Here is a 288,358-nt window from a genome sequence, read left to right on the forward strand (position 1 = left end):
TCCTCGATAATGCCGCAACAGCAGTCGAAGCAATGGCTGGCGAAGGTCAGCTAGTCGTCTATTATATGTGTGTGCAAGAGTATCATCCCAAGGCACGGTATCAACTCGGTACGATCTCCAAATTGTGCTGCAGTTTTAATAAAATTATCCACCGAATCAACCACGCCTAAATGCCATGATGTCCCGAGCAACTTTTTCGGCTTGTTGATTAGTTTAAGTCCTTTATGTGTGATAGAAAACTAGATGTTAAAATAGGCTCTTCTGTTCCGGGTCAGGTGTTCCACAAGGAAGCAATCTTGGGTTCTTCCATTTTTCTTCCAGATTCTGCCATTCTCCCTTTTCTTCAACGATGCAGTCGTCTATATGGGCGAAGACTACTCACACTATATGCAGACGTCATACAAATAAATGTTGTTGTCGATAAATCTTTGGATTGCATCAAGCTGCAGGAACTCTTAGATATCACTTCTCGTCTGGTGTTGAGCCAACCATATGACTTTGAGCGTGCTATACGTCAGAAGTATTCATCGAAAAAAGTGCCCGCTCAAACACAACTACGTTATCGGTGATGAATCGCTAAGTTTTCACAAAACATTACTTCCGTTCAATTATTTTTTTTCGGGATTATGACGGACGATGACGAAGAGCTCGAAAATGCCAAGCGTGGCAACCTCAATACGTTTCCAGTCTGGGTTTCGGTGTTCAATGCAAACTGTAACAGCTAAAATCCGAAGAGGAGGAACTAGGCTGAAGCTCAAACGGTTTTATCATGTTATTGATATTTAATTGGTATTGGGGATTCATTACCTCAGTAAGGAATTTTGAAGCTATTCTCTCCTGCTCACGTAGGAATTCTACCTTGTAAAAAAATGGTAGTCATCACAAATGCAAAAAATATTTAGATACACAATAACATCCAAAAATTAAACTTAAACTTGAAATTAACTAGTTCAAATAATCACTATATTCACTTCCTGTATTTTTATTTTTCCACAATCGGGTCTCCGATGGATGGCGATAGCCCTCGAGGTCGTGAACCAAATTTGCTATCAAGCGCTGAATCATGGAAACCAGTCAGACTTAGCAACGCAGATAGACTCAGGCAAAATGTCCTGGCATAGAGTTAAATGCACCTCAGGAGCAGTCCAAGTTTGAAAGCATTTACGTAAAACATACAATTCAAGGTCATTTCTGTCAAATTCATTGTAACAAATAATACACCACCCTGCGACTTATTTGTCGATCGAATTACTATGCATTTAATTCAAATATTAGTTATTTGCTTTGTTTTTACTCCGACATGCACATAATGTCTATCGAATGATTTAGATTTTCTTCTTTAGAATAAACAAGCTACAAATTAATTGAAACACCTTCGATTTCTGAATCGTGACTTACTGTTTTAGGGTGATAATCATTTTATGAGCTCTAGCAAGCCTTGTTAAATTCTATATTATTTTTTCTTGGATTTTGTGGGAGCGATAGAAGGGATTGTTTCATTTGTTGTTTGATCTGTATATTTGGTCATATGATTGTAAGTAGTTTTATCATCGGATAAATTACGCGTGCTTTTACAGAAATTCTTAAATACTGCTTTTCTTACACTTGTAAACGGGGAGGGTTTGCTTCTCAAAGCCCTCTGGAGTCCGGACTTGAAAACTTAGATTTTTCAAACTATCACAAAACTTTTTTAATAACTTCTGTAGATGATAATTTTCGACAATTTATCTAGACTGTTAGACTTGAATTGTGTCGTATTTTGTTGAGACGATTACACATAAAAAAGCGGTAAGGAGTCGCTAAGCTCCTCTCTAAATGGATTCAATCACTGGAAGTAATTATCAACTCGAATTCGATGTTGATCACACTTTTGCAAATGGCTTTTACAAACCTGATTGGCTCACATAAGTTGGAATTTAAATATTTCGCGGGGAAGTTTTACCTGGGACCGTAAATCTGTGAGTAGAGTATCACATCGACAACATTTCACTGCAGATCAGGATACTCGATGCATCCGCTACTGAACGTGTGCTACATATGTATGTTTGTCAACATGCGTAGTTCTACATCAACAGATGGCAGCACTCAGAGCTATTCTGCTTCAGAACATTAATTTCTTACGAACAAGTCCCTATTTATAAAAATGACTTCATCAACTCGGAATTTGTGGCTTTTTGTATTAATCTGTTAACTTCCGTGGCTTCTTCCTCATACCTTCGAACTCAAATTTTCTGTATCATTTATCTCACGGCAATAGAACACAATCATAACCAAAAATGGTTCCCTACATTCGTTGGCTTCCCTGCTAATATTCCCGTCTGCACACCTTCCACCATGCTTCTCCATACGCGCACTGGTCGTTAGCTCCGCGCAACCGCCGTCGATGCTGCTCTTGATCTTGGTGGCTCTGGTGAAGCTCGCGATGGAAGCCACGATTGCAGGCTGGGGAAGATGACGGGCTACGGGTCTCTTATCTGTCATGGGAGGAAGACAACAGAAATTCGGAACTCGATGACTAACTCGTTCGGACGCTTCAGATACGCTACTAACGAACAGAACATGACACTGTACAACTTGGGTTACCCATGATCGGGACCCGGTGGGGCGTTCCACTCCGTTCCCGTTTGTACCGATCACATCACCCGACCCGTGGCATTCAAAAACAAATAGATGAACGACGCAGAAACGGAAATCCGAAACATAAGAAGACAGCGGGAGGTTTTTTTACAAGGCATTCGAACATTGGTTCAAATCAATCGCGCACTTTGCGCACCACGAATCCGAACATAAACCTTCACCAGAAAGTTTCAAGTGACGATTAAGATTTTTCCGATTTTATCAAAATCTATAATAGTCAGTTGAAAAGAGAAACGCAACTTAGATAGCTACATAGTGTAAAACAGAGTTAGAAATCGAACTACACGATACGAGATTAGGCTACATATACACGAGAAATAAAACAAAGCTTTTGTTTCAGTTTTGTACAGGATCATGCTGAGATTTTCATATTTCTTCGACCATATTTTAGAGTATTTCGTGTTATGACCTTTTTCCTATCGAATAATATAATAATATATGTTTATTTTTTCGAAATTTGGAGTCATTATAATAAACAAACAGTTCCAAAACAACAGTAGAACAAAAACCCGGACGATTTACAATTGTAACTGAAAGCGCACAACAACAAATACAGCTGAATTTGGTTTTTCTTCCGGATCGATTCGGTTATTAGGTAACCAATAGACACTTTTAGTATGGGTATGTGTGTAAAGAAAGTGTAGAATGGCGAAGAAATTGTTTTCTTTTTCGAGTATCGATTCGGTTGATTTTTTTCTAAATGTAGATATTTAAAGATGTTATGAGTTTCTAGTAGGAATCGATTGTGGTTTGGTTGCTGTATTATTTGAAGATGGAGATGAAGTATTTACATGATGACGCATTTGCCCTTCTCCGCCCACGGGTTGTTCTTCTTGTCGGGCGCGTGGATTAGCGGGTCGTTCTTCTCGTTCTCCTCCACGTATTCTCGCATCCTACGTTTTGGGGGGAATAAACAAAGAAAATGAGCTATTAATGAAAAATAATTTGTTACGATTTCTCATGTAGGGGAAAATACCTATTCTTGGCAGTCTAAGACATTCGCCAAATTGAATGATAAAAATAATGAATAATTACACTAAAACACAGGTACAGTTTAACTGGTATACATTTGCATGCTCTTTCTTTGATGGTTGGTGTTCACTAAATATAACAGCTTTTACCACAAACTCAGTAAATTTAATATAAAGTAACAGGTTAACGTTTCTTCTGTTGGCATAGCAATTTCTATTATCAGCAATGAGTTTGCTCCCTTTAGCAACTAGACATGGAAGTAGAAAACTGGTAATGTATTGGTGACAAATGCTGGTTGTTTATATTCTCCAGTAGTAAAATTCATTCATATTAATCGGCCGCACGCTCATCTCGCTTCACTCAATTTTGGAACAAACTTTATTGTTTATCAAAACTGGTTTAAAGCAAAACATGAATTTTTAGCCTTGGCATCAATTTTATGTCATGTAGACAGATAGGCAAAAGCATGTAAACAGTTTGTAAAACTAATTTAACCCTTATGCGGCCAACAAAAAACAGACGTGAATGGCAGATAGGGCACCCGTGTACCCAGATATTGACCGTTTCATAACTTTTACCATTTTCAACCTATTTGAATAATGTTGGCCATTTTAGAGAAGGGAACTTGTATGCTTTTTGTTCGCTGCCAAGATTTACATGTTTTGTCTTTTGTAATGCCTTAGAGTCTTAGAGTCTTAGAGTTTTGTAATGCCAAAAGTCTATCAACCAGTTTCAAATAAACAACTTGCTCTTTGCGGTCATTACATGATATTTTTGGTTCATCAAAAAAAATCATGGTGGTTGTGTACAAGACACGACCGCTCGACATAACTACGAAAAACCAAATCTATTCACATAAGAATGAATTTTTGTCTGTCTGCCCTTATAGACTAGGAAACGGCATGAACATTTGTATGTAAAGGTTTTTGGAAACGATGAAGATTCTTATGATGGTATTAGACCCCTACTTATCTGGAAGGGGGACTCCCATACAAATGAAGTACAAATTTCTGCTTTAATCGAAAATTAATCTAAAAAATGGAATCCAAATTTGCGAATTTCGAATACTTAACCTTTCTTTTAAATAATGTAACAAATATATAATTAATCAGTTTTAGGTGAAATGAAGCTCGTCGGTTCTAATAGTATAGTATGTTAACAATATATTCCACCTCGTGAGTGATATATGTTGAATAATGGGCAGCACTGTCCTATCCAGCCGCTGGAGCTACCCCATTCTTACACTACGTTTCACAGTTGAATAATAGATAATACCCTAAAAGTAGGCAATTATTTGTGGTTGAAATGCGCTATGTAGGAACGGGGATGGTTATGATTTTTTTTGATGAGCTTGGAAAGTATTGAAGTTGCAAAAGGAAAACGGTCATGTCAGCCACATAAGGGTAAAAATACTACGATGTTGCTATCACTTTTGATATAATTCATGGTCTGCGTAAGAATCTGAATAGAAGCATTTGTATGTTAACACTTTTTTTTAAATAAATGCCATTGCCGGATTTTTTGTTCGTATTTTTCCTAAAATCAAATCACAAAGAATTGTGCGTGGTATGTTTTTAGCGTGTGTTTGATATGCTCACAAACACATTCTCCCGCTCTATTCCGAAGTGTGCTGCTGCCAAAGAAAACGAACAGTCTCGATTTTATTTAGTGAAACATAGAGCAAATATTGCATAAATTTGCTCTTTGTGGTGATAATCAAGTGGTGATAAAGTGTAAAAAGTAGTTTACGTACCTAATTTGTCGTGTCATACGCAATAAAGAGGAGAAACAGGCGATCCAAAAAAGTGAGTAACAGTTTGCTTTTCATGCGCTGCTTTCTTTGGCAATGCAATAAAGGCAAGGATTTCGCAGGTGCAAATTTGTTTCGGTGATTAACACATCAAATCTTGTTACTTCTACACAAACAACTTATTTAAATGAAAGCTTAGACTTGAAATTGTGTGATTGAATCAAAATTATGTTCATAAATAGTGTATGTTTGCTGGAAAACGCAAATATTGTTGAGGGTGCCAACAACTGTCGCACCCTGCCAAAGCCGTATTCTACCCTACGTTAGATTCACAACTGAACTACACAGTGAATTATGCCAAGAAGTATAATTGACTGTGGAAAATTTCGAAAACAAAACCAAAATAAATGTTCTAATCTATCAAACCACAGCGTGACTTTAAATTGAATTAAGAGTTTCCCTGATCAATTGATTTCCGTTAGAAACAGTTCCAACCTTTTGTACTACCCTTTTGCTTACGTCAACGTTTCATTTTTTTCATGGATATAAATCTAGGGTATGCTGAGTGTAGTAATAGTTTAGAATTTGAAGATAAAACTTGTTTGAATATACATTTGAAGGAATAGCACAGCTCAAGCCGATATGAATTATGCATTCTTCACTTATTTTTATCAAACAGCTATGAATAGTTTAATGCAATCAACGGTTTTTTCCTACCTACCATATGCAAAGCCAAACTTGTTATTTTCAACGCCCTACCAGACCAGCCACAGAATCAATTTAAATAGAAAGAAAATTTACAATCCAAATTTAAATTCAACCAAATACATCAGCAAACTGCTCGGCACTAGTTTATTTGAATTCAGAACGAGTCCAGCGAAAAATTGTTTTCCTCCATCAGTGAGTGATGTCTCCTAAATTTAAATAATATTTGAGGTGCAGGTTCCATTTCTCTAAGTCAAAGCATATCCTATATTCTGTTTGAGCTAAACAGACTTATTGCATAGGGGAATGGTTCCGCTTATGATCTCACTGAACATATATTCATCTCATCGCAAATCAAAGAAATATAGAAATATAACGTTCTCACTACTGAAAAAAAAATCACGAAAATAAGAAACAAATCAAATTCCTTTTCATTGCTTTGTTTTTGATGGGATGAACATGGGAACTATGAGATGAAGTGCTGAGCAGCTACCGTACATATTTTGATTTTTTTTACATTGACAGATTTGCTTCATATATAGAACATGTCTCAATTTGAATTATTTCGGCGTAATCATTAGTTGAAGACCCACCTTTTAATTTTTGGACAGATAAAATGATCAAAATTCTAAATGTTATCCCTTTCGAAAATTGAATTCGAATTAGACGAGAAAACGTGGATGAAGAACGAATTGAATTGTTGTACAATAAAATTCAGCGAACTCATCCCTTTTAATCGAAACAGAATGTTCCAAACAGTTTCAACCCGGCTCATGCTAGGAATTCAAAACATCTCTTGCGTCTCTCCATTTTCCTTGATGAGCCATGTATCTTCCTTTCTTCGCTCATACTGTGGACACCGAATAAAAAATTGATCACTTTCAAACGAACCGCCTGAATACAAATGACTCGCTCTAAGAATTGCCAAAAACAAAGACGAGCATGCTGCTGCTGATGGTTCTTGAGGAGGGTGTGTGGGTGAAAGAACTGCTTCCACAAAACTGCTCAAAACTTTGACTTTCCCCCGGAAGCGTTCAATCATTTTCCAAGCAGTTTTTTTTTTCTTCTATGGAGCGGCATAGTGCAATCTAACCGTCTCTGCTGTTCAATTGTATGAGGGCCCGTTCAAGCAAAATGAAACATAATTGATGTCGATTTCAATGGGACAAATTTAAAACAAAAGCATAAGAATTCGTGCTTTAAATTATTTCAGAGCATTTATTTTACTCAACTTGCTACGCTAAGAAAAGAATGAACGCTGTCATCCAGAAGAAAAAGTATATATACTGTGGTATGATAAAATTGTTATGATCAAACCGTAAAAAAAATCATATAATCATTCTGAAAACCCGATTTGTTTTGTAGATAAATTGTGTACGCATAAATTTGTTTCCGAAAATTGATCAATTTTTGGCGAGAAAAAGTTTATTAGCATAATGTTGTAAATCTGTTATCCATTCACTCTCGGAAAGGAAACCGCTATAGTGGTACACCGACTGAAACTTTTAATTGCGTCCGTTCAGCTTATTCCATTGTTCTTTTCGCATAGAAAAGTTGTTTTATTCGATCGATCTACTTTACTTATTTAGTGTATTTTTCACACAAATTTTGTCAGGATAGAAACAGTTTTTTCTTAAATTGAGATTTAAATCAAGTTAAGTAATTAATTACCTTGAAAATAGCTGGTAGGTAGGGTCAATGTCAAGAGGGGTACCTTGCAGGAAGTACCTTAAGGTCTGAGGGAAGCTCTCTCGCGGTAGAGCGCTATTTTCATACTAAAATGTCTATAACTCGGAATTGGGAACGAATTTCGCTTATCCCAACTGACAATCTCTTTGAAATTTATCAAGGAATGTTCCTACAAAATTACATGGACCTTCTATTTTCTATTTGAATTAAGCTCTAAATACTAAACAATTGTACAACCAAAATTTTCGCCTCTCAGTACCTCTCTCCGATGATTTGCGGCATAAAGGAACCGAATTTCGCAAAACCCAACTGACAAAAGTTTTTAAATTTTTCAACGATCATTTTGATGTAATAAAAAGTATATGTGACCGCATTGAATTTTGAAGGAAACTCTTTTTAATTCAACCAAGTTTCCCAAATTCCATACAAAAATTACCATTTCGGGAGAGTACTCAACACCATATTTTCTTGTGGCGCACGGCAGAAAAGGAGTGATGATAGCGATAGAAAGTCCGTCAACTTTGTATGTAGCGTGACACTAGAAAAAAGCGTAATACCATTTGTAAACACGGAGATACCAAATAAATAAATAGAAATCAAATGTAGGAATGGGACGAGATAAATATATAATTGATGGCAAATAAGACAAGAATTCCTCCAGGAATTCCCCCAAAAGTTCCTCCAGGAATTCCTCCGGAAGTTCCTCCAGGAATCCCTCCGGAAGTTCCTCCAGGAATTCCTCCGAAAGTTCCCCCAGGAACTCCTCCGAAAGTTCCCCTAGGAACTCCTCCGTAAGTTCCCCTAGGAACTCCTCCGAAAGTTCCCCCAAGAACTTCCAAAGAAATTCCTAGAGAAACTTCCGGAGGAACTTACAGAGGAACTTACGGAGGAATTCCCGGAGGATTTCCAGGAGGAACTTCTGGAGGAATTCCCGGAGGAACTTCTGCAGGAATTCCCGAAGGAACTTCTGCAGGAATTCTCAGAGGAACTCCGGAGGAATTCCCGGGGGAACTTCCGGAGGAATTCCTGGAGTAACTTCCGGAGGAATTCCCGGAGGAACTTCCGGAGGAATTCCCGGAGGAACTTCCGGAGGAATTCCCGGAGGAACTTCCGGAGGAATTCCCGGAGGAACTTCCGGAGGAATTCCGGAGGAACTTCCGGAGGAACTTCCGAGGAATTTCCGGAGGAATTTCCGGAGGAACTTCGGAGGAATTTCGGAGGAACTTCCGGAGGAATTCCGGAGGAACTTCCGGAGGAATTTCGGAGGAACTTCGGAGGAATTTCGGAGGAACTTCGGAGGAATTTCCGGAGGAACTTCGGAGGAATTTCCGGAGGAACTTCCGGAGGAATTTCCGGAGGAACTTCGGAGGAATTCCGGAGGAACTTCCGGAGGAATTCCCGGAGGAACTTCCGGAGGAATTCGGAGGAACTTCCGGAGGAATTCCCGGAGGAACTTCCGGAGGAATTCTGGAGGAACTTCCGGAGGAATTCGGAGGAACTTCGGAGGAATTCGGAGGAACTTCCGGAGGAATTCCCAGAGGAACTTCCGGAGGAATTCCCAGAGGAACTTCCGGAGGAACTTCCGGAGGAACTTCCGGAGGAATTCCCAGAGGAACTTCCGGAGGAATTCCCAGAGGAACTTCCGGAGGAACTTCCGGAGGAATTTCCGGAGGAATTCCCAGAGGAACTTCCGGAGGAACTTCCGGAGGAATTTCCGGAGGAATTCCCAGAGGAACTTCCGGAGGAACTTCCGGAGGAATTCCCGGAGGTAGTGAATTTCCGGAGGTATTCCCGGAGGAACTTCCGGAGGTATTCCCGGAGGAACTTCCGGAGTTATTCCCGGAGGTGGTGAATTTCCGGAGGAACCTCCAGGTGAATTCCCGGAGGAACTTCCGGATAAATTCCTGGAGGAACTTCCGGAGGAACTTTCGGAGGAGTTTCCGTATGAACTTTCAGAAGAATTCCCGGAGGAACTTTCGGAGGAATTCCCGGAGGAACTTTCGGAGGAATTCCTGGAGGAAATTCCGGAGGATTTCTCAGAGGAACTTTCGGAGAAATTCCCTCAGGAACTCACTGAGGAATTCCCGTAGGAACTTTCGGAGGAATTCCCGAAGAACTTCTGGAAGAATTCCGAGAAGATTTTCCAAAAAAAACTCCCGGAGGAACTACCCGAGAAATTGCCATAGGAACTTCCGGAGAATATTCCGAAGGAACTCCCGGAGGAATTTCCGGCGGAATTCCTGGAGGAACTTCCGAAGGAATTCCTGGAGGAGCTTCTTATTGACATTACATTCCCACACTGAGACAGAGCCGCATCTTAGTGTTCATTAAGCACTTTCACAGTTATTAACTGCGAGGTTTCCAAGCCAGGTTACCATTTTTGCATTTGTATATCATGAGGCTAGCACGATGATACTTGTATGCCCAGGGAAGTCGAGACAATTTCCGAAAAATGCCTAGACCGGCACAGGGAATCGAATCGCACCAAGCGCCAAAGAAAAATTACCCATCATCTTGCACAAATTTTCGTGTAGCTGATCCAATTGATCACAAATCGAATGGGAGATCCTACTATCCTATAACTTAGGATATCCTACAACAAATGTATGAAAAAATTGATATGAATTACTTTCAGTTTTCATTCTACGAACCAAATATCGAAAGTCTGTCAAAAAAGCGCTTAGTGTGGTTTCGCCTAGCCCCGACCAAATCATCTTCGTTTCTACGTTTATTGAGTAAAGGATTTTTCTGGGCCCCCGTCTCACCACGTGATATATATATTTTTTTTCATTTAAATTATGTTTATTATTTACTAGCACTGAAAGTGTCGACAATAAAGACAAAAAAAAAATTACTAGCAGATCGAACCCTGCGTTATCCAGGATCAACACCTTTGCTTTGTAAATTTCAAATATTGCAGCAACGCACTCTAGATCGATTTATGTAAAATAGTCTTGAATTTCTTCACAACTCAACAACTTTTTGCATAGGGCAAATGATCCAATAGTCGTGGGTGTTCCTATAGTTGCGGTAGTGTTGTTTTCACAAAATCTACGTATTTAACGCAGCAACCCATATAGTTCATCAAACTGTTGTCCTGTCATTAGATGAAATAACGGAAAACGATTTGGATTTCCCTTAAAACCGGTAAATTATCACTGAAATACATTATCTTTTTCTCGTCTTTGCTCCAATAGTTGCGGTAGTGTTCCCATAGTTGCGAGTCCCATATAAAAGCAATGGGATTCACAACTATAGGAACATGAATTAAAAAATATCGCAACTATTGGAACACTGCACCAATAATTGGAGGTATCATTTTAGGCAACAATAATTAGTGACTATTCGTTTGCATATTTGAGGTAGTTGAAATGAAGTATAGGCTTGGTGTAAACCAACAAATAGTGGGAGAACGTGCTTAGTTCCTCCACTATTGGGTCTTTTTCCCTATTATTGATTTTTGATCTATCCCCGTGAAAATTAATGTCTTTTTCTACATATAAACAAAGCCCACTCAAAAACGAATTGAACCGTGCATAAATCATAATAATCGGCTCATCCCTTCGTAAGTTATATTGCCTCAAAAGAAATGCTTACATGTTAAAATTTGAGACGCAAGTGAAAGACTAATACTCAGAAGACAAATTTGGGTTGACACCGCGGCTGGAGACATCGTGGAAGCCTTTTTTGATGCGGTAGACCATTTGATTCAAACTCCAGGACAATTTGGAGATCTTAAAACATATCATATGCCTGGATCTGTGACGTAAGAGAAAGACAAATAATCGAAGGAAATGATTGGGTTGATACCGCGGCTAGGGCACCATGGAAGCCTTGGTTGGTTCATTAGACCATTTGATTCAAACTCCAGGACAATTTGAAGATCTTACAACATCTCATATGCCTGTATTTGAGACGTTAGTGAACGACCAATACTCAGAAGACAAGTTATATTGCCTCAAAGGAGATGCAAACTTATTTTTATATACAAAAAAAAAAAAAGAAGAAGAAGAAAAGAAGAAAGATATAGAGCGTGAGAAAACAACAGAACTTCTCCTTTCCCCGATAACCATTACGTAATTAATGCAGGGGCATCGTAACCTTAAAAATGCTCTAATAAAATCGGAAAGCATACAATTATCATTAAACTGAGAATAAAGTACAACCCTTTATTCCAACGTTTCCGAACCTTTTCCGCATATCATACAAACATAAATAGAAATATCATTAAACAGCAAAGCTGATTGAGAAAACCTTTTGCATAAATCATTAAGAAAATTACACTCAAACTAGATACAATTAAAGAACATCACGATTAAGAATCCTCAGTCTGCACCACGCATTTATCTGTAATTAGCGCAATGAATATGAAAATTTGCCACGTATTGATTCAATCACACCATTACTAAAATTCAGTTTAATTGTTCGCATATTGAGTGATGTTAACAACATGACAAATAAGCTGCAAAAGTTCAAAAAGAACCTTGGAAACCCACGCCTTAAAAAGTTATCTCTCACCAGCTGGGACCATGCCTCCCTCCCTTTTGTCCGGGACTCTAATAACGCCCATGCTCACTTGGTGCGTAAAGGGTGAGCACCCAAGTTAGACTCACATGGTATGTTAGTGGTGAGCATCCAAGTATACCTTCAATCCCCTATTAAAAAAAAGGTTCAGGTATTTTATTTTGTGCAAGCTTATACCCACGCCTTTTTGAGGACATCCATTTTCAACATGTTTTTTTGTTTTACATCTGTACTTTAATTTTTACAACGCATAAATATGAAAGATAATGACATAAAGAAAAAAAATGTAGGTATATTATATAGATTTGTCTTTCACATTATGTTTAAATGAATCAAATGTTTAAGAGGCCGGGCTTACCCCCTCCTCCCGTGAACTGATTGAATTTATTTATTGATGGAAGCCCATATAGCCCATTTACAATGAGTTTCAAATATATTTTCCATTGAACTGCGCTCTCGATTTAACACAAAACATTAATAAATGAAGCGGAATACTGCCAGTTGTGATTTCATGGAAAATTGTCCTTTCTTTCTGCTTCAAAAATTAATTTGAATTTGATTGTTCGGGAAAAAACGGTTCTACATAGAACAAATGATTTCCGAAACCAAAACTAGTTCCGATGATTATTTGAATGAGATCATATCATCCGGCAGATGCGATTTTTCCCACTGGCAACTGCTTCACGTCACCGGAGTAACTGCACGCTCGACTGGACCTACGCAATCAATGTGGAATTTGGGGAAATTATTCACAGCTCACCGAATTGCGGGCGCCGAGCTTTCTTTTGTGCGGTTGGAATGTTTCCATGGGTGACAAAATTTGGAATTCATCACACATGTGGAAAATCTGCTCAGATTGGGAGATTTGAATCCCGAATGGTCAAGTCGATCTAACAACCAGTAACAAAGCTCATAATTCCGTGTTCAAAATCAAATGATCTGATCCTTGAATTCCATAATAAAACATCAACTTAATTGGGGTTGATACTTCTGCTTTAAATACCTCTAGATATTGTCATCGTAATTAATGATGAAGCCTTCGGTTGAAAGCCGAGAAAAACCATCCGGAGCACTTTTCCGTGAGCTCCAACAATTGCTAAAAGCATTGTCTCACTAACATGATCAATTAGTGGCTTTTGAAAACGTTGCACTTCCGGAGCTGGAAGTGACCTCCGGTCCCACGTCGAAAGCGCAAGTATGAGGGAGGCAACATTTTCAAGCAGCACAAAATTTCAGCCCCAATTAGCATCAAAGCTCGGACAGCACCCTTTGGGTACGGCAGCAGGATGGGAATCAGCTCAGTCACAGTGACGACAATGGTCCACGGCAACGGTGGTGACCCTTCCTGCATCCACCATTTGTATGGGGCAACTTTTTCGGACCGGAAGTCAACCGGTGTTGTGCACAATGATGATGAACAGACACGGCGCAAATGGAAGTCTCTGGGGCACACCAAATCCCATTTAGGGGCACCATTGCTGTGGCTCATACTACAACTCCGCATTCCAACGTTAACTGTAGTAGCTGTTGTTGTTTTTGTTTGGGGTTTAAGAGGAAGTTGTAACACAGCGCCAATCTCATGAAATTTCCTCGAATTTCAATCAATGTTTTCCGAAAACGACGGCGATTGACTGCAGCAAAATCTAATAGATCAAAGAAACTCCTGTTGGGAATAAGGAGGAATTTACTTTAGAAATTTAAAGTTATTTCCGGCAATAACGCCGGCCAGCAACCCAGGACCGAGGAGCGCAACGAGCTACGTGGGCGAACCAGTTGCCAAACGACTTGACGAGTGTTGGAGTCGTGGTTGGATGGAGGTGGTTATTGATTTGATGATATCCATTTAGATGTAAGCTAATGGGGACAAACAAATTTAGGCTTAAAAATTTCCTTTTCATGTTTTGTTTTTCTTGTATAGATATCAGCTAAACAAATATAAAACAACTCACATATTCAACTCACTTCATTCTCGAGTTGTACGAACATTCTTTGTTAAAAAAGTACCCCTAAAAGGTTACACACAATGTATGTTGCAGATAAAAGGTTTTTATTAGAAACATATTTTTAGCCACCTATTTGTTTAAACCTCCCCATGCTGGCGTTGGCATTTTCTATTACGGAAACCGTCCGGCAACGCTTTCTTTCCACAAACATGATGTAAAGCTTGAAGTTCTGTACGTTCATGTGTAAAAAGATTCAATATGCAAAACCCAGGAGTGAGAAACATCTTCCTGGCGACGGTGAGTGAGAAATATGCCGACAAAAAAACAGAACAAAACATAATTCTGCAGGAAGCGTATATTGCTTCCGTCTCCCTATACTCTGACTCTGCTGGGAACAAGCTTTTATGCAGGGCATCCATCCACATGATTAGTGCTTTGTTTCGCTGAAATGTTTGTTGCTGTGTTGTGCGAATGTGTAGAAAAAAAAAACTATTCTGATGTAGTCAACGGCAAATAATCCAATTTCATCGTCCCACTACTGTTCTACCCAGCTGGATGCTCCATTGTTGGTAGGTACATGGCGGCTAAACACATTGGTGTGGACAATTGCGTAACTGAAATGAATTTCATTAGAGATTACGCCACAAAGAAATTTTAATCCGATTATCCAATAAATTTTCCATGTTATTGATATCACCACCACCGATTGATTGACACCCAGCGAGTGCAATTATTGTCTTAATTTAGCAAAAAAAACTGAAATCGACTCTCGGGAACCGTTTAACATTGCCGAGATGCGACTTGAAGGTTCGTAACATCGTAACAATACACAAACTAAAGCCAGACACAACTGACGGAAACTCCACGGGTAGCAAGACTTTAAAATGACGAACAGGTCCATCTGTTTTGTATGCGCAAACACAGTTGTTTGAAATCGCACGATTGAATGGGGGTCGTGAACTACATCCGTCGCCAGATGGTGTGACATTCACTCTACATCGCTGAAAAAGGTGACAGACAGCGATTGGACTTTTCAATCGGACGGAGCCCGGCAAACGTGACACCTATTTGGACAGACAGGATGAGATCAAAGAAGTTTGACTGATACTGGTATGTAAATGAAGGGATGCCTGGAGAATATATACATTATGATGAAGGGGGATGAGCACTGACAAAGTTGTTTTCTCGTTAATGGTAAACAGTGAGCGATAGTTGACATAACAAATATGACTTTAGGTCGACCACAAGGTACAAAAGGTGTAGAATATTGTGGAACGTTTTTCCAATATTTTATTTTGGTGGCTTTTGACCGTAACGTTTGTTTATCACCGTGGCTTAGAATTCTTTTTTATTGCAGGAGTAGTACTACAGCATATTCCATCAGTTCAGTTGCTGTCGTCGTCGTCGGGTGCAGAGGGAATAATTTTGCTCTGTACAGCATTTGTTGGTCCATAACCAACAATAGCAAGCAATCGCGCGCTTGTGCTTATCTTTGTTTATCGATCGTGTTTCTGCTGCTGAAGAACCAACAAACCATGGAAATGGGTGACGAAGTTTTTGTTAATAAGTAAAGTTCAGTTTCCCAGTCGGTACTCCACGGCCATCATGGGCTGAAATCGCCGGTTTCTTGAAGCAATTCAATACAGATTTATTACTGATGGACACGGCGGTGTACAAAACGTCACACGATCGTTCGCTGTATCTACATTAAATTCGTTTCCCGCGATGCAATGGAGGAATCTATGAAGAAAAACATGGATCCGAGGATGTTTGTTAACTCGAGTGTCGCAAGAAGAAATATGCCGTACGTCAGAATATTCGTTCTGCCGCCGGCGGATTCAGACGAAAGGGAAAAGGCCCCAAAACGCCAAATAATCGAGAGGAAGGTAGAAAAACCGAAATTTTCCACATATTGACAAAATTGACAAAGGCGCGCCCTTGTAGTACTAACCTACAATGTACAATGCGTCTCCATGGACTGTCCATACCAGAATGTTGATTCGACGACGTGTGGTGTGTTGTTCCCTAGAGCTGCCGGCCAAAAGGCGTTTTGCCTCATGAGTTTTCCGGCAACGAAATATCACCACTTTTTTATATATGAATATTATCAATGTGATTGAGGTTTTCTTCAATTTTAATATGGCATCAGCTAGCTATATTGTTTAACTGTTGCATGAGGTAAAAACACCCATGAAAATCGTTATAGCTAAGGCATATTGCCCCTCCTTCAACAAAGCCTATCGCAGGTGCTCGGATTGTTTGGGAAAGTTGAGCGCGTTGTCCGAAAAAAGTTTCCCTCAGAATTGGGTCTGGATCACCTGTGCACTTGGGTCCGTGGTGTGGTCATGGAAATAGGAAAGAACTTTCCTCCATCGATGGAAGTAGCCGGTCTACGACGTAATTCACCCAACCGGCGATTGTTAGATTTTCTAACAATTCTGTATAAGAATCTACCAAAACATGTATAAAAACTGGGCATATGCGAAATTGTTAGATTTTTATACAGAAAATGTAAGAAAAGCTTACAACATTGTTAGATTCTTATACAATATTTGTATAAGAATCTAGCAATTTCGCATATGCCCAATTCTTATACAGGTTTTGGTAGATTCTTATGCATAATTGTTGGAAAATCTAACAACCGCCGGTTGGGTGTAAGAATACATGCTTCCTTTGTCAATCAATATGCCATCGGAGGGATTCTTGTCCCCAGCTAGCACGGAAGAAAGCAGAAAAATAAGAGCTTTGTTGGCGTAGTTTCTAGAAACGAAAAAGAGGTAATGTCATCGGAAACCTCGGATGAGGACTTTATTGAACTTCCAGAAGAAAATCCGAAACCAGAAAACCAAGGACAGTCAGAAGTATGTATGTGAAAACGCACGACCGGAGAAAAAAAAATCATCGGGAAAAAGATGATGCTACACTAGAGGAGGTAGGGTAGTGAGCTAATTCCCGTCGTAGTAGATAGTGCTTGGTTTTCAAATCTAATTTATTAGCCCAACTAGCCCAACTACTGACTCTGACTTAGTTGTATGCAACATGTATTTTAGAGTTCCTAGTTTTCATTGGGCACTAATAGCAAAATGAACAAATCATGGTTTATTGAGAATCGGCAATCAAAAACACCCTTCAATTTTTTTTAATTTGTCTTACGAAAATCTGTTTTCATTCGACCATTCCAAAATTCGACGGATTGCTATCAAATAAATCTGTTGGAATTGGTTTGCGATTTCAACAAGTACACCAAATTAGTTCTTTATGCGGTGTGTTACTGTGTTAAATTAAAATTACATAAATTCATTTAATATTGGCCTGTTCTGAATTTTACTGATTTTTTTAAATAGATATAATCGAAAAACGACGCGTAATACAAGAAATGTTGTATGAGTGACTATCGTAAAATCAGTCAAACTTTCTAATAAAAATAGTCGATTAGTTTGTTTGTAAATGTTCACATTTCTACGTGTAATAATTTAAGTATCAAACAACGTCATTCCAATCAAACGACCAGAAATCAATCAATAACGGTGCTCACCTGTCCAGGTAACCGTGCGACTATAACGCTGCCACAGAGCTAACAAACTTTATACAGGCTATATAATAGTTTTATATAGCCGAAAAGGCGAAATAAAATACTAATGGTTGTTTAGAAAATTATTTTGAGCTAATGGTTACCTAGGTGCACTTTTGACAGCTGACCGACCTGATGCTCTTTATGGCTCTCAGCTCGTGGTTGTCAGTCTGGGTGTCACGCTTACCTAAGGTATTGACGCGTCAGCTTCTATATGTCACAATGCGCTTGCAGTGATTGTCACTGAAGAACATCGTTTAAAAGCGTGGTGGTTTTTGTTTTCATTTCGGATCATCTTTTGATGGTCGCGGAATTTTGCAAGACTATAGTCTTTTGATGACAAGACCAGTCTTGCAAAATGTCGTGTACATCAAAAGATGACCAAGATCATATGCGATCATATGATTTTTAGCTACGCGTGTAGACCGATAGGCCTCACTCCAGGGATTTCTTAGATGACCAATAACATATGCTGTCTACCATATCCTTTCTCTGTACAACAAGGAGCATATGTACCATACTTAAAACAGGACTGCAAATATTTGTTTCTGAGTGTAGAGTTTAAGCCATTTCTTGGATAACTGAACGACATATCTGTGACCTTATGCAGAATAACTATCATGTCGGTCAATTTTGAAAGTCAAATTTGAAAGTTTATTTTCGGTTCCAGTTAACAAAAATTTCCTAGTGCAATCCCTTTTCGACCGCATAAAAATGGTTTTGATTGTACTGCCATTCATTTAAGTGCCTCAGTCTGTCAAACAACTAACACAAAAGCTTAACATGTACGTGGATAGTGATTTCTATTATGAAATTGTTTCTCCTGTTTCAAACTTTTGGAATAGTGGAAAATTTTAGTATGAATGAGTAGTGTGTATATATATTTGGAAGACTTTACTTTTATTACGCTAGCGGAAAATAATTGGAAAAACCAATTTTATTGACTGCATGAAGTATGATCAGACGTGTTACAGTTCGGTAGTGTCTTTTGAATTATTATTCACTTGAGCAATAAATATTTCTTTCATTTAATGCGTAGTGGAAAATTTTTATTAAAAAGTGCATTGAAAATTAGTGAATTACGTTGATTTTATTGACGATGCTGCGTGCCTTTTCTAGCACTAAACCAACTAGATTTTCCTTCATCGTACGGATAAGGTAGGAAATTGTGCAAATAGACTCAGTCGTAATGTTTAATTGAACTGTATTTCAAGTAAAAAACACCGGAATGTAATCCAAATGTCATCAGATCGCAATGTACACTTTTTTCTATCTCGCCAGATGGTTAGTTCTTTAATTTAATTTACGATTCGCGAGTATTTAGGGATTTAGAATTTGATATGACGGATATTAGCGCCATGGATGAATTATCACAATAAAGGAAGCTTTGTCTCATCCACCAGCGACTCAGTGACGGGCTCAATTATTTGATTCGGGCTCCGGTACAAGTGCCAGTTCAACAACACAACCGAAGAAGAAGTGTGTCCGAAGATCTTATTGTTAATTTTATTTTTATATCATTATATTATTTGCAATAAACACAATAACAAAAAAGCATATTCCATAAAATTGAAAAAAAATCTAACGCGGATATTACCTTTTTTCCAAGCACTCCCATAAATATGGCATGTATACAAGAATTCTTCACAGTAAACTGGAACGACATTGTAGTGTTATGCATTTCCACAGAGTGTAAGCCAAATTAACATTTATGAATTCTAAGATCATGTTGCTGTCGCAAATAATTAATGTCAAGGATATCAAAAAAATATCTTATGCCGACATCATAACTCAGTGATCATCAGTACAATCTGCTTCATAGTCCACAGCAGACAAAACTGTCCAATTCCTAATATCATCAAATTTTAGCTCATCTCATAAGTTTGTTGTCTTGTGAATGCAAAGGAAATAATGACCTTCCTAGAAGCCTATTTTACTAGAAACCTATTTTACGTTTGGCCGAAACACATTCGGCCGGAATCCATTTGGTCGAATGCCACAAATCATTAGACCGAAACCCATATGGCCGAATGTCAGGTGATTGGGTCGTTTGGCCGAATTAGTCATTCAGCCGAATAAGTCATTTGACCGAATAGCTCATATTGCCAAATATGTCATGTGGCCGAATAGGGCATTCGACCCAATAGGTCATTCGACCGATTATATCATTTGGCCGGATACGTCATTTGACGTCTCACTTCTCATTGTGTAAAGTGAGAAATGAGAAGTTACAAATGGTGAATGAGAGAAAAGACGTCTCCTTTCTCACTTTTCACAGTGAAAATAGTGAAGTAAGTAGTAAGACGTCTCTATCCTTACTTGACCCTACTCACTTTCCACAGTGAGAAGTGAGAAATGATGAGTGAGAAGTGAGAAGTCGGACGTCTCACTATTGTTTCTCTTTTCTTATTTTCTCACATCTCATTTCGCACTTCGCAGAAATAAGAAGAGAGAAATGAAGAATGAGAAGCGAGACGTCTTATTGCTTTATTCTTACTCTCACTGTGAAAAGTGAGAAGTCCTCTCTCTGTGAAAAATGAAAAGTCCTAAGTTAGAAGTGAGAGGCCTCATACTCGGTCCTCATTTCTCATTTCTCCCTCTTCCAATTTGTCCTTTTTGCCAAACGACCATGAGGGCCAAACGGCGTTTTCGATCAAATGACCTATTCGGCTAAATGACCACTTCGGTCTATTAGTCTGTTTGGTCAAATGGTATTTTCCACCAAATGACTTTCGCCCTAGTGGACTTCAATCAAATGGCATGCTTTCTGACGGACTGTGTACTTTTCTTCAAACCGGAGCTTCAGGCGCTGGTCGGCGATGTGCATGAACAGTGCTTTCGAGAATCAATTGGAATTGAAATTGGTACTCTTCCCGCGGGTAAGTGTTTCTATCGACTGTACGCCATCGACGATGGTCTTCACATATTTTGCCCAATCAATGTGTTATTTGAGTTCATATGAGAGGTCGACTAAATCGGATTGATAATCACCATTGGGAATTGAAACTTTGATCGGAAAATGATCACTACTATGAGGATCTTGGACAACCTTTTATAGTATAGCCTTTGGATGCAGGCTCGAACCCACGATTACAAATCGGACGCATAGTCGAAGCACTCACAATCCATATTCCAAACCAACGCTTCCACATATGTGTAGTACACATTTTAAAGTGAGCAATGAGTATTAAAATTGTCTGGTATACATTATTCATCAGCAAATGCACCAATCAAGTAGAGGTTATGTGTGCTATTTGTCAGTCGGTCGTCAAGCTCAGACCCGACCGCATTGCGTAGGCAAGAGCAAGCAACTCAAGTTCAGTTCGACTTGGACACTAATTTACAATGTTCTTGAGCTCATTCAGTAGCCGCTAAGTTGCGAAGGCCGACGGAGATCCTTCGTAACTTACTCGGTTAAAAGCACCAGTCCAGTGTACTGAGGGTCGTGGGTTCGAGTCCCGTCGAAGGAAAGCGGTTACCTCCAATACATTTTTCAAATCAAAATCTTCCACATAATATACAAATTCACATCTGAGTTTTCAGAACATTGTAAAATAATGTCCAAGTCGGGTAGTGCAATACCCGGAAAATAGGTAATTTACTTTATTTTTTTTCGTTGCGTATATTACTATTTTCAGCTGAGCCATAATGACGTATCACTGTTTTTATTAGACATCGTCATTGAATGACTAGGAGCATTTTTCCAGTTCGGTACTACACTTCTCATGAAAGGCAATACCGTATAGGGATTTGATCTTCACATTTCAAAGGGTTCTATTAGCCCCTTTATGAAGAACTTACGTCTTTGATTGAAAAGCGCTGGAAATCGGCATAATACACCCGATTTCAGTTCAAAATTCGAAAATCCGTGTAAAAAATTTTGTATGGGATTTTTTTTTACACGGCCGTAAATGTCGACTACCGACGACTACGATTTTTCTCTACTTTATAAACGTGATTTTTTAATTCTAAAAGTGATATAATTCTCACACTGAAAAAAAATCACTATTATAAAGACTAAAAAAATCTAGACTAAAAGATCTAGATTCTAGGAATTCCAAGAGTATTGAAAAGAATATCCAAAGATGTTTCTAAAGACATTTCAATGATAATTCCCAGAGGTTTTTCCGGTAAACTAAAATCATCTGCACCATGTACCTATAACTCAAAACTGTGAAAGCTGCTTCTAAATGTTTTGTGTATATACAACGTTTTTTTCATAATCCTGGAAATTAAACGAAAACCCTAGAAAAAACTTGGAAAAATTTGTGAATTTTTATTTTGAGGATGAGTCGACACCCTGTAAGACCTGTGTATGTACATGCCAAGATCTTGCTAGCAACAAACGTGTTATAACCTTCGAAGATTCCCAAGCCTTCAACTCTGCTCTAAGAGAAGAGACGGGTGTAGCAGTTTTAGATGTGCATGTTGCCGATTTCAAAGCATGTAAAGCTGCTTGACTGCCGGACATTATGCATAATTATAATCTATACACAGCCAAACAGACGTAACTCTTAGTGCAAATCAGTTATGAATTTATCGTCATGAAGAATACTAGCGCCATCTGTTGCACAATCCACTCGAATCCTGACGCTTCACTTCTGTAGTCAATGCCTTGATTCTAAACAATTGCGTCCACGCGTTCAAGCGATGCTTGATCATACTCTATCAGCGCGGCTATAGTTATACCTTGTCTATGTTTGTTGAAGCACACTTACATAGCCATCAATGGGCTGAAACCTTAGTGCAAGGATGTTAACGATCATTCAGTAATTTGCGTTCGATCATTTAGAAGTTTGTCAAAAACACATTCCAGAAGCTGAAATTCAAAATATGTTGTATGGTGGCCTTCTAGTGCGAAGGTTTTTCTACAACTTTGCTTAATGGTTCGTTATTAGAATTCAACTAATAACGGAGTAAGAGCGCTAGTTGCAGTAACTCAAACTAAATGATTGGAATTTTGTTATCATTTAGTCTAAGTTACTGAAACTAACTACTAGTGGAATTCAAACAACGAACCATTAGGCAGTTGTAGAAAAACCTTCGCACTAGAAGTCCACCATACAACACATTTTGAAATTCAGGTTCTGGAATGTGTTATTGACAAACTACTAAATGATCGAACGCAAATTACTGAATGATCGTTAACATCCTTGCCTTAGTGTACAGATCAATTGAAGTCTGTTTATTGAATGATTTCCATTTTGCAATTTTTTTTTATAGTTTTTTATAGTTTGCTCCAGGTGCGTAATCTAGTTTAGTTTACTGTCAAAAATATACCTCAAGGTATTTTACTGTATTTGAAAGTTCCAAAACTGTGCTTTTCAATGTTTTGTTCTTATAGATTTTTGTCCCTTCATGTGCGAGCTTTCCAGGTTTGCTGATATCTCTCTTTTTGATAACATTTCATTGATCCAAGTAAAAATGCATTGATTAAAACCATATTTTGTCATTGCAGTTGTTATTGAATTATGAGAGTAACCACCGCATGCAGAACTGTTACTGAAGAGTTTTCTTCCTGAAACGAAAATTTATACTTAAGGGATTTTTTTTAGATAATTTGACTTTATGTGTTGGTTAATTTTTTTTTCCACTGTTTTCAACATAATGGATGATAAACTGATTGGCATAAAGGATTTCGGGGAGGTTTTATCCTTTTTGTTGGCCTAAGGGATAAATGTGACCCTAACTTGCCACCATCCAGTTGGGATGTAGCTCAAAGATAGGCTGTAGTCCGTAGTAGTACAGAAAAAAAAACCACCCCTACCTGGCGACTTGAAGGGTTCAAAGGAATCAATCGTTCATTCTACTTTTTCCTCGGTGAAAATGTGTTTGGCCAAAGCAAAATCATCATACTTGGTTCTTTCCAATCCAGACATCCAGACATCATTGGTTAGGTTGCGAATATTCGTTCTGTTCTTCTGAATCCCAGTATCTAATACAGAAGTACTTTGGCTTCCACTATGGTCGATAATAGAATATGGAAAGTGTATTTTCATCAACTCTGATTGAACTGATTTCATTCTTAGTCAGTACGTTCTGGGCAACTATGCCAAACGAAGGACAACGGACTCATCAAAGCTTTGTTATTTTCGTTATCGAAGTAAATAAGATGTTAGTGGACACCGTGCCTTTATATTTTCCTAGGCGTTTGTACTCGAAAATTATTAGATGTTTTGTATTTTATTTGTGCATTAGTATTCTGGGAACTACAATTTTATTGAAGCATTTCTTCAGACATATTCAGAATCATTCATGCAAAGTATCACAACTCAATGGTCTACATTATAGTGTGCACGATAGACGATTGATTTCGAAAGACGATCCCCATAAGCTCCCACTAGTATCAATCGAAATCGATATTGATTCCAAATTTGTTCTTGTCTTGCCTCCAGAGCCCGGATGTACTCAAATGTGTGTCCCTTTTATCAACCATTTCACCCTGGAAACAGAGCCACCAAGCAATTCTAGCATGAAGGAATATACGATGGAACAGGATTAATGGCATTGCGTTACATATTTGACTCGTAACGAGCCGGAACGTGTTTTTGCCGTCCCACATGGCCACCGCAAACAAGCCAAAGCACGTTTCCATTTGAAAAGCGTCACCATCGTCGCTAACCGTCCTTGCTCTGCACCTCGGAAAAACCGTCACGACAGGCCCAAAGTAACTGAACAACACACGGCACGGAGACAAACCGAAACCAAACCAACCGCAACGACGCTGACAGCGACTGCGATGGAAACGCAACAACTAGTACCTAGTGGAGTCTCCAATCGATTTTAGTTCCCTACCCTAGTAACATTTTGGTTTTATGCTGCTTTTATAACACTCTTGAAGAGTAAATTATGGTCTTCAAGAGCGTTATAAAACTTAAAATGTTACTTGGGTATAGAGTCACCGTTGAACTATCTGTATTCGATTTGCGCTATCTGCCCCGAGTAGCACACTTGTCACATAGCAGTCACTGTGACTCATATGCGACCAAATTCAGTCACATTAGAGTTGCTGCAACAAAATCGATCTGAACGGTGCTACTAGGGGCTTGGCATTCGAATTGGACGGAAAACAGAGCATAACCCTACCCTGTGCGGACTGGTGCAAGAATTACGGCTTCAATATAACTTGATTAGAAACGCAACTGGCAAGCCACATGGCTGTGGCGTCGTAGCCGGCTCCAACTTTCGTGGACTCTTCATACTAACTGGGTTTGGGCAACGACTTCCTTATCAGGAAGACTTTCGGAAAAGTTGAAAAACGGGCAAAACTATTAACAAGGTGGAACTTTAATGGTGTCAGGTCTGACTTACTTTAATCGATAGTATCAATACTTTCGTCAAAAATTAGACAAAATTTATTTCTTCAGCCTTAGAGCGTTCATCAGTTTGTCTGAACTATTGGATTTCGCTTTGTATTTCTAAAACAGAGCAGTTTTTTTGGTGTAGCTTTCACCACAACGCACTATCTAAAACGAGATACACCCTGCGTATAATCCATTTACTGTCATAATAAATCATCGTAGGTGTTGATGTTCTGAGAAATCTCGCAGTTGCTTTATTAGCCATTGGTAAGAAGAGGAATCCCGAGCATTTGAAATTTGGGGAGAATGTTTCCAGTGCAATTTCAGCATCACACGTCTTTTGGGTGTGATGAAACTTTTATCGGGGCTCTGTTTCATTTCCCGAAACTCAAACTTTAACGTAAATGGACTATTTTTCAAGGAATGTAAAATAACAACATTGCCAATGACAACAACATTGTCCTCTCTTGAAAATGTTGGGATAAACTCAACTCGCAATAAGCGTTTGTCCCAAACTGCAACAGAATAGGACAATGATCGCTTGCCGTGCATTTTGAGAAGTAGTCGGTTTTCGATGATGTTTTTGGTTAAATAAATATCAGTTATCATAGTTTAGACATAAACTTAACCATCTGTTGTCATGATTTGTGTTTTACTTCTGAAATATACAAGTTATCGCAGTTTGAAAAGTTCACAACAATTACCTCTCCATGTTTGTTGCAAATAAAATAGAACGCAACAATGTCTTTATCCTCTGCAGATGAGGACAAAGAGTTATCGCTATTCTCTTTTGTCGCTTGTTTTTTGCATTTTTCAGCGACAATTACATTCCTTGCTATTTTTAAAAGATTTACAATCGTTTTTGAGGAATGTCTTATTCGAATGGTAAGCAATTCTCATGAACAGGTAAGTTGTTATTTTCAAACTATGTTCACTTTTACATTTCAAATTAACGAATTGAAACATAGTCTAAGCATTGTGTGGGAAGCGGATCAGAAACAGTGAGTGGTTCTCAGAAATTTCCACATCGCCACTCTTCATCAGCTTGGAGCAACATCGGAATTCGGTAAGCAGGTAGTGGAAACTTGAAAACTGGTTCCGTGAGTGTTGAAAAGAATGTTTCACGCACTGGTGAATTCAACATAATGAGAGTTAATTCCAATTTTATGCAAATAAATATGTAACTGAAATTTAAAACTGAGCTACATCATGAATAAGATAAGGACTGTATCGAAAATAAGTTATCCACATAATTTTATTCGAATAAAATCGGATGAATTTTAAAAATTAATAAAAAAAATTTCATTTAGTAGTTTGTCAGTAACTCATTTCGGAGGCTGAGTATGAAAATGTGTGGACTTGGTGGTCTTCTAGTGCCAAAATGTTTCTACAGTTCTGCCTAATAGTTGTTTGGATTCCATTAATAACGGTGTAACGCGCTAATTGCAGTAACTTAAACTAAATGATTGAAATGTTGTTATCATTTAGTATGAGTTGCTGCAACTAGCGCTCAAATTCCGTTATTAGTGGAATTCAAACAAGGAACTATTCGACAGAGTTGTAGAAAAATTTTCGCACTAGTAGTCCACCATATACATTTTGAAATTCATCCTCTGGGATGAGGTATTGACAAACTATTAAATGATCGAACCCAGATTACTAAATGATCGATAACATCCTTGTCTTATAAAAAGCTGCCTATAGTTTATCCTCAAACGGAGTTCGAAATTCGAGTTTCTCAAACCATCTGCAGGGTAGCTTTAATTATAAAAACGGGCTTGGTAGTCATATGGCTACTGCTTCTGCCTCATACGCAGGAGGTCATGGGTTCAATCCCAGGTCCGTTCCATTCTTCTACTTTGTATCTTTCTCAATATTTCTCATGTTCTAGCAATCGCTAGAACTGGAAATGGACTTCCGTACCGTTTCCATTTCAATGCTATACTCAACTTCACTATTCTAGTAGTAGCTGCTAGAATTGGAAATGAACGAAAAAGCTCGTTTCCTACATCCAATAAGAAATTCTATCAGTTGCTTTCTCCTATCTGTCACATTGGCAGCTCGTTAACCAAGACGAACCTCTGCCTCTCGAACCTAACCCAAAAATTCCAACAAATTCCGCATGAACTCGTGGCAAGTGCAGAGGTATATTCGGCTTGCAGTGGGCAAGTGATTGCATCATCATTTCCTTCCCTTTCCCTACATTGACTTGCATTCTGACGTGGCAGGCGCCAGTGTAACCTAACAAATGAGATCACCAGTACTTGTACATTGAAGATGTGTGCTAGTCCCAAGCAAACATCTGTTGGTTCTCTGTGCAAGAACAGCTGATCTGGTCATAATGGAGTAGCAACCAAGGGCAGTCAATCAAGCTCAAGCTCAAGCTCATCTGCAGGGTAGCTTTAATTATGATTTATTTCTGAGACTGCTGTTGGTAGCGAGGACAAAATACGATGAATCCTTAACTGCCACAACTTATTCCCCTTGCCCAAAACATTGACAAGGATAGGGCTCAGTTTGGAATATCTTACACCGTAACACAATACATCAAAGTGATGTACCTTGTTACGGGAAATCCCACTCCTTACTACACATTTCTCCCTGCCTCCTTTTCTTACTTTTCACAGCTCTCACCTTTCTTCCTTCTTCTTTTTTCTTTCTGATTTCTTTCTTCTACCTTCTTCCTACTTCCTTCTTCTTTTTGCTTCTTGCTTTCTTCTTTCACCTTCATTCTTCTTTCATCCTCATACTTGATTTTCCCTTCTTCATTTTGATTTTCTTCTCGAATGGAGCTTCCGAACTTTCTTGAAAGGAGGCTTTCGAGCCTCTTGAAAGGTGGCTTCCGAGCCTCTTGAAAGGAGGCTTCCGAGCCTCTTGAAAGGAGGCTTCCGAGCCTCTTGAAAGGAGGCTGCCGGGCCTCTTGGAAGGGGGCTTCCGGGCCTCTTGAAAGGAGGCTTCCGAGCCTCTTGAAAGGAGGCTTCCGAGCCTCTTGAAAGGAGGCTTCCGAGCCTCTTGAAAGGAGGCTTCCGAGCCTCTTGAAAGGAGGCTTCCGAGCCTCTTGACAGAAAACTTCTAAACCTGTTGAGACCAGGCTTCGGAGCCTCTCGAAAGAAAGATTACGAGCTGCTTGGAAAGGGGCTTCCGAGACTTTTATAAGCCTCCATGCCTCCTGCAACGAAGTTACTTAGCATTTTCTGAAAAAGCCTCCATGCCTATAATATGGAGACTTCCAAATCTTTAGATTCTAGATTTTAGTCACTCAACGTTTTGTTCTTTCAATTTTTTGTCCTCTTCACACACTGCGCATGTTGAGGTGGGTAGGATTCAATAGGCTTTGATATACTGAACCATGCATATTATGTACATAGTTTAAGAATAAAAAAATACCTATTTATCAAAAGTTTATCAATAAGTTTTTATTTGAATTGTAATCCATCCGCCATTGTGCATTTTTGTCCGATGTATCCCCTGGGGTCAGCGAAGGCATCCCCAGTGGTACATGCACCTCAGGTTGAGAACCGCTGTTCTAAAACTATGATAATTTCTGTTTTATGTCTGGAATCTGGAAACCAAATCGGTTAAAAATTGAACGAATTAGAGCAAAAACATCACAAAAATGTTGTGATGAAGAAGAGGTTTGGAGATGCAGAGGTTCTGGAAATCTATGATAATGCGATATTTTTCCCCCATATCAAGTAGAAATAGGGTTATTATGGAAAAGCACATGGTAAAGATTTTTCAGAAGGATTCAACGCTTCTCGAACTGAACGGAAAACTTTCTCAGAATTTGTAACAACTCTTTGGTCAAATGAATTCAACGGCATGGGTAAATAAAGTTTACATTTTCATTCAAAACATTTTTATGACAATATTCCCCAAAATACACGCGACGCAATTCTATCGCCTGGCAACTGTGATTCTTCCGCCATTGGTATGGAAGCGTAAATGAAACCATTTAGCTACAGCGACCCAACGATAGAATCGCGACGACTAGTTATCGCCATCGCGGTGTTGAAATCGCTTAGGTCTGTGGGAGCCTTTAATCCACAACACAATTGAATCATTTGTTTGAGAAACTGCATAAGTCCATTTTACACTATTTCGAGAAAACAACAAAAAACTGTTTTTAAACAAATTTGCACCGAATCTTTCGATTTCTTCGATACAGATCAATAGTTTTTGGCAAAACTCAACACCCTGGGGCACTTTCAGTGCAAAAAATGTAAGCAGTACTCCACAATTGCTCTTCAAAGTACGTGGACATATGTAGTTTCTCAAACAAACGAATTTTTTTCATACATTCCTGAACAAAATTTTTTTTTCGTATTTTTTGCCAGAATATGTATTTTTGGACGAGGATTCAGAATATATAAAAATCTCATTTTGGCCAAAAATGTTACATATGCAGTTTCTCAAACAAACGGTTCAATTATGTACCACACGAGCAAGGAGACGCATGGTTGCTCACCGTGGCGTTTATATGACGAATCAGAAACAAAAAATATGAGTCGTATTACTTTCGCAAAGAAACGATTCTACCAAATATTGCGAAAATCAGGGAGATCGTATATCGGTTTCAGATGAAAATGCTGCATATGTACACATATTGAAGTAGAAGAGTAGAATACAAAAATGTTTGGACTACAAAATCAGTACACAATACGAACCCTAAATTCCAGAAAAGCCGAATCAATTCATCACCTCTCTGAAGTATCCAGCCAATAAGCCTATGAGCAAAGGCAAGCATCGTAATCTGTATTTACATAAGCTGAAAGAATCCAATCTTTTTGCCACTTTTTCACTTATCCCATTCGACCAATAGGGATAAGAAGGGTTTTTAATCTCAACCCAACTGGTGAAGTGTGTGAATTCATCGAACCGATCTGTACAAATCATAAGAAAAAGCAACCCCCACAGCGGGAAAACACATCAATCAATTATATCGTTTCCACCGTTGCCCGGCATTATAAAAAAGGGTTTACACATCTGGTGTTGTTTTGTTTCAATAAAATAAGAAATGAGGTGCCTATCTCGATATATCCACCGTGCAAGGCATTGGGGAATGGAAGAAATTATTTCACACTCGAGCACGTGTGCTGTTGTATTTTTTACACTGCCGTCATACGCATATTTGTCCCATGTTTACTGGGATTTCCTATGTACATGGGAGAGTTATGCGTATAAAGGCAGTACAACACTAACAAAAAAAATGCTTGCGGTATACAACACAAACGAGCCTGCATGAGTGATCCAGAAACGGGCGCGTGCTGGAAGGATAACCCATCTTACACGTTTTTTTTCCTTTCAATTCCATGAGACTTTGAAAAGTTTGAATATCAATATAGGATCTAATATTGACTATAGTCAAAGCGTTTTAAAAATCAAACCATGAAACGAATAGTCAGAATGTACACAAGTTGGATAAAGAGCTTAATTGCCCAATCTACGAGAAAATCATCAGACTGGAGTGCGGCAATTATCGGGGTTTATGGGAGATTATCTGTATTCGACGTACCAAATACTGTATCGCATCCTATTCCATACACTTGGAAGGCACTTTGGTGATGGAAGTTAAGTGTTTTTTTAATGGCCGATTCGTCGAATCGGATGTTAGCTTTGACGATTATCCAGCATAAATCATTGTAATGTAGATAATTGTATTTCTGTCTTCATTCTTGTAATTCGAAAAGTTGTCATTTCACAAAATTATTTTTACTGGAAAATCCGTTTCAGCTGAACCAAAGTCTGGCAGTAATCATCTGTATGTATGTGTCATATATACATATGCCCGAACAACAAAAACCAACATCTATGCCTACACTTTAATAACCAAGCTTCTTCCACCCTTGAGGTTTATTCACCAAGATAAAGTCCCATCGCGTTTTAAAAAGTGTATCATTTCCGTCAACACCACAATCTGCAGCTCCCGATTTATCCAATTCGTAGAAAAACCACGACCACCGACAACGTCAGCTCGACTGCAGGAGCTGGGACCCATCGACAGGAAAATTATGTCAACGGGGTTGTGCACGAGGGTGAATGACTGATTGCAAACGAACGTGGAAAATAGACACCGTTTATGCGGTATCGCCGCGCCACCGTGCCACGTGATAATCTGCGGGGAGTACAAATCGGCGGAAATTTAAATTTGAATAAAGCGGAACCGAAGCCCAGCCTCCAAGCTCCGTCCGAAAGCGCCAACAGCCGATGAACGGTGAAAAGAAGCCACAGCATTGCTTGGTGTAGAAAGCAGAAGACCGAAACAGGAAAAGCAGATTAATTTGATTTGATTAGGTGGAGTTTATGTCTGCTACGGGGAACCGAAGCCGATATTTTCCAATCTGTTTTGACGTTGTATTCCTTGGTTGCTATTTGTTGGTGAAAATAAAACGATCAAAAAGTTTCCACTCCTGAATGTCTCAACCAGAGATTGTGCAATCAGGCATGGCGAATTGATTAATTTTCCATCTTATGCTCCCATAATGATTTTATACGGGATTAAAATATGAACCGCCAGTACGATGGTTGGAAACACCGTAACATTCCACTTCGAACATTTACGACCTTGAGGAAAACAATATTTTCTTTTCAAAATTTCTTCCCTCTGGATCAGCGTGCCGTCTACATCATGGGGTAGTCGCTCCAGCGGCTCTTAAGCAGGGCGCCACGATTATGTTACTACTACAGAGCTTTAGGCTACCGACCAGCCCCGGTGATGGTCACGTTAATTTGGCTTGTTAGCAGCTTGTTTGCCTTCCAGCTGGCTGCGTCGCCAATCAGCGTTGTCTACGTTGCGATGCTGGCTGGTCGCCTGTCTGATGGCCGCTGCAAAGCCTTGATGATGAATGGCTATCACACAGTTGGGTGTCCGTCCATTATGGACCATTGCACAGTGGGCAAAAACGGACCCAAATTCCCACACAATTAATCCCGCTACAACAAATCAGTAATATATATGTCCCCTTGCACAAAAACTTCGTAGAAATCGTTTGGTGGAGGATTCAAGCTCCGGAGAAATCAAAAAAGTATCATTTTCTGTGTGTTTGTCTTATCTTGTATCAGAAATGTCTATCCTGCATTACAATAAAACACTAATTCATCAATAACATTCCAATGCATGATTCAAAAAGGCTGAAATTTTCACAGAAAGTGTATTCGTTAGCACTCATCATTCCTGCAAAATTTCATCAAAATCAATTGAGTAATGAGAGTTATAGCTATAAAATAGAAAATTAGGATTTTGTGTTTTTTTCGCTTATTTCTCCAAAAGCTTTTTTTTTAATTTCTGCCTCGAAAATCCAATTAATCATTATCACATAACATGTGCTGAATATATTTGCAAAGTTCAACAGCCAATGGCCAAAAATTATGGATTAATCCGAATCCTCAGTCGGACACATTCTGTCGGGCAAGTTCAATGACTTGGGTGAAAGAAACAGACAGGCTCACAAAGAGCCTTTATATCAAGTTTTATGAAGAAGTAAATGAAATTGAAAATCACCCGATAATTATAGTGTCAAACAACATTGCACTCAATGTTACACTATTGGCAAAGTATACTTTAATCGATGGGAAGGTGGTTAACGCCATAGTTGACAACAAAAATACCCATGCCTGCCCGATTAGTGTGGATGCTGATAAACGAATTGGTCCATCGTTTTTTCATTCGCGGCTAAATACGGTCGAATGGCTTATACGCGTATCCTCGCAGAAGCAAGTCGAAGGGAATCCAGCGCAATCTCACCCTGTGGTTAAAAATAAAGCTAGAGCAATAGCGGATCAGTTGGAAGCTGTATTTAAAGTTAATATAAATCGTCCCAAAATTGGTGGTTACGGCAGTAGCAACAACGGTAATATGGCTCGGAAATTATTAGCTGGCCCTGAAAGCTTCGCAAAAGTTCTTGGTGTACACGTAATTCTCATCAGCAATATCAGGGTTAAGTTTTCTGGCACTTTCATCTCATATGCTCGATGCAAATGAAGTAGAACAGCTGCATATAAACATAGAAAGCCTTATAAAAGAAGAGTTTCCCTTCGTGCGGCGTTTACCACCATGTATCCATAAATACAGTCACATACCGGAACTGATAGCAGAAATGGTAAGCTATTCATAATTTCACAGACGTCTTTCCTAAAAGTTGTTCTCAAGTATGAACCTGAAAGCAGAAACTATTTCATATTTTCAATTATGAGCAATATTAATCAATTTGTAATAAACATCTGAATGAACATAAAAAACATCAAGAATATTAAACTCAAAGCTTAAATAAACGCTACACTCAGGACCGGATTTAGCCGGAAGGGGGCCCCGGGGCCGACAGCTTGTGGGGCCCCAAAATGTAAAAAAAAGGTTGGTTTTGGTACATAAGATTTGTGGGGGCCCGGGGCCACGGCCCCCCCGGCCCCCATATAAATTCGGCCCTGGCTACACTAGACACATATTTTGAAACGTATACTAATTAAGCATGGATTTAGCAAATACAGTATGGCTCATAAAACATGCAAACATTTTTACTGCTCATATTTGTGTACATTTAATGCTTTTTTTACTAAGCTAACTCTCCAGTTAGCCTTGTGAGCAAAAGCGTAGTATTGATAATCCAGAGTTCGATGTTGGTCCGGTCTAAGATGTTTTCGAGTGGGAAACAGTGAAACATATAACAAAAAAATATTTGTATGAAGTGAATGTATTCATATCTTTTAATTTGTTCTTGTGATTTTGAGATTATTGCATTTTTAATAAGCCATATTGTATTTTATATAAAAATCATCCTAATAGATATATTGTTCTCAATTATGCATTCAATTAAAAATATTTTGCAGCCCTACCCTTTGAGTTTTTATGACGAACAATCTGGAGAAACATGCCACAAGCGGTACTAGCATGCTCGATCACGACTCGCCAGAAAAATGACTCCGGAAGACAATTTGACCGACATGATGCGATTATCCTTAGCATGGTCAGGTCCAAAAATGTCGGATAGTTGGATTCGATCGGAAAAAAAAATCATAAAAGCAGATTGAAAGATTACGACTTTGATCATCAAATGAAATTTTACTTCAGCGACCATTGTAATACACACGAAATTGACCTTTTAGATAGTAGTAGTACGAACAGTGAAAAACGGATGATACGGATACAGAAGATGAAAGCGACGACTATGACAGCGAAAACTGTGCATAATTATTTACATAATACCTAATAGAAAATACTGAACTTCGCGTTTCTCCGTTATTTCTATAATAAAGAAAAATAAAATATAAATTAGTAGTAGATTTGTGTTACTTAAGGATAGCCTTGCAGCATTAGTATTCATTTGAGGCATCCGCAGTTATAAACTTCGATCCTTCTAAGTCATGTTGATGTTACCATTTACGCATTTGCATGTAGCCCGACATCATCAAATCACCATCCGACAATTTGTGTTTTATAGATACGCATTCATTATAAAGCCTTCAGTATTATAATGAATATTAATGTAGTGCAAATTTATTATGCTGCAGTTGGGTAAAAATGGTAACATATTTCTTTTCATTTCATTTTAATCATTTTGCTGTTCATTTTCATTATTTTGCTTTTCTTAACTGTTGAACTTTACTAAAATTCGGCAAATATATTCAGCACATGTTATGTGATAATAATTAATTGGGTTTTCGAGGTAGAAATTAAAAAAATAGCTTTTGGAGAAATAAGCGAAAAAACACAAAATCCTAATTTTCTATTTTATAGCTATAACTCTCATTACTCAATTGATTTTGATGAAATTTTGCAGGAATGATGAGTGCTAACGAATACATTTTCTGTGAAAATTTCAGCCTTTTTGAATCATGCATTGGAATGTTATTGATAAATTAGTGTTTTATTGTAATGCAGGATAAACATTTCTGATACAAGATAAGACAAACACACAGAAAATGATACTTTTTTGATTTCTCCGGAGCTTGAATCCTCCACCAATCGATTTCTACGAAGTTTTTGTGCAAGGGGACATATATATTACTGATTTGTTGTAGCGGGATTAATTATGTGGGAATTTGGGTCCGTTTTTGCCCACTGTGCATTGCAGGGAACCCACTACTCGGCGGATTTCAGACGAAGAATGCTGGACATACGAAATGAAGCTTGCTATCACATACCTCCATGATATAGAAGGGACCATCGACTCATGGAAATATTGAGATGTAGAATAGGAAATCTTTGGAAAACTGTTTGACCATCACAGTAACCCAGACAATATTTTCTAATGCGACATAGTTTGCTTCCATGAGTTGATATCGAGTCGTACAACATCGACTCATGGAAGTTTGACTGTAGATGACTACTTCTCGCTTAGGTACGGATGGTTCATATGAGCAAACAAGAGCGTAGCCAGAGGGGGCAGGGGGGGCCGTTGCCCCCCCCTTTTTGTGGAAAGATTGAACGGGCACTAAAAAGAATTCCTTTAAGCATGTGCACTTTACGTTCCAATCATATTCAGATATAAGTGGTTGAAATTTAAAAGATTCCCAAAAACTTATTAGGGTATCCGGGATCAATAATATATGAAAATTCAAAACAACTCGAAACATATCGGGCTCAAGAATTCTCCTTGCTATTCTTCTAGTAGCTTCCTTAGGTACTTCTAAATTCCTCCGGAAAGTAATCCACAAATTCCTCTGAAAATCGTTCGAAAATCCTTTTCATGTAATTGTAATTCCTTCTTATCTAGAAAACCGTCACTAATTTTTTAGGAAAATTATGAGAAAATTTCTTGAAGATTTCTTTTCTAGACATTTCTTCGGCTATTTTTCCAAAAAAAAATCTCCGGCATTTCCTTCAGGAATGTATTTGAGAGTATCTTCAAAAATACATACGGAGTTTCCTCCCAGAATACCACCAGAAGTTTCTTCGGAAATTTATGACGGAAATCCTCCGAATTCGCTCCTCCATAATTTCACTTGTAAATCTATCAGAAATTCCTTCGGAAATTCTTTTAGGAATTTTCCGGGTATTCCTACAGGAACTTTTCGTTTAATTCCTCCAGGATATCATCCAGGAATGTTTCCGGGAATACCTCCATAAATTCAATAGCAAAATCCTCTAGGATTTTATTTTGGAATTCGCAATTACTTCAGAATCCTTTAAGAATTTCTCTAGAAATTCCAGGAATTCGTCCAAGCATTTACCCGTAAAATCTTTCACATATTTTTCCGGGAATTTCTTCAGGTACGTCTCCAGGAATTCCTTCAGGAATTTCTCCGGGAATTTTTCCGCGAAATTGTCCTAGAATTCTTTCCGGACTTCACTCGGATTTTACTCCAGAATTCGGAAATTAATTTGAGAGTTCCTCCAAGATATCTTCCAAGAGTTCTTCCAGGAATTTCTTCAGAACAAACCTCCGGGAATTTATCCGGTAATTTCTTCAGCAATACATCTGGGAATACTTGCAGGATTTCATATGGGAATTTCCTTACGAGAATTCCTCCGGAAGTACTTCCTCCGGGAGCTCTTCCAGGAGGAGTTCCGCCGGGAATTCCTCCAGGAACTTCACAGGGAATTTCTGGAGGATGTTTGGCAGGAATTTCACGGGAAATGAGATTTCGGAAATTCCTCTAGAAATTCAACTCCGGGTATTCCACCGGCTGTTCCTCTGAAAATTCCTCCGGAAGCTCCACCAGTAGTTCTTCCGGGAATTCATTCAGGCTTTCTTTCAGCAATTCATTTAGGCTTTCTTTAGAAATTTATCTACAAATTCCTCCAGAAGTTCCTCGGAGAATTTCTCTGGGAGTTCCTCCGGAAATTCCTCCGGGAGGTCCTTTAAGAATTCTTCCAGGAATGTTTAATGGCATTTCTGCGGAATTTCCACGGAATATTCTTGGGAATTCCACGGATCATTATTTCAGGATTTTTTATGAGTAACAGCACGAAAGAATTATCTAAAGAATTCCCTGCAGAACTTATTAAGGAGTTCGTAGAGATTTTCTTGAGGTAAATAATGGTGGAATTTTCGGATTAATTTCAGATTAATTCCTGAAGACATTGCCGAAGAAGTTGCTGGAGGCATTTCTAAAGAATCCCTGATAGAATTCCGGATAGAATGCCTGACGCAATTGTCGAAGGAATTTCTGGGGAAAGCTTGCATATTGTTTTTTTCTGCCTATTTTATAATAAATATTATCCCAGAGAGGATTTGTTTAGAAATTCAGATGTATGGTTCTATTTTTCTAAATCTTATGAAAGACTGCAGGATTTTTTATAATAATTCTTATAGCCGATTTTATATTCTTTCTGAATATTAATTTCGTTAATAATTTTCTCACTTTGTTTAAAAATATCTGATGAGCAATAAGGACACGGCAGGTATTTTCGTCTGTTCGTCATAGTCTCGAAAACCAATAAAAGAGACGCTTTTTTGTAAAACTCATACGTACCAAATCGTACGCTCAGGAGAAACGTTCTGCTATAGTGGAGTTCTACCAAATGTACGTTGCTTTCGTTGGTTTTAGCCCCTACGACGATGGGCGGAAATACCTGCCGTGTCCCTATATCAGGCATTTTTAAATCCATTATTTTTGTTAAATAAACGCACAACGCGAACGTTGCATTGTGAGCGTGAATGTGTCATGTTTTTTGGCGTTGCGTTTTAGTACAAAACGCTGACCTCAACGCTCAGCGCGACGTGCAACGCACTATTGTGATCCAGCCTTTACTGTTGGTTGTGGATTTGGTTTCAAAGTTTTTGGAACTTTGAAGGAAATTGTGCCAAGCACTAATATTCATGTGTTTTTATAAAACTACTGTAAAACTACGATTCAGAAGACCTAAAAAAGATGCCCCCCCGCCCTACTCGAAATTCTGGCTACGCCCATGTGAGCAAATACAAAACGCAGCTGTAAAAATTTGGTTATAAAAGATAGAGGAACTGCTCCTGGATTTCATCCCATGGCTTCGATGTTCATCTCATCAAAAACAAAGGAATGGAAAGGAACTTGATTTGTTTCCTATTTTTGTGATTTTTTTCAGCAGTGAGCACACATGTTTACAAAAAGAAGCGACGAAATTGGTGCCGTATTTCTTTGGTTCGCGATAAGATTAATATATGTTCAGTGAGATGGAGTTCGGAGCATTTTCCCTATATAATCGTTCTGCTTTACAAAGTGGTTCAAAATTTATTATTCCTCCCAGGAAAGCATTGAACAGAATAATTATGAGCTCAAACTATTTTTAAGTTGTGATCAATATATTCTAGGTAAGATCCATTAATTACGTAACGCAAAAATTGGGCATCTATGTTACACTTTCTGTATGAAACATCCGAAAGTTTGGTATGGGTCGTCACACTTCGCATCGCCTCTTCTTCCTCCTCTAAGCGTTACGTAATTTGTGGTCGCTCCACTACGGATTAAAAACGATATTATACCATGATAGCTTTTATGAATCTATACAAAATTATATGACCCTTTTTTTCTATTTTTCTTTAATGACTTTGCATTCCTACTAGATTTTGGTCTGTTTTGCAACTTAGTGTTCTGCACTTCCACATTTATTAATAGCCATGGCATGGATTTTTAACTTGTGTAGCAAGTAAAAGGTTAACACCATGCCCAGGGTTTGCAGAAATCGCTCTCAATAGATAAAGAAACAACGATAAAAGATAGGCAAAACCTCGTCGAAGCATTACAAGCCATGAAAACAAGTTTATCAAGTAAACAAGTGCGAAAAAACAGTATCAGATAGGCAGCACCCACCGAGGAGCTATGATAAAACGCTTCGTTCTCGCTCTAACTCCGTTGGGGACCATATTTTTTTCGCACAGTTGTGTAAAATAAGTTGAAATGCTTAATCAGAACAGATGCCTCCCGTAATGGAATTTAAAGGAATTTATCATGAAGTATGGCCCCCCGAATCAGTTCATTATCGAACCCAAAAGCTTGCGAAAAATATCTCTCACGGTATACTACATATCGTGAGTGTATTGTATATAGAGATGATTAGTGAGATTTTTTTTTCATTTCGCTTTGAATTAAATCCTGATTCCAAATGCCGTTTGTCTGAAGGCCACTAGACCGAAAGTTGTTTGACTATTTGGCCGAACAAATCATTGGGCTGAAAGACATTTGGTCGAAAATGTTGTTTGGCCGAATAGGTCATTTGGCCGCAAAAGTCATTTGGCCGAGAATGCTGTTCAGGCGAAATGGTCGATTAGCAGAAAGCGCCATTTGGTCGAAAAAGTCACTTGGTCGAATAGTTCATTTGGAGGAGAATGCCGTTCGACCGACATGGTTGTTTGGCAGAAATGAGAAGTGAGAAGTGTGTAATAAGAAGAAAGAAGTGAGAAATGAGACATCTAACTTCTCATTTCTCACTTTTCATTTTTTACTTCATACTTCTCAATTCTCACTTTCCACAGAGAAAAAAAAACAGTGAGAATTGCGAAACAAGAAATTAAAAATTAGAAGTGAGACGTCTTACTTCTTACTCCTCATTTCTCGCCTCTCATTCCTCATTTAACACTTATCATGTCTCGCTTTTCACTTCTCACTGCTAAAAGTGAAAAGTGAGAAATGAGATGTATAATCACTTCTCACTTTTCACTTTTCACTCCTCCAAAAATCATTCAAATATCCACGAGAAATTCGTTTGAATTGTCTTAAGACTTTATATAATCGGCCAATACATATACGAATAAAGGATTACGATTTGAATCTTGGAACATGAAACTGTAAGTCACTAGATTTCAAAGGTTGCAGATAATCTAGCGATGAATAATCTATATCCCCGCAACTTCGACATCGTGACGCTGTAGGAAGTGCCCGGTCAACATTTTAATACGTACAGCTTTTGATATAAGTTGTTATATACAAACAAGATAACTTGTATATATACCAGAGCTGCGGCAACACACACGAGGTGGGAACAGCTTTCATAGTAATGGGCGATATGCAAAGGCGCGTGACCGGGTGGTGGCCGATCAATGAAAGAATGTGCAGGTTGAGGATCAAAGGCCGGTTCTTCAACTTCAGCATAACCAACGTCCATAGCCCACACTCCGGAAGCACTGATGACGATAAGGACGCATTCTACGCGCAGCTAAAACGTTAGTAAGACAGCTTCCCAAGCCACGACGTCAAAATCATCATAGGAGATTTGAACGCTCAGGTTGGCCAAGAGGAGGAATTTAGACCGACTATTGGAAAGTTCAGCGCTCACCGGCTGACGAACGAAAACGGCCTACGAATAATTGATTTCGCTGCCTCCAAGAATATGGCCATTCGCACACCTACTTCCCTAGCAGCACAATTCACGTTGATTTGGTTGATATAACTCATATATGACCAAATTTAGTCTTATATGAGTATAATAGACTGATTTCTAACGGGATCCAACACAGCCTTCCGTATCGGTACATTTGGAGATCACCACTGCAGACAGAATCACCAATCGACCACGTTCTTATTGATGGACGGCACTTCTCCGACATTATCGACGTCAGGACATATCGTGGCGCTAACATCGACTCTGACCACTATCTGGTGATGGTTTAACTGCGCCCGAAACTATTCGTCATCAACAATGTTCGGTACCAACGACCGCCGTGGTACGACCTAGAGCGACTGAAGCAACCTGATGTCGCCACTCCATACGCGCAGTATCTCGAGGCAGCGTTGCCGGAAGAGGGTGAGCTTGATGGGGCCCCTCTTGAGGACTGCTGGAATACAGTCAAAGCAGCCATTGACGACGCAGCGGAGAACAAAGTCGGGTATATGGGACGAAGTCGACGGAACGATTGGTTCGACGAAGAGTGCAGGCAGATTCTGGAGGAAAAGGACGCAGCACGGGCGGTCGCGCTGCAGCGAGGTACCAGTCAGAACGTGGAACGTTATAGACGGAAGCGGAGACAGCAGACCCGCCTTTTTCAGGAAAAGAAACGCCGCTTGAAAGAAGCGGAGTGCGAGGAGATGGAACAGCTGTGCCGTTCTCATGATACACGCAAGTTCTATCAGAAGCTCAATGCATCCCGCAAAGGCTTCGTGCAGCGAGCCGAATTGTGCCGGGATAAGGATGGGAGCATCTTGACGGACGAACGTGTGGTGAACGAAAGGTGGAAGCAGCACTACGAGGAACATTTGAATGGCGCTGAGAGTACTGGCAGTGAAAGTCAGGCAGCGGAGAAGATGACTACGTCAGTTCAGCGGACGATGGAAGCCAACCAGTCCCCACCTTGAGGGAAGTTAAGGATGCCATCCAACAGCTAAAGACCAATAAGCGGTAAGGATGGTATCGGAGATGAGCTCATCAAGATGGGCCCGGAAAAGCTAGCCACTTACCTGCACAAATATATAGTCAGAATCTGGGAAACTGAACAGCTACCGGAGGAGTGGAAGGAAGGGGTTTTATACAAGAAAGGCGACATTTGGCCGCAAAAGCAGGAAAGTGAGAACTTTCGAGCGATCACCATCCTTAATGCCGCCTACAAAGTGATATCCCAGATCATCTTCCGTCGTCTGTCACCATTAGTGAACGAGTTCGTGGGAAGTTATCAAGCCGGCTTCGTGGACGGCCGCTCGACAACGGACCAGATCTTTACTGTACGGCAAATCCTTCAAAAATGCCGTGAATACCAGGTGCCAACGCACCATCTGTTCGTTGATTTCAAGGCCCCATACGACAGTATAGACCGCGTAGAGCTATGGAAAATTATGGACGAGAACAGCTTCCCTGGGAAGCTTACCAGACTGATCAAAGCAACGGTGGATGGTGTGCAAAACTGTGTGAAGATTTCGCGCGAACACTCCAGTTCAACAACATTGCGCTAGAAGGTGTCATGCGGAGAGCTGGGTGTAACAGCCGGGGTACGATTTTCAACAGATCTAGTCAATTTATTTGTTTCGCGGTTGACATGGACATTGTCGGCCGAACATTTGCAAAGGTGGCAGAACTGTACACCCGCCTGAAACGTGAAGCAACAAAAGTTGGACTGGTGGTGAATGCGCAAAGACGAAGTACATGCTTGTGGGCGGAACCGAGCGCGACAGGGCCCGCCTGGGAAGCAGTGTTACGATAGACGGGGATACCGTCGAGGTGGTCGAGAAATTCGTCTACCTCGGGTCCTTGCTAACGGCTGATAACAATGTTAGTCGTGAAATACGAAGACGCATCATCTGTGGAAGTCGGGCCTACTACGGGCTCCAGAAGAAACTGCGGTAAAAAAAAAGATTCGCTACCGCAAAAAATGTGTCATGTACAAGACGTTAATAAGACCGGTTGTCCTCTACGGACATAAAACATGGACAATGCTCGAGGAGGACTTGCAAGCACTCGGAGTATTCGAGAGACGGGTGCTTAGGATAGTCTTTGGCGGTGTGCAAGAAGACGGTGTGTGACGGCAAAGAATGAACCACGAGCTCGCCCAGCTCTACGGCGAACCCAGTATCCAGAAGGTAGCTAAAGCCGGAAGGGTACGATGAGCAGGACATGTTGCAAGAATGCCGGGCAGCAACCCTGCAAAGATGGTGTTCGCTTTCGATCTGGCAGGTACGAGACGGCGTGGAGCGCAGCGAGCGAGATGAGCAGATCAGTTGCAAAACGACTTGGGGCGAGGGTGGGGCGTATTCGAGGATGGAGAGATGCGGCCACGAACCGTTTATTGTGGCGTCAAATTGTTGATTCAGTGTTATCTGTTTAGGTGTTGACTAAATAAATGAATGAACTTGTATGTATTGCACTGAATCGCTATGTACCTACTAAAGTGGAGGCAATATATGTACTAAACAACGACTTTCTTGAGTTTTCGTAAGGATTATTACGATCTAGTAAACATTAAAAAAAATAAATGTGAACAACCATGTCTCGAACATTTGACCTCCGGATCTAGAGGCTATTACTTTACCATTGTGCTGTACAGCAACTGTTGAAAAGCAGCAACTTTTTGACAATCATAATCTAGATGAAACTCTTGTGTTGACTACGATATTACAATATACAATGCCTACAACATTTATACAATTCGAGGTCCATGTTGATGCACTTACAAATGTTGCTTGAATCGTATATGGACACTGTTTGTAACTGGTCCGATAATGTATAATGTACATACATAAAACGATTCCTCAGCATTCCAAACGATTCTGTCCACATTTAAACGATGGTGGAATGTCAATATCAGTGATGTTTTATTTTGCCGTGTTTACCTCTAAGTTATTTTCGATTGGTTAAAGGTGGTTAAAGTTTAATTGTTATTTGAATGTTTGGCATTGGTACGAAGTACAAGTCGGCAGCATTCATGGAAAAGAGCTCAATCACAGTATTTACATTACGCCCACTTGGAACTTCGAAAGAAAAATGCTGCGTATCATTTATAGTGTGATGATACAAGCGTTTTGTATGATAGGGTTAAGGCAGGCATTTTCGTCTTATCGTCATAGTCTCAAATATCAGTCAAATAGAAGCTTTTTTGCCAAATTCATCCGTACCCAATCGTAAGCTCAGGCGAAACGTTCTGCTATAGTGGAGTTCCAGCAAAATGACGTTGCATTCCCTATGACGATGGACGGAAATACCTGCCGTGTCCCTACCTGGCTGGATTCTAGGAGTATCTCAAGTTATGTTTTTGGGCATTGTTGGGAACCATTTTGGAGCGACCGGAACTGGAATAACAAAAGAAAAGCTACAGTAGGGATTCTATCGCAGTAAGCTCCAGATTGAAAATGATTTTCCATGGAGGACAATATCTATATTAGATCTGTTCACCATTTTCAAAAGTATTTCAGATTCAAAGTGCCACCCCTCTATTTCAATGAGTATCTTAAATGGAGTCTCCTCACCAATTTTCAGCCAAATCCATGGAGATTTAGAGGTGCATCAAACGAGATTTGTGATTTTTCAGACTTTTTCGTAAAAATATCATCTGAATGCATCAATTTAACTCCACATAATAAAAGGATTAGTCGTTGATAGCTTCTTTAGACTATTATCTACCACTTTGTCATTAATACTAGGATGTTTAGAGGGCTTATTCTATGACATTTTATTAGATTTAGCTGAAAAAAATGCCTTAAAACCAGAAAAATAATTTTAGGTGCTTCTGGGGGTAGTATAAATTTTCAAAATGTGCCCAATTCAATTTTTCCTTTCATTTCCTTCGAGTGTTGCGGAAGTTTCGTCCATACATCACTTCATTCTGAAAAATAAGCTTCGGCATGTAATAATGCAGATTTCATGAATTACTCATCATTTGAATAGGGTAATCAAGCAAGACCATTCCCCCCATACTAAAACAAAGTTGACCATGATTTATGAGCAATGTCATCCAGTATGCTAGACCCACTGGTATGGATCTAGAGTGGGCCATGTGGTAGTGTCAGGGCCTGCAAATCAAAAGGTCCACGGTTCGAGGCACCGAGTCGATAAAGATTTTTTCTTGTCCAGCCTTATGGAAAATGCCATGTTTTCAATGACCTTTTGGGGTCGTTAACTACATTTGAATGTGATTCCATACCCTCCTCCTAGTTATTGCATCACTCATGCCACTGACTAATTTCACGCAACCTTCAATGATTGAGATTATAATAAGTTCATGCCCATCATTGCAGCCACCAATTGTGAAGTACTGGTTTGTTAATGGAAGGGATCGATTCGGTTTTGTTTGTGCCATGAGTGTGGTACAATAACTAAGGAGAGGATAACCAATAAATCAAGATGTTTTTTTAAACTTTATAAGATTTTTTTTATCATGTTCAATTTAAATGAAGTTTCCGACCGCGACAGATTATCAGCAACATGAAAATAGCCACCTGGCTTGATAAATAAAATATCTTTAACTGCTAAGCGCCTCGAACCGTGAACTTCTTGATCTGCAGGCCCTGACACTACCACATAGCCCACTCTAGATCCATACCAGTGGGTCAAGCATACTGGATGACATTGCTCATAAATCATGGTCAACTTTGTTTTAGCATGGGGGGAATGGTTTTGCTTGACTACCCTATTCAAATGTTGAGTATTTCATGAAAACTGCATTATTACATGCCGAAGCTTATTTTTCAGAATAAAGCGATGTATGGACGAAACTTCCGCAACACTCGAAGGAAATGAAAGGAAAAATTTAATTGGGCACATATTGAAAATTTATACTACCCCCAGAAGCACCTAAAATTATTTTTCTGGTTTTCAGGCATTTTTTTCAGTTAAATATAATAAAAAGTCATAGAATAAGCCCTCTAAACGTGCTAGTATCAATGACAAAGTGGTAGATAATAGTCTAAAGAAGCTATCAACGACTAATCCTTTTATTATGTGGAGTTAAATTGATGCACTCAGGCGATATTTTTACGAAAAAGTCTGAAAAATCACAAATCTCATTTGATGCACCTCTAAATCTTCATGGATTTGGCTGAAAATTGGTCAGGAGACTCCATTTAAGATACTCATTGAAATAGAGGGGTGGCACTTTGAATCTGGAATACTTTTGAAAATTGTGAACAGCTCTAATCTATATGACAGTGGAATTAGCTTAGATAACTTTCCAACTCGGCGACCGTCAACTGTTCATCTGCGTACTTTGGATCCCTCCGGATCGGACTCCTGATTTGAAGCCACACTCTGTCATCTCGGGAATCTCGTGGCCATTAACTCACACTTTTTTTTCTTCTTTGCCCTTAAACGATCGTCATTTCACTTTAGTGCTTGGAAACTTTTGGATTATTAAAATAATGGAACAGCCATACTTAGATTGATGGAATTGTGAACAGGAGCGGTCGCTCTCTAGATCTCTGAATCATTGGTGCTCGCATAACTGCTACGATTATCTAAAGGGCACAGGCACCTTTGGTAGAATCTGACGCCTATCACGCAGCACTCCAGCATTACCTCCGAGGAGTGCTGCGTACAATACTCGGAGTGAAACTAGAAAATGATATATGGTGCAGACGCATGAAACATGAGTATCAAGTAAACAAAGATGAAAATTCAGTGGGCTGGTCACTTGCGAATGTCGGAAGAAATAATAGCGAGAACAATATTCAACAGATAACCGGATAGAGGCCGGTGACTTCTTGGAAGGCCACGAACACGCTGGCTGCACGCGGTGGAATCGGACCTGGGGACCCTGAACGTTCGGGGAAACTGGAGGAATATCGACCAAGACTGACGAGTATGGAGCTCTAAAATACGTCAGGCATAGGTGTATCGACGCTGTAGCCAACCAGGTGTCAGGTATTGCAGTCCTAGGCTGGCTCATCTCTTATAAGAAGAAACCTTATGAACGATTATCAAAAAGTAAAGACATTGGAATCGGTTAATCAAATACCGGTTGAACATATCCTAGTTTCGACGAAACTGATGAGATAAAAATGTGATGGTAATGACCTCCAATAAATATATTTTCCATAGTCTTGTTCACAAGTAATCAAGCGGTTGCATCAAACACCGTTTTAGAGTAGAAAGGCTTCGTAATACCTATAAAATGAGGGGAAGGGTCGTTTGGCCGAATGCCACTAGGCCGAAAGTTGTGTAGGCGAATATACCATTTGGCCGAACAGAACATTAGGCAGTCATTTGGCCGAATGGGTAATTTGACCGAAAGGATCGTTTGGCCGAAAGGGTCATTTGGCCGAAAGGGTCGTTTGGCTGAAAGGGTAATTTGACCGGAATAATCAATTGGCCGAAGGGTCATTTGGTCGAAAAGGACATTTGGCCGAATAGGTCATTTGAAAAGTGAGAAATTAGGAATAAGAGAGACGTCTCAATTCTCATTCCTCATTTCTCACTTCTCGCAGTAAAAAAATGAGGAGCGCGAAGTGAGTAGTGAGCCGTCTCACTACTCACTTCGCGCTTCTTTTTTTTTACAGCGAGAAATGATAAATGAGGAGTGAGAAGTAAGACGTCTCACTTCTCACTGTAAAAAAAAGATCGTCTCACTAATCACTTCGTGATTCTCACTTTTGACAGCGAAAAGTGAGAAGTGAAAGGTCTCATTTCTCACTCCTCATTTCTTACTTCTCACTTCTTACTCCTCATTTCCCACTTCTCACTTTAAAAAGTGAGTAGTGCCAAGTGGGTAGTGAAATGTCTCACTACTCATTTCGCGCTTCTCACGTTTTACAGTGAGAAGAGAAAAAAGAAGAGTGAGAAGTGAGACGTCTCTCTTCTCATTCCTAATTTCATACTTTTTAAATGACTTATACGGGTAAATGCCCTATTCGGCCAAATGACCCATTCGGCCAAAGGACCCTTTCGATCAAACGACCCTTTCGGCCAAGTTGTCCTTTCGGCCTAATGACTCTTTCGGTTAAATTACCCTTTCGGCCAAATGACCTTTTCGTTCAAATGACCCTTCCGGCCAAATGACCCTTTCGGCCAAATGACCCTTTCGGCCAAATGACCCTTTAGGCCAAATGACCTTTTCGACAAAAAAAAACCCTTTCGACCAAATGACCCTTTCGGCCAAACAACCCTTTCGACCAAACGACCCTTTCGGCAAAATGACCCTTTCGGCCTAATGATCTTTTCGGCTCAATGACCCTTTCGGCCTAATGACCCTTTCGGCCAGATGGGTTTCGACCTAATGGTTTGTTCGGCCTAGTGGAAGTCGGTCAAATGGCTTTCGGCCAAACGACCGTTCCCCATAAAATGAATACGCAATACAGCAATATTTAAGATTGTTGCTGTTGCTGAAATGAAGCTCGTCCCTCCAAGTGAAATGCAAAATTCTGTTATGTTGGAATTCGTCTATTATATTAGGGCTTCCCAAGAAACAATTGTTGTTTGAAGAAATGTCTCTTACAGCTACGCTATTCAGCTGTATGTTTAATTAAGATTGATTTATTGCATTTGATACTACTATACCAACCTTGTTCGCCCAAAAATGGAGAATCTATTCAACAACAGTAGTTCTATAAGCATGTTGAAATAAATGTTTAAGCTATCACTTTGCCTCGATTGTTCAACTGCAAAAACAATAAAAGAGCTACAACAACATTAATTCAACGCTTGTTACTACAAAGCGTATTACCCAAACTAATAAAGCGTTTGTTCAATGTTTCACAAATAAGGCTGTTTGATATACTGTTTATTGTGTAATATAGAAGATTGGAGGAAACTATTATTCAACATTAGTTTGAGAAATAAGGTTGGTTTTGGTGGCTATAATACATCTCAATTGTTGTAAGGAATATCTCAAATAAAGCTTATTACAAGTTTCCACAACAAGCATTTTTTTTATAAAAATGTTAAAAGAGGACTAATTCTTACGGATAATTTTTATCTTGATATTATTTTATGGCTTTCATGAACTATCGATTTTTCAACTAATTAGTTTATAAGAACTGTGACGACTAGAAGAACTGTTACAGCTTTCACAATCTCGAACGATGTGAGGCTCGAACCCAGGACCCTTCGATTGACATCCGCCTGCTCTTCCACTGCTCCATGCAAGGTCATATAAATCGACCATGTTAAATGAAGTTATAAATTATTTAATACTAAATTGAACAATTTATTGCACAAACATTGAATAAACAACATTTGAACATGTTTATTAAATAGAATGTACATGGCAACAATATTGTTGAAAACGTTTGCACAGCAACGTTTATACAAATTCAGATAAGCATCGAATGTAGTTGCCCCGATTGCAGTTTAAGAATCGTTGAATAATGAATTCTGAAACAACCTGCTTCCAATAGTTAATCCGTGCGCGCATCTGTTGCCCATCACTGTCTAAACATCAACAACAAACAGTGCGGTGCAGTAATAAAAAAAATGAGGAGAAGTATCATAAGTTAATTTATTGTAGATTTCATTCTTGTTGTGTTTTTTTTATTCTTTATTCAGGTGTTTTTTTTTAAACTACAGATTTAAGTTCAACACCGCATTCTTGTGGAGACAATCGAGGCCGGCAGTCTTTTTTAGGTAATTGCAAAATTTAATTGCACAGATCCTTCTACTTCTTCTTCTTCTTCAATGGCTCTACATTCCAACTGGAACTTAGCCCACAGAGAACAGACATGGATGCTCGAACAAAATTTTCTTAAAAACGTGTGTAAAGATTTAAATCGTACCTCAGCGCCGCCAACGCAGGCTGCCCGACATAAAAACTCAATCTCACTAAGTGATGGCGTTGGCATATACCTCATAAACAATGTAGTGCTGCCACCTAGGAGCAATTCGGAATGAACACTAGCGCTAAAAACTTCGGCCTTAGTCTGAATAAATAATAATACTAGCGCTAAAAAGTAAAACACGGCAAATTTTACCCATATTTATTGGCACACTAGCACCGCGCAACGGGGGCATAACGACATACTTTAAAATGACCAGTACAAACTTTTACACAAGCTCGCGAATGAAGATGAACGTCTGTTCTCTGTGCTTAGCCTGCTTTTCAACTACGCCCGATTCTTTTTTTACACGGGGGATGCGTTCCGTGTAAAAATAGTTTTCAGTTCAAAATTTGAAAATCCGTGTTAAAAATGTTTTATGATTTCTCGACGAATCATGCAAAAAGGAGCAACTTTACAATAATTTTGGATGGGATTTTTACAGGCCGTGTAAAAAAATCCGTGTAAAACAGAATCGGGTGTATTCTATTACCATTTCCCTCAAGTTATTACTTAAAGCTTTTCTATGCCCGCCATTGCATGAGTATGTATATTGCGTTGCAAGTACAATGGATGCACTGTGCCCAGGGAGTCGAGAATGTTTCCGAAAACATCCAAGACCGGACCGAGAATCGAACTCCCGATCTCCGGATTGACAATTCTACGCCTTTTCTCGCAAAGCTACTGGAGACCCATCATTGCAAAGGACCACCACGATTGAATTTCGAGAAGGTTTACAATTTGGTTTTTTTATATTGATAAGGTATCGATGTATTGTCTCGCGTTATTCGGTCTGAAATTATGCTTTTTAGTATAATTTTATAGTATTAAGCAAAAACAAGCTGGATCTGGTACAAGGATCTGGTACAGCTTTGAGTTTTGCCAATGTCGCTGCATTTTCCACTGTTTTGTGTTGTATTTGTAGCGTCCTACACAACAACTTGCTTTAATTTTCGGTGATATGTACCACTCTTTTTAAACTTTTTGAAAGATTTGTCCGATTTTACAAAAATTCAATGCTGTCCGCACAGCCAGATACGACATAATTGATTTTGTCAATAATGATGAATCAACAGCAATTATGTTGTGTTGAACAACATTTGAAAGAACATCACTATAAATGAATAAGTAAGTTATTTTAACAGTTATCATCCAGCAAACTTATTTCACAATTAATCAACATGTTTGGTTCAAAGGCTTACAATCTAATATAAGACACATTACTTCATTGAATTGTACAACTTCGGCAGCGCTGTTGAATAACAAATTCTAACAAATGTTATTAAGCATCACATGAACATGTTATTCAATATCAACTTGATTACACAAAATAGGATTTATTTTGGTGGAATAAAGAATATTTACAGTGAATAATACAAGTGGACTTCACCCTGCCAGGGAAATTTTAGGGCAACATTTGTTAAACTTTTATTCGATGCTTTATTCAAATAACAACAAAACAGGGAACTGATGCAGTGATTTCAATCAGTATAACATTTATTAAACAACTTCTTAAACATGCTTTATTGTTCAACTACCATCGCTTCTATACAACAATTGTTCAACAAGCTTGTTGATTTATGGCTCTGAATTGTTTCTTGGGTTGATAAAAAAAAGTTACAAATGGGCAAACGGTATCTGCAATATAAGTTTTAGTTACATTAACATTCAGACATCGTAAAAAAAAATCTCATATTATGAAGTAATCTGCTCACTGACTCATTTGCCAGAAATTTGGTCGGAAAAAGAGGTTATCAGCTACAGAGGAAGATTGTCGCTGTCGTCACTGTCTGAAACAACTTTTGTGGCTGGGATAACCTGGAAGCACAATGTCATTGCAAAAACCCTACGATTTGACAGTTTCGTACCCTACGTGTTTGGGAAGAAGAATCACAACCCGTCGGAAACCATTTTTTCATCTAAACAGCGGAAAGCACACTTTTCCATCTTTTTCGCGATGCAGCATTCCTACATGAAACATAATTTTCAGTCCTGTTGTTCTTTGAGATTGCCATCCAAAACGCGTCGTCAGAGCTAAGCCAGCCGTTTTCTGGAATCCGTTGCGCTCCTCCCTCAATTCCATTTAAACAAACTTAATTAGCATTACCGCTACAGCAAAAAGAAACGCTTGCAATATTAGATAATGAAAAACGGTCAGTGGACGTCTTTGAGTGGACCCAGCCAAGCGTCCTAAAAGCAATCTTTTTCCCCGGATCAATCCGGAGGTGGCCTTCGAACACAAAGACACCATTGATGACGGTGAAGGACAAATTTGGCTTCTTGTTGATCCCGTTGGTCCGTTCGGTTGTTTGCCTAACTGATGGAATCGTCGGAATCGGTTGTAATCCTGTTGATGCTTGTTTGCTTCTATTTGATTTGTGGGAGGCTTTGATTTTGGTTGCGTGTGGTGTGCGCTCGACACGACGACGATGATGAAAGGAAAATAATCAGATGTGGTCTTCGGTGAAATCAGATTTTGAAAACGCGACTAAGCTTTTCGCCAAAATTAAGCTCGTAATCTTGTTTATTAAATGGAGAAGGACTAAAACTTTGTAAAACAATGTGAAGCAAAGCATAGCACACACGAGACCCGTTTGTTTGTTCCGTTCGATCGGAGAATTCGAATCAATTCCATCGCACCGTGCACACGCTAATCTTCCAATAACTTCGTGTAGCCAACCCGCCCCAATATTCGGGCTTAAGTATATTATCTGAGATTCATTCCACATGTTTACTTTCAGTCATCACCACCCGATGCGATGGTGACTGGAACTCGGGAAAAATAAATCCCTCCCCTGATTTTCGTGGAAGAAAAGTCATTGGCATCGAACAGCTGCTACTAAGTACTAATGGCTGGCAATACCAATACCTGGCACAGGGGTTCGTTCTGGGAGCAGTCTTTGGCTTGGCACACCAGCTCCTTCTTCACGGTTGTCATGCACACACAAAGACGCACATTTCCGACTGGGGAGATGGCATTTTCTTGTTTGTTCTTCCATAATTAATGCACACTAAACATCGGGACAAAACGGAGGCGTTCAGCAGCCTTTTTCCTAAACTTTCTTCTTTGTCGTGCACAGGTGCTTCTTATATGTGTCACTTCGTTATTAGTTGTTAGTAAAACTTTTTCTTCGACCAATATCCGCGGTCACGGGTTAATGCGGTTAATCGGTTAGTTGTTATCCATTGTTAGTAAATTAGTTTGTTAGTAGTCATGCAGTTAGCTTAAAATCTAGGTGTTAGTACATTAACTTCATGCAGTGGTTAATTATGTTCAGACATGCTTGTTATCGTAAGGTTAGATAGGTTAGTGGTTACTTTTGTTTCTTCTTGTATTGCTTCGGTTCTTGTTATCTCTTTTCACTTTTGATATGTTCTTCCTTTTCGATGAAGACATCAGCATGCATTACTTAACACTTCCAAGAAAAATCATTATCATAGTTATTATTTAAATTTTCAATAAAGAAAAGCATTAAAGTAAGATTAATACCTAAGTTTAAAATAAAATCAAATACCCATCACAACTTTCCATGATTCAACGAGGCTATTTTTTTCAAAATTACAATGAAAAACGTATTTTCTACAGGAGAAATACAAACTTATCAAAGAAATAAATAATCTCTAAACCTTTCATCAAGCGATCTGTTTTGAATAGACGAAATTTTTTTGAAAATCTAAAATGTTGAATTTGAAAATTATGCAAGAAACCCCAGTATTGTTGGTGGTTTGGAAGGTTTGGAAAAAAAGCCTCTTGGAGAGACCGGAGACTTGATCCCCTTTTCTCATTCATAATATATCTCGGTTAAAACAAATAATTCGACGCGATTTTTGCACAAATTCTTTGGAAGACGTGCAGTCTGAGTATGAAAATTATTGTTAGTGTTGATGTACAAACAATGTTCAGGAGATCTGTATTAAATTTTCCACGAGAAATCCATCACAAGGATGAAACTGACAAAACATAAAAAGTCCTCAATTATTTATGACATTTTTTCCCTCAAACAAAGCTCATTTTTTGACTCGCTATGCATATTCGTGTGCGTGATCGGTAGTGCATGCAGTGCTTGCTGCAGTGTCAGAGTTCATGGATAACTCAGTCCTGTATGCAACTTTCCGCGCGTGTTAAGTGATCTAGTTATGGGTAGTTAATACTATCACACCTATCTAGAGAGTAGGGGGTTATGAGTTCGAGTCCCACCAACACACGTGGATTCGTTTTCGTAAATTTGGATCCGGAAGCATGTGCTATGCCTATGCACAGCCAAGGTATTTACCAAAAAAAAACAATTTAATTTACCTAGTAGTGATACTCCCTTGCACGCATTTTGTTAAGATACAAAGTTTTTTGATTCCGCGCACCATTCTATTCATATATTCATAACTTTGGAACGCAATGGAAGATCGTTATCCAATTCAGAAGCGATCTACAAGACTTTACCACAATTTGAATAAAACCTGTTAAGGATTATCGGTTTTGGAAAGTTGGTGACATTTTATATTTTTCACGACATACTGTTTGCGGCGTGCAAAGCACATAGGGTAACTGATCCGATAGTCGTGGGTGTTCCTAAAATTGCGGTAGTGTAGTTTCTGTCGAATGTACGCAATAAACGCAGCAACCCACATTGTTTAACTATTTGTTGACCTGTCATTACGTGAAAGACACGAAACAGTTTGGGATTTCTCAAATAATCGGTAAAGTATCATTGAAATACTATGATTTCTTCTCTGCTTTGTACCTATAGTTGCGGTAGTGTTCCTATAGTTACGAGTCCCGTATGAAAAAAAAATGGGATTCGCAACTATAGGAACACGAATTAGAAAATATCGCAACTATTGGAACATTGCACCAATAATTGGAGGATTCATTTTAGGTGATAATGACGAGAGCTACTGCTATTGGAATACTTTTTAATCAAAATACAAAGTCAGAGTTTTCGAATGCACCATTGAGGTAAGCGAAATAATGTATAGTTTTTGTGCAAGCGAACAAACAGTGGTGGAACGTGCTTAGTTCTTCCACTATTGGGTCTTTTACCTCCGGATTTATCCTAAAAGGTCAATTGGAACTAATCTTACACAATTTGTATCACTATGATTGCAAAATATGGACTTCGGTGCTCAAGTCGATACAGTGTACATCGATTTCAAGTCTGCATTCAATCATGTTGATCATGGAATAGTGCTTGCCCGGCTTAATAACTAATTTTATTTTTGTGAAATCGCCTAATTTTTATAACACAGGTTGATCCTTTTAGTCGTTTTAACGGGTAAAAAACAAATTCTATAGCAGAAAAATCTTACTGTGACATCAAATCGAAAACTATTCCTGCTGTCGATGAAAGCAAATTGAAAACTTATTTTGATGTTGGTTTTCATTAACAAAATAAGTAATCAGTTTGATGTCATATCATACAATTTCGAAAGCTACAGCAAAATGATATCAAACAATGTTATCAATCACGAAAATTAGAATTTGAAAACAAATCAGTTGATGTCTACAATTAAATATGTTTTCAATTTGCTCTGTTTATGATATCAGACTTGGCTCGGGTAGCGTGCCCCAAGGCAGCATTCTTGGCCCGCTTTTATTTCTGCTCTTCGTCAACGAACTCTCCACAGTACTTCCAGATGGATGCCGAATATTCTACGCTGATGACTTGTAGCTGTATATGATTGTGGAAAATTTGCTGCGGGGAAAACTGCGGAAATCTGCAGCTACTTCTCGACTGCCTGGGTGAATGGTGCTCGAACAACTTTCTGGCTTTGAGTATACAGAAATGCTACGTCATATCCTTCCACTTGCTTCCAACGTAGACAACATGAGCATGAACATGATTGACCGCTCGCGGTTGCTACTCCATCATTGCCAGATATCCTTCCACCGTAGACAACAGCCCAATCGCAAATCAGGCTCTCACTTGTGTTTTGCAAGTTCGTGAAGAATTTCGTGACACGCTATGCCTTCGATCTCTGTACTGTAGAGCGAGGTCAATACTCGAATCGAATGCCGTTGTATCAATCTACTTGGATCGCTACCCTAGCAGCACACACGTTCAACAGAGGATACTGCAACTCATATGCGTCCAGATTTAGTCACAATCAAGTTTCTGCAACCATTTTTTGTTTGATTTGTGCTACTTGGGTAGGATCGAAGTAATTCAACACCAATTCGACAGATTTGCTTTATGTGGCCTTCCATGGCGTGATCCTTTAAATTTGACACGTAATGAAGATCGCTGTAGATTTCTGAAAATCGAATCCCTTGAGCAAAGAAAGAAATGCTCACAAGCTGCATTCGTTGCAAAATACTGTTAGGAGAGATCGATTCGCCGGCCATCTTGTCTCAGCTAGGCCTCTATGCTCCGGAACAGGTCCTTCGACAACGAGAATTCCTAAGACCTGATGCCAGGAACACCGAATATGCATTACATGACCCAATTAGGTTTCAGCTTCAACGAGCTTCAACGAATTTTACGAGCTCTTCGACCTCAACACATCTACTGCAATCATCAAACATAGACTTCAAGTCAGTCGTCATGGACCAGAAGGTGAGTAAATGTCCTTGTCAATACACCCCAATAGTGGAGAATTTTTCTACCTTTGACTTTTTTTTTTCAATTGCCTCGGACTTCATCAATGACGGGACGAGACGAGACACGATGATTCAGATGAACTACATGGACTTCCTCCTTCCTACTAATATTTTATTAATGATAAGTGAATGTTTGTATTCCGTATGCCAAATGTTCTGTATTGTTTTTATTTTTTTGTCTTATTTTGTAATGATGTTGAAAAGATGTGGAGTTTTTACGCCATATTGAGTTAGCTACATGGGAAGTCGCTCAACATGGCTTTTCTCCATCAGACTTCATTAAGACTGTACAGTCCGATAAAGAAAATACTAAGTCTCTATATATAAAAATGAGTTTGCATATTTTTTTAGGCAATATAACTCACGAACGGGTGGACCAATTTGCAAGATTTCTTCACTAATCGATTCATCTTGAGGTCAGCTGTGCCAATTCATAAACGAAGAAATTTGGAATTTTCTTTAGAAAAAAAACACTATTTTTTACAATGTTCTGAAAACTCAGATGTGAATATGTACATTATGTGGAAGATTATGATTTGAAAAATGTATTGGAGGTAACTACTTTCCTTTGATGGGACTCGAACCCACGACCCTCAGTACGCTAGACTGGTGCTTTAACCAACTGAGCTGTATAGGACTTCCGTTGGCCTTCACAACTTAGCGGCTACTGAATGAGCCCAAGCTTCCCAAATTGGGCGCATAGTCGAATCTATGTTTAATACTTTTTACTAAGATACATTCAAAGGAGAGGGTGGCACATCGGTACACAATGTCAGGTACATTTTAGAAAGTGTTTTCTGTGAAGGTGTGAAGGTTTGGTGAGTACCAATTCACACATAAACAACTAGCGTCACCGGAGACGAGCCAGCCTCGGGCTGAAAGTCTCCTTAATAAAGACAAAAAAAAACTAGCGTCATATCAACTGTGTCTTGCCTTTGACAGTTCCAACCAGTTCCAACCTAAGTGCTGTCAAAGTGTTTTTTTATTCGCTCAGGTTGGAACTAGGTTCGCACTAGTTCCAACCCCAAAGCTGTCGAGTTCGCACTGAGTTGTTTCACGGTTTCGCACCGGGTTCACCAATACAACTGTACTTCAACTGTCAAAACCATGTGATTGGGTGGGAGTGGGCGGAATAAACAAGCCAGAAGGGAAAACGAAACTGTCTGTTATTCAAATAAAATGCGCGTTGACATTTTTCCCGGAATTTCGTTATTTTCGTTATTGTAGTTTTAAATGAAATTAATCCCGTACTGTTGTCTAGCTCAGTTAAAAAAAATGTTAGAGAAGTTATTCTTTAGTTCATTCAGGGTTTTCCTCACAGATTGTGTCCTAAATTAGGTCGGTGGATGGAATTTGTTTGGGAATTCCCCTTGAAACCTGTTCACAAAATCCGCTAATAATTGCCAGAAAAATATATTTGAGGAATACCGAATGAAAATCTCAAGGAATACCGGAATAAATTTCTTAAATAACATGCAGTATTTCTTTAGAAATTCTTCCAAAAACTCTTTCGTGCGTTTCAGAATTTAATTCCAATAGTTCTTTCTTGAATTCTTGTATGCATTCATTCGCGATATCTTTCAGGTATTCCTCCATATTTTTTTCCAAGAGATCCCTTCGAGATGAATTCCTTTGGAAACCTTCTAGGAATATCTTTGAAAACTTCCAGGATTTCCTCTGAAAGTTGCTCCAGGAATTAATTTGGAATCCTTAAGGAATTCCTCAGGAAGTGGAGGAGCTCTTCAGGAAGTTCATGGAGAAGTTCTACCGGAAGTTCTTCCAAGAAATCCTCCATGAATTCCCCCGGAAGTCTTTCACGAGTTTCACCGGAAGCTAAAACAGAAATTCTTACGGAAGCTCCTCCAGGAAACAGAAAGTTTTTCGAAGAAATTCCAGGATGAATTAATGGAGGAATTCTTTAAAGAACTTTTCGAGGGAAGGAACTTTCGGAGGAGTTCCTGGTGGAGCTTCCGGAGGAACTTAATGAGGAATTCCTGAAGAAACTTCCGGAGGAAATCCCGAAGGAACTTCCGGAGGAAATCCTGCAGGAACTTTCGGATGAATCCTTCAAGGAATTTTCTGAGGAATCCTTCATGGAACTTCCGGAAAAAATCCTCAAGGAACTTTCATAGAATTTCCTCAAGGAACATGTAGAGATGAAACCTGCGGGGGAATTCCTGAAGGAACTTCCGGAGCTAAACGTTGTTATGTTTTCCATGTTGGACTATTGAAAGATAAGGAATTTTAGAAGGAACTCCTAGCATTACTCCTCACACCTCGGGAATTTGATCCACGGATTTTTCCCCCTGTATTTTTACGAAACGCTTATCCACCGAACGTTACAACATGTTTTCAAGATTTGGGCACGGAAAATCAAAATCTCGGGGCCCAAAATCCGGCGGAAAATATTCCCGAGGTGTGAGGCTACTTTTATCAGGAGGGGTGGCGAGGAAAAAAAATTGCGTATCCTGGAGAATTTTTATTACATGCTTCTGAGTGTTTTAAAAAAAAAACTTGCAGAAATAGTTATTGGAATTTCAATATGATTTATGTGATTTATTAGATGAATTCTTGTAGAATAGAAAATCTGCCTTTACATGAATTCTATACCGAATTCTTGGTATAAAAATGTGCACGGGATTATAGAATACAATTAAATACATACCCAAGCAACCAAAAGTTCGGATTAGACTTGAGGATTGAACTACGAAGTTCACATTTAGTTCGAATATAGCTCCATTATTCATAAATCGAACTTAACTCTCAATTAATACTATTAATGAACTTGAAAGTTCAAAAAAGTTGCTTATTCCACTTTAAAGTTTACGTTATGCTACTTAAATTATTGTTACGAACTTCTAACAAGAAGTTCGGTTCAAGTACTAACCGTACTTCTAATCAGCTTGAAAATCAATATTATTCCGAACTATAAAGTTCACACCACGCTACTTTGGAACTTTTTCCGAACTTCTAATATCAAGTTCCACGATAGCACAAACCGAACTTGTTGTCAGCACAAAAATGCACACATTTTTTTTTTTTTTTACTTCACAAGTACAAAAAAAAAGTTCTGAATAATACCTTGTAGGAACTTGAACATAGGCACACTGCTACAAAAACAAAACAAAGTCACATGATCTTTTTATAAACTTTTAAGTTCAAAATCAAGCTGTGAACAAGTGAACTTTCAAATTTAGAATCAGTTCGGCATGAACTTTTTGTGACATAAAGTTCACATTTAGTGCCACCTTGGCATTATACGAACTTTCTAGTTCACATTTTAGTCTTATTGAACTTATAGTGAACTTTGAGACAAATGTCATATACGAAGTCAACTCATGAAGTAAAATTTTGCCACTTTACATGTCGATCGTATGGAGCAGTGGTACGCACCCCAGATTATAAGAGGAGGACTGGAGTTCAATACTAGGGTACCCGCATCGTCACGTGGAGTTTTGCATCCTTAATAAGAACAGCATCTACATTCTAGCGAACAATCATTGAAAAAAAATTAAAATACTTCTTTCAGTACATCGCCTTGTGGTTTTTATTTTATTTTGTAAAGTACACTTCAAGTTCATTGTCTAGCTGAATAGCATGCTATACAGAACTCTTACCGAACTTTTTGTGAACTTTGATAGCCACTTTAGAAGCTTGAAAATAACTTAATGTGAACTTGATAGTTCGGTTAACTACTAAAAGTGAGCTGAATTGGAGCTGATTAAGCCAGACATGTACTGTTATCCGAATTTTTGGTTGCTTGGGTATACCGCTGCCCAAAAGTAAATTCCATTATCCGAAAAAATCAGTTCACGCACATTTTTATTTATCATCATCTGATTAGTCAAGGCCAACGCACTGCCAGTGCACTGGACCAGGGATGCCAGGGGATATTTTCAAATGTCTTCACAGTCGAGTAAAAATGTCTTCAAATGTCTTCAATATTAAAATAATGATCATCAGTGAAAAAAAAAATTCAAAATCCAATGAGTTTATAATTTCAATCATCTCCTTGTTTTATGAATCGTTTATTTTTTAACACTCAAATTGTTAGAATTGAAAAGAATATTCTTTAAATCTTCATGAGTAAGGGCAATCACTTTCCCTTGGATTTTTTCATCAGTCTTTAAATATAATTCCAACGGATTTTTCTAACTAAATTTCTTTGTGGAATTCTTCTGAATTTATTTTTAAAGAATTGCCTGTAAGGATTCGGAATTTCTGAAGAAGCTTCCACAAGATTTTTTGAAAAATTTTCCGGAAGAATTTCTGGAGAAACTTCAGGATAAATTCCTGATGAATTTTTCGGTGACTTCTTAATGAAACTCCTAAAGGAATTTCCGGAGAAATTACTGTTGGAACATCCAAAAGATTTTCTGAAAGAACTTCCAGATAAATTTCTGGAGGAGCTTCCGGGTGAAATGCTAATGGAACTTCTGGAGGAATTATAAGAGGAATTCCTGAGGGATTTTCTGAAGGATTTTCAGGAAGAATTCCGGGAGGGTTTTCCTGAGCAATTACTGAAAGAGTTTGCAGTGTAGTTCCTGAAGAAATTTCTGAAGGAACTTCTGGATAACTTTTGGAGGTACTTCCTGAGGTATTGCTGCAGGAATTTGAGAAAGAATTCCTGGAGGAAATAACAGATAAATTGCAGAGTATAATTGTAGAGGTATTATTAGAGAATCTATCGGCAACATTCTTAGAACATCATCAAGAGGAATTCCTGGAGAAACTTCCGAAGGGATTCTTGGTGATTCGAGAGGATTCTTGGGAAATTCCGAACGAATGCCTGCAGGAGCTTCGAGAGGTATTCCTGGAAGAACTACTGGAGAATGTCGGGAAAGAAACAAACTAAGGAATTTCTGGAGGAACGACTGAAGGACTTTCCGACGTAATTCCTGCGGAGGAATTCCTACGGAGAAAACTTATGGAAAGAAAAATAGAAAAATTTATGGAGTAGTTCCTAGGTGTACTTCCAAAGGAAATTCTGGAGAAATTTTCTTAAAAATCTCTGAGAATTGCTGGACGAATTCCTGGGGAATTACTTAAAGGGGAATTTAAAAAAGAATTCCAGAGATGGATTTACTGGAGAAATTCATAGAGGGATTTCCAGTTGAAATACTGGAAGAGTGCCCAAAGATATTTTTTTGAAAAAATACCAAAGGAATTCAAGGAAGAATTCAACAAGAAAGTGTAAAGGATTTCTTTATGAAATTCCTCTAAAAAATTTTTCAAAAGATGGCAAAAGTGGCTATTCTGAGAAATATCCATTTGAAACCAGAACAATTTCAATTTCTTAAACCGTTTTTTTTCCTTCAATTTCTTGTCGACATTCGTAAGAATTTTCTATGGAAACTAAAGAAAATTTTCTGAGAAAATTGAAAATAATTTCCTGTGGAAATTTAGAACTTTCCGTAAAATGTGGTACATAGAAAATCCGAAGAGACATCCCAAAAATTTCAAATACAAATCCAGAGTACATCCCACGAAAATTCAATACAAATTTCTTGTGGAAATGAAAATGAATTCTTTGTGGGAGTTCAGATGATTTTCCCGCAAGAACTTAGAAATTTGTTTGTGTAAATAAAGATGAATTTCCCGTTTCAATTTTGGGGGAATCCCTTTATTTGGCCATACTGAAATTGTTATAAATTTCCAAGATAATTTAAGAAGAATTTTCAATTTCAATTCTCTTGAATTTTCATGAAAAATTCCTCAAAATTTTCATGGTTAATTCTCTTTATTTTACACGAATTAATTTTTTTAAACGAATTTTCACTGAAAATTATTTCTAAAATCCACGGAAAATTCATCGAGTTTTTCAAAATTTATTCTCATTCTCGACGGGTATTTTGGAAATACCGAAAAGATCAGATGAATTATAAAGAAATTTTAAAAAATTGGTTTCAGCCAAAAAAGTCATAATAGAATTCTATTTTGTTTTTGCCGTTTGAAATAAATTAGATCGGTCATTGCGTTCTGATACAATGATCGAAATACCTTTTAACCAGACACTTTGAAAACGCCATGCTACCAAGGAAAATTTAAACGAATGCTGCCATCGGGAATTTTACCAGCACATTACTAAAAAATGTCAACCGGCTAGTGTAAATGTGTTTTTACGTTTGAAATTTTAAGCCCGAAACATCATTCTATTATGTATAACTTTTGTAATATTTATATTATCTGCATTTAGAAATCGCAAAATTGATAAGTTAATAGTCAAATTATATTTTATATTTGTTGGCTTATTGATTGTCTTCAAGTATCTTTAAATAAGAAGGTAAGTCTTCAAATATTTTGAAAAGTCTTCAAAATGTCTTCATGAAATAAATGTCTTCACAGAGATTCAAATGTCTTAAAATTGAAGACATGTCTTCAAATCTGGCATCCCTGCACTGGATGTCCTGGATCATATGTTTCGTATCAAAACAAACACGATGCTACGCACACCGACATATCCAATGACAGATGGAACTGAAAATGTTTTTTTATTCAGGGTTCGGGTTGGCACTGACCCAGGTTTAAAAACGAATTCGACACTAGTCTCTTGGATGTAGAAATGCAAGTAGCCAGTAGCTTAATAAGGAATTCTGGTAGTTAATAACTATCAAATTACTTAATGAACACTTAATAAGTAGCTATGTGTAGTGGTGGATGTCTTCTTACTGACACATAAGAAAACAGGGAGAGAGATGGCAAACATCGTCGAATAGTTGTGTGATAGCTTGAACTGCATTGAATATATGTATTGATAAATATTTCGTGAGCGCTAACTAAGTGAATAATTCTGTTGCATATTTATATATTTTCAAGGTCTTTAAAAAAACAATTGTACACAGCAAATAATTTTGAAAATTCAACGACGTGTAAAATTGCAACTTAGCCCATCAAACGAATTAACATTCGATATTCAATTAAATTTTGTTGAATTTTACAAGCAAGCACAGTTTAAATTTATATCGATTTAAAAGAATAGTGATATGGATTGAATGTTACGTTTATTTGCATGCTCCAAATATGTGCATGAAAATACATTTAAAATCACAACATATTTTTATCTGTGTACATACGCAAACAGGTGGCGCTGGTATGGTATGCCTAGTATGGGATTTCTTCCAGCTCAACCATTTCGGCTGCTAAACCACTATAAGGTGGATCCTTAAAATTAATTATTAATTTAACCTTCCGCAACTCGCTTCAACTTTCATAACACGAGAACTCGCGTGTTGTAAAAAGTACAACAGTCCTAAAATCCGTTATAATGAAGCCAATTCAAATGATATCAACGTGATTTTTTCGGGAAAATAATAAAGGGGATATATTCTCTCATTGAGGACATTTTTTAAGTCCAATGGATCTTCTGCTGGTCCTCCGGAAAATCCGGAACCAACGGAACACCGGTGAAAATAGTCCATCTTCACAATAAATGGCGCAATGTTTCTTATAAGATTTCTAGAAACTCTAAAAACTCTGAAAAAAATCTAAATCCATCTATAATCCCATGCGGCCCTATGAGTCAAGACAAAAATTGCTACAGAATTCTCCCACTGATCGGCGCTAGTGTACATGAAAATACCAGTTTGGTTCGATATCTCGAGATCTATGGCATTTAGAAAATTTACGTCTTCTACCAAGTTGTTCAAGGATTGGAAAATAATGTGTTGAGAAACTGTTAAGTTCGGAATTCAGCCGTAATATAGATATCTCGGGATCTGTGGGAATTAGAAAGTTGCCGTCTTCTACAAAGTTGTTCGAGGATTGGAATCCAATATGTTGAGAAGCTAATTAGTTTGAAATTCATCCGCAATGTGGCGCTACTGTATATGAGAGATCAGTTTGGTTTGATATCTCAGAATCTATTGGTTTTGGAAAGTTGCCATTTTCTATAAAGTTGTTCGAGCATAGGAAGCCCATATGTTGAGAAACTGTTTAGTTCAGAATTGAGCCGTAAGGCGGTGCTAGTGTATATGAGAGATCAGTTTAGTTCGATATCTCTGGATCTGCGGGATTTAGTAAATTGCTGTTTTCTAAAACGTTGTTCGAGTACAGAGAACCAATATGTTGAAAAACTGAATAATTTATAATTCATCCGCAAGGAGGCGTTACTGTATATGAGAGATCAGTTCTTCGATATCTCGGGATCTGTGGGATTAAGAAAGTTGCCGTCTTCTACAAAGTTGTTCGAGGACTGGAAATCAATATGTTGAGAAACTTTTAAGTTCAGAATTAAGCGATAAGGCGACGCTAGTGTATATGAGAGATCAGTTTAGTTCGATATTTCGGGATCTGTGAAATTTATAAAATTGCCGGAAACCGGACTGGAAACCAATATGTTGAAAAACAGAATAATTTAAAATTCATCCGCAAGGAGGTGAGATATCAGTTCTTCGATATCTTGGGATCTGGGGGTTTAGAAAATTGCCGTTTTCAACAAAGTTGTTCGGGGATCGGAAACCAATATGTTGAAATATTGTGAAGTTTAAAATTCATCCAAGTAGTGATAGTACATGTGAGACCACCAGTTTGATTATATAACCCCGGATCTGTGATATTAGAGAGTGGCCGCCTTCTTCACAGCTGCTCGAGGATGAAAACCATTATTCTGAAAAACTATTTAGTTTGGATTACATCCGCTGGGTAGTTTGTTAAATGTCGCAGGATATTTAAATGTGCCGTCATTTACAGTTATTTGGGGTTTGAAAACCAATGTGTTCAGAAAAGTGTGTCATATAACTACCGTTTCTGCCTCATACACAGGATGCCTATGGTTCGATCTCAGGCCCATTTCATTCACCTACTTTGTACCTTTTTGTATACTTCTCATGTTACAGCAATCGCTAGAACAGGAAATGGATTTCCGTAGCGTTTCCATTTCAATCCTGTACCTTCAGCTTGACTAGTCTAACAGTAACTGTTAGTATTGGAAATGCAGGAAAAACTTATTTCTTACATCCAATTAGAATTCCGTATTTTGCGTTCCTATCACATTACAACAAAGTTTTTTAGCTGAAATAGCTTCTTTTTGGCCAAATAAGATCAACATCTCTCGAATTTCTGATGTGGTTATTATCATCAATGACTACTATTTATGTATTATTATGATAGAATTCATTATTTATTTGTTTGCGTAGTACATATATTTTCGGGCTATTATTATACCTTTGGCGAAGGTGGAAAACTCTATAAAATATTTGATGATAAAGAGCATTGACTAACTTCCTGGTCAATATCAGAAATAGTTTAGAAGAAAATCGTTGGTCTAGGACGAACTGTACAAAACGATCATTTACGGACGTTCCAAATTTGCGGAAAGGCCGTCTGGTAGCCACCTGCGGCCGTTGCAGAGTAAGTAAGAACTGTAAATTAACACTAAGACCACCATCAAAAATGAAAAAATGCGCTACTCTAGAACGAACCATCCAAAGCGATATCTCCAAGATCACCGTCAGAAAAGGTTTAGAAAAAAGAGCGCTGCTCTAGGAAAAACTTTCCAACATCATCATTTCTACGGTCGTTCCGGATTATCCCGAAGGCCATCTGGTGGTCACCTGCGGTCATAGCAGAGTGATGACTGAGAATTTCATCCAAAATCACCGTTAGAAATGGTTTAGAAAAATTGCGCTGCTCTAGGACGAACTTCACAAAATGACCATTTTTACGGACGTTTCGGGTTTTCCGGAAGGCCGCCTGGTGGCCACCTGTGGTCATAGCAATGTGAGAAATGTGTTTTAGCTCAAACATCCCCATCAGAAATGGTTTAGAAAAAATTTCGCTGCTGTCGGACGAACTTTCCAGAATGACCATTTTCACGGACGTCCCGAAGTATAAGGAAGGCCGTCTGGTGGCCACCTACGGTTATATCAGAGTAAGAACTGTGGAATATCTCCAAAATCACAATCAAAAATGGTTTAGAAAAAATTGCGCTGCTCTAGGACGAACTTTCCAGAATGACAATTTTTACGGACGTTCCGGATTATAAGGAAGGCCGTCTGATGGCTACCTACGGTTATAGCAGAATAATAACAATGGAATATCTGCAAAATCACCATCAGAAATGGTTTAGAAAAAAATTGCGCTGCTCTAGGATGAACTTCACAAAATGACCATTTTTACGGACGTTCCGGATTTTCCGGAAGGCCACCTGGTGGCACCCTGGGGTAACAGCACTGTGAGAAATCTGTTTTAGCTCAAACATCCCCATCAGAAATGGTTTGGAAAAAATTGCGCTGCTCTCGGACGAACTTTCCAGAATGACCATTTTTACGGACGTTCCGGATTATAAGGAGGCCCGTCTGGTGGCCATCTGCGGTCATAGCAATGTGAGAAATGTGTTTTAGCTCAAACATCCCCATCAGAAATGGTTTAGAAAAAATTGTGCTGCTCTAGGATGAACTTCACAAAATGACCATTTTTACGGACGTTCCGGATTTTCCGGAAGGCCGCCTGGTGGCCACCTGTGGTCACAGCAGTGTGCGAAATGTGTTTTAGCTCAAACATCCCCATCAGAAATGGTTTAGAAAAAATTGCGCTGCTCTCGGACGAACTTTCCAAAATGACCATTTTTACGGACGTTCCGGATTATAAGGAAGCCACCTAGCCATATATGATGGCCACCTACGATTATAGCAGAGTAAGAACTGTCTAATATCTCTAACCTACGGTCATAGGTGAGTGAGAAATGCGAATTAACTCTAAGGTTATTATCAGAAATGATATAGAAAAAATCGCGTTACTTTATTATGAATTGTTAATGAAATAAATAAATAATTCATTACTGGTCACTTTTCCCAGTGCACCTGAGCATTTAAAAAAAAATAGGTTTCGGATTTTTTCTGTACCCTCCCTTGGGAAATTTTCGTGTTTCAAATAGTCAATCTTCAATTTTGAATTGGCACTAACGAAATTTTCACTACGTTATAGAGTAAAATCTGAACTTTCAGAAAAGTACTTGACATTGTGATTCGGTTTGCCACCTTCTTCCCTATAGATAATTGAAATTAGTGTAAAAATGACTATAAAAGTTACATGACTTTTGATATTAATTATCGTAGCAAAGTTTTATATTTATCATAACGCGTAGTTTTTAGTGCTCATATTTTTGTAGAACATAGCGAGTCTGAGTTTTGTTTAGAGAAAAAGTTTAAGTATTTAAGAGACGCTCATATCTCTGAAAGTATTCATCGTGGGAAAAAAGTTTTTATAGAAAAATGTCATATTTTTGCTAGATCTACAACTTTGCTGAGGAAACCTTTTTTTCTATCGTGTTTGTGAAAAAATTTAATTTTCAACTTTTTCAATCGTGTTAGTATCCAATAAAAAAAAAAATAAAATCCACTCAAATCTGGGCAATATTTTTTTGATTTTTTTTCTGTAAAGACATTATTTAGATCATATTGACCGTTTGGGCACAAAACAATTAAGTTCATAAAATCACGGCCTCCGACCATTGTGCAATCCCCGCCCGCAGGCATTACAAAACTACGTGTGGTGTGTGTGGCAACAATTCAGATCGATTAATCAAAATGTATAGGATAAACATCCTTCTAGACACAAAATCTTTTCACTTCAACTGATTGAAAAAGCAGAGTGCTAAGCTCCCACGGCGGGCTTGTTGAACCATACTTAATGGTTGGATTGAAATTAGTCGTAAAAGAAAAATGTAGCGAGTTACGAAAAAGCTGCTTCAGGTTGGTGCGCGTGGTAGCACTTCAACGCTTCAACTAGGTAGGTACACTTCAGTTGATGATGTTGGCTGTGGCGGCTGCTGGTGGAATAAGCGAATGCGCGGTTTCTCCACGTCTACGCTATTCTGGCCGAAGGGTTCTGCATTCTGATCCGAGAAGAGTTAGCACCGCGGAACTTTGCTTTCAACCACTACAGTAGTGGCTAGCCAGATACTTTGGCAGTACTGCCACCGCTGGTCGGATCAAAGTTATAATCATTTCTGTAGTGCATTCGTAGGATGAAGGTTCTGCAGGTTTGAAAAAAGTTGGAAAAGTTTTTCTCCCTCAGAATATGGAACTGTAATTGTGGAAAATGTACTTTTCCCTAATGACGAGATGAGATGGAGGAGAATAATAAATTAAAGATATTACGTGATGATTCCATAATTAAATTCTGCTCTATATTTACTCTGCCCAAGCATAGTAAATTTAAGATTCACGAGTCAATTAGGAGAACTGGATATGTACTGAATAATATTGAATGTTCTCCACAAAATTGCTGGCATTGGAAGCTTGCTCGGCACCATCTGTAAGATCGTCTTTACCTGAATAAAAGACTTTGCCATCTCGATTTCAGTTCACCGGCCGGCTCAGCTGCTGGGTTTTCTCATGAAAGGAATAATTGGACCCCGATAAATAATAGGAAACATCATCATGCTTATTGCGATCGAATTTCTCCTCTAACCGTGCTCCACCTCACGCGAGTTAATCGCAGCGAAATGTACCTGTAGAAAGGAAGCTTACTACGATGAAAAAATGAAAAAGTGCGGTACGATGGATGGAAAAGACGGATGATTCACGGTGGTAGTCGTCTGTTTTAGTTGGAAACTGATGATGCGTTAATGAATACATTTTTCTTCCGGGGAAATTTTCCCTTCAAATGAATCGTTCATAATTCAATAAATATCTGGCTTTGTGTTAGTCATGCAAGAAAGCTCTACTGAAGAGAGAATTTCTAAGAAATTTTGTCAGAATCATTAAAAGCAGATGCCTCTATCGAATATATTATTATCTCTCTGTCTTACTGTAGTATGTTGTTTTTGTTCACACGCCCTCTCGTCTTTTCCTTTACTCATTCATCCAAATGAGTTCTTCTTATCGAAATCATCTTTTGTTTGTCACATATTTTCCATATTTTCCGAAATTCGTATCGTTCAATCCTCGCCGCACGCATACCAGGAATGACAATATTATGAAACTATGATGAACCTCCGATCTGTTTTCACAGGATTCTAATACTAATCATCCCATTTCAAGAAATCAAGAAATCAAATCATTCTATCGGCGAAAACTTAAGAAAATTAGATTTTAAGATTTTACAGGGGTTGGACATAAAGGTTGAGATTGGAAGAAAATGGTCGAAATTCAAATTAGCATAACTTTCCGTAAAATATTTCACTTCTGATGAAAATGAAACTATGTGATGCTAAATGTTTTCTATAGGTTTTACCTCAAATGAAATTTCATATCGGTCTGAAGATAGCGGAGATATTCCGGAATTCCAAGGTTGGTGGAAAATGCATTTATTCAACTGATGTTTTTCATTATTTGAGACGTAAGCTTTGAATATTGTTTATGCCTTCTTCAGGAACTAGCACTAGTCCAATGCGGGCTATATGTCCATAATCCGCAAGGAATTCTCAGATATATGGTCGCTTCCATGGAATTGATTAACGGAATATGAACGAATTGATAATCGAAATCATGGAAAGTCGTTTTTCAAGAGGATGATTATAGCTATTTTCAGGATCCTAATGTGGACTGACTTCCTAAGAATATGTTGGGGGAATTGGTTAGTTTTGTAATCAATCGGAACCATGCAAATATGGATTAGGTTACGATACGATTTTTGATTTTGTTTAAGGGGCAAGCCAGAGTAACGCGACGAGCGATGCGACGCGACAGTGCAATTTGACAGCTCATTGATGATGCTTGTTATTATTTTATGTGAGACGCGTCGCATCGCATTCACAATTATGCGTAGAACGGCAGTATATCCGTATTATAATAATTGAATTAACAGCATATAGCATTTGATATTCGTAGAACATGGTTGAGTTACTATTTCTGGTTATTTCCGTTATATGCAAACCTCTTCCAACCCATAGATCATTGCAGTTGAAAGTATTGGATATTAAAATGTTTTAAATGTAACGGGTGGCAACTAAAAAAATTGGAATGATTTCAATACTTTTCCATCAGAATAATAGTGCTTTTTAACAGAAATATGACTTGATATGAATGGAATCCTTAGAATTGTCGCACACACACTTTCACTCCAACATCGCTTACATCATGCCGTCGAAACAGGAAGTACACGCAAAAAAAAGCGTTCCCGAATCCGTGAACCAGCAAAAATACACTGTGATTTAAATCATGGATTCGGGAACACCAGTCACGTTTTCCAGAACGTTCCAGAAAATGTGACTGTATTCCCAATCCGTGACTGTTGCTCCCGAAAAAATACACCGTGAACTCGTTAGTTCACGAAATCATGAACGCTTTTTTTACGTGTACTGTGGTGCGCATTGCAAATTTTTCAAGCAAATAAGGATCATGGGAAAAGTATACGGTCGAACATGTTAGACTTGAAAATGTTTCGAAAACTGTCATACCATTTTCACAAAGGTGATTATAAGGCCAAAGACACGGAGCAACTCATAAGCTGGATCAGAAGCAGCAATCTGGAAATCTAAATGGCAGATCCGTAAAGCGGTCATGTCATACCAGCAAGACTAAGCTGCGCCGCACGGCGAACCTCGGAACATATGCTAATATTCATTAGTCTAAGATTGAGGACTAAGGACAACTCTTTATATAACATACCGCCATCGGGGGTGACAATGGGTCTGGGGGTGAGAATGGGTCATCGCTATCACCTACAGTCTGGAGGTCGTAGATCAATATCGGTCAAAAAGGTCTCTTATATTTTAGTCTTCTTGGCCTCAGATGCATTAAATCTATTCTACAAGGATTCTAAGTAGTTGAAACAGTGACCCATTCTCACCCCCATTTCACCCATTGTCACCCCCGACGACGGTATATCAAATTGAACTGTACTTCTTTGTAGCTTGTTTCCCGAGCCATTCTTTTCATTCCAATTTTTTAGTTGCCACCCGTTATTCCCTCTTGCTCTAGTAGTTATTGTTTTCAAAATATAAAAGCTAATATTATATATTTGCAAGGTCTCGGTCAGTGTAAAGCTCTCCACAAAGCGTTCTTGTGCCTTTGTAAGTGTTAGAAAGCATACAAGAAAGGTCAAAAATATCACTGATAGATAGATAGGTCCTTATTTTTGAATCCATTAAACATTAAGTTATTTTACGAAAAATTATGCTAAATTGAATTTCGACATTTTTTTCTTATCTCAATCTATATGATCCCCTGCAAAATCTTGAAATCTAATTTTCTTAAATTTTCACCGATAGAATATTTTGATCGCATGCTTTCCTGAAAGGGGATGATTAGTACTAGAACCCTGTGAAAACAGATCGGAGGTTCATCTTAGTTTCATAATATTGTCATTCCTGGTAAGCGTGCGCCGTTCAATGGCCAATGTTCAATTATGTTCATGCAATATAACCACTGAGTAACATGCTGTGTGTGTCCAACACTTGTTTTCACGCACGTCCCCATCCCACCAATCTCGATTCTCCGAAAGCAATTATTTTCAACTTTGTGAATTAATTACAGTGAAAGCAAATTGACGCACAACAGCAAGGCTACATATGTTCGGATGTACACATAGGTAAGTGCGTATGTGGGTGATACGTCCTTCCAAATATAGCCTTCCTCGAAAGCCATCAATCAGACATCGAAATGATCTGCGATTATATCTCCGAACAACAGCCAGCGAGGACACAGCCAGCCACTGCATTGGGGTGGTGTCAATGACGAACGAGTCTAACAAGATGTCTCTCTTACACCCTATAATCTAATTAGTGTCACACGTGTTGTCGTATTATTACCTCGGAGTGATTGTTTTACCATTTTCGCTGTCGGTGAGATCTCACCCAAGAATACGGTTATTGGATTTAGGTTCACGGAAAAATGTTGCATGTTAACGTCTGTATATGGACAGGCTTCATCGCAATTCGAAGGATTTGATGTGCTCTTATGGGATCTTCTGTGCCGTTGCGTTGCTATTTGAGTTACCTTTCTTTGATTTCCAAGAATAACAAATCCGAAAGCTACAGTTATGTCAGAATCAGAAGATAATAAGTTTTGGATGGGAAGCACGAGTGCTGATGATGTTTTGTGTGTTCCTCTTCCCATCTGTGTGAAAATAACGCAAGCATTAAGAATAAACTCTTGATTGATGGTTATTGGTTGTTTAAGGACCTTCATATTTTATTTTCCTTCCGTTGAACAGCATGGCCATGAATCGTTTAAAATTCTTATGAAACTTTTCAACCTACACCATTTTTAAGCTGGTTGAAATTTATTATGAAAAGTGCTGATTACAGAGACTGTAACAAATATAAACAGGAAGTCTGAGAAGATTATTACTTTTTGTTTAATCTGCAAGACAGGTGCACAGGGCTGTTTCTACCAAGCTTAAACACATTATCTTCTATCATGATGTAAGTCTCCACGATACAAGCCTGCAAACCCACGCCACATTCCTATTCTAGAAATGTGTCGCATAATTCATACAACTTGTACAATGCAGATTATAGTCTACGGAACAAAACAGCCGAATATTGTGTATCCTCTTCCCGTCGTTGAAATGAAATCACCAACCTATCGACTCCAGTGTAAAGTGGAGGGTATCCGAATTTATTGCCTGTGCTATGCTTTCACTCGCTTTCAAAACTCTCGTGCCGTTACCCATTCTTCTACTAGTTACTGAGCATAGTTGGTTGCCTGTTTCCCGGTACCGAAACATAGCCATAATCCAAACAACAGCACACCACCGATGAATGCATGAACCCTTGTTTCCTGGTAGAGCACAAAAAGTGCTACGGAAAAATAGGACGGAAATGGTAGAGTCACGGATTGTTCAATTTATAGAACGAACAACTTTAAGTGCATTTGGAAGCTACCGTACTGCCTAAATTTGATACATTTTGTAGCACCGTGTAACATAATATGTTGACAATTAACAGACATTTATTTTTATTGGTGTCAACCTGCGTCAGCACAGTTTCAGCCTGAATGTAAAATAAAGGGAAACAAATTCCAGTTAAATACAGTCGACTCTCTATATCTCGATGTTCTATGTCTCGATAACTCTCCCTATGTCGATGATTTTCTCGGTCCTTTCAACCTACATACATTTGGGCTTCTACATCTCGATAACCTCCCTATTTCGATATGTCCTGGACATATTTTGTACGGGAATATCTCTCCCTATGTCGATATATTCAAATTTCTAGGCTACTAGACCATCTTTGGACAATAACAAACACTTGAAAAACAAGATATGACATTTATTTTGTTGTTGTTCATAGCAACGAGCTTTTTTCAGATCTAGTACCCATTTCAATTTTCCTTCCATTCCTCGATCTCTCCCTATCTCGATGTCCCTTCAATATCGAGATGTGGAGAGAAGATTGCATTCATCATTTACTTCTTTTTTTTTTCCAATTTCGTTTATTTGGTAGGCTCAGGCGTGTATAACACTTTACGGAGCCATGGTTCTTTGGGATATGTACAATCAATATCATTTTTTATGAAGTTAATAAGAGAAGGGAAGAAGCCAACGTACTCGTGGTGACTCGAGGTTAGGTTTACAATGTTCAGGGATGGAAGGGGATTAGGATTCGGAAATCAGGGAATCATCATAATCAAATAATGTCAGCTGCTCATCCGGTTATTTGGCGTCAGTGACGATGTGGTGTGTCGTCGTGCTCGAGGAATGGTTCGACTGGGAGCATCTTCCGGATGGCCAGAGCTGCTGAGCTCTACGGAACAGACAGGCAGAGACTTAAAAAAAAAACAAAGTATTAGATTTTGATGTCAGAAGAATAAAGAAAACCATAAATGGCCTGCATATAGACTACATCACGATCTCCCAAAACACCTCGAACTTCCCTGAAGGGTTGTTTACCTCGGGCCACAAGGGTATCCAATAGTCGCTCTCTGGAGGCGTCATTTTCCGAGCAGAACCAAACTACGTGATCGATGTCATCATAACCGGCTCCGCACCTACATAAGTTGCTATCGACAAGGTTTATTCTGTACAGATGTGCGTTTAGTGAATAGTGATTGGACATAAGTCTCGACATCGTGCGAATGAAGCCTCGACTTAAGTCCGCACCTCTGAACCACGCTCGCGCAGAAACTTTAGGAACTATAGAAAATAGCCACCGTCCAAGTTCGTTGTGTGTCCAATTCCTTTGCCAACTCTGAAGAGTACTCTGACGGACTAATGGGAAAAACTCGTTGTTCGAGAGTTGTCTATTATAAACCTCACCTTCCTGTGCGCCCACCTTTGCTAGCGAGTCCGCCTTCTCATTGCCGTAGATTGCGCAGTGAGATGGGACCCAAACAAAGGTAATCTTGAATGATCTTTCGACCAAAACACACATCTGCTCTCTTATGTTTGTAAGAAAGTAAGATGCGTGCTTAACAGGTTTCATCGACCGGAGTGCCTCGATAGAACTAAGACTATCCGAGAAGATGAAATAATGGTCTACGGGCTGATTGGAAATTATCCCCAAAGCGAAGTTAATTGCTGCCAGCTCAGCAACATAAACCGAACACGGTTCCTGAAGTTTTCGGAAGGTGGTTGAAGTCACATTGAAAACACCGAAGCCAGTGGATCCGTTAATGCGAGAACCATCAGTGAAGTATCTGTTGTTGCAATTGACATGTTCATATTTTTCGGAAAAAGAGAGAATGGATATTTTTCGAAGATGATCTGGTATTCCTTGAATGGCATGTTTCATGGATAGATCGTATTCAATGGAGGAACTGTCGTTGGTGAAGTGAACTTGAGATGGATTATAACACGGAAGACAAAGATATGTTGATATGGAGTTGAGATAAACAATCAGGAATCTTGAACGGAAAGTCAGTTCAAGCAATTTTTCGAAGTTATCTAGGACAAGTGTGTTACTTGTTCCACATTTGATGAGTATTCTTAGTGAGAGCTCCCAGTAACGGTGCTTTAAAGGAGTGACTCCAGCAAGCACCTCCATGCTCATGTTATGCGTTGAATGCATGCAGCCAAGGGCAATACGCAAACAACGATACTGAACACGTTCCAATTTGATCAGGTGGCAATCAGCTGCTGAGAGGAAGCAGAAAGAGCCATACTCTAAAACAGAGAGAATAGTCGTTCTATAGAGTTTGATGAGGTCTTCCGGGTGAGCACCCCACCATGTTTCGGATATAGAACGTAGAAAATTCATCCTTTTCCGGCATTTTTCTATCAAATACTCAAAATGGAGTTTCCAGGTACATTTGGAATCAAACACGACCCCAAGGTATTTAGAAGATAAAGATTGGTTAATGTCATCATTCAACAGCTTTAGTTTCAGTTGAGCAGGGTACCGCTTCCTAGTAAACACAACCAACTGAGTTTTTTGCGGTGAAAACTCGATCCCTAAATGTCTGGCCCAAACAGTCAGATTATCTAGGGTACTTTGCAATGATCCTTGCAAGACATCTGCACATGGACCTCTTAGAGAGACCACGGCATCATCTGCAAGTTGTCTCAGCGTGCATTGTTCTTCCAAACAATTGTCTATATCTTTAACATAGAAATTATAAAGCAAGGGACTTAAACATGAACCTTGGGGAAGGCCCATGTAACTAGTTCTGGAAGTTGTCAGAGTGCCGAGTGTGAAGTTCATTTGTTTTTCTGACAACAAATTGTACAAGAAATTATTCAAAATAACGGGTTATCCATTACTGTGCAGATTGTCTGACAGTACTTCTATGGAAACTGAATCAAAAGCGCCCTTAATATCCAAGAATACTGAAGCCAATTGCTCCTTGTGCGCAAAGGCCAGCTGAATATCTGAAGAGAGCAACGCTAGACAATCGTTTGTTCCTTTCCCTTTTCTAAATCCAAATTGAGTATTTGAAAGCAATGCATTTTGTTCGACCCAATGGTCGACTCTTGAAAGGATCATTTTTTCCAATAACTTTCTCATGCATGATAGCATGGCAATCGGTCGGTATGAATTGTGATTAGACGCTGGTTTCCCAGGCTTTTGAATAGCTATTACTTTGACCTGTCGCCATTCAGGTATCATTTACTTCTTATAATGTTATGAACTTTCTTGAACTCTTGGTTGGACGCCCACAAGAAGAATGATGTCATTGTTGATCGGATGGGTCACAATGTTGCATGGTGGGACACTCGCATTCAGAAGTTTGTTCAAATGCGTTATTTAGACGCCCTCAAGAGGAAAGGTGTTACTGCGGATAGGAAAGATCACAATGTTGCACAATTCTGTCCGGTGGGATATCCACATTCAAGAGTTTCTTCCTCTGAGTTAGTGGCATACTAACGTGAACACGTGAAAGATCACAATTCTGCGTTTAAAAGTTTCTTCCCTTACGTGAGTCAAGAAGCTTAATTTTATTGAAAAAAGATATCCGTCCATAACTCAAAGTTGTTTATTAATATGATCCCGGTTACGGTTTCCAGTTTTTGTTGCTAGTTGTTTGATAACTGAATGATTTTCCATATGAAAGTGCTTCACCGATCATGTTATAACCAAAGTGTTCTTTGATTGCAATGTGAGACGCTCGCAATACAAGAATTTGCCGGATTAAATAATTTGCCTCCAGGTGCCAGTGTTAGTTCTCATTCCTTACAAAAGTACAAGATGTTTTTACAAAAGAAAGTATACATGTGGCATGTACTGACCTGTAACATAAACAAGCCTAAAACATATATGTTCCTCAGTCATATGACATAGCAGCCATTGCGCATTGGACGCTATATACATTCGCATCCAGACAATTCCTAATCCTTCATGAGGGATCATGAGTTCATGCAATGAAAACATGACGGAAGATATTATGGATCGTATTAAATTGCACAAAATGATGCCTGAACAACTAACAACAAACATTTAAAACGAGAAACATCTGATAGAATTTATTTTTAAAAAAATCATGATTTTCTTGATGAAATTATTGGAGAAATTCTTCCAGGAAAATATCTGACAGGTACATACATTTACGAAAAAAATCCTGTAGTTTTAAGAAAAAACTACTAAATGAATTTGTCGAGAAACACCAGAAAAAAATTGTGAGAGCTCTCAAAAATCTTCTAGGGATATTTTTTTATATTCTAAGAAGAACTACGAAGTGTGGAAAATCTTGTGAAGGGTATAACTTTCTGCTGAAAAAACACATGGTCCTTTTTGCTAAACGACCATTTCGGTCAAACTACATTTTCTTTTTTTTTTGGGTAATTCTTTTTTTTTCGAAACGTTGGGTAAATAACATACTCGTTTTACTAAATTTAGACTGAGTAGCCGTTTTTTACTAAAATACAAAAGAAACAGTCATCACACAAACAGAACTACATTTTCTGTCAAATGACATATTCGGCCAAATGGCATTTTCCGCTGTATCACATTTTCTACCAAACGACCGTGCTCATCAAACGACATTTTCGTTCAAATGACTTATTCGGACAAACGACTATTTCGGCCAGATGAAATTTTCGACCAAAAGACATTTTCGGTCACATTGCTTTTTCCGCCACACGACCATTTCGGCCAAATAATATATTGGGCCAAACGACTTTCGGCCAGATGGGTTCCGGCCTAATGGTTTGTTCGGCCAAATGATTTATTCAGTCAACAACTTTCGCCCTATTGGCATTCGGCCGAATGGCTTTCGGCTTCCTTCCCGCTGGCATTGCCTTGCACTATGCAAGCGAAGTAGGAAAGAAACGTATGATGATGGAAACTAAGTGCTGTGTGAATTTAAGCGTTGTAAGCCTCCCAATATCCCTGGTAATAGCACCAGTGAGGAGGGCAAGACTCGGAAACAACGGAAGCAAAGGCAGTAATATTGACAGGATACTGGTCACTGTTATAAAAGTCTGTAAATTTGCCTGTTTGTCTGTCTGTGCTACCGACATCGTGTGTCGAATCATTCTAATCCAATTGTTCAATAAATCGAGGATCTATCGAATAAAATGTGAATCTGTCGAACAAAATGGGGTTTTTAGTCTATTTTTTTAACTAAATGAATGGAATCACGAGGTACGCTTCCTCAAGGCAGCTGCGTTGTATACTTTTCGACTACCAAACTTTTTTTCTCAAGAAATCTGACTGGCTTGCGGAATTTTACTATGAGGAATTTTACTACTCGTCGTTTGGCAGAAAAGGCCACTTGGCCAAACAGAAAATGTTGTTTAGCCAAGTGTTTCCCAGTACTCTTTTCGTGGTTTGACTATCATAAACACGTTTTTTGCTACAATTGTAGTATTTTTTTTATTTTGACGTTGGCTTTCTCAGTCCAAACTAATTAAGACGACTACTTTGGCATAGCTCGAAGTTTCGGTCCCACGACTTTTTTCAAGGGATAAACTGTCGGCTGACTCTCGTTACATACAGAATGAATTTCTTGACAGCTGTCTTCAATTTTTCAACCCATCCTTTAAGTACCATCAAGTTGTGTACACGATGTGAATGATGTCTCATAACTAATTTCAATATCAAATGTTCAATGTAACTACAAGAAGCTCCAACTACCCAGTTAGCACATTCATTCTGTATGTAACGAGAGTCGACCGACAGCTTATCCCTTCAAAAATGTTCAATAGACGGGACCGAAACGTCGGACTATGCCAAAACTAGCCGTTTAATTAATTTAAACTAAGAAGAGATTTAAAAGAATTTCTCTTCCGTTGAGATTTGAAAACTACAACCAAAAGCGAATACATCATCATCATGGCTACAATACATAGGGGAGAAGAGTCCGAATCTGACCCCCTAAATGGCAGAGGGTAGAATGGTGCGAAAAATAATTGCTTGGTAAAGTTTCATAGTCTATTTCGTAGAGAGGGCATTTTTCTACATTTCTCGGCACATTAAATTGTGTGTGGCTGTGAAATGTAAAAAGATACAGAGAAAAAGGGATTTTCACATTCTCAAAAATGGTGGCCCGAAGCCGCCCCTTCCTAGATAATCCGAAACCGACCTATTTTTTGCAATATTTGTAAAACAAGTTCAATCATTCCATTTCACGTCTCTAACGAAGTACTTAGGTGCCCATCTATCAGGCGCTTGCGTTGAACAAGTAAAGCACCTGGTTGCTAAATAAAAATCTTAGCAATGGAAAAAACAAACTTGCGACGCATATTACAAATATTTGATAAACTGTGTAGTTTGATTGAGGAATGATCAAATTGGAACTCATGGTGACTCACTGAAGCAACAATTTGAATGATATATTCCAGAGCTTGCTCAAGAAAATGCTTCATTGATTCGGAATCCGTTTTCGATTTCGTTTGGACGTCAGCGGTTCTCAACCTTTTTCTTGAGAGGTACCCCTTCGAACTTTTGCATTAATTCAGGTACCCCCTATGTTTTTTTTGCTGTAAATGAAAATGATCGTAACTCTCAAGATGTATGAGAATTGGACCTGAAAACTAACGGAATATATGTTCTTCATAAACTTTTATGAAATTTTAATTTTTATTGAAACTTTTCCCACTATTGATAGCTTCCGAGCGTATTGAAAGGAGGCTTCTAAGCCTTTTGAAACTACGATTCCGCGCCTCTTCCGAGCCTTTTGAAGAAAGGCTTCCGAGTCATTTGAAAGACGGTTAACGAGCCTCTTAAAAGAAAGCTTCTAAACCCCTTCAAGGGTAGTAGGCTCCGGACCTTTTGAAAGAAGGCCTTCGAGCCTCTTGAAAGGAGGCTTCCGAGCCTCTAGAAGGAAGGCTTCCAAGGCTCTAGAAAGGAGTCTTCCCAGCCTTTTGAAAGACCTCACGAGCCATTTTATAGAAGGCTTCCGAGCCACTTGAAAGAAGGATTCTAAATATCGAAACGAAACTTCTGAGCCTCTTGAAAATACGCATCCAAGCCTCTTAAAAAAGAATTCCGAATTTTCGAGCTCTTGAAACAATGATTCCAAGCTTCTTGAAAAGAGTCCTCCGAGCCTATTGAATGGCGGCTTTTGAGCCCTCTGGAAGGCGGTTTCGGAATATCTTGAATAAACACTTATGAGCCTCCCGAGCCTCTTGAATGGCGGCTTTTTAGCCATTTAAAAGCACGCATTGGAGTATCTTGAAGGGACGCTTCCAAGCCTCTTGTAGGAAAAAATCAGAGCCTCCTAAAGGGAGGATTCAAACCTTTTAAAAGGAGGCTTTCGAACAACTCGAAAGGAGGCTTCCGAGACTCTTGAAAGGAGCCTTCCAAGTTTTTTAAAAGAGTCTTCCGGGCTCCAAGCCTGTTGAAAGGAGCCTTGACAGGAGGCTTCCGAGCCTCTTGAAAGAAGGCTTTCGAGCCTTTTTAAAGAGCTCGAGTAACACATGTTACACACGATTTTCTTTAACTCATATACGACCAAATCGAAACAGTGCTGCTGCAACCAAAGTAGTAAGATTTATGCTGCTAGGGAGTCTTCCGGTTTTAAAAGAAGGCTTTCAAGTCGTTTGAAAGGAGACTTCGGAGTATATTGAATGGACGCTTCTGAGAATTTCGAGAGTGCGGTTCCAAACCTCTTGAAAAAAGAATTCCGAGCCTCTTTAAGGGAGGGCTTCCGAGCATCTTGAAAGGAGCCTTCCAAACCTTTTAAAAAAAACTTTCCGAAAAAAAAGAAAAAAAAGTTTTAAGAAGAAAGCATAAAAGAAGACTTCCGGGCCTCTAGAAAGGAGACTTCAGAGTCTTTCGAGCCTGTTGAAAAATGCCTTCCGAGTTCCTTGAAAAGATCCTTCCGAAGCTTTTAAAGGAAGCAGAAAAAAAGATAGTTTATAGAAAAAAGCTTAAAAGAAGGCTTCCGGGCAACTTAAAGAAAGTTTCCGAACTCAAAATGAGGCTTCCGGGTGACTAGAAAGGAGGCTTACGGGCCTCTTGAAAGGAGGCTTCCGAAACTTTGAAAAAAGGCTTCCGAACCTCATGAAAGGAGTCCTCCCAGCTGCTTGAAAGGAGGCTTCCGAAAAGCGGAGAAGGATTCTTTTGCAACTTGGCTTTTCGGGAAGAAATTTTCATGTCTCTCAAATGGAGGCTTCCGAATCTGTAGACTCTAGATTTTAGTCAAGAGACATATTCATAACATATAATTCAACATTCTGTTTTGATCTGGTAGATTGCATGGAAGATTTTTAGAATTTGTTCGTTCGATATTTTTCCCTTTTGATCTTTTGTCATGCAGCCCTTCATCCATTGTACTGGTTGTGGAGGACAGGATTAAATAGGCCATGATGTACTGATCGCCATGTATATTATGCACAAGATAAAGTTCTGAAATAAAAAAAAACCAAAATTATCAAAACTTTATCAAAAAGTTTGTATTAAAATCGTAATTCATCTGCCATTGCGCATTTTTGTACAAGGTACCCCCTGGGCCCAGCGAAGGTACAACCAGGGGTAAATGTACCCCAGGTTGAGAACCGCTATAGCCTCTCAGATAAAATTCAGAATAAATATTTGAACATGCGGAATGGTTCATCATTTCGTGAATTATTCGGTGAAAAAAATTGACCAGTTTGGTGTGCCTTCATATAATGTAAAATTGCGTCCCAAGCTTTGAAGATGTGTAGATGCGAGAGTGAATTTTCAACACATCTCCAGATTGAGACCAACGCAAGAAAAGGATTTCACATTAAGGGTGATTCAAGATTGGCTTTATCAGACACGCAACCTCGTAAACCAGTATCACTAATGCAATTACTAAAATCGCACTGAATGAATGACTGCTGAAGAATGTAATATTGGAATGATTAGAGATTTTGATATAATATGAATTGAATTACGAATATATGTTCGTTTTTGATTTCAGCATGACATATTTAAGGGGCCGTGGGCCACTTAGCTAAGCCGAAACGGTCGTTTGTCGGAAAGATCTATTTGACAGAACAGGTCATATGGCAGAAGATGTTGACTGACCGAAAAAGAATGAATTTAAAATGTGTAAAGTGAGAAGCAAGAAATGGCCGGGGTTCTGCCAAATCGCACCAAGCGCCATCGCAAAATGAACCGTTTTTTTGTCCAAGTTTTCGTGTAGCAGATTTAATTAATCACATATCGTATCGGACATCTTTTAGCCCTATAACTGAGGATATCGTATAACAAATATACGCATGAATAAATATGAATTAATTTCCGTTTAACTTTTACGAACAAAGTCAGTCAAAAAGTCGCTTGGTGCGGTTTTGTTGAACCCCGACTATTTCTTACTTCTCACTTTACACATTTTAAATTCACTCTTGTTCGATCAAGAAGTGCGAAGTAAGAGATGAGAAATAATGAATGAGAAGTGTATCGTCTCAGTCCGCACTTTTCATTTCTTTTTTGTCACTTCTCAATTATCATTAATCACATCACGCTTTTCACATTTACTATTGTTTGGCCAAACGGCATTGAAATTAAATTTTCGGCCGTATGATCCGTTTGGCTAAATGGCCTTTTCCGATTTTGGTTATAAGGCCAAACGACTTTTTCGTCCAAAAGCCCTGACCATCCATACGACATTGTCGGCCAAATTAGAGATGGTCGGATTTCACATTTTGCAAACCCGAACCCGACCCGAAACCGATTCATTAATTCCTTTCAAACCTGGACCCGACCCGAACCCGAAATAAAAAATCTTATCCAACCCGAACCCGACCCGTACCCGACAATTTTTACATTCGTAAACCCGTACCCGACCCGAACCCGAATTAATTCAATTATTTAAACCCGGACTATTTTTTTTTTGCCGGAAAACTCAAGCTAGATATTTTATATTTCTCTTTGTATCAAAAAGGATGTAGGCCCAAATAATGAAAAAGCTTCAAAATGACCAGAAACGAGAAAAAATTTCGGTATTTTATTTTTCAACCCCGTATCGCACCCGGACCCTGGATCTCTAGGCCAAATGCCAATCGTTCAGCCAAATGACATTGACAATGACATTCAATTTGCAAAAAAGAGAGCTAACCGTGGTGGAGGTTGGTACTCGGATTCTGATGGCTTTTCCGCAAACGTGACCTTTAAGTGGTCTTGTTGTGTGGGGGTTATCACGCCTATCTAGAGAGTAGGAGGTTGAGGGTTCGAGTCCCTCCAAGACACGTGGATTCTTCTTCGCAAATTTCATATCAATTTGTCCATTTCGAAACATATGCTGTGCATATGCACAGCCAAGATATTTAGCAAAGCACATAAAATAGCATTTTAGAGAACGAGCTGCTTTTAAAGAAAAAGAAGATTTACTTAGAAATCCCTAGATTTCTTAAAGTTATCAAGATTGTAACAGAATCTGAGGATTCATGTTTACGACTATCAGGATACTCTATAGGTATGTAAGATCCGTCAGAATTCCCTTCAAACTTGTTTTGAAATAACAAAATTGTAATTCATAATGACTCCTATGAATGATTTATTCTATCATTCCCATAATTGCCAAAGGAACCCAAGGTTCATCCTTTTTCAATTACAGAAAACGATGAACGAAATGCAAGGTTTTCTTTGGATCCAGTAAGACTATCTCACGATAATCAACCGTTCAGATATAATTTTTTAGTGAAACTCAATACACAGTTTTTCAACATCAACTGAAATCCTTCCCTCACCATTCCAAAATCTTCCAGGTTTCAAGTATCACATTTGGTTTGAATCATTCTCTTCGAAATCCGTGAAATGAAATTAAAAAAACACCATCTCAACAGCAATCTTTAGAGAACACCATGCAGGTCGAACAATAGTCGACTCGAGTCTGTCTAACTGTCGAACAGCAGATTCTAGACGAAACAGTGAAATAATATCGATGGAAGAGTTCATTTAACGGATTTACGGACATTGAGTAATCACAATAAGACAAACTTTGGAAGATCTCTTGTTATTACTCAATTTTTTTCGCTCAGCGAATCATTTTTATTTCCCCCGTTTCCAGCTCGAAACGACTTTATTATTGCATTATGATTATGGATTCCGATTACGGATATATTGCTAGACCTGTATATATGTGGAAGTTCGAACGATACAGCGTAGCAATAACAAGATCCGATCAAATCATGATGGGAATGATTCACCCACGCAGTATATGTATCGCAAACTTTTGAGGGAGACCGATCCAACTTAATCTGATTTTTATTGACTAATGTATTGAACTGGATGAATCTCGTGTTGCCATCGTTGCTAAATTTAGAACCGTTCGAACGAAATTTTCACGCCTCACTTGTGTCAATCGTGAGAAAAAGCGAAAAGTTTTAGCCTTCCAAAGTATAGCCTGAAGCAAAGGGTGGTGAGTTGGAAAAGCTTTCACTGCAAGCCGTTGATCCTTTGGAATAAACCGTCCCCGACAAATGCGGCCCCCAGCTATGACAACAATCTGCGCTGAGGAATGCATTAAACCCTTCGGCCCTGCTCCCACTCACTACTCGCACGCAATTCCCTCCAATATATTCGCTACATGAAGCACACCTCAGCCCGTGCAGCGACTTCGGAACGATGGAAGTTAATCATAATTTCAATTAAAACGGAACCCGAGGCATGAGAGGAGCAACGATTGGCAACGACACGGGTATGGTGGCATGGCAGCGTAGTAAAAACAATTACAATAATTAAAAGCAGAGCTTTTCTACGAGATGTTCCCAGCGCTTGTGACGCGGGTGGGGGCGGTGTTCTTTGTTTTTTCTCAGGTGCATAGTGTGTAAAGGCACCTAAAATCTTCTGAATCTTTGAGCTACTCAGAAATGATATCCATTTTCGAATCACAGTTATTCGCTACTCGATTTCTAAAAGAGCAACAACAGAATTGTATGATGCGTTTAGTTCTACGTACCCCGAACAGCTTCACTCACTTGATTTCATTCAGCCAATGGTGGCACCACCACCCAAACCAGTGCTCGTATTGAACCAGGGCAAGCAGATTTGTTGTCTTTGAATAAAAAAAATCTATGGGAGTGGCTCCGTTAGGGAGCTGATTTCCGTTCAATATCGAATCGATTGCACCAGAAGGGATGTGCTGCTAAGCTACAAGAACTGGAAACGGAATCAGTGCCACTTACCAGCAGTCGGTGAGTGATGTACCCATGTTAGGAGGGGATAGATTCTTCCGACAGGTAGCAGCAATAGATAGGGAAGCTGAATACAATTTCCCATATGGAAATCTATTCAACAACAGTCAGCAAACGTAATCTGTTCATTCGCTTTGATCGTTGTCGGGTTGGCACTCCACAGCAGCTGATTGAAATGCAGAAAATAAGCTTTACTTCATTCGCAAACGCATCATCCATTGCACTGGGTCAATCTATGCCAAGTTTACGAAAGTGATTTGTACTTCAGGTACTCGGTAAAGTTCTGCCAGGGAGGAGCAATAAAAATGCCGTGGAAAAATTCCTTCATGGAGAATTTCTAAATTGTTTGTTAGAATAATTTCCGAGGAAATCGAAGAAGCGAAAACTGGACTCAGAAGAAAATGCGAAATGGTTTTTTGTTAATCGCGATAAGCCAAGTATACAAGAGGCGGCCACAATAATGTTCAATATTAAAGAGCATTACCAGGCTCATTAGATAACAGAGGCCAATATAATGATGATAAACGTTGATGATAGATTTCTTTATGTTCTGCAATGATGGAACCTAATTTTTATACTCACATTACAAATATTGAAAAAATAACAGAAAGCATTCCTATAACAGAAAACCTTGAAGGCAACTAGGGTAAGGGAGATATTTTGGATCACCAGTTCGACGGCTCATATTTTGGACCACTGAGTGCAAATTCCTCTTGGTGATCCAAAATAAGAGCCCCGTAAGGGTGGTCCAAAATACATCCTTTACCCTACTCTCATTCAATTTTGATCATATTTGTATTATGTTGCGATGAGATTTTCCTAGTAACCAAAAAATGTTTGTAATTAAGCGGATTATGCCACTTTTTATCATCTCTTATAATCGTTAGAGAACTCCATTCGGGCGATTGCTTCGAGGAGCGTTTCTGATGGATCACAAATGCTTTAAAAACAAAAATCAGTCAGTTATGGAAAGAAATATGGGTTTCTACGACAGGCAACAAATATCTACAAATTCGACAATCAATATCTATCTGGGCAAGTGTGAATCTTCTTAGCAGATGAGATTCTGTTGTGCTAACAAGATTAAGATTGGGAAAATGGGCCATACTCATTACTCTCATTCGTATTTGTCAAAAGATAATCCTCCACTCTGTAACTCTAGTAAGCAAAATTTAGAACATAGCACAATGGTCAAATTCGTCGAATTAGATGACATAATTCGATAACTCGAAAACCTTCCGTGCTAGAGTTTTGATGTCTTCGAAAGAAATAATAGAACAGATCTATTCTTGGTATAAGAGTGCCATTAGGGTGTTCCTTTTGTGACAAATTTTTCGAATGTATTTTTATATTACGAGATCGTACTATTGTACAAAGTTGTAGTCTATAGAGAATTCAATTCTAAGCATTTACATTTACATTTTACATTACAGACATTCAATTTTTTTTGCGTGGAAGACATTCCCAAAAAAATGGATTATTGAGAAATTTCAATTTTAATCTCATCCAATTTAAACTCACTTATCATCGCTGGGAAGGCCTTTTGAGGCGACTTTGAACAGGCGTTTAGTTTTGTCACCGTATGCCGCTTCTCAGTCAATACTAAAAAAAAGTCGTTTGCGGTCGTTAAAGGATCCTGGTAAAACGCGGCAGTCAACCTTCCTGGTAATCTGTAATAAAACCTTGATCTCCTGAAGGATACTCGAACAAATGCTCTAAATTGGATTTCAAAGTGCATTAACATGTTTAGTTTTTGTAACAAATGATATTTCTAATTCCGATAGCAACCGATCGTTTTTTTTTCTTGTTGGATATTTTAATCACTGCGACCATTTGTTAGATCTATTGTGATATATGCCTCATTTGACATAGCTTTGTCAAGTTGACGTATGATATAGTCTTTTTACGAGACGAGCCAGCCTAGGGCTGAAAGTCTCGCTAATAAAGACAAAAAAAATTGACGCATTATTACTAAGTAGAGCAATCGCATCGGCTTGACTTGCAGCGTTCCCGACCAGTAGATAGTAACAGATTTATATCAGACCTTGTTATGCTGTTACAGCAGTTTTTTATAACAGCGGTTGTTATAAAACATGTACCATTAGTAGTTAAAATAACAAAAATTGTAACAAAATCTCTTCTAGTTTTAACAAAATTATTACTAAATATGTTATTAATTGAACAAAAATATAACTCGTATAGGCGTTTAGTTTTGTCACCGTATGCCGTCAATACTAAAAAAAAGTCGTTTGCGGTCGTTAAAGGATCCTGGTAAAACGCGGCAGTCAACCTTCCTGGTAATCTGTAATAAAACCTTGATCTCCTGAAGGATACTCAAAATTTTATTATGAATGCCAGAGAACTTAGTAACTGTTTCCAAACAAACTAGTACCGATTTCTCCTATACATATCAATATGTACAGTTACAAGCAAAAAACAAATCCAAGCCCGATATCTACAACAAATGCTCTAAATTGGATTTCAAAGTGCATTAACATGTTTAGTTTTTGTAACAAATGATATTTCTAATTCCGATAGCAACCGATCGTTTTTTTTCTTGTTGGATATTTTAATCACTGCGACCATTTGTTAGATCTATTGGGATATATGCCTCATTTGACATAGCTTTGTCAAGTTGATATAGTCTGATGATATAGTCTTTTTACGAGACGAGCCAGCCTAGGGCTGAAAGTCTCGCTAATAAAGACAAAAAAAAATTGACGCATTATTACTAAGTAGAGCAATCGCATCGGCTTGACTTGTAGCGTTGTCCCAATTCGCTATTATGGTATTATGAACTTTACTACCGTATTGGGATTTGTTCTTCAAACTTGAGAGGGTTTTATAAGCCCACTGTTGAAGAACTGTAATCTCCTTTTAAAAATTTCCGGACAATGGCATTAAAGGTGTTCCGAGTCCTCAACATGTATGCCACAGAAACGACATACATCATCTTGAAGTTTTCCTTACAGCTTCAAGTGATATCGACTCGGACAATGGCCTGTTATAAAACCTGCGCAACTACTTATAGATCTTTTTTGGAAGATCTACAATTTTGCGAGTACTCAATACGTTGGGTTTAAGAAAACGCATTGACTGCCTCGCAATAAAGGTGTTTTTCCAAATGTCCTCTATTTATGAATTTTCTCAGGATTTGAGCTCCATTTTAGGAGCACACGCAGATACACCACAAAATGGTTCCAGACCTATAAATTGTCGAGATGATCCAAGTCTTGCTTGTTCGTTGCCTTCGATGCCACAATGACCGGGTGATTGAACACATTCCCAAACAAGTTTAGACGTTCATGTTGCTGATTTCAAGGCGTTGAATACTGCTTAACTATCAGACATTATGCAAATATTTGAATGCCTATAATTTCGACGTAAGCATAAATTGAAGCATTCCAGAATAGCCTGAACTTCAGCTTGGAGAACAGTTGGCCACTTGCCCATGGAAATCGAAATATTCAACCTCGGGCCAGTCACGCCTGCACAGATAAAAATATGTTGTGATTTTAAATTTATTTTCATGCACATATTTGGAGCATGTAAATGAACGTAACATTCAATTGATCTTACTGTTCTTTTGAATCAAAATCAATTTAAATCGTGCTTGCTTCAGGTAAAATGCTGCTTCAGGTAAAATCAAATCAAATTTAATTGAATATCGATTGTTTATTCGTTTGATCGGATTAGCTGCAATTTTACACGTCGTTGAATTTTCAAAATTATTTGCTGTGTGCCGCAATTTGATTGTTCAGTTTTGTACCATCGGTGTAAAACACAATTGATCCTGAGCGAAGATTTGGTCCACCATTTGTCCATATTTACATCAAAACATCGATGTGAATTGTATCTTTTCCTCATCCAGTCATCATTGTTAGTGATCAGTGAGTTGATACTTATTTAATTTAGAATACTTAGATGTCCTTTCAGGTCACTTTCGAAGAGGTTCGAAACTTTTCTGATTTTCAAAGCAGAAGAGTGCTCTAATTGAATAAATTGATCAAAAGGAGGCACATGGAGCAAAGCGTCTAATGCTTTGTTCGGCGTGCTTCTCATTGCACCCGGTATGGAAAGGGTAACTAATCATTGAAGTTTGTTAGCAACCGATCTAACAACCTAGTGGATTCTTTTTCGCAAATTTCAAATCAATTTGTCCATTTCGAAACATGTGCTGTGCTAGTGAATTGCAATTTTGGGTGTATCTGTGCATAAGATAGCAATGCAGAACATAGTCCCCATTCAAGCCTTTCTTAGCTGTCTTAAAAAATAACATAAATTTATCGACTTCGGCTTCGTTATGCACTTTGATGGTTAACCTCCATTAAACAAGTTATTTAAGGGCAGGCAACTCGGAATCCAAAACTAATTTCACTCGCGTTTTTGAGGCACCCCACTCGATACGGAGGCAACACACAACTCGACATTGTTGTTTCATAAGGGCGAAAGTCGCAAACGTAAACATTAACTTCTTTTGCTGATTTCAGGAAGATTAGTGACTTCTGGCGGTATTTTCCACTTCCGTTCGATAGAAGGCGCGGAGCGCTACCAGTTCCAAGTGGTTGTAAGCTGGGAACGGTCCTGGTTGTTGAAGAATTTGCAGGAGGCATTATTTACGTTTGCGACATTCGCCCTTATGAAACAACAGTGTCGAACTGTTATTTTTAATATTTCAGCTTTGCTGCATCGCATCGTGAATTAATTTAGACTGTTCCAGAAATTTTAAGGAAACTTAGTTTCTTGTATATTTCTGACTTTTGTCTTTCTTTTTACAAGTTTTCGACTACGTATAGTTTATTGTCTCGTCTACTTTCATTTAGTGTAGTGATTTTTGTAGATTTTATGGAACATAAAGTCAAGTCATCCCGACCAGTTAGTAATAACAAAATTATATTATTTATATAACAATTATATCAAAATGTGTTACAAATAACAAAACTTGAATTAATTTTGTTATAAATTCTCTGTCAAAGATGGAGAAAAAAAAAATCATGGTCGTCATAACATGATTATAACATAATGTATTATGTTTATTTCTACCGAAAAAAAAAATGCCTACATTTTTGTTGGATAGGTTTTGGAAAAAACGATGGTACCGCCTTCAGTATAACTTGAACCTACATTCAAAGTTGAACCAGCTGGACAAAGTTAATTTCCTACATTATGGATAATTATAATCTTTTCAATAACATAATTTGTTATAGTATAAGCTATTTCCACCACTTTTTATGTAACACATTAGGTTATATTTTTGTTCAATTAATAACATAATTAGTAATATTTTTGTTAAAACTAGAAGAGATTTTATTACAATTTTTGTTATTTTAACTACTAATGGTACATGTTTTATAACAATTCCTGTTATAAAAAAAAACTGCTGTAACAGAATAACAAGCTTTGATATGAATCTGTTACTATCTACTGATCGGGATGTTATGAAAACATCCCTTCACACTGTTTTGAGGTGTTTGCACAACAGAGCTTCAAGTAGTTTCTTTAAATTTCTCACCAATGTCCACATTAAATCCATTGCATAAGGTCATTATACTTATTAACCAAGCATTATGGGTGTCATAACTTAAAATATTGTATCCAAAGGAGAATTAGAGGCATTTGAAACTCACAGGGTACCATTGCGAAAATGGTCAAATGAATGTCAAACCCTCGTTTTCACCCTTTTAACATGATTTTCGCTTTATTTAATCAGTGTTGGCTTCTGACAAAGATTCTTAATGAACTCTAACATATGCCAAACGCACAAGTAACTTGATTATTATGCCACGCTGGTATCAATTTATTATTATTAATCTAGATAAAGTTTTGCATTTGTTCGAAGTTTTCTAACCTGCGCAACATATTTGCTACCACTTCTCGATCTACCACATTCATATACACTTCCAATGAAAATTCGACTGATGTAATAGCTCTACGTTTTTTACTAGTTGATTTTTCAAAATTAGGCACCCTAAAATGGTCAAATTGGTAAAAAAAAATTGGGGTAAAAAAATGACGATCGGATTTCTTTTCAACGTTTAAGAAAATAAGACGAAATGTATCAGTACTGTCCGGAACATCCGTAAAAGTGATCAATTGTCGTACTCTGAGTAACAAATGATCGTCCCATTCATTTGGATTGCCGCTGGATATCCTCAGGCAGATTTGAAACATTATAACAACTGATCATGTCATGGATTCACTCATTCGGGAGCACATCCGGTGGCCACTTCTCTTATCTTACTCTGAGTAACGAATGATTGTCGTGATCAGTACTGTAATTTTTCATATTCAATGAGAGATGTCACGCGATCTATAACATGCGTTAAAATTGGCATTGTATCAAACTCATTATTGAAGAACGTGGTTTTTCAAAGCTTTTGTTTGTCGTAGTCTGAGTAAAAAATGATTTTCGTGACCCATTTTGATGTACCTGTATTCTCTGGAAGATCCGGAACATCTATAAAAGTGGTCATGCTATGGAAGACATCCTAGAAGAGCGCAGTTGTTTCTAAATATTGCATTATCTAACTCTAGTAACAATATATCGTAACCCATTCTCTTGTGTTGGCCACAAGACGTCCTCAGGCAGATTCGGAACATCCTTAAAAGTGATTATTCCATTACACTCATTGCGGACGAATTCAGCCCGTGAATATATTTCACGACAATCATTCCTTACTCAGGACAGGACATTTTTTTTAAATTGGGCTTTTAGTAGGATAAGTTTAATGCGTTGATAGCTTTTACGGTCAATCCGGATCACCCGGAAGACCTCCAGAGATCATTCAGGTCTATAAGTATGGATCACGACCAGCGCCATAGCACCATAGGGCCAGGTTGGCCCTCGCCAAGAGCGACAGTCTTTAGCTATATGGAAAAGACAAATTTATTTAGATTAGAACCATTTAATAACTCAACTGACAATGGAACAGATATGTTGAATTATCTAGGGCAAGCCAAAAGTTTTGCTTTATTGCCACATAAACATGTTATGTGGATTGGTTTTAGTTTCATCTTCAATTGTCTCTAAATGTTAGATTTTCGCATTTTTATTTTCATTTGTAAGGGCGCAAACCATGGTTTCGCCAAGGGCGCTGGGCTGGCAGTCCACGCTACGGCTCTGGCCGCGACAGTTATTTCATGCTCAGAGCACAACAAAAAGTTTGGGAAAAAATGCGTCCTCTAGAGTAAGTGCCATTGTCCTGAGTTGACATCTTTTACGAATATTCCGGTCCTTCCGCAAGAACCCCGCTGGCCATTAATGTCTAACAGTATGGATAATTTTTTTGTTAAATATCTTGGCTGTGCATATGCACAGCACATGTTTCGAAATGGACAAATTGATATGAAATTTGCGAAAAAAAAAATCCACGTGTCTTGGAGGGACTCGAACCCTCAACCTCCTACTCTCTAGATAGGCGTGATAACCCCTACATAACAAGACCACTTAAAGGTCACGTTTGCGGAAAAGCCATCAGAATCCGAGTACCAACCTCCACCGCGGTGCATATTATTCGGCAACTCGGCCGTACGAAAACCAATTTTTTGTTAAATAGCTTGGCTGTGCATAGCTAACCGCGGTGCAGGTTAGTACTCGGATTCTGATGGCTTTTCCGCAAACGTGACCTTTAAGTGGTCTTGTTGTGTAAGGGTTATCACGCCTATCTAGAGAGTAGGAGGTTGAGGGTACGAGTCTCTCCAAGACACGTGAATTCTTTTTTGCAAATTTTATATCAATTTGTCCATTTCGAAACATGTGCTGTGCATATGCACTGCCAAGGTATTTAACAAAAAAATGGTTTCCGTACGGCCGAGTTACCGAATAATATGCAATTAATAGTATGGATCCTGACAAAAAATTCTTGCTGAGAGTACACAGCAAAAAAAAATTGAAAATTCAACGGCGTGTAAAATTGCAATTAGCCCTATCGAACGAATTAACATTCGCTATTCAACCGTCTAAGACGAGTTTAGTACTCTCCATTTAATTCCACCAATTATTTCGATATCTTTGCAGATACGTATTTCGACCACAACTGTGTGGTCGTCTTCAGTGTCTCGTACTTGACTCGACTTTACATTCGATATTCAATTAAATTTGATTGAATTTTACAAGCAAGCACAGTTTAAATTTAATTCGATTTAAAAGAAAAGTGAGATCGATTGCATGTTCTTATTTATTACGATTATTTGCATTGCTCCAAATATATTTATAAAAATACATTTAAAATCACAACATATTTTTATCTGTGTACAATAATAGAAATGAAAAAAAAACGCAGTTTTGAAAATTGACAACTTTTATGGAATTTTTGTATCTTTTGCAGGATCTCCGGTGGTCACTCAGATCCATGAGAATGGGTCATTATAATGATTTTTTATTCAGAGTATGGCAACAAAAATCAATAATTTTAACATTAAAGTAACTGATCTACCTAACTTTTATTAGCATTGCAATTGCTTTTATTCACCAGAAATTTGTTTCATTTGGAAACTAGACATAGAAATAGGCAACTGGTACAGTCAACTTTCGCTCGTTGGGTTAAACTCGTAGCCCATCTAGTGAAAGACTTTCACCAGAATCATAGAATCATAGCACATCTAAAGATAGACCAACGAGTGAAATTTGGCTGTAATGTATTGGTGTCAAATTCTGTTTGTTTATATCTTTTAGTAGAAAAATTCACTTATACTGAAGGATTGCACGCTCGTCTGGCTGACAGTTGTGCGCTGCTTCCGTAATAAATGTGGTGCCCTTGAAAACGCGAGTGAAATTAGTTTTAAATTCCGGGAGGCTTGTCCTTAAACACATTGCAAAGCAAATTTAAAATAGATATATGACTACTATGGTGTGGCTATCACGATCTATTTGATCCAATTTATAGTCTGCTGTAAGCATATGCGGTATTTCGAAAAATTTCGTTTCAGGTGGCTCGATACGAAATTCCGCGGAATTTCGCGGAATTTGAGCATGGCGAAATCTGATTTCTTGATTTCGTTTCGTTTCGTAAAATTTCAAAAATTTCGCTAGGAAAAACTAGCTTCTAACGAAATTTAACGGAATTCCGCGGAATTTCGAAACAAATTTAAACTTAAACCATACTTTATATTATCAAAAATTTTGGCTGCGCCGCTGAACATAATCGTAAAGAAAATTATTTTGAGCTTTTTAGTGGAATGTCTTCACTTGTCATAAGACGAGTTTGTACAATCCCATTGAAATTCCACCACTTAATTGTATCTGTCAAGATACAATTAAGTGGTGGAATTTCAATGGGATTGTACAAACTCGTCTTGTGACAAGTGATAATCGTAAAGTTGTTTTCAAAACTTTAGGTTATACAATATTCCTATTAACGCTTACTACATAACCTCATTCTTAGTCGATAAATTCGTATGTAGTTTTCTTCTATATGAATGCGGAAACGATCATGTGGATGCTGGTCATGGGACGGCAGTTAGTCCGGGAGTACGCGAAGTGAAAAAAATCTACCTCGCGTAACAGAAATTTGTTAAACCAGTGTGCAACCGATCATGTTGATGCTGATCACGCCAACTAGTGTGGGAGAACGTGAAGTGATCAAACTAATGTCTGCATCGAAGAGCACAAAATTATGTAGTGCGGGATCGATCGTGTTGTAGAAGATTATTAAACGAAACACATTGATCGTGCGTTGGATTGATTTAAAACACAGTTTTCGTCTTCTTGCTTTCAAAATAACTTCGTAATACATATTTTGTCGCTTACCAAGGGGCTTCACACGAATTACCTTCTCAACTAACCAACGATTCCTTTCCCGTAGCGCTCACGGAGATGCAGAGCATTCCTTGGTCTCTTATAACTATGAGTGTTAAACTAATTTTCCTCTCCTAATCCTAAATTGACTATAAGCACGTGACCAGCATCATTATTGATCATGAATTGGAAATACCGAAGCAATTATACAATAAGAATAACTTTTTTGTATCCCAAGAATATTATTTAATTGGTGAGCTGTGCATATTTGCTGTTTCTCGGCCAATCATGATTAGCAACTACGATGTGTACAACTATGGTCTGTACAAGCTGATAAGCTCTTCTTTGACTATTTGCACAATATGTAAGCAGAGCCGTAGCGTGGACTGCTAGCGCCCTTGGCGAAACCATGATTTGGTGCCCCTCTTTTTATTATAAAAATCGGAAAATTTAACAACAATTTGACAATTTGAAATGCATCAACAGTAAAATTAGAAGGTTTAGTGGTTTAAAGATGCTTTAAACATCATTCAATACTGTGAAGAGAACAAGAACTTTTGTTCCTGAAGTTCATTTGAATTGCAGAATGTCGATACTTTTTTTGATTATTTCACAAGTTATTTAAGCGACCTTCCAGAGCCGTGCTGGAAGTTCATTAAAAATGTTAGGGTTTTTTTCACTGCTGGGTCTAGTTGGGTCAATAAAATCCAGCTCTGAAATGCGTCGGTCGATTATCGGAATCGTTATCGGACCTATTCGCGTCAAGGAAAATCCAATTCTAGAATGGGTCTGACGGTATTTTGAAACCACTTCTGGACATAACAGAGTTAATAAAATTTCACTCTGGGGTGAGATGGTTGAAGGTCAGAGTTTCTACCGGATCTAGTCGAATCAGAGAAAACCATTTTTTGGAGTGGGTTTGTTGGTGGCCGGGAGTTGCCATTGAACGTATTTGGATCAAGTAAAATGTAGCTTTGGACCACTGAACCCAGTTAGGACAAATTAAATCAAAAATAACTGTATGGTGTGTAGATTGGTTGGTGGTCGAAATCGCCAACGGATCTGTTTGGATCAAGCAATACCTTACTCAGGACTGTGTCTGTCGATAGTTTGAAGTCACTTCCTGTACATATTTGTGTTGATAAAATTCAACTATGCAGTGGGTTGTTCAATGGTCAGAATTGCCGTCCACCTCAGGACCAATATACATTTGATTATTATAAGAGAAATGAAAAAAACCCAAAAAAACGGGAAATTTACCTGAACTATAAATTACACAAAAATCCATACCACTACTTCCGGATATAAGAACAAAAGGCACTTCTAGATTTTGTCAATCGGTTTATTATGAATGTAACCTTTTAAAGATGTCCACTTAAAAAAGCTGAATAAATTCAAACCAATGAATTTGAGTGTGAATTGTCGTTTTTAGTTAAATAAGTTATTTATCTCATATATTATTCATTGTATAGTGTCCTACAGGGTTACCCATTAATCGGACCACAATACAATAAAGTTTTAAAGCTTAGCAAAGCTGCTAGTTTCGGATAATCCTTGAATTGCGAAAGCTCCATAAAAATGTTCACTTCGTTGTAGCCCTCGTTGTAAGTCTGGCATAAACGAGAAAGAGGTGCAGTTTTTCCCAGGGTTGTCCTTGATCTAGGGATGTAGAATATAGATCCAACTGACGTACACCATGCGTGGGAAACCAAAACTGGAGGTCACTAGTAATGCTGCAGTGAATAGATCCATGTACAAGTCGATGAAGCGTAAACACATCAAGGACGCGCCGAGTTAATGATGTGATCTGCATGCGACTTATTCTTCTCTGATATGGTTCATAAGGGTAATAGAATTTTCTATACAAAAACGCTTAAATGCTGCACTGCTTCAATAAGTTCTACATTTCGCGAATAGTCACTGCTATCAAACATTATGGCTCCGGAAATCCCTCGGTGGCCCTAATATGTAATAGCTGAAATTTTAAATAATCCGATTCACACAATGTTGATAATCAAAATCCATGATTGTCAAATAACTTCTTAAATATTTTATTTTTGTTTTTTTCTTTTTTTTCTTTTTTCTACTGACTTCTTGTAACCGGTTTCAGAAGTCCTTGAGAAATCGGATTAGCAGTCAAAACTAAACCAAGTCCATATAACATGTTTATGTGGAAAAAAGGCAATATTTTTGGCTTGCTCTAGATTATTCCACATATCTCTCACTTGTCATGAGACATATCTCTACCATTGTACCAAACCTAAACTAAATAAATTTGTCTTTTGCTTATAGCGTAATCCTTGATTTCGGCGCCCCCTAAAGACTGGCGCCCTTGGCAGAGGCCAACCTGGCCAACCGCACGCTACGGCGCTGTATGTAAGGAACATTGCAGATTTGTGGACATTTCTAGATCTTCGCATGGAATTTGCGAAAATAAAATCCAGAACTGGTTGAAAGATCATTAAAATTGCTGGAAGTTCTTTACTTAAGATTGCTTTCAGCTTATACTGACCATAACAGCTATTCTCATATGTCAAGGACACACAGACAATAGCTCAGTTTGTCGAGCTGATTGTATATAAGACTATGCTGACGTGAATCGCATATTTGTCCCATATGAATAGGAAACCCAGCAAAGAAGGGACAGATATGCGATTCACGGCAGTATGGGTCTGTTAAATTCAATCGGAAATACATATCTTCGTACGTTTTAGAAAGGTGCACAGGATTTTCTAGTGAGCAAATGTATGCTATATATGTAGACGAAGAATAAGGAATTTATTTTGGTTCTATCTGCGTATACGCCTGGCAGATATGGAAACGTAATTGAGTATCCCACTGAATAAAAAATAAATCTAAGCATTCATTTTCTAATTTTGACTAAGTCAGTAACAAGACTGACAAGACAATATGAAGTATGCTTTAGCATAATTACATAATTCTTAAGTGAACTAAGGTTTTAAACGAAATTTGAATCCGTAGGTATATGAAAAATCCCACAATTTCTTTATTTTTGTATACTTACTGATATAAAACTGAAATAAAATTGATCAGATTCGGGAGCACACGCTCCACGATGAATTTCTTTGAAAGCGGCACAAATGCTGGGGTATTGTCTTACCGCCAATGGTATATGCGGCGAGAATGTGGCGATTTATCACAGATTGCCTTTTCTGTTATTGTAACTCTTTTGGTAGCAAAATAGTTATTCGACTTCGAAAAAGTGAAATCAGAATTACGTACATAATGTAAAAACAATTTAATAAAAATTCCGCGGAAAAAAAATTAAAATTTCGTTTCGTTTCGAAAAATTTCGAATTAAATGAATCTTGATTTCGTATCGTTTCGAAGTATCGAAAGAAATCTTTATTTCGTTTCGATTCGATCCGAATCAACATAGACATTTTAAATTTCGTTTCGTTTCGTTTCGTTAGGAAAAAGTGTGTTATCGCATACCCTTAGTCTGCTGGGAAAAGGCTAAGTTATGTTTTACTAATTTTTTAAAGTTTTAAGATAATTGCCAAGCTTCGCTAAAACCAAATCACAAATCATTTTGCGTGGTATTTTTGTAAGCGTGTGCTTGATATGTTTACCAGCGATGTGCTCAATCATTACCATACGATGCTGACTAGAATTGACCTCTCCTTTTAAAAATTGTATTATTATTATTAATTATAAGTATATTAAAATACTTAGAGTCAACCAAAAATATGGATTCTTCGAGAAAGTCGACCTTAAATAAGCCAAAGAATCGATTGAGCGAATTCAAATTTTTAACAGGAAAAGTCAATTCGGCGTTGTTGTTTCATAAGTTTTTTTTAACTTTATTAAAGTGTTTTTTAATTCTAGGATTAAGTTCAACAATGGGTAAGGGTGAAAGTCGCAAACGTAAACATTGAATTCTTCTGCTGATTTCAGTAAAATTAAAATTAGAAACTTTTGGCGGTATTTTCCACTTCCGTTCGATAGAAGGCGCGGAGCGCCACCAGTTCCAAGTGGTTGTTGGCTGGGTGCGGTCCCAAATGTTGAGGAATTTACAGGAAAAGGAATTGTTTACGTTTGCGACATTCGCCCTTATGAAACAACAGTGTCGAATTATCAATTGATGGTGTGAAAAGTAGGCGGGTTGTCGTTGGGGCTAACTTTTCAAATGTTTTAATCAATTGATAATAAACACAAAATTATCATCTAAAGAAAACCTTACCAAAACCAATTTAATGTCAAGTTCAATATGATGTTTAGCATTGTGTTTAGATGTTATGAGTGAAAAAAGTTCAAAAAGTATTGGTAAATGTTTAAATCGAGACACAATTATCGAACGATTCTTACCCACTAACGAGTTTTTATCAATTGATTACCTATATCAAAAAAATACTTGTGTGAAATTTCAATGGTTCTACTTTTTCTCTCGATGACAGCTGGTGGTCTTCTCCTCCTCTATGGCTCTAATACATATTTAACTCTCTTTTATCGTAGTTCGTTATCTAATGTGAGCGATTTCTGCAAACCCTGGTCATAACCAAATTGGCGAGCGAGGAGTCGGTGACGAAACTAATATTATCAAAAAAGCAACTTTGCTCAACATTAACAGATTCGCTCTGTTAAAAGAAAATGACGCCGCCAAACTTATCTCGCTGCATTGATCGATTTCCCTCCATTGAATTTTTCTTCCGTTAATAATTCGAAGCTATAACCGTGATTGATGCTTTTGGAGCTAGATGCAACAATCATTAATCATCTGATAAGATAAGATATCGACGAAGAGAAATCGATCAATGCAGTTACGCTCCTATGATCCTTAGCGCGAGATATGATAATCAAGAAGAGGAAGCTGCAGTAGTTGCTGCTTATTCAGAATCCTGAGCCATTTTTGTGAAAAAAGATCTTCGCCCACATCTGAGCAGATCGATCGACACATTTTGGGTATACACCGAAGGTCTTAAACTGGATCTTGAATCGTATCGCACCACGCAAAAGCGACTATCCAGAGTTACGGGGAGATACCCGAAAGAAGGTGGAGAGCACATGGAATGCGTTATGAAGTATAAAAGTACGAGTACGATACTCACGAAAACCCAGGAATCCGGAATGCTATGTCCCAGGGATTGGATTCCATCAAAAATATTGCAGAGACCATAATAAATAGTGGAGCCAGGTGCAATTGGAATACGGTGATTAGGAGTACTGTGGTAAAATGGCACAATTACAAGCCCCACAATGATGAGACTCGATCGGTCAGAATACTGCTGAAGACATCGCCCTGCAGCTGCGCTCCATTGAAGAGGTGATTTTAGTGGCTCGAGACCAGTGTGTTCCAAAAGCTCTTCAAGTAAGCAACACTTCAACCGCTCATAAGAAATTAGATAAGTCTGTATTAATATAGGGGGAATGACGGCTATGGCAGGTTTTGTTCTATTATTGTCAGGGGGTTTTTTATGACTGATTATGCTCAAATTTAGCCTAAACATTCTTTGCATATCAAAGAATATTGTGGCCAAATTTCATAGAATTCGGTCAACAAAAACCCGCCTGACAATAATAGAACAAAACCTGCCAAAGCCGTCTTTTCCCCTAATACCATTCCATAGATTGCATCATTTAACGAAGTAGATCCATATACAATATCCCTGAGATCACAATACCTATCTCAAGCCAATTTCAGTTCTACTCATGGACTCAGAAGATTTGGAAGGTCTCAAATAAAGTCCTACCTGTATTTATTTTTAGAATTTTAACAATTCTTCGTTTAATATATATTTGTGTTTGAACCCAGAAACAACCAAATATTTTATATATTGCACTAATTTAACAAAGTTCTACTGAATTATTATTTAAAGTATATTAAAAACAATTGTGCGGTTTGTGCTGTTAGAACCACTCTACAGATCTATTCCCGTCTAATCGAGATTCAACCATCCGATATTTTTCCGTCCCCCCGTGCACAGACACCACAACCTATATCGTATCCAGATCCGCACGATAAAATACTTCCGAAATTTGCATCCCTCGATTTATGAACAGGTAAATTAAAAGCATTAGCAAATCACGAGTGGCACACTGAAGGCAACGTGCACGAGTGGCTTTTTTTGCCCAAATCACACACCACAGTCTGCACATCATTATCATCACATTCATTAAAAATCCAAATTTCCCGCAAATGTTCCTTCGTCGTCGCCGTGCTGCTACCACTCCGCCGCTTCCATGCCACCCCACTTTCCGCTCCGATACGCTACGGCCCGAATAGGCCCAGCCGGAGTGGTGGAAAGCATAAGAAAATCGATTTTCCTGTCTCTGTCTTCCCCCGGTGCGGTGTTGCTGCAGACCGACAACAACGACAAAACCACCACCAGCAGCAGCAGGAACGTGTGGGGAGGATGGTGTAACATGCTTGAAGTAATTTTGGAAGAATTTTAAAAATGTGGCGAAATAAAATGCCTTAAATACATGGGCAGAAGCCGAACTGAATAACAAAGTGTGAGTACACTTATTTAATAAGAGGACATTCCTGAAAATTTTGGCAAATATTTGTAATAAATTACCAACTTTGAGCGTGCTTACAGCGGCAGGAGTTGACTTTCCATAATAAGTATGGCAAAAGGCACCTAAGGTTGAATTTCTCTAAATTAAACACCTTAATCGAACTATACATGGTAAGCATAGTAGCCTTCCTTCATAATTGGTACCAAATATTTTTCACGATAAATTTCCTCCCTTCGAGAGAACCTATGTCTGATGTCTTTCGTCATACAAATTTCGGGCGGGTAGCTCATGCTGGGTATTTGAGCATATTCGTTAGCGCCTGGATGCTGGCAGTGGCAGGTAGGAAACCAGCCACTGCTAATAATTAATTGTAAATCAACAATTATGATAGCCTGTATCAATACGCTGTTAGCTCTTTTAGCAGTTTTTAATCGTGATTTAATGTCCCTGTCCAGTTTTTTTTTCAGCTGGATGTAAAATGCAATGGAGAACCACATTTTTTTCGCAATTATGCGACATGCCCTGAAGATTACTGAAGCATTCTTGTGAAAAAAAATAACTTTCTCGTACTGGACAAAAACTGATCCCATTTCCCTTTTAATTGCTCAATTTCTACGTTCGACAATGCCCAAATCGTTCACACTCAACTGCCATAAATGTCGGATAATTTGCCACTTCATCAGTGCGCAGTTCGGATCACACTCCCCTATTACACCACTTGCTCAATCGTTCGCGTTTTGTATCCCATCATCACCCCCCTTTTGCTAGCCGGTTGTCCACCGACACGTTCCATTACAGAGTGTTAGAACGGGACAGTTTCGTCGACGGCTCTCCAGACAAGAACGCGAAAGCAGAACAGAACGATACGTAGCATAATTATGCGTGCGTTTTTTCTCCACAACCCCACACTTGGCCCACTTAATGTTTTTCAATGGAGCATTTTTGTGAAAATCGTACTTTTCTCGTTGACTAATCGGTTTTAGCAATTTTGATTCATATTCGCACTGATGCTAATGTGCACTGTCTCACCGGGGTGGGTTCATTCACTGGCCCGCCCTCACCGGATACAGAATTGTGATTCGCTCCACTAAATACACACCCCGAAAATATCGACGACTATAAAAAATTGCATATCCTGTGTCCATGTTTCCACCATTTGAGCACTGTTTCCCCGTTCGGAGTCACTTTTCACACACCCCATTCACTTGGTAATCCATTTTTCTTTCAACCAGTCAAACCCAAAACCCCAATTCCAAATTCAAAGTAAGGGAAAATTATGCTAAAAGGGTACTCACGCAGCGATGCTCTTCGACAATGGCCACCGTTCCATCGAAGCCTGGTACTTCATGTTCTCGATTTGCTTCTTCAGTGCGTCACGGTCCATGGTTGCTAGAATACTGGGATCCATCGCGCCTGCAAGTATACCAGATCCCGCGTGATGAGAGACGTACGCATGTGGTGGTGCGTTGCGTTGGGAGGAAAATTTGATAGAGGGAGGGAAATTTTATCGCATCTGACAAATCCGGCTGTTTCCATCTTACGTGAAATTTAAAAAAGCCGTTGAAATTTTTGCGCATCACATTTTCTTACAATTTTCGGAGTTACGGAACAATAACTGTCACATTTTCCAAATGTATTAAAGTCAAAATTTGTCTATTCAAATTTGCATCTTCATGTGAGGAAGGTTTCAATTCTAAAATATGTAGCAATTTCGTCTGTCATATTCGCCAATTATAACACATGCGCTCTTTCCCGGAAGGGAAATTTTCCAACACTATGTGGATGTGGTGGCCGAATAAATGGAAATGTCACAACTTGTTAGGGTGAAGAAAATCAAGTTCCACAGTATTCACACAATTACAGCGGGGTGTGGATAATGTTTATTCACGGTTGTCGGTGAAAGGATAGCGTTGAAATGAATTCTACTCATGCGCAATGATTGGATGAAGATTTTTACAATTTGACAATAAAGCCTCATCAAGCTGAAAAGCGCGGGAAACGTGAGAACTTTACAAATGTTGAGATAGCACGAAGGCGTTGAAAGTCATGACACGAAATAAAATGTAGGGGAATATTAGAAAGATGCCCATATGGGCAAGGTGACTACCCTATTTTTAAGCATTAATTTGCATTATATTAGCAATTTTATTTTATTTTTTGACGTAGGACTACGTCTGTCTTTTCTATATTGGGGTACACTTTACGATTGCGAAAATCAGGGACCGTCACGAAAATATGATAGATTTTAAACTTTAATATCTCACCCGTTTCTCGATGGATTTTCAATTTTTATGGGTCATTCGATCAAGGATGAGTCAACGCTTCTTTGTATTCATATGAAAATACAGATTTTTAACTATTTATTATCGAAAATTGATAAAAAAAAAAACAGATTGATCCACCTAGCGGTGATGATGCCTTTCTCGTGCGGTAAAAAATAGTATTTTGGGCATTACTTCTGAGCCCATAGTCCGATCTGGCTAATTTTCAATAAGAAAAAATGAGACAAGATTCTGCATCGAATGCAACCTGTTGCAAGGAAATCGGTTGTCGGTTAGTCCATTAGCCCCGCCCCTTCATTAATCGTTATGAGTGCACATTATATTTACACCCATATCAGATCACAAAGGGACGGGGCTAACGGGCTTAGTTTATTGAATACAAGAAAGCTGCTTTCCGGCGCGCGCGAGCCATTTTGATCGGGATTCCGCGGAAAGAGCGGAATGAGCGGTTCGACAAAATTTGATGCAGCGGAGCAGACACAGCAGCACGAAGGCGTGGGTAGCAGTGGCAATGCTGAAAATTTATTCCAAATGGTGGAGGCTTAGCGAAAAATCATCAAGTGGCGGTCGGACAATTTCAACGCAAGGTGCTGACAAGCGTTTGGATGCAGTTAGTTACTGTAATGACGCATTGGGAAAAGTAAATTGGTTCTTCTCAGGACCAGAATTTTATGGAAAGAAAGAGTTAATTGCGAAAATGGATTGTTTCGGCGGCATCGGGTTTATCGTAGTAGCTTGGTTGCTGTTAGTGATTCCATCCGTTCAAATTAATTGCATCATCTCCCTCCGCCGCGCAGTCAGGGTGGCCAAACCTACCGATTTCTCGGTAGTCCTACCGATGTTTGACTTGCCTACCGTTTCACAGAAAACTACAGATTTTTCAAAATTCCAACCGAGAACTACCGATTTCCAACCCGCCAAATAAAACCAAAGTCAACATAGTAATCTTTCTTATAAACGATGATTCTAGTTGACTCCCAGACAATTGATTATCAGAATAGCTGAATCTCCAGTGTGTCGCATACCTTAATTTTGTTTTATCTGTCATGATGACATTTTGCATCAAATCCATAGTCTAATCCACATAAATAGATTAATGACTCGATCAGAGTGTACAATAATTACCTTTCGTGTCACTTGCGATATTACTGTATCTTTGATAAAGATGATTTGAGGATCATCCGCATCTATTACTTTAGAATATCTTCAATAGATTTGCTCAATAATTACCAGTAATGACACGGACATTTTTCTACGTACCTTTAAACTAACTTTCATAAATTAGAATTTCTTTTATGAAGCAACGGCTGCGGACCATTCCACTGATTCGTTTAGCCGTTATTTTAAATTTGACAGTTCGATGGTTATTTTTCCATCGTGGTTAAAATTTTACCCCGAAGCTGACCCATTTGAGTTTTGACAGGTTGATAGCTATATGGAACAAAATGGAATGGGCGAAGTTTAACTATCGAACTGTGAAGTCTAACCATGCTCCGGAGCAGGGTTATTTTTAATCACAGGGAAATAACCATTGAACAAATTTTAATTAAAAATTAAACAAATCGGTGGATTGTTTCACAGTCCAAGGAAGTTTTGCCTTGAGTTTGTATTTCCATTGAGGCAATATAACTCACGAACGGGTGGACCTTTTTTCAAGATTTCTTCACTAACAGATTAGTCTTGGACTCAGCTCAGCATATATAAAAAGGTTTGCAATTTGACGGGGAAAGTTAGAAAATTGTCAAAATACAATATTAGGGCGAGTTGGGAGAAACCCGATGCAATCGCAGAAAAAATAATCTAGAGTGTGGCGCTGCAATATACACACAATAAATGAACAATATATGAACAATAAACCATGGCTCTCAAGAATCAACTTCTGAATTGTGAGGTTTACATATTTTGAAAGAGGAACGTGTGTCTTAAATATATAATTCCATAGGATTTGATACTTTATTCCGGCATACCGATAACTACCGATTTTTATCAAAATATAATCTGGCCACCCTGGCCGCGCTATCAAATTTGCTAGTTACGATTGAGTGTTGCACTTTGAAGAAAGTTCATATCGGATGGTCGGATCAACCTTCTTTTCTATAAAGACCTTTTTGGAGGACACCATCCTCAAAAATGGCCGAAATAAAGGAGATATAAGCAGAATCAGAAGTGGCGTGAAACCAAACGCAAATATATTTATTTGCTACGTTTGGTTTTCGCCCGCGATGTAAGCGTACGTGGCAAAGTAAGGATTGTGATGTCTCCGACTGAAAGCCAGTCGAGTGGCTTCAGCGGCCGATGAGTCATGCTAATTCCACGGTTAGCATGAGCATGAGCATGAGCAGCATGAGCATGATTGACCGCCCACGGTTGCTACTCCGTTATTGCCAGGTCAGCTGTAATTACACAGAGAACCAACAGATGATGTTTGGGACTAACATCATCTTCAATGTGTAAGAACTGGTGACCCAGAAATAAGCAATACCAGCGCCGGCCGTGTCCGAATGCAGGTCAGTTGAGGAATAGGTAGGAAATTGTTTTTGATAGAAGCCGACGAGTCATCTGCACTTCCACGAGAAATCACTGGGATGTTGGATATATGGGGTAGGGAGTGTGGCAAGGTTCGTTTTGGTAAACGGTCTGCCGTGTATAGCGCGTAGTTTGATTTAAAACAACAACAACAAAACGAACGAACGCTAATTATTTTAATTTTTGACCGCACTACACAACTGGATACGTACTAAATTTTCTTTCTGATCAATTTGCTCACTCGCACAATGCAGAACAAAATGTCAGTGCCCGGCCGATTGTTTTACTTTTCGTACAAAGCAGAACTGAATTTCGATGACCGGCTGATCCGCTTACTGGAGAAACACGACTGGACGAGAAACAAACTTTCAATTTTTTAATTTACTCACCTTTACAAAGTAAAGTTAATATTTCGATGACCGGCCGATCGTTTTGCTTTCCGCACAAAGCAAAATTTTTAAATTACGATGACCGGACGATACGATTACTGGAGAAGCACGACTGAACAAGAAACATATTTTCACTTTTTTTAACTATGAAAAAAAAACCATCAGCAAAACTTAGGCAAGCAACTCTATCCAGAGTCGGATTATTAATATTTTTTTCTGTGAGGATTCGCAATTATATGTATTATAACATGGAAAAAGGACGTGCCTGGCCTGGTATGGAAAGATAATAAAGAGTTTATTTCGCGATTTTTTGGCTGCCAGCACTGCTGCGGTCTAAGCACACTTCGATCCAAAAAAACTTCTCATTTTTTCAAGTCATGCTAATTCCACGGTTAGAGACTCAAAGTCCATCCAACAGGGAACAACTATTCGACTTCTTGATTCAGTTGGCCTCCGAGCAGTTTGCTCAATGTTAATAAAACGTAAGCATATGCGGTATTTCGAAAAATTTCGTTTTAGGGCATTCGAAACGAAATTCCGCGGAATTTTAGTATGGCGAAATCTGATTTTCCGATTTCGTTTCGTATCGTTAAATTTCAAAAATTTCGACAGAAAAATCATTATTTTAACGAAATTAAACGGAATTTCGCGGAATTTCGGAATTAATTTTTAATAATTTCAATTTCCATATCATAAAAAAAATCGGCTGCGCCGCTGAATAAAGTCAATAAAATTCTATTCAATATTTCATACATATAAATTCTTTCACTAAATCTCACTACCGTCGTCGAGAGTGACAATGGGTCAAATGGGTGTGAGCATGGGTCACTGTTTCAACTACTTAGAATTCTTGTAGAATAGATGGATTGAATGTATCTGAGGACAAGAAGACTAAAATATAAGAGACCTTTTTGAACGGTTTTGCTCTACGACCTCCAGAGTCCAGGCTGCCGGTGAGAGCGATGACCCATTCTCACCCCCCAGACCCATTATCACCCCCGATGGCGGTACGTAATACAATTCTGTATCTTCAGCAGAAACGCATTTAGCTTTCCATTTGTTAATTTAAATAATATTGTTCAGTGAAGTATAAATAATTTGTAGATCTCATCGTTTGGGTATGCTATATTTTTATTTTAATTAACTGAGTTGTGTATGAAGTATGTAATGTATTATGAGGCGTTTGTTCGATTTGTGCTCTTCTAGTTGTGGAAGCTCTTCGATAAGCGAAATAATCCTCACTGGACTACTGAGTATTGTCCGTTTTCCGTTGTCTTTTGAAAGTATTCAGTTCAAACAACCATTGTTTGAAAGTAGAGTTTCCATCCCGGGACATCCTGGGACGAAAAATCCCGGGATTTAGGAAAATTCGGGATTTCCCGATTCCCGGGATATGATTTTTGAAATTCCGAAAATCCCGGAACACCCCGGACAAAAAATATTTTTTTACTTCAGGCTTACTAATAGTGTTCATGCTCACATTTTTTATTTGCATTGAACGCCCAACACCAAGGGGAACTCCCTCACAAAGAGAACACAAGACTAGAGTTTTCTTTACCTTATGGCAGTCTACTGACTGATACTTCTGCCAGCAACTGCAGCTATCTTATATTTAAACTAGCTAGCTAATAATATTTCTTGATATTACAAAAGAGCAGATACATCTAATTGGCGCATGATTCCTACTTATCTTCCGTCTACAACGAGGAGTCGCACACTATGCGGTACATATTTTAGCATTTCTCTACACAGCCTGAAATATTTTGTAAATTTATATTCATTTTGATACACATATTTGGAGCATGAAAAAGAAAAAAATAAACGTTTTTATTTTAAATCTAAATTGATTTAATTCATTCGTGTAAAAATAGTTTTTATACAGCTAATAGGTACAGTTTATATTTGCAATTCTATTTTAATTTATTTTCCGATCCTATTTTACGCGTAATTTAATTTTCATTACATTAATCTCCTCGACACTCCTAACACCGAGCTAGTAATCCTGTGCTCTTCGTCCCCTATGTTTATGTTTTGGTCCAAGTTAATTCAGGACTTCTGCTGACCAGCTTCTGAATGTTTTGAATTAAAGCTCTTCTTAGACTTTTACTGACCTGCCCCGATAAATTCGGTACGACGCTACCCATGATTAACGCAGCCAATACATGATCCCACGGCGCCACGCGACTTATACAACCGATTCATGGATCCCGTACTGCGATTACATCAAAGATTAGTTACCGTCGTCGGGGGTGACAATGGGTCAAAGGGGGGTGACAATGGGTCACTGTTTCAATTACATAAAATGTTTGTAGAATAGATGTAATATATCTGAGGACAAGAAAACATAATTATAAGAGACCTCCAGACTGTCGGTGAAGGCGCTGACCCATTCTCAACCCCAGACCCATTGTCCCCCCGACGACGGTACTTAATTAGGTGGTCTTTGATAAAGTCTTTGGAACTAGTTTATCGACACTAAGTTGTAGATCTGGAACCATTCCTGGGCCTATAACCCGTTGATGAATAGGGGAAGCTGTAACTCCTGTTAGAAGTATCAGTCAATAACCTGCAATGAAGTAAGTATAGGGAACTCTACTATTGTGTAGAGTTTCAGAAGTTTTCCTGATTTAGTAGATTGTTAGATATTTGCAGTTTTTAGCTCCAGATTTAAGGCATTCTCTGATATCTTATTTATTTCGGATTCATATATCTTTCCGATTGAGATCATTGTCATGACCTAAACTTCTACCTTCAGATATTTTTGATTTCGTATATTATGGAAATCTATAATTTTCTCACATTTTCTAGATCCTTCAGATCCAGATTATTCAAATGCTTCAAAATTGTACCGATTTTCTGTCAAAATCTTACCGGTGCGGTGCGTTTTCCGTAGGACAGTTTGTTGTTAGTTTGGACGTGCTGCTGCTTTTAACAATAAATATTTAGCAATAATCGTAAAGGTCTGCGTTCAAGTTGTTGTCATAAAATGAGTGATGGCCAAAATACTATTTTTTGTACAAAAAGCGCGTAAATAGTCCAGCCATTTTTTTGCACGTTTTCTAAACCAACAAGTTGCAATCAAGTAAAAATCCTGTCTTATTTCATATTGAAAATTGGCTGGATCGGACTATGGACTCAAAAGTTATGGCAAAAATACTATTTTTCCATAATACTCCAGAAAGTCACCGATGCCGCAGGTGGATTATTCAGGTTTTTTTTCTAAATAATTTTTGACTACACCCACTACAAGTAAAATAAAACATAGGTTTTTAATTGCTGATTTATTTTTGCCTTTCTCGTATACTAAGTATACGTAAAGGCTATATGTTCACTCCAAAAACAAACTTTTTATAGAAGGCTCGGAGACCCATAGTGTTATATACCAATCGACTCAGCTCGACAAATTGAGGTGATGTCTGTGTGTGTGCGTGTGTGTGTGTGTGTGTGTGTGTGTATGTGTGTGTGTAAGTGCGCACCAAAAAAGCAAAAAGTCTCGCTCACTTTTTTTGTACTTACTCTTGACTGATTTCTTCGCAACAGGTTGCATTTGACGCAGTATTCTGCCCCATTGTTTCCTATTGATAATTGGCCGGATCGGACTATGGGCTTGGGAGTTATGACCAAAATACTTTTTCCCATAAAAAAGCGCGTAAAATAGTCTCGCTCACTTTTTTTGTACTTCCTCTTGACCGATTTCTTCGCAACAGGTTGCATTTGACGCAGTATTCTGCCCCATTATTTCCTATTGAAAATTGGCTGGATCGGACTATGGGCTTAGGAGTTATGGCCAAAATGCTTTTTCTAAAAAAAAACACGGGAAAAAAATTCTCGCTCACTTTTTTTGTACTTACCCTTGACCGATTTCTTCCCAACAGGTTGCATTTGACGCAGTATTCTTCCCCATTGTTTCCTATTGATAATTGGCCGGATCGGACTATGGGCTTGGGAGTTATGACCAAAATACTTTTTCCCATAAAAAAGCGCGTAAAATAGTCTCGCTCACTTTTTTTGTACTTCCTCTTGACCGATTTCTTCGCAACAGGTTGCATTTGACGCAGTATTCTGCCCCATTATTTCCTATTGAAAATTGGCTGGATCGGACTATGGGCTTGGGAGTTATGGCCAAAATACTTTTTCTCAGAAAAAGCGCGAAAAAATGTCTAGCTCACTTTTAATGCACTTACCCTGAACGGATTCCCTCACAACAGGTTGCATTCGACGCAGAATCCTGCCCCATCGTTTCCTATTGAAAATTGCCCCCATCGGACAATGGGCTCAGAAGTAATGCCCAAAATACTATTTTTTACTGCACGAGAAAGGCATCATCACCGCTAGGTGGATTAATCTGGGTTTTTTAATGGTAGTTTGATTATCCGGAGGATTTAATTATCCGGAGTGAAAATAACATCGATACCGTGTGAGACCGAAATCCGTACAGCACTGAAATCCGTCCACCTTCTGAGATATCAATAAATTAAAGGGGGTTAAAGGTAATTGTAGAAATAATTAATCTTATCCTATTCAGATACTTGGCACTAAGCTTATAGGGCATAGAAATGGAAAGAAAGCTTTGAAATTAAACCAACAAAAATCAAAAACAAATCGCCACCCACTAAACGCGAAGTTTTTGACTATTCAGTCGGTACCTCTTCAGAGCTACCGACTGAATAGTAACAAGGCAGTCTCAATTGAGTTGTTATATCATGCCCTAGCTTCATTTGCTTTCAATTGCTAAAATCAGCAAATAACCGTATTTTTTTACGGAAATTTGTTCTTTATTTTGCTGAGCTGCAGAAATAACGGCTTTACAGATTCATCATGGAATTCGGAACGTTTCGGAACGGGCACAGGAAATGCGAGGCAAGTAGACTGTTCCACATAATCCGGGACGTTTAGCCACTGTAAGTTAATGCCTACATTCAGATAGGGTGAAAGTGTTGCTAGAGTCAGCACATCCCACGGATATTATTGTTAAGGTTCAACTCCCACCGCAGCGCACCAAATATTTGTTAAAAAGTGATGAAACGAAAAAGGTTTTCATCTAGCAGTCACGATTTTCGTTTATCTTCCAAGGCTAACTCCATAAAAAAGTGATGGATGAAAAATGCCCCTCACCATAAAAAACATACAACGTAAAAAAAATACTTTAAATTTAAAAATTTATATTTCAAACACACCTTAGTAAAAAGTTTGAAAAAGTCGAGTTTTGTATTCTAATCAACTGCTTAGATCTGTTAAAAAGACCATATTGGAAAGTTTATTCAATGAATCTTCATGAATTTGGTCGAAAATTTACCTGGAGACTTTATTTGAGATGTTAATTGAAATGAAGGGGTGGCACTTTGAATCTGTAATACTTTTCAAAATGGTTAACAGATCTAATCAATTTGAAATCAGTAGTGATTCAGTTTCATTTCAAATGTTCGATCACTATTCTAGTTTTAATCTGGAGCAAAATAGAACGAACTCGCTGGTTTCTTCAGCGCATGTTTTTAAAATTTTCAATTAAATGAAATCATTATGTTGCTGCCAAGAAAGGCGCCATAATTGCAAAGTGGATGGATCCGTAGATAAAATGACGCATTCATACACCAAAATATTTAAATCTCGTGATTCATTCATGGTTCAAATCTGCAGAAAATAAAACTGAGTGTTATGCCAGTTTGAAGTTTTTGACAGTTGACTGGTATAAAAAATGAATCTAGAACAGCTGCTGGGCAAATAAATGTTTCAGATTCATATTCAAAATGAGCATTGCTGATTTTGCCCTAAGGCCGTTACATTTAATAAAAATTATGCTGTACTGATGCCGGAAAGGTTAAGGGGGTAATAAAAGATAAATATTAAAATGAAAATAAAAATCAAAGACCTCCTCGGATTTGTTAAAGAATGTTTTAAAAATCCTGATAACTTCCCGATTTTTTTTTGTTGTCGCATCAAAAACTTTATTTAGAGAAAAAAAATGTACGACCTTATTTGACTTTAAAAATATTGAACAAAATTGTTTTCTACGCGGATTTTTTTTATTCGTTTTTTTGCATTATTTATATAATGCTAAAAAAACTATTTAATAAAAATTTCGCGGAAAAAAATTAAATTTCGTTTCGTAAAATTTCGAATCAAATGGACCCGGATTTCGTTTCGTTTCGAAGTTTCGGAAGAAAATTTGAATTTCGTTTCGTTTCGTTCCGATCCAACAGTAGCATTTCTAATTTCGTTTCGTTTCGTTTCGTCAGGAAAAAATGTGTTATCGCATACCCTTAATAAAACGACACAAATTATTATGGCAAATACCATCAATTTCGAATAGCTACGTAGTCCTACGTCACCTTTGCGTACAACCCGATTGCACCTTTGAGTTTTTTTTATTTTGTTTTATATTCCGGAAAAACACGTCTTAAAATAATGAAAAACTCTGTTTAATCCTCCTAACGGTGGTTGTGCCTTCCTCGTGGGGGTCTCCAGTTAGCCATGCGAGCAAAGATTGCCAATCCGGAGATGGCGAGTTCGATTCTGAGGAAATGCTAATAGAATACCAAGTTAAAAAGTAGGTCAAGTTCCAGTTTGAATGTAGATCCATAGAAGAAGAAGAAGAAGTATATTATAAAAATATTACTTTTGCGCCCGTAGTCCGATCCGCCCAATTTTCAATGGGGAACAATGTGACAGGATTCCCGAGCATTTCGGTTAACGTGATACGGGAATCACGAACAATCATCAAATCATCTTCATTTTCATCATTATATGCTGAACTTTTGACGTTGGGCAACGTTTTACCAGAAGGTACTGGGTGTCAAATCAGAATTCAAAATTGGGGACCGTAACGGAATCATGTATGATTTTGAACGTTCATAGCGTTTATCTTTAGATGGATTTTGAAGATTTATATATCAATCAACAACTTTTGCGGGCAGCAGGGACTATGTCCAAGGGCTTGACGATCCCTCCCCAGGCCATCTGCGAGTTGTGGGGCTTGCCTAGGATGTGGTGGGGTTTGACAGTGGGCCCTGTTAAACCTCTATAAAAAGCTGTATGTATTCGCAAGTAGGCCCCACCAAAGCGACCGTGTGCCGCTCAAAGCGCACAAGCCCAAGTCCAGGTAATAGGTGGGACGCTAAACAGCCCTGACACGACGTCCCTCCGACGAGACAGGAGGTTTGCGCAGGCCCAATAAGCCGCCTGGAAAACCAATCATTACGAACAATATAAGAGATAATGCAACTCGATATAATCGGCAAAGACCTAGGCGACGAATAAAGGATCACGATTGGAAGCTTGGAACATGGAACTGCAATTCGCTAGGTTTCGCAGGTTGCGACAGGATGATCTACGATGAATTACATCCCCGCAACTTCGACGTCGTGGCGCTGCAGGGGATTTGCTGGACAGGACAGAAAGTGTGAAAAAGCGGGCATCGAGCGGCTACCTTCTACCAAAGCTGAGGCACCACCAACGAGCTGGAAACCGGCTTCATAGTGCTGGGTAAGATGCGTCATCGTATGATTGAGTGGCAGCCAATCAACGCAAAGATGTGCAAGCTGAGGATTAAAGGCCGTTTCTTCAACTATAGCATCATCAACGTGCACTGCCCACATGAAGGGAGACCCGACAACGAGAAAGAAGCGTTCTACGCACAGCTGGAGCAGACATACGATGGATGCCCACTGCGGGACGTCAAAATCGTCATCGTTGACATGAACGCACATGTAGGAAGGGAGGAAATGTATAGACCGGTCATCGGACCGGATAGTCTGCACACCGCATCGAATGACACCAACCAACGATGCATAAACTTCGCAGCCTCCCGCGGAATGGTAGTCCGAAGCACCTTCTTTCCCCGCAAAAATATCCACAAGGCCACATGGAGATCACCTAACCAAGAAACGGAAAACCAAATCGACCACGTTCTAATCGACGGTAAATTCTTCTCCGACATCACGAACGTCCGCACTTACCGCAGTGCGAATATTGAATCCGATCACTACCTCGTTGCAGTATGCGTGCGCTCAAAACTCTGGACGGTGTACAACACGCGTCGAAGTCGGACGCCGCGGCTTAACATTGGGCGGCTACAAGACGCTAGACAAGCCCAAGAATACGCGCAGCAGCTGGAAGTGGCACTCCCAACGGAAGAGCAGCTAGGCGCAGCGTCTCTTGAAGATGGCTGGAGAGATATTCGATCCGCCATTGGTAGCACCGCAACCGCTGCACTTGGCACGGTGCCCCCGGATCAGAGAAACGACTGGTATGACGGCGAATGTGAGCAGTTAGTAGAAGAGAAGAATGCAGCATGGGCGAGATTGCTGCAACACCGCACGGGGGCGAACGAGGCACGATATAAACAGCCGCGGAACAGACAAAACTCGATTTTCCGGAGGAAAAAGCGTCAGCAGGAAGATCGAGACCGTGAAGAGACGGAGCAACTGTACCGCGCTAATAACACACGAAAGTTCTATATAAAGTTGAGCCGTTCACGTAAGGGCCACGTGCCACAGCCTGATATGTGTAAGGACTTAAACGGGAACCTTCTTACGAACGAGCGTGAGGTGATCCAAAGGTGGCGGCAGCACTACGAAGAGCACCTGAATGGCGATGTGGCAGACGAAGAAGGCGGTATGGTGATGGACCTGGGGGAACGCGCGCAGGACATAATTCTACCGGCTCCGGATCTACAAGAAATCCAGGAGGAGATTGGCCGGCTGAAGAACAACAAAGCCCCTGGGGTTGACCAACTACCAGGAGAGCTATTTTAACACGGTGGTGAGGCACTGGCTAGAGCGCTGCACTGGGTCATTACCAAGATTTGGGAGGAGGAAGTTTTGCCGCAGGAGTGGATGGAAGGAGTCGTGTGTCCCATCTACAAAAAGGGCGATAAGCTGGATTGTAGCAACTACCGCGCAATCACATTGCTGAACGCCGCCTACAAGGTACTCTCCCAAATTTTATGCCGTCGACTAGCACCAATTGCAAGGGAGTTCGTGGGGCAGTACCAGGCGGGTTTTATGGGCGAACGCTCCACCACAGACCAAGTGTTCGCCATTCGCCAGGTACTGCAGAAATGCCGCGAATACAACGTGCCCACACATCATCAATTCATCGACTTCAAAGCCGCATATGATACAATCGATCGGGACCAGCTATGGCAGCTAGTGGAGGACCAACGCGCACTTGGAGTTTTCGAAAAGGAAGTGCTGCGTACCATCTATGGTGGGGTGCAGATGGCAGACGGTACGTGGAGGAGGCGAATGAACCACGAGTTGCATCAGCTGTTGGGAGAACCATCCATCGTTCACACCGCGAAAATCGGAAGACTGCGGTGAAAATGGTTCTCGACAACGATCCGACGGGCACAAGAAGGCGAGGTGCGCAGCGGGCAAGGTGGATCGATCAGGTGGAAGATGACTTGCGGACCCTCCGTAGACTGCGTGGTTGGCGACGTGTAGCCATGGACCGAGCCGAATGGAGAAGACTCTTATATACCGCACAGGCCACTTCGGCCTTAGTCTGAATAAATAATAATAATAATACATTTTTACTCTGTCACTGAGTAGGTGAAAGTTAGCGTGCTGTATCTCGAGAAATATCCATCTTCGGTAGAAATTGTCGTCGAACGAATACTCACAGACAAACATACATAAATCTTCATATAAACAGTTCGAAAATTTATCGCCATTCCTTTTACAGACAACACTCCTGCCATCTAATAGAATACTAAGTTGAAAAGCAGGCCAAGTTCAATTTGGAATGTAGAGTCATCGAAGAAGAATCGATTTTAATACAGGTTGCGACTCTTTAATCATGTGCAGTGCAACATACATCCTGAAATAGCCTGTGCTATCTTTCGCACCATGAACAGCAATGTTGCATGTTGACTAGTTGCGCAATTAGCTCCAGAAACTAAGAAATAGATTAAATTGGATTACTAAATATTGGAACAATTATCTAGGATGCGGTTTTCGTTGAGTGTAAGCTTTGGAGTATTGCTTTTATTAATGTGGATTTTCTACCATGGGTAAGCGCCTGTATAATGAAAAATTGACTCTCCCTATACTAATTCCCTTGAAAACTTATTTTGAAAATAAGAGATTAGCACCGATAAAACTAAAGAACAGAATACAAAGGCAGAATTTTAGGATCTATGTTTAACCATTCTCTTAAAGTCACTCCTGACAGAATCCAAGTTTCAAAGTGCTCGCGTTTTCGGGGGCACACCACTCGATACGGATGCGGCGGACAACTGTCATTTTTATTGATTCAGCTTTGCTGCGTCGCACCATGCGTGAAAAAATAAAAATGACAATTGTGCGTTGCTTGGAAACTTGGATTCTGTCAGGAGTGACCTTAAACCTGCTTTATGGTTTAATCCGCATAAACCTGAAGAAATTGACTTTTAGACATCAGCTTTGTTGTTGCTAAATAGCTACAATTTTCATATCCGACCATTTCACTCCATTGCATTGCCTTCAACCCTGACCCACCCACACCAATTACAATCCACTAGTTTGCGACGCACGTGGTTCCACATCTGTCTCCGGAGTGATAACAAAACCCCAACACAGCCGCGAAACCGCACTCACGCTAGACAGATATCGGGCAGTTTTGTTCCCTCCCGAGCCCCCATATCCCACCCACACCAAAGCTTTCCCACCGCCACCGCCGAGTAAGCACGCTCGGTCGGTGCTCTTCGACGTAGTCGCTCATTAGCACCTCGCTACTCAGCTCCACTGGGTAGCCATCTCCCGGTTGATGCGGGCGCGCTTGAATCTATTGAACACCGAAACGACCGTGTTGGGATCGCTCCCATCATCATGAGAACGCGATTAGCATCGCGTTTAGTTATAAGCGTTAGTGGCTGCCACTTTTCTCTTGTTATGAAGGTGTAACCACAGACAAAACACTCCAAAGTATTATTTCGTACACTTATTTGTCATTAGTGCAGTGGTTGTACAAGTAATCACTCATGGAGTTGCTGCGTGTTTTGTTCGAATGTCATGTTTACTAAATAGGTACCAAAGTTAAGAACAAATATCGTTACTGTATTCGGGACGATTTAAACGATAAACACCTCAAGTGTTATGTCAGCTTTTCTGTGGCACTATACTATTCGATAATATAGTTGTTGTTGTTCCTTTACCTTACCGCTGAAACAGTTGTTTAAGTGCGAGCACCGCTTCCATTGAATTGCCAATCAAGAATCGTCCGACAAGCAGATAATAGCCATGGGCAGATCAGAAGTTGAAGGTAGGTAGATGCATTGAGCGATACAGTGGGGATTGACTTTGGGATGAGCCAAAGTGCTTCGCATACGGATGCAAATTAAACGATAGCTAAACGAAAGCTGCTCGAGTAGAGGAAATTATGGAAATAATATCGCATCATGAGATGGGTCTCCAAACCCAATAGAAAACATCATTTTTGCCAATTTCCATTAACTGTCAACAACTTCTACTTTATTGATTATATTGGTTGTCATGAAACGAGTTCGTACTATCCCATTCAATTCCACCACTTGCACTTGATTGTAACTTTAACAGATACGTATTGACAACTGTTGACATACTGTTGAGGTTGAAATGCGAAATTGAAATTACTATCAAGTGTTGGAATTTTAATGGGATAGTACGAACTCGCATTTTGACATGTGAAGACATTCCACAAAAAGCTCAAAATTATTTTCTTATTATTAAATTGACTAGAATGTGCTTGAAAAGCTTGAGTGCAAGATCATTTTAAATACCTCATACTTAACTTAGGCATTGGAAACAATCTTACAGTAGAAAACGAATTAAGCATTTCTGTCAAAGTTAAAAATGTGCAATCTCTCAGAATTCAATATAGACCACCACAATGACTGGCGTTTCGTTTCGGAGGTCACCCAATTGGATTAATCTTGATAGTAAACGCGAAGCTCATGTTTGCTCAAATAAAAAATGACAAAAATGTTTATTGCCTAATCGTTGGGGATGGAGATTTGCGAGGCATACATATTACGATAAGTTAAGATGTTTCCCACAGTTTGCTTCAAATAGAACATATAAAAATGTCGTAATAAACCAAATGATTTTTATTTTCAAAGAATTATTTCATTTAAGAGCGTTCATGGCCTATACATTTGATTAACAATAAAAAGTCTGATGAAATAGATTTGAAATTTAATGATCGAATAACTTAAAGAGCAGATAGTTCCTTGGTATAAATATATATATAGTACCTTACATTAATATAATTCTTCTATATTTACTCGTTCACACAATAGAACATACAAGCTACTGTCGAAAGATAACAGCACTTACTTCTCAATGACAACCGTACATCAGCAGGTTCATTCAACGGAAATGCTTCCGCTCTGCGGTAGACTCAACACAAATGCAATGTTTGCTTCCATCGCCCAGAGGCAACGACTGAAAGTCAAGTTCGGAGTGACATTCCAATATATGGGAACTCCATTTTAATCATTTCTCTGTCAATGGGTGCTCCAGTTTTTTGTTATATTCGGTTTGAAACAATCAGGATATACAGAGCATTTTTCTGACATTTTGAAAAATAGTTTAGCATTGATACGGCAGATAGGGCAAACTCATACAAACAGGCGTACTAAGACACTTTCTTTCTTTTTTCGACCTTATAAGATGGTTCTAATGGTTCTAATTTCTAACAAGAAAATGTTGTTAACAAATATTGAACTTTTCCATCATTTCGCGACTAACTTTTGAAAAAAGCCTAGTATTTTGACTTCTTAGGAAAAAAAATATAATTAAACCCGAACGGCCTTTATCATTGATGAAAAAATGACAAATTAACAAATAGAGAAGAACGTACTATGAAACTCACAATAATCGACCTAATGGTGATTGTGAGAGAGGTCCAAATAGCACTTCAAGGAGGTAGATTCTCTTATTACCATCAGTTTAATTTTATTTGAATTCATTTAAGTACATTGTAGCAATATTCGTAAAAACGTTATCTCTTTCGATTTTGAAAAAAACAGCAATGAGTAATGTTTTGAACATAACCGCGAGTAGACGTAGGACTTATATAAACGTAATGTATTTACATTCAACTTTTGAATCTCTGGGGTTTGATAATAGGTATTCATTTCGGAAACAACAAGCTGTGTAAAATTATTGGCAATTTGTGTATTCAAAACTTCAGGAAATAAAACTAATAAATAAAAACGAGCAATGAGTAATGTTTTCAACATAACCGCGAGTAGACGTAGGACTTGTATAAACGTAACGTATTTACATTTAACTTCTTACCACAGACAAACAGACATAACACTCGTTAAAATACCATCGCTCACTGATTTACTGGTCAATTCAAATAATCATTAGTTGGCTAATCGATCACTCGTGGCGCGCTCATCGGATTTACTCTAGTTTGACGTTTGCTCACTACCGCCATCTGGTTCGTGATTTGCCCAAATATCTGAAATCAACAGATGCCGTTAGTGTTTGAACGACGATGAATATGATGAGTGAATATTCAATTTGTTATGTTTGTTTGTCTGTGTTCTTACTTTTGCATCTATGGAGTTTGATTATAGGTATTGATATTGGAAACAACAACTTCCATGCTGTGTAGAATTATTAGCAATTTGTTTATTCAAAACCTCTGGAAATAAATCTAATAATTAAATACATAATTAGAATTGCTTTGTTTCTATTAAGCCGTTATTTACTCAAGCAAATGTAGGTCATTTATATATATTTCTTTTATTAATGATAGTATTTGAAGTTCAAAAATTTTATTTATAAAATTTTCAGACTTGGGCAAAATGTGCTATTTTAGGGGAACTGTCCCGTTTTCCAAACAAAGAAATACAGCACCAATTTCGTTGCTTCTTTTTGCTAACATGCGTGCTTACTGCTGAAAAATTCACAACAATAAGAAACAAGTCAAGAAGCAGTAACCCTACTAAAATAGAGGAGGTAATGGTAATACGTCAACGAAAAATTATTCAATGTTTCGGAATCAAAACGTTTAATAAGTCTACGTCAAGTTTAATAATACAATTTCTCAGAAAATGCAAAACAAAGAATAAGATAAAGTTTATTTAAATATTCTATTGGAAATTATTTTTTGTGAACTTTTTTAAAACATTTACAAGTAATACAGCGAAATTTTCTAATCTAAAATGGAAAATGAAAGTAATTATTTTAATCAAATTTTTATTTTCATCAGTGTAGTTGATTTTGTTTGCTGGGGAATCAGAACTGTTATAGTATTACCATGTTAATGTACGTATCGTTTAGTACCAAGCACAACTTAACAAATGGTCAGTCATATGACATGACTCGTACCCATCCCGGGATCATGTGAATTATGAAACCAATCACCTGAATGAGCAGACCAAATCTCTCTAATTTTATTCTTCTTCATCCACCACCGCTGCTCTTGCTGCGATACGATACGATTGGCGATTGCATCCATCGCAACCGACACCACTGCATCCGACCATCATCAAGCACAGAATGACAAAAAAAAATGCGCCCACTTCTTTCATGCATATTCGCAGACCCACCGGCAGTTCTACCGCTGGTGACTGCAAATATACTTTTTTACCAATATAGTCCACTCTGACTGATTTCGAAAGACAACACAGTAGCGCCGCGGTGTCACAAAAGGCAAGCAATGTAGTGAGAAGACATAACGAGGGGTGTTCAAACGTGTGATGCAATATGCAGTATGAAATTTTTACAAATAATGCGTTAGAAATCATCTAATGATTCCATTTGAATATCTGAGTTTGAAAATAAAATTTTGAAAAATGTAATTCAAATTGGTAAAAATTGTTACTGTAATTTTTCCAATAATTACACCCCTTGGCTAACGTTTTCAGACGTTAGTTGCCTTTTGTGGCGCAAGATGGTGTGATTGTTCTGTCCGTTGCCTAATGTATGGGGATTCTCGAAGTGGACTATATTGTTAATCTACTATATTTGGTGACTGCATGATGTCGCTGTGTAGGTAAACACAGCGAACGTACGAACGAAACGAAAAAATGCGCGATCAAAACGCACATCAGTACGCACTGCTGTCACAAATTGTAATGACTCGCACACGGCAGGCACTGCTTATTTTATACACAAAAAAAATCTTCAGATAGATCCGAAGGCCCGTGATATACCGCATTCTGATGTCCGTGTTAGAAACGCACGGGATTGGTTACATATGAAATTTTTACTGGATTTGACAAGAATTGAGATTTTCAATAGCTTATCGTTAATAATCTTAAGTTTCAATGAAATAGGCAAATTGCTGGAGAGTGTCCGAGTCGATTGATATATAAAGCTTAAAAATCCATCGAAAGATAAAGGCGCTAGTAACGTTCAAAATCTTCCCTTCCAGCGTAACGCTCTCGATTTCCAAAAATCTAAATGACACCCAGTATAGTAAAGAAAGACGTAAGTCCTACGTCAAAACATAATCAGATATCAGAATAGCCGTGAACTCCGAGCGATGCGATGGGCGATCGCATCAATCGCAACCGACACCACTGCATCCGAACATCTACAAGCATAGAATGACAAAAAATATGTCTACTTCTTTTATGCATATTCTCATGCTGGCGACTGCATGCTGTGTACGTAAACACAGCGAACGAACGAGAAAACATAATACTGACAGACCCACCGACCGACAGGGCAGCTCTCCCGCTGGCGACTTTACGCAAACACAGCGAAAGAAACAAAAAATGCACGAGCAAAAAGCACGTCAGTACGCGCTGCTGTCACACACCGAAATGACTCACACATGGCAGACACAGCTTCTTTTATACCCAAAGAAAATATTGCGGTGGACCTGAAGGCCCATGGGATACTGCATTCTGATGTCCGTGTTAGGAATGCACGGAATTGGTTATATATGAAATTGTTATTGGCTATGACAAGAACTGAAAATTTCAATAGCTAATCGTTCATAATCTAAAGTTTCAATGAAATTGACAAATTTCTGGAGAGTGTCCGAGTCGATTGATATATAAATCTTCAAAATCCATCGACAGATAAAGGCACTAGTAACGTTCGAAATCTTCCCTTCCAGCGTAACGCTCTTGATTTCCAAAAATCTAAATGATACCCAGTATAGTAAAGAAAGACGTAAGTCCTACGTCAAAAATCCAAGGTGGGACCCTTGGAAAAAAGGCACAGTTTTGTCAATTATTCCGGAACTCATTATTCAATTTTTGTTCCAAAGTGAGCTCGATGATGTTAAAGAGTAAATTATTAATAATTCTATATACAATTGTGAACACCTTTTTTGTTGATGGAGAATCGCGAGTAAGTTTTGAATAGGGCAGAAAACATCGTTTTTTTATTTAAACAAAATGTAATATCTCGAAAACGGTTATATCTAGTAAGTTTATCCCCTGCACTTATTTTGTTCAAAACAGACCAAGGAATCATAATGTGCCATTGAACACATGTGTTCACTTGGCAACCATGAGCAATAATTTAAAAAAAACATCATATAAAATGGCTTCAGAAACTTTTTGAGTATAAGCATGATCATTATGAATACATATTCCTACATGACCACAAAGCAGCATCCATGATGCTGCATATTATTACTATATTTCATCAAGCATTTATTTAATCTACGCGGTGTTTTAGTAGAAATTTTCCGTCACACATTCTATTTCACCACACTTAGGTTCAAAGAACAGGGGGCAACAGGGACTATGTCCAAGGGCCTGACGACCCCTCCCCTAGGTATCTGTGAGTCAGGGGGCCTGCCAGGTAGTGGTGGGGTTTGGCAGTGGGCTCTGCCAAATCTCTATAAAAAGCTGCATGAGTCCGTAAGCAGGCCCTATCAAAGCGACCGTGTGCCGCTCAAAGCACGCAATAGCCCAGGGAGTGCCAATGGGCACATCAGGATTAACGCCAGTGATATCCTGATTATGGCATACTGGCTGCATGTCTACTGGCTTTGTCTTTGGATATTGTAATACTGTGAAGCGAGGGCTGGTAGTCGGGTCATTCTATTCTCTTAGTAAGGCCGGGTGACACTGACCTGAAACGGCGAATGGGCTAATGGCCAGGCTGTCATCCGTCCCGTAAAACCGTGGCGGGCCTTATAGCACGCGGTACAATTCTGCCACCAGTCTGACAAACTGCGTGGGAGTAGGCTCAGATGCACATTCCTGACTTGCGCTGATCTGGCTCTGAACACGCAAGTGTCAACCCTCGCATGGCCTCCCTGCATGCCGCAAGGTATGTATAGATAACCATGGGATCACAATAGGCGACTACTCCAGCAGGATTCTACAGCAGCCGTAAGGGGGACCCAATAGCAATGATTTTTTCAACCTACAAAAATACCGTTGAGGATGTTGATGGCGGGTTTTGGCGAAAAGGAGAATCCTTTAACCAGACGAAGTGGCCTTAATAGGTCACCCCAAATATCGCCGGGGGAAGGCGACGGGGAGGCTCGTGGTGGGTCTGAGGATGTGCCGGTTGAGGTAAAAATGGACGGCCCTACTCTAACCCGGGTCCCAAGTCCAAGTCGTTGATGACCAGCCACGAGGAAGGCGGCGGCCAGAAAATGGAGGTGATCACGGACATTACGGACGTGATTATGTCTTTTCTGGACAACCGTTGCAGATATAGTAGGGACTTCAAACAGGCCGTACTAACCCTCTGCTCGGTGGTGGTAGAGGCGGAGAGAAGTCGGAGTGGAGGTCCCTACTAGAGGCCAGTAAGGAAGCAGAACGGAAGATTCGCCTTCTTACTGAGGAAAAGGAGTTGGCGATAAGTCAGGCGGCGAAGGTCAGTGAGGAGGCTGAATCAAAGATTCGTAGCCTCACTGATGAGAAGCGGTTGGCCGAGAGCCATACCGCAGAACTTCAAAAACGCATGGCCGTTAGCGGAGCAACTCCGAAGCTTAGTAAGGTCGTGCAGGCCGACCTGAATGAAGCTAAATCGAAACCAGTTCCTCCACCAAGGAAGGAAACTGTATCACGCCGTGAGAGGGTCGTGCAAATTGCCGATCCTAAGGAACAGAGGAAGTCAGTGCCTCCACCTAGGAGGGCAACTGAAGTTCGCCGGAACGATGAACAACCCTGGACTGTGGTTGTAAATCCAAAGAAGACGAAGCGACGAGCGAAAGAAGCCGCAGGCAAGGAGGCAGGTGGAACGCAGCTTACATCTGCTAAGAAGGGTAGAGCCCGTGTTGCAAAGGGTGCGCCTTCCAATGGGAACGGTAAGTGGAAAGACAGAGGCGAAGCGATCATTGTCAAGTCTGATGATAAAAGCTATGCCGATGTCTTGAAGGCCATGAGGAGCGATGATAAGCTTACTGGCCTAGGAGGCGACGTCAACTGCATCCATCGAACGCAGAAAGGCGAGATAATTCTCGTCATAAAGCGGGATGCTGCTCAGAAGAGTGCTGAGTATAAAAAGTTGACAGAGGAGGTACTGGGTGATGGGGTTCAAGTGAGAGCCCTATGCCCAGTATCAGTCATCCAGTGCCGCGGCCTGGATGAAATAACCGAAGCTGCGGACCTGGTGGACGCGCTGAGAGATCAGTCCAACGTCCAACTCCAGGAATCCGAGATTCGGTTATGTAATAGCTTTGCTGGGATGCAGGTTGCCACATTCCAAGTGCCTCTGGCTGATGCCAAGAAGGTACTAGATAAGGCCAAGCTGAAGGTGGGCTGGTCGGTATGCTCGTTGAGCATAAACCAGCCACCTCAGTCCTGCTATAGGTGCCTCGGCTACGGTCATAAATCCTTTGACTGTCGGGGTCCCGATCGTAGTAAGCTATGCCGCAGGTGTGGAGCTGAAGGCCACAAAGCTCGCACCTGTCAGGCCGCACCGAGGTGTCTGATCTGTCCCCCTAATACAGACAACAGACACCTCACCAGTGCACAGGCCTGTCCGGCCTCTAGAAGGGTCCAGACATGCAAGTAACACAGCTAAACTTAAACCACTGCGAGGCAGCGCAAGCGCTGCTACAACAGTCGGTTACTGAGTGTAAAGCTGATGTTGCCTTGCTGTCCGACCCATATCGCATCCCTGCTGGAAACGGCAGTTGGGTTGCTGACAAGTCCGGATCGGTGGCAATCTGGACTTGCGGGCGGTTCCCCATTTAGGAGATAATATCATCTCCTAACGATGAGGGTTTCGTTATAGCAAAGGTAAACGGAGTTTACTTTTGTAACTGTTACTATCCTCCTAGATGGAGTATAGGGCAGTATACTAGCGTAGTGGACACTCTTGCGGTCAAACTAACTGGTCTGAAACCGTTAGTAGTAGCAGGGGACTTCAACGCGTGGGCGGTGGACTGGGGATCCCGGTTCACCAACGCTAGAGGTCATATTCTGCTAGAGTCTCTAGCGGGACTTAATGTAGTCCTGCTGAATGAAGGCCAAGTGTCAACATTCAGAGGACCGAACGGTGAATCATGCATCGACGTGACCTTCTGCAGCGCGGGATGGACGTTGAATCTGGATTGGAGAGTACATGAAGGGTATACAGCTAGTGACCATCAAGAACTTCGTTTTATGGTTAGCTATACCCCCACTGGATCTAGAGCTACGAGAAAGGTCAGACCCTAGCAGCACACATATCTCACATAGGTTACTGCATCTCATATGTGACCAGATTTGGTCACAATCAAGTTGCTACAACCATTTTCGTCTAACTTGTGCTGCTCGGGGAGGTGCTGACCAAGGATGGCGCACCTCACAGTTCGATCGAGAACTGCTGATTGAATCACTACAGTGGGAAGATCGGACCTTGAACCTTAATGGTGACGAGTTGACCGATGTCTTGACACGAGCTTGCGACATGGCTATGCCAAGGAAGTGTAAGCCATATGGGAACCGCAAACCAGCGTACTGGTGGACTGACGCGATAGCTGAACTTCGTAGATCTTGCCTTAAAGCCAAAAGAAGACTACGACGTGCAAGAAACGAAGTTGATCGACTTGATAGACGCCGGACATTCCAGACAGCAAGCAGAGCTCTAAACTACGAAATAAAGTGTAGTAAAAGAGCATGCTTTGAAAGGCTGTGCAGTATGGCAAACAACACTCCATGTAAGCATCCCCTACAGGATAGTGATGGCTAAAACAAATAGCACACCTCCTGAGAGATCTCCGGAGATGTTAGCTAGGATCGTTGAAGGGCTGTTCCCGAAGCATGATTCACCAGACTGGCCTGATACACCGTATGGGTCGGTTGACGTGGTCCCGTTAGTGACTATCGAAGAGCTTATCGAAACCGCAAGAGATTTTAAGCTCAATAAGGCGCCGGGTCCGGATGGTATTCCGAACCTGGCCCTTAAACACGCGATTCTTGCCGCCCCAGACATGTTCAGGAGCTGCCTCCAACGTTGTCTGGATGAAGGAAACTTTCCAGATCGTTGGAAACGACAGAAATTGGTGCTATTGCCCAAGCCTGGGAAATCCCCGGGAGAACCTTCGGCATACAGACCGATTTGCCTCCTCGACAGAGCTGGTAAGCTGCTTGAGAGGGTTATTCTGAACAGATTGTCGACCTATACCGAGCGTACTGGTGGGCTATCAAACAACCAGTATGGCTTCCGTAAAGGTCGTTGCACCGTCGAAGCAATTCGATCGGTAACAGATACGGCCAAGATAACGAGAGGTTTGAACAGGCGAGGTATTAGGTACTGCGCATTGATTACACTTGATGTAAAAAATGTGTTTAACAATGCTAACTGGGTAGCTATTGCTGACTCCCTGCACCGATTGAGAGTTCCGGATTACCTGTGCAGGACACTGAAAAGTTATTTTCAGAATAGGGTGCTGATATACGACACGGATGCTGGTCAAAAGTCGATCGTAGTGTCTGCGGGTGTTCCACAGGGGTCGATCCTCGGACCGGTTCTGTGGAATATTATGTACGACGGAGTATTACGCTTAAGTCTTCCGGCCGGTGTGAAAATAGAAGGCTTCGCGGATGACGTAATGCTAGAGGTAACAGGAGACACTCTCGACGAAGTCGAACTGAAGGCTTCATACGCGATTGGCAGAGTGGAGGAATGGCTCAACTCGAGGCGGTTGTCCCTTGCACACCACAAGACGGAAGTCGTGGTGGTGCATAACCGTCATGGGTTGCAGCAAGCGACGATAAGAGTAGGGACCTGCACAGTTAACTCCGTGAGGTCTCTTAAGCATCTGGGCGTGATGATCGACGATAAGCTCAATTTTACGAGCCACGTCGATTATGCATGTCAGCGGGCTTCATTGGCGATAAAATCTTTATCACGAATGATGTCCAACAGATCGGCGGTGCATAGTCAAGTGCGTAGGTTGATAGCGGGCGTAGCATTGTCTATCATCCGCTATGGCGTACCGGCATGGGCCGTAGCATTAAAGGCCGAGTACAATGTAAAGAAACTGAACAGAGTACACCAGCTGATGTGCCTACGTGTCGCGAGCGCATATCGCCCCATATCATATGAGGCGGTGTGCGTTAAAGCTAGGATGATGCCGATAGACATACTCCTAGAGGAAGATGTGGAGTGCTACAACGAAAGGGACTCGGTGCAAGTGCGACGTGTCAAGAGAGCAGCCTCGCTGCTCAAATGGCAAAGAGCATGGGACACTGCAGAAATTTACTGATTTTTTTTTTAATTTAGAGAAGGTTCGAATAAAAATTTACTTCTAAAATTTTGTCTCTGGAGGGGGGTTGACTCTGATATTATAACACTTAGTTTTAAAAATGAAACATTCAAGTTGTTATTCCCTCTTCATACCGATACGAAAAAAAAGGCCGTTACTTAAACTTTTTTTTGGATCTCTGCGAAAAAAACGAATATTATCCACGAAACCACAAAGCATCCATAGGAAAACAGACCTTTATTATTTATTATTAATTAACCTTTATTATTATCGCAAACCGCCACATGTAGGAATTTTTAACAAGCAATTCTGCTTGAATGTGCTCTGTTTAACATTGTCAATGCTTGTATAATTTAAAAATCAGTTCTGGTAATTGTGATCGTAATGTTATTTTGAATAGAAAAATTTATCTACCTCCTTAAGTTTAATTGCATTACATGCACGTATACACTTCGAGCCCTCCTTAGCCGTGCGGTAAGACGCGCGGCTACAAAGCAAGACCATGCTAAGGGTGGCTGGGTTCGATTCTTGGTGCCGGTGTAGGCAATTTTCGGATTGGAAATCGACTTTCCTGGGCATAAAAGTACTATCGTGTTAGCCTCAGGATATACGAATGCAAAAATGGTAACTTGGCTTAGAAACCTCGCAGTGAATAACTGTGGAAGTTGTGAAAGTGCTTAATGAACACTAAGCTGCGAGGCGACTCTGTCCCTGTGTGGGGTTGTAATGCCAATAAGAAGAAGAAGAACATACTCGTATACAAATGCACATACCATTGCAAGCACATGCATGCTGATTATTTATGTTTTGTTTTGAAATTTGAATTTCTGATCAATGAAAATAAATTGATTAGAAAAAACAACAACGACTGGTCTATAAAATTGTCATATTGCCATGCATTCTATGTGTTTACCATAGTGAGGTGACGTTCTTCACATCGAGCATTAGAAAATCTTGTATCTATGAAATACCTAATATATCGGCAATTTATTGCAATTTCACATAAATATCTTAAGCGTAATGCTTTCTTGCATAGCCACAAGCGGCTTTATACAAGCATTCAAACTTGATGATTAAAACTTTAGTACGTACCTACGATTTTACCAACACTGTTTCCCACAATGCTATGTTAATGCATTATCTTATTTTAACATTTTCTTATATGTGTGTCAAGGTACCACCACATCCATTTAACAATCCGTATGTAGGTTCAAATTAATTATCTAAATATTTGACAATCATTAATGAATACAACTAAGACCCTCCTCAGCAGTGATTTATTCAATCAAACTTTTGATCTTATTTGATTATTTGACACACAAAGCTCATTACAAGATTTACAAAAAAAAAGTATCCAAAACCGTAAGCCACACTGTTTCGCCAGAAAGCATGAGAAATGTATCACCGATAAATGTTTACTCACATACACACCTTATTTTTCAATGATATCTGGTTTCCACTTTTGAAATGCAAACAATGATCACTTTATCAATTGGCACAACTACCCGCTCAACGGTGGAGCCTCTATCACTGCCTGTTGATATTGCTTTGTGTTGTTGTTGTTGTTGTATCGTACGTTGGATGCCTTCGACTGCTACACTGGCTGGCTGTTATCGCGATGAGTAACCGATGATATCCCTTATCAGAGCGCGCAACGTTGATGACACGATTCAAGTCGAATTCAAACAAGTGAACCTCTTCAACGCCTGGGAACTCTTGAAAAACTGATCCACCATCAATCACACTATCGGTGTCAATCACAACACCCGAAACCGAATATTTGTGTATATCCCCGCCACCGGAATCCAACTTCCGTGCCGTAACTATTAGCACCTCTTAGATTTCCGTCTGCCACCAGACACGGCCACAGCACGACGTTTCTTCGCTGGGAGAACTGTTCGCGGTGAGCAACGTTTAGCGACTAATTGGGCTGGCCACTTCGAACGGTTTTTTCGCCGTGCACTCCGCTATCGATGATATGCTGGCGCGACTAACGCTTCTCGCTGTGGCAGCCAGCGCAGCGACAACGGCGGCGTGGCGTTCTGTGCTGGAGGAGTTATAGTTTTGGTGCCGTTTGCTGGCTTACAGGTAAGCGACATAGATATGTAGGCCTGTACTTTATCCAAGGGCCCAAATGTGTGTCGATATTCCGGCGGGAGTGACATATCGGTACATGTCTATCGACCGCAGCAGCAGTGTGGGGACTTCAACATGAGAGAAGCACTTCCCGGCATGGTTGTATGGTTATTCATAACGTTGCAATATTCACCGGCTGGTTGATCGGGGTGGGTGGCTATTGCTATAGAATGAGAGACCATTCGGTAAATGCATCATCAATAGGACGGTGTCGGTGAATGGAGAGGGGAAGTCTCTTCCAGCTGATTCGCGACTGACAGTTGTACTTTGCCTGGGGAAAACAACAGGGATGAATTGATTGCAAACAGTAAATGCGGGTGAAAAAATTTAAAAAAACGTCCAACTATAAGTTAGAAGCTAAATGCTTGAGAAGCCTATTTTACTTCCGTAATGCGGTATCTAAAAGGTACCTAAACGTTGCTTTGTTGACAAAGTCGAAGAAAACTTTGTGAAGTTATCATTGGGATTGGAACTGGTGCTCGCAGGGGAGAAGGTGTGTACGTTTAAGGACAATCTCCACAGAATCCAAAGTACTTGCCTTTTCAAGGGCACACCACTTAATATGGAAGCAACGCACAACTGTCATTTTTATTACTTCAGCCTTGCTGCGTCGCAATATACGTAAAATAATAAAAATGACAGTTGTGCATTGCTTCCATATTGAGTGATGTGCCCTTGAAAACGTTGCGTTGTGATCAACATGATCGAACCATGTAACCCATTTTTCACCATTACCAATAAAGTAATTTATTTTTTTGGTTTACATGCTTTGATGTATAAATATTGGGCGAAGTGACCCACGAAATCGATTATTTCCCTGAAATTTAATTATATACGCCAAAATTGTCCAAAGAACTAAACAACTGATTTTCTTACATTTTGGATTAAAAGATTCTTCCTTTTTTATAACATCATGTAGGGATTATTTCGGAAATTTTGTTGGTAGATTTTTTTCTGAAATTTATTAAAGAATGAAATAGGAAATCCTGAAGGAATTTTCGGAAGAATTTTTAACGGAAAGCTCATGAAGTAATTTCTAAATGATTCGTAATAGAGATCTGAAGTCTCTGAAGAGATTCCCGAAAGAATTTCTAAATAAATATCCGAAGGTGTTGAGGAGTTTCTTATTAAATTTTTGGAGGAATGTCCAAAGGTATTGCTAAATGAAGTTTTGAAAAAATTCCTGGATGAAGTTCTGAATAAATTTATAAATGAAATTTTGAAGGAATTCCAAAAATTTATTCCTAGAGTTTTTCTTGAGATTTCTTCAGGATTTAGTAGAACAATTTGTTTGACAAAACCTGAAATATTTGCTGATGCAATTGCTTGAAACAATTAGAAAGTGATCCTAATTACATTTCAGCGGAAATTCTTAAGGTTGTTTTCAAAGAAATTCATAAAAGGAGTTCTGCTGAAAAGTTTTGCGTTGAAATTCCAAACAAATTTCCAATGGAATTTACAAAAGAATTACCGAAGAAATTCCTAAAAGATTTTGTAAATTAATTCTCAAAGGAATCCCAAGAAAAAAATCAAAAGGAATTTTCGAGGCTATTTCGAAAGGTATTTCCGAAAAAAAATTATAAACAGTTGGAATTCCGGAAATACATTGGGGGATTACACTAGATATTCCTCATAATATTCCTTCGAAAATTCAAAGCATGGAATTATAAGAAAATTTCGAAAGTCATTCCGAAATTCCGTTACGAATTCTTCTCGGAACATGTTTTAAGAATTCTGCCAGTACTTTCTCAAGAAATCCCTTTGGTAACTCTAGGAAGAATTTCTTAGAGTTGATTCGAAATTTTCCTCAGGAATTTCTTCAAATTTCCAGAAATTCTTTCGAAAATTAGTATAGAAATTCCTTCGTTCATTCATCCGGATTTTATTAGCAACTCTTTCAGAAATATGTTTAGACCTTCGGAGATTCCTTTTGAAATTAATTTGGAACTTCCTTTGAGCATTCTTTCAGGAATCCTTTCAGAAAATCCTTCAAAACTTCTATCAGGAATCGTTCGGAAATTTCATTTAGAAATTCTTCTGAGAATTTCTGCAAAAAATCTTTAGTATTTTTTTGCCAAAACTCATTTAGGAAATCCTTTTAAATGACCTTTAAAAACTCCTCTGAAAATGCCTTAAGGATTTCATATTTCATATTTATTTTTTTTTTTTTGAAAGAATCCAAAAAAACTTCCGGAATAATTCCTGCAGGAATTTTGCAAGGAATATTGCATTGTTTTACTGAAGGAATTTCTGAATAAATTTACAAAGGCTTTTTGCAAGGTTGTACGAAAAAATCCCTGGAGGTCTATTCAAATGAGCTCCTGGGGAAATTTTATAAATTATTCCTGGAGGAGTTCTCGAAAAAATATCTGGACGATTTTCTGGAGAAATTTTAAAAGAATTTCAAAATGTATTTCAGGAGGAATTTTCGATTAAATTTTCGAAATAATTACCATAGAACAACCTGAATAAGTTTACGAGAAGAATTTCTTAACGAATTTCTGAAGGAATTGTTGAATCAATTTTTCGAATAAGTATCATAGGAATCCACGAAAAAAATTCAAATTGAATTTTCAAACAAATACTTATTGGAAATTACTTCAGAAACTTCTGCAAGAATTTCTTCAGGAATATCTGAAGGAATCCCCACGGGAGTTCCTGTGAAAATCCGGACATTAGTTAGATAAAACATTTTTATTCCGTATGGCTTCAATAAACGGACTTCCTGGAGGAAGTTTCTAAAAAATTTTTGGCGAAATTTACAAATGCCTTTCCAGATAATTTTCAAAAGGATTCTTTTTAATGAATTTCAAAGGAATTCTCGACGTAATTTTCTTAATTATCCCTGGAATAAATTTTTGGAGGAGTTCTCAAAAGAATTCCAAAATTTCTGAATCAATTTTTCGAACAAATTCCTAAAGGATTCTCCAAAGAAATTTATGAAGGATTTCTCCTAACGTAGTTTGGAGAGATATTCCTAAAACAATTCTATAGACTTTCCAAAAGGAATTCCTTTAGGTATTTTCGACAAAATTTTCAAAGGGGTTTTTTTTTAAAGAATTTTCAAAGGAAATTCCTAAAAGTTTTCTTGAAGTATTTTCCGGAGAAATTTTATTTTCTTGGAATTCCTTCTTTGAGTTTTCAAAAAAAATTCTGGATTTTTCTCCGAAATTATTTTCGGAGAATTTTCTGGGAAATTCCATTAGAATGTCTTGCTGGAAATTCCGGAGGGATTATTGGATAAATTTCCGAGGGAATAGAATTTCATATGGTATCTGAAGGAATTCCTGAAATAATTTTGGAAAAGTATTCTAGAATCATCATCAGGTATCAAATCCTGGAGGTATCTCCTAAAGAATTATTTAAGATATTAACGAAAAAAATGTCAGAGGTTAATTCCTAGGAATTCTTGAGAACATCCGAAGAATTCTGGTCAGTAGTAAAACCCGGAGATGACTCTTGAATTGCTTGCCAGAAAGCAACCCCAGCCCCCCCCCCCTTTATGGCACAATTACAGTCTATCTATTATCACTCAGGAATCGGAGTTTTTTTTTTTGGAAAATATTCCAAAAACACTTTTGTGACCTTTTCAATTGCAGACGATGAAATGCAAAACAAATAACGAAAAGACGCAGTGTCAAAATTGGAATATCGCATTTGCTCTCAAATCGGTTGTTCCAATCGATCACTATGTTTTTAATGGATAATAATTGCTCCACTACTATATAACCTGAATACCTTTAGTATAAAAATTTTGCTCACAGTTATCAAAGAGTACATTGTTAAATCTGTCAGTGAATTGGAATACATAAGAAATTTTCGCTCCGTGCAATGTAGAGAAAGTTGGTAATTGTAAAATTATCTTTCCCGAATACTAAAACATTACGAAGAATGTTTGACTGTCGATTGTAAATGAAGGAATGAAAGATGTGGGAAAAATGTTTTTAACCAAAGTTTAGTACAAAAAGTCTGCATTATCTGCATATTATGTACCAGTAAGGCCATACTGCAATGAACACTGAACAGCATAATACTGTTGTGTACATAATTGCTAACAAATCATTATGTTGTGTGATGATTGACGAGACCTATATAAAAGCTTAATTCAGTAAACAACCCTTCCGGGATTTAAGAGGTGTTTTGGGAGATCGCGATGTGATATATATGCAGGCCATCTATGCCTTCCTTTGCTTGGCTGACATCAAAGTTTAATGCCTATATTCTTCTCTTTCTCAGTTTTTTTTTTCTTGTCCGATTCTGTTTCTCTGTACCATGTACCCCGAAGCTCTGGCCATCCGGAAGATGCTTCCTGACGAACCAAAATCGAGCACGACGCCACGCAAAATCGTTTTCAACGTTCAACGTCAAACGCCCGGATGAGCAGCTGAAATAACCTAAACCCAAATCCCTACCCCGTTCGTCCTGTATTAAGTTTTTTAACCTTGAGTCGCCACGAGTATTATGGTCTATGTCCCCTCACAACTAACTGATAAGATAAGATGATATACCATGTAAAAATATCATACTTGAGAATTGCGGCTCCGCAAAAAGTCACACACGACTGAGCCTACCAAATAAATGAACTGGTTAAAAAAAAGCTTAATTCTCTGAATACTCCAGAGATGGGATCAATCGAAAAATACTGGGGTTGGAACATAGCTAAATTGAATAATGAAATAAGAAAATCGAGGGTTGATGCGCAAATTATGTTGATCTTGAAATCTTATCTTGTCATTTCTTGTCACTCATATTATTTAGTAACTATTAACAGATCAACGAAGAGACTCAAATTCACGAGGTTACTGATGGATTTCAGCCAGAATGTGCTAGAATACCTGAAAACCAGAACCGATTATCATCGATTGAATGAAACTGGCCTAGAAAAAAACTCTTGTATCAAGATTATTATCTTTTACGAGTGATTTTTAAGAACTGTTTTGGTGTTTTTCAAAACAAATTGTAACTCAGGTACCATTCCAAACTAGGAAACACTTTTTATGACAAAGTTGTAGAGCTATTATAATAAGAGTTCTTTAAAAAAAATAGGAACTGAAGAAAAAACGGTTTTTACTTGACATTAAAAAAACATACCATTTTAACCTTCTGTCTGTGCTAAAAAAAACTTACGTTGTCTGTGCTCTGGGTCAAATTGACCCTAAATTGAAATAGGGGGAATGACGGCTTTGGCAGGTTTTGTTCTATTATTGGCAGGGGGTTTTTATGACTGACTATGCTCAAATTTGGCCTAAACATTCTTTGCATATCAAAGAATATTGTGGCCAAATTTCATAAAATTTGGTCGACAAAACCCCCCTGACAATAATAGAACAAAACCTGCCAAAGCCGTCTTTCCCCCTAGCTATAACTTTTTTATTGTTTGGCCAATTTTGCATTTTTGGGGCTGTTTCGAAAGATAATTGATAATCATATTTCAGATCCTAACCAAAGATTGGCTATTGGTGGGCGGGTACATCGCGGGAAAGGGTTTTTGTGAAAAATTGTACAAAAATAGTGATTTTTCTTAAATCTAAAAATCCTACAAATTTGGAACTGCACCTTTTCAAAAAGGTTATGTAGGAAGGCGTTTGCTTTGGCATGAGGCATTTAATAGTTTAGAACTTGGACGCTAGGTGATGGTAGATTTGAATTCATTATTTTTGACTACGCAAGATGTTCCGATATATAGAATCTTCCTCATTGTAAATATTCTTATCGCACAAATTTAAAATTAGTTCAAATGGCATCTTGAGTAATGGTCGTCTAGTGGTAATGGACTGTCTTGTGACGGAAAAAAATAATTGGGAATTTTACAAATGGGCGGCAAATTGGCTGATCTTTGGTTACGCATGTAGACCTAAAGGCCTTACTTCCAGATTTTCTTGGACGACCTAAAATATATTCTGTGAACGCATTCTATTATTTGTAGCATCGATGGAGCAGGTTGAATACCAAGAAAACTTTTGATGGACTCTACCACAACATTCATAATTGCCAAAAATGCTACAAACCAAAATCCATCAAATATAACATGGAACAATATAATCAAATATAACAACTCACTACCGCCACATCTTGTAAGGAGTGCTCATTATATTGAGCACCGCTTTGTAGTCCACTAGGCCGAATATAACTTGGGTGTAGGTATGAGGGATCTCAAGCTAAATCAATATTACAAACATGCAAGAATATTGCAAGTACACTAGCGCCTACTATTTCTAAATTTGGTTTTTTTTCGTTCATTCCCACCAGAAGAACTTTGTTAAAGACGTCATCTTTACAAATTTCAAATTTGTGCGATAAGAATATTTACAATAAGGAAAATTCTATATATCGGAACATCTTGCGTAGTGTAAAATAATGAATTCAAATATACCACCACCAACCGTCCAAGTTCTAAACTAATCAATGCCTCATGCCAAATCACAGGCCCTTCTGCATAACCTTTTTAGAAAGGTGCAGTTCATATTGACCCCAGAGCACAGACAAAAGGTTAAAAAGATATGGATATAAGCTTAGATCCGGAACATCCGTGAAAGTGGCCATTCCAAAAGATCAACCCAGAGCATAGCAATTTTTTCGTAACCATCCATTCTGGTGAATTGTGGGTGCAATCAATAGTGGAAGTCTTCTGTGGTCTACAAATGTCGTAGAAACAATCCTTCGCAAGATCTGAAACATCCGTAAAAGGGGACAATTTCAAAACTTCAGCACAGTGATTTTTTTTTTCGTAACCTTTCATTCTGGCAAATTAATAGGGAAAGTCTTCTGTGACCTCCAAGTGCTTAAGAAACGGTCCTCCGGAAGATCCAGTTCATTCGTAAAAGTGCTCAATTCCAAAATAATATCTCAGAGCATCGCGATTTTTTCGTAACCACCTATCCTGGCGAATTGTGTTTGCAATCAATAATAAAAGATTTCGGTACTATACGGTAATGGTACTCCGGAAGATCCGGAACATCCGTGAATGTGGCCAATTCGAAAAAGAATTCAAGGAGGAACTTCCGAACACTTCGTTTAGAATTTCTGGAGGAACTTCCGGAAGAAGTTCGGTGGAGCTCCCGGAGCAGCTCCCCGAGGAATTACTTGATGAACTTCTGGAGAGATTTGCGGAAGAACTCTCAGAATTCTCAGAAGAACTTCTAGAGGAATGCCTTTAGGAACTTTCCGAGGGATTACTTGATGAACTTCCGAAAGGATTACCGGAGGAACTTCTAAACGAACTTCCGGAGGAAGTTCTTGAATAACTTCCAGAGGAGCTTCTGGAGAAGCTTCGGAGGAATTCAACGAGGAACACCACCACGCCGCCCTCGCTGGCTAACTGTTGGATTTGGCGTCTTTTACGGATGTTCCGGATTTTTTGAAGGAATTTTTATTATTGACAAGAAAATTATTTTGAGCTATCAGTGGAATGTCATTACTTGTCATCAGACGAGTTTGTACAATCTCATTTAATTCCGCCAATTGATTTGATTCCACTATGTGTTTTGCAGATACGTATTTCGACCTTAACGGTAAGGCCGTCTTCAGTGTCTCGTACTTGACTCGACTTTTATTATTGTCATTGCATATCACGGAGGAATTTCGCTATAGAGTTTGTTTACAGGGACTTTAAAAAAATCGAAATTTTTGCGAACACCGATCGATATGGAATATGCTTCCCGGTGGCTTTTGTGAGGTAAACCATTATAAACAAATTCCTTCGTCATAGTTAATTGAAATTTAATTGCTTAATTTCTAAAATGGACAAACAGCCGAATATAAACAAACCACTGCTACCTGTCAAACTAATGAACGGGTATTCATCTCATTCATTTGTGACGTCAGAATGCAGCACTCAATTGATTGCGTACATAATTCACCCATATGAATAAGCGAAAATTAGCAAAGCTGTGGGATGAACTTTTGGAATTGATCATTTTCACTGATATTCCTGATCTCCCGGAGGACGGTTTTGTGCACATTCAGACGTCCTAGAAAATTCCTACTAGGGGAGACTGGGTTAACTTGATCCCATTCTCTGATTTCCGATGTATCACGACCAAAAATAAACAAATTACACCGAATTCGGGCCTCTCAACCGAATGATGGCTGTTTAAAGTATTCAAATTTTGCGTGGCCAATAAAAACAATCTTTGGGAAAGTCAAAACACACAAACCGGCCTGCAGAATGAATAAGGTTTGTCAATCCAGGACAAAACTCACCACATAAAGGTCATTTGTCTAGAGGATCTATACTTAAAAATACGCTAGAACAAAACTACTTTACTGCCGCTAACCGCAAGTCGAGCACATCTGTATATGGGCGCCTATATACAGATGTGCTCGACTTGCGGTTAGCGGCAGTTTAGTTCTCGATAAAACAGGGGGTGATCAAGTCTCCCCGGGGATCAAGTCTCCCCGGGAATCAAGTCTCTCCACCTTCCCCTATTGATTGCACAATCACTTATCCGCTATGCATGTTTTCGAAATAAAATGTGGAGCTCTGGGAGAAACTTCTGGAATTCATAATTTTAGCGGATGTCCTAAATTTCCCGGAGAACCGGAGCCGTTAACAATGTGAATGTTAATGTCTAAAAAATCGATTATGATTAACTTTTGGTAGGTCACAAAGGACTTTCACTATTTACTCCACATATAATTCACCGTTACTACGTGAATGCTAACAAAAATGCTCAAGTCAGGGATCAAATTTTAGGATTAACCTATTTTACGGATGTTTCGGGCTTCTTGAGGACCGTATTGTGGTTATTTCGGGCCACAATAGACTTTCACTATTGATTGCATAATCCATTCGATGATATAAACAGTTTCGAGAATTTGCTTTGAGATGAACTTTTGGAATTGACATCATGGAGTAGCAACCACTGATATGTACAGTCAGTCTAAGCTAAAGCTAAAGCTAAAGCTAAGCTAAGCTAAGCTGAGATGAACTTTCGGAATTGGCCACTTTTACGAATGTTTCGGATTTCCCGGTTGGCCGTTTGTGGTCATCTCAGAAGACTTAAACAATTTATTGCGTACACAATTTGCCCGTATGGATGGTTACGAATAAAATAGCTATGCTCTGGAATGATTTTGTGGTATCTGCTCCTTTCGAGAGCATTTCCGGGTCGCAGAAGACTTGCATAATTGATTGCACAGGCGATTCGGTTATGAATGAATTGCAAAGCTCTGAGATATATTTTTGAAATTGGCCACTTTTACGTATTGTCCGGATCTTTCGGATGACCGTTTCGGGAGCGTTTTGGGATTACTGAAAACTTTCACTACTGATTGCATCCTTTTTCGTCAGGATGGATGTTTACGAAATAATGCGAATCTCTGGGATTACCTTTTGGAATTGACCATTTTCACGGATGTTCCGAAAAAATCGTGGAGCTCTGGGATTAACTTTTAGAATTGAATACTTTTACGGATGTTCCAGATCTTCCGGAGAACCATTTCTGGGGCATTTGGAGGTCACAGAAGACATTCACTATTGATTGCACCCACAATTTTCCAGAATGAATGGTTACGAAAAAATCGTGGAGCTCTGGGCTAACTTTTAGAATTTACTTTTACAGATGTTCCGGATCTTAAAGAGGACCGTTTCCGGGAATTTTGGGGGCCACAGAATACTTTAACTGTTTGTTGCACCCACAATTTGCCAGAAAGAATGGTTAGGAAAAAATCGTGGAGGTCTGGGATGAACTTTTGGAATTGGCCATTTTTACGGATGTTCCAGATCTACCGAAGGACCGTTTCTGAGACATTTAGGGGTCACTGAAGACTTTCACTATTTATTGCACCTACAATTTGTCAGAATGGATGCTTACGAAAAAATCACGAAGCTCTGAGATGAACTTTTGGAATTGGCCATTTAACGGATGTTCCAGATCTTCCGAAGAACCATTTCTGGAACAGTTGGAGGTCACAGAAGACATTTACTATTGATTGCACCCACAATTTGCCAGAATGAATGGTTATCAAAAAATCGTGAAACTCTAGGGTGAACTATTGTAATTGGCCATTTTACGGATGTTCCGGATCTTCCGGAGGACCGTTTCTGGGACATTTGGAGGTCACAGAAGACTTTACCTATTGATTGCATCCTCAATTTGCCAGAATGAATGGTTTTAAAAAAAATCGCGAAGCTCTAGGATAAACTTTTGGAATTGGCCGTTTTACGGATGTTCCGGATCTTCCGGAGGACCGTTTCTGGGACATTTGTAGGTAACAGAAGACTTTACCTATTGATTGCATCCTCAATTTGCCAGAATGAATGGTTTTAAAAAAATCGCGAAGCTCTGGGGTGAACTTTTAGAATTGGCCAATTTTACGGAAGTTCCGGATCTTCCAGAGGGCTTTCTGATGAACGCTCGAGGGATAAATTTGACCAGAAATGGCATATACAATATAGCAAATACAGTTGGGATCATCAGAGCACATATTTGCAAGCAATTTTATGTTTCATAACACGAAACTCGATAATTTGATGCCAAATTGAGAAGCTCAAACAGTACCTCTTTAGCACAGGTTCCCCAGGGACTAGAGTGGTCAATTTGGATAAAGCACCCCGTGGGCTTGTTACTGGAACCTACAGCTTTCATTTGGTGCCTAAAGATCGAAAATCGGTTGAAATTTGAGTTTTTTGATCGATATGAAATCTTGCGTCCAAATGGACCCCAATGCACAATGTGTAACTTTTTTCTAATGCATTAGGAAGGTTAACAGGTTGAACAACATAATGTTTTCGTCATACATTTCACAAGCAGAATTTAAATAAAAAACAATATTGATTTGCCATTGCATTGGATCAACATGATGCACAAAGTGGAATTTTCTTTTAATCTTCATGAAATTTTGAGAAAATACATCTCAAATACTTTAGAAAACTACTAAAATACTTTCAAAGCTTAATTTTTTAAACATTTTTTTAAGGAAGCACTTCGAGTAGGCAGCGGCGCTACAAATCTTGATGCAAATGAGCAACGGAGACGCTAGTGGCTTGCAATGTGGCGATGTTGAAGAAACTGTAGCCAATGAACAGTCGGGAACCAATTTACTGGTTGAACGAAAATCTTGTCAACCCTCATGCGAGAATGTCAGAAACCATCAGCGAGGTTCGTAAGATAGTTTTTCGTGAAGCTAGAACGAAGTGTACCAACTTTGGTGCCTTCTTTAGCCAAACCTTAAAAAATTTCCAAAAAATAATCATTCAATTTCAACGACGTAGAAGCCTAAGCCTATTGGGGCTGATAAATTCTACGAAAATGGCTTTACTTTCGAAGTAATCTGATACACCCAACCGGCGGTGATACACCGAAACCTGTATAAAAACTGGGCATATGCGAAATTGCTAGATTCTTATACAAATATTGTATTAGAATCTAAAATATTGCTTTTCTTACATTTTTTGTATAAGAATCTAACAATTTCGCATAAATTATGCCCAATTCTTATACAGGTGTTGGTAGATTCTTATAAATCTAACAACCGTCGGTTGGGTGTAGAAACCATGACCAAAACCGGCACCGTTACCCTAGGTTTTCAAAATGTTGACCGGATTTTAAAATGTAGGAATTCTATGGTATTTTTATTCACGGTATTTATTCCAACTTCATCCCTGTTGCATTCAAATAAGCTGAAAATTAAAAATACAACAACACAACAAATCTTCCGCTCAAAAGATGACACAAAATTCATCACCATCAATAATGTAGATTTTTTTTTAACAATTTGAAGCTCCAATCAATCACTGTAGCAGGATGAGCCTTTCATGTAATGCTTGCGGTTTCAGTCTCATATTCTGCATCCTGTGCGGTGCCGCTCGCTACCACTCGAGGACACTTGTACCAAGCATTTTTTTTTCTTCTTTTCGAATCGCTACTGGATGATATCCCTGCACCTGTTCCAGCCTGGACTTGGAACTCCGTGTCGTTGCACATCCATAAGACGGAGTGGGACATATGTAACAAGCATTCATCACGCACACGTGCTTCATAAATAGGGCATAATTGAATTAGAAGTCGTTGTCGCTTCGGTCGTGGAAAATTTATAGGTTTTCCCACCCGCCTCCCTTGGGCCCATGCATGCACATAACCAGCGGAGAGAAGGATTTCGGATCGAATGCAAATGCAAAAACTACACACACTTCGGTACCTTTTCACGGTATTTCTTGCTTTATTTTCTGATCCTCGTTTAAGTTAGAGTTAGGAATGTGTATCAATACATAATCGTAATCCGGAGATATCAGTTTAATCAAATATATTGATTTATAAATATACTGACTTACAGAAACACAATAAAACATGTAGAAATTCGCTGGTTATTGATTTTTGTTTTACGTTTCATCACTAATATTACATACGGTTTTTGTGTTCATTATCATTAGTTGCTACTAATTTCACGTGTCTTCGAATGTGTGTGAGTGTAATCATTTGTTTCGCCGTTGTTTTTTTGTAATTACATAGATCGCGTTCACAAATCATGTTGTTATTTAGATTAAACTATTTAAACTTTTTTGTTAGAGGAATGTGTTGTGGTTTGATCAAATTTTACGCAGAAATAAAAATAAATAGGCCAATTTGCATTTCTTGGTAATCATTCAGGACAATTCAGGTAATCAATAAGACAATGATCAGCTCTCGGCTGGTTTACTCATATTGAATAATCTTGAAAAACTGAATCAGTGATCTTAAACGTTCATTCTAATCAACATCCTGTCTGTCTTGACATCTCTTGATCTTTTGATACTTGGAAAATTTTCGCTAGATTGATGTTTCATTTGTACTGTGTTTCAGGTACAATGCATTCCATTTAATTTAGCGCAGGTTCAATCACTATTTTTCTTTCCAAACGACTGTCGAGCAACTGAAATTTACTTTTCATTACCGTACGACTGCATGTTTAAAATGCACTTCGAAAATACCACTGAAGCGTTTAAAATAAAACAGCTGAGGAATACTAACTAAAACATATTAAGAATGATTACCAAGCGATGTTCTTCGGAAATAAAACCACCAACGATAACCATATTAACAAACGAATCTTAAAATTTATTTCAAATTAGATATTTCTGAAAGTATAACATCACACATCATGAAAATTTCTATCAGCTTTCCTTCGATCTTAATTGGTTGAAGACAAGTCACAATCAAACCAGTAATCACACTTGCGTCGCAACTTGTCTGACTAGTCTCCTTTCTAAGCGTATTTGCATTTCAATTGGAAAACGACTGCTCGCATCCAATAACCTATCTTCGTCAATTTGAAAACATGTTCAATTTTGTTTTTTTTTCTCTACCGTGACTTGTGATAACTTCAACTTTTCGACTAGATTTACTTATTGTGTTTGGCCCATTTTTTTGTTTGCAGTTCCCTTTTACTCCCTATGTTAATGAAAGGTATTTAATCGTCATTGCTTCTGAATTTCATTTTTGTTTCATCGTCACCTACTTCCACAGCTGCCTTCTCCCCGGACCGATTTGATCGATCCTGAAGGACTACGATCCTCGGTGGCACTTCGAAAGTACCACCCCTTTTCTTATCACTTCACGCGCCATCAACAAGGTTATCCTAAAATTTTGATTTGCATTTGCTTGTAGTACCTTGTCAGGAATTTGTTTGGTTTATATGTTCTCGGGTTGGTGAGTAGATTTTGGTTGGTTGATTGGTTGTTGTTCCACTCAAAGAGTGTGATTATAAAATGCGGTCGTAAAAAACCTTACCTTGTCTCCATGAACCTCCCCCTCCCCCTTCACCCACCCATCTGCATTCGTTCAATGATTTCTTCCGGTGATTTACATGGTTTAAAAATTTTACTAATGATTTCTCGGTATTTTCTTATCTTTTTATCACATTTGGCAGGAATCATTTTACACAATATATTTCTATATATTAGTTTATAACTCTCTTTTTGTGTCTATATTGTTTGCATTTATCATTTTTTCACCTATATATGTCTGTTCCGTGTACTTACAGCTTCGGTCATCATTTGTTCTCATTTATCAGTGTTTTCGCACGTCCAGTTTTGCGTTTTGTATTGCCTAGCTCTAGGACTGCTGTATTGAGCAAAATCAGTCTCTTTCTGATTTTATGGAGTTGTTGGGTGTGAAATAACTTGCTCCTCATATATTAACTGTACTTGAAAAAGTTGGAACGAAAATTTAAGAGCATTCTTTTTCCATCTATTCGTGAAATTGTATAGACTTTTGTTTAAACGGAATGTATCAAATGAACGGATGTTTTAAAAATTATTCCCAGTGTTTACCAGTAGTTTAAAGTGTTTAACGATACAAATTTGTATACTTCAAGTAGGGGTAAACGACAGACCTGAGCTGCAAAAATCATGGATTTGAATGAACAGGAATATAAATTTGATTTACCAAAATTGATCACATAACTTGTCTTATTCAAACCCTGCATTACCCTCATAGATTTAGTGACGAATATAAACGAATGTAGATTTAGTGGCGAATATAAACGTCGGAACAGTTTTCGCCATACTTCTATCGTTGTTTGTTATTTATTGATAGCGATTTCTGCAAATCCTGACTGAAAAACTACCGTATTCGATGACCGACAGAATCGTTGTCTGATAAAGCTTTATCAGATCTTCCGGGTGGGCTCCCCACCATGTTGGCATTTCTGAAACAGATGTCTAATATGCATTCCCCAGGTGCCTTTTGAGTCGAACCAGACCCCTTAATATTTGTGAGAAAGGCCTTGAGCGATTTTCTTACCCTTGGGATGAAGCTCTAGTTCGGGTGGCTTATGCTTCCTACAAAAGACAATCAGCTCGGTTTTCTCCGGAGAGAATTCGATACCTAGCTGAATAGCCCAAGTAGACAGATTGTCTAAGGAGTCTTGGAGTCCTTGCAGATCGCCAGCCCCTGTCCCCGTAAAGGATACAACGGCGTCATCCGCAAGCTGTATTAGCGAGCAATTATCCATGAGACATGCATCGATATCTCTTACGTAAAAAATATAAAGAAGAGGGCTTAAACATGAGCCCTGGGGGAGAGGGAGACCCATGTAGCTAATTCTTGAAGTTGTTGAGTTTCCATGAGAAAAGTTCATATGTTTCTCAGACAAATAGGTGTTTAGCATTGGGGAAAGCACACACTCGTGGAGTTTGTCTGAAAGGACGTCAACGTAAACTGAATCAAATGTCCCTTTAATGTCCAAGAAAGGAAGTAGTCGTTTTGTTGTAGTCGGACGCTGTTTTACCCGGTCTGTTGTTCGCGTTGAAATTCTTCGTTAAACTCAGGTTTTTTCTACGAATGTATATTCGAGTTACTGTACTGAATACCGCGATCATTTTGTGCGTTGATTTCAATTGAAAGCAGCTTTCAAAATTCAGAATTCACTAAATTCGTTTCATCAAAAAAATCAAGTGCCATTGTTATTCAGACAACCTCCCAATGGATACGCAATGCAAAAAGTGTACCACAGACATTGATGTCATGAAGGGATTGTATACTGTGTGCGAAGGAATGTGTGCGAAGAAGTTCCATGCAGCATGTGTTGGTGTCAGTGAGGCTGACCTGAGCATACTATCCAATAACATTATTTGGATATGCGATGAGTGCATGTTTGAATTTTGCAAGGCAAGAGATGCAGCTTACGAATCACTCGGACACGTTAACTCTACATCCACGTCATCGATCGCAACTGAGCTGGAAGAACTGAAAACGCAAGTAACGAAAATCATCAATGCAGTAGCAAAAATCGACGAGTCACTCCATCCACCCGTTCCAGCACACTCCACTCCTACATCGACTCCGAAATCGTCTAATAATGTCAGTACTTGTGTAACTAATCAAAGCCGTAATGAATCGTTTTCGATGGTGTTGACGAATATTGACCGCTGTGTAACAGAGAATGATATCGTTCGCCTGGTATCCGTTTCTCTATCCGCTCCTGAGACCGAATGCTTGAAAGTTACTAAATTGGTACCGAATTGGAAGAAATGTGAAGACTTAGACTTTCATTTATTTAGTTAACATCTAAACAGATAACACTGAATCAACAATTTGACGCCACAATGCACGGTTCGAGGCCGCATCTCTCCATCCTCGGATACGCCCCACGCTCGCCAAGTCGTTCTGCACCTGGTCTGCCCATCTCGCTCGCTGCGCTCCACGCCGTCTCGTACCTGCCGGATCGGAAGCGAACACCATCTTCGCAGGGTTGCTGTCCGGCATTCTTGAAACATGTCCTGCCCATCGTACCCTTCCGGCTTTAGCTACCTTCTGGATACTGGGTTCGCCGTAGAGTTGGGCGAGCTCATGGTTCATTCTTCGCCGCCACACACCGTCTTCTTGCACACCGCCAAAGATGGTCCTAAGCACCCGTCTCTCGAATACTCCGAGTGCTTGCAAGTCCTCCTCGAGCATTGTCCATGTTTCATGTCCGTAGAGGACAACCGGTCTTATTAGCGTCTTGTACATGACACATTTGGTGCGGTGGCGAATCTTTTTCGACCGCAGTTTCTTCTGAAGCCCGTAGTAGGCCCGACTTCCACAGATGATGCGCCTTCGTATTTCACGACTAACGTTGTTGTCAGCCGTTAGCAAGGATCCGAGGTAGACGAATTCCTCGACCACCTCGAAGGTATCCCCGTCTATCGTAACACTGCTTCCCAGGCGGGCCCTGTCGCGCTCGGTTCCGCCCACAAGCATGTACTTTGTCTTTGACGCATTCACCACCAGTCCAACTTTTGTTGCTTCACGTTTCAGGCGGGTGTACAGTTCTGCCACCTTTGCAAATGTTCGGCCGACAATGTCCATGTCATCCGCGAAGCAAATAAGTTGACTGGATCTGTTGAAAATCGTACCCCTGCTGTTACATCCGGCTCTCCGCATAACACCTTCTAGCGCAATGTTGAACAACAGGCACGAAAGTCCATCACCTTGTCTTAGTCCCCGGCGCGATTCGAACGAACTGGAGTGTTCGCCCGAAATCTTCACACAGTTTTGCACACTATCCACCGTTGCTTTGATCAGTCTGGTATGCTTCCCAGGGAAGCTGTTCTCGTCCATAATTTTCCATAGCTCTACGCTGTCTATACTGTCGTATGCCGCCTTGAAATCAACGAACAGATGGTGCGTTGGGACCTGGTATTCACGGCATTTTCGAAGGATTTGCCGTACAGTAAAGATCTGGTCCGTTGTCGAGCGGCCGTCAACGAAGCCGGCTTGATAACTTCCCACGAACTCGTTCACTAATGGTGACAGACGACGGAAGATGATCTGGGATATCACTTTGTAGGCGGCATTAAGGATGGTGATCGCTCGAAAGTTCTCACACTCCAGTTTGTCGCCTTTCTTGTAGATGGGGCATATAACCCTTCCTTCCACTCCTCCGGTAGCTGTTCGGTTTCCCAGATTCTGACTATCAGTTTGTGCAGGCAAGTGGCCAGCTTTTCCGGGCCCATCTTGATGAGCTCAGCTCCGATACCATCCTTACCAGCGGCTTTGTTGGTCTTTAGCTGTTGAATGGCATCCTTAACTTCCCTCAAGGTGGGGGCTGGTTGGCTTCCATCGTCCGCTGAACTGACGTAGTCATCTCCTCCGCTGCCTTGACTTTCACTGTCTGTACTCTCAGCGCCATTCAGATGTTCCTCGTAGTGCTGCTTCCACCTTTCGATCACCACACGTTCGTCCGTCAAGATGCTCCCATCCTTATCCCGGCACATTTCGGCTCGCGGCACGAAGCCTTTGCGGGATGCGTTGAGCTTCTGGTAGAACTTGCGTGTTTCTTGAGAACGGCACAGCTGTTCCATCTCCTCGCACTCCACTTCTTCCAGGCGGCGTTTCTTCTCCTGAAAAAGGCGGGTCTGCTGTCTCCGCTTCCGTCTATAACGTTCCACGTTCTGCCGGGTACCTTGCTGCAGCGCGACCGCCCGCGCTGCGTCCTTCTCCTCCAGAATCTGTCTGCTTAGACTTAGACTTTATATCGTTTAAAATAGTTTTAAATAAACGTTGGAAAGAACCTGCTTTGAATGCAAAAACTTGGCCTATAGGTGTGAAATATCGAGAGTTTATTAGTAGATTAAACGATACATGGAAACCGGTAAATGTATAAATGGCTTCGTATTTGAATAATTTGTTTTCCTGATTTTGTAATGTGGTGATTGATTTTATTGTATGTATTTCGGTAATGTGAATGTTAGTATGGTTATTAATTGTTTGTAAAGTTAAAGTTGATGAAATCTAGGAACTTTTTTCAAATGGGCGTACATTATTCTAAGCTTGATTTTTGGAACGGCGATTATGCGCATCGATTAAACTGTTTTGGCGAACTTATGTGCCTAACAGGAAGAATGGATTCCTATCTATCAGGTAGTACCGTTAGCTGAACAAAGTATGCAGAATTGAGAGAGTATTAGCCATTTCAAATTTCAAGGTCAAACACTAATTTATTTTAAATGACTGTTGAAAATATGAAATGATGTAAAATAGGTTAAGTAATTCAATAAGATCAACAAAGATCAGTTGAAGTTATACCAAATAAACAAACAAACAAACAAAACTGAACCCATTTGTTTTTTTTTTTTTGAGAATAGGCCAGTTGGATTTTTGTAGTAAGCAGCGCAAGACAGTCGTTCGTTCCCTTGCCTCTGCGGAATCAAAATTGAGTATCTGATAGAAGGCCGTTTGATTTAACTCATTTATCAAGTCAAACAGCTTTCGCATACAAGACAACATCGCAATTGAACGGTACGAAGAAGGCTAGAAGATGGCTTTGCGGTAGAATGGATGCCGGCGGCGGGTGGCCTGTCGCATGACGGGTTTTCGTCTGATGACTTTGATATAGACTAGTTCTGAAGTACTGGTAAACGGCCAATAAGTACTGGTAAACGGCTTGCAGCATAAAATGGCCTGTTCAAAAAGTCTCATATAGAATCAACAGCGTAGCAGGTCCTTACAAGATGTTAACCAGATGGAACACAATGACGATGAAAATCGCTTCCGAGTTGATGGCGTTAGCACTTATTGCGAATATTTAGCAAAAAAACGGATTTGTCTGTCGTCTTACAGATTTGGGTCCGTCACGAAAAGTATGGTCAGGAAGTATGGATCAACAGCTTAGCCGTCTTTCAACCGATTTTCCAGATTTCGGTATCAAATCAATCGATCGATGAACAGAAGGACACGAGTGCAGAATGTCATCAATGTTAACATCATCATCGTAATTACTTATCCGTCCGGGATTCCCTTTCTTTTCTACTGTATCATTGTATTGCATAACCTCGACAGAAGCCTGAATCATTCGATTCCCCAAAACTAACTGTACAATGTACAAGAATCAAGATAAAGCAATGAAAACATGTTTTCGGTTCCGTCATGCGAGACGCCTGTTTAAAAAAAACGTTAAAAAGATTTTTAAGTATCAGAAAAAAAATATATATATAATAAATTATCATGATGAATGTCTCCATGATTTATTTCTCCCAAGGGTATAAATGTGGAGAAACCCTTAGGGTAGACACCTTTTTGTGGTGTGCTACGGAGTAAGATCTAACACATTGTGCTCTAGTTCTTTATATTTATGTTAATACTTATGAGTGATGGTCAGAAGAGGTATAAAAGGACTATAACTTGCTTCTAGATGATCCATCTGTTCCACCTTTTAAAATGGACTCAAAATTATAAATTATAAAGTCAATATTATAAAAAAAAGCAACTCAATCAACCTTAAGAGCCCCGCACATAGCATATATTTGAGTTGCGTTCGACAGTTTTTCCAAGGGAAATGTGTCAAACGCAACGCAAACGTATCCTATGTGCGGGGCTCTTTAGACTGTTTTCGAAGCCTCTGAGCGCTCATCAGTTAAGAAAGAAGTGAATTCAAATTTAGTGGATCCGCTAAACATGCTGGGTTGTGACAGATAAGAGCTCTGTGTTAAGGTAAGATTCCTAAATGCCAAACGCAATGAAATCAGATTTCTGTATCGATGCATGGTTAAATTATTATTTTCTCACTTTTTTCTCTGAAGCCAAAACTGATTAAGAGACGCGCCTTTGAGAGTCGGTGTGCGTCATATCTCGAAGGGTATAACAGGGCATCAAGTGTAATGACCATGGGAATAATAACGCACCCACGAGGCAAACTCATTCATCACTTATCAAAACTCACTCATGTAATCTTTTGTAGGACTCTTCGAACAAATATTACCATTACAATTTAATATTATTAACTAATATTCATCATTGAGCGGCAATGGAAAAAATAGCAAAATCCCTCCATTTCCACCTAAATTTAACGATTTACGCTTCATTCACCCCATCCGTAAGATTGTCATTCGATCCATTGAGACAAAACAAACAACCATGCGTTCACCATTATTTTACATGTAATTGAGTCATTTTACACCAATGAGCTAGACCAGGGCTGCCCAACGTACGGCCCGCGAGCCGGATGCGGCCCTTGGCTTCATTTTTTGTGGCCCGCGGCGTTTTAGAAAAAAATACTCCATAACCGACCCGAAAGCTTTTCTATCGAGAAGCTCCTTTTTATTATATACTGGCAGACCCGACGAACTTTGTTGCGCCTAAATTGATTTATTATCTGATTAATTCTGAAATTGGTGTTTCACTTGTATGGGAGTCCCCCTTTCCAAAGGGGGAAGGAGTCACGAACTATCTTCATAAGGGAAATTGATGATCATCTTCAAATTACAAAGGAATTAACAGCTGTGATTCCATTGAAGGAACGACTACCTCAGCTATAGACCTGAAGACAGCTGTTAAGACCTGTATGAAGGAGCTTGAACTCTTCTTTTAAAACTTAAGGCTTGACAACTGATTGAGCTCTGGAAATGATACGGGCGTTGTGACACTTAGAAATCAAAGCAATTTGTTTATTTGTTAATCGATTGTTAATCAGCGGAAAAAAATAATTTGTGGTATTTCTCTGCACATTGCATTTTTCACTAAAAAAGATCGCATTACGATCAATATTCGTGATGTAGCGACTCTCGTTATTAAGAAAATCGACATTATCTATGCGAGAAAACTAAAAAACCCTAATTCCAAATTATATTGACAGAAACGAAAGCATTGTGAATGTATTGTGAAGTTCGTTGGCTAACCCCGTGGTACCTTGCTTGAGATATTTTATGCTCTTCGAAAAGAAATCCCACATTTTTTACAAATCCCACATTTGGGCATTGGCAAGCTGCATGATCCTGAATAGGTGAGTTGATTGGCCTTTATGGTAAATGTTACCAACATCTCAATAACTTGAACATAAAGCTGCAAATCAGGGATCAATACTTCGAATTTTAATTATTCAACATGCAAACTATTGAAAAAACGAAACAGTTTGGCACTATTGATTGTCAACAGTTGGAGCCTTTCAACAGAAATTTTCAAGCCCTTTTCGCTAATTTTTGAGAACACAGTTGCTCAACACCGTTTAGGAGCCTTTCTAAAATTACGTAACGCTGTAGGGGGAGGGAGGGGGTCAGGGTCGAGCGTTACGATCAGTAATACTGATGTGAATAATGTATCTGGTATGTTTCAAATCGAAAAAACTGACCTATAATGCTACAATGAGCTGAAATTTAAATTTCAGAAACGCATATCTTTTCGTAATTTACTCTCTCCAGAAATACACATCTGTGTGAACAACTCTCAAGTAGAATGATAGCAGAAAAAGGTATTTGTTTTTCATTATCTGCTTGCGAAATTCGATCACCGATTGTGTATTCAATATGCGTCGAGTATTCCGAGTATTCGTCTATGTCCTATTATGTAAAAAGAGAAAGAAAATAAGCACACACAAAATTGTTCAAACGTAATTAGTAGTTTTTCTTTAAACAATTTTAGCCATTCTTTAAAACTAAATGCCATTCTAAAGAAAATATATTTTAGCTTGTTTATTTTGAAAATGTATAAAAAATATGTACCGAATATTTTCTGGCCCGCCAGCAAGTGATCATTCTGAAAACTGACCCGTGGCTTGAAAAGGTTGGGCAGGCCTGAGCTAGACTTTACTAAGGTGGTACAGATCAGGACTGCGTTCCACTAGTCGTCTCTTTCACTCTCCCGCTGATCTTATGCAACGCGAATAGTGACGTCACTATTTGCGTTACATAAGATCAACGGGAGAGTAAAAGAGACGACTAGTGGCACGCAGCGCTGATCTGCAAAACCTTAGTAAAGTCTAGCTCCTTCATTTTACATCACCATTTGGGCGTTTTGCCCCAGGCCCCTTTTAAAAACATATTTCAAATGCGTTAGAAAGTCATAAAAACCTTGTTGTTTTGAATAGGAGATCATTGTGCCATGTAGCTAGTTTTGTAAATTTTGAATCTACATGTTGAAATGGTTCTGAACACTGCTTTATATTGGCGAAAACATCGAAAAAGCTCAAGAGGTGTATTTTGGACTGTTCTCCTCTACTTCATTATCATCTTAATAGCAATGGGCTAGAAAGATATGCACTTAACAAAGGACACTGGTATAGAGGAAAAGGCCTCAAAACGCCTCAAACGCCCTGGGGCAAAAAACAGTTTGAGTATTCCCCAATATTTACCGCATTTGGCATGGATGTAATAAAACTAGATCAAAAATTATGTAGAATAGGCAAAAAAAGAATCAAAATAATAGATAGGGACGTCGGAAAAACCGAAATTTTCCACATTTTGATGAAACATCTAACACTTTGGCGAGGCAAAACGCCCTAGGGGGACTAAGCTACAAGGTACTACTCGTCTCCACTCACTGTCCATACCAGAATGCTGATTTGCCGACGCGTGATCCATTGTTTCCAAAGAGCTGTCAGCTAGAAGCCTCGTGAGTTTTCCAGCAACGAAATATCACCACTTTTTTTAAATTTGAATATTATCAATATGATTAGATTTTCTACTATTTTTAAATGGCATCAGCTGGCTATATTGTTTAATTATTGCATGAGGTAAAAATACCCATGAAAATCTTTACAACTAAGACATTAAAGCAGTCTATGCTTAGATAGGAAATATTGCCCCTCCTCCCCCTACTACAAAAGTTCAATATAATAGACGCAGTAATTCATCCCGCACAGACAAAATGTATTTGAATATATTTGTCAATAAACATGAACCAAATTAAAATTCTTGATAATGGATTTCGTCAGATAGTCTCAACAAAATACTAAAAAATCGCTTATCCGATACATTCCGTTTAAAATTCAAGCTCCTTATTCCATGACCGTCTCTTCATGTCATATTATTTTTCATTTACTTCAATAACATAACTGACACAAAATTGGTTGTTCCATTTCAAGTGCTCACTTTTAGTTTTCCTGACACACTTGATTATTCAGTTCTCGGCGGTTGATTTACGGTTTCAGAAATATTTAAATTAAATAAATTAAACGTGTGCTTCGCTTATTACTCTGCTCATCGCTGCTAGTTAATTTCCCGTAAATACCTTGTATCAGATATTCGCATTGCAACTAAATACTGTTTTTCCATAATTTGTTTCCTTTTCATTATTTTCCTACGCTACAAGGTATGCATGTGTGTTTGTTTCGAGTTCTGTGTTGGTTTGTTTCTGTTTGTGTGTATAATATTCTACTAGGTTTGAATCATGTATTGGGTGTTTGGTGTTTTCAGCTTCTTTATCGTCGTTTGTTTATTTATGTTATTTTGTTTGCATATTTCTCAATTTAGCTTCTAGCTCGTAAATTGTCACCGGAACGGAATAAACTAGAAAATCCACGGCAATGAACAACGTACTGATTATACTTTGGAGTAGTAGATGCCAAATTTATTCCAGAAAGGAAACGCCAATCACGTCCAGGGAACGCAAACAGCAGCTAAGATTACTGACTCATTTATGTTGAATTTACTCTGGTTCTTTTGATAGACGAACGATACACATCAATACAAGTAGCTTGGCCTATCAGCTTCTACAAACTAGAGCATCCTCTCAGCTTTGTTCCATTTGGTAACTATGGGTTTTTTCTTATTTCGTTTTTGTTTCGCTAGTACCTATATTGATAAGATTTTCTTTGATTTAGTTAGGAATAATCATAAATCTCGAAATGACACTGAAAACATACACTTAATACTTTTTTTTCGTTTACTTACGGATTAACTCTTTGATTTATTAAAACTCCACAAATATACTTGATTAGATTATTTCCCTTACTGTTCCTGTTAATGTGGACTAACATCCGAAGATTCCACTGCGTTAGTTAGATTAAACTAGAACGAAATTCATAAGTACGATGTAAATTTGCTTAGTTTTGCAGTTTTGTTTTCCCTTAAAAATGGCCTTTACTCAGCGGGTTTCAGGACAGATATAAAAGCAAAATGGGTGATTAGTCACCTTGAATATCTAGTACTAATTATTGGGCTAAATAGACATGAAAGAAAATGCAAGAAATTTCGCATGCATTATGATGCCGACGAGTATAGATTTTAAATGGATCTGCGCTAATAATGGGATCGACTGTGTTAATATCGGATTCAAGTGAGCCGTAGCTCTGAGAGTGAATGATACGGTCTATAAAACTCTAAATGCTTCTAATTAGATGTCTGTTAGGCAGATTTATATTAAGCAAATGGCAAGAAAAATTACAAACTACCTTCTTAAATCGATTGTTTTTGAGTGCATTTATTCAAATACTGAAATGCCGACTGGGAGGGATATGCGATAATTGTAATTATATTTTTAAGAGCAAGATTTTTCTGCGACTATATATTGCGATCGAAATTCTTCCTAACATTTTGTTCATATAATGTAATAATAGATATCTCCTGTTTTTCATTCTTTTTTTTTTTTGTTGTCCACTGTCTCTCAATATAATGGGAATGGGTATATTTATATCAAATTGTTCTACAGGTGTTTTACGTAATATAAAATTCATCAATATATCGTTGTATGACGTTGTTTCCATCATTTTGGTAATTTTCTTTTAGTGCCGGTTTCACTCTATCGGCAACTTCGATCACCGCTGTCATGTTCCTGTGGGATTGGGTTTCATTGCGATGGGGGGGTTGACGGTGAAAATAAATCGATTTGACGGTCGGTGGAGCGAATACGCTGGAAGCTTACGGGTGCCCGTATACCCAACATAAGCACATAGGTTTTTAACGCTAGCCGCATTCTTCTGTCATAACATTAATTAAATTATTGGGAGATCCCTTCGGATGGGCAGGAATAGGACTACAACAAATAAGTGATGAACTTCTAATTCCATCGAAAAAATCACTATAATAAAGAAATCAAAAAAAAAAAACTACAACAAATAATGTAAATCCTAAACATGTTATTTTGCAATTCGCATAGCCATGGGAAATTTCAAATTAGAAAAAAAGAATAATACAAAACAGCACTGTGTTCAAACGAGTGTTCCTGAAATAATTATAATTTTCCTTAAATTTATTTTTGTGAATTTTGATACTATAATCAGTTGTAATGTAATAATAATATACCTACTTTGTTCATTTGTTATGAATTCATCGCAAATACCAACATTACCGATCAAATTTTCGACAACGCAGAATATAGTTCAGCAGCGGCTGTTTCATGCACGCGATAGGCAGCTTTCTAATAGTAATTATTTGTTATTCAATGTTTAGACCAGCCGAAGACAACAACTTTTTGACATAATTCAGTTTTACTTCTGAGACATACAAGTAATTAATAAGTCGAAAAATAGGACAAAAGATTCAATAGTGGTGAAACTAAGTACCTTCCAATGCTATTTGATCCATTACACCAAATGTATAATTCATTTGGTAACCTTGGGGAAGTATCTTTTTGCACGTAAAGTGTTAAGTTCCTAAAATCGTTCCTCAAATTATTGGTATTTTGTTCCGATAGTTGTGGTATTTTTAAACTCATGTTCCTATAGTTGCGAATCCCTTTTGTTTCATACAAAAATAAGGCATGCATATAAGAACCTTAAAGAAACTGTATAAAATTTTAATACAGTTACTGTATTAAAATCTGCCATCCGCGGGTTGGGTGTAGGCTTTGGAGGCATAGCGGACAATTTTGTTGGAGTGCTGTCAAAAATCGACTCTTAAAATATTCGGGGAAAATTGATCCCTCTCCAAGAGCTCGCTTTGTTAAATTCGGTAAGGCCCTCAGATTTTTTAAATATTTTTCCTTTAAAATACGCGGAATTTTCGAATTGCTGTGCGCATACATGAACGATTTTTATTATTGAATTCGACAACACATACAATTTCGAAATTTGGGGAGACTTGATCCCCTTTCTATGATATCTACGCAATAAATTTTTTTTTTCCTGCCAGCCCTTCATAAAAACTGTGAAATCTACAAAAAATTAGAAGCCTGGGAACAGATTTATATTTTTTTTAATTTTTTCGCCAATTTTTTGTATGGGCGACTAATGGGGGATCAAGTGTCCCCATATTGAGGAAATAACTTCAAATCCGAATATCCTTAAACTTTGATGAAATGCTGACATTTTCATCAGTACAGATCATTAAGCATATTTATGGCTTTGTGCTGTGAAAAAAACGAAAGCATTTGGTCATTGTTATGAAAAGTTGTTCAAATTTTGTGTGGCCAATAAAAAAATCTTTAGGAAGGTCAAAACATACAAACCGCCCTGTAGAATAAATAAGGTTGTCAATCCAAAAAATAACTTACCACATAAAGGTCATTTGTCTAGGAGAGCTATACTAAAAAATAAGCTAGAACAAAAGTACTTTAGTTCTCGAAAAAAAACAGGGGGTGATCAAGTCTTCCCAGGGATCAAGTTTCCCCACCTTCCCCTAGAGTTTTTGTAAAATGTGTCAATGCCATTAAAATTTAATATTTAATATTTAATATTCTATAGAAACAGGGCAAGTAGATATTTCATTTTAGCACCACCCTATCACTATGACACAGTCGAAAAATTATAGCATGATTTTTGAAAACGTCGTATGTTCTCTTTCGGTAATATCTAGGTTAGTTTCGTATTTGTGTCATTTTATTTACCTCAGCATGTCAAACAAAGCTATTTTCTTCAGATCTCTGCTAATAAATGTTAGCATGGCTTTGTAATAATCGAATGAGAAAGTAAACAAAAGAGCCTCTCTTTTGGACATACGACGTTTTCCAAAATCAGGCAAGAATTATAACTGTCATATCCTCTTGTTTTATAAGTAAATCTTTCAATACCACCGCCATCGAGGGTGAGAATGGGTCATCACTCTCACAGGCGGAGGTCGTAGAGCAAAATTGTTCAAAAAGGTCTCTTAAATTTTTGTCTTCGTGGCCTCAGATGTATTCAATCTATTCTACAAGCATTCTAAGTAGTTGAAACAGTGACCCATTCTCACCCGCATTTGACCCATTGTCACCCCCGACCGACGGAATCTAAAAAGGTGGTATCCTTGATGGTAGTATGGTGGTAGTAGTAGTTGAGGTAGTTGAGGTAGTTCCAAAGAATGTCGAGGAAGAAGAGACGTGAGAGAAACAAGGAAAGAAGGAATACGGATAAGAAAAGAAATTATTGAGACCGACAGGCTAGAGCACGGGCATGAGCATTTCGAAAACGTGGAATCGGACCGCATGTTAAAAGTAACAAGTCTTAAGACTTGTAGATAATTGCTGTGTAATGTGCCGAAGATAAAAGCAGGCCGATAGACATTTGACCACTCCCCCGAGGTTCCGGGGAGTAATTGGCGAGGACGAACCGGCGAGTACGCCCAAGCTCATTATCGCTCATCCTATGGACTGGAAAATACGGCAGACCAGGCCGTCCAACCATAATTGCGCGTTCCCGAAAATGAAGACCAGGCGGATAACCAAGAAACGCCTGTTTCCGAAGTCATAGATTAAGCCGCTCTCCAATGATTTCTCTTCCCCGAAGATCTTGTCCGGCCCAGAAGACTTGTTTAGCCATTCAGCACCGAAGTCGAAACTAAATCAGGTGCCCTGGAGAAAAGAGCTCCGAAGGACAGTTGGCCGGCACAAATTCCAAAGCCAGGTGCTCATCCCAAAAAGCTCGAATCCATACTCGAATAGTCGCAGAAACATGTCTTGTAACATACGTAACACTATTACTGCTCTCGTTTTCTCTCATACATGGGTCCCAACGGTACCAGTTCCAGCCGACCACTGTAAAAATGTTAGGCATTAATATGCTTGTCTAGCTATTTAGTGCCATTTTCTTTGGAAGCCAAATTGGTGTCAATAGGGTAGGGCTTATCGATTACGTGTTGTTTGCTTCAACTCCGTTCAGCAAGGTGAATGTAAGTGGGATCTTCTGTAGCAACCAAACGCCGACCCTGAGCCGTTATGCTAACCGTAACTTACATATTTTAGCTTCGATCATCTGCAGAATTCGCACCGGAGCTCGTAGGCTTCCATCATCAATATACAATGAGACATAAACTTCAAGGTTCGGTCTATGATTACTCCAAAAAACCCTCAGCTATCGTATGGATATTGCGTCTAAGCGTAGTAGCGTTCGGCTCTGTCCGCACACTCAAATGTGACGGATCGCCGTCAGGTTCCCACCGGCAGGCAGTGGATAATTTTGCATATTTAATAAATATTCTATCAATCTCAAATAAAAAAATATAAACATTCCTCCAAGGATTTCGATGAGAATCCTTTAAAGATTTCGGCGGATATGTTCCAAGAATTCCGGAGAGAATCTCCAGAGATTTCGACTGGAATCCTCCAGGAATTCTGAAGGCAATCCACCAGGGATTCTGAGAATAATTTTCCAGGGATTCCAAATCCTCCAGGGATGTCGACGGGAATATTCCAGAGATTCCGTCGGAAATCCTCCATGAATTCGAACGTGAATGTTTTAGGGATACCGTAGGCAATGTTTCAGGGATGTAGAAACAAATCGTAGAATGATTCCAAAGCAATCTGTCGAGGGATCCCGAAGCAAATCGTCGGGAGGGACTTCGAAATAATCCTCCAGGGATGATGAAGCAAATCTTTGCAGGTTTCCGAAGCAAATCATCGAATGATTTCCAAGCAAATCGTGGAATGTAAAAGAGCGAAAAAAAAATGTTGATAAAAATAACAAGTTTAGGGCTGTTGTTGGCAACGAAAAACAACATTGCCAACTAGACGAAAATTTCAGTTCAGTGTCTGGAATAGAGATGGGCAAAATAATTCATTTAAGTGAGCGGCTCTGAACCAAGCAATCACTCAAATCAGTCTACTCATTTGAGTGACGACTCGTTTGTTCATTTCAATTCCACCACGTTTTGTAATCTTTGCAGATATGTATTTCGATCTCAACTGTGTCACATACAGTGTCTCATACACTATTTATACTATGCTAGGTACCTAATATAAGCTTATTTAACTACTTTAATTACCTTATTGCTTAGGTAGAAACCTGCACACTTAATTTTTTTTACCGGGATCTCAGCAAAATGTTGAACTTTTACCGAAATTCGCACAGCCGTGCCCCTGCAAACATGTTTTTTACCGAGATTTCTGTCAAAATTGCTGAAAATCAGTCAATATTTTGCGGAAAATTAGCTAACAAACGCCATATTTGCTGAGATCTCACTTTTTTATTTTGCTGGCGCACGGCTGTGCGGATTTTTGCCGAGCTGCAGAAACAAAAACTAAGTGTGTAACAACCGATAAATGATGTATAACTGTAATATTGTTGACCTACTCATCAATATTTTCACATCACAATTATCAACGCACGTAAATTCTAAGGATGTCGCAATTTTATCTTTTGAACTACCTCCAAATATCCATATCCATTAATCATGTCAATCAATAGCTCAGAAAATGTCTTGACTATTCCATAATGGTGAAATCACTCGTAGGATATCTTTTCCACGGATTTTGTTCCCAATGATTTCCAACCGACAGGATTCACGAGATTTCGACACAGAGAATCGGAATTTCGGCAGATGACCACGGGGACGAAAAAAAATATTCCCGTGGTTTGAAGCTTCCTTATTTTGTCTCGTTCCAGATATTGTTTGCCACATCGGATCATGAATCTTGAGAGTGAGAGAAATGATGATTCATTGGCAAAATTTGCATCGGATTGTAATCGTTATGTATTCAAAATAGGCAGGAATTTCAACTTTTTATGTTGTCAATCCCGTAAATTACGAACGAGTGAACCTGCGTTCATCATTTGAGCTATCAATTATTTAACAGCTGCCGTTCATTTGAGAGCCGCGACTCAAAAGTATAGAGCCGTGGCTCGATCGCTCATTCTCTCGAACCGGTTCAAATAAACGACTCGCGAGCGTTCGCACACCTCTAGTGTGGAAGCAGTAAATGTCAAATATTTTATAGCATCCGCCATTATGGTGAGCGTGGAAAGCTGGATTCTTTTGGATTCCAGTTTGTTGATTCTGATGCTGCGTTGATTCTGAAAGGAATTCTAGACCAACATTTAAAAAGGGCGTAACAGCCAAAAATTATTCCTTCTGATTCTCCGTCTACATATACAGCTATATATGTGGACAAAGAATCAGAAGGAATAAATTTTGGCTGTTACGCCCTTTTCAAATGTTAGTCTAGAATTCTTCAGATATTCCAATGAGAATTCTTCTCGGATTCTGTTGGGAATTCCTCTCGGATTCTGATGAGAATCCTTCTCGGATACTGATGGGAATTGTGGAGATTATCAGGCAAGCACGCAAGCTGAAGCCTGCTGGAAAACTGTCACTCCAGTCCAGCGAAGTACCACGATTGCTTTGATTTGATTTGGCTCTCAGATTTGGCTCATATCAAGATCACTTTGTTGATTTCAAATCAATTTGATTTTTGCCTTTTTATAATTACCACCAAGTGCAATTTCTCTAGCACACAGAAACCTTTCTCATAAATGAGAAACAAGCTCATTTGTCTTCCACTCATTTCATTATGATAAAATGAATATGGGAGATAATACTTTTTCAGTAATTCATTATGCTATAGGTTAAAAAAATTATATAACTGCTAATTAACTTTTCAGTCTTTTAGTCTTTTCAGGATTTTAGCCTTTCGGAACATCAAAAGAGTGGAATCAGAACTGCTATGCTCGATGTTTCTAGGAGACCCTACGGACAACAATGAACGCAGAAATACTTTTCGACTTCATCAGCATTACATACAACATGGTAATAGCAACTTCGCAGAAATAGGCAGCATCCGTGCTAAAACAATACGCAGATGCTCTAAGCCCACGTTGGCAATGCTACCGATTCAATACGATTTTTTCTACACCACATATAATTGTTGGATATACCGAACCATCCTTGAATTTTCCTTGAAAAAAAAAGCGTTTTACCTGGTCTCTGCGATAAATTAGACTTGGAACAACTCCTTATGACAATATAACATATTTTTATACACATTTCAGAGTTTCCAAAGCATCAACGATTAATCAACACTTCAAAGCCTAACTTTCCAATACACGGGACCGAAACGTCAGACTATGCCAAACTAGCCGTCTTAACTAAAGAAGACTGAGAAAGTCAACGTCAAAATATTAATAAAATGGTTGCACGCAGTGGCGCCGGGAGTAGGTGGGACAAGTAGGACATGTGCTACGCATGAATTTTCCTGGGTGGGACAGTCAAAGCATTGTCATACCCATGATTATGGTAAGAACATATGATCGGGGTCGTGCCAAATCGCACCAAGCGCCAACAAAAAAAATCGTTTAACAGATTCAATTAATCGTAAATCGTATCGGATATCCCTCAATCCAGTAACTGAGGATATCCTACAACGCATGTACGAATGAATTTATATGAAACGATTTCCGTTTTCCTTGTACGAACAAAATATCACAAGTCTGCAAACTTAATTTTTTTTTACCGGGATATCAGCAAAATGTTAAACTTTTACCGAGAATCGCACAGCCGTGCCCCAGCAAACATGTTTTTTGCCGAGATTTCTGTCAAAATTGCTGGTAATCAGCAAATATTTTGCCGAAAATCAGCTAACAAACGCCATTTTTGCCGGAATATAAGTTATTTATATTGCTGGCGCACGGCTGTGCGGATTTTTGCCGAGCTGCAGAAATAAAAACTAAGTTTGTGTCGTAAAGTCGCTTGATGCGGTTTGGCAGAACCCCATCATATGAAGTCATTAGCTGGCAAGAATCTGTGTCTTATCAAAAAGTGATTTTTTTTATTAAAGGGCAGGAGCACTGTCTTCGACCAGAAGTCGTACAGACTGAACACTTCACCTGGCATAAGACAACAAATAGGACACATAACACCCAGAGATTTTTTCAATCGCGAGAAGTATCCTCCTTACCGGGGCGGGAATCGAACCCACACTCCCTAGTTAGGCTAGATGTACCAGTTGTGGCTATAGCACCAGTTGTCGCACTAGTGCTTTATATGCCAAATGGCCAATCAAATCACCGCAAACCAAGTTCATATCGATAAACCATATTCATATGATACGATAAAACCTTTGATCTCCTCCAAAACAAGCAAAGCATAATTGTAAAAATTGATTTTGCTTAATTTTTGACGTCCTTTGCACCAGTTGTTGCACTAATGGTCCCAATTTGGCCAGTCCCATAAGAAAATAATGGGATTTGCCAAATAAGGAACCAAAATTAAGAATAGTGCCACAACTGGTGCATGCGTTCCTATTATGGATTAATCAATTTTGATGATTATAACAAATTTTATTGTGGTTTTCACAGCTGTTCTAAGGAGCAGGAAGAAAAACCTTTCGCTTGAAATATAAAGTCAACCCACATTCCTTTTACTTATTTATAAAAAAATAGTTGTTCTTATGTATGGCGACAATTGGTACACCCACCCTAATCAGAGTTTTTAGAATAATCCAAGGTTTCTGGGATCCTAAAGGAATAGATAGGTTGCACAAATATTTTATCCATAATGCCACTGCCAGACAGTGGGAGTTAGATTGTAATAACACACACAGAGCACTGCACGGACGAATCTCTTTCTATTTCGTTCTTCATTCTTGTTTTCTAATTTCTATGCATTAAAAAATAGATTAATCAGCCAGTGCAGTGCTCAATACTTCTGAAATAATTCCAAAGAACATCACTGCACGATTGTTTCCCGTTTGGCATAATGCCTTTAGGCATAATGTCGTTTGGCATAATGACCATCTGGCATAATTGTTTTCAGAACTGTGTGATTGATGAATAAGATTTGTAGAGCCATACAGCTACGTTGTCTTTAGATTTAAAAAAATCTATAAAATAAATTAAAGCTCGGTTCAATGTTCTGCCATATTTCTTCCATATTGTTATTGGAGTTTGGAGCATCGAATAATGAATCCTCATTGAAAATGTTGTGAAATATTCTTATCCAAATACCTTGCATCTTTTCAAAATATATTACAGAAAATATATTTTTAGATATAGCAAAAGTGGACATTAGGTTTAAACGAAATAATTGATTGCGCTTTTTGTCTTTATTATAGATACTTATTGCTGATGCCATCCGGAGGAGAAATACCTTTTAATACTTAAACCTTTTAATCGTGATTGAGTTTGGTAAGGAAAACTTATTTTACGTAGCTTCTAGAATAAACAAACGCTAGAAAGGTATAGAAACCAAACTAAATCACATTTGGTTGCAACTTCTAGCGATTGTTTGAGATGAAATAGCTTGGCGAGACTGCTCTACGATATACCAGGCGTCTCCTCCCTCCAAAAGCCAAAGAATAGGTCAAGTTTCTTAAAAACAGGTGTTCTACCTTTATGAGTTTATATCTTTATATCTTTGTGAGATGAGCATGTTGCATGTTTCAATTACGCTTCAAAGGTACCCTAATGACATTCTGGATTTAGTTTTATTTGTTCATAATACACCCTTCGAAACCAAAATTATAGATTAATATCACTAAATTTCGGTGATATGAATCAATATCGCTTTTAAAAACAGTTTTCAATATTTTAATTCGTGTCATGACAGATTGGCCTAGCTTAAAGAAATCGATTGCAACGAAACGAAATATTCAACGCCATCAACCTGTTCCCATTTATACAATTTATTGCTTATTTAGTTGGGAGTTGTTTGCCAGCTCCTCACATTACATAATCCACGAATAACGGTCACCAAAACATGTACAAGACAATTAACGTCGGAGCTGCGAATCTGAACACTTAAACCATACAAACATCCAAACCATCAATTTAACATTTTGCGACTTATGTTGGTGCTTTGAACTTCATTTAACACAGTGATAATAACGTTTTTATTTGGTTTAAGTTTGTGCATGCCCTTTACTGTGCCACATTTGGTTATTTTCGTTATACGACATGTAAAATACACTGAACGCGAATTAACGTTTTTTTCACTTATCGAAGACAAATACAATAATAGATGTGTAATTTCAACGAAGAGTTATTTTACTACTGAACTTTGTCTACTGTAATTCACTACTAGTAGCAGATTAAGGTTCCCCCTCTTTTCCTACCTTTGTCACCAGGTGACGCACCTTCGCTGCCAGTGGATTCCTCTTAGCTAAAAAAAACTTGATTTCGGAATCGTTAGTTTTCGTATTTGTTGCATATCAATATCAAAAATGTTAACACGTTTGTTCTCGATTATATCCACTGACTACCGTTTCGTCTACCTCTCGTTTGTTTGTCTGTTGCTTCACTAAATACGTTTTACTGTACTGGTTTTTGGTTTGGTACTTACCTAAATGTTCTCGATCTAAAATGTCTCTTTTACTTGTTTATCTAATAAATTGTAGTTTTCTTTGTTTCATTTTTATTTTTTGTTATGTCTTTATCTTTATTTGGTGGGATCACATTTTATACTCTTCCGCTTTATCGCCGTGTTTGTTTGGTTTAGCTATAATGTTGATTTGATTCCTATTTTCCTCTAATACTAAACACGTAGATGGTACTCTACTCGAACTGTACTCTTCTTGATTGGTGTGACATTATTCATTTCTTTATCTTTCATAATAGATTTGGCTCCATTGGGCGTTTTTTTATTCGACATTAATGTTAGCTGTTAAAAGTTTGACGACGAGAAAAATCTAGAACCTAAGATCAACCTTTAATTACCAAACACAAATATTTGTTAAATGTTCAAGCGTTTTTTAATTTCCATGACCGCAATGTTGTTAAGTATAACTATAAGTCTAAATTCTGATTAAATTTTCGTTTTACGTACGCGTAAGTTACAGAAAATTCGTGTTGTTATGCCTTGCATACATGTGCTTTCTTAGACGATGAGAAATCTTACTACTAAACTGTTCGGAACAACATCAAATTAATACTGAATACGGTTTCTCTTTGTTCTCTGTGGAAGAAGGATAAGTAATAGCTAGTTCATAATAACCCCTTTTCTTTATTTTTCCTATCTGCATGTAAATATCTGACTTTTTTTGAGTATTAGATGGATAATTTAACCATAAATATAATATTCATTATATATAGACCTACGTGGTAGACACTATTAATTAAAGAGTACCGGTTTAAGAATATGTTTCTAGAGTGTCGAGTGAGTTCACTACATAATAGCTTTGTTTGTCGCTAATCTGTCCATCGTGTTCGAACATATATGCCTATAAAGGAAATGGCAAGCATGTGTTTTCTCGAGACGACTACGTTTAGTTAGGGTTTCTCCATTGCGTGGAAGAACGTGTATTGTACACTGATGTGGCTTCCGCTGGTGACTGATATTTTGTCCACAAGTTAATCCACTTTGTCAGTGTGTTTGTGTACGTGGCGGTTAGTAAAAACTAGCACAACCTCTATTATTATTAGTCATGGATTTTCGTCTTTCGCTGTTGTAACTTTTTTGCTGAATTGATTATTGTTCCTAGTGTGGCTATTTGATGCTTTCAATTCTCTATTTCGGATTCTGCATGATTGCTTCTAAACATAACAAATTTTCAACTGACGTAAAGTAAAGGGAAATCAACCATATTTTATGAAAATAATGAAACAAAATAAGAATTATCGTAACATAGATAGACCCTGGTTGTCTTTCGCCGATAATTTCAAACTGAAATTCAAAATAATTTCTTAAGTAGAGGCACAGTTTCTAAAATGCCAATTGGCGCCAGCAAAATCAAATGACAGACAATCCTATAAGAAACATGTTCGACAATCGGTTTCTGATATTTATTGCTTGAAGGAAATTTACTGTTCTCGTTTGATACGGAAGAATGACCCCACTATTTGCAGTCCATATTATCGATATGGGAAAGAGAAAAGTTATAGGCAGTTTAACAGAATTGTGTTCGATTCGCACATCCATTGACTGCCATGTCAAGGTCCTCTGCCAAATCTACCAAATTACGCGAAACGCTGTCAACTAATTCGTCTGGCTACTTTTACCGACCGCACAGAGAGATGCAGCTAGAGCTCTTCTAGTACTCTAGTACCGGAATCTTCCGGTTCGACCCCAGCGTTTGGGGATGACCGCAGACGAACAACTCAAATATAGTCGGAGTGCTCCGGAAGGCAAACGCCAGATTTAAATGACGCCAGATTTAAATGGTCGTACACTATTTACGTAAGCACTTATGGGAGGGGGGAGGATGAATTTGACATTTTATTACGTTCCATATAAATTAAAAATGATTTATATGGGAAAAATCTTACATGGGGGGAGTGAGGGTTAAAAAACCAAGAAAAATTACGTAATTAGTGTACGGCCCCAAAGTTTAAAGCCGCTGTTTTTTCTTAGCACTCCGATGGAGGAGAGCGTTAACAACCTATGATATCGAGACGTGGTACTGTTCCCCGATAGGCGACGTTGGAGTCACGCAACCAAGAGACACTCCACAACCGACTAAAAGACACACCTGTAGCTATGAGTACCACCCGTTCTTTCGGGAATTCTGATGGAGAGAACTATCCTCTTTAGCCACTTTACGCTCCCCGGGGACATCAATCCGGGGTATAAGTCTCAACAGACCTATGACCTCCACACTGGTCATAGGTCCACCCAATGCAGATTCCCCAAGCGGAATCCAGCAGCAAGCGCTCAAGTAGGAAGTCAACTCTACAAATGCCAACCAGAAAATGTGCTGGAAACCCAAAGCACCCTCCGAGCTCAAAGGAGCTCCCTTCCCCTCCTCGAAAACTCGCGAAAGTTTAGTACGACGATATAATTACTGGGTACCATACTGTGATTCAAAAAGCGAAGAGAAAGCAGTGGGAGAAGGTCCTTGACTCGACCAACTCGGCTCAAACCGCAGCCAAACATGGGGGAAGGTCCACCCACACCCATAAAGTCGAACCATTTTCGATCCCCCCGATATTGCCGATACCACCAGCGAAACTTCGCTTCCTTATTTTCGGTCAGTTCTTCTTTAATGAATTTCATAGGCTCATTACGGCTGGGAACATGCCCCTGAAAAATTTTCAGATTCTCTCGAATCCATAGGATTATAGGACCTTCCCGTACAAGTGGTGGAACAGCCTACTGATCCCTATCCCGAAGAGCGACAACTTCCTACTTAATCTGGATGCATATGAGATGCAGTAACCCATAAGGAACATGTGCGTTGCTAGGGTAAGATTCCACTCATTATTTTTGGTTTGTTGATTCTTCAAAACGTCCTGGAATTAAGAACATGCGATCTACTCGTTCAACCAAGCTCTGAACGATGTATGGTTCTCCAAAACGCACTGGAGTTCAGAACATACGATCTACTTGATAAACCAAGTCCACAAACAAACAGACATAACACATGGAACGATCGAGTTCATCGTAACGTAAACACAAGTGCAAATTTTTGATATTGTTGCCTGTTCTTTTATCTCTTATGAAAAGAAATAAACTAAAATTTTTGGAACACTTTTCTGTTAACCTGTTTTGCAATATTGTGATCAACCGTCTAGGACGAGTTAAGTACTTTCCATTTAATTCCACTACGTTTTGTTATTTTTGCAGATACGTATTTTGACCTCAAATGTAGGCGAGAATGCGTGTTGTGCAGGGTTTGCAGAAATCGCTTTCAATAGATAATGAACAACGATTGAAGAGAGGCAAAAACTGTTCCGAATCATAACAAGCCATGATAACAAATTTATTAAACTTGTATACAAGTGCGAAAAAAAATAGAATCGGATAGGCAGCCCCCACAGAAAAAATATGATTCTCGCTTTGTTTTCGCTCATTTCGTGTTGGTTACTGCACAGCTGTGTAGAACAAGTTGACTTGCATCATCAGAGCCAGTGCTCTCCGCATTTGGAGTTTCCTCGCGGTATGCTACATATCGTATATGTATACAGAGATGATAAGTGAGAGACTTGATCTTTCTCTTTAGGATTCAATCCCTGGTGTTGTGATCTACCTTGATCTACCTTGTGAATCTATCCAGCCGTTTCTTAGTTATGCACAATACAGACCAATTCATTTTTATATATAACAAGAAGAAGAAGAAAAAGATGTTTAAATGGCACTTATGTCAAAGTATGTCACATATATGTTGCAATGCATCCATTAGTGCATGAGTTATACTTTCCATTGCCTAAATAAAATTCTGCCCCATTTTGCCCCTAAATGTATGCAGTTAATGTCAAATTGCTCATTTTTGAACAAAAAATCATCAATAACTTCGTCAATATTGAAAATAAAATGAAACTGTGTTCAAAAGGTTCATGTTTTTCATCGCGACGAACATCTTTGTAGAACATTTGAAAAATCAAAAAAATATAATGACGAAAGTATCGTGAAAACCCTGATTTTTGATGGTCGTTCATAAATAACGACTCATATCTCGACTTCTATAGCAGATAGAAATAAAGTTTATATAGCAAAATTTTTCGTAGAAACTTTTTTTACAACTTTCTCGAAGACACCAATGATGTATCTTTATGATTGGAGTAAAGAGAATTTCCATCTCACTTTTAGGGGGATTAGTCAAAAAAATTATTTTTACAAAATGTGGAGCTTAGCATACTGAAACTTTTCTCCGAAGTCACTGAGACTCTAAAATCAACTTTTAATGGCCAAAACATTTTCGATCACGAATTCCTGAGTTAGAAAACACTGTGATCGATCGGTCTACCGATAACAGATAGGTATAGGGAAGGGAATGATGATAACAAATTAAAATCAAAACAAATTGAGCTGAATTGGAAAAAATCTTAGGTGATTTTGTGTCTCGCAAGCCATGATCTAAAATCAGCATTGAAATTCAATTCCAGTTTTACGTAATCCTCATCTTCCCCGGGTTTATCCCACCAGCTCAATGGTGGCCGAATACGTTCCGGAGTCAAACTCTTTCATAACAAACTGTGACAACAAACAAACAACGTCGTCGAGAAAACTGCAACCGTCTCCCGCGTCGATACACGTGTGCCCCCAGCAACTCATGGTTCCCACTTCCACAAGGAAGAAAAAAAGTACCCAAAATTGAGTACTTTTAAACTTACTTTTGAGTTATTTTTTCTCTTCGCTTTCATCCACTCTTTCTTTTGTTGTCAAAAACAAAAGAGCCAAACAATCCAACGACGCCAGTTCAATACGGGAAGCCAATTTTGAGTTTTATTACCTGAGGTCGAAATTGAGTGAATTAAACTTAAATTTGGGTCAATAAATTTTCCGTTGGGTACTTTTTTAACATGGGAGTAAAGGCAAACTACTTCGACCCTACTTACTCAATTTTGGCTTCCCGTACGGATGTTCGAGGTTGGGTGAATTCAACTCACTATTGGGTAGTTTATTTCTTCCGTGCAAGGACAGGATGCATATGGTCGTGTGCCGCAGTGCGCAGAGGTGTCATCAGTTACAACCAACGTCAAGTACTCCTATCCGGTACCGCGCAACATATAATCTCCAGCTAGCGAGTCAGCCCCTCCTTCCTGGAACTGGTGGTAGCTCGGAATGTGGAGATCGGGGACCATCATTGAGTCAGCCTTAAACATCACAGAATCCCCATCTCTGGATTCAGAATGGACCTCCAGGGACTCGCAACTCGCAGCAAATAGCAGCCAGGAAGGTCGTTGGCAAGAATCTACCAGCTTCCAGTGGGAATCCAGCTGACTGGCTGATGTTTATAAGCAGTCTAGAGCAGTCAACGACAGGTTGTGGTTATTCGAACTCGGAAAACCTTGTACGTCTTCAACGATGCCTTACGGGACACACACGACGGCCCAGAATCAATTCTGGAATTTGGATTGACAGTACAGAATTTTGTAGATCATCTTCAAGCGGCAGACCAGGAAGAGCATTTAGCCAACCCAATGGTAATGCAGGAACTGGCCAACAAGGGAGGCCACATTCTAGGGCCAACAAGGGAGGACTACGGTATCAACCTTCGGCGAATTCATGGCTAAGCTAGTTAGCGTCGCTAGTGACGTCAGCTTTGAGCTCCCAGGACTCTCAATAGGAATAAACGCAGAGAAACAGCAGTGACCAAGAGAAAAAACTAGAATCCAAGCTCCTCTACTGAAGCAACTTCATCCCATGAACCAGTTACTGGAGATGCACGCAAACCAGCAAAGGTGTGTGCAGTTTGTGAAAGTGAGGGCCACAGAGTGGCTGACTGCTCCAAGTTCAAAAAGCTTGACTTGAATGTGCAGAACCGGGGTCTTTGTCGAACATGACGGAATAACCATGGTAAATGGCCTTGTAAATCGTGGAATGGATGCAGATTCGGTGGATGTCGACTGTAACACCACACTCTTCTTCATTCTGTGTCCTCTCCAATAACATCGGCACACTCGGTGAAAGTATCGTTGGGTAAGCTGCTGACGACGGAACTATGCTTTTCCGAATCCTGCCAGTTATGCTCCATGGAAACGGGAAAAGTCTAGCTGTGTTTGCATTCGTAGACGAGGGTTCACAAATTACTATGCTAGAAGACAAGATTGTGAAGGAACTTGGTGTTTCCGGCCCAAGAAATCGCTTGCCCTACAGTAGACAGACAACGTGAAACGTAATGATCAAAGATCGGAAGCAGTGAACCTGGAAATAGCGGGCAAACACAGCAGAGAGCGCTACGAATTACGCAATGCGCGAACCGTAAGCTATCTTCTTCTCACTCCGGCGCCGCGTTTGAATTACAAGCAGATGACATCACACTTTCCGCATCTTAAGGGACTTCCAATTGAAGATTACTATCTAGCATGATCGAAGCTCTTGATCGGACTGGACAATCTTCGTCCCGGGGTGGGGGTTGAGAAGCATATGGCGCATCAACAAAGAAGCTGCCGAGAGCGAGTGTTAAGTTAACTTCCACACGATTGCGGCACCTACCATGGCTGATCAGCTAAACGAGCAGCTTCGAGATTATTTCACGCAGGAAGAAAACGTAACTACTAGTCCAGGAAGGACGATTGAGTCAGACGAGGACCAAAGAGCGAGGCAATTACTGGTGGATACAACGTGGCGTACAGAAACTGGTTTCGAATCTGGTCTCCTATGGAAAGTAGACGAACCGGAGTTCCCGAATACGTATCCAATGGCCATTCGTCGAATGAAAGCATTGGAGAATAAGCTGATAGGAAATGCTCCGTTGATGCAGCGAGTTCACTTATGCGACTACGATCGGAAGGGCTATATACGCAAAGTGACTGGCTGCAGAAGCGACTCCATCGATCCTCGGAGGACTTGGTATCTACCTTTGGGAATCGTCATCAGTCCGAAGAAACCAGCGAAAATTCGCTTGATATGGGATGCTGCGGCAAAAGTGGTAGTTGTTTCCTTCAACTCATACTTGCTGAAAGGATCTACTCACACCTCTGCCGAAGGTTCTCTTTCCGATTGTTTCCCGTGACAGTTTCAGGAGACATATGGGAGATGTTTTTTTCAAATAAAAAGGATAGCGACAGAAACACCCAGATGTTCGTATTTCGTCCCACATCCGATGTTCCGCCCCAAATCTACGCTATTGAAGTCACCATCTTCGTGTCCACATGCTCTCCATCTACGGCGAAATTCGTCAAGAATGCAAACGCCCAGCATTACACACTACAGTATTCTCGGGCGGCGGCAGCAATCATCTACCACCACTATGTGGACGACTACCTGAACAGCTTTATGACAGTTTACGAAACTACACAGGTGGTTAACAAAATCAAACTTGCACATTCTTCTTCTTCTTCTTCTTCCACAGTTATTAACTACGAGGTTTCTAAGCCAGGTTACCATTTTTGCATTCGTATATCATGAGGCTAACACGATGATACTTTTATGCCCAGGGAAGTCGAGACAATTTCGAATCCGAAAATTGCCTAGACCGGCACCGGGAATCGAACCCAGCCACCCTCAGCATGGTCTTGCTTTGTAGCCGCGCGTCTTACCGCACGACTAAGGAGGGCCCCATTCAGTCCATTCAGGAGGTGGATTCGAATACGCAATTTTCTGTCTAATGTTGGCGAAGTACTGAGGAGAACTGGGGAGTTCGAACCAGATTCTTCCAAAGATTTTGCTCTTGTGCGTGCAGAAACTACCGAGTCAGTGCTCGGGATGAAGTGGATCACAGCCGAAGACGTTTTCATGTACAGTTTTGCTATGCGCGACACCGACGACCTACTGCCCATTCTCGATGAAGATCACATCCCGACCTCAAAGTGGTCCTGAGCCTTTTTGATCCCTTAGGATTCCTGTCTTTCTTCTTAGTCCACAGCAAAGTATTGATGCAGGACATTTGGGCATGTGGAATCGGTTGGGATGAACAAATCGGCGAGCAGCTCTACTCCCTTTGGCGTCTATGGACCAACTACTTTCCGCAGTTGAGTACTCTGCGGATTCCTCGTTACTATTTTCGTGATCAATTTTCCAACTTTGACAGAGTAGAACTCTACGTTCTCGTCGATGAGAGTGATTCCGTGTACGCCTGCGTACCGCCCTCGAAAGTTCAAAAAGCTTGACTTGAATGTGCAGAACCGGGGTCTTCGTCGAACATGACGGAATAACCATGGTAAATGGCCTTGTAAATCGTGGAAGGGATGCAGATTCGGTGGATGTCGGCTGTAACACCACACTCTTCTTCATTCTGTGTCCTCTCCAATAACATCGGCACACTCGGTGAAAGTATCGTTGGGTAAACAAGCTGCTGACGACGGAAATACGCTTTTCCGAATCCTGCCAGTTATGCTCCATGGAAACGGGAAAAGTATAGCTGTGTTTGCATTCGTAGACGAGGGTTCACAAATTACTATGCTAGAGGACAAGATTGCGAAGGAACTTGGTGTTTCCGGCCCAAGAAATCGCTTACCCTACAGTAGACAGGCAACGTGAAACGTAATGAACAAAGATCGGAAGCAGTGAACCTGGAAATAGCGGGCAAACACAGCAGAGAGCGCTACGAATTACGCAATGCGCGAACCGTAAGCTATCTTCTTCTCATTCCGACGCCGCCTCGCAGCTTAGGGGCAAGCCAGAGTAAACGCGACGTGCGATGCGACGCGACGCGACAGTGTAATTTGACAGCCTGTTGATAATGATTGTTATTCTTTTACGTGAGTCGCGTCGCGTCGCATCACTCGTCGCGTTTACTCTGGCTTGCCCCTAAGTGTTCATTAAGCACTTCCACAGTTATTAACTGCGAGGTTTCTAAGCCAGGTTACCATTTTTGCATTCGTATATCATGAGGCTAACACGATGATACTTTTATGCCCAGGGAAATCGAATTTCGAATCCGGAATACTACTTGGTTCGACGAACCGTCATTTCTTCACCAGCCGGAGGACTATTGGCCTCAGTAAGTGCAACAATAACCACCACCGAAAAACTGAAAGCTATCCACACCCACTCTACAGTTGCATCTTTAATCGACCCTTCGCGGTTCAGCCAAAGGTTCCGTCTACAAAGAAAGATGGTGTTCGTGATCCAATTCATCAATAACATACGATGTAAACGAAGCGGGTTTTCACCACGACTAGGCGTTCTCCGCCAAGACGAAATTAAGCGTGCTTTAAGCTTGAGCTTGATTGACTGCTCGTAGTTTCCATTATGACCAGATCAGCTGTTCTTGCACAGGGAACAACAGATGTTTGCTTGGCACTAGCACACATCTTCAATGTACAAGTACTGGTGATCTCATTTGTTAGGTCATACTGGCGCCTGCCACGTCAGAATGCAAGTCAATTTAGGGAAGGGGGAGGAAATGATGATGCAATCACTCGCCCACTGCAAGCCGACTACCTCTGCACTTGCCACGAGTTCATGCGGAATTTGTTGGAATTTCTGGGTTAGGTTGGAGAGGCAGAGGTCTGTCTTGGTTAACGAGCTGCCAATGTGATAGATAGGAGAATTGGAATTTCTAATTGGATGTAGGAAACGAGCTCTATAGTTCATTTCCAATTCTAGCAGATTACTGTTAGAATACTCAAGTTGAAGGTATAGGAATAGTAATGGAAACGGTATGGAAGTCCATTTCCAGTTCTAGCGATTGCTAGAACATGAGAAATAAAGAGAAGGATTGAACCCACGACCTCCTGCGTATGAGGCAGAAGCAGTAGCCATATGACTACCAAGCCCGCTAAGCCCGCCAAGACGAAATTAAGCGTGCTGAGGAAAAACTCTGGAAGGTAGCACAGGGTGATGCCTTTCCAAAAGAAATTGCCATCCTCTCGGAAACTCAAGGTTCTTCTGATTGGTAAATCCAGCCCAATCTACAACAACTGGCCTTTTCTAGACGAACGTGGAGCACTACGCCTTCGCGGCAGAACTGGTGCTGCTACTTTCGCACCTGCTGCCGAAGCTAAGTACCCTGCGATTCTTCCGAGACAACATTTAATCACTATTCTGAGTACAGACTAGTAAAATCGTCGCTTCCGCCACGCCAACCGAGAAACCGTTGTCAACGAGATGAGACAACGCTTCGAAATCGCCAAGTGGCACGCCTTGATCGAAAAGGTCACAAAAAAATGCATGGTATGCCGAATTAAGAAAGCAGCGCCACATCCTCCCGCCATGGCACCATTCGTTCGACCATTCAGTTTCGTTGGGGTGGACTACTTTGGACCACTACTGGTCAAAGTAAGGAGGAGCCAGGTTAAGCGATGGGTGGCTCTCTTCACCTGCGTCACGATTCGCGCTGAGCATTTGGATGTGGTGTACAGCCTTTCCTCTGAATCCTGCATCATGACGATGATTCATTGCGCGACGCGGATACCCAGCCGAGTTCTATTCAGGCAACGGGACATCTTTCAAAGGCGCTAGCAAGGAACTGCAGAGAGAAGAGATCGCTAGACGAAACAACAGCCTTGCCAATACGTTCACTACCGCACACCAGTCGACGAAGTTTTTGAGACGGTTCTACTTGAAGCCGAGGCCCTCATCAATTCACGACCACTCACCTACATCTCTCTCGAGTCGGCGGACGAGGAAGCACTTACCCCCAACCATTTTCTTCTGGGGACCTCCAATGGCGACAAATGTCCGGCGAATGAACATGTCGATAGCCCAGCGGTACTACGTAGCAGCTGGAGACTTGCCCACTCCATAGTTCAGCGGTTCTGGACAAGATGGATCAAAGAGTACCTGTCAGTAATCATGCGACGGTCAAAGTGGTTCGACGTGGTGTGAGACATTGAAGTGGGAGATTTGGTGTTGGTTGTCGGTGGAACGACGAAGGACCAGTGGATACGTTAGCGAGTAGAGACGATGATCCCTGAATGGGACGGAAGAGTACCTCAGGCAGTGGTCAGAACAGCATCTGGAGTTCTCAGACGGCCAGCAGTGAAGTTTGTAGTACTTGACGCTCTGGATAGCAGTGAACCAAGCGGAGACGTCGAATAGCGACGTAAGCAAAACTAAGGTTCACGGGAGGGGGATGTCACATCCCCCCTGCCAATAGCTTACTGTGGCGAATTTAGGCTGTAGTCATCACAAGGGGCTCCTGACCTTCGACCAACACAGCGATCGGTCTACCGATAAGAGATAGGTATAGGGATGATGATAACGAATTAGAATCAAAACAAATTAAACTGAATTGGAACAAAGCCTAGGTGATTTTGTGTCTTGCTAGTCATGATCTAAATTCACGATTGAAATACTAATTTCATTTGTAGTTTTACGCAGATAGTTAGCAATTAGGTATATCTAGTGCAGTATAAATTATACAGTTTCGCCTAGTACAGGTTCATGCAGTATTTACTTACAAACTATAGTACGGAGGTGAGGAAAATATGTCCTAAAACTAAATACATAACCCTAACTGAAATTAATATAAATCTAGGGTACAGTAAAGGCACTGCTATGCCCAGACCGAAATCTTTATTTAAATTAGATGTAATTATGCTAGTTTTTTACAACCTACTGAAACTAAAGTGACTTGAATTTGCAGTATCTTTAAACTACCAATGCTACAAGCTATAGTGATTGTAATTTATTCGTCCATGTTTATAAGTCACCAAAAATTGTAAGTAACAAGGAAAGAATGTAGTACAAATGATACTAATACACGGTGTCTTTTTTCAATAACTTTATTTCAAAAAATTCGGCATGTCTGCAATTTTGCCACATGACAGAGGAGGCATATACCTTTCATTTGCGACCGGGATGTAAATAATCTGTCGTTTTTTTAAAGTTAGATGATCGTGTTTCATCATACGTAAAAGCGCTAAAAAAAAAAAGTTCTCAGATGTAAGTTAACTGCTAGTTAGATGTAAGTTAACTGTAAGTTAAATGCAAAAATATATGATATAACCCCTCCCCCTCCTCCTTTCTCATCCCCTTTCTTATTTTTTAGTGGGTACGGTTTTACTATTTCTCCTTATCAAGTATAAATTTAAAATAATGCTATGCAAATTTCGGCTTTGATTACTTGAGAACTCTCATTCAAAGTTCATTTTTCATTTGAAAATTTAAACATTTTGATAAAAAAAACTTAAAAAAAAAAAAGTTGCACTAGACCCGCCGACGGATTATTTACATCCAGGTCGCAAATGAATGGTATGACTCCCCTCTGTCATGTAGCAAAATTTCAGAAATGCCGATTTTTTTTTAGTTGAAGTTGTTCTACAAAAAAACACCGTGAATAGCTCATTTACAGTTTTAGAGGCTTACTATCCAATAAACGGTTTGCTTAAAAAAGTTTGCAAGACTTTCCCCCGACAGCAACCCGGGAAGTGGTCGATTGGCCAAACAAATAAATGTTTAAATTCGTCACTGTACGATGAAATATTTTCGAGAGTTATGTCTGTTTATCTGGGATGTATCCGTGCATAGCAAAGTATCCCAGTAGATCCATTGAGCCGATAGGATTTCACGCATTGATTTTACAAGCTACAGGGGAATCTCCATGAGTTGATGTTCTAAAACACGATGTCACCCCGTAGTTCGATACTAAAAATATGTCCTCGGTTACTCTGTCTTCCTTCATGGGTTCGATTCCCGGTCCAGGTCTAGTAAACTTTCGGGTTGAAAATTGTATTGAGCATAAATGCATTATCGTGTTATCCTCATGAAATACGAAAGCAAAAATGGTAACTTGGATTAGAAACCTCGTAGTCGATAACTGTGGAAGTGCTAAATAAACACTAATCTGCGAGGTGACAAACTCCCAGTGGGGGACGTTATGTCGATAGGAAGAAGTTACTCTGACAGTCCTTCCGAACAATTTTCCAAGGAACTTCTGATCTACATCTCGATATATGCTTGAGCCAAGGGTTCTTTCAAAAAAGGCTCATGGAAGTGTTACAGATGCTATTTGATTCTTCAAAACGTCCTGCAGCTCAGATCGTGTCTACATTCGAATGGACATAGCTTGACATAACTACAGTAGACACCTTAATCTTATCTCAAGATCATTTTGGAGAACCTTAAAACTCTTATGTTCATAGAAATGTGAATCATATTCGGATTGGGTGTATACCCGAGCAAAGTCTGAAAACATAAAGAGAGCATATAGAAAACATATTTTGATATAGATATCAAATTGAAATCATAATTTGTTTTCAAATATGAATCATCATGACTGATTACATATTTTGATCTCATTTTGCTGTTGATTTCTAAATTGTATGATCTGACATCAAACTGTGTACTTGTTTTGTTATCGGAACCAATATCAAAATTAGTTTTCGATTTGCTCTCATCGATAGCAGGAATAGTTTTCGATTTGATGTCACAGTAAGATTTTTCTGCTGTAGATTTTGATCTTTTAACCGTTAAAACGACCAAAAGGATATCATCCTGAGTTATCAAAATTAGATGATTTCACAACAACAAAATTAGTTATCGATTTGCTCTCAAGCTTTGCTCGGGTACCGATTATGAGGACATCACAAAAGACCTGATTTATCTGGTAGATACCTTTATCTGAACTCGAGAACACTTTGAAGTACCTTGAACATCTCGTATTCTTGAAAATTGATAACTGGCTTGACGATCAGGATGGCTATTCTCAAGTTTATACCACATGGCAGACTGTGATGGGCGGATCATGTCATCTATATGCCGGTAGAGCAGCAAGAGAGTATAATATTTAGTAGAGAGCCCTGTGAGGCCGTAGGCCTCATGGTAGCTGGTTGAGCGCGGACACAATGACTTTTTGCAGTTGAAAAGGATTTTAATGAACTAAGCGACTGAAAGTGGTTGACCCAAGATTGAGTTCAGTCCAGTGGAGTATGCACCATGCGGCGCTGTCTAAGCTATAGCCCATCAAGTATCAAGTAGTAGAATTCACAAATTTAAAAGAAAAATATTAACAATAAATAAAAACACAAAACACATTGAACTATAAATAACTCGTTTTAATCATTCTTCGTTGATTATTCGATTGATTGGGTAGTGCACTGAAATCAATACCATTGACAACTTATTTTCATAACAATAATTTTAAAATAAATATGATATTATAAAGGTGATTATAATACAACATTCTAAATATAAATAATTATGTTGAATTGATTGACAAATAAACATACTTAAATCATAGACACATACGGTACGTATGATAAGGTAAACAACAAAAATACATCAATACACAAATAAGTTTTACTAAGCAATAAAACACATACTAATAAAGCTGAAGTTAAATGGACTAGAAATTAATTTTCCGTAGCAATGGCTACCTAGAGTACCAGGCAGCGGGACTTTGACTTAGATAGACTCAGGGTTGGGTGTATGCTAACCACTCAAATTGGTTGACAATTATTTTATTTTTTTAAAATCAAGAACAATATAAAACCAAACAACTCATAGTACAAACTTATGATAAAACAAATTAAAACAAATTGTTATTACTATTGCGCCGATATTAGTGTTTGCACTAAAAAGAAATCCTCCAAAGTGAAATTGAAAACAATAGAGATACAAATCATTTAAGAAGATAATTAACCATCGAACTTAAACTCAAATGAATCCGAAAAAACAAAGGCCAGGCAAATATTAAACGAAATCAATGATATAAAAGAGCAGCACTATCGTATCAGAAGTAATCTCACTTTCGTGCTCCCCTACCGCAACTTGTATAAAGTTTTTCCTACATTACCATGCATTCCGGTCACGTGTGACTTAATTTATCTAGTTAAAAAGATTCTTCTATCAAAACTCTTTTTCCCTAATACACGGTTGTAAAATGGAGCCTCTTTAGTTGATGGGGCCGAAACGACCCCGACCTTTAACGAAGAAAAAAAATATTTGGAATTGTATTACACCTGATCGACGATCAAGACATATCGCAATTTTGTTGACCTTGTTTAAAGTTGTAGATTTAACACAATCCTGGAACCCACAACTGTTTAACTTCTATAGTAAAGTGTATATATTTTGGAGGATTCTTCTTGTCATTTCATCTCTCTGTTTGAATATTTCCTGGAAGAACAAACTTTCCCGTTTAGGCGCCGAGGTCGAAATACTGACATTTTGCGTTCCACGTTGTTCTTAAGCTAAGTGATCGTAATGCTAAATCATCATCGTTTCAAGAATCGTCTTATCGGAACTAAAAATCGAATTTTAACCAAAATGTGTTCACCTTTCTTACGGGCGAGACTAGTAACAGGCAATCATACGTTTCCACCGCAGAGAGCTGAAGCGCGACGGGCAGCACCTTACGAGTTCTTGGATTTGTTAGTTTTGAAACTAACCTGCAGCACCCGATTACCGAGCGTGTACCCATTCAGCGACTGGATCGCTACGACTGCCTCGTCGTAGTTGGTCATCGTGACGAAGCCGAACCCTTTGCATTTGTTCGTCTGGAGATCCTTGATGACCTACAACAAAAAACCAGAACGCATCACTTACAATAATCCTTGATTCAACGGGAATTAAAATCAAACCTTCACGGATTGCACCGCTCCAAACGGACCAAACAGCTGCCACAGTACGTTCTCCTCGGTTTCCGGTGCCAGGTTGTACACAAAGATGCACCAGCCTGATCCATTTGCAATAGCATTGGTAGGTAGCATCGTGTTTGCTAGTAAATCTCCTGCCAGCGGAGAATATCGATAACTCGGAATGGCACTGCAATCGACAGAATTTAATGAATAGAATCATCAGACACAGAAAATTGTACTTCAATCTAACCTAAAGCGTCCCGTCGGATGGTGCATCGGACCGGGGAAACGCCGCGCTGCTTGTGGCCCGAGATAGGCTGCCAATGGTGGAACGGTTTTCATGTTGCTCGGATTGTTGGCAAACTTGACGGTGATCGGTTCGGTGGATCCCTTCGGTATCGTGCCGTTCAACTCTTTGATTGCCTTCTCGGCTTCCACGCGCTGATCGAACCGGATGAAGCCAACGCCCTTCGAAAGACCTGTAGGAGGAAACACGAATTTTAGGAATGAAATAATTATTGGTATTTAGAAACATGCAGTTTGATTCAATCATTTTGGCTGAGAAGTGCTACATTCATACAGGAATTCCAAATACCGTGGGAAAAATGAAAGAAATATTTTCGAAATGCCTTCCAATGATTAGCTCTAACAAACAACCTATTAACGTTAACTGAATTTAGCAAAAAAAAAAATTACCGTCGTAGATGAGGAAACAATGGAACAAACTCACGAAATTTGAGAATGATCAAAACCTATACTGTTCAAAAAGGTCCTCCAGATTTGGTCAAAATCCTCTCAATATTCGTTCAATACACGGTAAAAATTCTTGCATAGCTTAATACTGAATTCTCGTGAAAAAAAAACCCTTGTAAATTTTTCATAAACCTCGAACAATTTGGTCAAAATCCTGCCAAGATTCGGTGAGAATCCTTCCAAAATTTAGCCAGATCCCTTCCCGGATTCAATCACGATATAATGTGGTTTGAGGTACTAAAGGAATAAGCTAACGAAAAATGAGAATGATCAAAAACTACACTGTTCAAAAAGGTCCTCCATTTTTTTTTCAGAATCCTCGCAATTTGCACAGGACACGGTCATAATCCTCCCAGATTTGATCAGACTCCTCCCCGAATTCGGTCAGAATGCTTTCCGGATGTTTGGAAGTATTTCGTTAAAACTTCCAGCCTTTCCGCGAAGTGCAAAATATGTGGCGTCGACGTAATAATTTGTGGTAATACCACAAATAAGTCCACTTCCAAAACCCCAGGAAAAGGATAAAGTGTCAGGAAGTGCATTCAGAAACAGAATCCAGTTCTTCTCCCGTACCAGCTGAAGGCTGAAGAAAAGCCAACATCGTTAATTGAACAAATGTTCAAGGACGCGCAATCGTGACACCAGGTAGGGGAAACTGGACACACATGATCCCCACTTTTTGTTTAGGATATTTCTCGATGTAACATGCACAGATTTGCACGCTTCTTGATGGACTCGATAAAGAATTTAATAAGCTATTCAAAAACGTCATTAGAAGCAATTATTTGTTCATGAAAGTTACCAAATAATCGATTTTGCCGAAAGATAGAAAATCTGGCATTTTCAATACTTGCGGGACACTTGATCCCCATATATCCCCTTTATGAGCTGAACATGTTTAGGTTCTTCCAAGTTTAATGAAAGGTTGAATTGGTCTAGCCTCAAATCCTAATAATTCTTCATAGTCTGCCGTAATATCAGTCGTGCGAAAATTAAATATTGTTGGTATTAAGCAAGGCAAGTATTTTAGTTTTCGAATAGAGTAATAGTGACAGATAGAATGTCTGCTATAGCAACAAAATTGGCCATTTTCTCCACTTTTCTTTCTAACCATTCACTCCACTAAAAGACAGTGGTCATATTACGACAACCATGATGTTCCCAAGAGCATCTTTCTTTGTGATTAATACAGTTATGTATGATACCAAAAATGGTTGATCGATACATAAATATATCTTTGTAATTTTAGAATCTAATTATTCTATTAAATCTCTGAAAACTGGCCACACTGCAAATGCCATGGCCATCCGTGAGTACCTGTTTTGGGATCAATAAAAAAGACTGTGATACCGCCATCGGGGTTGACAATGGGTCTGGGGTGAGAATGGGTCATCGTTCTTACCGGCAGTCTAGAGGTAGTAGAGCAAAATTGTTCACAACGGTCTCTTATATTTTGGTCTTCTTGCCCTCAGATGCATTCAATCTATTCTCCAAGCATTCTAAGTAGCTGAAACAGTCACCCATTCTTACCCCTATTTGACCCCTCCCCGACGACGGTACATCGAGATCGCCAGACTACTACCAATACCACAACCGTGATCATACCAGGACGATAACTTCATACATCAATATGGTACTATCACGCATCATCATTTTTGTAGTGCGTGTTATTATTACACAAATGCGATTTCTCTGTTGATGTTGAATGAGCCATTTATTAAAATCCTTTAAGAAGATTTACAAATAAATGGTGATTGTAAGCAAATTTCTCCTAGTTCAAACGGAAAAAAAAAATATCCCAAATCGAACAATACTGATTTTAAGCCCTGTGATTTGTTGAGTATTTTCAAAGCTTAATTTACACTCTTTTTCATTGAAAATAATGTTAAAATGCATTTAATAAAACTAATCAAAGCTAAGTATGTTTAACTACACTTTGTTCTGGTTAATGAAATAAGGCTATTGAGAAATTCAAATTGCGCGTGAATTGTCTGATTGAAATAAAATTTATTTATACTTTTTAACTAGATAAGAATTTTAATAGATTACAGACAATACAATAATATGCTACGATATACAACAAACGCCTTAATATATGCAATATCGGGATCAAGTGTGTCCAAACTGTGGGGGATCAAGTGTGTCCATGTTGAGTATTTATCTTGTTTTGTTTTTTGTATTCAATGGAAAATAAGCAATAGTTAATTAAATGAATTTATTCAATTCTACAATAATAAAACTTTGTCCAGTAAAAATTTGGTACGCTTTGGTTGGACATATTCAAAGGTATTAAACTTGTCTCCTTTGAAGAAAAAAAGAATTGAGAATGCTTAAATAATAAAACCTCTCTAAAACCCATATACATAAAGTAACTAATATCAAATGTTTACTCAGATTCAATAATTTATCTAACGGATTCGTTTGCACATATCACTGGTATAAAAATGTGATTAGTTTTCGAGAAAACAGGGGGGATCATGTGTGCCCAATTTCCCCTACGATAATAATTAATAGTAAATATTCCGTAAATAATCTTTTTGCTTAATTTATTCGATTGGGTTGTATATAACTACCGAATGCTTGCCAGACTATGAACTATATATGTTTATAACTTGATATATACAAATCGTATTGGGAGTCAAATTCAAAACATTTTTCATTGGATTATTTCTAATATTTTTATTTGACATAGAAATAATCAAAAAATAAAAAGCTACTACTTATAACTAACATTCATTTCCTCCTTAAAGATGATGGGCCAAAGACCCGCGAGATAAATGATGCGATTGCTTTCATGATCGTAAAAGATTACCAACCTTATTCGATCGTCGAAAATGAAGGCTTCATCAATCTTCTTAAGATTCTGGCTCCGAAGTACAAAATACCAAATCCCAATCTAATTACCAAAATTGTCGATGACAAATATTCAAAAGTTGTCGAATGTGTCAAACAGAAAATAGAGAATAAAGATTTGACAATTACTGCCGACATTAGGAAGAACTGTCACACGACAAGAAGCTATCTAGGAGTGGCATGCCACTTTTTAAGCCCACAGATTCGAACATCCAAGAAATTGTTTTAGGTGTTTACATTCTCAAAGAGCGACACAGTAACACGTATATTTCAACATTCTACAAAGAGATCATCAGACAGTGGGCGAATTCAAAAAATCAAATAATTTTGATTGTAACTGACCACGCGGCAAACATGGTTAAATCCGTCGCTGACACTTTCTCGGAAGATAAACACATTGGTTGCCAAAAAATCCATAGAATCTACAAAAGGACTACCGGAACCGATCGCATAAGTTACAGATCGACGATGGCATAAGAAAACCACCTCTGAAAATAAAATCTTTCGTACCATCAAAATGGAACTCGGAGTTAATCATGGTTCAACGGTTTCTCGACCTTTGTACAAACCATAATGAAATGGTTAAGCAAGAAAGTAAGAGGAATTTGGAGGAGGTTTTGAGGCTGCTACAACCACTTGATGAGGTGACGACAGAGAATTTGAGCGGAGAAAATTATGCAACAATAAGTCGAGTGTTGCCCATAACAAATTGTCTTACCAATTGCATCACCTTCATCAAACCACTATCGTCGATTGGAAAAAAAATCTCCAAGGATCCTTGTTGCGCGAAATCCAGTCTCGATGTGACAGTTACCGAGTCTCACCAATCTACGGACCAAGTATGTTTTGGACCCTTGATTCAAAAATGAACATTTCAAGACCACCGATGAACGTAGTGCTGCTTAGAAAAAAAAAATCGACTTGGTTCTACCACCTGCCAGGTAAGTTTTGCACAAGTAGTATTTAGCATCTATATTTTAATAATATATTTTCCGTTTTTTTCAGCTGGCGGACCTTGTTCTGATGATAATGAAGATTTTTTCGGAGAGAATCAGCCACCGAAGATGGTTGCCACTACTTACAAGTATATAGGGTTACCATGAGGGAATGGTTCAGCATCATAACACCCGAAGGATAACCATACGAAGTTCTGGTATGTAATAACTAAGCGAAATATTACTGTTCGGTAAATTGAAAGAACCCATCCAGTAGGATTCTCAGAATATTGTTATAGCGAGAGAGTATTGAGTGGAGCAGGGCTCTTGTGCTTGAGCGCTGATGATAATAAGATCAGAATTAGTTTGACTGACCACGAACTCGGACGTGTATTTATTTCCCTTAAAGAAGATCCATTTTTAGTGAAGAAGCTAGTTATAGTTGCCACGAATCGCGACGTCTATCCCATTCGAACGTTTGTTTTCAAAACCAGGTGCATCCTGAACGAAACACGTACCAGCGGTCTAAAAAAAATGGAAATTTTTGATGCAAATACATTCATTGTCGGCTCTGGACTGTCAATATTCGGTTGAATATTAGTCATTTTTTTATTTCTTTATTAAGGTGAATATTAGTCAGTGAATATTTATGCACATTTTACAAATTGATAAATTATCTGAAATCTAAACACGTTTTAAATGAGAAAAGTAATTTATCACATATAACTGAATTCGAATTTCATCCGCGAGGCACTTTCAACGATAAACATCAATATAAACAATGATAATTACGTGTTTTTTTCTGTACATAGTAAGCACACTCAGGTACAGTCGAGTGAATTAATTTTTGGTATAGTTGTCTGACTATGCCATTCTATGTTTCGAATAATCATGCGATGTTTGTCAAAATCAGAATTCAGACCGTCAGAATTTGGAAAGCATTCCGAAAGAATCCGAAATGGATTCTGATCGTATCCGGGAAAAGTTTTGACCCAATTAGTGAAGGATTATGTCAAATCCTGAAAGGATTTTGACCGAATCCGGGAAGAATTCTGGTTGAATCTAAGAAGCAATCTGATCAAATCCAGGAAGGATTTATATCGAATCTGGGAAGCATTCTGACCGAATCCTGATTAAATTTGTAAAGTATTCGAACCGAATCCGGGAAGAATTTTGACTGAATCTGGGAACAATACTGCCCGAATCCGGAAAGATTTTTGATTAAATCCGGGAAGGATTCTGATTGAACCTAGAAGGGATTTTACTTTACTATTATATAAGAGAGCGTGAGAGTAAATTGTCGATTTCCCCTCTTGGGAATTTTTTTTTGCAAAAGGCAGTTTTTTTAAAACTTAAAGCGAAATACAACCAAATGAAGCATCCACCAGATATAGTGATGTCTTCGCTATTGGATGACGTACTTTTGAAATAAAAATACTTCCCCCATCCAGCTGAAGACTGCGTTTTCTCCTCATTGGGTGGTTTTATTACTGAGAGGTGGTACGAGCACGTGGCTTTCTTTCTCGTCAATTACTGGACGACGGTAATTCGAGCCTTTCTGGTAAGGGTTCTTACCGAATCCGGGAATCCTGGAAGGATTCTGACTGAATCCTGGGAAAATTTGATCGAATCCCGGAAGGATTGTAACTGTATTCGGGTAAGATTCGGATCGAATTCGGAATGGATTCTTACCGGAACCGGAAAGGATTCCTACGGAATCCAGGAAGGATTCTTACCGAATCCGGGAAGTTTTCTTACCGAATTCGGGAAGGTTTCTTACCGGATTCGGGAAGGATTCTTCCCAAATCCGAAAGGACTCTGACCGAATCCGGGAGAATGATGACCAAATCTGAAAAGGATTCTAACCGAATCCAGGAAGAATTTGACCGAATTTGAATCATTTGATCGATTCCGGGAAAGATTCTGATCGAATGCGAAGGATTTTGACCGAATCCGAGAAGCATTCTTATAGAATCCGGAAAGGACTTTGATCTAATCCGTGAAGCATTCTGACCTAATCCGGATAGGAATCTGACTTGAAAAGATTCTAACCGAATATGGGAAGGATTTTGATCAAATCTGTAATCGTTCTGATAGAATCCGGGAAGGATTCTGACCGAATCCAGGATGCATCCTGATTTAATTCGGTATGGATTTTGATTGAATCCGGGATGCATTCTAGAAAGCATTCAAGATTAGAATCTATTCCAGATTAACTCATTATCCTTCTCAAATTCGGTCAGAGTCAGAGTCCTTCCCTGATTTAGAAAATACCCTTCCCGGATTCAGTCACTATTCTCCCTGATTCGGTCAGAGTTCTTCCCGGATTTAATCAGAATTCATCCCAGATTCGATTAAAATCCCTCCTGGATTCGATAAAAACCCTACCCGGATTCAGTCACAGTCCTTCTGGGATTCAACCAGAACGATTCCAGATTTGATCAAAATCCTTCCCATATTCGATCAGAACCCTTCCAAAATTTAGTCAGATTCCTACCCGGATTTGGAAAGGATATCCTTCCCGGGTTCGGTCAGAATGCTTCCCGGATTCAATCAGAATCCATACCAAATCAAGTCAGGATCCATCCTGGATTCGGTCAGAATCCTTCCCAGATTCAGTTACAATCCTTCAGGGATTCGATCAGAACTTTTCCAAATTTGGTCCAAATCATCCCATATTCGGTTAGAATCCTTCCAAGTCAGATTCCTGCCCATATTCGGTCAAGAATGGTTCACGCATTCAATCAGAATCCATCCCGGAATCCAGATTTTTTAAGAATGCTTCTCGGATTGGGTCAGAATGCTTTCCAGATTCGGTCAAAATCCTTCCCGGAATAGATTAGAATTCTTCCCGGATTCGGTCACAATCCTTCCCATATTCGGTGAAAATCCTTCCCGGAATCGATCTTCTGATTCAAATTCGGTCAAATACATCCCGGATTCGATCAGAATCCTTCTCAGATTCAGAATCCTTTCCGGAATCGATCAGGATCCATCCCGGGTTGGTTCAAAACACTTTCCGAATTGGGTTGAAATGCCTCCCGGATTCAATCAAAATCCTGCCAGAATACGGTCAGTATGTTTCTCGACATCAATCAGAATCCTTCCCAGATCCGTTCAGAATCCTTCCCAAATTCGTTCAGAATTCTTCCCAAATTCGTTCAGAATCCTTTCCGGACTAGATCAGAATCCTTCCTGGATTCGATCACAATCTTGCCAGGATTCGGTCAGAATGCTTCCCGAAGTCGGTCAGAATCTTTCCCGGATTTAGTCAAAATCTTTCCCGGATTCGATCAGAATCCTTCCGGATTGGGAAAAAAAATGCTTTCCAAATATTGGTTTGAATCCTTCCCTGATTCGGTCAGAATCTTGTTATGATCGGGTAATTATTTTATCCCGAGCGAAACCAAACTTATTAGAATTAGATTCTTCTCAGGTTCCGGTCATAATCCTCCCAGAATTCGTCCAGAATTATCCTTAAATTCTTGCAGAATATTTACCATATTCGCCCGTAAATATATCTTGTAGAAAAAAAACTTTTTTGTTACATGCGCCGAACGGAAAAAGAGTATCTCAAACAGAGAAACAACAAGCATAACTGGTCAGCATTTATTCCAAACCGCATCCACAAACACTGTTGATGCCGCGAAAATAAAAAAAAATACCCACATTATGAATAGTTCAACCAGTCCTGACGCCATCATCAAAGCATCAACAAATATATACATTGGCGTCATTCTGTGGTTTTGTACAAATACCACTGCGTGTTTCTGATTTGAATTATGCATTGGCGTAACTACCTCCGATGCCTAGGGGGGGCTATAGCCCCTTTATATTTTTTCTCGAAATTGACCCTCTTTTTGAAAATTCTTGAACATTTTAACATCTCATCAAGTTATCAGCGGTAATGTGAGAAATGTCCAACCACCTAAGGCAATTGCGGATCCATCACACTCATTCATATTATTCTTTTTTTCTCAAGCACGTGCACGTGTGCACGTGTGAGCAATAACTCACAGTATATGTTTAATTGCGCTCGACTAGTGTCAGGCAGTGGATATATTTTCATACTTCATAAATATTCTATCTATCATCACAAATGAAAAAAAAAATAGTGCAACTTTCCATGGATTCCGCCGAGAATCTTCCAAGAATTCTGATGAGAATCCTTTAGTGATCCTGACTGGAATGTTCCAGGGACTCCGACGGGAATCTCTAGATATTTCGACGAGAATACCGATGGGAGCCTCCAGGGATCATGAAGGGAATCCACCAGAGATTTTGGAGGGAATATTTCAGGAATTCCAACGGAAAAATTTCAAGGATTCCGACGAGAATGTACCAGGGATCCTTCACCCTCCAGGAATTTCGACGGGAATATTTCAGGAATTTGAAGGGGAATATTCCAGGGATTTCGTCGAAAACCCTCCAGGAATTCCAATATGATGGTTCCAGGTATTTCATGAGCAATGTTCCAGGGATGAAGACGCATATCGTCGAAGGATTCCGAAGCAATCCGTCGAAGAACTTCGAAGCAAATCGTCGAGCGACTCCGAATTAATCCTCTAGTTATTTCGAAAAGAATCCTCCAGCGATCCCGAAGGGAATCCTCCAAGGATGTTGAAGCAAATCCTTGAGGGATTCCGATGCAAATCATCATTTCGAAGCAAATCGTCGAATGGTTCCAAAAAAAATTCGTTAAGGGACTCTGAACAAAATCTATGAGAAATTCTGAATCAAACCGTCAATGTATTCCGAAACGAAACATCGAATGATTCTGAAGCAATTCTTCGCGGGATTCCAAAGCTAATCGTCAGCCGGATTCCTTATCGTCTAGAGATCCCAACGCAGATCATTTGCAAAACGTCGAGAAACTCCGAATTAAATCTTCAAAGGATTACGAAGCAAATCGCCGAAGGATTCTGATTTGTCAAGGAATTCCTAAACCAATCTTAAAACGAATCTGGAGATATTCCGGAGCAAACCAACGCGAGATTCTAAAGCAAATCCTCCATGGATTTTAAAGGGTATTTTTCACAGATTCCCAAGGGTATTGCTTAACAATACTGGAAAGAATCCAGTAGGAATTCTTCTGGATTACGATTGGAATACTTCGATGAATCCGAAAAGAATTCTTTAGAGATTGAAGTGAGAATTCTTTTCGGATTCTGATGAGAATCCTTCTCGGATGCTGATGGTAATCTTTCTCAGAATTCAGAAACAAGCTATTTTTTCTTCCACTCATTTCATTAAGTATGATAAAGTGAATATGAGAGATAACTCTTTAGTCTTCAAACTTTTTCGGTAATTTATTATGCTATATGTTGAAAACTGATATCACTGCTAACTATCTTATCAAATCCTAGAGGGGGCTAATTTTTTTTCTAGGGAGGGCTTAGCCCCCCCTAGCCCCCCCCCCTTATTTACGTCAATGGAATTATGCAAATATTAAAAGTTGTTCCCTGGAGGATATCTTATTTTTATCTAAATTGATGGAAATAAACTAAACTGCTGGGGATTTCTATTCACTTAGAAGTATGACCTATTTGAGTCAAATTTGCAGGGAAAAAATACCTACCAGGTGAAGTCTCTCCAGAAGGTGAAGAATACTGACGGGCTACAGAAACAATAAATAAAAAAATACAAAAACAAAAAAAATCAAAATTATAGAAATGACAAAAATTATACCTTACTGCTAGCTTAGGAAATTAAAACATCAAATGTTAAAATATATTGAACCAATACTATATGAAATTTTACCAAAAACAGTACAACTACGAACCTGTTATATTGTCACACAAGATGCGGGAGGTGATGATGCGCCCGTACGGGCTGAATAGCGATTCCAGATCGGCTTGGAGCATATTTTTCGGCAAGCCGGACACGTACAGGTTTGCCCCTTTTATTGCTTCGGAACTTGGTCGTGCAAAAGACACCTACGAAAAAAACATGAAATCAAATATAGAATAATAAGTTTTCCTTCGAATCGAACGCGTAAAGGCAGCAACTCACCTTGATTTGCTTGTTTTGCAATCTTAGGCCGTTAAGTGTGTTGATCGCTTTGCTCGCATCCTCCAGTCTCTGATAGTTGACGAATCCGTAGCCTAAACTTTGACCTGAAAGAAAGTTGATGCTTTCTGTTAATGGATAATAAGATAGCTAGTTAATCTGTTTTCAATCCGAGTGCACTAATTAGGAAGGAATTTCAAATAGGCATGTTTTCATGCCTAGAGAAGTGTTTATTACCATTCGAATGATGCACTGCATGTGTTAATGTGAAATACCACTCGCCTCCATCTGTTTGCTCGCGATATCGCCAACTGTCTGGAGGTCGGATTACAAAATCGTTCAAAAAATCTCTTATAATCTAAGTTTCTTGCCCTCAGAAACAGAGACAACGATTTTCATACACAAAGTTCATGTCTGTTCAAGATCAAAATCTCTATTCCTAGCGATAAGATTGATTTGATATTTTCCAGCCTTCGGCTCAAAATGACTTGAATGTTCAATCAAGGAAATCAAGTGAAGGACTGGCTCAAAGACTGAGTCAAAACATACAGGCATAAATAGCTTGTAAGAATGACCAAAGCACTCTTAACAACCAGATGATAAAAGCGGAAACTTTACTGAAGGCTTATTGTGAAGATTTCTTTTAATTTTGAAAGTGGTGTGAAAATTGGGTGATAAATAGCAATTTCTGAATCAAAACCTTGTTTTAGGAATCCAAGAGGAAAACGGACTATTTCAGCTGCATGGTATTGCACTTTACCACACTAGTCTGAAAGAGCCATAATATTATAAAAATAATAATTTAATAGGCCACAAATAATTTTAGTTTCATCTAACTACATTGCCAATTCTATTCATACCTAGGTGATATATTGAAGAAGAAAATTAACTATCAATTAACTTTTTGATAGGAACTTATTTTTCTCATCATTTTCCTGGGATTATACCCGAAACATTATCAATTCACATTTATATTATAAGCTACACACGATTGAAAAGGCTAGGCAAATAAACAGTATACTATTCGTTACCAATTTTAGTGAAGTATACGTAGAACTAGGGGTGGTGGAAATTCGCGGCAAAATTTTCAAAATTTCGCGGACAGCCAATTAAGAAAATCTGAAAATTCGCGGCAATTTCGCGGTAAATTATATTTTGGTACAAAAAATAGAAAAGACAATTTAGATTCCATATTTATTTTAATTGTTATGTTTATTAATTTCAAATTATTATTTTTTATTTTGCATTACTGGTCAAAAGCCATTTTTTGCGTCAACTTTTGGCGCTGGGAAGTGTTGATTAAATTGTACTGGCAGACACTACGTTCAGCATCTACCGAGATTCCAGGAATAGACAGATATTTCACCGCTATTTTAAAGAGGTGAGGAAAGCGGAAAGAGACCGAATGAGAAAAAATAGATTTGAAACATGCCACGAAACGATCAACGTTGGGAAACTTTTTTCTCCGAACTTCGCCAAGCAATCCCATAATGTGTGTATTGCAGGTAATGTGAATGCAATTCGGTAGTAGTTCTTTGAGAACCTCTAATTTTCCTAAAGAACCAATATTTTTTACGTCTCTAACTATTTTTAAAAATTGAAAGACAAACAAATTTGTTCAAGAAAATTATTTTGAGCTTTTTAGTGGAATGTCTTCACTTGTCATAAGACGAGTTTGTACCTTCCCATTCGGTCCTGCCACTTGATTGTACCTTGACAGATACGTATTTCGACCTCAACAGTAAGGTCGTCTTCAGTGCTTCGTATACGTATCTGTCAAGGTACAATCAAGTGGTGGAATTGGATGGGAGGGTGCAAACTCGTTTTATGACAAGGGCAAAATTGTTCTTCAATTTAATTTTGGCTCAACATTCGACAAATTTCGGAATATGAACCAAAAAAAAAAAATTTTCGAGACGTCAAAAAATGCGTTGTTTGTCGAGTTGGTATTGACTAGGTCAAGAAATCGACCGAGGCAATAGAATGGAATAAAATTATTAACGGGAATGGTTAATTTCGCGGTTTTTCGCGAAAATGTTTAAATTTCGCGACTAACATCAAATTTCGCGGATTTCGCGGCTTCCGCGAAATCGCGAATTTCCACCACCCCTACGTAGAACCTATGACTTCATATATGAGGCAAAAACGGTAACTATTGAACTACCTGACCCGCCAATCCAACCCGCAAACAACGTCATATTGCAGATATTGTCATTTCTGCAATTAACTTATGAATAAAAAAAACTAGATATGATAGGTAGTAAAAGTTGTTATTATTGTGTATTTTTTTCTTTATTCAAAGGATGAAAAAGGAATGAAATTTGATTTTTATTGGTATCACACTAAGCTAAGCACACTCAAAGAGAAATAAGGTTTTTTTATTGATATCATACTGAGCATACTAACCCGTAACTTTGTCCCTAATCAGTTTGCAGCTCTCCACCTCGCCGATGCTGGAGAAAAGCGAGCGAATCTCCTCCTGGGTCATCTGCTGGGGCAGATAATTGACAATCAGATTGGTCTTGGAGTCCTCCTGGCTTCCGCCGTTCTGCTGGTTGTCTGCCGAAATTCCATTCGTCATCATGACAGTTTTGGCTTTCGTCTCCGGCTCGCTGCTGCTGCTGCTCCTGCTGCTGCTGCCAATGATGGCGATGTCTATCGTAGCCAACGCCGTCGTAATCGTAAGTTTTGCCTTGTTGCTATCTGCCTCGGGATCTCGCCGTTATAGTACAGTACTATGAGCTATTAAAAGTTCCTCTTCTGCTATTCTTTCGGCACTTGTAAAAAGTGACGAGCGTTATATAATCGCTTTGGAAGTACGTTTCTTGGTATCTGGTGAGTGTGAGTGTGTATAAGCACTAATAGTAAAAAGTAGTCTCAACTTGGCTCTGATCTCCGCCCTTATTCTTGTAGCAGTTCTACCAGGATTTATTGGATTTCCCCAATGGCTGCTTTTTTTTCTTAGGTCGCTTCTTTTTGACTTATACTATAGTAATACTGATGATGTTCATTTCTGGGTTTATCCACCCTGTCTGGTGAAATGGAAAAAGATAGCGCCTCGGAACGTAACCCACACGGCGGATGCTGCTCTGCAATTCTAATGAAGGAACCTCTCTCTAATCTGAAAAGGAAGCAAAAAATGAAACGGAAATAAATTAGACCGAACGCTTAGTCGGTAAATGGTAAAGGAGTGATGCAGTGAAGGATGAAATTCCGTCTAGGGTAGAAAGAAAGGTTTTATAAAAGAGCGCTCTTTATTCGATTGAGGTTATGTTAACTGCTGATGGCAAGTATTTGATTGTTTGTCATAACGTTTCGGAAGCTGAAAATTGTTTATAATCGAGGAGAGATATTGAGTAATAAAAAGATTGTTTAGAAAATACTACTCTTAGTCGGGAGTGTTATCGAAATTATTGAGCACTATTTAAGGAAATTGGATTTCGCATGCCGTTTGTTATTTGAATGAACAATAAAACTATGCAAAAACAAAACCTTTTCATCAGAGCGTGGATTCCCGGCGCCCTTGACTAACTCTTTTTTGGGCGCTTTCTCTTACTAAGGAAAAAAATGTACGATATTTAACACGGAAAAGTAAGATTTAAAAGTTAAGTGTTTAGAAGATGCTGCAAATACTAAGCAGTACTCGTCGGTATAATCCTAAAAAGTTTTGAAATTTTGCGATTTTTTCTTCAATATTTGCAATGGCAATATGGCAAAATTCATTTGGGACCTTGCACAGCCGTGGCCATTTCTCGATCTTCGTATAGAATCTGTAAAAACATCCAGATAATTAAGATTCTTTAAAGTTCTTCACTCATTATGTCTTTCAGCTTATACTGTCCATAACGACTGTTTCTTGCACTCAATTGAAGGAACTGACGTACTTTAAAGTACATCCTGAAAAGAGAGATTTGAAAATCATGACAAAATTGTACAAAACTCTGAAATGGCTCGATCGAAGGTCAAAATCGCTATCAGAGCAATTCGGATCACGAACAATCCTTCTTCCGAATCGGATGCAAGAGGGCCACGTGATGAAGTAAGGCGATGAATGTGTTGATAGCACGTGATATTCGTACTGCGATTTTTTTTTCGCTAATTTACGAGAACCTTGAAAAATGATAAACGAAGTAATCATTTTAGCAAGGTACATTATTCATCATTTCCTCTTGATTATCAATCATCATTTATCACACCAAACTGTTAAATCTTTGAAACTGCAATTTGCTAAGAGAAATCGATCAATTCAGTTACGCCCTCATGATTCTAAACGCGAGATTACAGTGCACACTGGTTCAGGAGCCCCCAAAACGTGCGTTTTTTAGTTTTCGACCTGAAAACTACATTTTAGAGTCATGATGTCTTCAGAAGAGTTGAAGGATATTTCTTGGGCTTTCTTTTGATAAGAAAATATCAATGATCTATCCACCTTTAAGGGCGGTATGGAATAAAAAATTTACGCAGATGTGCAAAAGCAGTGGTTGTTCTCTGCAATGTTATAAAGAATGTGAATTGGAACATCTTTCCTGAAGACACAATATTGGACAAACGGTTTTGTAAGGAATTAGAGCACGTTTTGTATGAATGACCCTCAAAAATCATATTTTGAGCATAACTTTTTTGGAAATGATTTTAGCACTATGGTTTATTCTAGAAAGTTGTGCATAATGACAAAAACGTGTTTGTCTAGAATACTACTTTGATCTATCTTGAAACCTGTCAAAGTTATTAAGGAATCTTTAGAAAAAATAGTCAATTTTCACATCAAAACACCATGAAAAGCGGCAAGAAGCGGCAAGCCAAACAGCCACCATCTGAAAGATTCGGTTTTAAGCTACCGAATGCACAATGTTTTGTTTTGTTCCGTCGTGTTCCACTATTGTTTTGAATCAAATTAAAATAGTCCTTAATGTACGTTTTTCAGTACAACTGTTACGTAAACAATGAATTATTGGCAGTGGCTGATTTTCTACCCGCCGCTGCCACATCCAGGCGCTATCGTATATGCGCAAATAGCCAGCATGAGTTAACCACCAGAAATTTATATGGCGAAAGGCATCTAAGGCGTGATTTATCAAAAGTAAGAACTTTTCACGAAAAACTATTTGGTACCAGTTGTGTAGGAAGGTGTTCGCTACTACGCCTACCAAATATTTTTTGATGAAGGTGCCTAATTTTGAGAAATCGAATCTTAGATACCTTTCACCATATTGATTTCGGAAAATTAACTCTTAGTGTGCCGCTGTAAGCACGCTCAAAGCAGGCGATTCATTAAAAAGTGGCTAACATGATTACCTAGTTCAGCGGTTCTCAACCTTTTTCTTGAGAGGTACCCCTTGGAACTTTTGCATTAATTGAGGTACCCCCTCTCGAAATTAGGCTTCCAATTATTTTGAAAGAATAGTACCGAGCCCTTTGAAGGGAAGCTCCTTTGAGCTTTTGTATCCCTTTGAAGTAGACTTCCGCGCCTCTTCATTAGAGGCTTCTGAGCATCTTGTAGAGAGGCTTCCGAGCCTCTTGAAGGCGGTTTTTGAGCCACTAAAAAGGAGGCTTCCTTTGCAGCTTAAAACGACTCTTCCAAGCCTCTTGAAAGAAGGCTTCCGAACCACTTGAAAGTAGACTTCTGAGCCTCTTGAAAGAAGGATTCTGAGCCTCTTGAATGGGGGCTTGCGAGCCTCTTGAAAGAAGGCTTCCGAGCCTCTCGAAAGAAGCCTTCCGAGCCTCTTGAAAGGAGGAGGCTTCTGAGCCTCTTGAAAGGACGCTTCCGAGCCTCTTAGAAGGAGGCTTTTGAGCCTCTTGAAAGGATGCTTTTAAGTCTCTTGAAATGTGGCTTCCTACCCTCTTGAAAAGAGCCTTCCGAGCTTCTTGGAAGGAAGCTTTTGAGCTTATTGAAAGGAGGCTTCTGAGCCTGGAAGGTTTTTGAGCCTCTTGAAAGGATCTTGAAAGGAGACTCCCAAACATCTTAAAAAGAGGCTTCCGAGCCTCTTAAAAGAAGGCTTCCGTGCCTTTTGGAAGAAGGTTTCCCAGCCTCTTAAAAGGATGTTGAAAGGAGTCTTCCGAGCCTCTTGATAGGAGCCTCTTGGAAGGAGGCTTTTGAGCCTCTTGAAAGAAGGCTTATAAGTCTGGAAGGAAGCTTTTGAGTCTATTGAAAGGAGACTTCTGAGCCTCTTAAAAGGAGGCTTCTGGGCCTCTTGAAAGGATATTGAAAGGAAGCTTCCGAGCCTCTTGAAAGGAGGATTTTGAGCCTCTAGAAAAGGAGGATTTTGATCCTCTTGAAAGGAGGCTTCTGAGCCTCTTGTAAGCCTTCCGAGCCTCTTGAAAGAAGGCTTCCGAGCCTCTTAGAGGGAGGCTTTTGAGTCTCTTGAAAGGGATTTTTGAGCCTCTTGAAAGGACGCTTCCAAGCCTTTTGAAAGGAGGTTTCCGAGCCTCTTAAAAGGAGGCTCCTAGGCCTCTTGAAAGGATATTGAAAGGAAGCTTCCGAGCCTCTTGAAAGAAGGATTTTGATCCTCTTGAAAGGAGGCTTACCAGCCGCTTGAACCTAATCACTTGAGGCAACCTAATCACTTGAAAGGAGGCTTCTGAAGTGCCCAGGAGGCTTCCGAGCCTCTTGTAAGAAGGCCTTCAAGCTGCTTGGAAGAAGGCTTCCTAGATGCGTAGAAGGATGCTTCTAATCCTCTTGCAACGAAGCAAGCATTAGTGAGCATTAGTGAAAAAAAATCATTTTGTCCATTCGACGTTTTGCTCATTCGATCTTTATACATACATTGTGCTGGTTGTGGAAGGCAGAATTCAATTGGGATTTATTGATCGCATTGCATATTATGTACAATATAAATTTTTGAAATAAAAATACATAATTATCAAAACTATATCAATGAGTTTTGATTGGAAATGAAATACGTCCGCCATTACGCATTTGTGTCCGAGGTACCCCCTAGGGCCAACGAAGGTACCCCCAGGGGTACATGTACCCCAGGTTGAGAACCGCTGACCTAGTTATTTATTGCATGGCAGCCATTTGTCTTAAATGTGGCTTTTTCGTCTTGATGGAGATTGTTACTATGCAATAAATAACCAATCATGTTAGCCACTTTTTAATTGTTTACATAACAGTTGTACTGGAAAACGTACATTAAGGACTATTTTAAGTTGATTCAAAACAATAGTGGAACACGACGGAACAAAACAAAATATTGTGCATTCGGTAGCTTAAAACCGAATCTTTCAGGTGGTGGCTGTTTGGCTTGCCGCCTCTTGCCGCTTTTCATTGTGTGTTGATGTGAAAATTGACTATTTTTTCTAAAGATTCCTTAATAACTTTGACAGATTTCAAGATAGATCAAAGTAGTCTTCTAGACAAACATGTTTTTTGTCATTATGCACAACTTTCTAGCATAAACCATAGTGCTAAAACCATTTTCAAAAAAGTTATGCTTAAAATATGATTTTTGGGGGTCATTCATACAAAACGTGCTCTAATTCCTTACAAAACCGTTCGTCCAATATTGTGTCTTCAGAAAAGATGTTCCAATTCACATTCTTTATAACATTGCAGAGAACAACCACTGATTTTGTACATCGGCGTAAATTTTTTATTCCATACCGCCCTTCAAGGTGGATAGATCATTGATATTTTCTTATCAAAAGAAAGCCCAAGAAATATCCTTCAACTCTTCTGAAGACATCATGACTCTAAAATGTAGTTTTCAGGTCGAAAACTAAAAAACGCACGTTTTGGGGGCTTCTGAACCAGTGTGCAGTGGAAGGGCCCTTGGACCCAATGTTCAAGAACACGGAGAACTGTGGTTTCTAAGAGCATCTCCACGGGAGTCCTCATCTGGGTCCCTATCGCTATTTCCGGGCCCTATATAGGGACCCACTTCTACACCGGTAGTATCTAAAAAAAATTTGCTGGGTGTTTCCAAATTTAGCGCCCCATACTGGGTTGCTAAATTTCTATACAGAGTTGTTATTTTGTGAAACGTTACTTTAGTATTGATTGAAAATAGCAGAAAATCTGGTTTTCTTTTACAGAACAAATTCGGCGTATGTAATTAAATAGCAAGGGAAATATTCAAATTTTTGGATCACGTACCCTAGTTCAACTAATTACCAATTCAAGTAATTACTGTAATAGATCAGCTACAATGAGGATCGATGGAAAACGGCGCCCGCTAGAGCCCACAATATTCATGGATTTTTCTTGAAAAAAAACCTACTGTTTCGTTTTTTTTTTTTGCGAGTTAATCCAAGGAGGAAGCCAAGAATCCCTCAGAAGGTTCTTAATGATCGTTCAGAAAGTCACTTAACTTTCGTGAAACCGAGTGCACAACACAACGTTGGAAATAATCACACATAAGGTACACCGGGGCAAGTTGAAACGGTTTTTTCAAAGTTGAACTTTGAAGTGCTGTAAAAAAATCACCCTTTGATAAATTTTGAATCCGTTAGCGGTATTTGCTAGTTCGGGCCAAAGATTATACATAAAAAATAAGCAACCTTACCAAACTTTTTAATAAATATTTTGCATACTAAAATTATGTTTTTGTATGCTCCGTTTCAACTTGCCCCGCATATCGGGGTAAGTTGAAACACTGCGCTGTATATAGACATAAGCTAACTGTACCGTATCCAAAACAAAATATATGTACTCAGTGTGACTCAAGATGCACGAGGTTGTAAAAGTGACTATACTGCCAAGATTCGCATAAGAGTCCTATGTATATTTTTGACGATTTTGCTTAAATTAGCTTAAAATTGTCTCCTAGAACCCTGATAAAATAGTAGGCTTTGTTCTAGAAATTTGAAAGTCAAATCCCACTTGTCTCATCTTGATATTTACTCGCATAAAAGTCACATTCCAGATTTTGTTACTCTATACTCTTTTCTTTGATTAATTCGGCTGTGGCCTCTTCATAAATTCACATTAATTAACCAGCGTATCTCTCACAGACTCTCGATTGGATAAAGGGGGGCTGGGGAAGTCAAAGATGGAGTTAACGAAATGTTTACATGCTCTATGATTTATTTTTTGAGAGCCAGTGCTCACAGCACGGCAAAGTAGATTAAGAATCTCAAAACTAGACCGTGCAGCTTAAACATCGCCCCTTTTCATTCTATTCTTCAGGGGGTTGCATTCACGTCGGAATGGGCAGAAATTTATTAAATTAATTTTCAGAGTCCAAGGTCCAAATTTCTATAAATTTTTGTTTTCCGAATGCATTTACGGACCATGTTGAATTCTGGAAATTTTAATTGCGAGGGTGATGTTTTGAATCGTTGTTTCAACTTGCCCCGCACCACGCATTTCTATTTGCCCCGATGGGTTGAAAATGCGGAGCAATATCAAACTACCAAAATACAAAAATTAAAACGTATCTTCCATCGATTTTTCATAATCATTATGTTTATTCAACATTGAATGCTTACCTACCGTAAAAATTTGATGAAAAAAAAACACTTCCAAACATCATTTTGGGATTTGTTTCATTGGCACGTCAAAAAGTTGTTTCGAATTTTGCAAAGGGCGAAAAATAAACAATGGCAGGGATTGCTTTTAGTAGCTGCAATCTTCCGGGAATAGCAGTCAGAAGGTGCGTTTAGGGGAGTAATTTGTTGAAAAAAATTATCAGGGCATTCGGTCATTGCTGATCTAAATTACAGCTTCCGTTTCAACTTACCCCGCATTTCAACTTGCCCCGGTGTACCTTAAATCATTCACAAATTTTATATAACTTTTCTAATATGTAATTTTTAGACTTTTTCTTGGCCCTTTGTCTACGGGTTCGGAGGTCTTAGAGAATCCGAAATAGACCAAATTATTAATATGTTTTTTTTTCCCTCGTTTGTCGGGTGAAGATCACTGCGTCCAGATTTTAGGACTATTGTGATATACCCTTTTACTGTGAAATACGCAAGTTATCTCAGTAACATGTTTGTCACTGAGATACCTTGGTATCGACTGAACTCAAGACCATCTATTATTGATGAATAGAGATCCTGAGTTACAGTATGTGACTCCCCCATTCTGGCGAGACTAGCTTTATGAAGCCAACCACGTCCTTGGGGATAAGATCCATATGTCAGCAGGCCCTAAAAGGGCTTGCTGAGAACTTTGAACCTACGTTGGGTGAGTGCACTGCAATAGCAGAGGATGTGTTCTGATGTTTCTCTCTCCTCGTCACAGAAGCGGCAATTTGAGGTTTGGATTGCTCCGATCTTTTGTAGATGGTATCTGCAGGGGCAGTGTCCAGTTATTAGACCGGTGTAGATGTTGAGATCCCTTTTGTTGAGACCTAATAGTTGTTGGGTTTTCTTGGGGTTAATCGTTACGAGCCTTTTGGATTGGCTCGTATGGGGAAGTGCATTCCAGTTTGATGTGTTTTGACTGACCATATATTTGTTCAGTTCCATTTTTACAGAGCAGTCTGAGATCCCGCAGAAGGGCTCAGGGCCAATGAACCTTTCATTAGATCCATTCCTGGCTAGCTCATCAGCAATCTCGTTTCCCTCTAGACCCGTATGTCCTGGGATCCAATATAGGTAGACTCGATTGCGTATGGATAAGTTTTCAAAGCCAGAATGCATTCCCACACTAGCTTTGAGTTACAAGTGTAGTTATTAAGCGACTTAAGTGCCGCTTGGCTGTCAGAGAAAATACATATTTTGCAAATCTATACTTTCTCCTCAGGCATAATAACACGCATTCTAATATTGCATATATTTCCGCCTGAAATACTGTGGGCCACTGTCCTAAGTGGACAGAAATTTTTGTTGTAGGGCCATAGATTCCGGATCCTGTCAGATTATTCATTTTCGAACCATCTGTGAAGAAATTTATAGAGCCTGTTGGAACGCTGGGTCCACCTCCTTCCCACTCCTGGCGGGAAGGAATGAACACATCGTAAGGTAAGTCATAATTGACTACCGTTTCCATCCAGTCACTACAAATTCCTATTGCGGGATTTATGGCAAATTCATTTAATATGCTGAGGTGACCCGTAAGGTCTCCCGACAGCAGTGTTTTTGTTCTCTTTAACCTTAGAGCACTTTCTCCGCTTCCAGCTTTATGAATTGATCTAACCGGGGCAGGTGAAGCATTGCGTCTAGGGCCAAAGTGGGTGTACTACGAACTGCACCAGTGATGGCTATGCAAGCGGTGCGTTGGATTTTGTTGAGCTTAGCCCTTGCAGCAGCCTCATTAGTTTTAGGCCACCAGACAAGGGAAGCGTAAGTTGTCCTGAGACGGACAATGGTTTTATATATCCACATGATCATACTTGGTTTTAGGCCCCATCTTTTACCAAGGGTTTTTGAACAAACCCAAAGTGTATTGAGACCTTTCTGCACAACTGATTGGAGATGAGAGTTCCAATTAAGCTTTGCGTCGAGTATGACACCTAGATATTTTACTTCACTTGAATAAACTAATTGTGTTTGATTCAAGAAAAGGGGTTTCAGTTGTACCTTTCTCCGTTTGGTGAAAGGGATAATGGAAGTTTTGTAGGATTTATGCCTAGTTGATACTTTTGACACCAGGAAAAAGTGTGATTTAGGGCAGATTGCATTCTTTCCACGATAACACTTTCGAATTTGCCTCGTACAATAATGACAACGTCATCAGCATATCCAACCACTTCGAAGCCTCTTCTCTCTAAGCTGTCTAGAAGCTCATCCACCACCAGTGACCACAACAAAGGAGAAAGCACTCCGCCTTGCGGACACCCCTTGTTGCTTTAACAGTGATGTATGAACCGCTAAGCTCAGAGGAGATTTTCCGATTAGCTAGCATAGCATGTACCCAGGTAACAATGCATGGGTCGAATTTTCTCCTCAACATTGCTGACCCTATAGACGAATAAGAAGCGTTATCGAATGCGCCCTCAATATCAAGAAATGCTACAAGAGCAATTTCTTTTGCATTAAGTGTTTTTCGATTTTTGAACTACCGTATGTAGTGCCGAGATCGTAGATTTTCCACTTTGATAAGCGAATTGGTTTTTGACAAAGGCATTGCTTTCATAAATTTGTGATTTATGTACTCGCATAGTACCTTTTCCATAATTTTGAGCATTACAGAGGATAAACTTATCGGCCTGAATGCTTTGGGGTTGGTTTTATCTCTCTTGCCTGCCTTCGGAATGAAGACAGCCCGGATTTGACGCCAATCGTTAGGTATGTGCCCCAAAATCAGACTCGCCTTAAAAATCTCAACCAAGGGTGGAACCAGTGTTTTCTCCTCTTTTTGGATCAACGCTGGAAATATTCCATCCATGCCAGGAGACTTTAATGGCTCGAAAGATCTCACAGCCCTCTCAACCCTGGCCCGAGTGAAAGCTTCCTTTGCAACCTTTATTGCGTCTTTTTTAGACCCAGAAACCCATGATTGGATCTCTTGTGGATCTGAGACAGCAATTCCAGTGCCTTGGTCGCCGATGCTCGACTCAGGGATTGAATCAGGGAAGTGGATCTTTAACAATTCGCTCAGTGTATCGCTAGGCTCTACAGTTTTAATATGTTGATATGTTCAGTATTAATATGTTGATTTGAGATTAAGTAAATATTCCTTGTTTGCTCTAAATTACTCAAAATATTGTTACTATTGTGCATTTAGACCAAAACTGTTTGCATGACGCTGATGAACTGGCAGCAAGGCCCATTTCCGACGAGATTCACACGGAAAAATAATATAAATATGCAGCAGTGCATGGTGTTATCCGTCACAAAATCGAGCTTGTTTTGTCACTGACAACGTCGCTGGCACCAAATTGAAGTTCGGAAGTCGATTTCCACACTTCCGAACGCTCTTCCGACAATGTGTTGGTAGTAAAGTAAAATTTTGTTCTGACGTTCATGATGTCGGAAGTAAGTTCGGAAGTAAAGCGTCGGAAGTCGGACTACAATTTAGTGCTGGCGACACAATATAAACCTTTGTACTTTGTAGTCGGTTTGTTATTAATTGGAATTTTAATGGTAGATTACCAATCAAAATCATTTAAAATGCCATTGGTCTAAATACAACTCGTGAATTCGCATTTTCTAATGAATGCACTTGTCTCGTACTGGGGATGCGGAATCAAACCCCATCGAAGGAATACATTTTTAGAACTAAATCGTTCACATGTTGTGCAATTACAATCTTTAAGTACACTAAGGTATCAAAAGCTGTTTGCGGTTTTTTGTCCAATATTTCATATTGCTACGATGCATTGTTGGAGAAAACGAGTGATTTACCCATTAAGGCAACTTCATTGTACTACAAATACTGTAGCTGTTTCAAATTGCTGATGTTTTTCCCCATTTGTCTTGTCTTAGCACATGCACAGCCAGTATTGGAAAGGATCCTGAAAATGTCGGTTTTCGAGCATTTTTTGTCAACATTATTATTTGCAGCATATCATAAATAAGACACAAATATTAAAACGGCTAGGTACACCACCGTACGGGCTTGAATTGGGAGATAATTCATATCTCATCGGCAATCTGATTATTCAGCGATGAATAACACGATCAACGTAGTGTACCTTGAATGTCAAATATATTGTTTTTGTTTGCTTTGGCTGCCAGGTCGAAGTAACCTAGATGTTAGTCACTCGAACAGGAACGACATTAGCGATCTAATACTTTTGAATCAACTGCAGTGACCCAACGATAGAATCGCTACGACTAGTCGTCGCCGTCGCGGCGATGAAATCGTTTAGGTCTAAGGCAGCCCTAATATTTTCGTGACGTTTTTCAATTTTTCGCAAACGTAAAGTGATATAGAAAACACACACGAAGTCCCACGTCAAAAAACCGCGTTTCAATTCTGTTTTACAGGCGACGTAAGAAGCATTGCTTGGAATGCTTTCAAGATGTTCGATTATATATTATTGATACAATTTCTTTCACTATACAAATTTTCTTCACAACACACAATTACTTCCAATCGCATTCACTCGCATGCACGGCACACTTTGATCAAACGACCTCTCAATATTCTTCTTCTACGGCTCTACATTCCAGTTGAGACTTAGCCTGCTTTTCAACGTAGTATTCTATTAGCATTTCTTCAGTTATTAATTGAAAGCTTTTCTATGCCCACCAATACATGACTATGCATCTTGTGTGACAATAAAAATGGATACACTATGTCCAGGGTGTCGAGAATGTTTCCCTACGCCAAGGCTAACTGGACCCTCTAGCCACACAAGTTTAACTGGAGACCCTCTCAATATTATTTTTTTGCACAACATATTTAGTCATATTCAAGAAGATGGACCAATCTGCCATGCGTCTCCATATGCTCGTGTGCCTTATGATTAACATGCTCAAAGCTTGTTGTCATAAAACGTAATAAAGATTCCCCAAACACACGGGACGCGATTCTATCGCTTGGTGACTGCGATTCTGTCGCCGGAAATGAAATAGCTTAGGAGCCTTAAATCTCCAAAAGTAAAGCTATTACGAACTTGGTAGTGTACGGTGGCTGAAATCGTGTTTTAGCGCATTCGCGCAACATGTTTACTTTTCAGTTAACGAATGTCGTTCGATAACTACAACGCCTTCTAGACGTCAAACGGTTGTCAATCGACGTCAGATCTAATAAAAGTGCATCTAAATGTGCAGCGTACTGCAGCGTCATTGAGTCTGACAGCAGTTTGAAGTTTAGCGGTCCGATAACTGTAAAACTGTTGCTACTATCGAATTGCAGTTACAAATCATTGCAGTTGAATTACTTGCAGTTATCGATAGTCTACTGTACTTTTATTTTGTGTCTTAGCGAAAGTTGTAGCCATAGTTGTCCTGGAAAACTTTGTCAAAGATATCAAGCTCCTAATTTCATTACTTTTGGAGATTTAATGCTTTTTATGCCAACAAGCTTTGTACTTGTTCGACGTATTAGCATGCAAGCATATGGGGACGCATGGTGCATTGCATTGGTTCATCAACTCCTTGTAATGGGATATTGATTTCTGCTTTGCATAGTAGGAAATGGTTTTTGACGAAACATTCTTTACATTCACTTACAACTCTACAGTTCAGGTATTAAATTAAACTTCATTACTTGTACTTCGTTATGCGTATGAGAATAACTGCCACAATTTGCATTGTCAAGTTGCAGTAAAATCAAATGTGTCTTAAAAATTCAATAAAACTGTCATAACTTTTTTATTTTTCAAATTTTCAAGTCGCAATAGCTACCAAACGTTTTATTTCAATATTATCTGAAACTTTCTATGAAATGCAAAAAATGCTGAAATTTATTTATTGGCTTTTTTCGGTGATAATTATACTATGCAAAGCAAAAGGGAGTAGATGAAAGTAATGAAGATACAGATTCGATTTACACCGCAAGCGAGCGGCAAGTGTGAAATGAATAGAAACTGAAGATTGGCTGAGGGCATGTTATTCTACCTAACGTCCACCCAGGAACGGCTTGGATAGTGACGTGGTGATCAATGTACCAAGACAGCCTGTCTTGAGAGGCAGGCATCACTCAACCAATAGCACCGCCATTTTGAAACCACTGTAAATATAAAACAAAATTTGGCGATCGACATACATACTTTACTTATCTAGGCATACAGGGTTTGGCAATTGAAGTGCTACATTAGAATATACAGACGATCGAGGAACGCATCGTACGAGGTCCGCCGATGCTCTAGTGCAGCGGTTCTCAACCTGGGGTGCATGTACCCCTGGGGGTACCTTTCCAGGTCTCAGGGGGTACCTGAGACAAAAATGCGTAATGGCGGATGTTGTATTATAATTGTAACATTAAAAATAGATTTATGATTGACTTTAAATTTGAAACGATTAATGCTCTTTTTTTTTAGTCTATTCCGTTTTTATGACCGACCAGATAGAACCGAATCTGTTTTTATTTGGGGTCATTTGTGGTCCTTAAAAAAAGCATAGTCCTGGGGTTTGGGTCTCGGTGATATTCTACAATAGCTGTGCAAAAGCTTAAGGACAAAATATTTTGAACCCATTTGGAAAAAGTCCATCCACCAAGCATTTTGTCCTCGACGGAAAAAGGGAACTAATTACCGCGCTTTTTGTGACTAACTGGGCATCAATTTTGACATACTATTAAGAGTAGTGCATCACGAGAAAATTGAAACAGCGACACAATTGGCACTTTGTTTGACGGTTTACAAAACGAACATAGTAGCCCCAGCGTTTATAGAGATTTTACACTTATAGGGCACTGCACGGAAACATCTCTTTCTCTTTCGTTCCTTATAAATTTTGACGTTTACTGGCCTTGTTGTTTTTTAATTTCTTTGCAGCGAGAAAGAGACAAAGCAGTCCGTGCAGTGCCCTATAGAGCACTAATCTCTTTCTCTTTCATTCTTCATGTAAGTTAGAAAACAACAAAGCCAGTAAATGGTTTTTTGACATTTAGTGGCCTTATTCTTCAATTTATCTGTAGTGAGAAAGAAATAAAGAAGTTCGTTACGTAAGGACACGAACATTGCCAATTTTCACTTGACGTACTTTATGGATCTTCCCTAGCTTGAAATAATTTGATTTTGATAAAGTTAGAGCCATCATTATTTATGATTTTTTTCGTTGGGTGAACGTATAGTTTCATTGACGCTGAAGGTCATAATCAGCTAAAACCCAACCGTGTAAAAAAGTATCGGGTGTATCGCGCTTTATGGATTTGCAAGAGGGTGATTACCTTAACGTGTCCGAGAAAGGATTCTAGTTTGTTCACAACACAAATATTCACATGTAAAAGAAAAACCATTTCAAAACTCGAAATATCTCCGGTGTCCACAGACAAGAAGAGGACTACTTCCGATTGTTCCGGTTTTATGCAAAGTTAGGTTATTTTGAATTTTGTTAAATGTGCGCCTTATCTCAACTTTTTTGTCTGGCCCCTGTATATATTTGACCTCTCTAGGCATAAAAAATGACTCGCATTGAAGTAATGAATAATTCTGCTGAGCTATGGAAGGGTTGGATCCACATCGCAGTATAATACTATATGTTTCTCATATCAAATTCCTATATTCTCAATTCTCGAAAGTTTTATCAAAAACTCTTATCATATTTCTGAGAACATAAGATCAAATGTCTAGTAATATTGTTTTCATTCTATGAGTTTCAGTTAGAATTGCAAAGCTCTACTCTGAATCCCATACTTATAAAATAGTTCTTGAATAAACAAAAATGTTACATCCACTCAGAATTTTAAATGCTCTTTTACTGTTCGTTGACATTACATTATGAACTGCGATGTTTCAAAGCCAAGTCCCATGCCCAGGGATGTCAACAAATAAGCCTTCTCCGTGGTGTTGCATCAGAAGATTAAAAGTTTTTAAACATCAAACATCTCAACTTCCACCCTTTTACTGGGGATGTCTTAAATTCACTTTCTGTTCGTGTTCTGTTCTGTTGTGAAATCGAAACAATTTGAAGTTAACTCATTTAAGAATGAAAATTATTAGTGTTAGTAAAGTTAAAAATTGCTTTGTCGAAGTTTGTTAATTCTCGTATGTAAAATCGATGGAAGCCAAAAATTATTTTTTTGAAAATTTTATCGATTGAATGAATTGGTTCGATAGAAGTCAAGCAAAAGTCAATTACTCACTTATACATGCCTTCAGATAGATTTAAAAAAAGCCAGGGGGTACCTGAAGCCATGCAAAGGTCTGAAGGGGTACCACGGAAGAAAAAGGTTGAGAACCGCTGCTCTAGTGTTATTTTACCAGATGCAGCCAGATGTAGCATCAGGACTTGCACAAAAAACATGATGTTTCAGAGCAGACGTGACCTCCAACATACTCCAGACATTAAAATTCATAGTGTTCAGATCTGGCGAACTCGCTGGCCGTTCTAAGCTCAAAATGAAACCTGAAAACCCCTAAGTTGGATTTTCTTCACTTTCTGAATCGGCGTCCAATCCTGTCGTAAGATCCAACCCCTGGAATTAAAATATGTAACGACGTGCCCACGGTGCGACGACGATTTGTAGAACTAATTCTCAATATGTATTTTGTATTATATTATTTTTACTCACTTATGTAGCAGTTCAATTGCCAGACCCTGTAAAAATGACTAGCCCAAATCGGGTCTCGTCTAGGAATCAGTCACCTTCAGCATGATCTGTTTTGTAGCAATGCATAATTTTGCTGAGCTATGGAAAGCCTGGATGAACATCGCAGTGTTATATTCTCTGTTACTTACTTTCAACCACAAGATTCTCAATTCACGCAAGTTTTAACAAAAACTTTTATCATATTTCTGAGAAAAAGATTTTTTTTTCTGAAACTTACACCATTGACCTTTTCATTTATGGAATTTGGATTACAATTGCAAAGATTCACTCAGGATCTAATATTTGAAGAATAATTTCTTCAACTGAGAAAAAGTTCTGAATTTCAAACTCGAATCAAACCTACCATTCTTTACCATGGTCTTGAATCAGAAGACTAAAAGCAAATATTGTATACATAAATATCTTTGCTAAAGGTGTCAAGAACTATTTTACTTTTCGAAATGTTCAAACGATTTTTTTTTATCTATTCTTCGAAAGTGTCTTAAATTCCACTCTATATTCGTACACTTTCGTTTTAGGTATAATTATATTGGAGTTAACTCACTTTAATATGAATATTATAAGCTATTAAATAATTATAGACTCATTTTTTTTTATTTCTTGCTTTATTTGTTAAGCACCTGTGTTACTTAACCACTACTGTGCCGAGATCTACTGTGATATTCTGCGATGCTAAGTCATTAGGCCGAAGGCCATTAGGCCCAATTGTCATTAGGCCGAATGGTCATTAGGCCGCATGGTCATTAGGCCGAATGAGAACTGGGGAGTGAGAAGTGAGTAGTTCGAAGTGAGGAAGAAGTAGAACAGAAGAAGCAAAAAGGAAAAAAGAGGAAGTAGTAAGAAGGAAGAAGCAAGAAGAGAGAAGGAAGAAGGAAGAAGAAAGAAGAAGGAAGAAAACGGAAGAAAGAATGAAGAAGGAAGAAGAAAGAAGATAGAAGGAAGAGAGAAGAAGAAGAAAGAATGAAAAAGGAAGAAGGAAGAACGAAAAGGGAAGAAGGAAAAATGGAGAAGTAAGAAGGGAAAAGGCAGAAGGAAGAAGGAAGAAGGAACAAGGAAGAAGGAAGAAGGAAGAAGAAAGAAGAAAGAAAGAAGAAGGAAGAAGAAAGAAGGAAGAAGAAAGAAGGAAGAAGAAAGAAACAAGAAAGAAGTAATAATGATGAAGGAAGAAAGAAGAGGGAAAAAAGAAGAAGGAGAAAAGAAGAAGGAAGAAGATAGAAAGAAGAAAACGGAAGAAAGAAGATGGAAGAAGAATGAAAGAAGAAAGAAAAAGGAAGAAGGAAGAAGGAAAAAAGAAGAAGGAAGAAGGAAAAGGAAGGAGGAACAAATAAAAAGGATGAAGGAAGTAAGAAGAAGGAAGTAGGAAGAAGGAAAAGGAAAAAAAGGAAGAAGAAAAAAGAAAGAAGGAAGAAAGAAGAAAGATGAGGGAAGAAGAAAGAAAAAAGGAGGAAAAAAATGAAGGAAGAACGAAGAGGAAAGAAGGAAGAAGGGAAAAGGAAGAAGGAAGAAAAAAGAAGGGAGAAGGCTGAGGGAGGAGCAAGAAAGAAAAAAGTAGAAAGAAAAAGGAAGGGGGAAGGAATAAAGAAGAAGGAAGACCTAAGGAAAAAGGAAGAAGGAAGAAGGTGGAAAGAAGAAGGCTGAGAGAAGAAGGAAGAAAGAAGAAGGAAAGAAAAAAGAAGGAAGAAAGAAGAAGAATGAAGCAAAGAGAAAGAAGGTAGAAGGAATGAAGAATAAGAAATAAAGAAAAAGGAAGAATGTAGAAGGGAGAAAAAGTGAAGAAGGAAAGATTAAGAAGTAAAAAAGAAAAAGAAAAATGGAATAATTGAGAAGGAAGAAAAGAAAAGAAATGAAAAAAACGAAAGAAAGAAGCAACAAAAAAAGCAACAAGCAAGAAAAAGAAAGCAGGATAAAAGAAGAAGGAAGAGAGAAGTAGGGAGCAGGAAGAAAGAAGATGGAAAAAGAAGATAAGTGATGGGATTCGGCTTTACAGTCTCAAAATTGTTCAAACAATAATGTTTTAACTGCCCGACGTTTCGGCTGTGTTTGGCAGCCTTCTTCTGGGGGAAATTAGTTTTACTGTTTTCGTTGTTTTGTTACACTGTAATCTTGTGTCGTGTTGTCATTCATGTTTTATATTTTAATTAACGTGGATTTTATCAAAAAATATTGTTTAATTTGTTCGCACTATCAATCACGGACCCTGTTTTAAAACACTTTTATATGGACGAAAATTTCACACGAATATCGTACGCAACGATTGTATTGCTGCTTTTTCTCAGAAATGTACCCATTACTATTTCAGAGATGACAATTATGAATGCAGACAATATTTCTACAGATGTTCTAGGTTCTCCAAACCATTCTGGATTTCAAAGCCTTGTTCTACCAGGTCAATTACGTTTGGTACGAAACTAATAGCAACCCATGGTGTCCATACAGGTTCTTAGAGGCTATGTGCATGATTTATGATTTGGATATGTCCAAACCGGATATTCTAAGTTCTTCAAATCATTCTGGAGTTCAAACCAATTGGTCCAGCAAATCAACTGAGCTCATTACAATTCCAATAGCAACCCATCGTGTCCATACAGGCCCTTAAAGCCATGCGCATGATCTACGATCTAAATATATCCATAAAACCGGATGATCCAAGTTCGCCAAATCATTCTGGAGTTTGAACCAATTGATCGACCATGTCTACTTGGGTCAATACAAAGTTAATATCAACCTATGGGATCCATACAGGCCCTTAGAGCCCATGCATATAATTAACGATTTGGATATGAAAACAATTAATTGCATATTAGTCGACAACTCGGCCGTACGAAAACCATTTTTTGTTAAATATCTTGCCCAAGTAGCACAGTTCAGATCGATTTGGTTGTAGCAACTCCACTATGACTGGATTTGGTCGCATATGAGTCACAGTGACTGATATGTAACAAGTGTGCTACTCGGGTAGCTGTGCATATGCACAGCACATGTTTCGAAATGGAAAAATTGATATGAAATTTGCGAAAAAGAATCCACGTGTCTTGGATGGTCTCGAACCCTCATCACACCTATAAGGGTTATCACGCCTATCTAGAGAGTAATAGGTTGAGGGTTCGAGTCTCTCCAAGACACGTGGCTTCTTTTTCGTAAATTTCATATCAATTTGTCCATTTCGAAATATGTGCTGTGCATATGCGGTTTGGATATGTCCAAACCGGATGTTTTAAGTTCTCCAAATCTTTCTGGAGTTCAGACGATTTGGTCTACGAAGACAACTGGGCTCGCTACAATGCCAATAGCAACCCATGGTGTCCATACAGGCCCTTGGAGGTCATGCACATGATTTACGATTTAGATATTTTTTTTTTGTCTTTATTATCGAGACTTTCAGCCCGAGGCTGGCTCGTCTCGAATTTAGATATGTTCAAACCGAATGTTCTAAGTTCTCCAAATCTTCGAGTTCGAGTCACATCGAAGGAAAGTAGTTACCTCCAATACATTTTTCAAATCAAAATCTTTCACATAATGTACATATTCACATCTGAGTTTTCAGAACACTGTAAATAAATGTCCAAGTCGGGTGGTCTAAAACCCGGAATTAATTATTAATTTTGTTGAAAATTTTGGAATTTTTATTGCTATTTTTTTCAATGGAAAATTTCGAATTCTTCATGTAAATTCTTATTTTATAATTGCAATTTTTACTTTTGTTTACTATATTTTTGTTTTGTAAAAAAAAATTATTGCTCAAGGGAAAATTTTCCAATTTTAAGGGTATGTTTTTATTTGAGTCAAAGATCTTCAACTTGGCTTGGTTTTTAATGTTCTTGGTGAAAGCATGCTCCAGCAATGCTTGTTGATTGAAAGAATACAAGCTCAATGACCTGTCTTCATTGATCGGACGAAACCCAAAAATTGATCGGACAGCAGAAGAATGAAATAGATTTGGAGGCCCACCGAATGTTTTTGTTGGATCGTGATCATAATCAGCTGGAAAGTTTTCTGAACATTTGCTCCGGATTCGGGTGCTTCATGTACTTACTCATTTTTTGACAGGAGACAATATTGCTGGAGACGAAAATACGTCCACTGACCCCCACCCCTTCCCGTTAAAACTTCCATTTATACTGGCCAAAAATCAACATTGCTTCCCTTGAGTACTAAGATAGTAAGGTTTTATCACATTCAATTGTTGTAATATCACTCTCCATAAGAAATACAGACCCACAGTGCAGTACCACAAGTATAGGACTGAACTCCGAAAATACCGCAATAATAGGAAACTGCGTCCTATTATTGCGGTAATAAAGTGGAACAACACAAATTTACTACAATTCACGTAATATTACTGAAACTGGAATTGACTGCGAAAAAAATATATTTAGTCCAACTTAAAGATTATCGAAGCCAAACTTGTTTTGACACGGTATTCAACCCCTCCATAATAAGTCTTTTTACAAACTTAAAATTCGAAATTTTACGATTGCCGAGATCCAACAGCAGGGATCTCGGCAATAATTTCGACGAATCTCGGTAAAGAGAGATCTCGGTAAAAAGTCAACTTTGCCGAATTTCGGTAAAATTATGACGACATTTCGGTTAACAAATTACCGAATTTCGTTAAAAGAAATTACCGAGATCTCAGCTGTTGGAATCTTGGCGAAAATTTTACAGTAAATCAAAAAATATTTTCCCAGCTTTCGCTATTCGTCTAAACACTTCTGTGCTGGAATAAATCTATTCACTTTTCCGAAACGATATTCTCATATGAAAATCATTATAATTTTCTTAGATTATTGTGCAGAACAATTGAGATTATGGTGCAGAACAATTAATTCAATGCCTTGTAAAATAAATGGAACCAACTTACATTTTGGGGAGATTGAATTATGTCTCCAACAAATGCTACTAAACTATCATGTCAATAAAAGATTAATTAATTATAAACCAATACATACTCCAATACAACATATATGAAAAAGTATATGACCATCAAACACTCATTTCTGTCATTTTTCATGATCACATTCTGTCACTACATTGGTTGAGTAGCGACGTTCACTCTTACACCCGGCGGCAATTAAAACCAAATACAATAACCGCAGCCCCTCTAATAACCACACCCCTGACTTGGGCAGTAACAGAGCACATTTGAGTATCCCAAAAAGTACGTGAGCAGCAAATAAACACTCAATAATATGAATACGAACTACCAGTGGAGCAGTCAGCTGTCGTCTTCCTCTTGGTGTTCGGAAAAACATGCTCCCAACCAGCTGGTAGTCCAATCGACGGGATGTGAATCGACTTATTTTCCTTGAATGGGCAAACAGTTGTTGAGAAGATGCAACCAAAAAAAAGAAACTTTGCGTTGACAGATACCGTGAAATGGAAGATATTCAGTAGTTGGATAGATTGAATGTATTCTAAATTAGTTGAACAGACCCAGCGTTGCTTCAAATTACGAATCACATTCTGAGGATAGAATGTCAAATGGATGTTGAATTGACTGCACGATCAACCGGTTTTAGCGCGACCGCGTTGTAATCTATTTTTCATTTGTCCAGAGGTGAACCAGCCAAGAGCTGAAAGCCTCTTTAATAAAGAAGAAGTATTTTCCATTTTATTACAAATTATCAATTATTATATCAATGTAACTTTGTTTGTCACAACACCATCAGCAATACACGCACCGTTTGACGGTAAGTAAAATTACATGTGACCGTGTTCCTGTTTCAAGTCTCAAACTATAGAACGAGAGCATAGCAATAGCCCACTAACTACAACGTAAACAAAATTAGCTTCAGACTACACTCGTTAGGAAGACATCAAACCGAAAAAATGATGGAAATAGCTCCGTTCATAATTTGAACCGTTGCAGATCGCAGCTAATTTTAGAAATTCATCCACAGAATGGATATAGCCATTGAGAGCAAACGAAAATGGAGTGTGGGAAGCTGTGATTGCAGCAAGTGTGAAGTTTTTACTCCTATTCTGAATGAACGGTTTTTATTGATTTTAAATCACGCTATGAATTCCTAATTTTGCTTTTCAAAATTCATTGGATTACCTAAATCTAGTAGCATAGGACAATTTTAATTGAAATGTGTTATTTTTAATGCATAATGTCATGATTTTTCCAACCCCAATTCCACCACGAAAAGCTGTTTGAAGATAAGAACGCAATCAATGTTATCGATTTTCCGGATGGTTATCTCATATCACAATATTTGCCATCCTACGCCCTAGGTGTTTGGATCTAAATAGACGCGCAACAGGCCCAGCAAAGATAAAACGACAGTTAGCCGACAATTATGTAGCACATGCTAACACCAAACAATATGACTTCGATGAAGGCTGCGGCGGCTTCGGCTATAAATCATTGCTCCCCGACTCTCACCCATGTACCTACACGGTACGTCAGCGTGTCCTGAATCGGCGGCAGCCGGCAGTGGAAAGAGGAAGCATTGAACATATTCATATCATGTTGCCGTTATCCAACCTCGTTGCTGTATCGTCTTGTTTGTTTTTGCCGCCGCTGTTAGCCCCTGCTACAATACCCAAGTGTAATGTCGTCGTTGTTGTCGTTCAAAAGTCACTTATGACGGCCCATTTTCCTATTGTAACTACATGCATTGCAATATGTGCGTACTGGTGGGGTACAGGTGTGTTTAATCCGCTCGCTTCAGGAAGTCACATGTACACAGTGAACTGCGCGCGTTACGTAAATGAGGGGAAGTCTTCTTGTAGCTTTTTTTTTATCGGATATCGATTTACCCGTATCGGTGGGACCATTATGATGCTAATGTGAAAAGTAGACAGATGAAGCCGGATAAATTGTACTTATACTTATTACGACAAATAGAAGCCGACTCTGGAATATTGGGGCCAGAACTAGGTTTAACAAATGCCATCATCTTTGGGTTTCCCATTGTTTGATTGAAATGGGTTTCCGAGAATATTTTTTTTTAAATAGGTAGGCAAAAATGGATTATTTTCATTTAACAGACTCAGAAATGTGAGGTCTTTGCTTTGCAAGACATTGATGCCTTTTATGAAAAGTAATGTTTCCATTGGAACAATTTTAGAACAATGAACAAATTTAGCCAAAATTGCTTCGTATTTATGACCTTCGGATGAGCTGAAAAAAAAGCATTCCACTGACATGGAAAACAGCTTTCGTAGTTCCCATTCAAAAATCCAATAATTTGAAGCAAGTGTCCTATTGTGGTGTGGTGGTGTAAAGTGTTCAAAAAGTTTATGCTCAACGTTCTAAACAACACACCTTCCTGCTTCTTCAATATATTTTTTGCGGTATCTCACTTTTAGGAAATTCTCAAATTCTCAAACCTCATACACGATTCCCCTGACAATTATTCATGATTCGGTTTGCGATTTGCATCATTACATGGTATTGTGTAAGCTTATTAGTCGAATTCATTGAAATAACTTTCTTCGCCAAAAAAAATTAATCTATACGTAAACTTAAAAGTGAAATCATTTTATATATTACTAGAGTATTTTAACTGATTATTTCTTTGATGTTCGTAGAATATGTTCGATCTATTATTTTTAGTATTTAACCACTTATGGAAAGCGTTTTAATACCTTAGATATTGAATACATCAGCCAAATATTTTAGAGCTATTTTCTCCCACTCGAGTACGAAGGCTTTGTGAAAATAAACATACAGTCGGCAACCAGAGTTCATCGAAATTCTGCAAAAGCGCAAAACTGACTGGTCTTGGATTGACGGAAAGGGAAGGAAGTTGATCTCCAAGCAACGGTTCTACCAGAACACTGACTTCCACCCCTCCAGTCACACCACCAACAAGTTTTTCGGCCGCCAGCCATTTGCATTCAGCAACCACCGGTTTACTGTCCGACATTCTGGCAACGTGCCCGGTCCACTGCAGTCGTCCGATTTTCTCTCGTAACTCGTGGTTCGTCCGCCATCTGCACCCTTCTGCATTAAAACTTCAAGTTCGCCACGAGCATCGTCTAGGTCTCGTGTCCGTATTCCAATCCGTGACTAGTCCAATCCGCTTAGCTTCCCTCCTCGGTCTGACCATCTTCTCAAAGTAACGTAACACTCTGTGCGTTTCGAAGGGACTGACTGGAGAATGCCACTGAAATTCGAACTACGCACATCGATCCATCGTTGCCTTGACCAACCATATCAGTTTATCCGGAAATCCTTGTTCGTGCATTAGTTCCCATAGCTAATCTCGATCGATTGAATCATATGCGGCTTTGAAATCGATGAATAGATGATGCGTGAGCGCTAGGGTGCCAATGAAAAGTCCCTATGGAAAACTTCAGCTCAACCGGACTTCGTTAAGTGTTTGACCATAGCGGTCAAAGTTTAACTTTTCTGAAACACGACAATTTCCCAAGGAGGGGGGGATGCATGAATCGTCGAGATGTGGTGTTATCTCTTAAACAAGTCCTAAAGTCTTAAAAAGTCAATTATCTTCAATCAATTTATTTTTCGAAATAACACCAGATCTCAACGTTTCATGCATTTCTAAGATATTTGGCATCAAAAATAAAAAAATCAATTTCGAATTTTTTCTTGGGAAATTTTTGTGTTTCAAAAACGTAAAACTCGGACCGCTTTGGACAAACCCTTAACGAAGTCTGATTGAGCTTAAATTTTGCATGCGGACTTTTTTGAGGAGATTTTCCCATTCATTCCATTATTCTATAGTGGGCACGTTGTATTCGAGGCATTTCTGCAATACCTGACGTATGGCGAACTTTTGGTCTGTGGTAGAGCGTACGCCCAATCCCGCCTGGTACTGCCCCACGATAGTCGACGGCATAAAATTTGGGAGAGTATCTCCTAGGAAGCGTTCATCATTGCTTAGGTAGTTGCCACAATCCCTCTTATCGCCTTTTTGTAGATGGGACACACTGTATTTTCCATCCACTCCTGCGGCAGAACCTCCTCCTCACAAATTTAGGTAATTAGCCTATGCAGCGCTCTAGCCAGTGCATCACCACCGTTTTTAATTAACTCTCCTGGTCAACCCTCTGGATTTCCTGGAGTTCCAGAGCTGGGAAACGCAAGTCTTGAGCGCGTGCTCCCAGATGCCTTCATCTCCTGCCACATCGCCATTCAAGTGCGGCTCATAATGCTGCCGCCAACTTTGGATCACCTCACGCTCGTCCGTAAGAAGATTTCCGTTAAAGGCTCCCCCAGACCTAAGCGATTTCATCGCCGCGACGGTGACAACTAGTCGCCCCGATTCTATCGTTGGGTCGCTGCAGGCAATGTTCCATTTACCCTTCCATAGCAACGGCGACAGAATCGCAGTCGTCAAGCGATAGAATCCCGTCGCAATAGTCTCGTCGCGTGTGTTTGGGGGAACCTTTATGTTCTTATACATGCCAGGCTGCGATACGCCGTCATATCAGTCGTTTCTCTGATCTGGGGATACCGTGCCAAGTGCAGCGGTTACGGTGGTACCAATAGCGAATATCAAATATCTATCCAGCCATCTCCAAGATGAACCTGCGCAAACCTCCTGCCTCTTGCTTTCAGCCAAACCCCACCACATCCTAAAGCTTAGTATGCAGTTCTCAAGGAAAATGCTCAAGGAAAACTTGGTCTAATTACCAAAGTAATTTTGACCTTATAAACAGAAACCTTACAGAAAGTAGGCGAAAAATAAATCATTTTCTGTCCTCTGTCGTAAGTCAATTTGGCAAAATGTCATCAAGCTGGTAAGTGGCTGTAAATAATTGTAAATTCAAAAAAAAAATATATTATACTTTTTTTAACAGAATTTTCAACACTTTCACAGTATTGTGGTTGCTGGAAATCAAGCGGAAAAAGAAGAATGCGAAATTCCGTGCCGATAGGATTCTCAAAGGGACATATTTGCTTCTGAGTGCGTTGGCTTTTTTTTCTGAAAGTCCTGTCCTTATAATCTAGGCGACTCTAACAAGAAACCATCATTTCCCCTCAAATTCATCCAGAGATTTCTCCTGATATTCCCGGTAAACTCTCTAGCATTTCCGTCGAAATTCCCTGCAAGACTTGACTCTCAGGGGTAGACAACAGCTGAGTAATTGTAGTACGAGAATGATTGGATAATTATTTAAGAAGCTCTAATAGATCGCTCCCTTGTGAATAGCTACTAATATTTTTTTATTTGTAGTTTGAAGATTTGGCCGAAGATCTGCAACAAACCGAACATCTCAATCACCATACTAGTAACATGAGTGTACTAGGAAAGAAAGGGTTTACCTTCCTGTGTTGCGTTGGTCGCCGGCGTTGCATGCGCATATTATTGATCCCGAAAACCCCGTAGCATTTCAAAAACTGTTCATCACAGAAAGACGCGGTATTTTAATAATCCATTGTAAACAACGAAGGATCCATTGTTGAATCTCCAAGTTATGAATGTTGCTTGACCAAAAGTTGATTCTTAAAAAGATGATTTTCTATAATAATTTTCAAATGCAAACAATACAATGAATATCCATTCTGATGGCACAATGTTTTAGTCGACAGACCAGTTGTACAGATAAAGTAATCGACTATGTGCAATATCACCGTTTTTCAAAAGATTGAAATTATTCAGTAGTTAGTACGTTTTTTAACCTTGAGATGATTTTTAAAGACTCTTCAAAGTACTCTTCGAAAAGCTTAGATCTCTCGTGTCGACGGAAAGCATCAAAGGCATCAGATATCTCAGAATACATTTAATGTTCCTCGAGAGGTGAAAGAAACATGATCTGGCTCTGATAGTCTCTTTTAATTGTAGTGACAAGTGGCATGTGGACACCACTATAAGAATCTTCGTTTACCTCCCACAGACAATCTAGTAGTAGTGAACTACAAAAATTCATCAATGTGGCTCTCTGGAGCTATTCGAGTTACTTCATCAGTGTTCAAAATCAATTGAAATAAGCTTCCCATGGTGTGTTACGAAGTAACCCACATAAGACCCCATATAAGGCTCAATGCCCACATAGCGTCTTTTCAACGCAACGTTCACGCTGCATTAAAAGAACGCAGGTATGCACCGGGAAAAAGCGGTAACGCAGCGTCGCCGTAGTGGTCTCACATCATATTTGGAATTATTTTGACGATTCTTACAGGAAACCATCAAGAAATTTCCAGCAAATTTATCCACGAAATTCTTCTGATATTCCCGGGAATTTCTCCAGCACTACTGTCAAATTCCCTGGTTTAAATTCTTTACGGGAGAACAATACAAGTTTTTCCAGGCTGAAAAATCCTAAAAAAAGACTACATATCCCGCTAAATCAACGACATATCTTGTGCGGATTTTGTCGTCTTTTCCAGGATTTTCCGCTTGGAAAAGCTTGTGTCGTTCTATTTGCGAAAAATCCCTCCAGGAATATCTTCGGAAATTTTCCCCGGAATTCCTTCGGAAGTTCTACTCCGGAACTATCCCAGTGATTCCTACGGAGGTTTCACCAGGAATTCCTTCTAAGGTTCTCTCCGGATTTCCTCCGGAGGGTTCCTCCCGGAGCTCTTTCTGATGCCCCCCTCCCCGTTGCACCGGAAATAACGCCTGAAATTCTTCAAGTATTTCTTCGGAAAATTCCCCAAAATTCATTCGGAAATACTCTATGAGTCTTTTTACATATTCCCGGGATATGTAATTAAAAGTTTCTCTAGGCGTTCCTCCGGAAACCTCTCTATTGGATCTTCATTTAATTCGCCCAGGACTTCTTAATTGATTTTTCCAAGAATTTTCGGAAGAACTCCGATAGACCCTTCTGAAATTCCTCCAGAAAATCCTCGTGGAATCCCTGCGGAAATTGCACACTGAACGAACCCCAGGAAGTTCAGCACCGGAGATTTTGCAGATGATCCCCCAGGTAATCCTCCGGAAGTTCCATCAAATTCCTCCGAAAGTTCCCTTTAAAAATTTTCAGGACGTTTACCTCGGAATTCCTTCGGAAGTATTTCCCGGAAATTTTCCTCGAAAGTTCCCCTCTAAAATCCTTCAGAAATCCCTTCCTGAATTCCTTCAAGAGTTCCCCCCGGAATATCTAGACGGAATTCTTCCGGAAGATCCCCCGGAATTCATCCAAAAATTCCATCAGCAAGTCATTCAGAATTTCCCAGGTGTTCCTTTACAAGCTCTCAAGAAATCCCTTTATAAACTTATCCACGAATTCCCCAGGAATCTCCCTATTAGACATTTATCAAGTTCTCCCAGGAATTCTTCACAGAATTTTCCAAAAATTTCCGAAAGAACTCCTCAGAAGACTCCTTGAGAAATTCTTCCGGAAAAGCCACGTGGGGTTCCTCTTAAAGGTTCCAGCTCTGAAAGTTCCCTAGGAAGTTCCCCTAAAATCCTTCGGAAGTGCATACTTCCGAAAGTTCTCCCCGCAATTCATCCAGAATTATCCCTTAGAATTCCTCCAGACATTTCAACTGAACTTCCTTCGAAATTCCCAGGAGTTCCTTTACAAATTTCGAAAAAAAATCCTTTGGAAACCTCTCCCTGGTCTAAATTCTTTACGGGTAACAACACAAGTTTTTCCAAGCTGAAGAATCCTAAAAAACCCAAATTTATCCCCAAGTGGTGATTATGCCTTTCTCGATTCGTTATGTTGGATTCGAATTAATGTTGTAAATGCTGTGCTAATTGCCTACATCTTGGCGGTTAAAATATTTGATGCAACTCTATCACGCTGCTTATAAATTACTCAATAATTGAGTAATTTTAAAGCAATTATTATGAGAGTAATGGATTGCGTCATGGCTAAATTGATTAATGACTTAAAGTGTGCATGTAAACAGCGTATTTGTTTAAAGAAAAATAGAGATATTATTCAAATCGAATGAGTTATTAGCAAACAAAAACAATAGTGTCCAACTAGGAAAGTTTCTCCGTCTAATGAAACTAGTTGCACTCGAATCGGTCAAGTCCTTCTATATGAAACGTGTTTAACAGTAAAAAATTCCCGGGGCTACACACACACACACACACACACAGTCAGACATGTGCTCAGTTTTTCGAGCTGAGTCGATTGGTATATAACACTATGGGTCTCCGAGCCTTCTATCAAAAATTGGCTTTTGGAGTGAAATTATAGCCTTCTGGTACAACTTTGTTGTACGAGAAAGGCAAAAAGATTACATATCCCGCTAAATCAACGACATATCTTGTGCGGATTTTGTCGTCTTTTCCAGGATTTTCCGCTTGGAAAGGCTTGTGTCGTTCCACTTGCGAAAAATCCCACCAGGAATATCTTCGGAAATTTTCCCCGGAATTTCTTCGGAAGTTCTACTCCGAAACTATCCCAGTGATTCCTACGGAGGTTCCACAAGCAATTTCTTCTAAGGTTCTCTCCGGATTTCCTCCGGAGGGTTCCTCCCGGAGCTCTTTCTGATGCCCCCTCCCGTTCCACCGGAAATAACGCCTGAAATTCTTCAAGTATTTCTTCGGAAATTTCCCCAAAATTCATTCGGAAATATTGTATGAGTTTTTTTTTACAAATTCCCGGGAAATGTAATTAAAAGTTTCTCTAGGTGTTCCTCCGGAAACCTCTCTATTGGATCTTCATTTAATTCCCCCAGGAATTCTTAATTGATTTTTCCAAGAATTTCCGGAAGAACTCCGATAAGTCCTTCTGAAATTCCTCCAGAAAATCCTCGTGGAATTCCTGCGGAAATTGCACACCGAACGAACCCCAGGATGTTCAGCACCGAAGATTTTGCAGATGATCCCCCAGGTGAAGATCCTTCGGAAGTTCCTTCAGATTCCTCCGAAAGTTCCCTTCAAAAATTTTCAGGACGTTTACCTCGGAACTCCTTCGGAAGTATTTCCCGGAAATTTTCCTCGAAAGTTTTCCTCTAAAATCCTTCAGAAATCCCTCCCTGATTTCCTCCAAGAGTTCCCCCCGGAAGATCTCGACGGAACTCTTCCGGAAGATCCCCCGGAATTCATCCAAAAATTCCATCAGCAAGTCATTCAGAATTTCCCATGTGTTCCTTTACAAGCTCTCAAGAAATCCCTTTATAAACTTATCCACGAATTCCCCGGAAATCTCCCTATTAAACCTTTATCAAATTCTCTCAGGAATTCTTCACAGGATTTTCCAAAAAAATCCGAAAGAACTCCTCAGAAGACTCCTTGAGAAATTCTTCCGGAAAAGTCACGGGGGGCCCCTGGAAAGTTCCAGCTCTGAAAGTTCCCTAGGAAATTCCCCCTAAAATCCTTCGGAAGTTCCTTCCTGCATACTTCCGCAATTCATCCAGAATAACCCCTTGGAATTCCTCCGGACATTTCATCTGAACTTTCTTTCGAAACTCCCAGGAGTTCCTTTACAAATTCCGAAAAAACTCCTTTGGAAACTTCTTCAGGAATTCCCCCGGATTTTTTCCATTATTTCCTCTGTAAATTCCCTCAGATACTCCTTCGAAATTTGCCAGGCGTTCCCGAGGAACTCGCTTGAAGATTCTTCCAGGAACTTCGAAACTTCGACAGAAATTACTCGGTAAATTCTTCTGCTACTTCTCTAAGAAATTGCCTTAGAAATTCCCTCGGAAATTCGTTCAGAAATTACCTCAGGAGTTTTCTCAGGAGCTTAACCAGGAAGTTCTATGAGAATTTTCCCATGCATTCCACCAGAAATATCCACCCCTAATCTCCTAAATAGCCCTCCCATCAGAATATGGCCCAAAATTTTACCGGAGATTCTTTTCATGAGTTTTTTTTAGAAATTCCTCTTATTACTCCGAAAAGTGTACGGAAATTCCTCTTAAAATTAATCCTAAACTGTCCAGCAATTCATTTAGAAGTTCTGCCAAATAATCCGTAGGATACCGAATTTTTTTTCTTCGGTTAAAATTTTCGAAAAAGTTCCTGGATCGCAGGGTGATTTTTCGATGAAGTTCTTCCTTTCAAAAATGTGAGATCCCTTGCAGCAATTCAAGGTGAAATTCTATGTTATGGACATTTTTAAGTAAATTCCTAAAGAATTTGTGGAGGAATTTTCGACGGTATTCCTGGAGAATTTTTCGATGGAATTCTATTTTGTAGTGCATCATGAGCGTAGCCAAGGGGGGACAAATTGTGGAAAGATTGAACGGGTACTGAAATGAATTCCCTCAAACATGTGCACTTTACGATCCAATCATATACAGAAATAGGTGGTTGAAATTCAAAAGATTCCCAAAACTTATTAGGGCATCCAGGATCCATAATATATGAAAGTTCAAAACAACTCGAAACATTTCGGACTCAAAAATTCTCCTTGAAATCCTTCTAGCAGCTAGAAGCCCTAGAAGTCCCTGAGAACTTCTGAATTCCTCCGGAAAGTTATCCACAAATTCCTCTGAAAATCGTTCGAAAACCCTTCTCATGTAATTGTAATTCCTCCTTATCTAGAAACCTCCCACTAAATTTTTTTTAGGAAATTCACGAGGAAATTCCTTGAAGATTTCTTTTCTTCTCTCCAAGATTTACTTCTAGATATTTCTTCGGCTATTCTCTCTTCAGGAAGAATCCAGCATTTCCTTCAGGCATTTATGACGGAAATCCTCCGATTTAGCTCCATAATTTCACTTGTAAATCTATAAGAAATTCCTTCGGAAATTCTTCTAGGAACTTCTCCGGGCATTCCTCTCGGAACTCTTCCTTTAACTCCTAAATTTCCCGGGAATACCTCTAACCATTCAATAGCGAAATCATGTAGCATTCCAATCTGGAATTCTTTTCGCAATTACTTCAGAATATCCTTCAAGAAATCCACTAGAAATATCTTCATGAATTTCTCCAGGAATTCGTCCAAGTATTTCCCCAGAAATTCTTACAGGTATTTTTTCGGGAGTTTCTTCAGGTACTTCTCCAGGAATTCCTTCAGGAATTTCTCTGGGAGATTTTCCGTGGAATTGTACTAGAATTCCTTTCGGACTTCACTCGGAATTTACTCGGATGTCTGCCAAGAGTTCTTCCAGAAATTTCTTTGGAACAAGCCGCAGGGATTTTCTTTAGCAATTCATTTGGGAATACTTTCAGGATTTCATCTGGGAATTTCCGCATTAATTCCTCCTGGTATTTTTCTGGGAATTCCTTAAGATATTTTTTCGGAAATTCCTTTAGGAACTTCTCTAAGAATTATTTCAGGACTTCCATGTGGGAATTCCTCCGGAAGTGCTTGTGGAAGTTCCTCCGGGAGTTCTTCCAGGAGTAATACCTTCACGTAAGTAATACGGTAATACCTCCAGGAACTATACAGGGAATTCCTGGACGATATTTGGCAGGAATTTCACGGGAAATGGGATTTCGAAAGTTCTTTCAGAAATATTTTTTCTTTTCCTCTAGGGTATTCCACCGGATGTTCCTCTGAAGTTCCACCAGTAGTTCCTTCGGGAATTCATTTAGCATTTCTTTAGGCATTTATCTACAAATTCCTCCAGAAGTTCCTCGGAGAATTTCTCTGGGAGTTCTTACGGGAACTCCTCCGGGAGGTTCTTTTAAGAATTCTCCCAGGGGTTCCTCCTGCAATTCTACCGAGTAGAAATAAGCACCGTAGTAAGATAAGTACCTAGATAAATTATTATACCTACGCATAGTATAAATAGTGTAAGCTGCGATCATTTTCTTCAAGTCGAGTCAAGTACAAGACACTGAAGACGGCCTTGCTGTTGAGGTCGAAATACGTATCTGTCAGGATACAATTAAGTGGTGGAATTCAATGGGATTGTTCAAACTCGTCTTATGACAGGTTCCTTTGGGAGTTCGTTCTAGAATTCTTACGAGAGTTCCTCCAGGATTTCCTCCGGAAATTCTTCCTGTAGTTCTTCAGTAAATTCCTCCAAAAGTTCCACCGGCAGTTCCTCCGAGAATTCCTCTGATAATTTCTCCGGAAATTCCTATAGAAAATCCCCCGGGAGTTCCTCCGGAAATTACTCTGGGAGTTCCTCCGGGAGTTCCTTTTCAGAGAAACACCCGGAGAAACTCCCGGAGGAATTCCCGAAGGAACTGTCGGATTTCCTGAAAAAAGCCTGAATAATTTCCTGGAATAGCTTCTGGTGGAACTCCCAGAGGAATTTCCGGAGAAACTCCCGGATGAATTGCTGGTGGAATTCCCGGAGGAACTCTCGAAGGAATTTTCTGGAAGAATTTCTGAAGAAACTCCCGGGAGAATATTCAAAAGAACCCCGGGGAAACTACCAGAAGCATTCTCGGAAACGAGAGAATTCATCTTAAAGACAAATCTCGTCTAGCTCGTCATCATCATCAGAGGACCTCCCGGAAAATTCCCTGAGGAGCTCGCAGAGAAATTCTCTGAGGAGCTTCTGGTGGAAAATCTATATAAATTCCTGAAGAAGCCTAAATAAATTCCAATTCTGCCGAAATTCCCAGAAGAATTTTCAGAGGAACTGCCGATAGAACTACCGGAATAATTCTCGAACCAAATCCTAGAGAAATTCTTGGTGGAAATGCCGGTGGAACTCCTGGAACAATTCCAGAAGGAATTTTCGGAGAAATCTTGAAGTTTTCACCGGAATTCTTTCAGGATTTCATTGCGAATGAATCTAAGAACTCCTCCGAAAATTCCATTGTTGATTTCATTTTCGGTATAATTTCTCCAGGTGGAATTCCTGGAGAAATTCTTTGAAATTTTCACAAGAAATTATTTGAAACAATTCACGGAAAATTTTATGGAATTTACACAAGAAATTCGAAAATTTTTCGTGAAATTCTTAGGAATGTTTACTGGCAATTCTGCGAAATTTCCACGGAATATTCTTATTCTTAAAAATTATGGGAAACAGCACGAAATTATTTGAATTATTGCAGGGAATTCTGCAGAACTTATAAAGAAGTTCGTGAAGATTTTCTTGGAGTAAATAATGGTGGAATTTTTGGATCAATTCCCGGCAAAATTTATGGTGGAATTCCTGAAGACACTGCCGAAGAAGTTGCTGGAGGCATTCCTAAAGAATCCTGATAGAATTTCCGGAGGAATTCCTGGAGGAACTTCCGGAGAAATTCGTGGAGGAACTTCCGGAGGAATTCCTGGAGGAACTTCCGGAGGAATTCCTGGAGGAACTTCCGGAGGAACTTCCGGAGGAACTTCCGGAGGAATTCCTGGAGGAACTTCTGGAGGAATTCCTGGAGGAACTTCTGGAGGAATTCCTGGAGGAACTTCTGGAGGAATTCCTGGAGGAACTTCCGGAGGAATTCCTGGAGGAACTTCCGGAGGAATTCCTGGAGGAACTTCCGGAGGAATTCCTGGAGGAACTTCCGGAGGAATTCCTGGAGGAACTTCCGGAGGAATTCCTAGAGGAACTTCCGGAGGAATTCCTGGAGGAACTTCCGGAGGAATTCCTGGAGGAACTTCCGGAGGAATTCCTGGAGAAACTTCCGGAGGAATTCCTGGAGGAACTTCCGGAGGAATTCCTGGAGGAACTTCCGGAGGAATTCCTGGAGGAACTTCCGGAGGAATTCCTGGAGGAACTTCCGGAGGAATTCCTGGAGGAACTTCCGGAGGAATTCCTGGAGGAACTTCCGGAGGAATTCCTGGAGGAACTTCCGGAGGAATTCCTGGAGGAACTTCCGGAGGAATTCCTGGAGGAACTTCCGGAGGAATTCCTGAAGAAACTTCCGGAGGAATTCCTGGAGGAACTTCCGAAGGAATTCCTGGAGGAACTTCCGAAGGAATTCCTGGACGAACTTCCGAAGGAATTCCTGGAGGAACTTCCGAAGGAATTCCTGGAGGAACTTCCGAAGGAATTCCTGGAGGAACTTCCGAAGGAATTCCTGGAGGACCTTCCGAAGGAATTCTTGGAGGAACTTCCGGAGGAATTCCTGGAGAAACTTCCGGAGGAATTCCTGGAGAAACTTCCGGAGGAATTCCTGGAGAAACTTCCGGAGGAATTCCTGGAGGAACTTCCGAAGGAATTCCTGGAGGAACTTCCGAAGGAATTCCTGGAGGAACTTCCGAAGGAATTCCTGGAGGAACTTCCGAAGGAATTCCTGGAGGAACTTCCGAAGGAATTCCTGGAGGAACTTCCGAAGGAATTCCTGGAGGAACTTCCGAAGGAATTCCTAGACGAACTTCCGAAGGAATTCCTAGACGAACTTCCGAAGGAATTCCTGGACGAACTTCCGAAGGAATTCCTGGACGAACTTCCGGAGGAATTCCTGGAGGATCTTCCGAAGGAATTCCTGGAGGAACTTCCGAAGGAATTCCTGGAGAAACTTCCGGAGGAATTCCTGGAGAAACTTCCGGAGGAATTCCTGGAGAAACTTCCGGAGGAATTCCTGGAGAAACTTCCGGAGGAATTCCTGGAGGAACTTCCGGAGGAATTCCTGGAGGAACTTCCGGAGGAATTCCTGGAGGAACTTCCGAAGGAATTCCTGGAGGAACTTCCGAAGGAATTCCTGGAGGAACTTCCGAAGGAATTCCTGGAGGAACTTCCGAAGGAATTCCTGGAGGAACTTCCGAAGGAATTCCTGGAGGAACTTCCGAAGGAATTCCTGGAGGAACTTCCGAAGGAATTCCTGGAGGAACTTCCGAAGGAATTCCTGGAGGAACTTCCGAAGGAATTCCTGGAGGCAACTTCGAAGGAATCCCTGGAGGGACTTCCGAAGGAATCCCTGGAGGACTTCGAAGGAATCCCTGGAGGGACTTCGAAGGAATCCTGGAGGGACTTCGAAGGAATTCCTGGAGGAACTTCCGAAGGAATTCCTGGAGGAACTTCCGAAGGAATTCCTGGAGGAACTTCCGAAGGAATTCCTGGAGGAACTTCCGAAGGAATTCCTGGAGGAACTTCCGAAGGAATTCCTGGAGGAACTTCCGAAGGAATTCCTGGAGGAACTTCCGAAGGAATTCCTGGAGGAACTTCCGAAGGAATTCCTGGAGGAACTTCCGAAGGAATTCCTGGAGGAACTTCCGAAGGAATTCCTGGAGGAACTTCCGAAGGAATTCCTGGAGGAACTTCCGAAGGAATTCCTGGAGGAACTTCCGAAGGAATTCCTGGAGGAACTTCCGAAGGAATTCCTGGAGGAACTTCCGAAGGAATTCCTGGAGGAACTTCCGAAGGAATTCCTGGAGGAACTTCCGGAGGAATTCCTGGAGGAACTTCCGGAGGAACTTCCGGAGGAATTCCTGGAGGAACTTCCGGAGGAACTTCCGGAGGAATTCCTGGAGAAACTTACGGAGGAATTCCTGGAGGAACTTACGGATGAATTCCTGGAGGAACTTACGGTGGAATTCCTGGAGGAACTTACGGAGGAATTCTTGGAGGAGCTTCTGGAGGAACTTCCGAAAGAATTCCCGGAGGAAAATTCTTCTTCTTGTTGAACTTCCGACAAACTGATCCATACTTCAGAATAGTTTGGAAAAATTAGAGCAATTAGAGTGTGCTTCCAGGATTTGTATGGATATAATTGAATGCTATCAGATTTGCATCGAGCGCAGTTAAACTGGTAGACCTATTGATCCACACTCCAGAACAAATTGGAGATCCTAGACTATCTGTTATGCGTATATCTAAGTTGCAAATTATACGCTTGGACTCTGCGGACTTGTATGGACTTGACCTTTTGATTTGAGGTAGTTTTCGAGCGCAGTTGACCTGGTTGACCAATTGATCTAAATTCCTGAACAGTTTGGAAAACTTAGAACATCTGGTTGGGATATAACTGAATCGCTTATCATACGCGTGGTCTCTACGGACTAGTATGGACATGACTGGTCAATAGCAGATGGCTATCGAGCGCAGTAAACCTGGTAGACTAATTGACCCTATCTTCAGAACAGTTTGGATAGTCAAGAACATCTGGTGTGTTTTATCTGAGTTGCAAATCATATGCGTGGGCTCTAAGGACTTGTATCGGCTTGACTGGTTGATTTCAGATAGCTCTCGAGCGCATTTGAACTGGTAGACGCATTAACCCAAACTCCAGAACAGTGTGGAGAACCTAGAATATCTGGTGGGATATAACTGAGTTGCAAATCATACGCGTGGGCTCTATGGACTTATATGAACATGGCTGACTGTTTTCAGATAGCTATCGAGCGCAGTTAACCTGGTAGACCAATTGATCCAAACTCCAGGACAGTTTGGAGAACCTAGAATATCTGGTTTGGGCAAAACTGAGTGGAATATCGTACATATGGCCTTTACGAACTGGCATGGCCAAGACGGGTTTCCATTGGCATGGTTTTCCGTAGTTTTCTTCGGCAAAATTTGCATTTCATCTTTCAGCAGTCATAGAGGTTATTTTGGAGCCGCTAGGGATGTCCAGAAGAAACATATTCAATACCAAATTTTCAAAACGACTTATCTGCTTTTGTAATCAGAAATTTGAACGTCGATTAAACAAATCTGAGAGCACTCCCACGTAAACCACCACCATTAATGCGTAGGGGAAGAGTTCTGATATTTGTTGATGGTATTGGTTTGGTATTGTTTGAAAGCATTTGAACCGTTTGTTTGAGAAACTGCATATGTAACATTTTTGGCCAAAATGAGATTTTTATATATTCTGAATCTTCTTCCAAAAATACGTATTCTGGCAAAAAATACGAAAAAAAAATTTTTGTTCAGGAATGTATGAAATTTTTTTCGTTTGTTTGAGAAACTACATAAGTCCACGCACTTTGAAGAGCAATTATGGAGTACTGTTTACAGTTTTTGCACTGGAAGTGCCTCAGGGTGTTGAGTTTTGCCAAAAACTAATGATCTGTATCGAAGAAATCGAAAGGTTCGGTGCCAATTTGTCCAAAAACAGTTTTTTGTTGTTTTCTCGAAATTGTGTAAAATGGACTTATGCAGTTTCTCAAACAAATGATTCATTTGATTTTGAAACCTCATGCATTTATTTTATAAAGGAGTGTTTAATTGGAATGGAAAATAATCGATAATTAAAGCTTATTTTAAAAGTGGTCCCTGGACTGCCATACACAATCTATCCCTACATCATGTCCTGGTTGATCGGGTAACCAACGCTTGTGGGAAATTTGGTCGTATTCTAACCGGAAAGGGAGGGTTACTTCCCTTTGGAGGTACGAATTCGATCGTCAAATCTAGCGTCTAGCCTCTTGTTAATTACGGATGAACCTCATCCGAGTTCTACATTGACGAGCTCTTAACAAAACTGTGAACTATGGTCATTTGGAAATTCAGTAGTTGTGTAGACAGGCAACGGCAACAGTCGGCAACGACCACAGCGACGATATGGGTTAATATGAGTCAGTTGGAAGCTGGACAGACGGAGATAACAATTTCTCTACTTCTTCGAGACACATGCACAATTTCCGATATGCTAATCCAATCCGATATCCAACGGTCAGGTTTGCCAAGAGAAAGACCGGCTATTGGAAACTTCATCGTGAACACTAGCTGCTGGCAAACAAGAACGGCCTGCAACTAAATAATCGATTCCTCTCTTCCAAGAACATTCGCAGCCGTATCGTACATTGTCTTCTGAATCGCTACACCTGCGAGATCGCCACTGCCGGGAAAACAGTAGACCTGTAATAAATAGCAAATAACAAATAGAAACAAAAACAGTGTGGAGAAAATTTGCAACACGTCACTTTACTTGCGGAATAATTTCGCAAGGAGAGATGTCAGTCTGTGTTTTCCTGACTGCACTATGCCTACTATTGCCTAATTATTCGCTTTCCTCGTCAGCTCCGTACTGGTCAAGGAATGTCAGCAGCAGAATCATTCCTTGACCTCTACTTGTCCTATCTATTTGCACAGTACTTAAGAAGTCCATACCACCCTTAAGCAGGCACCACGACTCGCAGTTGGCCTGGGGAGGGATCTTCAAACCCTTGGACATGATCCCTGTTACCCCCACTACTAAAGCTTTCAAAACATACAAATACCATGATGATTGGTACGAGCAACCATGAGTCTCCACGAACGCCTGGTTTTGGATGGTGTTTGTAAGGCGAATCAAACACTTTATAGTTTTGAAAAAATGTATCCCCCTGAACAGGGGCCCTCCTTTGTCGTGCGGTAAGACGCGTGGCTACAAAGCAAGACCATGCTGAGTGTGGCTGGGTTCGATTTCCGGTGCCGGTCTAGGTAATTTTCGGATTGGAAATCGTCTAGACGAATTTTCTACAAAAAATGGGAAATAGCTGTGGGGCCCTAAGTTATGACAGCGACTCTCCGTGGATGGGTGTGCACGCCGCGGAGGTCTGACTGGAAGAGGCAAAGTCATGGCTTGCTGCTCGCCGATTGACACGCTGTTGTGTGAATCTTTAAACACACGCTGAAGGCATTTTACTCAAACCCCACATTTCCCTTCTTCCCTCATTAAAAACGCAAAAAAAATCTTCTAGCATAGGATACAATGCTTGTTTTTCTCCTGGGCTATTTAAATGAGACGAAGGTGAACATAGGATGCATTTGAGCAACCGGTTAACTCCATTGAAAACTGCTCACCAAAATTAACTTGTCTTCAACATTTTCATTGGTTTTAATACCAGAACAATGATTCAGAGTGTGGGTCGCAAAAGATTAAACGTGGTTCATACTTTCGTTGGATGATAAGAGAACAACAAATTTACGAAGCCACTGGCCTTCTTTTGTTTGTCAAATACAACGACAAATTCTTCCAAAAACATTCCAGATATTACCCAAAATGCAATCCAAAACTAAGCGTTGTTGAACTTCATTACTAATAATATTAAGTACAACCTAATAAATATAATAAAATCCATGCTGATCAAAGTCAGATCCAATGCAAATTCAATTCAAATGTAATTCAAATCCAATCCAAATCCAAGCCAAATCCAATCCAATCCAAATCTGTACATTTAATCCAACATTTAGTTTCGCGTATAGTACACGTATATAGTCAACCATTGGCCATTAACTAGTACTGCTAGGCAATAACTTTAAACTAATCTTACGCATAATAAATTCGAACTTCTGAATAGTTTTGTAAAATCCGACAATCTCATAATTTTTTTAAAATTCCAAGATTCTGCTCCTACAGGTAATCCCGCTTTGGCTACTAAGTTAGTACATTCCAAGATAAATTTCCACATGATATATTTGGCTTTCCGAACAGTTTCGAACAGTACAGCATTGAATATTTCTCCATTTCTTTCAGATTTCGTTATATCATAGCTCAACCGGTAGTCTCACGTACGTCGCCAAGTGGCTTCATGAAATGAAATTTGTTTTAATCGAAATCAATGCTCGCAGGACTATGAAATTTTCTAGATCGTAAACCATTTTCCGTTGGTCTTCCATACACTCCTTGTAAAGGTGTTGTTGGGTGGGTTAAGGTTTTTCGGGACAACCTGGACTCCTTTCTCCGCAATATTCGTTTTTGGAGACATTCTTTTTGGTATAGTTCCGACGTCATTGTCTTATTTGTAACGAAAACTTTCGTTTTTTGCCACAGCTGCAAATGCCCTGCCAAATCATAAATTTTCGTGCAAATTTGTCGGCAAAAACAAATTTAAATTTGGCTGGAATATCCCCCCGAGCCGATGCCAAGTAAAATTTTTGACATCGTCCATCAGAAGACACCCGTCGAACTTGGTCAGCACCTGGTCGTATAGCTTCCGAGCACGGATTTTGGCCACACTATTCTGTTTTATGGTCCGATTTGGCTGTTTGCTAGCTCGATACGATTCGGTTCCTTCCCGGAGTCGAATTCTCATCACGGTACTATGGGCAGCACCGAATGTTCTGGCCAAATCACGGTCCGACAGATTGGGATTCCTCTTAATCGTCTTCAAAATCTTACCACGCAGTTTCCGGTCGACAGTTCCATTCCGACGATTGGCTTGAGACTTTCAAATTGTCGTCAATGTTTCCTTATACCGTTTGATAACGCGCCATACGGTATTTCTGGGCAATTTCAGCTGTTTAGCTAGCCTAGATGCAGACCACAATGGATTTTCCAAATAACTGTGCACAATTTTTTCCCTTCTTTCGGCTTCCATGTTGATTGTTTACAAAGTACAGTCGATTTGCGGAATGTCAAAAATACATACGTGAAGCTGACAAAATTCCCGACACGTGGGCGTCAAGAACTTCCAAATCCGTCCACCAGGAGCGCCACAATATGAGCAAAAGTTTGTTCCAATTTTAAATGAAGCAAGCTTTAGTTTCACAAACTACAATACAATTTTTGGGCTACCTTTCAGACACGCCTTATAGTTTTCTAAACCACAAACCATTTCCACCGTTCTTCAAGACGCGCATTGTAATTTTGCAAACCACAAACCAATTTCTTACGGTCTACCAGGCGAGGCTTTGATGTTCTTCAAGCCACAAACTATTTTTCCAGCAGTCAGACGCGCCACCACAAACCATTTTCCGACGGTCTTCGAGACGCGTATTGTGATTTAGCAAACCACAAACCATTTTTTTTTTTTTTATTGGAGCAGGGAAAAGCCCCTGGGAGTGTAATTCCAAGTGAACCACTTCTCCCAAAGGCATAAAACCTACCCTTCTTTTCAAACTATTGGTACAATTCAGATGCACTACCAGTGAGAAAAAGATCTCTTTGAAGTGCGATAACTAACATAACTTATTAATCGATAACTAACTTGATAATGAGGTAACAATGGGTTTGATAAAGCAGGTTGTAGTAGTTTGGCGTGACAAAACGGAGTTAAGAAGTAGTCCAGTTCCTGGGTAGTTTACGTACCGTTCACGCGAGAGATCAGGTGCGTCGAGACGATGGTAGATCAGTAAGATGTAAGACGAAGCTCGGCTGGTCTACAGATGGTTTTAACTTCGTTATGGGCGTAGTATAACTGGCTTCGGCCAGACATATACCAGTGTTTGTTACCTGTCAGGGAAGCAGGGTCTACCACTGGCCAAATGTGACGAGGCCGAAAGCATTGTTGTTTCGCGTGACGAGAAGGAGTTATGGGTAGTCCAGTTCCTGAGAAATTTGTGTGCCGTTGACCGAGAAATCAGGTGCGTCGAGACGATGGTAGAGCAGTACCGAATGTAACGAGGACGAAGGCGTTGTTGTTTCGCGTGACGAGGATGAGTTAGGAGTAGTCCAGTTCCTGGGAAATTTGCGTGTCGTTGACCGAGAAATCGGGTGCGTCGAGACGATGGTAGAGCAGAGAGATAATTCAAGGCCCGATTGATCTACGAATGGTTTTGACTTCGTTATGGGCGTAGTATCATTGGCTTCGGCCAGACATTGGTTACCTGTCAGGGAAGCAGGGTCTACCACTGGCCGAATGTGACGAAGACGAAAGTATTGTTGTTTCGCGTAACAAGAAGGAGTTATGAGTAGTCCAGTTCCTGGGAAGTTGGCGTGCTGTTGACTGGCAGGGAGGCAGGGTCTACCACCAGCGATCAATCTGGTGCGTCGAGTCGGTGGTGAAGCAGTGAGGCGATTTAAAGCTCGATCGAGACACCGCTGAAACGCGAACACGCTGCAGTTCGATGGCGAGAGATTACATCAAATATTGATTAAGGTTGTTTCTTAGTAGCTGCTTCACAGCAATTTTGAACTTCTTAAATTGTGCTCGGATTTCAGAGCTGTGGGTAAAGCATTGTTTCGACAATTTCCATAATAAGAGAACGATTTTTTCCCAGTTTCTGTGTTTCTACGTGCCATGTACAAGTTGGTCCGATTTCTGGTTTCATGTGAGTGATCATGTCTCCGGAGAATGTAGTTGTGATGGAACTTGTTATTGAGTATGTTGCTTACGCAAGGCCAAGATTGGACTGATGGACGAAGCTGCATTTGAATACAGGTCAAAGGTAGCAGATAATTGTGGTTTACCATAAACTATTTTCAGGCAGCGGTTTTGTGTAGATTGCAGTGGTTTCAAGACAGTTTTAGCAGCAGCTCCCCAGATAGACAATAAATATTGCAGTTTAGACTGAACGAATGCTTGGTACATAGTGATGAGTTGTTTCGTTGGAAGGAATTTTGAGATTCTCCAGAATATTCCACAATATGAACTTATATCGCTCCTAAGATTGTCCACATGAGGCTTCCAACTTAGAGTAGGATCGAATATCAATCCTAGGTACTTGTAAGTCTCTACTTTTTTTATTGTTATTGTGCCAACTGTAAGCTTCTTCTAACTCAAAATATTCATTTCAGCCCCGGTAGATATTCATTTTTTACGCTCGATTATCAATCGGCTATTGAGGATCAGGCGGTAAAAAAGGTATGGAAATTTGACAGCATACTGCGAGATGTTCGTGCCTGCATTACCGAGCGTCTGATCAAAACAAACACGAATCAATGGCGAAGCTGCCTACTGAGCATCGATGCAACTGATAGTAAAACGAAGATTTCCGTCCTTGCTTCTGAGAAGTGTATTAGCTAAGCCACGTATACCGTAGTAGTCCAATTTGGTCAACAGTACATCATGATCTATAGTGTCGAAAGCTTTGCTCAGATCCAAGAACAGTACACCTGCGATGTTCCGTGTATCCATTGCCTGATATATATCATCAACGAGTTCACTAACAGCAGCCCAGGTACTCGAACCAACTCGGAAGCCAAATTGGTGATTGTAAATAATGTTTTGGTCACTTAAAAAACTCGTTATTCTGTCGGCAAGCAATTGCTCGAAAAGTTTGCTCAGGACTAATAGGACAGATATTGGACGATAATTGTTCAGTTCTATTTTACTACCTGATTCATGTATTGAAACAACTCGACGGTTTTCCGACGCACCTTCGAGACGCACCTTGTGGTTTTGCAAACTAAAATATATCACTCGTCACAATTTAACCACTTGAATTCAACTCACCTCACGAAATCATCGACAGGATCCAAAAAAATAGACTGGCAGGATCGCCAAAATGTGGGGCCCTAAATGGCCGGAACGAAGTTATGACAGCGACTCCCCGTGGATGCGTGTGCACGCCGCGGAGGTCTGACTGAAAGAGGCAAAGTCATGGCTTGCTGCTCGCCGATTGACACGCTGATGTGTGAAACTATTAACACACGCTGAAGGCATTTTACTCAAACCCCACAATTGCCAATAAAGAAATCAGGGTATGAGCAACAAATAAATATAAAATTTCCACAAATAATACAAAATTTCCATAAACAATAAAGAATTTTCCACAAAACAAAAACAAATTAGCAAAAACAAAAGCAAAAATTGCAATTATAAAAAAAGATTTTTTCATAAAGAAATCAAAATGTTTCACAGAAAAAATACGAAAATTTCATAAATAAATCAATATTAGCAATTAACAACAACAAAAATTTTAACATAATGAACCTAAATATTTTTTTCCACGAAAAAATCAAAACATTTCTCGCGAAAATCTGACTCATTTCAATGCGGTTAGTGACTAAAAAGGGGCATTATTGGAAATAAATCATTCCTTTTCAGCACCACTTCTATATACAAATTTATATAGGGTGAAGGATGTATTTTGGACCACCCTTACGGGGGCTCTTATTTTGGACCACCAAGAGGAATTTGCACTCAGTGGTCCAAAATATGAGCCGTCTAACTGGTGGTCCAAAATACCTCCCTTACCCTACCACACGGTGATTTACCGCTAGACTGCAGCAGACACCATCGTTGAGGTGAAGTTCGGCGAGCTACCTACGCAAACGGCAAAATGAATTTTCATCAACACCGACGACCACCACCGATGACGGTGCTGAAACAGTTTTCCGATGCATTGGAACCGCACTCGGCGGAATCTCGATCAAAAAGACCCGTGCCCGCGGGAAAGGATCTTTCTTCTATCTAATGAAGTAAGCCCGTTAGCTCCGTCCCTTAGTTAATCGTTATGGGTGCAAATATAAAACAACAGGCAACAAAATCAAAAATTTAGAACGGAATATCATTTAAATATCAAGATATGCTATGGATGAGAACAAACTAATGGCACATGATATTGATCACTTCTCACAAATAACATAACTTGATATGTTAGTGCAAAATGCTAACTAAAGTGCAACACTCAAAATAAATATAAACTAGAAAATTCTTCAGATCCAGCTTTTTATCTATTTAATATTCAAAAATTAGGAAAGCTTTGATCACCGCGTGACTTTATCGAAATTAATTTATTGGCTTTTTTCGGTGATAATTATACTACTCAAAGCGAAAGGGAGTAGATGAAAGTAATGAAGATACAGATTCGATTGACACCGCAAGCGAGCGGCAAGTGTGAAATGAATAGAAACTGAAGATTAGAAGAGGGCCATATGAGAGAACAAGCATTGTTGAAATCGCTGTTATTCTGCCTAACGTCCACCCAGGAACGACTTGGATAGTGACGTGGTGATCACTGTTAGCCTGTCTTGGTACAGTGATCATCACGTCACTATCCAACCAGCCCCAGGGCCAACCTGCCCCTTCGGCCAACTAGCCCCGATCTCCCCTACATACTAATACAATGCCGAGCTTAGAAAGCTTTCAATTAATAACTGAGAAAATGATAATAAAATACTATATTGGAAAGCAAATCATGTTTCAGTTGAAATGTAGAGCCATAGAAGAAGATATGGCAATGGAGAGTGCAGCTATTGTCCTTGACAAAAACCCTTTGAATTTGCGCACTAGTTAAAGTGTGCAAACAGAAATGACGAAAAGTACATGCATGGTATACTCATGGTTCTTAAAAGGTACAAACCTACATTCAGCTGACATTGAATCATGTACACTGTACAAGTTAGACATGCAACACCAATTGAGAATCTTGACAACTATGAAAAAAGTTTTTGAAATGTATTTTCTGCATGCCTAAATGGAAAACTTGCCCCCCAACACTATGTAGCTTCATACTGAACAAACCAAAGCAACAACTTGTCTAAAACGTTGATTGATTTGATTCAATTTCGGTGCTCGCTTATTTAGCAACCTAAAATACTCTTCGTAAAACTTCAAACAAAGTTGATCTGAAATTAAAGTTGAATGGAGTGCAACAAACGAAAATTTGTCAAATCAGTTGTTGTGTATCGTCGTCCTCTGATGAGAAACATAAACTAGGGTCGTCATTTGAATTGTCCGTACCTCCGAGCTTTTGTTTTTCATCCCTAACATACAGATCTTAGAAGTGCGCAAAGCTTCGCTGATTAAACTTTCTCGGGACCGTCATCGCATCTAACTCATCGTCCAACTTTAGACCGTTTATTCATCAAACCCCACTAGGTTAAACCGGACCGGACCCAGTTTGGGCTACTGGCTCGAGCGAGCAATCCCGAAAGATGAGCTTCTCCGACAACCGACAACAGCCATAAATCGGGATTATGTTCATTCTGGGAGTTTTGCCGAGCTACGATGTGATGAAGCAGGAAAAAAAACACCAACAAACTAGTTGAGTTGCACCAAAGTAGAAACGGCCGCTTGCAGTGGTGGTGGCACAAGTAGCAATTTCGTTTTCCCAAACTGTTGTGTCACCATTAGTCCGGAAAATGAGCACAAAATGTACGGAGGTGACACAGCCACACGGACGCTGCGCTGGCTGCTGGGAGAACAGAATACTGATTTTCTATTTTTTTTTCTCTCGTGGAAGATGAATGTTCGAGTGGAAGTCCGGAGCGAGTTATTTATTTTTGTGATTTAAAATTGAGATGCAAGTTTTGCCATTATGGGTGGTTGCCAATGGGAAGCAGCTTAGGAGGACGATAAAAGATATAAGGATTATTCATTCATGTGAGAATCGCAAGGAATAAAAAGCTGCTTATATTGGCGCAAGCATAACTAAATTTATATCTGCGGTTGTATCCAAATAAACCAACTAAATATGTACATAGATTTACCTGAAAAAATCAGTTGTTCTCAGACGACCATCCTAAATCATAGATAGTGATAATAATTTAATTGGTCAAAGTCTAGCGAATGATAAAGATAAGCAAAATATTGTTATACATATGTTTATTTACAGACATCCAAACTCCATCAGATGTGAAGAAAAAAACTAGCATTAAATTTCTAGAAGATATTTTTGATCAAATTGTTTAAACATCCTTAATATCATACCAATTTTAGCTCAGCAGATATATGTAAAACAATTATAAATATAGTCATTGCTTCTCTATCCAAAACTAGAAGACCTTGCATTTTATGAAAACATGCCGTCATCGGCACCATTCGAATGAAGTTCGACGAACCACTAATCGGCTTTAGAAAACTCCCGAATGAGTCAAATGGAACGGGACATACAATGACAGCCAACTCAAGTTAACAAATTGAACAATTTTCGACAGACCTTGTGAACATGTGTTACCTTTACCTCGAAATCGGACCCAACTATTCTATTTTTTTCTCTGTATTATTCTATAGCTCAAACAACAATTATTCGGTTGCTTCGAATTGAACGTTTCTGGCTCGATGATGGTCGCCGCAACTCGGTCAGTTTTTCACGCTCCAATTGCAATTTCCAGTGCAATTTCGGAGTTTTAAATTTAATTAGGAAGCTGGGAAGGATTCCCGTACATGTCAGAACGAGCAGCAGCAGCATCGCATCATGCATTCATGATGCAAGCTGTTTTTGTGAGTCCCTTTCGTTCGTCCTATCTCCGTGCATATGTGAGCCACCACATGCATTGTGAATCGGATGACTGGATTGCAAAAATGAACAATTGCTCCATCGGACAAGGGCGGTGGCTAACGTTTGGTAGATGAGGTTGGACGGAGCTGTTTTATTTTACTCTTTGGCTTGTGGAGGCAGAAACATAGGAGTAGGTACTATGAAAAATAAACTTGTTCGTATGATACATGTTGCGGAAGCTTATCGAATCAGGAGCGAAGCGCTCCTCATTAGTTGCAGTTCGACGCCGGAGTACCAATTTCTAAAGGAACCATAGAAAAAAGGCATTCATAGCATCCAGGCGACTTGCAACATGAAGATAATAGTTTTTGCTGTATGGTGGCATTTCACCGCCAGTAAGAGAGGGAAGATGAGAAGTCGGACAATATCATTCACAAACTCATGGCTCCTGAGCACATGTAGAGGTAAACCTTATAAAACCATAATAATAAAATAATTAATAATAATAATGATAATAATAATAAGGAGTTCTGTTGGGTTGGATGCATCAATCGCAAGTAACCGTCGCGATTCGATTACACCCGCCGCTCCAGGACCAACAGTGGAATTGCAACAACACAGCAATTGAAGGACGAACTAGCCAAATCATATGGGCACAGCAGTTACACAATTCCGTGGGACAGACCCCATTTCCCGACACCGGATACCCAAGTTGCAGTACTCCTATCGGTTGATGAGTACAGTAAGTATCCTTAACCAGGATATTTTGCCACAGTACCGTCAACTGGGGGGAAGATGATCATTTTTAAGACAAAACATGCAATAACAATGTATGTTTACATTTTAAATCGAAACAAATATTTTCAAAACATGTACTGCTATACGTTGCAATAATCAACAACTTTAGTTTTCTGAAATGCGTTCGCATTTATTAAAATAAATTAAATTATCACACATTTTTTTAATAATCTGGTTTGGGGTGAAGTTGATCAAGACAGCTCTACTAAAACCATTATGACCTAGTAGTCAAAATACACTAGGTTATTTGTATGAATGTTGAATTTACTACGTAAAGAAGTCTAAGAAGTCAATATTTGAAACGAAAATAGCGTCATTTATGACTATCTCTCGCTTTCTTCCACAAAACACATTTTCATGATTATAATCGAAAAACTCGGATTTCTACCTAGCGGTAACATTACTTGAACGGAGAATATTGTTGACTACCGTTTCATAAAAAAATTTGGCGTTTTTGACTGACACATCAAATGATCATCTTTACCTCAATGATCATCTTCCCCCCAGTTGACGGTACTTGGAAACCGTGGAGAACCTTGAGGAACTGCAATTTTTCGTGTATTCGGCTGTAGTGGCTGTTGTAAGAACATTGGGATTGCGAACGCGCCCACAAGGTGAGAGTGATGGACGCGCACGCCCCAAAGCACGAAAACCCGCGTGGATGCGACGTCTGGAGACCCGCATCGCCACACTGCGATCAAAGGTTGGTCGATTAACAGTACAAGCAGGGGAATCGATCAACCAGGCTAGTTCGGATGTTGCTGAAATTGTGAAACCCACAGAACTCCGTGATCTCACCGAGGCGAACATAACTGAGATCCTCGGCGCCCATGTATAGCGGTTGAGTGCTCTTGCTAAACGACTGCGTCGTTATGGAGAATGCTCGAAGAGGAAAGAGCAAAATCGAATGTTCAACATCAACGAAAGGGAGTTCTACAACCACATCCGAAACGACAAAGCCGACTTTGGCGAGGGCCTTCCGGAGATTGGAGAAGTCACGCAGTTTTGGTCCAATCTATGGGAGAGCCCCGTCATACACAACGGCGATGGGGTGTTGATGGCAGAAGAAGAGCAATATTGTGGTGCTATCAACGTGACCGCCCAAGACATACGTGAGGCTACTCGGTATACCAGAAATTGGGCTGCACCAGGACCCGATTTTGTGCATAATTTCTGGTATAAAAAACTCCCAACGGTCCACGGGCGGATGGTGGAATGCTTCAACACGGTACTAGATGACCCCGGGCAGCTACCAGAATTCATCACTAGGGGTGTCACTTCCCTAGTAGCACCGTTCTGGCAGATTTTGTTGCAGCAACTCTTATACGAATCAATTTGGTTGTATATGAGTCAAAGAAACTCCTCTATAACAAGTATGTTGCTCAGGTTATCTTCTGCCGAAGGATCGGAGCACTTTGAACCCAGCCAAGTACAGACCAATAACGTGCCTTTCGAGTCTGTACTAAGTGCTGTCATCGGTAATAGCGAGGAGGATGCAGAACCATTGCGACGTCAACAACCTGATGACCGAGGAACAAAATCGACGCAACACACGAGGCTGCAAGGATCAGGTCATCATTGATGCAGACGTTGTTGGGCAGGCCACCCACAAACAAAGAAACCTGAGCATGGCGTATATCGACTATAAAAAGACATACGACTCAGTACCTCACTCGTACCTTCTTAAGGTACTGCAGTTGTATAAGATAGACGGTAACGTCATCAGGCTACTGCAGCACGCTATGGGGATGTGAAGCACATCCCTACACATTACCGATAGAGAAAAGGTGTTACGGTCCAGGACTCTCAGCATCAGGTGGGGCATATTCCAAAGGAATACCTTTAGTCCTCTATGGTTTTGCCTTGCCGTGAACCCTCTTAGCAGAACACTCAACCAACACAACTATGCTTAGCATTTGAAGAGTGGGGAAAGGAGTACAAACTTCACCCACACCTTCTTTATGGACGACTTGAAGCTGTTTGCGGAATCTGTGGAGAAGCTGCACCAATTTCTGCAGCTTGTAACGGTATTCAGCAACGACATCCGGATGGAGTTTGGTATCGATAAATGTCGATCCATACATCTACACCGGGGTCACCTGGTGGATGCCGACAGTTTCCGCGTCAACGAACAGGAGGAGATTCGAAACATGGTTGAAGGCGAAGCGTACAAGTTCCTAGGTTTCCTGCAACTGAAAGGAATTCGCCATATGACGATCAAGAAAGAGCTGCAGGAAAAGTTCTTGCATCGTGTCAACGGTATTTTTGAAGAGCCTTTTGTCGGCCGGCAACAAGGTGAAGGCGATAAACACGTTTGCTGTGCCCTTGTTGACATACAGATTCGGGGTGGTTAGGTGGACCAAGACTGACTTGGAGGCGTTAGAACGAGCAGTACGAGTGGCGTTCACTAAACATCGCATGCGCCATCCAAAATCGTTCATTGCGAGAGTCACTCTGCCACATACAGTAGGAGGAAAAGGCGTCACCGATATACAAACACTATGTGTTTCCCAGATCCAGCAGTTGTTGGGGGCAGCAGGGACCATGTCCAAGGGCTTGACGACCCCTCCCCAGCTGTCTGCGAGTCAGGGGGTTCTGCCTAGGAGGTGGTGGGGTTAACTTCGAAATGTCAATAGGTGGGTGCTGCCAGCAAAGTACCCGTCCTTCAGACCTATTGGCCGTATCCAAGCCCGGGTAGGGGAGTGTTAGGCACGCGTGACGTGCAGGGTGTTCCACGCCCAAACGATGCACAGGAGGTGCACAGAGTGGATAAAAATGGGAGATGGGGGTATTACAACCCCCACTGAGTGAGTGACTGAATGTCAAAGAGAGTGGTGCACAAGTGGTGCAAGCGATCGGGACTGAATATATGAGCGAGCACACAAGTCAGACTCGCATGGTACGTATGGTCAGAGTGGCTGCTTAGGCAGTAGTGTGATCCGGCTGTCAGGGACGGAATGAGTGAAGTCTCGCTAGGCCTGGCAGGAGTGTCGGGGGGCAGATACCTCTGCGGCACCTCAGAAGTAGGGGACACGAAAGTCTCGCTATGACTGGCAGGGGTGTCGGGGGGTTGATGCTTCTGCGGCACCTCAGAAATAGGAGACATGAAAGGGTCTGCCTCGTAGCTGAGGTAGGAGCGGCATAGGAGCCACCAACCTAGGGTCGCCTCCGGCTTGGTAGACAAGTGGTGCCATTCTGTTGCAGGACGAGGTGAGCACCACACTGAATGAGGACTGTCTACGTTGTGTGATGACGGCATGGGGGTACCCCCTGCAGGGTACCTGGTCTTCTCCTTGCAGTCATTCAAGCGGCATAGCCAGGTGAGTGTTGGGGCACATGTGGTGCCAGTATGTCTTGTGCAAATGTGTTGCATGGGGAGTGTCAAAGAGTTGAGTCGCATACGTGCACTTGTGTACGTCATGGAGGGGGCGCAATGCCCAATAGTCATCCCCCGAAGTATTGCTTAATTGCGGGCCGGGGGAATGACTGGAGAGAAAGGAGTTGGTTTTAGTGGGTCGGGAGTGGTGATCCCATCCCCACACTACCTGGGTTCGCCTCCCCAGGTGTCTGTTTGCAGATCGAATACGTGGCTGGTGCGGGGTGAACTCTTCTCAGAAACAGAAGAATTCATGGTAGCCATCCAGGACCGGCTAATTGCGACGAAGAACTCTCGGCACTATATATTGCATGAAAACGTGGAGAACCGCTGCAGGAAGTGCAATTCAGTAGGAGAGACGATCGAGCATATCGTGTCCGGATGTTCAGCCTTAGCTGATTCAGCCTATCTCGGTCGCCATTGAGTAATTCTCGCTGAAACCGAGCCACTATTTGCACGAGGTTCTTAAAAATGCCTAAATTTATATTCTTTTGAAAGCTTCCGGCGAGTATATTAAGGATCCGAGTTAAATTCTTCAGAAAGAAGAACCACTCGTTAGTTATACACGAAATCATTTTAATGGACCCCTCGATTTTTGTCAATTCTTGACTCACCAAAACTATCATAACTCTAACATTTCTCAACCGATTGTAGAGATCAGCAATGCTGATTCAGCATATCGTTGTAAAAAGAGGAAGAGTGTATCTTCAATTTGCAATAGTAAGAATAGAAGCAGCCATATTAAATTTGGCCGCCATCTTGGATTTCTTTTTGAAAACTATTGTATATTTACGCAACCACCGATTTACCAAATTATTTTTTGAAGGGCCATCTAACCAAAGAACATTTTTTTATGGTTAATATGGTACTACGACGTCAGTTCCTTGATTTCATACACTATTTTAAGCCAAATGTGTTTCAAAAATGAAAAGCATATCTACAACAGTATTTTATTTGAAGGGCTCAAAAGTTTTGAGCATAACGGAGCCGTTTTCAAGTTATTGTATTAAACAATTCAAGAAGTTTGGTATTGGTAAATAGTATATAACTTTTGATAGAAAAAAAACATACACCTGAGATTTTTGAACACAATGCACAATATAAGCTAAGCTTTTCATCGTTGTATTAATATTCAAAATCGGTGGTTGCGAACCTGGCGGAAAAATAGTTTTTAAAAAGAATTCCAAGATGGCGGCCAAATTCAATATGGCTGCTTCTATTTTTACTGTTGCAAATTGAGGACACACTCTTCCTTTTTCCAACGATATGCTGATCTCTACGATCGGTTGAGAAATGTTGAAGTTATGAGAGTTTTGGTGAGTCAAGAATTGACAAAAATCGAGGGGTCCATTAAAATGATTTCGTGTAAAACTAACGAGGGGTTCATCTTTCTGAAGAATTTAACTCGGATCCTTAATATACTCGCCGAAAGCTTTCGAAAGAATATAAATTTAGGCATTTTTAAGAACCTCGTGTAAATAGTGGCCCGGTTTTAGCGAGAATTACTCCATTACGAAGTAACCAAGATTGTGCACCAACAGCTTGCTTTAAAGCACAACATGATCAACCAATTTGTCGCCAACTACAAATATGTGCCTGTCCCGGTTCTGGAAAATAGTTTCGTGAAGCTGTACTGGGATCGCGAGATCATAACGGAAGTCCTCATTCGTGCTAATCAGCCCGATATTGTGGTCTACGACAAAAGGGTGCAGCGGGTAACCCTCATGGACATTGGTGCACGGCTAGACCATAATGGACATGCGTATAATTCCGGTTGTTATCTCAACAACCGAAATCGTCCAGAAATCTCTTCTGAGATCTTCAGGAGAGTTGGAACAATCTCATAACCTCCATAGCATCAAAAAAAAACTGTGGTTCTTGGAACTTGTAGCATCATAAGAAGGTTCCTGAACCACCACAACTAATACATCCGGTGCAAACGTTTATTATAGGATTTTTAAGTCATCCGGCGAATGAGATCCACAGAGCCTAATCCCCTTTGGCATTCAGATTGCCCGGGGTAGGTGAAAATTCCCAGCATTTTTGCTGAGGAAGTGCCAAAACTCTATAATAATAATAATAATGGCACATCTAGAGGTACATTCATTTTTATTCATTTAGTTTAAATCTAAACAGATAACACTGAATCAACAATTTGACGCCACAATACACGGTTCGATGCCGCATTTCTCCATCCTCGAATGCGCCCCACGCTCGCCAAGTCGTTTTGCACCTGGTCTGCCCACCTCGCTCGCTGAGCTCCACGCCGTCTCGTACCTGCCGGATCTGAAGCGAACACCATCTTTGCACGGCTTGCTATCCGGCATTCTTGCAACATGCCCTGCCCATCGTACCCTTCCGGCTTCCAGTACCTTCTAAATACTGGGTAACCCAGTCTGGGTCCGCCGTAGAGCTGAGCGAGCTCGTGTTTCTTCGCCGCCACACACCGTCTTCTTGCACACCATCAAAGATAGTCCCAAGCACCCATCTCTCGAATACTCCGAATGCTTGCAAGTCCTCTTCGAACAAAAAAGCAAAATCATCACTTTTCTGTGGAGGAGGCCTATCCGATTTTTTTTTTCGGACTTGTATAAAAGTTTGATAAATTGTTATCATGGCTTGTTATGATTCGGAACAGTTTTTGCATTTTTTTATCGTTGTTTGTTTCCTATCTATTGAAAGCGATTTCTGCAAACCCTGGCTGAATCCCAATCTGGCCTATACAATTTGTTTTGATTCGAAAAGATGTTGAAAGTACGTTTAAAACACTGTTTTCTGTTAAGCTACCAGCATTAGGACATATTGAGGATCTTTTCCAAATTTTTCATTTTGCGGATTCCGTCAAGTTCTTCCGCATTTGTCAAAGTTAACGAGCCTGGATTAAAAACAAAGAGACGCAATACTCCTACCATTAACAACCTTGTGCTTGATTGGAACAACCGATTTGAAAGCAAATGCGTTTCAATTTTGACACTTCATCTTTTTGTTATGAGTGCAGCCTCTTTAGTCATAGTTATAGCGCAAACCTGAAAATCTTCAATACACTGAAACAAAAATCTGATATTTGGCGTTGTCATCGTAGAAAGACATGCCAAACAGCAGAGAAAAGTATGCGTTTAATCCTAAGTATGAAACAATTTTAATTTCTCTTCCTGATCCCAATCAAAAATGAAGGAAGAAAATGGATACGAAACTTGACCGTTGAAAACAGCTATTTTATTACCTTGCCAAAACAAGAGATTGTTAAGTAAAAAGTCTAGTGGACGTATGACTCACTGGAGCATTCTTGTGACCATAGGTGGGAAATAACATTGATTTTACTTTCAGATTTCTATTAGATAGGGAAAACCGCCAAATGTTGAACGGCTAATTTTGTCGCCTATTGTTGAACTCCCATAAGAAATGCACGTGCGTTCAACAATAGGCGAAGAAATTAGCCGTTCAACATTTGGCGAATTACCCTATGTGAAAGACAAAAATCGTGTTAGGGTTAAGGAAGGCATTTTCGTTCTTTTGTCATAGTCTCGAAAACCAACAAAAAAGACACTTTTTTGTCAAACTCACCCGTACCAAATCGTAAACTCAGGAGAAACGTTTTGCTTTAGTGAAGTTCTAGCAAATGGACGTTGCTTTCGTTGGTTTTAGCCCCTTGGAGGTCTTCATGGTACATGAATAAACATATTTTAATACATCAATTGTTTCCATCGGGTTTCCATAAAACTTTCACATAAGCGCTTGATAATCATATTTTATTGATAATAACTATCAATACTAAATGCTTTTATTCTACCAAACTTTGTCTCGAATGCCGAACACGCCTATGTAGTAATTTTTTTCTCAAATTCCGAACACTTTGATTCAAATTCCGAACACCACCTTAAATGCACTAAAATCCAAATTTCCAACATTAGGTATCTCATTATTGGTCAACTCTGATGTCCTTGATTTGTACGCTTGCCCAAAAAAATTCATTTATTTACGCAATAAAAACGGAATACTTCAAATAAATATCCATGTATTGAGTGTTTGGAATATGAGTACGAAGAGTTGAAAAACGAAAAAATCCAAATGCGATTTTAAGTTCAAAAGCAAAAACAAAAACGGATAAAACCTAAAAAATAGTTTTAATATGATGAGTAAAAAAATTATGACAGTTTGTTTTCTTAGCTTAGCTTAGCTTAGACTGACTGTACATATCAATGGTTGCTACTCCGTATCAATGGTTACTACTCCGTATCAATGGTTGCTACTCCGAAAAATTATGACAGTTTGTTTTCATAGAAAAATTGAGCTTCACAGATTGCTAGGATCCATCTGTAAAACATGTAAAAAAAATGACCATTTGTCAAGAGGGATGATTCAAAGCATTATGGCATCATCGAGTAAAAAGCTGGATACATCTTTCGAACAAATGAATCGGAATAAGGCAATGGTAGACATGATTCATTTATTGGAAGTAGACATTTTCCCGTAATAAGGTAAGGTTAAAGGTGATTATTTTTTTTAAAGCAAATGTTTGCCTGGAATAAGAGAACAAGAAATGTGGTTTCTAATTTTCAAGCAGACGATTGCCTCGATGAAAGCAACGATAAATATGGATCCTTCTTTAAAAGTAGACGTTCACCCGAAATAAGGCTATGGTAAATGTGATTCCTACTTTGGAAGTAGGCGTTTGTTCGGAGTAAAGCCAAGGTAGATTTGATTCTTTCTTCGTAAGTAGATGTTTGCCCGGATTAAGACTAGCGTAAATGTGATTTCTACTTTGAACTGGGTGTTTCCTCGGATTCTTCTTCCTCTTTAATGGCTCTACATTTCTACTGCAACTTGGCCTGGATTGGCTTTTCAACTTAGTATGCTATTAGCTTTTCCTCAGTTATTAATTGAAAGCTTTTCTATGCCCGCCATTGCATGAGTTGAGTGGCAAGTACTACGGATGCACTATGCCCAGGGTGTCGAGAAAGTTTCCAACCCGAAAACATCCTAGACCGAACCGAGAATCGAACTTGGCATCACCGGATAGGCAACCCTATTCCTTTGCTCGCAAGGCTACTGAAGATCGGGTTTACGGCTTGTGTAACGGCCTGAAAATGTAAAACAATACATCTTGAACAACTAATCAAATGGACCGGAATAAGGCAATGGTAGGCGTGATTCATTCTTTGGAAGTAGACGTTTTCCCGGAATAAGGCATGGTTGGATGTGATTCCTTTTTAAAGAGTAGATTTTTACCTGGTATAAGGCAACAAGTTTCTTATTTTTAATCTAAATAAATTAATATTTGAGTAAACATTTAGAATGGTAAATGAAAATCGAACTATATGTATTTTTACTGATGTTTCCAAATTTCACTGTCGGTAATAATATCTTCAAGCGCATTCTTCTCACAATGCGAAAAATGTAATTCACACTCAGTAAGATTTCTAAAAAAAGTAAGGTTGTGTGCGAAAATACGGTTCAGGAAATGTAGATGAGATCATTTTCAACAGGTTGGAATTATGCCTTCAACAATTTGGAATTATTTGCTTTCAAATCTTGAACCACAAAAATGCTAAATCGATGTCGATGATGATATGAGGCTGATTTGTAAGGAAATATCGCGTAATGTGCTTTTGCATCTCTACTTATTCAGTCTATCCGAGCTTCTTCACTCATATTGACTGTACTTCCACACACTTTACAATGCGACGACTATCTCCAGGAGTTGTTAATTATCTCTTCAAGATGAGAAAGGTAAACTTTTGGTCAAAATACTACTCCAAGATGCTCAATAATGACACCAATGACAATAATCAATGACTCAACATTGTTGTTAGATTGGCGCTATTTTAAAATATTTCAGTCTCTGACTGTTTATCATTTTTTATGACGAAATATATTAACTTCAAAAATCATTAAAATACTTGACATTCAGTTTATAATTCTAATAGCAAAAACTGAATTTGCCGCAATGCAAAGCCGCAAAATGCCAACAGCTGTTCTCGTCACACACCGCCACAGGCAATCCAAAAAGTCCGCCTCGTGTCGAACGTGGAATATATAAATTTAAATTCAACTCAACGTAATGCTATACCGATATTGCCTCGACATACTTCTGCCACACTTTTCGGAGATTTTCCGCCTAAAAATTTCTCTCAACCGCGCGGCGGCGGAATTTCAATGCACGATAAAAATAAAACTCACCTACAATAATAAACAAGTCTCAAACAAAAGTTATAAATAATGCTATTTTTAGCCGCCGCAGAATATTCCAACTGCCTCGGCGCGCCGTTGGCTCTCTTTTCCTCAATTTTAATAATATTTGCACTAATTTCTCACTCGTTTCGGCGTCAGCGTTAACTTTTGCTGCTTTATCACACTTTTACAGACAGTTGAGTTGAACTTTCAGTTTACATAACACCACGGAGCAACTCAGATTTTTGTTTCAAAATGTATCACTGGGCACTGACTCGTGCGAAAAAGACACTTTCCATTGGAGTGCAGCACATTAATTATATATTTGCTGGTTACGCACAGAGGTGAAAAAAATCTTTGTTATTTTTAACCTTCTCGAACTCGAGTAACTTGACCTGATGAAACGAATTAGCGGTTCATGTCAAACATATAACCCACCACGATTTTCTGGTTTTTGCCTAATAAAATTGGTCAGCCGATGGACCGAACTTCCGGTTTGATACTTCCACAACGTATGGAAAATTCCAGCGCGAAATTTCCCCCCTTAAGAAAATTGCACAAACAAAAGTAACGAACACAAAAGTGCTGCGCGAAGCGGACGAACAACGGAAAATTGGAAAACAATCGAAACGAACAAAACGAAACGAAACGCAAAAGGAAAATAAATCGAGAGACCGCGAAAACCCCGAACGCGCGCGCAACTGAGCTGTTCACTGGGCGGACGTCGAAACAAAATTGAGGAAAATTTTCATGTCGATTCCTTATGGGTTGGAGCGGCTTGGCCGGTTGGAGGTGTCGTCGTCGGTATATTTATTAGTGGGAGTGCGTGCTCTACATGTGGTTGAAGGTGGATACGCTACAAATGGGGGATTAGGCAGACAGACAGACGATGCAAAATAAAGCGACGAAGGAGTTACTCGTCATCGTGAAATGTTAGACTGGTCAATGGACTTCTAGCCCAGACGCGAATTATTCACACCTAATATAATCTATGCGCACCGAGTAAGCGCATAAGTTGAAAAATTTCTTAGTAATAGGGTAGATGGAGTAGAAACTATATTTCGCAACCCTAAACACACGTTTGTCTCCAAAATTGCCACAAAATGCAAAACATTCTAAAAATTCTGTAGATTTTGGAGTTATAAGATAAAACTAATCCTTTTCTAATATTTCTGATTTAATTATGACGATAAATTATTCCTATTTAACAGAAACAAGCGATTTAAGTTGCAAGTATTTTGATTCAGCTTTCGCCACACTTTTTTTATTCTCGCCACCCCTTGTGTTGCTCCCTTGAAATGAATGTTTCGAACGGATATTGAATCCATGGGCTAGGAGAACCGGATGAATGCTATTATCAGAGAAAATGTAAATCACAAAAATTTACCACGGCAAGAATTCAAAATAATTTTAAAAATTACGAGCTAAATGGTTTATTACACGAGATTAGAAATTAAATAAACATCAAAAATAGTACCTTCTCCGGAATGGATTAAAAAAAATACCATAAAAATCAAGTAAATGTATGTACAATGTAGATAATCAAAAGTCTAACCTCGTGCTCCAAATCATTTTCATTTGAATTTTTTTAAATTATTTGGGGAATTGCATCCCATATCTAGCTGTTTCGTGATTCTACTTTTTTCTTTTTTGACTTTTCTCCTAGCGTATGGTGCCCGGAGCTTAGACAACGCTTGTTGTGCGCTCACATTTTTTTGGCTTGGCTTAGCTTAGCTTAGAATGTATGAAGTATTATTGCAGAGGTGGCGAAAATTAATACACATTTAGTTCTCAAAACAATCAAAAGAAGTAACGATAATTGAAATCACCTAATTTGCTGTGCTATTGCTGTTCTGTGCTTTTATTTAACTAATCTAAGATAAACATGTTTACCATTAGTAATTTAGTTTTATGAATAGGCCTTAAGATTGAGGGTTTGATTAGTTTTCCAGCATTTGTTTATTTTGCCCTGTTATTCAAACGGACATAAGAATGGCTTGGCATCGAGACTACTCTTTGGCTAGCATTTTTGATCAGAAATCAATGATTTACAATAAGAACATTATTATAGATGTCGTATGGATACTTACTGAGTTTGTATGATTGTTAAATACAAAGAGGAAAAATATTGCACTAAATGGTTAAAAATTCTATTTGTTTTACCAGGGTGGCGAAATATAGTGCATCTATCCTAATAAAATGCAAAATCCTTAACACGTTTCGGTCTGACCTAGAAATAAAAATTGAAATGACTGGTATGGGCTGATTTTATGTCCGTTGCCATGAAATTTTCAGAGAAGAAGCGTCATCATCTCTACTTTTTGGTACATCACCTGATTTGACCATGGTGCCAATCCAGTCGAATTTATTAAGGCATTCTCTTAAAACCATTGGTAAATGAGCAAAAATGCCCAGAATGTTGATGCAAACATGGTCAATCATTATTGACCAGTATCAGAAGTTAGTTTTGATACAATTGGATCACCAGGACATGGTTCCGGATGTTCCGAGAACCTGTTTCCCTCAGAGAAGTGGTCAGATTTCTATTAGCTCCGAAATCCATTTTGCGACATGTCAAACTTCATGATTTTGAACGATAAGCTCAATTCTTAGTTCTTAAGAGATTTTTGACACAATGGCCACGTCCGGAAGTGTTAGCTGGAACCTGGTTCCCTCAGGGAAGTTCACAATCTTCGTTTAGTTACGAAACCCATCTTGCGACATATCAAACTTTAAGATTTTGAAAGACATGCTCAATAGATGAGTTTTTGAGATGTTTTTGATACATTGGCTACGTCCAGAAGAGTTCCCGGGAACCTGGTTCCCTCAGGGAAGTGGACGCATTTCGTTTAGCTCCGAACCCCATCTTGCGACATATCAAACTTCATGATTTTGAGCTCAATAGAGAAGTTCTTGAGAAACAAGGGGACAATTCGTAGGTCCCGAAAGGGTTCAAAGCCGTTAATAGTCCATTTTATATTCATACCTCACTTCCTGATAGAGAACCATGAAAAACGAATTGTCGAATGACTAGCTTTGATGCCAAAACTGAAATGTCCCCTCTACTGGTTCCCCGGGGACAGTCGGTAGGTCCCGGAAGCGGTCCAAGCCGTCAAATGCTCTTGTTCAAACCTCACTTCCTGATAGAAAACTATGAAAAACGAACAGTCGAATGACCTGTTTTGGCGTTAAAACTGCAGTGTTCCCTTCTACAGGTTCCTGGGGGACAATCCGTAGGACCTGGAAGCGGTCAAAGCCATCAATGGCCCATTTTATACTCATACCTCGCTTCCTGATAGAAAAACATGAAAAACAAACCGTCGAATGACTAGCTTTGGTGCCAAAACTGAAATGTCCCTTTTACGGGTTCCCCGGGGGTACCCCAGCGACTCCAGGATCCGTCTTTTTAATTGGTTGGTCTTATTCTTCTTCTTATTGGCATTACATCCCCACACTGGGACAGAGTCGCCTCGCAGCTTAGTGTTCATTCATTAAGCACTTCCACAGTTATTAACTGCGAGGTTTCTAAGCCAAGTTACCATTTTTGCATTCGTATATCATGAGGCTAACACAATGATACTTTTATGCCAGGGAAGTCGAGACAATTTGCAATCCGAAAATTACCTAGACCGGCACCGGGAATCGAACCCAGCCACCCTCAGCATGGTCTTGCTTTGTAGCCGTGCGTCTTACCGCACGGCTAAGGAGGGCCCCAATTGGTTGGTCATTCTTGACGTATCAGAAGACTTCTGGAATTTAATCATATTTAATGGAAGATCGGTCAAAAACCTCGATTCAAATGGATTTGTGGCCTGGTCCCTTTTAAAACTCCTGAACGGCACCGATTCTAAACAAATAGCCATATCTCATTCTGGTCCGATTTCGAATTTCAACATATGGTTCCAATCAGAAAAAGCCCTTCTTTATTTGTGGTTACTAATATTATCCTGTTTTTAACCACTACTTATCCTAATACCCACCACAAATTCACGGTTCTGAACCTACCTTCGAAAAACCCGGAATATCTCCGGTCTCTAATGTCCATGGTCGGTTTTATGAACATATGGTGAAACTACATTAAATTTCTAGCAATTATCTAAATCGGATAATAATTGACATAATTACAGCACATCTAATTATGCTAAAAATTTGCCTATCCCAGTTATTTTGGACATCCCCTGTACCTTAATCTTGACTAAATTTCCTGTTGAATGATATGAAATTCGGATGAATTTGCATTTATCTCTCGCCAAAATTTGAACAATAAAATCAACATTGATTTTTGAACGCACAGCAAGCTGCCAAAAAAGCACTCAAAACAATATAATAAATAACAAAAAAAATTAAGCTCGTACATATATAGGGTGTCTGCAAATTATCCGTACAGATTTTGATAGTTTGCTTCTACAAATCAAAAACGAACAATAATGGACTGAATCGGTAGCTATATGGGCATAACAACTCAGCAGGCTGTAACAGATGTATATTCTGAGAACACTGAGCGTCATTTCATGTATAAAAAAAATCTTTGTGAATGCTTTTTTCCGGTGTTCAGAACAAAAAGGAATTGCCTTCCTACTCACCCGATTTGGATTGAATTTATCATTCGGTATGGTCTATCTTGAAATCAACAGCCATCAAAACACCGAACATAGTATCGAGACATTTGAAATCATGTCACAATAGTCAAAAATGTGTGAAAAGTATCTGTATAGAAACGTGCAGCCATCGTGATTTTTTCCAACACGATCGAAGGCGTACAACTTGTGAGGGTGAAATATATTAGAAAATTGATAATCCACTTCCAGCGTGCATTGATGACAGATATGCAAATATCATTCGTAAAACGGTTCGGTTGCCAACATTGACTAGTGAATAGCAGGCCATGACTTTGCCTCCTTCCTCGTCGGGCAACAAAAACGGAGTTACACGCTCAATAAGACAGCACACCAGCGATCACACCAACGGATAGCTCGTTCGGCGGAATTGGGCCACACACAACTCAGGATAGACTTATGCAGGGGTTCATCGAATTCACTCACCCGATGGATTTTGACATTTCAGCGAGTCGTCCACTCGAACAAAAGTTCATTTTGCGTTCATTATGCGACCCGCTCAAACCTCATAATTTCTTGGGGGAGTTCATTTTGCGTTAGTCTATACAGGGGTCATTTTAATGTGAACAAAAATTCAGCTTTGTTTATGTAGTCCTATTATAATAACATGCAATGCATGCTGGTTCTTTAATTTATTCCAAAAAATATTTAGAAACCTGTCTTGTTGTACGGATAATTTGCAGACACCCTGTAGTTATGTGATAAGCAATCTTATTTTCTTGGTTAATCAATAGTTTTTGTTTCGAAATTTTGTTATATATTAGCTTAGCTTAGACTGGCTGTAAATATCAATGGTTGCTACTCCGTGATTGATCAGAACTGGTGCAAATTGCACTTCGATCCAAATGAATAGTGATTGGGATTTACCAACTATTCTCGAAGTACACCTTTCAGAAGCTTTCAAATGTTGATCAATAATGGCGTCGGCCAAGTCCTTACAGTCAGTTGGGAAAGGGAGGGAATGTTAGTGTGTGGTTATTGTTGCTACCAGGGATTGAACTTATCATTTCATTATCATTTAGTATTCAGTCAATAACTCATTCCAGAGGCGGAATTCTGAAAAGTGTTGTATGGCGGACTTCTAGCGCTGATTCCCCTCTACAACTTTGTCTAAAGGTACATTACTCTATGTCTAATATTCACCGCTGGAAACGTTAGTATCATTTTATATACTAAATGATAATAACACTTATTATCATTTAGTATATTGAGTGTTCCTAGCGTTTCTTGCTGTTAATGTTAGACATAGAGCAATGTACCCTTAGACAAAGTTGTAGAAGGGAATCAGGGCTAGAAGTCCGCCATACAACACTTTTCGGAATTCCGCCTCTGGAATGAGTTATTGGCTGAATACTAAATGATAAGTTCAATCCCTGGTTGCTACTAGAGACCGAGAATACCTCTGCATCTCCACAATGAAAACAGGAAGAAAGTTTTGTTAGTTGGGTGGCTGGGGTAATCAGTAACATAGATCGGGATTCATCATGGAAAGCGATGTGACCTATGCAACATCTATACAACAGTATTACAGTATAAGGAAATACCAAATTTGAAACAGAAAGTTAGAATTCAACTATCAACAAGACACCCGAATGGTAAAAATGGTTATTTGAAGGTAATTTACGTTACAATTCTTGTTTTGAAATGTCCAAAGTAGCCCCCGATTTGTCAAAAGAAGACCCGCACGACGGCAGCATTTTCTTAATTTGTTCAATTGTTCATCCTTCGCGAGAATAAACAATCAATCCCTCAAAGTGAGCGATTGTTTATTTGAATTTCTGATTAGGCACCCGCGTCATCATTTCTTTAACGTAAGGGAAGTAAAAAGAACCGGGAATAAAATTGAAAATAAAGTAATATTTACGGCCACATTGATAGTAATCGGAAAGATAATATCAATCAACAACCCTTATTTTATCTCTGTTTGAGGTTAAATAAGAATATTCAGCCAGACATATTTTGTTAATTTACGTTTATTCTACATGTCGTTTATTTCGCATTACTATCGCGCGCGTGGGTTGTGTCGTTTGACGTGACTAGTATATCGAAATCAGGATCTCACTGGTATTAATCCTGATGTGCCGGTTGGCACTCGTGTTGGGCTTGAGCACTTTAAGCGACACACGGTCACTTCCCAGTCAACATAAAATCGTACATGGTTCAACACAAGATGCTAAATTTAAGACGATATACATACATGTTGTATGGAGCACTACCTCTATCGCCTCCACTTCAGCATCCTACACGACACCATATACGTTCATGTGCTGACAGCTTTTCGTAGAGGTTTAACAGAGCGCACTGTCAAACCCCACAACATCCTAGGCAGGCCGCATATAACTCGCAGTGGCCATGGGATGGGGTCGTCAAGCCCTTGGCCATAGTCTCTGCTGCCCTTTGTTTCGAGATTTTTGTTATATACCCAGGGCCGGATTTAGCCGGAAGGGGCCCCGGGACCGACAGGTTGTGGGGGCCTTAAAATGTACAAAACAGATTGGTTTTGGTACATAAGATTTGTGGGGGCCCGGGACCACGCCCCCCCCCCTCCCCGGACCCCCCCTACATGCGGTCCTGAATATACCTATCGTTGAACAACTAGATAATTCCACTAGCGGTGATGATGTTTTGCTCGAAACAATCGATGCACAACGCCTCAGCGTAAGAGAATTCAACTATAATTGCCTACCTTAAGGCGTTTGCATACGCTTTTTCTATAAATAAATGATTGATCAATGTTACCCCAATTTAAAAAATAAGAAAACTCGACAAAAAACATTTTTAAAATAAGTTTAAAATTATCAAATGATTAAGAACAACAACCTTATACGTTCTACATGTAGCAGTACTCGTTTTAAAAATATGAAAAAAGCTATAATTTCACTTACAGGGGAAATATTTTCAAAACAATTTAAAAATGATCAATGTTCTCCCGGATTACGGTACTAGTTTTTGTGGAATCGAGGATTCGTTCCGCGTGCTTTGCACCTCATCGCACAATAACACTCTTGTGCGCCCGGATTATCTGTAAGGTTGGTTTCATCATAGTTGATGATGAATTTCGGTTTCACTTGCATGATTGTTCCATCAAGGTTTTCAAAATAGACGGTTACTGTTTCTTTGGAAACAGCTGCACGATCGTTTGATATTTTCAGGCATTCGGTTCGATAGCTCTTTATGTCGGTTCAAGAAAGATGTGCACCAGTCATTCCCTGGAAAATTGTTCTTAAAACGGTTATCCTTTTTTTTCACCATTCAGAAATTTCTTCCCGATTAATTTGAGAAAATTGAGATTAATTGACGAAAGACTTTCCCCATTCCTCTACAAGCAACAAACCATCCACCAGTGTTTGCTCTCTTGAGGACTCAACACCGTTTGACCACCGTAAGCCATAGTTTCGCTGTCTTCTGTCTTAAGATAGCGTGAAATTGTTGATGGACACAATTCGTACTGCCGAGCCGCTTACCGTATAGACATGTCGTTCTTTTTAACTTCTACCGCTGCTTTAATCAAAGTTTCCTTTGAGAAATTAGCATACATGCGACTTCCGGCAGGCTTCCTGTAATTACGCGGTCACCCCGCAAGAAGACAAATTTCGGAAAAGTAGAAACCTCGAAAAAAAATATTTATTATGTTGTATTTTTTTTTTCGGAGACACATACCTAATATGGCGCTGTAGTCGGACAATCGATTTTGATGTGAATATTTTAAATTTACTAAGCGTATTTACGATTTAGAACGTTCAAATTTCAGTTGACGAAACAGTAGCACTAAATAATTGATAAAAACAATAGTTAGTTAAATTTTCACCTAATTACACACCAGGCACTACGAATACAATGTAAACAAAGAACGCGTGATGACGGAAGTCGATATTTGGGTTTATTTTTATTGTAAAAAAACATCAACATGTGAAAAGCGAAAGTGTTGCAAGTCACCCCGTTTGACAGTAATCAAAGTTAGCCCAAATTGAAGATTAAAAAAACTCGATAAAAAAAGGTTTTCAAAACAAATTTAAAATTGTACTTAGCTGGCATATTAGGCATATACTGCCAACAGAATACTTGACCACGGAATGCCACCAGTTGCTCATCAACAGTAATCCCTTGCCCTGGATTGAAAATCAGTGCTTGTCTGTGATTCCAAGCGGTCTACAAATCCATCATAGCTGACCCTTTTTCTTGTCCACAGTCAGCTTTGAAATCGGGTCTTACTTTTCGAAAAATGGGGTTGAGCCGTTTATCAGACAACGGCATGAAAAATTGGTCTCCCGAGAGATTCATTTTTCCATCAAGTCATTAAGATTTCTTTGTAAGTTTTGAAAACTGCTGTCATAGCCAGTAATCACATAAAGACATCGAATTCAATGTTGTCCAATGTTGGTATGCTCAATCAACGAAACTATTATTACTTCGTTTAGAGAAAGCTTGTATGCGGACACTTCATCGTTCATCCGAAAAGTGGCATATCTCATGACGCCAGGTTCCTATTTCATTATTTCGTAGATGCGTTTTCGTCCCTTGGATTGGCAAGTTGGAGTTTTCTCCCATTGAATGCAAACTTTGAATAAAAAGACAATTCATTCTACAGTTACGTTATCCTACAGATCAGACCGCTCTTGCATTACTGTTAGATCACTAGGTGAAATAAATCACATTGCTCATAACACATCATAAACCTCATGAAAGGACATTATTTACGAATATTCTGAAATTCCAGAAAGGCTATCAACGTCACAAGTTCGAAAAGTCCACTCGATGTCACAAATATTATACAATAGCATGAGCATGATTGACCGCCCACGGTTGCTACTGCGTTATTGGCAGGTCAGCTGTAATTACATAGAGAACCAACAGATGAAGTTTGGGACTAACATCATCTTCAACGTGTAAGAACTGGTGACCCAAAAATAAGCAATACCAGCGCCGGCCGTGATAGGGAGTGTGGCAGGGTTCGTTTTGGTAAACGGTCTGCCGTGTATAGCGTGTAGTTTGATTAAAAACAAAAACAGGGTGTCGACTCAAATCTGAGAATAAAATTCCCTGACTTTCCCTGACTTTCCAGACCATTCCTCGAAAAATTCCAGGTATGAAAAATGTTTTTTTTTTCAATTCCTAGAAGCGTATGAAAATCTCTGCATGTGTAAATCCTTGAAGTCCATATGAGTTTCTGAGCTACTGGAAGCCTAATCACTTCTAGAAACAGAACATTAAGGATTTGTAGAATATCGTAGGCAATTCTGGCCGTTCACAAATATTTAAATACGCAGCAATCCTGAAAGATTTTCATAATTCACATCTTTCCAAAATTGGCTCAAATAATGTTATAAGTTTTCTGGTACCTTCATCCACCATTGGGAATTCTCACGGACTCCATGGAGTCGCAATAGACGTCCAATACTGCTGACGGACTTCTTCAACTCGTTGAAGTTTTCATTATCTTTCTGGGAATTTGTGTGAAATCTTGTATCTTTTGACACGACTTTTGAACTCTTTCCAAACAATCGTGGAAGCTTCTAGAAAATTTTCTAATGCCGTTAAAAAATCTTACGGATTGGGTGTTTTGATTTTCGTGAATATCGAGGAACCTTCATTAGCTCTCAAGTACACTTACGGAGTAAGAATTCTTATTCACTCTCTGTGGAGTATATGGACTTCTAAAAATAGTTAAGGACTGCTTGAAATCCAGATAATCAAGAATGCAATCCCTACAAGCTCACATAAATCTATGCATGCAGCACTTATAGTAAGCCCAGCAAAACATTCTAACCACTGCAATACTTTAAATAATTTGTTCTGACCACACTGAGGTCGTTTAGTTTTGGTCAATTGTGGCCTACAGATTAAATAAAGCAATGGTCCCATGGAGAAATATAAAAAAAGGTTTGTTTTTTTTTTTAAGAAAGCGCATAACTAGTCTCAAATGCTAAGGGGAGCTACACCTACTCTTTTTTTTAACGATTTTTAGATGTTTTTCAAACATGGTCTTGGAGTTCCAGCATTGTTTTATTTATAGAAAGTTCAACTACTATGAACTAGATGTCAGACAATTGCAACAAGCAATGAAACTTAATAAGGAACGTCAAATAGAGTATTTTGAAGAACTCGTGGAAATCTGTTAGAAGATTCCATTGCATATTTTTTATATGAATCCCTTCACGATACAATCTACCAAGTTTTGGAGCAAAGCTTTTTAAAAAGTCTACTGAACAGCCATCGAAGAGCTTTTTTCAAAACCTTCCTATTTAAAACCTATGGCCTATTTCAGCAATTTGATTCAGTTTCACTGCTTTCACTACATAATTTTCAAACATTTGGGCGTTACATTTTCATCAAAAGGTAATGTGATATATTAGTTTTTTCATTATAGTTGTTTGCTAGTCACTGACTGATATTAGCAGTAGTCAGCAATTTAAATCTATCAAGATACATATATCGCATTAAATGAAATTTTCCTACATCATAAGCAAATCAAAATAATGTCATAAGGAATGACTCGTAGACCATTTGAGCAACGTGGGTTTGGAACATCTGTTATTGCTTAGTGATGAATAGAAACAAACTCGATTACCATGGGGAACATGAAAAGGGCCGGAGTAGACTTTTAGTCTAGAGACTGCCAACGGCCACACAAAAAACAAGGTTTTTGTCGACTGTAACTGCCTCGAAGTATTGTTTATCGGGTATGCAGTCTGATGACCAGCTAAAACGCTATATTAGTTCTGATCCGACGTTTCAGTACTTTTATTGGTCCTTTTTCAATAGGTTAGAATTGGTTCAGAGTTTCATTGTCATAAGTATCCTTAGATTAGTATATTGCTCTAATTTTTGAAAATTCACTATAAATTTTCAATATTGGGTTTTGTGATTTTTTTCCCTGACTTACTTACTTCCTTACTTTTTCCCTGACCTCAATCAAAATTCCCTGACTTTCCCTGACATTCCAGGTCCAAAATGAAATTCCCTGACTTTCCCTGACTTTCCAGGTTTTTCAGGTAGTCGACACCCTGAAAAACAATCGAAAAAACGCTAATTATTTTAATTATGCACTACACAACTGGATGCGAACTAAGTTTTCACTTTCTGATTAATTTACTCACCCGCACAATGCAGAACAAAATCTCGGTGATCGGCCGATCATTTTGCTTTACGCACAAAGCAAAACAAAATATCGACGACCGGCCGGTGCTCTGCTTACTCATGGAAGGACATTATTTACTAATGTTCTGAAATTCCAGAAAGGCTATCAACGTCACAACTTCGACAAGTCCACTCGATGTCACACATATTATACAATACCACACTAACCCGAACTTTTCCAAGGCGGATGAAATGATATAATGATATGAGCTCAGATATAAAATTTGTTAGAAAAATGCCAGTCAAATTCGGTCAATATCATTCGAACACCTAAGGTATGAATGTTTATAGACCAGAGAGATAATGTGAAGAGATAAACTTTTTTACGCGTTTCTGGTCTAAAAAAAGTCATATTTTGACCATAACTTCTGAGCCCATTGTCCGATCCGGCCAATTTTCATTAGGGTCATTGGTACAAAATTCTCCGCTGAATGCGATTTGTTGCGAATTATACGGCTAAGTATAAGTACTAAACAAAAAAGAGCTAGTTCTTAATGGACTTTTTGCGCGCATTCACACACAGACATCATATCAATTTGTCGAGATGAGTCGATTGGTGTATAACACTATGGATCTACGAGCCTTCTATAAAGAGCTCGTTTTCGGTGTGAAATGATAGCCTTATCAACTTTGTTGTTCGAGAAAGGCAAAAAGAAACTCATTATTTTAATTAATTCATATTTGTTCGCATTAATTTATTTACATTACCGCTATCCTTAAAAAAATCTGAACCTTGGACAAAAAACAATGATTTTCTCAATAGTTCTGAAACGCAATATCCGATCAGACAATTTTCAATTGCTATTGTTGCGTTTCAAGTTCCAAAAAGTGCGACTACACTTATGGACATCACTTCAATTCGCCGAGAACAGTTTACAACATGCATATACTGTGGGTCTATGAGCCTCTTATCTAAACTTCTACTCAGTGTTGGTAAAAACTCAAAATCTCAAAACTCATGGATGATTCAAATCAAGCGTGAGTTGAAACGCACCCAACTCAGCACCTAAAAACTCATGGATGAGTTGAATCATCCAATTGAATCATCGTTGGTTTTCTTTTGTTCTCCTTCGTTAAAAACAATGAATTGACGTTTGTCGCATAACATATTAGACACTCTTTTATAAGCAATAAATTGCCCCCAAATTGATTTCAAATGCGTTTTTAAACCAAAAATATTTTTTGGCAAATGAGTGAAATGATGCGTTTTGGCATGAAAAATTCAAGCGTGATGCTTTCCTTTAAAATCGCAGACGATTTCGTTCGCATGGGAGCGCTCGTTGATTGAGATTTATGAGTGATTTTACCAACACTGCTTCTACTTAGAGAGATCTTATGACCTTTATGTACACTTAAAAGCGAGAAAGGCAACAACGTGCTCTACAACAGGAACATGGAATATACATTCGATTAAATAGTAGTAAGCGAAGAAGAAGAAGAAGAAGAAGAAGCGCTGCATAGCTGATGCACAGTAACAGACAGGCTTGCACTTTTCGGACTGGCTCCTGGGACACATTCCCCGAATTACTACTTGCACAATCATGGACCCATTTTGCAGTAATCCAGTACAGAACACAAGATAAAATTCACAATTTGCATTGATTCAGTGGCATCCGGTGGGATCAATAAACTTCCTAGTGCCATCCGATGTGAATCGTTTCTCGGTTGCACTCTTTCAAAAGGATCCATTGAATTCACATACGAATGCACTAGCCTGCACATGTTCCAGATTATGGAAATGAAGCACAATTAATTACCGGAAGCGTTGGAGTAAAGATAATGCTTGTCTATTATACAATTGCGCACTCGAGTGGACCTTTTGAGAGAGGGAAACACAGATTCGAGTTTGTGTTCATACATCACTTTAACGAATATAATGGAAGAATAATGTCATAAGAGTGTGGTGGAAAATAAATGTAGCATTGCTATGTGATTGAGAATAAAAAGAAGCTACAATATCCAAAGAAAATGCATTAGAAAACGCTTTTACAAAGCTATCCAAAATCTCAAAGCTACGTTTTACGGGTAGACTAGAACGACAGCGCTCTCAACACTATAATCTATCCGAACATCACAGAAAACCCGCATGTGACCCAGCTTTATTAAATTTTCAATCTAATAATTGAGCATCCATTGATACGGCAAATTTCATTTCGGTAAGCAGGGCTCGAATCTGACTCGTAGAAACATACATCCCTGAAAGTTATGTCCGCAACGGTACTATGCCGCAGCAAGCGGCTCGACTCGGGTGAGCAAACCACGGGACCCTGGAAGCAAGCGTCACCATCGCCATCATAATCAGCAATATAGAAGAAGATTCGCATAGGTGAAAGCCCAAAGGCCAGCATCCAATAAAATCCATTAGAAGAGACTTCCAAATTGTTCATGCTACGAGCCATAAACTAGCAATGGGATTGAAATTGAATTTACCAAACTTCATAAATTTATGCAGATCTAGGCATAGTTATTATAAATAAAAATATATTTACGATATATACAATCAATCAATACAATGATTATATTTCTGTTAGTGTAGAAGTCATATGGAAGATATTTACAAATTTTTTGGTCTAAATTAAAGCAGTTCGGGATCCTCACTGACATACCTATTTCCAAGTTTTCTTCGTCTTACAATGTAGTTCCATAAACAATTGAAAGTGATAAATTGGAAACCTCTGTGATAGGCTGTCGGCAACTCAACAATCAGTCGCCACAGCCACCAAGCCGACAGTTCTAAAATTTTAAACCAATCCGGAAAATGTTGAAACATTCCCAGCATGAGTTTAGCCTATGCTCTTTGCTCTCGACCTAATGTGCAAAGCACTGTAGAGAACCTACTGCCAGAGAACCTTTATGCCAAAAACGATTCTGCTTCGCTCCCATATGTACAACCCGTGACTGGGATCAATGTAGGTCGTCTCCAGCCGGGGCCTAGGAGATTCAATTTCAACGCCGCACATAATATGTCTGTTCCACAAATAATCCAGTGCTTCCGCTCGAATAGTAAGAACGAGACAGCTGTGCTACAGACCGACACAATTGCATCCTCGTTGACTAACTTGTTCCAGCCAGAAGCAACTATAAAAGCTCGTCGAAAATTGGACACAACCCAAAATAGCAGTCCCCGGGAGCGGCAACATTCAAGGGAGAATGGCAACGTTGCTGGAAGACAGTCCAGCCAGGCTAGTCCCCCCGGACGGAGGATGGAGCACACAAAGTTTCGAATTTCCTCGAGCACAATGGGAGGCGAAAAATTCTCGTATTTTTCACAAGAGGAAGCAGAATCACGGGTTCTAGTTTTGGATAAATAAGCTACTGGTAACTCCGATGTTTTATTTTTTTAATAAAGACAATTATGAATCGCAATGTTTGTTTGCTGAATTTGTGCGGTATTGAATGTAAAGTGCGGTAAAGAATTGATCAAATTCACGCTCCGTGGAATGGATTAAATCTCATAAACGTTTATGTCGTACGAAGTTGTCATTCATATTTGTAAAGACTGTACCGAACTCTAAACTTTAAAACCCCGTATCGTACTTTTCACGTTGTTTGACGTGCATTCTTATTCCTTCGCTTAAAAATGATGAACGTTTCTTTGCCGGGAAGTCGTGGCGTGAAAGAATATTGGAATTGCCGAAGAATGGGATTCTGAAGAGAACTTCAATTGGTTTTAAAGTAGTTTGCAACTAGTTGCAAAATGATGATTTTAGCAGCATGAGTTATACGTTTATTTCGAGGCTTGCCATCCCCTATTTGAGTGTAGTTTAAGGTAATTTTTTTGCCCCTGATGCTGGGAAGGGACATTGTTCTTGAGACCAGGATCACAAAAAAAATCACACATCCGGGAAAGCCTAGTACATCCAGACTCGGTTGGCCAGGACACAACCATGGGCGTAGCCAAGGGGGGGCCCCAGTATTTCCCCAGAAATTCTTACAGGTATTTTTTCGGGAGTTTCTTCAGGTACTTCTCCAGAAATTTCTTCAGGAATTTTCCCGGGAGATTTTCCGCGGAAGTGTACTAGAATTCCTTCCGGACTTCACTCGGAATTTACTCGGATAAATTGTGGAAAGATTGCACGGGTACTGAAATGAATTCCCTTAAACATGTGCACTTTACGATCCAATCATATACAGAAATAGGTGGTTGAAATTCAAAAGATTCCCAAAACTTATTAGGGCATCCAGGATCCATAATATATGAAAGTTCAAAACAACTCGAAACATTTCGAACTCAAAAATTCTCCTTGAAATCCTTCTAGAAGCTCCTCTGGGAACTTCTGAATTCCTCCGGGAAGTTATCCACAAATTCCTCTGAAAATCGTTCGGAAATCCTTCTCATGTAATTGTAGTTCCTCCTTATCTAGAAACCCCCCACTAATTTTTTTTAGGAAATTCACGAGGAAATTCCATGAAGATTTCTTTTCTTCTCTCCAAGATTTACTTCTAGATATTTCTTCGGTTATTCTCTCTTCAGGAAAAATTCGGCATTTCCTTCAGGCATGCATTCGAGTGTTCCGTCAAGAATACATACGGAATTTCTTCCCAAAATTCTACCAGAAGTTTCTTCAAAAATTTATGATGGAAATCCTCCGATTTAGCTTCATAATTTCACTTGTAAATCTATAAGAAATTCCTTCGGAAATTCTTCTAGGAAGTTCTCCAGGCATTCCTCTCGGAACACTTCCTTTAATTCCTCCGGGATTACTTCCAGGAAATTTTCCGGGAATACCTCCAAACAAACATCTAGCATTCCAATCTGGAATTCTTTCCGCAATTACTTCAGAATATTCTTCAAGAAATCCTCTAGAAATATCTTCATGAATTTCTCCTGGAATTCGTCCAAGTATTTCCCCAGAAATTCTTACAGGTATTTTTTCGGGAGTTTCTTCAGGTACTTCTCCAGAAATTTCTTCAGGAATTTTCCCGGGAGATTTTCCGCGGAAGTGTACTAGAATTCCTTCCGGACTTCACTCGGAATTTACTCGGATATCTGCCAAGAGTTCTTCCAGAAATTTCTTGGGAACAATCCGCAGGGATTTTCTTCAGCAATTCATCTGGGAATACTTTCTGGATTTCATCTGGGAATTTTGCATTAATTCCTCCTGGTATTTTTCTGGGAATTCCTTCAGATATTTTTTCGGAAATTCCTTTAGGAACTTCCTTAAGAATTATTTCAGGACTTCCTGTGGGAATTCCTCCGGAAGTGCTTGTGGGAGTTCCTCCGGGAGTTCTTCCTGAAGTTTTTCAAAGAAATTCTCCGGTAATACCTCCAGGAACTTTACAGGGAATTCCTGGACGATATTTGGCAGGAATTTCACGGGAAATGGGATTTCGGAAGTTCCTTCAGAAATATTTTTTCTCTTCCTCTAGTGTATTCCACCGGATATTCCTCTGAAGTTCCACCAGTAGTTCCTTCGGGAATTCAATCAGGCTTTCTTCCAGGAATTCATTTAGAATTTCTTTAGGCATTTATCTGCAAATTCCTCCAGAAGATCCTCGGAGAATTTTTCTGGGAGTTCTAACGGGAATTCCTCCGGGAGGTTCTTTTAAGAATTCTTTCAGGAGTTTCTCCTGGAATTCTTACGGAAGTTCCTTTGGGAGTTCATCCTAGAATTCTTACGAGAGTTGCTCCAGGATTTCCTCCGGAAATTTTTCCTGTAGTTCTTCAATAAATTCCTCCAGAAGTTCCACCGGCAGTTCCTCCGAGAATTCCTCTGATAATTTCTCCGGAAATTCCTATAAAAAATCCTCCGGGAGTTCCTCCGGAAATTACTCTGGGAGTTCCTCCGGGAGTTCCTTTTCAGAGAAACACCTGGAGAAACTGCCGGTGAAACTCCCGGAGGGATTCTCGTAGAAACTGCTGGTGGATTTCCCGGAGGAGTTCCCGAAGGAACTGCCGGAGGAGCTCCCGTAAGAACTCCCGGAGGAATTTCAGCAGCAACTCCTAGAAGAATTCCTAGAGGACCTCCCGGATGAGCTCCCATAGAAACTATCGGAAGAACTTCTGGAGAAATTTCCAGTTTAATTTCTGAAGAAAACTCAAATGATTTCCTGAAAAAAAGCCTGAATAATTTCCTGGAATAGCTTCTGGTGGAACTCCCGGAGGAATTTCCGGAGAAACTCCCGGATGAATTGCTGGTGGAATTCAAAGAGGAACTCTCGAAGGAATTTTATGGAAGAATTTCTGAAGAAACTCCCGGGAGAATTTTCAAAGGAACCCCGGGGAAACTACCAGAAGCATTCTCGGAAACAAGAGAATTCATCTTATAGACAAATCTCGTCTAGCTGAAACCTTTGTTGGGGTTTATAGCTGGACCATTGATGATGATCAGAGGACCTCCCGAAGAATTCCCTGGGGAGCTCGCAGAGAAATTCTCAGAGGAGCTTCTGGTGGAAAATCTATATAAATTCCTGAAGAAGCCTAAATAAATTCCAATTCTGCAGAAATTCCCGGAAGAATTTTCAGAGGAACTGCCGATAGAACTACCGGAATTATTTCTCGAAGGAAATCCTAGAGAAATTGGAAATGCCGGTGGAACTCCTGGAAGAATTCCAGGAGGAATTTTCGGAGAAACTTACTTACTTACTTACTTATGGATCCTGTACACCTTCGGTGGTGCAAAGGGCCGACTTGAAAGATCTCCATCCTGAGCGATGCCCGGCTATCGCTTTAACCTGTTGCCAGGTTAGATTTCGGTCGACTTCTTTTATTTCTTTATTGAGGCTTCGCCGCCATGAGCCTCTGGGTCTGCCTCTGCTGCGATGTCCCGCTGGGTTCCAGTCTAATGCTTGCTTACAGATTTCGTTTCCGCCCCTACGTAGAGTGTGGCCGACCCAGCCCCACTTCCGATCCCGAATTTCTGTTGCTATCGGCCTCTGGTGACAACGACGATGGAGCTCGTTGTTTGAGATCCAGTTGTGAGGCCACCTGGCCCGAATTATATACCGCAGGCATCTGTTAATGAACACCTGCAGCCGTTGAGTGTTCTCCACTGATACACACCATGTTTCGCTAGCGTATAACAGCACAGATTTCACGTTAGAGTTGAAAATTCGTATTTTGGTGCGTTCACTTATCTGCCTGTTTTTCCAGATATTTCTTAAACTCGCAAAGGCAGCCCTTGCTTTCTTGATCCGTGCGCCTATGTCGATCTTGGTACCGCCGTCTGACGCCATTTGGCTACCAAGATATTGGAAGCTTTCAACATTCTCCACTGGTTGCCCGGCTACTGTGAAACTGGAAGGAGTCACCGTGTTTACATCCAACGATTTGGTTTTGTTGACGTTGATGACTAAACCTGCCGAGGAGGAGCGATCGGCAAGGTCGTTGAGCTTACTCTGCATATCAGAGCGCCGTTGCGCGAGTAGTGCAACGTCATCCGCCAATTCGAAGTCGTTTAGGTGCTCCATGGTTATAGGCTGCCATAACAGCCCGCGGTTTGGTTCACGGTCAATCGCATCTACCAGAATCTCATCGATTACGATGAGGAACAGTAACGGTGATAGAATACATCCTTGCCTCACACCAGCTACGACCCGGATAGGGTCGGACAGGACCCCATTGTGCAGCACTCTACACGAAAAGGCCTCGTACTGTGCTTCGATGAGGCCGATGATTTTCTCAGGAACCCCTTTGTGTCTCAGGGCGCCCCACATATTCTCGTGATTGAGACGGTCGAAAGCTTTTCATAGTCAATGAATACCAAGTAAAGGGACTCTTGGAATTCGTTGACCTGCTCCAAAATGATGCGGAGCGTGACAATATGGTCCACACAGGATCTTCCGGCACGGAATCCGGCTTGCTGCCGCCGGAGAGTCGCATCGATCTTCTCCTGAATCCGGGCTAGGATAATTTTGCACAGAACTTTGAGAACGGTACACAGCAACATAATGCCTCGCCAGTTATCGCATACAGTCAGGTCACCCTTTTTGGGTACCTTCACTAAGATACCTTGCATCCAGTCGACCGGGAAAGTTGCGGTGTCCCAGATATTACGAAATAAGCTTTGAGCATCTCGGCTGATATGCGGTCGACCCCTGGGGCTTTATTCGATTTCATGCTTTGGATGGCTGTTTGAATCTCTAGCAGTGATGGAGCTTCGGTATTGACACGTGTTATACGTCGGATCCTAGGCAGATCATGCCGAGGTGGTGATGGCCTGGTTGGCACTTGAAAAAGTTGTTCGAAGTGCTCGAACCAGCGTTTCAGCTGGTCAGTTGGGTCGGTCAATAACTGATCATTCGCGTCTTTCACAGGCATCGTTGCATTCATCTTCGCCCCGCTTAAGCGTCGTGAGATATCGTAGAGGAGGCGAATGTCCCCGGTTGCGGCGGCTCCTTCGTCGGCCAGAGAGTCTGCCCACGCTCGCTTGTCCCGTCGACATGAGCGTTTTACTTCCTTCTCAAGAGCCGTGTATCGTTGACGGGCTAAGACTTTGGCTCCTCTGGTTTTCGATCGCTCTATCGCGGCTTTGGCTTCTCTTCGCTCCTCTATCTTCCTCCAGGTCTCATCGATGATCCATTGTTTTCTCTGGGTGCGTAGTTCACCCAGATTGTTCTCGCTGGTGGCGATGAAGGCATTCTTGATGGCGGTCCATTGGTCTTCCACGCTGCCACCTTCCGGAATATCTGCAGCACGCGTCTCCAGTTCTTCAACGAAGGACCGTTTCATCGTGGCATCTTCCGGTCGGCGTGTGTTGAATCGTCGTCCAACTCTTTCCTCCTGCCGACGAATCCGCGCAATGCGCAGGCGTATTTCGCCGATGAGGAGGTGATGATCAGACGCGATATCGGCACTACGTTTATTCCGTACATCAAGAAGGCTCCGTTTCCATTTTCGGCTGATGCAGATGTGGTCGATTTGATTTTCTGTAAAGCCGTCACGGGAGACCCACGTGACCTTGTGAACCGGTCGATGAGGGAAGAGCGATCCCCCGATCACCATGTCGTTATTACCACAAAATTCTGCAAACAGCTCTCCGTTTTCGCTCATTTCTCCGAGACCATGGCGTCCCATAATGCGCTCATGGTTCGAGTTGTCGGATCCGATCTTCGCATTGAAGTCGCCCAAACAGATCTTGATATCACCCTTCGGAATTCTATCTACGACGGCATTGAGTTGACTGTAGAAGTTCTCTTTGTCTTGCAGATCGGCAGCATCGGTTGGCGCATAACATTGGATTATAGTAAGGTTTCGGACCCGTGTTCTAAATCTGGCAACGATTATCCTTTCACTTATAGGTTCCCACTTCATAAGCGCAGAGTGTGCCTGAGCGCTTAGTAGGAAGCCAACTCCGCGATGCCGGGGAGCGTGTTCACCTCGTAAACCAGAGTATAGCAGAACTTGTCCCGACGGCGTTCTGTGTTCTCCAAAGTTTGGCCAACGGACTTCACTCAGTCCCAGGATCTCAAGCTTCATGCGGCGTGCCTCATTGGCAAGTTGTGCCAATTTACCCTGCTGGGCTAGGGTTAAAACGTTCCATGTTCCTATTCGTGTCCGTTGTTTCGCGCTAAGAGTCGTCGCCGTAAAATCAGTCCGTATTCTTTCATTATCGGATTCTCGAACAAATTGATGTTTCGGGAACAGTAGGTTGTTGGCCCAAGGTTCCCTATCCACCGGGATGGGGCTGCCATCTTAGGTATAGCTTCCGGGGAATAGCATTTCATACTCAGCCGCTGGATGCCAGAACAGACGCTGTTGGAGCCGCACCTCCTTGGTGGACAGACGCTCGATCAGTCGGGTCAAATTTGTTTAAAGTCCCACCCAACACCAGGACTAGGCTAGTGCGCTTTGAGCGGCACACGGTCGCTTTGATAGGGCCTGCTTGGGGACACATGCAGCTTTTTATAGAAGTTCAACAGAGCCCACTGTCGAACCCCACCACATCCTAGGCAGACCCCATAGTACGCACCCTCTCACTCTAGCTGATGTCAGAAGGACAACAGTGCCCAGGCTGCACTACCAGCTAAGTACGCAACCCTTAGCTGGCGGTCAATTGTCATCGGAAGACCCGTGGAAGCGTGAGTATTGGAACTTGTGAGGACCAGAGCTATGTTAGGCGCCCCTTCCCGGATGTCAACTCACCATTTCGCAGAAACTCCTGGAGGATTTCCCAGTGGAAATCTTGAAGTTTCCACCGGAATTCTTTCAGGATTTCATTGCGAATTAATCTAGGAATTCCTCCAAAAATTCCATTGTTGATTTCGGTATAATTTCTGTATAAATTTCGGGTGGAATTCCTGGAGAAATTCTTTGAAATTTTCACAAGAAATTATTCGAAACAATTCACGGAAAATTTTATGGAATTTACACAAGAAATTCTAAGATTTTTCGTGAAATTCTCAGGAATGTTTACTGGCAATTCTGCGGAATTTCCACGGAATATTCTTATTCCTTAAAATTATGAGAAACAGCACGAAATTATTTGAATTATTGTAGAGAATTCTGCAGAACTTATAAAGAAGCTCGTGAAGATTTTCTTGGAGTAAATAATGGTGGAATTTTCGGATCAATTCCCGGAAAAATTCCTTGAAGACACTGCCGAATAAGTTGCTTGAGGCATTCCTGAAGAATCCCTGATAGAATTTCGGATAGAATGCCAGGAGCAATTGTCGAAGGAATTCCTGGAGAAAACTTGCATATATCTTTCTGCCTATTTTATAATAAATATTATTTCAGAGAGGATTTGCTTAGAAATTCAGATGTATGGTTCTAGTTTTCTTAAACTTATGGAAGAATGCATAAGACAAGACTTATGGAAGGATGCAAGATTTTTATAATAATTGTTATAGCCGATTTTATATTCTTTCTGAATACTAAGTTCGTTAATATTTTTCTCACTTTAATTAAAAATATCTGATGAGCAATAAATCACGCATTTTTAAATCCATTATTGTTTTAATCATTATTGTTTCGATTTGGTTTGGAGTTTGTTTCATGTGTTTTTATAAAACTACTATAAAACTACGATTTTGAAAAAAGTTAGCCCCCCCCCCCCTTCTCGAAATCCTGGCTACGCCCATAGACACAACAACTTTGCAGAAGGTACGCTACTCCGTTTGGACCGGGGACTTCCTTCAACTTCTGAACAGGGCGAACAACAACTCAGCTGCTGAAAAATGCTGATAGATCGGGTAGATCTGTAAGCCCGGAGAGACTCACTATAAAAGAAGACTTCGAGCTTTATTTTTTGTTCGAATAAATATTCTGAAGTGAGAGGACTCCAAGAGATAAGATTCCTCGAGGAAGCTAAAGGACTCGAAGATATCGGAATTTATGCCGGAACGAAAACACTAAGACATCATAAAATGTATGCCAGATGACTCCAAAGGTATATTATTGGTGAAAGAGCAAGACGACTTCATAATTTTGAAATTAGGAATGCAGAGAAATCCAAGTGCAATTTTTGTCAGAGGGTTTTGAAGTCTTTGAATTATTGGAATAGCAGGAAATAGGGAACATTTTTTCGCTACATTCTAATAAATGTCGAAGCGGAAATATTCTTGAAGTTTCAGAAATGATGAAGGAACTAAAAAGAAAGAAAGAAATAGGGGAACGGTTCGCCACTTCATCTCATAGCTCCTATTTCCATCCCATCAAAAACAAAGAAATGGAAAGGAATTTGGTTTGTTTATTATTTTTGTGATTTTTTCAGCAGTGAGCACGCATGTTGACAAAAAGAAGCGACGAATGTGGTGCTGTATTTCTTTGTTCAGCGATGAGGTGGATATATGTACAGAGCGATTGAGATCGGAACATTTCCCCTATAAGAATGAAATATAATCAGGTAAAATACCAATAAACATAAATATGCGAAACTCGGAAAAACAGCCTAGGACAGTGGTTCTCAACCTGGGGTACATGTACCCCAGGGGTACCTTCGCTGACCCCAAGGGGTACCTCGGACGAAAATACGTAATAGCGGACATAATACAATTCCAATAAAACTATTGGTAAAGTTTCAATAATTGTGTAAATTTATATTCCAAGACTTTGTATTGTACATAATGTGCATTGCAATTAGTAAATCAAAACATATCGAATCATGTCAACCACAGCCAACACAGTGTATGAAGGGCTGTGGGACAAAAGATCAAAAAAATCTTCAAAAACAATCTACTTAATTGAAACAAAATTATGAAGCATGTTAAGAATATACTTCTTAACTAAAATATTAAATTTGAAGGTTCAGAAGCCTTGAAACATAATGTTTTGTTTTTCAAAAAACCTGTTGGAAGCCTTCTTTGACGTGGTTCAACAGCCTCCTTTCAAGACACCTTCAAGAGACTTGGAAACCTTCTTTCGAGGGGCTCCGAATTCTTTCAGCCAACCCTCACAAGTGGTTCGGACGCCTATTTTCAAAAGGGTCGGAAACCCAGTTTCAGGAGGCTTGGAAGCCCCCTTTTTAAGAGGCTTAGAAGCCCACGTTAAAGAGTCTCGGAAACCTCCTTTCAAATAGCTCGGAAACTTCCTTTCGAGGGGCTCAGAATTCTTTCTTATAGAGGCTTAGAAGCCTATTTTAAAAAAGGCTCATCAACGTCATTTTAAGATGCCTCAATGCCTCCTTTCGAAAACCTCTTTTATGCGGCTCGGAAGCACCTTTTTGAGAGGTTCGAAAACCTCCTTTCGAGGAGCTCGGAATTCTTCTTTCAGTCAGCCCCTTTTGAAGTGGTTCAGAAGCCTCTTTTTGGAAGCCCCCTTCAAAACAGATAGGAAGCCCTCATTCAAGAAGCTCAAAAGCCCCCCTTTCAGAGTTTGAAGCCCTCTTTTAAAAGACCCGGAAGCCCCCTTTCAAGAGGCTCGGAAGCCCACTTTCAAGTGGTTCGGAAACCCAATCGAGGAGCTCGAAATTCTTCGTTCAAAAAGCTTGGAAGCAAAGTCATTTTAAGATGGTTAATGGCTCCTTTCAAGAGGCTCGAAAGACCCCTTTAATCAGGCTCGGAAACCACCTCTCGAAGGGGCTCGGAATTCTTCTTTCAGCCAGCCCCCTTTCAAGTGGCTCGGAAGCCTCGTTTTGAAAGGGTCGGAAGCCCCCTTTCAAGAGGCTCAGAAGCTTTCTTTCAAGAGGCTCGGAAGCCCCATTTCAGGTGGCTTGAAAACTTCCTCAAGAGGGGCTCGGGATTCTTCCTTCGATAAGCTTAGGAGCCTACTTTCAAAAGGCTCAGAAATGTCATTTCAAGATCCCTTTCATGTTGCTTGGAAGCCTCCTTTTGAAAACCTCGGAAACTCCCTTTAGAGGGACTCGGAATTATTCTCTCAAGAGACATTCAAAAGGTTCAGAAACGTCATTTCAAGATGCTTAAGAGGTTCGAAAGCACTCTTTCAAGATAATCTTATGAGTTACGCTTATTAAAATATGGGGTACCTCAATGAATACAAAAACACGATAAAAAACACAATGAAAATCGGGTTAACCACAGATAAATATCAATGTACGAAACTCGACAGAAAAGCCATTGATTAAAAGAAGGAAGAAATCTACAATTAAATAGGGTAATTGTATCAGTTTTGACCATGTTCATAATTTGGCCAGTTTCTCGGATAACTACGAAAATAATGCAATTTCCAAGGGTTTTATTAGCTGTAACAGGAGATAGATCCCTTACGACTCTTCGCTGTGGAAAATGATCGATAGTTTTTTGGAAAATATGCATTTTTAAAGGTTGGCCAAATTAGGTAGCCAAAACCGGTACCCTATTATCAGAAACACAAATACACATAAATGTGCAAAAAAAATAGTTGATTAATACTCAAAGTTTTGCCTCATTTACTTTATAATTTCAACCTTTTATCCCATCTCATCTTTTAACCCTCCGATCATTTGACCTTCAACTTTTTGTCCAACAACCGTTAGTTCTATCTTTTGTACTTTCGATGCTCCGTCCTTCCGACCTTTTGTCCTTTCGACCTTTGGTCATTTCGACCATTTGTTTTTTGTTTACCCTTTGTCCTTTCGACCTTTTGTCTTTCGTTCTTTTGACTTAGATTTTTTGTTTCGAACTTTTGTCCCTACGATTCGTTGTCCTTTCGATATATTAACTCAGATTTTTTCTTTCGACCTTTTGTCCTTTCGACCTTTTGACCTTCAACCTTTTGATTTCCACGTTTTATCCTTCGAATTTTTTTACCTTCGACCTTTTGTCCTACAACCCCATTTACTTATTATTTTTCACCACCACTCATAGTTCAAACATCTCATTTCTCACTTATTTTTTACGGTCATGTAGCTTAACACGATTAGAATGCGGTCGAATTTGTTTCAAATTCAAATCGGGTTTGGGTTTTCAAATTTAGTTAAATTTGAATTGGATTCCAATTGCTTTGGATTAGTATTGAATTCAATTTGCATTGGTTTTTGTTCGGATTTGGAATATGATTTGGAATGAGTTGAATGAAATTTGAATTAGGCTAGGCCAATAAACGGCAAAACAGGCTGCTGGTTTGCTGAGAAAATTTGGTGGGAGCTTCCTATTCGGATTCATTTTAGTAGATATTCGGTGATCCGATAACTTTAATCAGCATTCGTTCAACCAGCGCCGTGCGTTCTCACTGGGCTACGAATATGATACACGAGCCTAACACATAAATTTATTTTGGATAAATCGATCCAAATAGCCTAATGTATGTTTAACTTTGGGAAAATCTTGATAACAAAAAAACATCTGCTAAAAGTAAAAGATCTGGAGAAGGCGTAGACAGCTTAAGTTATTTACTGCCGTTCTAGGCATCAGTATCCCATGTCACCCGATTGAATCTGAAAATTTCGCCAATATTTTAAAAGTGTAATATGAGATGACACACTTGTGGTATTCATACCATGGTACAAAAATCTTGAAATAAGTGCCATACCAATTATTATCTACATTAAAGATAGCCTTGAAATTATTTTCTTGTCGCCTTGTACCATGGTACGAATACCACAAGTGTGTGCCTCATATAATGACAATGAGCGTAGGCAACATTTTTCCAAAACATAATACGTAACGCTACTTATGCAAACGTTTTTCAGTCTCCATTATCATCAAACGTCAACTTTTTTTTCAGTGGGACAAATTGACTCGAGTTTAAATCTTTTTCTCAAAGGTAATATGAGAAAATTTTGCCAAAAACGGCAGTTTAGAAGATATAAAAAAGTAAATAAGAAGAAAATAATAATTTTTAATGTAGTGTAAATGAGACTATAAAGACTAACAAAAACTAATATGTGACGCTTGAGTGAAGAAGTAAAAGAAAAAATACAATAAGAGCGGTACAGTAGTAGAAGCAACAAGTCGAGAAGCAGGTTAATCAAGCATCATAATCAGGAATTGAATCCAAAGCCATGAAAAAACTCACACTTATCCTCTCTGTATACATTTACGATGTGTAGAGACGTTTTTGCACGGTGTTATGATAAAGTACTGACTTCTGTTTAGCAGGAGGTCGTGGGTTCAGTTCCAGACTTATTTTTTTCTTTCCTACTTCGCATTTCTATTTTGGTTCTTTCTATGTTTCACGTTCTACCAAAACGATTCCTACTGTTATAACCTTCCACACTAACAATTCGAATTCAATACTTATACAAAGCAATTCGAATCCAATTTAAAAATTTTAAAGATCTCCCATGGCACCTATAAGAGGCCGTAGAGCTCTCTGCATCTTTCTTAAGTATGTGTCCAACAAACCATCCATTCCCTTTCTTAGCATTCGCAAGGACGTGCCCAGTACAGATCTCGAGTATTGAAAAGTACTTTGCTTTCATCTAAGAGATAGTGATTAGTCCCAAAATCAATTTATTTATGTGGATGAAAGTGATACTACTCTCATACAATAGACCAGGCTTGTGCCACCTACAATTTTGTGCGAATTGCTAAATGCTAATACTAAATGCTAATGGCAAAACTCTAGAGTTTCTGTATGAATCGTCACACTGTTTATAATCCACCCCTCCCCCTAAAAGTATGACGTACTATGTGAATGATCCCTTCCAGGAGCTCTCAACTTGTTTTTATTAAAATCAGTTGATAAATGAAGAGAATAAGCTTATTGTGCTTGCTACTAAAACTGGATTACCTGCTGTTTCCAAAATTGTCAGGGAGTCAAGTTTTTTGGTTAGAAGAAAAATTCGAACATACAGAACAGTAGATCGAATTATTCTTCAAATTTGCAAAATAATTACAATAATCTGAAAAATATTAGAAAGAAATAAAAGAAAAAACGCAATAGTATGAATAGTATGAAAATATAAAAAGGAAATCCTTGACTGAAGCTTCTAATCGATGCTCCTATATGATTTAATGAATATATCAGCAATTAAAATAGTTGTCTCGCTTTATTCTAGCGCTCAATTAGGAAAATCTAAACGCATTGAAAACCAATATCTTCCTTTCAATTGATATCAAAAACCAAAACTCAAACTTATCATTACTATCATAGCTGTTACGAGAAGAACGCATGACGAAACATAAGTAGAAAATCGATCTCAACCATCACATGGCACACTACAGAAAGGTGCACTCTTACGAAAGGATGTGACTGACACGTTATGAAACTCCAGATCCCTCTGGATACTTCTGCAAGCATGCATCGAGCTAGCATTGTGATGCATACCGATGCACGTCCAGAAAATCGCATCTGTATGCACCACACTCTGTCCTACTTTTGTACCCCATAACATACAGAAATAACACCGATTATATGGAATTGTGCCGATTCTGGTTTCAGGAGATGCCAGGCCATACGAATGCTCTCACTTATGGATGTAGTCAATACCAAAATATAGATGCGCGTTGAATTTTTAATATCAGTATAGGCGTACGCCATCCATAAATTTTGCATGATGATGGTGAGAACTTACATCTGAAAATAGAAGGAGAAACAGAAAAAGTCGATTATTGTCAATTAATTTGTCATGGTTTCGAAATGATTATTGATATTGCTCTTGACCCATTTAATTTTTAGGCAAAATATCCTTTGAAGAGAAAGTTCTGTTGAAATTGATAAGCTGATCGAAGATGATTGATCGGCGTGATATCTTTCTTCAGCATGATCTGCTGAAGTTACGCATTTTATCGTTCAGCTACAAGGTCTGAGATATGTATAAGAGATTCAAAAATTCGAAAAGGTTAAAAACAAAATTTCAATATCGAATAATACGAATAATCCGAAGTAATACCTTTTAGTGTGCACACTTGACTTAATTCGGTAACAAACTGACGTCTCTTAAGTAACTACAACTTGAATCGGAAACAATCATTACATCCAATATAACCGACAATGGTCTCCAATATCCCATATTATCTAGGATTATCTTGTTCCATTCGATGTTGGCATCGACAGAAATGTTCCTCGCATATAACGAAAAAAGGACCAGCAAGATGGACTATAATGGAGTTGTTTTTCTCAAAATTACCATATTATTGAATCCTACTGCATTCGACCCATTTCCCGTCCAGTCAGGACCAGCATCCATGAGTGCCATACCGAAACGGAACATCTCTCGACAGGTGACGTCTCCATTGACAAGTGCGATCCAATGGAAACGACAAGACGACACGATATGATAATCGCAAGCATCGGAAACAAATAGCTGGGGACGAGACATGGGTTCCTAAAAGTCGCTAACCGCCCCAACCGATATAGAGAATGTCTTTTTTATGTCGATAAGTAGCCCTCGAAAATTCAAATACGGTTTCGAGAAGCTCATCAATCGGACGTCTCCGGAGTGAACCCACAACAAGCTTCTCGGCCCGATTCTACACGAACACGAAAAACTCATCACCAGGATTAGCATTTCAAATCAGCTTTTTCCGTTTGTTTTTAGACGTTTAGTCGGGCTTCGGTGGATTTCTTCTTACCAATAGTTTGTAGCGTGGAAAAAGAGGAGAAAATTATTTTCTGCTTATGTGAACTTGCGGTGGGAAGCTCTACCAGGAAGCTCAACTGGAGCTCTCATGTGATTTGACTTTATAATTCAAATTCACTTCTGTTTCCTTCTTGGTGAATTGCACTGTGCCAATCTGTACGACTAAGAATTCACTTCTAAAAGTACTGAAGTGTATGGTCTCTCCAGCTCCATACTTATATATCGTCTCGCAGAGTTTGACACCCCCTCACCTCTTCGTTCAGGTTTCTTCTAAAAGCTTCTAAAAGTTTTAATTTCAATCATGATCACGTATTCCAAATCCACCTAAAGAAACTTTATACTTAGTTATACGCTGATGAAAACTAAGACATTTTGATGTGGAAAAACGTGACTAAAAGTGACTGCTATGGGAAGTTTATCTACAAAATGAAGTCACACTTTGACACACGCAATAACTATGTGGAGTAACTACACTCAATTGGAAATTATATTTCTTCAATTTTTTTACTATTCAAGTGTTTTATCTATCCGGAGTCGATAGCGTAGTGGAGCGCAATGCGCATACGTGATGGATGGTAGCGTACATCCAGATCCAGACTAGTGACGGACAATGGATACAATTATTCGGATATCGCTAATCTTTCATTATTCCCACCTCTTGCAGCGAAAAAGAAACTACCTACCTCTACCTCTACGCTACTTCTAGAAATCATGAAAATGTAATGGAAAAAGCTTCATGATCAAACGAGAGTTAATTTATATTACTAGCGGGTGGCCACTAAATAGCGGGATTGGACAGAATGGCTCGGGAGGAGAACTACAAAGAAGTACAGTTCAATCTGATATATGTTATATAAAGAGTTGACCTTAGATTTTAAACTTTAATGAATATTACAGGGTGTTCAATAAGTTCGAATACAAATCTCGCTTAACTTTTCAAAAGGACCTAAGTAACATTTTTTACATGAATTAATTTGAATACTGCAATCAATAGCTTTCATTTTGTTCTGTTGATTGCGCTATTCAAATTAATTCATGAAAAAAATGTTACTTAGGTCCTTTTGAAAAGTTAAGCGAGAAATGTTTGATCATTGTATTTGTAAGCCCAATGTACATATTCTGTATAAGTATTGGTGTCAGCGTTAGCGGTATATATACGCTAGCGGATGTGTGTGGTGTTGACATTCTGTCACTTGTTGTTTGTTTATTTCGCGCGGTGAAAATGTATTGGTGCATTATAAACAGCATTTTTTGAAGGTCAAAATCATTGCGGTGTACTACAAAACTGAGATTTTGGGGAAGATTTATACCCCCAGTGGCCCGGTGATAAGACGGAGATAAGCCCTATATGTTCCAATAAGGCAATCCATAAGACAGCTGCAAACAGCTGACGATTTTTGTTTACCTTGATTTTTTGACAGATTCTGACCGGACTGACAGAACAATTCAAAGGAAATTGTTAAGCGCGGTTCACACCAGAAGTGAGTTCCGTTCAACTGCATACACATTTTGTTTTGATTTCGATTGTCAGTCCCATCGCTGAATGTCCTCATGGATAGCCTAATAGGACGATAACCCTTTATACACGGAAAATGCGATTTAAGCCTTATATGGGGACAATTTCATCGACTTTTCGGACAAAACTTTGCGACCTCCCAGCTTCCCGGATTTGAACCCTCTTTACTTTCTTGTTTGGTCCTTTATTATGTTAAAGCTGTACGAATACAAGGTCAGTAACTTAGACCAGTTCAAGACGTAATTCTCAAAATCTGGAACGAAATGCCCATGCAGACCGTGCGTGCCGCTTGCGATGGATTTCAGAAACGTTTGAAGCTCGTGAAGAAGTACAAAATAAAGGTCATTCCAGGAGAAATGTTACAAACGATCTTTATGAACAATACTCTCAACGAAATGTAACCGGGAAAAGAAATAATTTAATTACAATTTTTAAACATTTTTTGAAAGTGTATTCGAACTTATTGAACAGTATATACTTTGTATACATTGGAGCTCACGATACCAAAAAAAATCCTATGACTGTTTTCGAAACATTTTCACACTTAAAATGGTTCATCGTGTACACCTACGATCTTTGTTTCTCTTGAAAGAATTGTACAATGCACACCGCAGTACTTCCTTTTTCGACGGCTAAACTAAAAATGTTGGAGTGAAAGTGTGTGTGCGACAATTTTACTGAATATTTTAAGATCCATTCACATAAGGTAATGTTACTCTGAAAGCAGTAAAGTTCTGATAGAAATTATTTTTCACCTTCATTACCGTTATTTAATCGCCACCCGTAATAATAACAATCAACGGAAAAGATAATAATTTTCCTAATAATAAAAACGTTATCCGTTCCACAATCAATAAGCCCTACATACTATTTAGAAGAAACAAGTCTGATTGCCGTTAGCGATTATTGGGATACCACAGCCACATTGTAAGTGAACTACCATTGTTGAATTGAAAAATTAATGAAACAATTTGCAGCTCTTACAGTCCAAATTGTACGACAGCCCCGTCCTCGTTTGAACTCTGAAACTGAAGAAGGCCCTTGACCCATCTCGAATATCCGACTCAATCATCAAGCAAATTGTTCTAAATTGGGGAGAAAAAACAACATTCGTCTTTAAACTTTAGAAAGAAAATACCACCTAAGAACAATATGAGAGCTAATTGAGGACCACTTTGCGATTTGAAGGTATACGATTTTGTAAACAAACATTGGATCGCATTCCTGCTAGAGTAAGCGTTTTCTGAGAAACTACTTCGTTTACGTGAATTTCAACTTGTTGTAGGCCTAATGGCCTATGGCACTTAGTGTGACAAGTGACTGAGAACCACCTTCAGCCCTCAGGTCAAACCTAGTTACCTTCCGTAGGCAATTATAACTTAGTAGCTTAAGCTAATACTTTTAAACAGCGGTTCTCAACCTGGGGTACATGTAGGCCCATGGGATACCTCGGACAAAAATTATTAATGGCGGATTTTAATCAATTTGAATCAAAACTTATTGATACATTTTTGATTTACTGTCATCGGGGCTGACAATGGGTCTAGGGGGTAAGAATGGGTCATCGATCTCATCAACAATCTGGAGGTCGGATAATTAAATCAATCAAAAAGGTCTCTTATAATTTAGATTTCTTGCTCTCAAATAAATTCAATCTTCTCTACAAGCATTCTAAGGGTCTGTCTCATTTAGAGAATAGAGGCCCTGTTAAATTCCTATAAAAAGCTGCATGTATCCGCAAGTAGGCCCCACCAAAGCGACCGTGTGCCGCTCGAAGCGCACAAGCCCAAGTCCTGGTGTTAGGTGGGACGCTAAACAGCCCTGACACGACGGCCCTCCGACGAGACAGGAGGTTTGCGCAGACCCAATAAGCCGCCTGGAAAACCAATAATTACGAACAATATAAGAGATATAATCGGCGATTCGATATAATCGACAAAGACCTAGGCGACGGATACAGGATCACGATTGGAAACATCGAACATGAAACTGCAAGTCGCTAGGTTTCGCAGGTTGCGACAGGATAATCTACGATGAATTACATCCCCGAAACTCCGACGTCGTGGCGCTGCAGGAGATTTGCTGGACAGGACAGAAAGTGTGGAAAAGCGGGCATCGAGCCGCTAACTTCTACCAAAGCTGTGGCACCACCAACGAGTTGGGAATCGGCTTCATAGTGCTGGGTAAGATGCGCCAACGCGTGGTTGGGTGGCAGCCAATCAACGCAAGGATGTGCAAGCTGAGGATTAAAGCCCGTTTCTTCAACTATAGCATCATCAACGTGCACTGCCCACACGAAGGGAGACCCGACGACGAGAATGAAGCGTTCTACGCACAGCTAGAGCAGACATACGGTGGATGCCTACTGCGGGACGTCAAAATCGTCATCGGCGACATGAACACACAGGTAGGAAGGGAGGAAATGTATAGACCGGTCATCGGACCGGATAGTCTGCACACCGAATCGAATGACAACGGCCAACGATGCATAAACTTCGCAGCCTCCCGCGGAATGATAGTCCGAAGTCTTTTGATGGTAGTCTTTCCCCGCAAAAATATCCACAAGGCCACATGGAGATCACCTAACCAAGAAACGGAAAACTAAATCGACCACGTTCTAATCGACGGTAAATTCTTCTCCGACATCACGAACGTCCGCACTTACCGCAGTGCGAATATTGAATCCGACCACTACCTCGTTGTACTATGCCTGCGCTCAAAACTCTCGACGGTGTACAACACGCGTCGAAGTCGGACGCCACGGCTTAACATTGAGTGGCTACAAGACGGTAGACTAGCCCAAGAATACGCGCAGCAGCTGGAAGTGGCACTCCCAACGGAAGAGCAGCTAGGCACAGCGTCTCTTGAAGATGGCTGGAGAGATATTCGATCCGCCATTGGTAGCACAGCAATCGCTGCACTTGGCACGGTGCCCCGGATCAGAAAAACGACTGGTATGACGGCGAATATGAGCAGTTAGTAGAAGAGAAAATTGCAGCATGGGCGAAATTGCTGCAACACCGCACGAGGGCGAACGAGGCACGATATAAACGGGCGCGGAACAGACAAAACTCGATTTTCCGGAGGAAAAAACGCCAGCAGGAAGATCGAGACCGTGAAGAGACGGAGCAACTGTACCGCGCTAATAACACACGAAATGTCTATGAGAAGTTAAACCGTTCACGTAAGAGCCACGTGCCACAGCCTGATATGTGTAAGGACATAAATAAACGGGAACCTTCTTACGAACGAGCGTGAGGTGATCCAAAGGTGGCGGCAGCACTACGAAGAACACCTGAATGTCGATGTGTCTAGAGCGCTGCACTGGGTCATTACCAAGATTTGGGAGGAGGAAGTTTTGCCGCAGGAGTGGATGGAAGGTGTCGTGTGTCCCATCTACAAAAAGGGCGATAAGCTGGATTATAGCAACTACCGCGCAATCACATTGCTGAATGCCGCCTACAAGGTACTTTCCCAAATTTTATGCCGTCGACTAGTACCAATTGCAAGGGAGTTCGTGAGGCAGTACCAGGCTGGTTTTATGGGCAAACGCTCCACCACGGACCAGGTGTTCGCCATCCGCCAAGTACTGCAGAAATGCCGTGAATACAACGTGCCCACACATCATCTATTCATCGACTTCAAAGCCGCATACGATACAATCGATCGGGACCAGCTATGGCAGCTAATACACGAACACGGATTTCCGGATAAACTGACACGGTTGATCAAAGCGACGATGGATCGGGACCAGCTATGGCAGCTAATGCACGAACACGGATTTCCGGATAAACTGACACGGTTGATCAAAGCGACGATGGATCGGGTGATGTGCGTAGTTCGAGTTTCAGGGGCATTCTCGAGTCCCTTCGAAACCCGCAGAAGGTTACGGCAAGGTGATGGTCTTTCGTGTCTGCTATTCAGCATCGCTTTGGAAGGGGTAATACGAAGAGCAGGGATTTACACGAGTGGTACAATTTTCAATAAGTCCGTCCAGCTATTTGGCTTCGCCGACGACATAGATATTATGGCACGTTACTTTGAGAAGATGGAGGAAGCCTACATCAGACTGAAGAGGGAAGCCAAGCGGATCGGACTAGTCATCAACACGTCGAAGACGAAGTACATGATAGGAAGAGGTTCAAGAGAAGACAATGTGAAATCGAGGTGGTAGAAGAATTTGTGTACTTGGGCTCACTGGTAACTGCCGAAAATGATACCAGCAGAGAAATTCGGAGACGCATAGTGGCTGGAAATCGTACATACTTTGGACTCCGCAAGACGCTCCGATCGAATAGAGTTCGCCGCCGTACCAAACTGACAATCTACAAAACGCTCATTACCGGTAGTCCTCTACGGACACGAGACCTGGACAATGCTCGTGGAGGACCAACGCGCACTCGGAGTTTTCGAAAGGAAAGTGCTGCGTACCATCTATGGTGGGGTGCAGATGGCGGACGGTACGTGGAAAAGGCGAATGATCCACGAGTTGCATCAGCTGTTGGGAGAACCATCCATCGTTCAAACCGTGAAAATCGGACGATTGCGGTGGGCCGGGCACGTAGCCAGAATGTCGGACAATAACCCGGTGAAAATGGTTCTCGACAACGATCCGACGGGCACAAGAAGGCGAGGTGCGCAGCGGGCAAGGTGGATCGATCAGGTGGAAGATGACTTGCGGACCCTCCGTAGACTGTGTGGTTGGCGACGTGCAGTCATGGACCGAGCCGAATGGAGAAGACTCTTATATACTGCACAGGCCACTTCGGCCTTAGTCTGAATAAATAAATAAATAATGGATTGAATAATTGTCTGTTTTGTGCTTACTAAGAAAGAGTTATAACTTTATAGGCAATTCTGTGACATGCATTATTTTAGTCGACACTCGCCCAAAAACTAGTTTTAATGTCAATAATTTAAACTCTGAATTGGGTGTTAACTTTAATATAGATAATCATAAATATTAGTAGTCATAAACATATATGTCCCATGTTTATTCATCATGAATGCTTTAATCACTGTATCACAGCAAGTTCCGCTGACGGTACGGAAATCACGGGATTACATTAACGACCAAAACGTGATTTATGAAGGCATAAATTTATCATCTATGCATCCACTATTCGTTGCATAATGTCCAAACCATACAACTATGGGCAGAACACACCAATCGAGCCACTATCAGTGGTGGAAGTGCCAGCCGAAGGAAAAAAACTGCATTTAATAGCTTCAGTGACAATAATGGGACCAGAAATAGCTTTCCCAATAAATGTTCAACCGGCTCAGGTTAAATATCAATTTTGGAAAGCTGCCAACACAACAGCATCCGCCCTGATTTTGTGGCTGGCAGTCTGAGACAGGGATGGGAAATGGCACGCCGAAGGAAGCAGGCCAAGAGGTGACAACAGCCGTAATGAAAAAATAAATAATAAACTAGAAGCTTCGGCACTTTCTCATCATCAGGTTGATGCAAAAGTGCATTTTCGAAATACGAACACCGGAAACGTGTAGAGCTACCCGAGAGAGAATGAGGGTCCAATCTGTTGATAGTGGCTTACGGCCCCGATCCGTCGCTCGGTTGATTTGATGACGATGCATGCAGGTAGGATTATTGCGCGAATACATTGAGACCGAAGAGAGGCCCTACCTAATGCTGATTGATTTGGTTTGAATAATGAGACGAAAATAGACGACTTCATCAAACGCATTCCGTAATCTGATCCTTCGATGACAGGTTGGATTCACGCAGAGAGTGGCTACTGAATAATGCTCCTAATTATTTCGGTCTTTGCTAATAGTGCGATGGGGCTATGCTTTGGGATGTTCCATAATTGCATGCCATCACTCATTTCGAATAAATGCAGTACGTTCAAACTGATTTGAGAAATAGTACATACCATAATGGGTACATGAACATTAGCCATAATAGAGTTTCTCAACAAATGCAAGGATTATTCATAGAAGCTTCATCACAGACAAATCCATTATCGGTGCGACCAAAATCAATAGCAGCCAAATGAAAAACTTGGTGTACCTTTCTTGTGCTGTCCTGTTGTAAGAAATTTCTATGATACGATTTTAAACAAAAATAAAGCAAATGGAATATTGCCCCAGAACAACGTGATTCCCTATGTCAAATAGAAAAGCGCTGAGTATAACAATATAAATATATAACAGATTCTCTATCATGATACATTGATCTGCCTAATCGGATAATCTGCGGCATTGTCAAGATCTTCAGATATTTCCACACAAACTCACAGACTACCAAAAACAAAAACATTTTTTTTGCATTTTTGAGGATCATCGTTGCAACCAAAATGAAATCTAAAAAATCAATATTGGAGACCTGAGTGGTCATATATAGCCAAAGGAAGACGAAAACCAATTGCCATTTTATCTGATAAGGATCATCGTTTGTAAGCAAATCTTATCTGCTTGCATACTGCTTAGCAACTACATTGTAAGCGTAAGCATCGAACACAAAAACAAACCTCATATAACTTCTTCTCACACCACATTTTCATTTTCTGTCCATAACTCACTTCTTATTACTTTCTTCGGAACGAAAGAAAATCTCACATGCGAGCTACTGCTGTTGGGTTACGGTGCCCAAACCTCACAGCAGACGACCGAAAACGACGACAGATGAAAAAGGCGAGCTTATAAAAATGTCAATCCGTATTCCGCTTTCCACAAATTTCATTCATCCAAATCCGATCCGAAGCTAAGCTTTCGCATGCTTGCTTCTTACCTGGCTCATCGTCGGTTACCGAGTTACTGTGTAAAGTTTCATGGCTTCCCTCCTGCAAATACCACCTCATCTAGGGGTAGTGGATTTTGTTGAAAATAGTTGAGCTTGAAACCTGCATAGAATTCCATCACTTGTAAGGAATAAGAGCGATTCAAGAAGACGGACATACATAAATCTTGTTGTTGGACCGGTAACAGCATACAAGGAAAGTTGGGAACATACAAGTGCAGTAGTTTCCTGTCCTGTACACTGCGAGAAAC

General features: G+C 39.5%; 2 protein-coding genes and 1 long non-coding RNA gene across 6 annotated transcripts; 1 reads left to right on the top strand and 2 right to left on the bottom strand.

Annotated features, from left to right (window-relative positions):
* Positions 1 to 1,232: 1,232 nt before the first annotated feature.
* Positions 1,233 to 129,632, bottom strand: LOC134212679 (guanine nucleotide-binding protein subunit gamma-e). Its single transcript, XM_062690733.1, has 3 exons — positions 129,070 to 129,632; positions 102,146 to 102,263; positions 1,233 to 3,530 (listed from the first exon to the last, which is right to left on the bottom strand). The coding sequence occupies exons 2-3, from the start codon at positions 102,256 to 102,258 to the stop codon at positions 3,425 to 3,427; spliced, it is 219 nt and encodes a 72-aa protein (XP_062546717.1). The 5' UTR covers positions 102,259 to 102,263; positions 129,070 to 129,632; the 3' UTR covers positions 1,233 to 3,424.
* Positions 129,633 to 178,311: 48,679 nt separating this feature from the next.
* Positions 178,312 to 250,954, bottom strand: LOC134212680 (ELAV-like protein 4). Of its 3 annotated transcripts, XM_062690735.1 has the most exons (9): positions 250,671 to 250,954; positions 250,242 to 250,560; positions 192,813 to 193,527; positions 190,410 to 190,513; positions 190,180 to 190,333; positions 189,976 to 190,014; positions 180,107 to 180,335; positions 179,860 to 180,043; positions 178,312 to 179,793 (listed from the first exon to the last, which is right to left on the bottom strand). In XM_062690735.1, the coding sequence occupies exons 3-9, from the start codon at positions 192,988 to 192,990 to the stop codon at positions 179,632 to 179,634; spliced, it is 1,050 nt and encodes a 349-aa protein (XP_062546719.1). In that variant the 5' UTR covers positions 192,991 to 193,527; positions 250,242 to 250,560; positions 250,671 to 250,954; the 3' UTR covers positions 178,312 to 179,631. The 3 variants fall into 3 exon arrangements, with proteins under 3 accessions (XP_062546719.1, XP_062546720.1, XP_062546718.1); XM_062690736.1 differs by lacking the exon at positions 250,242 to 250,560; XM_062690734.1 differs by having other exon boundaries at positions 250,242 to 250,954.
* LOC134216830 (uncharacterized) lies at positions 218,112 to 218,921 on the top strand. Of its 2 annotated transcripts, none has more exons than XR_009980841.1 (3): positions 218,112 to 218,175; positions 218,236 to 218,451; positions 218,613 to 218,921. It is a non-coding gene; the product is annotated as an uncharacterized LOC134216830 (long non-coding RNA). The 2 variants fall into 2 exon arrangements; XR_009980842.1 differs by having other exon boundaries at positions 218,132 to 218,175; positions 218,256 to 218,451.
* Positions 250,955 to 288,358: the final 37,404 nt, after the last annotated feature.

This window comes from Armigeres subalbatus, chromosome 2 (assembly GCF_024139115.2).
Source record: "Armigeres subalbatus isolate Guangzhou_Male chromosome 2, GZ_Asu_2, whole genome shotgun sequence".
Classification (NCBI taxonomy): Eukaryota; Metazoa; Arthropoda; class Insecta; order Diptera; family Culicidae; genus Armigeres; species Armigeres subalbatus.

Coding starts and splice junctions, on each gene's coding strand:
- LOC134212679 (XM_062690733.1), bottom strand. CDS start 102,258: ATGGATCCCAGTATTCTAGCAACCATGGACCGTGACGCACTGAAGAAG. Junction 3,531..102,145: donor TTGTCGAAGAGCATCGCTGC/GTGAGTACCCTT, acceptor CCCAAAACGTAG/GATGCGAGAATACGTGGAGG.
- LOC134212680 (XM_062690736.1), bottom strand. CDS start 192,990: ATGATGACGAATGGAATTTCGGCAGACAACCAGCAGAACGGCGGAAGC. Junction 180,044..180,106: donor CATCCGACGGGACGCTTTAG/GTTAGATTGAAG, acceptor TGTCGATTGCAG/TGCCATTCCGAGTTATCGAT. Junction 179,794..179,859: donor GAGCGGTGCAATCCGTGAAG/GTTTGATTTTAA, acceptor TTTTTGTTGTAG/GTCATCAAGGATCTCCAGAC.